The 288,358-nt window shown below is 39.2% G+C and overlaps 1 pseudogene; it reads right to left on the reverse strand.

Annotated features, from left to right (window-relative positions):
* Positions 1-112,867: 112,867 nt before the first annotated feature.
* Positions 112,868-211,685, reverse strand: LOC149184592 (chaperone protein ClpB1-like; annotated as a pseudogene).
* Between the last annotated feature and the right edge of the window lie 76,673 nt (positions 211,686-288,358).

The raw sequence follows: 288,358 nt of genomic DNA on the forward strand, positions 1-288,358 counted from the left end.
AGGTACAGGATCGGGTTCAAGGGGAAGCCTTTCTTATTGAGAGGGAGTGTTGAAAAATGGCAACAAGAAATTGCTAAAAATAGAAGTGCTAAAAATAGCACTGCTATAAATAACAGTTTGGATATCAGTGTTGGATTGGGCAAGAGGGAATGAAAAATGTAAGTGATAAAAATAGAAGTTCTATTTTTAGCAGTTCAGTGTTCATTCCTATTTTAGTCAGTCCCTGGACTAGAAATAGGCAGTAAAATTTGAATTTGGTCTTACCAACAGTTTGAATATTAATTAATTAATTCAGTTTGAGTTAATTAGTTAAGGAAAATCAAACTTCAAGTCTTTGTGAGAACATGCAATAATTTCTCCATTGATTGGGGAATGTGTCCTTGATTTGCTCCACTGATTGAGGAATTAAGGATGAGTTCTATATTGAGACGATCAGTTGACTTAGTTTAACTTAGTCAAGTCCAGTTAGATTAATTTAACAGTTTGTTAAATTAATGAGAGTTCAGTTAGTTAATGTTTGCATGCATGTAACTACTGTATTTCAAATAACTGATTTTTCACTCATGGATAACTCATGCATGTCAGTTCAGACAGAGACCCAGTTGAGATCAGAGAAAGGACAGTGTACTATCAGTTGGATGAATATTTTTCCTATAAAGGAAAATCATCCAAACAGAAGGATTAAGGTTCCTTGAGGATTGTGCAGTTTTACAGGGTGTGAGATCAATGTTACACTTGGTAACAAGAGGATCACCTAGGGAAAACTGTGCAAGGAAATAGGAGGCTTGGAGGGCAAAGGAGAAGGCTTAGGAGAAGTCTTGATTTCCTGTGAGCATCCAGGAGGATTGCACTGAGAGCTGGCTAGCTGTGAGAGCTAAGGCTTTGTGTAATCCTGATGTATTTCCACCTTCATCTGTGAGGATTGTACTGAGAGCTGGCTAGCTGTGTGAGAGCTAAGGCTTTGTATAAATCCTATGTATGATAATACAGAGAGTGGGGTTTTAGGCTAAGGCTTTCCTCGGATTATATTTCTATGTTATGTGTGATTTCTTTCTCTTCTCAGTTATATGTGTTCTTGGTTGATATTGCTCATATGTGATTAAGCTTCCGCAAAGTTTATGGTAGATGTAGATCTAGTATTATGCTTTAGTACATCGCATATATCAGTTTGATCTATAGGTGAAATTTCTGCATGACATCAGTGAGCTAGCTGATTTGTAGAGAAAATTCTACAACTGCGTCATCATGTTGCACCACAGTGTGGATACTTCATGTAGCTGATTCTTCCAATGTTCCAATTCTTAATCTGAATCAAAGGTGCAAGAACTCTCTCGGTCCCATGCAATCTATCCATCTGCCATCGTGTTGATCCAGTCTTGGTCTCATGCTGATATTTTGTAGATTTGATCCAGTTCACCCTCACTTTCTTCATAGTTGCAGAATAGTTCAATATAATGCCCCCCTTCTCTAGGATCCAATGGTACTACAACCTAAAGTGATTTGTTTTCAAATGACATTGTCCTCTTCTTCAAATTGATGACCCTGTTCATGTCAATGGCCTAGTCAATTCCTAGGAGCGCAGGGTATGGTTTACTGTCATGAACAATCTCTATAACCTCAAAGTCGACCATCGTGCTCGCACCTTCTATATCAATGGTTACTCCATATAATCGTCCCATGGGGATGATTTTCTGCTGGTTTTCCATTCTGAGCTGAATTAGAGACCACTGCAGTGCAGGTCTCCCCATTCTTTCCCATGTTTTTTTTGTAAAATCGTTCACATCAGACCCTAAGTCCAAGATGACCTGGTCCATCTCATAATCACCTATATGCGCAGTGAACCTCATCTCACGCCCTATTCTTGCCTTATGTTTGCCAATCTTTCTAACCACTCAGTGTCCATTAGAGACCTTCTCTTTGCTGGCGAATCTGTTTATCAACTCCTGCAGACCTTCCACAGATTCGATATCACGCAATAGTTTTATGGAAGTCTCCAAAAACATAGTAAGCACAAAGGGATCAACCTTCGCCGATGCGTTTGTCTCTTGCACCTTATGCTGACTTCCTTAGGTCGACACCTCAGTGAAGCTTTTCTTGGCCTCCATAAATGTTTCCTTCGTCCGATTCAAATCAAAACCCGCTTCCTTCTCTGGGGCCTTGAGGACCCATCCATCCTCTTCAGGCTGTTTAACTTTATCATTGTTAACCATTATTCCACTTCTAAGCACTATATTCACATTTTGATCTTGCTCGCTGGGCTCAACTCTCATCATTTGTAAGTTTTGTGTAGGTTGTTGAAACTGTGCTTTTCTCTCTTGCATTTTAGCTATCAACACCGAGCATTATTCTATGGTATGGTCAAACTGGTTGCATTATTGACATGATGGGCATGTCTAATTTTGACACTCACGTGCGTAGTGCCCTAACTGTCCAGAGTTGTAGCAGATGACCTAACCACGGCCTCTACTAGGAGCTCCTCCTTCTCAGCCTCGTCCTCGTCCCTAATAACCTCTACGCACCAACCTGATGCCCTGATCTAGAGGTCGAGTTTCTTCTTGCATCCAGTATGTAGGTGTTCTTTCCATCATCAGCTCATAGCTCCAACAGTGGTGCTCATCATGGCCCATAGATTTGCGGAAGTTACAAAACAACTATTGGGGTGTCTGGATGAACTTTTGAAGTAAATAGCAATTATTCGTCGCATGATGTCTAGCAACCTGACAACTAGCACACCATAGCGCATCCCCCATGCTCGGCTCTACTGGGGCTTCCGGTTTCAGGGGAATTGGTCCCCCTCCTGTAATATAATTCGTGAATACGGGACAATGGTCTTTATCGTGCCCCTGGCTCTTACACTTTAGACACCAGACTTCCACACGTACCTCTGGTTTAGTCTCCGTATCTTTCTTCAAGCTCTGCAATTCTAAGCAGAGGCTCTATAATTGAGAGTGGATCTATTGTACCCCCAAGGTCGCATCCTGAATAGGCATTGCATGTAACCTCATCGTGATTTCCAAGGCTTCTTCCTGAGTTCCTATCTTTTGTTGCGACAAAGAAATATCTTTTGTTGCGACAGAGAAATTCTCAAGTGGGGTAAAAGCGAAGCTATAAACCACTAGCGATGTTGAGCATATGTGAGCTGCATGTTAGCTTCTCAAAACTAACACTTAAGCCTTTGATCTAATTCCCAAGGCGTCTCATCGACCCTCATCATGATTTCCTTAAATCCAACTACTGACTGCGAGTTAGACTTAGGCTTACTAAACTCTTTGTTTAAAGTAGCCTTAGTCTCTGCTAGTGAGGCAAGAGGATTATCAGAACAGTACTTAATATACCAAATTATCGCGCGATCCCATAGAGAAGTAACCAACTGTGCCTTCTTTATATTGTCATTAGCAATCTATTGCGTTGTCCACACATCATTCACAACAAACCAAAACTGCTTTGTATCTTCACTCCATATGCCTTTGAAAATTGAAAACTTCATCGTATTCGCCATGTTGAATGGAGGTGGTGGAGGTGGAGGTGTAGGCGAAGGTGTATGCGGTGGAGGTGGGGGTGGAGGCGAAGTGGACGGATGATGTGTTCATGGAAAACCTTGTGCTATCAGCTAGAAAACACTCCATGGTGAGGCCTATACCACGCCTTCATCGTTGCTTGGAGGAGGTCCAATCAACAGACTATATTCAGGACCTGATCTCTCTCGATCTCTAAAGAGTTTTTCACTTTGCGTAGATCCAAACATTAAGACAATGACATAACCCATCTTTCACATATCAACACTTTAATCAAGGTATTCAAAGATCTTAAATACTTACCTCACGGTCCTTTGAAAAATCGTCGCTCTGCTTCATTGTCGTTGATTGGGGTATCAACTATGAATTCTCTACCAAATCCTCTGAGAATCTGATTGAGCCAATGATCAGCAACCTGCGCAATATGGTTTTTAGAGGCTTCTAATCACACACTAATTCAAGATTCCACATTATAGGATCATCGAGCTTCCACCTTCCTTGGATGTCTATCAATTTAGCTAACCACTTGTACAGTTTAATGGGAAAAGTGCAGAAGAAGATTTTGTGTATCTCTGTATACAGATACCCGTTCAACCACTCTTCCTTCAATAGGTGCAGATTCCTATTTTATTGTGCCGTGAACTCGTAAATCTTCCGTTCCAACCACTTTTCAATTTATTTCTTGGTCAGATTCCAATGATACGACATCACACATCTCTTTCAAGCAGATCTCGGTCCTGACAATAAAACCATTTGTTGGATTAGAGGGCATGACCCAGGTTCAGAGTTAGTTGCACCAACCAAAAAATCCCTACACTATTGGCCCTTTTGGAAACAACTTGCGTAGCACAGGATGCAGTCTCACCCGAAGCAGTATGGGAGGATGCTAGAACCAAGTTTCTACATCTAGAGATTAGTGTGATGTCTTTTAACGCCTCAAATCTGCCTTCACATAGATCTATACATTATTAAGGCTCACTGCCACAACTTTGTCCAGATGGTCTTTAGACCATTGTGGAGGTCTACGATTAGTCTTTGTGGACCTTTAATAGTTAATTTATCTACTTACGCGCATCAAAAAGCAGTCCTCGTTTAGGGTTCACGCATATTTACTTAAGTTATTAGTAAACATCAAAGAATTCATCAAAGTCTTTGTGAAATTACATAAACGTGCTTGCCTACATCATTTAATAGTTATTCAATAGATTCACGAAACATTCAATCAATGTTCCATAAAACAAATTATCCATAGGCAGCATATATCATTAACAAAAACATAGATAAAACAGATATACATAGGAATTCTTTGGTAATTGTCTTTATTGATCTTCAATTCAAATTTATAGACTCAAAACAACCCTGCACACTCAGTTGTAGGGGTCCACACACTTAGCTATGAAATTTTCCTAGGCCTCTACGCACTCAGCTGCATAGCCTTTCTTCCCTTATCTGTCCCACTTCTCTTCACTATCACTTCTCTTCTATTGACTCATTACATCAATCTATCTCCAAAACATACCTTAGACTCTCTAAGACACACCTATTTATAGCATTTTTCGTACAATACCATGGTTTGAAAACCATGGGTGGATCTCAAAACTGACTCAATATTTACATACAACAAGTGGCTAAACCCCTTTGACTCATAATCATCTATGTGCTCTTATGGTGCAGGTAAATTCTAAGTGCGGACACAAACAATTCCTCTAGCCTGAGAGAGCGGGTCTAGGCACAAACAAACAATCTATGGAAGATTTCCTTAGGCTAGGATCAAATAAGAGGGCTTGCCTCTTAGTACACTATTCCCTTTGGTGAAGATCTTGCTTCCTCACTCCAGATATCTTTCGTTTCCTTCCTTTGAACACCTGATACAAGTCAACAACAACAAACAACAATCGTGATAACATAAAAATTGCATTCAGCCTACTTAACAGGTCAAGAAACATTAAGCCATAAATATGTGAGATGACATTTCATGTAGGAAAGCAATCGATAGTTGCATCTATATTAGTTCAAGAAGAGATCACAACTAATGACTTGACGTTCTTGTTCTCCTCCGACATATTTGGGTTCCCACAAACTTCTGTTAGCATCTCATGGATAGCCCCAACAATGGTAGTCTCAAGACTCTTCCCTTTAGTCCTCACAGCAAACCAAGCTCACAATTCTCCCTTAAACACAAACTAGAAAGCTACAAACTATGGGTAGCTTACTGACTACTCCAAAATCAAAACTTAATTAGGACTGAAAGCTAATACCAGCACTAACATTAGCTTGTGCTTGGGAAGAAGAGGGGTTTATATAGCTTGGATGGAGGGGAGATGGTTCCTATTCTCATGGGAGAAGGCCTTATCTCTTGGATTAGTTCCATCCTAATAGGGGAAAGGAGCCTAAACTGACCTCCTTGACTCCATCCAGCCTAACCATTTACCAGACTTCCAATATGAAGCTTCTAAAGCCAAAAGCTTTGGCTCCATATTTAAAAAACGTTCCAAAAGAGGATCGGTGCGACTAAAAAAGGGCTCATTTGATATGATCGGCACTAGGAACAGTTGTAATCCCTACATATTGATGCAAGGAGGACACGGGTCATTAGCACTAGTCATTTAAACTGGGATAAACAGAAGATTTTTGGGAAATGATGCAAAAGGGGATTGTTCTACTCATGAAGAGGGACATAATGGGAGTTTCTTCATGATGGGAAAGCATGGTGAGTACACTGTAGAAGTCCTCCAAGATCATGGAATGGGGAGTATAGGGACAGTGAAAAAATGATGTGTAATAGATGCCCTCTAAAGCATGAAGGCTAAGCTAGAGTGAGGGGTGAAATGCTTTACAAGTGGAAGTGGGGAACTGAAGTCCATCATCGGAAAACCTGTAAGCAAGCAAAGATACATATACATCACTGAAAACTCTGTCAAATGATACATGAATCATGGTATGGATGCAACCATCCATAGAATGATCATGTAAATGGATCTAAGGCATGGGCACAAACATCCAGTAGAAAGGATCATAATGAAAGCAAGGTATGGTCGTAACCATCCAAAAATGAGAAGGATCACATATAACAACTCATGGTATGGTTGCAGCCATCCATCTAAAAGAGACATGTATCTCAACATGACCATGTCACATTGCCTCGCAACCTAGACTTGTGTAATCTTAGCCCAGGGTCTGGCGCTCCAAATGACCCGATCAAAGTACAAATCCTAACATGCGAATGAACGTGTCAAAGTCGAACATGCTAGGAAGTCGCGTGATTGCCGATCACTGATGTGAACCATTAACAAGCGCGAGAGAAACCAACAATAATGACAATGGTTCTCAAGGTATTGGTAGCATAGTTCATGAAATGTGAATAAAGGAACTGATGTCGAACACCTGTGAAATCACCCGATCGAAAGCCAATGATGTGAACTTGTCATCGAGTGTGAAGAACTTGCCATTAAGACATGCAAGCTTTAAGGTACTAGAAGGGAGTCTCTGGGCCAGCTTCTTGGATAATGAGCTAAAGTCGATAAGAAGTGACTGTGTCAAGGGAGGGCCATGATGTATCCCACATCATCGACACGAGACAAATGGATGTAAATGATCTTAGATGGTACAGAGGATCAGGAGTAAGTGTAACTACAAAGGAACTAACTCTTGAGCATATCCGCAACACAATTTCAGAGTTTGGCAGCTTTTGGATCCATAGGATCGGTGGTGATGATGATGTGGCAGATATCAAATGGAAGGTGAAAATGAACGACCCAACCCAAGAAGGTCAAATGAAAGGGAGGATATCCCAACCCGCCACGAAGCAGAAAGTGTCACGTCCAAGAGTGAGCTGCTAACACAACTGATAAAGTTTCCAATTTTCACCCACCATTTCTGGCAGGTACCCCAATTATTTTTTATTGCAAGCTTGAAGGGGATAGCATGTTCTTGCTCTGTAAGTTCATCATTCGGACGAATCTGACCTAGTAAGTTTAACGAGTGCTAGGAAGGAGAATCTCATGTTCGTCATGGCGACAAATCCAATGTTGTTTGGTGTTTTAAAGATTTCAACAAACGGGTAACTCGACATCTTTTTCATGTTTAGAGAGTTTGAAAAAGACACAGAAAAGAAAACTCCACATGGTCCCTTTCCATACATTTGTGTCTCTTGAACCCGAAAAGGTAGAAAATAATACTTCAGAGAACCGTTTGACCATTTCAGTCAAGGAGTACCTTTTCCGTAAATAGTGCATCCCACCCAAAAAAGGGGTAAACGTATACTGGGTGCATGACATTTTACAACCTTTAACGAGTTCAAAACGACAAGAGCTCGACAATATTTTCGTGTTTAAAGAGTCAGAAAAGAGCTTGAAATTGGACCCCCCATTTTATTCTCTTTTACGAGTCAAAAAGGGAAAAATACTCGGCAATCTTTTCATTTGAGATTTTTGAGTCGAGAAAAGAGTTGAAACACGACTCCAGTACCATCGTCAATAATCCATCACCTGTCACTGCATAAGAAAGGTAAATGCATTACGCGGTTTTGAGGAAAAATAGGTTAAAAACACTTTAAAAACCCTAATATTTTAATAAAAAAGGAATAAAAAGGGAAAAAAGTAATTATTTTTTCGCATTTACCATTTTACCGTTGTGTGAAGAGCTTTTTACCCTTTTGTGCCCTAATTTTTCTGGAGCAGATTGCGGGAGATCCGGGAGGTCATTTTTCAAGTCGTCAGCTACAGGTAAGAGCTAACACCTTAAGCTCCATTTCCATACTGATTTTACCTGTTTTTATCCATTTTTTGGATTTAATGGTAATATTTTGGAGAAACAATTTCGCCCTCGATCGTCGCGATTTCCGAGCACAAATCCATGCTAACCAGGGCATAAGAAAACCACCAATCGTGCCTTCGGTGCCACTGTTTTTAAAACAGTCGTGCTAGCACCATGAGCAAAGAAAAAAACATGTTTTTTCCCAATTTGACCGTTTGAATCCAAAATTCTCTATCAAAAAATTATCATTGACTTGATTAAATGGTTTTTGTAGGAAGAAAACCATTGAAAATGGTGGATTAGAAAGAATGAGAGCATGATGATATTGATACTCAAGCAATAGCTGATCCAAATTGCTTAGAGGCTTTGAGGAACTATGGGCTCCTCAAATTATTTCTTACACTAGGGATGCGGGCTCAACCCAAGCTGCTACAGTACCTTATTAGTCTCTAGGACACAAATCGGGAAATCTTCATCATCGGTGACCAAGAGATGGAGTTGGAGACGTCAAACATTTATTTCATCACAGAACTGTCTCGGAGAGGGGAACCAGTCAACCTATATGGATCGAGGCCGATTGGGGAAAGTGTCTCCATGTTACTTGTAGAACATTGCCTAGAATCTCTCAAATCCAAAAGTGGCAAGATCGAGATCGTGATTGTTTGGGATCTTGTGTTGAGAGCGTTACTATTCACCATCAATAGAGTGGCTGGGTCCCAAGTGCCACATGAGACTAACAAGTTGAAGTTCCTGTACGCTATCTGGTGCACAACACCCACTATTTTTAACTGGGTAGAAGCAATCAAAATCAACATAAAGTGCCAGCTTTCAAAATCTAAGGTGGGAAACCTGAAGCATTTTTGCTTTGGGTCTGTGCTAGTGACCTTCTTCTTGGAGTGGGTTCCGCTATTCCAATACTAGCTGATTGAGGTGGATCCGCCGATGCCACGAGACCCACGGATGGTCCGTTGGATCGAGTTGATTCCCAAGGTTATGAGGGGCTCACAGACGTCCTATAAGCGTGCCTTTTTCTCGTGGCTACAATGACAATTGATCATAGTGGAGGATTGGCCTTACAGCGATAACGACTTCCGTGGAGATCCGGATACGCTGCTTCCTGAAGGGAGGATTTTGATGATGGAGGTAAAAACAACCAATTTTGATTTTTTGATGTTTTTTACTTATTTTTGAAATATATGTGTTCATGACACTTCGATTTTATGAATGTAGATGTTGGACCAGAATTCCCTGCTGAGATGTCCCTGATTGCTAGGCGTGTTGCTCGACAGTTTGATGTCGCTCCTTATCAGGAGGGAAGCGGCAACGAGGATGAGATTGCATGGAATCTCAAGGGTTTTACCCATGGGATCCCAGAGTATGCTTGGATGGGTGATTTCCCACGCCAGTACTAGAGGCATATGGTGGGGGTGTCATATCGGATCTGCCGACTGCTGACTCACATAGTTCATGAAATTACATGCTAGCATGAGCATCATGTCATTTAATACATAGGTATATCATTCCATATTTTTAAGGCCTGCGAGCCACAGATGTATAAGGCCTAGAAGCCACCGATGTATTTTGAACACACATATTATTTTTTGAGGTTTTGATGTATGACAAACATTACCGGCACACACATATATATATGTTGTACTTCTTTGCTTACTATGGTACAAATGTTTTTGTTTACATGTTTCGCAAATGTCTATCCAGCATGTAATTAGCTAATGAATTTGTTAATGTATTCATGTGTCGAGGAATATTATGATATGTAATGTAACAAAAAATTCTCTCTAGTAGATGAATACGTAGATACACTCTCAAGATCTGACGGTTTTTGATGGAATATTGCCCATTAAGTTGAAGAACAACAAGTTGTGAGTCAAGGTTGACAACCAAGTCCCGAATGCGAAGAGAAATAGCTTTTGACAATAATTTGACAACCGTACCATACGTAGTGATGTTATTAGTTCTTTGACCTAGAAAGATACCTTGAATATCAATTAATGCACCCTGTGGATCATAGATGGCCCATGCCGCGAATGATAGATTTTGGGTACTATGACAAGCACCATCATCGAAACCGATGTGAGGGGTCATCGACATCTACAAAGTAGGAAAAACATAATAAGTAGAGAAGCTGCTTGCAAAATAACACACCAAACCACATTGTACAAAAATGAATGACACACTAGTGTACAAAAGTAACCATGCAAGATGACCTAAGCATAGTACTTGGTGAGAGAGTCCATGCTCAGATTCGAGTAATCAATCATCATAGATGAACAATAGAGTTTTACTGTTGACATGATGAGTAAGCATCGAATCGACCAAATAATAGAGTAGAACTCATACAAGGCTTTGTCCATATGCCCCCTCAGCGATGGAGGGTTACGAGTCAAATGACAACCCCATTGCAATAATGGGCAATTGGTAAAAACTCGAGGAGGGAGAAAAAACATAAATCCATGAAGAGATAAAGGTGCCGTTAGTTGAAAGATCTAGACAATGGTAGGAGAAACTGACATGTCAAGAGGAAGCGGAGAAGGGAACTTCTCAAGACACATAGACATGACCGTCGGGCCAGAACTAAGCCACGGGGATTGAGAAAACACGTTGAGAGATGAACTAGAAATATTATACGATACCGAAGGTGAGGCCGAAAAAATTTCCACATAATTGGTTTCAGCTAGACTTAGTGGCATGAACTCGCCCCATGTATCAACAAGATCTAGTGAAGGTATGACCCAAGAATCAGATTTGACAGAGAGAATGTTGACAGAGGCAACATGAGGAGGTGGGAGCAGAAAAATTCCCATCAAGGCAAGATATTTAAAAAGCCCTGCCCCCACACTCTCATAAGGAGCATCAGTGTGCTTGACATATGGAACATTGCCATCTGAGGAGGAAGAGGCAAAGAAGGACAGTTGGTTGATTGTGACTATCTTCCCTTGATGGGGGAAATGAATCACGCAAAACGGGGAGGAGGCTACAGCATGGATGGAATGGGTCCAGCTTCGTCTGAGTAGAAGATTATAATTGAGATTAGCATCAAAAATATCTACTTCAACATGTATTGTCTTTCCCTCCAAAGTAATGGCAAGGTTGGGTAAGACACCGAATGGTCGCGAATCGTGCCCGTCGAAAGCTTCCAAAGTGTTATGGGACTGGTTCAGAGTAGGAGAACCAATTTCCTTCCAACAAGCGACTGACATGATGTTGGTAGAACCACCTTCATCGATGACAGTCCTATGAATGGTTTTCTCATTGATGATGACCTAAATGAGAAAGGTAGCCTGATGAGGAAGACATTGAATGTGGTTTTCTATATCAAAACATATAATATTGGAATCAGCAGGATCAATACCCCCAATAGCCGACAATAATGATTTCTATTGAGATGGACAGATTTGAAGTACCTCGAGGGTAGGCATAGCTGATGGTGCCTGAGCCAAATCCTCAACAATATTATAGTGTTGAGCGGCGCAAGCGTTGGGATTGTACAAGGAATTTCGTAGCACACCTCAGGAAGGTGGTCGAACGGCGGAATCAGGGTTAGGGCGCTCGATATGAAGAGGGGTAGAACTTGATGGGGTAGAAGAAGAAGGGGCATCTTCTTTATCTTTCCTTGCTATCGGTGTAGGATTTTGATAATATTTTGATCTAGTAGCCACATTGATGGGCATACTCATCATGAACACTTGTGAACTTGAGGAAGCAGATGATTGAGGCTGGTCTACCATTTGGGTTTGCTGGGATGGAAACGACTCTTTCAGGATAGCTGGGGTCCCTTTAAGCAACTGAATAACTTCGAATCGTCAGGGACAATCCTTAGTATAGTGATCCTCCTCACAGATGAGGCACATATACTTAGGCTTTCGTTGAGAGGCATCACTAGCAGACGACTTAGGAGGACCCTGTTTTGGGGCATCAGATTTACCTTTGACTTTGCCTTTCTTCTTACCTTTCGAGGATTTGTCTATTGTGGTAGACTGGATAGAGTGGAATTCTGAGGTTTTACCAGGGCCATGCAAATTACGAGAAGACTCATTGGAAGTAGTGTTGGAGACCGATTCTATTTGGAAGAAGACTTCGCAGAGGTCTGTGTCACTGAAACAATTACTCCATCAACAAGAAGAGTAGTAGGAGACTAAGATGATGGTAAGGGTGCATCAAGTAACACATCATGTAACGTGCCAGATTATGAATAGACAAGGTCTAGATACTAGGCACACATGATAACTTATTCCTCGGTGGCACATACTCCCATAGCTATGTCCTCAGCAATTTTGTTGATGAAGGATTTGGTGAACCATTTGGTCAACAACAAATTAGTAATATCGAACTTAATCAGGCAATGCCGACACCTCCATTCATGGATATGATTGGAGATGTGGGTCGCAGTGTCTTGCTTGAGCGACATTAACAGGTGGGTGCTGATTTCATAGTGAACTAGCAATTGGAAATGTGTGAGAAAGGCCATGGCGAGAGTGTTAAATTCATGATAGGTATTTCGAGGTAGTTTGATATACCACTTAGCTACAGCATCTGTACGAGTTCGTTGGAAAATACGAATACGAATGGAATCATCAACGTAAGAATTTGAGGAGCACTAGAGGTGATATGTCATCACATGGGCTTGTGGATCCTCTTTATCTTTTCCTTCAAACTTTGGGCCATCACTCAGAATCTTGGAAGGGGCCGGAGGCGAGTATTGCGAATGAATAATTGGATCATTCATGAGTCGAGACATATATGGAAACTCTAGTGTAGCCAAGAATGGAAATTGGGTGTTAAAAGGCATTGGAGGTTGATAAGCGGGCCCAAGCGGAGGAGCCCATCCCTGCTGGTAAGGATTTTTCCTCCATGTTGGAGGGATTTGTCCATAGGGCATTTGATTGTGGCCCCATTATGGGTTACCTTGCTCGTAGGGTGGATTTTGACCTTAAAAACCTTGCAACTGTCCAACGATAGGTTGCTGATACGCAACATAAGGGTTAAAAGGATGTTGAGCCTGTTGACCTTGGACATATGGGTGTTGCACCAGCTATCCTTAAACATATGGGTTTTGAATGTGTTTCCCTTGGACATAAGGATTTAAGACCTATTTCCCATGGACAAAAGGATTCTGAACCCATTTCCCTTGGACATTAGGATTTTGGCATGTTGTTGCAGGACTTGACCTTGACCTTGTCCTTGTAAGAGGTGCCCCTTTTGATATGAGTACAAGGGTTTCTGCTTCCGGGGTTGGCCCTGCCATTGCAAGGGTTGACCTTGTTGCTGCAAAAGTTGTTCCTATGGCTACAGAGATTGGCCTTGTGAAGTCATAGGTTAGGATATTTGTTGAACATGCTGCATTTGCAGCTATATGGTTGTTGCAATTGCTGCAAGGGTTGCCCCTGTGGCTATTGCAGTGGTCCCTGCTGCTACATCCTCGGCCCCTGCTACTGTATGGATGGCCCTTGCTACAATGAAGGTTTCCCTTGTTGTTGCAGAGGTTGTCCTTGCTACTGTAAGGGTACTTGGATAATTCTTGGATTGAAACCTTGATTTCCGAACTGTATCTGACCATAGCCACCAGGAATGATGGATGGATCAGGCTAAACATACTGTCCATGGTGAAGGATGTAAGGCAGATTGACCATTCCTTGAGAACCATATGGAGTGTAAGGAGTTTGGTACTGAACCTGAGCCTCATAATGCTGCTAATACTGAAAATTGCTTGACCCAGATGGACCAACAGGATTTTGGACCTGCTGGTACTGGACATTGCTTGATCCAATAGGACCAGTAGGGTTTTGAAGAGCACCAAAAGAAGGTTGGTTCATCCCAACCATGTGAGATTGTGAGATACTCACAAGAGTTGTGCCCAACACCATAGAGACATTCAGATTTTCCCCCCTAGGTGGTGGCATAACCTGTGCACCTACTGGAGGGACTGAAGGACTGATAGAAGCAAGACTCAAGACTGTCATTTGCCCCAAACGGGTGACTTGGACTGACGGGACAAGAGTGTTTGGAATGGTGGGTTACGCCGGGACGAAATTAACTACAGAAATCACCATCTGTTGGGGAGTCAGGTTCCGAATGAACAGACCCATGGTAGGCATAGCGCCATACGCCCAAACAGGATTATGATAAAGCGAAGAGGCACCAGGTGTACTTGAGACCAATTATGCTAAAATCATATAATTAGGAGGTAAGTCCCTATAAACACTGATGGGAATGCTTCCCATGTAGGGGAAAACTTTAGGAGGAAAGTGATCTTCTTCCTCTTCGAATGTGTGTGGAGTGGAAACCTCCAAGTGACCCGGAAAGGAGACTGGAAGTTTTCCTTTGGGTTCCATGGGTGGAAATGAATGACCGAAGATGTTCGAGGGGATAATTTCAAAGGAATACCTGGCTGATCATACGGACTGTAGGATGCTGCAGTGATATCACAACTGGGTCGAACAAAGGATTCGGAGGATACACAACCAGTCCAAGCAGACCGTAAGTAGTCAGCTGACTCTTGGGAGTCTGGATAGGATTATCTGGAGATTCCGGGCCAATATCAGAAAATGACCCAATATCTAAGGGCAGTGTAGGATGAGATGACAAAGGTTGAATGCTAAGAACAATTCTGAGTTTAGCACCTTGGTCCTTAAGTCACTGTGGTAATTTAGGAAATGGCTCCTCAAGTAATCTTTCAGACAGAGGAGAGGAAGAGGAACTGGGTGAATCAGATGGTTCAGCCATGATGGCTTCGTCTCAAAAAGAAAGAAAAGAGAGATAAATTCCAAAGTTTTAAATTTACTTTAAAAGGAATACTCGTGATTTGGTCTAGAAAAGACTAACAGGGATGTTATGAGATCGTGGGCAACAATTTTGTTAAGACGCATAAACAAACTGGTGCTCTTCCATGTTTTGAGAGTCAAGAAAGAAGCAAAGTTGACTCTATCACTTTCCATTTGAAATGATATTGAAAGGACAAGTGCTCAAATGATCTTTTAAGCTTAAAGAGACAAAAATATCAAATGACTATTCAGGATGATCTAGGTAAAAAGGATTACTAGGTAACCGTGAACTACAAAATACCTCCCGGCGAATTGATCAGTACAGGCAGGAAATCTCCTCGAATGTTGTGTTTGGTGTATCATGTTTACAAGGTGGCAGACTCAGCTTCCTATGGATAAAGGATTGCAACCTAGTGGGGTCTCCCTTTATATACTCGACGGTACGGGGAGCACAAGTCCATACTAGCGATGTCTAGTGCCAAAGCTAACGACAACTGCTAAGTTTAAAGACGTCGAAACATGTCTCTAGCCTATACCTTATAGATGTGATCGTTAGGTTTCAAATGCGCCTTAGGTTAATTGAGTTCATTTTAAAGTTTATCTTGAATTAGGTCTCGGTTTTCAAGCCTTAGCGATGTGACTCAAAAGATCCTATATGCAGCTAAATGAGACAAGACTCTTTCAATTCGATGAAGTGTTTACACTAGAGAGAGTAGAAAACACAATCAAATGCAAACAATCAAGAAACTGAAAGAAAAATTATTTTTTCACTACTTTACTTTTCGAAAATAAACTAATGAAAAACTCTTTCCAATACCTATTTTCCTAATAAGTGCACTTCAAGCAATCCTTTCACAGGTAAAGAGAATCCTTTTTCTTTTCAAATGAAAATGCAACTCTAGTCTGTCAATGATGCTAACTAACATAACGCATTGATGCAACAAACTAGAATTATGTACTTTTCATGAAATGGAAAAATGAATATTTCATAAAACACTTCAATGAAAAAGTTTCGAGACAATCGATCCTCAAGCAAATGAAAAGTCGCAAAAAGAACTTCTAAACCAATGCCACAATGACTCTACCAAAAAACAAGACAAGCAACATGATCTGTGCTGGAAAAGAGATGTTTAAACAATCAAACAAAACTTTTCAAACTTGAATGATTTGGATCAAAGCAATAAGAGGACTACAAACGAAATGCAAGGAGTAAATTCACCAACAACTTGACTCACTGAGTTCGCAATTAGCTGAATGGATGATAACCTAGATGTCTTAGAGCCACTAACCATCCAAATACACAAGAAATCAAGAAAAAGAAGGCAAATCAACAATCACATAAACCAAGGCAAATCAAGCTTTCCAGTCAGGGAGAAACAATCTAAAACAAGCTAAGAGGCAGAAATCAGGAGAGCAAGACACACTGGTTGAGATCTGGGGTAAACCCTAATATCCACCTACAAGCATCGACATGACTGTCTAACTGAAAACAAGCACCAGAAGGGGGTTGACGCGACTGTTTGTGAGAAACTCTATCCGATCAGCATGACTGTTTTAGAAAAAAACATGCTAGCTGAAGATTCAAAGGAAAAAATAAAAATTCCTTAGGTACAAACTAGACTTGCTACTGTGAATTTCATACCTAGAGTAGTAAACCATGCATAGCAGACAGGACTAAAGGGAAATGGTGAAACTAGAAAATTTCACACAAAACCATGAAATGACAAATAAACAAACAGAAAGATTGGTTCCCCAGCGGAGTTGCCAATTTGTGGTGCAGGTAAATTCTAGGTGCAGACACAAACAATTCCTCTAGCCCAAGAGAGCGGTTCTAGCCACAAACAAACAATCTATGGAAGATTTCCTTAGGCTAGAATCAAATAAGAGGGCCTACCTCTTAGTACGCTATTCCGTTTGGTGAAGATCTTGCTTCCTTGCTCCAGCTATCTTTTGTTTCCTTCCTTTAAACACCTGAAACAAGTCAACAACAGCAAAAAACAAACATGATAACATACAAATTGCATTCAGCCTACTTAATGGGTCAAGAAACATTAAGCCATAAATATGTGAGATGAAATTTCATGTAGGAAATCAATCGATAGTTGTATCTATATTAGCTCAAGAAGAGATTACAATCGATTTCTTGACATTGTTGTTCTCCTCCAACATATCCGGGTTCCCACAAACTTCTGTTAGCATCTCATGGATAGCCCCAACAATGGTAGTCCCAAGGATCTTCCCTTTAGTCCTCACACCAAACTAGGCTCACAATTCTCCCTTAAACACAAACTAGAAAGCTACAAACTATGGGTAGCTTGCTGACTACTACAAAATCAAAATTTAATTAGGACTGAAAGCTAACACCAGCACTAACACTAGCTTGTGCTTGGGAAGAAGAGGGGTTTATATAGCTTGGATGGAGGGGAGATGGTTCCTCTTCTCATGGGAGAAGGCATTATCTCTTGGATAAGTTCCATCCTAATATGGGAAAGGAGCCCAAACTGACCTCCTCGACTCCATCCAGCCTAACCATTTACCAGGCTTCTGTTACGAAGCTTCTAGAGCTGGAAGCTTTGGCTCCATATTTTAAAAACTTTCCAAAAGAGGATCAACGCGACTGAAAAAATGGCTTAGTCGATTCGATCGGCAATAGGGATAGTTGTAATCCATGCATATTGGCACGAGGAGGACATGGGCCATTAGCTCTGGTCTTGTAAACTGGGATAAACAAAAGATTTTTGGGAAATGATGCAAAAGGGGATTGTTCTGCTTATGAAGAGGGACACAATGGGAACTTCTTCATGATGGGAAAGCATTTCAGGTACATTGTAGAGGTCCTCCAAGATCCTGGAATGGGGAGTATAGGGACAGTGACAAAATTTCTGTGTAACAGCTCTGCATCCACAAATCATAGAGACTTTACATTAATTACAAAATTGTATCAAAACTTGGCTTATCTTAACACCAAAAATGACCCAGGGGATCCCATACCAAAAGCATGGTGTTCCAAAGAACATTGTGTTAGACAAGGATGTGAAGTTCACTTACAAGTTTTTGAAGGAGTTATTTGTCGTTTTGGGCATAGAGTTTGCCTTCAGTACAACTTATCATCCGCAGAGAGATTGATAGACAGAGAGGGTCAACAAGATATTGGAGGATATTTTGAGGATGTATGTGATGCATCAATAGTAGAAGTGGGAAGAGTGCCTTCCCTTGGTAGAGTTTTCATAGAACATTGGGTATTAGGAATCATTGAGGATGATTCCTTTTGAGGCATTGTATGGGCGGAGTTGAAACACTCCCATCAGTTGGAGTGATCCATTAATAGGGTATTGATTGGACCAAAAATGTTGGAATACATGGAACATGAAATGCAGGTTATAGAGAAGAATCTAAAGGCAACACATGATAGGCAGAAAATCTATGAAACTAGGAATAGGTTGTTCAAGGAGTTCCAGGTTGGGGAACAGGTGTACTTGCGCATCAAACCAAAGACGAGCTCCTTACGGATTGGATCATGTGCCAAGCCGGCACCACAATTTTAGAAGTGGGAAGAGTGCCTTCCCTTGGTAGAGTTTTCATAGAACATTGGGTATTAGGAATCATTGAGGATGATTCATTTTGAGGCATTGTATGGGCGGAGTTGAAACACTCCCATCAGTTGGAGTGATCCATTAATAGGGTATTGATTGGACCAAAAATGTTGGAATACATGGAACATGAAATGCAGGTTATAGAGAAGAATCTAAAGGCAACACATGATAGGCAGAAAATCTATGAAACTAGGAATAGGTTGTTCAAGGAGTTCCAGGTTGGGGAACAGGTGTACTTGCGCATCAAACCAAAGACGAGCTCCTTACGGATTGGATCATGTGCCAAGCCGGCACCACAATTTTGTGGACCCTTCAGTATTATTGAGAGGGTTGGGCCAGTAGCCTATCGACTTGCACTGCCTCTGATAGTGAACGTCCATGATGTTTTGCATGTGTCATTAGTTAAGAAGTATGTTAAATATGTTGATCATTTGATTGACTGGTATGTATTGTAGATGGAGCTAGATGGAGAATTCTAGCCTGAGCCTTAGTATATATTGCAAAAAAAGGTGCTCAAGCTCTAGAACCGAGCAATCAAGCAAGTTAAGGTGCAATGGAAGCACATTGGGCCTAATGAAGCTACATGGGAGATGGAGGATCATATGCGGGCTATGTATCCTTCCTTGTTTTCCGGTTGAGGCAAAGCAGTTTTGGCTTGGTGTTTTGGTGTGATTTTGGTATATGCTTTGGTATATGTTTTGGTGATTTTTCTAAATGTACATATGCATATGGATGTAAATACTGCCAAGAGCTATGTTATAAATCTACAATAAGTGGTATGGGTGTCATGTCATTATGTTGTTATGTTTTTATGTTATCATGTTGGTTTACTTCTCACTAGGTTGATCATTGTAAATACTACATCGAGCTGAGTTATAAAGCTTCCTCGGCAGTATGTTTTTCTTACAACAGTTTTGTGGTTATAGGTGTTGTTGAGCACAAAGGACGATGTTCCCTAAAGGGGGGGGTTCTGTAATAGCCCTGATGAAAATTCCATGTAATAAAATTAAATAAAGGAAAAATAATAACCACGAATGATGGGACACTTATTCCAAGTTTAATGTTTGGGAAAAATCATAGTGATGGGGATCGCTTGTGATTGTTTATGGTTAAGGAAATTGGCAAAGGAAATGGCTAAGGCTTTGGAAAGTAAAAATGAAATTTTTTGGCACAATTACTTATGAAAATAATGGAAATTAGGATAAAAGGTAGGTGAAAGGTCACATGTTGCATGTGAGGAGGAAAATGAAGGAAAATAATGGAAAATGAAGAAAATAGAGGCCTCATTCATACAAAAGGTTTTTGAGGATCAGTTGGTAACCTTTTGTTAGTTTAGTTTTGGAGCTCTCTCATTATTCTCTCCCTATCTCTCATACTCTTGGAGACATAGAGTTTTCTTGGAGCACTCTTGGAGGGTGTGGCATGCTTGGATTCTTGGAGAAAAAGGCAAAGGAAGAGTAGGAAAGCACAAGAAGGCATCGCGGTTAGTAGCTACATCATATTTTCTTGCAGGTACCAAGTTGCATGTATGTTTCCTTCACTAGTTTGGGCATGCATGGCATATGCACATGGATTCTTGGTCATGGTTTGTCATTAGCATGGAGATTGCCTGGATTGATAGTGGATTTCCTAACCTTGCCATTTCCTAGATAGCCATGGTGATTGTGGGTTTACTTTTATTATTTTGTTTTGTTTGGTTCTCATGTTTACTTAGCTTAGGTTGATTTATTAGTTCCTATAGGCTTGGTTGGACAAATGCTCTTAAGCCCTGTAACAACTTGGGTTGAGTTACTAGTCCCATAGCCTTAGTTAGACAAACACTCTAGATCCCTTGGTGGGTTAAGTTACTATTCCTGGAGCCTTGCTTATACAAACACTCTAGAGCCTAACAAAATTTGTGGGCTGAGTTACTAGTCCCGGAGCCTTAGTTGGAACAAACACTCTGGAGCCTTAGATGGCTGGGATAGAGACCGATATGATGATGGTTTTGTGATGTGCGACCATGAGTTGGAATAACTATTTAAAAGGTTGAGGTGGATGGCTTCTAGAAGCCCTGGATGAGTTTTGATTGATGTGTTCTATGAGATCTCACATTCATTCTTAGAATATTGCATGGGGGTGAATGACTAAAGAGAGATTTCGCTTAGCCATTCTACGGTCGAGTGGAACATGGAAGTCCCATCCTGGGATTGGATTTTCCATCATTAATGAAAGGTTATTTCTCCTTGTATTTCTATGAGAATTTTTATGGATTATACATGATCTATATGGCTAGAATTTCATAAGTATTTTTGTGGCTATTATGCTCATTATGTATCTATTTTATGACAGTATCTATGTATGGATTTCATCATGTCTTTACTTGTAATTGAATGATCAATGTATCTATCACCTAATCAATGGAATGGTAGTTGATGTGTTGAGGCATCAATGGTCCATAGCGATTCTCATCTAAGTATGAGAACCCTATGCTCAGAACTGTTATTTACACCTATATTTTACATGTTTACGATATGTTTGGTGAAATGCCTGTCATGGGTAGTAGTAGTCTAGTCAAGGTCTTAAACAAGTATTTTCTTTAGTATTGTCATTGCCATGTTATTTTACTGTTCTGAGGAGATGGTTCAATTATGGGAAGTGACTTGGGCTTTAGGCCTAAAAAAGTGGCTCAAATCCTGGGGATGTTGGCATAGCACTTAAAAAAAGAATCTCTGGATGCTGGTAGGCAAGCCTGTGAGAGAGACTAGAGGTCCTTGGACGTTGTCATGCCTATAGCATGAGAGCCACTAGGGGTTAAGTTTTCCAAAAGTTCAGTGGGACCCAAGGGAAAGCTACCTGAAGTGTTGGGTTGGTTCCTGAGGGTCCTGAAGCTGATGTTCAATGATTGTATGGTGTGTTTCCATTGGTTCCACTTCCTTAATGTGACATTGGAGGTCGAATCATATCATAGTGATCTCTCGTTGCATGTTTTCCCTGGCTAATCGGTTGCTTGGGTAGGAGGGTGTTACACTATCTGTCCTGTATATTTGGTCACTCCTAACTCAGAACTTGGATGGGTCTTGCCACCAATCCCTCAGAATGTACTTGGTTGGGTCTACAAAACTTGAGATCCATCAGGTACTAAATGCCTCCTCCTTTTCCAAAAATCTGTAGTAAGTAGTGATATCTGCTAAAGAGATAGTTGTGAATGTTGTACCTATGTGATCCCTGACCACCCACCGATCCATATCTATATTATGTATGATCCAGTCAAAGGTTTTATCACACAGAAAGAATGGGGGATACGAGGCGACCTTATGGAGCCTTGACCTCTTGACATTAATATATACTTGGAAATCCTCATGGTCTTAGGGATGTCCTGTTTAGAAAATTTTGCATAGATATCGAACCAGGAGAGCTTGGTGCTCTTATTGAGGTTGCACGTTGTGTCCTCATAGATGGGGGGTGGTGAGACCTGGTGAACTTCCTGTACACTGCTTTCAAATATTTTGTGGGAGGACTTCACTACTGGAGGTGCCATCTTGTCAAGGAAAGAAGAAATCAAGATGCACTCAAGATCAACATCACCTAGCATGTCAAACAAACAATACCATGATGAGAGAGACAACATGAATAATAAAACCTAGGAGAAAACACAAATCACAGTCCCAGAGTTCTTAGAAAATCACCTGGAAAAAGATTTCCCTACAAGCTCGCAAGGTTGCAGGGATCAGGGGGGTCTTAAAGGTCACGAAGATCAATTTTGTGACATGGCGACTGGTAGGCTAGGTCACAGAGGTGACAGGTCACAAAATAGACAAGGGTTGCACAGTCACAAGGGTCACATAGTCGCAAGGGTCGTAGGGTCACATCCTTCTACCTATTGTGGCTTTTAGCCATTCAACTTGTTACCTAGGGTGGCTCAGTGAAGGGAATGAGGCTAAGAATGGGTCCTTGGGAAACCCTGGACTAGATGAGTTAGTCCTTGAGGGGTGCAAGATTTCCTGGGAAGAATATGGGGCTAAGTGACCATGCAGAAATGCTCTTGGGAGAAAGATAAAATCACCAAAGTTTTCTAGGCAAAAACAAGCCATTAACTTGGATAAAAATATCCTACATTCAGAATATGCAGGGTCAAGTCAGAAAAATGAGCAAAATGGTATGAGTTAATGATAATAAGGAAGCATAAGGGTCACTTAATTGGTGGGGTCATGTGCCTCCTTCAATTCACTGAGCCACTTCGTCCCACAAGAAACCAAAATGACTTGTTCAAATGACTGGCGGGTTCTATTTTTATAAAATTTGATCGCACTTGCGGCGGTTGCATAGGCCGCAAGGTTTTTGTTTCAGTAGGTTTTCCACCCTGCAACCTTACGACGTAGAGAGGTCACAAAGCTGTAAAGTCACACAACGGTGATAGGTCACAAAATCTTCCTTGCAACTGAGCGACTTAATTTAGCCACAAACTGAAGTAGGTCACATGGTCGTACTTTTAGGCTCATGGAAGTTGATTTAATGTGACCTGCAACTTGGGCAGAAAAATAAGCCTTTGATTCTTCGAGAGTTAGGCTTGTGATGGTAGAAGGGCTTTGGTCAGCGGACGAGATTTCAGAAATAGGAAATAGTCACGAACATAGTACAAGGGCTCCAAAATTTTGAAAAGTCAGGAATTTTGGAGGGTTGTTGTAGTGGCTACAACAAATCCCTATCAATTTAATTCCTTATTTTTCCAATAAACATGCCTCTTATCACAACAGTGTATAATTTTTAAAATCAACATTTTTTTCCATTGTATAAATTAATAATGTTAACATTTCTTTTGAAAATTTGGAAAACCTCATTATTTTATAGTGTCAAAGCTCTAGATTGCATCCACAATTTATTTTTGTCGATAAAAAAACTTAATTTATATTATCATTAAAATAATGGTTACATAATGATTTTCTATGGCTCTTCCTTCCTCACTCCGACCAGATTTGTTGGCAAGGAGAGCCATAATGTAATGCAGACGATTTTGCAATTTACCCTTTATTTCTGGCGGGCTAAGAAGCCATACAGACCAAAAAATGAGCAAAATGAGAAAACAACCAATTGAATTCATATCAGGGTGGAAAATGAGGAGGATGCATAGGCTAGACTACTGGAGGACCCTGTCGCTCATGTATATGAAAGTCATTATGCGCCAGATAGGCCTCTACTTCATGTAGGCATTCATTAGTTCACCTGTTGCTTCTGCAGACATTATCCAATTGCTCTAGAATCTGTTGACATTGTTGGACCCACCAACATTTAAGGGATCACCCCGATATGAAGTCCCAACTAGACCTCACACCGTTTAGTGTGGGAGTCCCATCCAGTATGATGGCCCAGTTGCCATTGTCTTAAGGATTTGCCTCAACTCTTACTTGTCAGCACAGGAGAGTGGTTCACTTTGTCTTCAAGAAGTGAGGTTCGTGTGCCTAGTGAGTGTAAGTGTACTTGTGTCAATGGTTCTTTCACTGTGAGGTGAAGAAGGTGAAGGTGAGTTCCAGGTTGAAAGGGATCATTCCCAACTCGGCTAGGAACACACAACATGAAAGGGCATACACAACTTCCGGCAGAGCAGTCCACTCGGATGCGACAGCCACAACATACAAGGTAAGATAACAAGTACAACACCCATGGAATAGTTTGAACGAGTGCAACAGTTGTTACAACAAGGATTAGGTGAAAGGTCTATCTGATGTTCCGCAGAGCAGTTGACACGGACGGGACAACATTAACAACATATACAACACATTTCCATTAATAGATTACGTATTAAAACAAATGAAGCAGTTTAGATGTAGAACATAGGTTAAAGCAACATGCATTACAAGTGTTAAAGAGTAGTCTTACAACAAATATAATACATGTGTGAAAATGTGCTGGTCTGTTAAGTGAAAGTTCCAAGACGCATCATTACACCATACATCACTAACCCCATCAGCGAGGCATTGGAGCCACTACTTACTCCTCAAAGAAAATATTACTGACACTCTTGGCTATGTGGGAGGAGCTGAGGTGAAAATTCCTTTACATGTACAAATGAGGGGATATTTATAGCCAAGGGTGAAACTAACCCTTGTGGCTATTCAAATACCCTCATGACCATTTGAATTCCATGACTTTTCAACTTACATGACTCTTTGTTCAACAAGTGGGTCTCTTGGACTTCCACGTTACATCACATTGATTGACAACAAGCCCATAGTGGAGATGTGGGCGACATGACTCATGACGTGACTTGACATGACTTGACATGACAATGTTGGTACATTTGTGTTGCTGCTAGAGTGCATGTCGAGCTATAGTGCTGCTGGGTGATGGATGTCTTCATGGTGTATCATAGCTTCACCTCCGCATGGTGAAGTCCACTGCGAAGTCTTCAATGGTCTTTGGTTCGCTTGATGAAGCTTTAGCATGTTGTTCCTTGCTTGCATGCTGGAAGGCTTGACAGGCTCATCTATTCACGAAGGTGCATGTTCATCGCGTTCTTCTGCTTTTTGCATACTTCGTTTGTTCGTCTATTGGTGAACCTATCCTTCTACATGTGCTCCCTTCGTTCATCCCATTTGTCGTCTTGTCATGTTTGTTGGTGTACCTGTACCTATATTCACTCATGGCGATTCAACATCAAATCCAAAACCTCCTTGTCTACCATTACACATGATCATTTCAGATGCAGGTGACTCAGAGAGGCAGCAAGTTTGTGATGCGAGATGATGGCTTCAGGCAACTGCTGATGAAAACTACGCAAGAGGAACTGAGAGATGGAGACAGGAAATCTGAGTTGACAGTGACTGTCTGCAAGGTCTAGCTCAGTTGGGAGGCAAAATTGCACAAATTTCGGGAGGAACAGTCTAGGCTGCTAGAAGACAAGGCAACCATGCTCTGTGCATTTTTCAGAATGAATGGGAAGCGGGGCTAGAGAGCCATATTTATGCAATTTTCCAGAGGAATGGGTCGGGCTGCATGGAGGCTCAGCAAGCAAGGATTATGCAATTTTCCTGGGGTGTTGCCCATGTCACTGGAAGCCAAAACTGTGCAATTCCCAGAGTGACCTGCAGTTGGCTACTGGGGTCACTAGCAACCCAAACTGCGCAATTCCCAAAGGGAACTACCAGTTGGCTGCCCGAGAGACTGGCAGTAGAAACTGCGCAATTCCCAGAGGGAACTGGCAATCTACTGCTAGGGGACTAAGGCCAGGAGGTCGACCTGCTGATCATCTCTGTGCAATTTATAAACTAAGCTGACTGATGGGCAGTAGAAGGCCTACTCACGAACACTACGCAATTTCTGAGATGAACATTTGATTGACTGTCGGGATGACTAACTGGGAAAACTGCGCAATTCTCTGAGGGAGATAGGGACGGGCACTTGGTGTCTGTCCGGCCTATCTGTGCAATTTCCTCAATCAGCTAAGCTGGTAAGGTTAGTGGCCTTTGTGCAATTTTTTAGGGGATTCAGTCACAGGGTGACTGCCGGGTCCAATTGTCCAGGTGGCCAACATGAGGGTTGATTGAATTTCTTGTGGGCAGCGCAACTTGAAAAGACTAGATTGGTGCTTATGCGTTGTTCTGGTTGAAAGTCAATCGAGTCAAAAGTGGGGTGATGGTCCGACTATCACAGGGGAGTCTAGTCGTCAAAACTTCAACAAAATGACTAAGTGCATGAATGATTGAAAGATGCATAGGTGATCATACGAACACACAATCACATGACTTGACGACAAAACAACCCAAACCAACCAAACACACATGTTCAACATGACTGACCGACGGTGCAAGTGACAAGCATGACACTCGTGATTGAACATTCATTGATCGAGATGATGCCTGCGCTACAATGAATGTGACTCTGTGTGTGGGTGTGACAGATGCTTTCATAGCGAACACAACAAGCACATATGAAGTGAAGACTTTGAGCAAAACCAGAACATGGTCGCAAGCATGACTTAGACACCAGCATGCAGAAACTTGAATGAAATGAAGAAGCAAGGCAGATGCAAGGACTCACACGAGCTCACAGAGTGAACCCGAGTGTGTGTAGTCATGAAGTGAAACTCTCAAGGGATGCTCCAAAATTGGTGCAGGCCAAAATTTTGGAGGGTGGTTGTAGCCGCTACAACATAATCTCATACTAACTATACATGATATCATTAATGTAAACCATTATCTCATTTCTTTCTTCATATCGGTGCTCACGGAGGATATCCAGTTTGGCCTGGATTCCCCACAATTGATTAGCTATTGAGTCTAAGGATGGAGTCTGACAACATGTCCAGGTGAGCGAGTTGGGTTCTGAGCAAGGTCACTCACTATGTTCATGTTGTTAGATTTCCCCTCACTGGAGGAGGAGTTTCTACCTGTGTGCACCTCTGGTCAATCATGGTGTCCACCCCCTCTATGAGGTCTTCCTCACTGACGTGGCATCCCTACATGCAAGAAGGTAGCTCAGACCAGGGCACTAACACAAGAAAATCCTTCCTCATGACTTTCACCCTAAATCCTAAGCAACACTACCCAACACAACCTGTCACAATATAAAGGAGCTAACCTAATAGGAGAATATGGATCTCGTGGAACCTGAAGAGACCAGGCCTAGTCTAGACTATTCTCCCAACCAAAAATTTCACCATGCTAGACCTGACTTATAGACAAATATCAGGGCCTCGACTAGTAGGGGACAAATTAAATTGACTCAAAACATAGACTCTAAGTTAAACTACACACCATAACACATATAAAGTAAATTATTGACCTCAGAGGACCTTTCACATCTACAAACCTTGACACTACCTTGAGAAATTGACGAGAAGCTGGATAAAGACTAGAAAAAATCTCTTCTTTGTAAAGGAGGTTGAATTCAGAAATAAACAAAAGATATTTGAATGACATTGACGAAGGTCTCCAGGAAGGATACCAATTCTCCTTGTTTGCCCGCACCCTTGCCAAATCCACTAATGAGGGAAGGTGAATACCTTAATTATGAAATTCACAACCTCAGAGGGTAGACAACTACACTAAGAGGAAACATTGGTAGCCAAGAGAGAACCTAGATCCTATATAAAATCTTCAGACTGCCACAAGACAATGGAGACTTTTCTCTCTCTTATCCCCCCCTGCAATGGTCGTTCAACTCTCTCCACAAGCCTGCTTGCCAGTTGAAACCATGGCAAACCTCCCTAGAGCCCCTTTTCATCTCCCACAACCCAAAACCATTCACATATTGTTGCATTAGAAATATAATGATACATAGAGTCTATAGACATTTACTCTGCCAAACCAAGTGCCCATTTAATACCGTTAAGACGTATCACATTCTTGACACATGGGGGTTGGTGGGGATCCCAAGGCCCCATTATCCCGAGTTTGATTACCTGCAGTGGGGCGATTGTTGTCTTCCTCTACTATGATAGGTCCCTATAATACTAGTGATTCCCCCCATTACTATTGTCATTGTAAACCTTATTGTTATTCTTTTTCCCCTATTATCCCCATATTGTTATTAGTGTGCCCCATAGAAGCCCACTATTATTATTGTTGTGCCCTTATATTATTATTGTTATGATGACTTTGATTATATTGTGACTCCTTCGACTCCTATATATAGAAAGGAGGTTTATTCATTTGTATCATCCAAGACTTATTCATTTTTGTAATGTAAATGAGGTTTCTCCCTTGAAGAGGCTGATTTTGAAAGCGTTGATCTATATTTTTTTCTATTTTGTGAGCTGGTTGCATAACATTTGGTATGAGAGGTTGGATTCTAGGGTTTTGCTGTTCCAAATAGGTCATCATGGAATTTTCACTATATTTTTTTCTGTGATCTTTAAAAATCTAAAAAAACAACCCATTTGAGCCACAATCTAGATGTTCATCAGGTCCGAATTTCAGATCTTGTCACGCTATATTTTCAAAGATATGATCTAAGGAAGTTGGTGTTTTTGCAGGCTCTCGAATTACATCCCAAACATGTGACCCTAGTAAAATCGACATAACTTTCTCTCTGAGTATCATATTGAAATTTCAGAAGACGTTTCAGAAAGAGGACAAACTATAGTTTTCTGTGCATCATTTTCAGGTCTGAAGGCTGAAACAATAATACTGGGCACTTCATACAAGTTTTCTCTACTGAAAAGGTGTATAATCAGGTCAGAATGGGAGATTGGGCATAACTCTTTCTTGGAGAATCCAATTGTAGAATTTCTCACTGTCGATCACATGATAATGCAATATACTAAAGCAAAATACTTAATCTACTTCTACAAACAAACCTGCAGAAGCTTAATGTTAGGTCCCTATACTACTAGTGTAACCCCATATTGTTATTAGTACAACCCCTTTATTATATTTTTGTGCCCATGCAGTCCCCATACTGTTATTATTGTGCCCCATAGAAGCCCATTATTGATATTATTGTGCCCTTACATTATTATTGTTATGTTGGCTTTGATTATATTATGACCCCTCAGACTCCTATATATGGAAAGGAGGTCTTGCCATTTGTATCATCCAAGAATTGTTCATTTGTGTAATGCAAAGGAGGTTGCCCTCTTGAAGAGGCTTATTTCTAAGGTGTTCATCTATATTTTCTATCTTTTTGTGAGCTGGTTTCATAACATTTGGTATTAGAGCTTTGGATTCTAGGGTTTTCGCTACTCCAAACAGGTCATCATGGAATTTTCACTATAACTTTATTTTTGTGACGTTTCAGAAGCTAAAAATAAAACCCATTTGAGACGAAATCTTGCTGAACCTCAGGTCCGAATTTTAGAGCTTGTCTCACTATATTTTCGGAGATATGATCTGAGGAAGTTATAGTTTTTGCAAGCTCCAGAATTTCATCTAAAACAGGTCATCGTGGAATTTTCGCTATAAAATTTTCTCTATGAAGTTTCAAAAGCTAAAACAAAAACCCATTTGAGAAGAAATTGGTCTGAACCTTGGGTCAGAATTTCAGATCTTGTCTCGCTATATTTTCGGATATATGATCTAAGGAAGTTACAGTTTTTGCAGACTCATGAATTACGTCTTAAACATGTGAACTTGGGAATATCATCATAACTTTCTCTCTGAGCATCAGATTGAAATTTCGTAAGAATTTATAGAAAGAGGATGGACTGTAGTATTTTTTGTGTAATTTTCAGATCCGAAGGTCAAAACAGTGACACATGGCACATCATAAAATTTTGTTATTTTGAAAAGGTGTATAATCAGGTCATCTTGGGAGATTCTGCATAACGCTTTCTTGGAGAATCCAATTTCGATCAAACTGATGGCATTGGCAAGAAGACGCAGAGGAATACTGTAGGTCACAATTTTAGAACTAGAAGATTTGAAATTATAGAGTTACAGTCATTTCAAGATCGAGCTCCTAAAATCAAGAAAAATCGAGATGAGGAAGTTTGATGGCAAGGATCTGGTAAATTGGATACTTCAGATGGAGAAATATTTCGATCTACATGGTGTACCACTGTTACAAAGTTATATATTGCACCTTCATATTTAGAACAAGATCAATTTTTATGGTATAAAGGGCTTTGTTCTCGTAAACCACTTGTTACATGGTCAATTTTCATGGAGGAAATTATAGCACATTATGAGGATAATAAGAGCAATGCCTTCTTTAGAGAAACACCAAAACAATTGGAAAAAAAAAGAGCAAAGGGCTTTGTTACAAAGGGGAAAACAAAATTATGGCAATAAGGAAGTCTACCCCTCACAATTATAAAGATGGAAGTGTTGTTTCTCCTAGCCTTCCACAACCTACAAGGGTTACACCACAACAATTGGAAAAAAAGAAAGAGAAAAAGGGCTTTGTTACAGTTGTGATAACAAATACATTAAAGGTCATAAGTGTGCTGAGAAGAAATTATTTTACATTGATTGTAGAGAGGAGGAAGAAAATGATCAAGAAACGTCGAAAGAAGAGTATATACACCAGGAAACAACCCCAGAGAAAGAAGAAATGAATCCAACCATATCTTTTAAAGCATTAGAAAGAATTACTACTCCTCAAACTCTTAAGTTAGAAGGACATATCAAGAAGAAAAAGGTTCAAGAAGTGAAAGACCACATCAAGAAAGAAGAAATGAATCTAACCATATCTTGTAATGCAATGGCTGTAATTACCACTCCTCAAACTATCAAGATAGAAGGACATATCATGAAGATAAATGTTCAAGAAGTGAAAGATCACATAGATCATCAAGAAATTAATCTGACCATATCTTGTAATGCACTGGAAGAAATTAACACTCCTCAAACTCTCAAGATAGAAGGACATATCAAGAAGAAAAAGATTCAAGCAGTGAAAGATCACATTGAGCATCAACAACAAGTCCTCCAACTTTTAAAGGATAATGCCACTTTGGTGCAGAATCGAATGAAACAATAGGCAGATCAACATCGCAATGAAAGAAGTTTTGATGTATGCAATTTGGTATTTTATGGTTAAATACATACAAAAAAATGTCCCTCAAGAAAGCTATCTATGGGAAGGAAATGTTGGAAACACTACACACACTTGAGAAATGGTGACCTTACTCAATGGGAAGACATTTCAAGGTAAAAACGAATCATGATAGTATTAAATACTTTTTAGAACAAAGATTATCCTCTGGAGAGCAACAAAAATGGGTCACAAAGATGTTGGGTTATGACTTTGAAATCATCTATGAAAAAGGGAAGCAAAATGTTGTGGTAGATGCACTCTCAAGAAAGGATGAGGATATGGAAGCATTGTTGTGCACCATTTCTATTATCCAACCAGATTGGATAAACAAAACAAGGTATGAATGGAAGAAGGATGAATAAGTGTGGCCAATCATTCAAAAGTTGCAAAAGATCCCAGTTCAAACAATATTGCCAAAACTTGACAAGGAAGGAAAAATCATATTGGATCCAGGAGAAGTCACAGAAACAAGAACTCGACGGCTACAAAATCGATCAATTTCAGAGTATCTCATCAAGTGGAAGAACTTACCTACCAAAGATTCCACATGGGAGGACAAGAATGTTACATAGGAGCATCAGGAACTACTCAAGCGTTGAGGACAACACTTTTTGAAGGAGAGAGGCATGTTAGGTACCTATACTACTAGTGTAACCCCTTATTGTTATTAGTACAACCCCCTTATTATATTGTTGTGCCCATGTAGTCCCCATATTGTTATTGTTGTGCCCCATAGAAGCCCATTATTGTTATTATTGTGCCCTTACATTATTATTGTTATGTCGGCTCTAATTATATTATGACCCCTTAGACTCCTATATATTGAAAGGAAGTCTTTTCATTTGTATCATCTAAGAATTGTTCATTTGTGTAATGTAAAGGAGGTTGTCCCCTCGAAGAGGCTTATTTCTAAGGCGTTGATCTATCTTTTCTATCTTTTTGTGAGCTGGTTTCATAACACTTAATTGATTTTGAGCAAGATCAAATAGAACACATATAACAGAGAATGATAAATCAATCACACATGAACACAAAAGAATACTCTGGGGAAAGCCTTAGCTAAAAACCTTGATCTCTGTATTATCATACAAGTGGAAATATCTCCAGATTACACAAAGCTTTATCTCACAAGCTATCCAGCTCTCAGTACAATCCCTCAATGATGCTCATAGACTGAATAGACACAACATATGCCTTCCCTCAGTCCTCCAAGCCTCCTATTTCCTTGCGCAGTTTCTCTTGGGTCCACTGGCTGCCACTTGTGTGAATTCACCTCTCACACATCTCACCAAACTCAGAAGTAACTGCACAATCTCCAAAGAATGAATTCCTTCTGCATGCAAGGGATATCCTCAATGGAATATTCCTGTAACTAATAGTACACTGTCCCATCATCTGATCTCAACTAGGTCTCTGACTGAACTGACATGCATGAGTTATTTATGAGAGAATATTCAGTTATCTGAAGTGCAGTAGTTACATGCATGCATGCATTAACTAACTGAACTCACAATCAGTTCCACAAACTGTTGGAACTAATCTAACTGGACTTAACTCAGTTAACTTAGCTAACTAATTACAACTCAAAGTACAACTCATCCTGATCTCCTTAATCAAGGGATAACTTCCTCAATCAAAGGAGAAATTGTTGCATGTCTTCACATAGACTTCATGTTTGATTTTCTTCAACTAATTACCTCAAGATGAATTAATTAATTATTTTTCAAGTAGTTGCTAAGATAAAATTCGAATTTTAATTCTCAATTTTAGTTCAGGGACTAACTAAAATTGGAATGTATCCCGAAATGATATTTATAGCAGTGCTATTTTTAGAACTTATATTTTTAGCATTTCTTGTTGCTATTTTCAACACTCCCTCTCAACAAGAAAAGGATTATCTGTCACCCTAATCCTGTCTTTTTGGAACTCGAATTTGCATTTTGACAATGCCTTAGTCAAAATATCTGCATCCTTCTCCTCGGTCGAAAAATACAGCAACAACATAATCCTCTTCACCACACAGTCTCGAAGATGATGATATTAGATATCGATGTGCTTGGACCTGTCATGAAATACTAGATTCTCAGAGAGTTTGATACAACTCTGATTATCGCAATAGATCACAGTTGGATCCATCTTCTGACCAAACAATCCAACTAGAATTTTCTGCATCCAAATGGCCTCACATGCTGCCTGACTGGCAGCCATGTATTCAGCCTCTACTGAGCTAAGTGCAACTGGCCTCTGTTTCCTGCTGTACCAAGAAACTGCAGCTAAACCAAGGTTGAAAATTCCTCCTTAAGTGCTCTTACGGTCTAATGGACTCGCTGTCCAATTTGCATCTGTGAAGCCCTGAAGCTTCACTCCTTCTGTCTGTCTGTACCACAATCCATACTAAGATGTGCCTCTGAGGTATCTCTACACATGCTTCCCTGCCTTCCAAAATAGCTTGGTAGGTTGAACCATAGCTTGACTCAGCTGGTTCACCGTAAAGCACAAATCTGGTCGTGTGTTCACTAGATACATCAATGAACCCACAAGCTACCGATAAACAGTAGAAGCTACTACCTCACCTGAAGTAGCATCCTCCTTCCTCCAATTACCTGTTAGAGGAGTCTGCATGAGCTTGCACTTCTCCATGTGGAATCTCCGAAGTATCTCATTAACATACTTGCCTTGAGAACCAAACACTTCCCCATCCTTCTGCCACACTTCCATGCCTAGAAAGTAGTGCATAAGACCCATGTCTTTCATCTCGAACTCTCTTGCAAGGTCCTCCTTGCAAGACTTGATCAACTGATTATCACCTATCAATATCATATCATCAACATAAAGTACAATGATCAATGGCTTACCTTCTACCATGATGTGGTAAAGGTTCGTATCTACTTCACTCTTTGTGAAGCCCAACCCAGTGAAATAGTTGTCGATCCTGGTGTACCAAGCATGAGGTGCTTACTTAAGCCTGTACAAAGCCCTCTTGAGTCAGCACACATGTGACTCATGATCGAAGGTCTCAAGATCTTCTGGCTACTCAATGTACACCTCTTCCTCAATCTTACCATTGAGGAACGCGGTCTTCACATCCATCTTATGGATCTTCCAGCCCATCTGTGTTGATAGTGCCAAAATCGACCTAATAGATGAGTACCTTGTTACAGGAGAAAAAGTCTCATCATAGTCGATCCCCTCGACCTGTGAGAAACCACAGGCAACAAACCTTGCCTTATGTTTCTCAACACTGCCATCAGCTGCTTGCTTTACCTTGTAAAGCCATCGGGAACTTACTATTGACTTGTCCTCTGGTATTGGGACAACATCCCAAACACTGTTCCGAACGATGGAGTCGTACTCCACCATAGCATCAACATAGACTGGTTGATGCACTACTTCGTCGAATGAAGAAGGTTTGGTCTCTACACATTCCCCAACCAGGGCCATGTAACCAATGTACCGCTCAGGTGACCTCCTCTGTCTGTGCTGAGAAGATGGTTGTCCCACATTCTCTATAACATCCAGCATCAAGTTGTCATCTTTCCTTTAGTGTTTCCGCCCATCTCTGGAAGACTATGCATGAGTGGATGTCTTCACTCCCAGATCCTCTGCATGCAGTTGCTCCGCATCAGTCTAAGGCTCCTCCTCCTTAGGAACCAAAATTTCCTCCTCTACATGCAACTTGAGCTCCCTCTCAAGTGATACTTGCATGGCTTTCTACTCGTCGAACTTCAAATCTCTACGTACCACTGTCCTCTAACTGGTAGGCAAGAACACTTGATATTTGTGGGGTGTATCAGTGTACCCCACAAGTATCCCCAACTCAGCTGTTGGATCTAGCTTCTTCCAATCATCTTTGGTCACATGGAAATAAACTGATGATCCAAAGATCTTGAAGTGACTCACATCTAGTCTCTTCATAGAAAAGACCTCCATTGGTGTCTTCATTCCCAGTATATGATGCGGGCTTTTCTATTCTGCAAGTATACTATTGTATTGCATGCCTCAGCCCACAAATGAAGTGGTAGGCTTTGGTCATGCAACATCACTCGAGTTGCTCCCACAATCAATCTGTTCTTCCTTTCAGCCACCCCGTTATGTTGTGGGTTATGGGGTGTCATCAACTCCTGTTTAATTCCTTCTACTGCACAGAAGTCCTTAAACTATTGGGAGACATACTCTCCACCATTATGGCTTCGCAAGGCCCTTATTTTCTTTCCAGATTATTTCTCTACCAAGGCTTTCAACTCACAAAACCTTGAGAAGGTTTGATCCTTATTCTGCATGAAGTAGATCTAACATCTACGAGAAAAATCATGAATAAAAATAACATAGTACCTTCGTTTAGCGGTGGAGGCTGTAGAGAATGCTCCACACACATCTGTATGAACTCGCTCCAAGATTTCTCCAGCTCTACTGTCTTGATTCTGAAAGGAAGATTTTGCATAGTTACCCAAGGTACAACCTTTGCATGTATCTATTTGCTCCAGTTTTCCCTTGGGAAGTCTGGTAGAAATCTGCTACATGATCTTCAAGGCCCCATGGTGCAAGTGGCCCAATCTTCTATGCCATAGCTCACCAATATCTTGTCTCTGCACCAACTCTACTTTGGAACTCAATGCATCACAATTGTCTACCTCAGCTTGTATAGATTCTTTACTCGAACCCCAATCCTCTTGGTCTATCTAGTGTTGATATGCCTCAGGAATTCCTTTCCTTTACTAAAGACTACATCATAGCCTTTGTCTTCCAGCATAGCGATGGACACAAGATTCTTCTTCAGACCAGGCACATACGTTACATCAGTTAGGGTGAGAGGAGCTCCATGCTCCCTATAAAACACAAGTGTACCTTCACATGAAACACGGTACTTTCCATCATCACCCATCTCGATACACATCTGGAGATCCTTCTCCTCCAAGGTACTGAATAGATTCTTGTCTCTGCTCATGTGGAATGAGGTTCCACTGTACAGGTACCAAACACACACCACCATCGATGAAACCATGCATGTGATGAGGGTGAAATCCAATTCGAACTATGAGGCCAGTGCCTCACCATCTGATTCCTTCAAGGATCCTTTCTTGGATTTCTTCTGTGGACAATTTGTAGCATAATGGCCCACCTCATGACAATGAAAGCATCTCACTTTTGATTTGTCATTCTTCTTCCCACCATGGGAAGAACTCGATTTGGAATGGGACACCTTCCCCTTCCCTTTCTTAGCCTTACTAGCTAATGCTAGATTTTCTTCATCATCTTGCTTTGATGAAGATCCATCTCTGGTGCTTCTTCTTATCTCCTCCTACATCAGATCTGACCAAAGTTGTTCCCAATCTGCAGTTTCTCTCTTCCATTTACCGAGTCTTGGTAGCTATTCCAGCTCTTAGGAAGACCGAGGAGAGTAAGACTCACCATGTCATCATCGGCTGTCATGGTCCCTACACTTCCAAGCTCATACCTGCAGGTGGTGAGCTTGTTCAAATATGTAGAGATCGTGTTACCCTTTTCACACTTGATTTTTCAAAGCTTGTCTTTCAATGCTATCTTCCTCTGATAGATGCTATTCTGATATAGATCCTTCAATGTTTTCCACATTTAAAACTGTGTCTCCTTCCCATGGAGACTCAAGACAATGTGGTCTCGAACTCCCTCCAAAAGGATCCTCCTTTCTCTAGCCACACATTTCTTCCATTCCGCCAATTCTGTAGCATTAGTTGCTGCTAGATTGGGGACTTATTGGTCAATGAAGTCCTTCAAACCGTTGTCCTCTAATACTGATTCCATGCAATCCTTCCAGGCTATATAATTTGAGCTGCCATCAATGGCATACTCGAGTCTCAAACCGTTGAATGCCATTGGTGAAATCTGAGATGTGATAGAAATTTGATTTCTATAATTAGGAACTTCAAACATCGAACTTCTCCCTTCTTTGTATACTATTCTTCGCTTTGATAACCTTTGCTCTGATACCATGTAGAATTTCTCACTGTAGATCACCTGATAATGCAATATACTAAAGCAAAATACTTGATCTACTTCTACAAAAAAACTTGCGGAAGCTTAATCAATTTTGAGCAAGATCAAATAAAACATATATAACAGAGAATGAGAAATCAATCACACATGAACACAGAAGAATACTATGGGGAAAGCCTTAGCTAAAAACCCCGATCTCTGTATTATCATACAAGTAGAAATATCTCTGGATTACACAAAGCTTTAGCTCACAAGCTATCCATCTCTCAATACAATCCCTCAATGCTGCTCATAGACTGAATAGACATAACATATGCCTTCCCTCAATCCTCCAAGCCTCTTATTTCCTTGCACAGTTTCTCCTGGGTCCACTGGCTGCCACCTGTGTGAATTCACCTCTCACACAACTCACCAAACTTAGAAGTAACTACGCAATCTCCAAGGAATGAACTGCGCAATCTCCAAGGAATGAATTCCTTCTACATGCAAGAGATATCCTCAATGGAATATTCCTGCAACTAATAGTACACTATCCCATCATTTGATTTCAACTAGGCCTCTTACTGAACTTACATGCATGAGTTATTTATGAGAGAATATTCAGTTATCTGAAGTGCAGTAGTTACATGCATGCATGCATTAACTAACTGAACTCACAATCTATTCCACAAACTGTTGGAACTAATCTAACTGGACTTAACTCAGTTAACTGAGCTAACTAATTACAACTCAAAGTACAACTCATCCCGATCTCCTTAATCAAGGGATAACTTCCTCAATCAAAGGCGAAACTATTGCATGTCTTCACATAGACTTCATGTTTGATTTTCTTCAACTAATTAAATCATGACGAATTAATTAATTATTTTTCAAACAGCTGCTAAGATCAAATTTTAATTTTAATTCTCAATTTTAGTTCAAGGACTAACTAAAATTCGAATGTATCCCGAAATGCTATTTATAGTAGTGCTATTTTTAACACTTCTATTTTTAGCATTTCTTGTTGCTATTTTCAACACCAATTTTAATCATACTGGTGGCTTTGGAAAGAGGATTCAAAGGGCTACCACAGTTTGCAATTTCAGACCTTGGAGATTCAAAATTTCAGAGATACGTCAGATTCAATATCGAACTCTTACAAAGTGAAAAAAGGTGTGTATTTTTTTTTAAATTTTTCATAAGTTTTGTTTGAAAAAATAGTTTGAAGGAATTCAAAGGGGATAGTGAAGCATAATTATCATTAATTGATGCCCCGAAGAAAGAAAATGGAAATACCTAGTAAGCAACCTGAAAACTCTAGCATGAATCATGAAGAAGAGGAAGAAATGCAACACGATATATCAAAATTACGAGGCCAAGTGCAACAAAATTCACTCTCATGAAAAGTAACAGAAGCTAAGATGGATGGTTTAAATAAAGGCATGGAAGCTAAGATGGATGGTTTAAAGAAAGGCGTGGAAGCTAAGGTGAATGACGTGGAAACTAAGATGGAAGGAAAAATGGAAGATTTGAATGACAAGAAATGTTTACTAATGGTGAAAGGGTAGTAAAGGAAACTCATGATGAGAAAAAAATAAATGTTAATCATGATTTCATAGACTCTAACGTTGGATTGAAGACCCACCGTGTTCTAAAGATCGATATGAGGAAATTTGATAGCAAGGATCCCATACCATGGATACTACAGATGGAACAATATTTCGATCTCCATAATGTGCAAAAAACAATAAAAGTACACAATGAAACTTTAGATTTGGAACCAAATCAGTTTGTATGGTATCTATGGCTTTGCTCTTGTAAACAAATTGTTACTTGGGCAATTTTTACGAAAGAAATGATAGCACATTATGAGGATACAAAAAGCAACACTTTTTTTAGCCAACTAATAAATCTCAAACAAAAGGGTTCAATGATGGAGCACATTGAAGACTTCCAAAAATTGAACATAAGGGTAAAATATATTCTAGAGGAGGATAGGATTGATGTGTTCATAGGGAATTTAAAGGATAACATCCAACATGAGGTTTGCCTTTGGGAACCTGATTCATTGGAGAAGGCATTCAGGTTGGAAAGAAAAATGGAAAGAAAAATTATGGCAACAAGGAAGCCTACCACTCACAACTATAAATATGGAAGTGTTGCTTCCCCTAGCCTTCCACAACCTACAAGATTGACACCACAACAATTGGAAGAAAAAAGAGCAAAAGGGCTTTGTTACAGTTGTGATAAAAAATACACTAAAGGTCATAAGTGTGATGAGAAGAAATTATTTTACATAGATTGTGAAGAGGAGGAAGAAAAGGAACAAGAAATGTCAAAAGAAGAGGATATACACCAGGAAAAAACCCTAGAGAAAGAAGAAATGAATCTGACCATATCTTGTAATGCATTGGCCGGAATTACCACTCCTCAAACTATCAAGATAGAAGGACATATCAAGAAGAAAAATGTAATAGTGTTGATTGATTCGGGAAGTACCCATAATTTTATTCATTGTAAGATAGCCAAGGAATTGAATTGCTTCCTATATCTAGCACCAGAGTGTCAAGTGATGGTTGCAAGTGGAGGAACCATAAATTTCTCTCGAAAGTGCCATAATATCAAGCTATCCATGGGAGAATATGTATTGAATAGTCCAATGCTTTCCATTCCAATGGGTGGTGCCGATGTTGTACTAGGAGTCAAATGGCTACAATCTTTTAATTTTCAAGAACTTTTCATGAAATTTTGTTCAGAAGGAAATGAAGTTGAACTAAGGGTTATCACAAGGAAATTAGGAAAGATAATTAGCCTAACAAAATGACAAAGCTGCTAAAGAAATAACAATGAGGCGTAATTTCACAATTATGTTTGCTAGAGGTTCCCACATCGAAATCATCTATTTCTCCAGATCTTGAAATAGCCTTGGACAATCGTTCTAATGTATTTGAGACTCCCAAAGGCCTCCCAACTATTTCTAATCATGATCATGCTATTCATTTGATTCCAGGAAGTGTTCCTCCAAACATTAGGTCTTACAAAAATCCATATGCCGAAAAGAGTGAAATTGAACATATGGTTGCATAAATGCTAGAGGCTGGTATAATTCAACCTAGTCAAAGTTCTTTCTCTACTCCAGTAGTATTAGTGCACAAGAAGGATGGATCGTGGTGCATTTTCCCGGATTATAGGGAGCTCAACAAGATCACTATTAAAGACAAATTTCCCATTCCTTTCATTGATGAATTATTGGATCAATTGCTTGGACCAATTTACTTCACCAAGTTGGATCTTCATTCAGGATATCATCAAATCAGAATGAAGACTAAAGACATTCTGAAAACAACATTTAGAAATCATGAGCGTCATTATGAATTTTTGGTCATGCCTTTTGGTGTTACCAATGCACCTTCTACATTTCACGGTTTGATGAATTCCATTTTCAAATCCTTCCTTAGAAAATATGTGTTAGTATTTATTGATGATATACTAATCTACAACAAGTCTTGGAAGGATCATGTTCAACATGTTAACAGGGTGCTCAAACTATTGGAGGAGAAACAATTATATGAAAAAAGCTCCATGTAGGTTTTAACCCTGTATAGAAATTACCTGCATATGAATTCTAAAACACAGAAAATAAACAATGCGAGAGCATGACACATAAAACACATATACACAAAGATTTTCCCCTGGATCCCAAAACTTGGACTATCAGCTTGATTTTTCATTATTGTTCCTTTCAATGTTACAGTACATATCTATACATGCCGATGCATCCAATACCATGGACTGAGAACCATCACATCCAAAACCATGGACTAAAAACCATCGCGTCCAAAACCATGTGTGAAAAATCATGCAAAAAAACATAGGTAGGTCCACCCAACCTAATATAGGGTCCAAAAACAAAATTTTCTGGGGCGTTGCCCCGAACCCCATAGATTGGGGTTACCTGCACCCCTCAAACCCCCTGTGGCTCCCCTCGCTATGCAATCGGAACAACGAAGGGGGGGCTCTGCCCCCCTTCTAACCCCTCAGTTAACTATGTGGGCTAGTCGTGGAAAGAATATAACACAATCCAACATTCTCCCACTTGTTTTTTTCTTTCCATAGGGGGCCACAAGAGAGCTTAGTCATTTATCCAACCCTGCAACGGCCATTGTTTCTCTACACCAATAGAACTTCTCAGAGCTCATAGATTTTGTCAATGCATCTGCAGTATTCTTCAAAGTGTCCACTTTTACCAACAACACCTTTTTGTCTTCTATCATATCCCTCACAAAGTGATACTGAACATTAATGAGCTTTGTCTTTGAATGATATGGAGGGTTCTTTGCCAAGAAAATTGCACTTTGGTTGTCACAGTTTACCCTTATAGTTCCCTGTACTAACCCCATAATTGAACACAATCTCTACAACCAAACTGCTTCCTTGCTTGCATGAGTGGCTACCATGTATTCTACCTCTATAGTTGATAGTGCCACTACAGATTGTTTCTTACTCATCCAACTGACTGCACCTCCAAATAGGTTAAACACATGCCCACTTGTAGATATTCTCTGATTCAGATCTCCAGCCCAGTCTGCATCAACAAAGCCTTGAATATCCAACACTTTGTCCAATCCCGGTCTTCCTTGGTAGCACAAACCATAATCACTAGTGCCACACAAATACTTGAAAACCCGCTTCACTGTTGTCTAGTGCTCCTTCCTTGGTTTTGACATAAACCTGCTCAATACTCCCACTGCATGTGCAATGTCTGGTTTAGTACAAACCATCACATACATCAAGCTACCGACTACTCTTGCATATGGAACACGGGACATGTCCTCTTCCTCTTCTTGCGTCTTGGGACACTGTTCAACAGATAACTTTACACCTACAGGAATAGGAACCTTCACCAGTTTACTATCCTGCATATTAAACCTTTGCAATATTGTCTCAACATACTTCCTCTGGTTTAACCAGAGCTTTCTCTTTGTCCGATCTCTTTTAATTTCCATGCTAAAAATATAGTTTGTAGCACCAATATCTTTCATGTCGAATTTGGAGGACAATTGGGTCTTCAAATCCTGGATAATTTCTTTGTCATTTCCAACCAATAACATATCATACACATACAAGACCAGATAAATAACATGGTCACCAATTAATTTAAAATACACACAGTGATCTGCTTTGCTTCTGGTGAAGCCAAGTCCCCATATAAATGTATCAAATTTCTGATACCACATCCTTGGTGCTTGTTTTAACCCATACAGAGACTTCTTTAACTTGCATACCAGATCTTTCTTACCCTTCGCCGCAAAGCCTTCAGGTTGCTTCATGTAGATCTCCTCTTCTAGATCCCCGTGAAGAAATGTTGTCTTCACATCCATCTGTTCTACCTCAAAATCAAAAGCAACAGCAACAGATAAAAATAATCTAATAGAAGCTACCTTGGCAACAGGAGAAAAAATATCACCAAAATCAATTCCCGGCACCTGGGAATAACCTTTTGCTACCAACCGAGCTTTGTATTTCTCCACCTTCTGCATTTGTCTTCTTCTTGAACGCCCATTTGTTGCCAATGGGTTTCCTTCCAGCCAGCAATTCCACCAAATCCCAAGCTTCATTTTTATGCAAAGATGTCATTTCATCAACCATGGCCTCTTTCCAGAGTTTTCCATCCTCTAAATCTACTGCTTCCTTCACAATTCTGGGATCATCATCAGTAATAGATAATGCAAAATTTGAACAGAAAGCAGATGGACTATACCTTTCTGGCTGCCTTCTTTCTCGAACTGATCTTCTCACAGCCAGAGTTTGTGGCTCTTCATCTTCTAATTCCTCCTCTACTATAGAGTTTGATTCTTCCTCCTTTATCTCAAACTCTATCTTCTGAGGTTCCTTTGGTTGGAATTCATGTTTAATAACATCTTTCACCTCTCTGAACACCACATCTCAGTTGTACACAAGCTTCCTTGTTACTGGGTTCCAAAGCTTATAACCCTTTAAACCATCCTTATACCCAATAAAGATGCACTTTTCATATTTACTATCCAACTTGGTTCATTTCTCCTTTGGAACATGTATATATGCATCACATCCAAATACCCTCAGATGTGAAAGAGAGGGTTTCTTACCAGTCCATACCTCTTGTGGAGTCTTATCCTCCAATGCTGACGAAGGTGATCTATTGACCAGGTAACATGTTGTCTCCACTGCCTCTGCCCAAAATTCCTTTCTTAACCCAACACCACTGAGCATGCTTCTTACCCTTTCCATCATCGTCTTGTTCATTCTTTCTGCAAATCCATTTTGCTAAGGTGTATATGGAGTAGTCTTCTACCGTGCTATACCACACTTCTTACAAAATTCTTCAAATTCCTTACTGCAAAACTATCCACCATTATCTGTCCTCATCACCTTTATCTTCTTCTCTGTCTGGTTTTCCACTAGAGCCTTAAATTCTTTAAACATATCAAATACTTCAAATTTCTTCTTAAGGAAATATATCCATGTATTCCTTGAGAAGTCATCTATAAATGATACATAGTACACAGACTTACCCAGTGATGGAACCTTCACATGTCCAAACACATCACTATGCACAAGCTCTAGTATCTGTTTCACCCTCTTACGACCAAAGGGGAAACTCACCCGATTTTGCTTCCCATATATACACTTTTCATAGAAATCAAAATCTAGAGAGCTATTGCTCATACCTTCTACCATACCTTTACCATGAAGTATTAAAAGGCCCTTCTCTCCAATATGTCCAAGCCTTTGATGCCACAACATGGTCTTCTCTCCAGAGACCACTAGATTTTCTACTCCACTTTCAGGAACCATGGAACTGTTGCACCGATCAACAAAAATGCTATCTTGTAGGTTGTACAGAGTTCCAATTCAAACTCCCCACATCAATACCAGTGCCCCCCGAACCATCTTGCAGGTATCCTTCTCAAACATTGTTTTTACACCTGCATCATCTAGTTTGCTTACAAGAATCAGATTTCTAGCCAATGCAGGAATATGCAAAACACCCGGAAGTGTTCTAACCCTTCCACCTTGCAACTTTAACTTTACTTTTCCGTGACCAATGATTCTAGCCTTCCTATCATCCCTTAAGAAGACATCACCACCATCATATTTCTCATACTCGTAGAACCACTCTCGATGGGGAGTGAAGTGAAAGGATGCACCTGAGTCAATCAATCATGCCTCATGATCTACATGTGTACTTGAAGAAGCCAAGTACACATCCCCACCTTCATCTGAAGTGGTTTTCTCCTCTGCAGAAAGAGCATCATTAGATCCCTTTCCTTTGTCAGGAGATTTATATTTACAATCCCTTTTGTAGTGCCCTTCCTTTCTGCATTTCTAGCACACCACCTTTACAGGTTTTCCTGGAGATTTAGATCTCCCTCTAGATTTAGATCTCCTACTTGATGACTTATTTTTGTTTCTGTTCTAAGACCGTCCTCGTACAAACAAGGCATCACCATTCTAGCTCTCCATATTTTTCTATCTCATCTCCTCCATTAGCAAGGATGAGACTATTTCATCAAAATGCAAGGCAGTTGAATTGCTACCTATTGCAATAACCAGATTATCCCACAAATCTAGTAGAGAGCACAACAAACTAATACACTTATCTTCATCTAAAATTTTGGTATCAACAGACGATAACTGACTTACCATAGTTTTAAACGCATTCAGATGCTCTGTCACCGAGTCTCCATTTTTTATCCTCAGGTTATACAACTTTTTCCATAGGAACAGTTTATTCACCAGAGACTTAGATTGGTAAAAAGTCCCTAACTTGTCCCACAAAGCCTTCGCCGTAGCTTGCCCTGATACATTCATCAATAGTGAATCTGAGACACAGAATCGTATTGTGCTCTTTGCCTTCCGATCTAACTTCTTCCATTCTTCATCGAACACTCCCGTTGGTTTACTATCCGGATCTACCATGATCCACTAATCTTTATCCACCAACAGATCCTCCATCTTGAGTTTCCACAACTCAAAACTCTAACCATTAAATTTCTCGATCTCTATCTTTCCACTGCTCACCATCTTCTTTCACCACCAGAATCGATCTTGCAGATCTCCCACTAAACAGGGTCTACCACAGGCCCGAGCGAAACCCCTCAGCAACAAAGGCGTCCCCTTGAAGCCAAAATAGCTCTGATACAAAATGTAGGTTTTAACCCTGTACAGAAATTACCTGCATACGAATTCTAAAACATAGAAAATAAAAAATGCAAGAGCATAACACATAAAACACATATACACAGAGATTTTCCCCTGGATCCCAAAACCGGGACTACCAGCTTGATTTTTCATTATTGTTCCTTTTTAGTGTTACAATACATATTTATACATGCTGAAGCATCCAATACTATGGACCAAAAACTATCACGTCCAAAACCATCACGTCTAAAACCATGTGGGAAAAATCATGCACAAAACCATGGGTAGGTCTGCCCAACCTAATATAGGGGCCAAAAACAAAATTTTCTGGAGCGTTGCCCCAAACCCCATAGAGTGGGGTTACCTACGCCCATCAAACCCCCTGTGACTCCCCTCACTATGCAATCGGTGCAACAAAGGGGGGGCTCCGCCCCCCTTCTAACCCCTCGGTTAACTACGTGGGCTAGTCGTGGAAAGAATATAACACAACCAAACACTCCAAATGTTTCTTTGGAGTACAAGAGGTGGAATATATGGGTCATATTGTATCTCATGAAGGTGTTAAGGTAGACCCTAGCAAAATTAAAGTCATTAAGGAATGGAAAATCCCCACATCCATAAAGAATCTGTGAGGATTTCTCAGTTTGATAAGGTATTATCGCAAGTTTGTTAAGAATTATGGGAGAATAGCAGCACCTGTGACGCCAGCCTAAACTGTAAATACCATAATGATGTAGCCTAAGATACATATACCCACAGTATGCATATAAAATGCATGTCATATATATGTACTTGTCATGTACATGTCCCAGGAATGCTAAAATTCCATACTTAGGAAAAATTCTCTTAAATCAAGGTTTAACCAGTGGAAACAGGACATCTGATGAAAACCCACTTTATCAAATTTCAATTCCTTAAGCGGAAATATTTCATATACCAAGTTTAGACTTTAATAACCTTTGAGCGGAACCTTATAAACTCTTCCAAATCTTTAGTTAATTCTTAACTTAACCCGAAATACACTAATCTCACTTATTTCTATTATAATTCCCATATAATAGAAATATCTCATAACCCACACTTAAACCTTACCTTTCCACCATTCCACACACATTTGCACATACTTCGATGCTCTCCTTAATACACTAAATCTCCACCATCGATCTCATTCCACAATCCGACGGTTATCGCGTCACCCAATCACCAATTAGCTTGGCCAATCCCCACCATTGATCTGTCTCATCCGATCTAATGACTATCACATCATCTACTCATCAACAAGCCTATCTGATCTCCATCGTTGATCAATTCCGCTTGATCCAATGGTTGTCGTGCAATCTCGTGCAGATATTTGCAAGACCGATATCAAGTCGAGACCACGCGAGAAAAGTGGTTTTCCTTTTTCATCGTATGCTATGTGTTAGCCACTAAAGCTAATCGTGTAGAATTCAGAAATACCATTTACCACCTTTAGGGTGCATGAGAAACTGCTTACCCCTTACGAAGTCCACTCTATCCTCCTACTAACACGTGGTGTTAATCTCTGCGATTCACCTTCTTGAATTTATTTTGCGCGACTTAACCTTATCCTTCTATCACACACAACCTCGCCCATTATTCTGACTGATCCAACGGTTCCTGAGTATTGTTATGTTCTTTTGGTTCTTAGTGTGTAATTGCCCATTCGGCTTACTGCCTGTGTATTTGTCTTCGCCTTACGATCTTCACTTGTTCTGATCTCAATCTCCGCTCGCACCTTTATGCTTCCTTCATAAATCCTTAGGTTTTAGGAAGCATTATAGTTATACATTTGCTGCAACATTAAAGGCTTTCTCCAATACTATCTGTGTGTCAACACGTAACGCACTTCTCTACACTTTGTCTTTGGTTCTGCATACCTGCAAACCTATGTTATGCAGATTTACTCTAGTCCACACACAATCTACAATTCAATTGTTCAGTACACATCACACAAACTTAGAAATCGAGTTATCTGTATTAATAAACAAATATTTACACAATGAGTCTGTTTTCAGCCTGATCTTTTATATCAGTGGCCTTTATTTTCCTGCCCGTAGGCTTACAAACAAATCCTATCTAACCTCTGAACTAACTGACAGACAGACTAACTGCCTGACTGCCTGACTCTTATGCCTTTTAGGCTTACATTTATACAAAAGGTTCTCTTAAACAATTCTGGTTTAGATCCTTAATCTACTGAACTAAATCTTGAATATCCTCTAAGTCCACTTTTGACTCCACTGATCCCTAAGAATCCTCTCTAGTTCCATGAATCATGAAACCAATTTCTAGTCTAAGATTTACAATTGATTTCCAACTCTCTCAATCCCCACTAATCACTCATCATCCCTCATGTTCTCCTACATTTGAGATAATTTGAAAATATCCTCACAATATCACTCAAAACATTGATAATTACATTAATTTGATACATAGGAATCCAACTTCCTTGAAAACACAAGACCCCCTAAGTTAACTAGAACACATTGAAATTGTTGAGTTGTATGCTTCTGCATCAGACTCCCAAGGTTTAAATAATCATGATCCCTGATCATGTGCTTCAGACCTTTTGTCTTCCTGGATCCCATACTTTGTTCTATAATTTATCTTTGGTTGTTGCTATTGTTTGTTGTTGTTCTCCAGGTTTCCACACTTTATGTTGCTTTGCCCCACTAGCTATGCTTTCACAGTCTGTTGTTGTCTTTCTCTTTCTGCTGCTTGGCCTTCTTACTGTTGCTTTCTTCTAAGGCACCTTCATCATCAATCTTATTATTCTTTCAATATCTATGTCCAATTTATCTTCTGACTGATAATTACTTTGCCATTTGTTGTTGTACTCTATCCACTCATCTTCAAACTGTTGTTTACTGTCTTCTCTTTGAAGTTGTTGGATTCTTACTACCGCCCTTTCATCCTTACCCTCTTGTTGCTTTCCAAACAACCTCTGTTCAATATCTGTAAATTTACTTTCAAAAAGTAAATTGTCCTCCAATTTCCTTTGTACTTGATTCCTCTCAAATACATCACTATGTTGTTTATTGATTCCATCATATTTTCTTTCCTCTTCTTTGAAAACCCTCAGTAATTGTCCTTCACTTCCTTGACTGATTATGACAATTAGTTTAACTCCTTCAAGCATGGTATCTTCATGCTTTTATTTTTCCTCATTAGCATGTCTGTCCTGGCAACTTCCAGTCTTCTTCAGTTCTAAAACTCTCTTCAACTTGAAACATGTCTGTCTCATTTTCATTAAATCTTGTAATCATAAAACAATTATCAGAATTAAAAATGTAAGGCCTCATTACCTTTTCCTTCTCTGGCAACATCTCAGTATGCTTCTCTAACTTTTCCTTCAATTCCTTTATCAACACATCATTATCTTGATTTAAAAACTCCTCCATATCATCTGTTTCAATGATATCTCTTTGCTCAGGTTCACAATAATGAACTCCTCCTTCTGTAATGTCAATTTTATGAACTTTTATTACCATTATATTTTCCTTATGATTTTCATTCATGACAATTTCTTTTTCTTCCTTTTTCGGCAATTTATCTTGAGTATACATCCTCTGCTTTTCCAACTCCTTTCTTTGAAAGTCTAATTTTTCATATAATTCGATAATCTCAATTGGAGTAGAACTTGGAAATTTCACACAATTTTCCATACCTTCCTTTGTTATTGACAAACCATTAGATGTCCTTTCTCCCTTTGCTAAATATTTTGCATAGTCTTCTTCTTTCTTAACATCTTTCAGTAGATGTCCTTCCTCTTCAATACATTTTGCCTTTCTATCTCTCTGTAAACCTTCTTCAAGAGCTATCCTTGTCCCATAATCTGCATTAATATTCTCCTGCATTTGTCCTTCATCAATAACATTAATCAAATTCATTAGATTATCTCTCTGAGACAATATTCCTTCGTTCTTCATCAGAATAAGATCCTGATCTTCCATTTCTATGACAGCTTCAAATGGTTGTCTTCTCTCATTAAGTAACTCATCTATAGACTCTTTGTGCTATAACCAGTCAAATTCTTCCTCTTCTGAGAAATTTTCAAGATCTTCATCCATCCTGAAGACATCTTCACAAAGTTTCTTTTCTCCTACAATACCTGCAATCATACACAAATTATCAGTTTTAAAAACATAATACCTTGTGGTTTCACTTGATGCTTCAGTCATCATATCTCCTTGTTGTTCTGAATTCTCATAATAATTCATAAGATCTTCCACGGATCTCCTATCTTCATCTTTACCCAGAACTTCCCCTTGTTCTATTTCACAAATTGAAACTTCCATTTCCAACTCAGCTTCTCTGAGTTCTTCCACCAACCTCTTCACTTGCCTCTATTGCAGCCTTCTCTGTAACTTAGACCACTTCACTGCCTTTTTCCTCAAGACCCAACCTTGTCTTTGGTTTTCCTCTAGTAGATTCCTTAATACATTTAGTTGTTCTTTTAAATCTACAATCTCTTTGTCAATCTCCTCTGGACTCATTCTCTTGCCATTTGCCTTGGCATTCTGCTTCTTCACTTTTCTTCTGTTGTGTTCTTCCTCGGAACCTCTGTTATTTCTGTTATGAGTATCAGTAGTCATCTTCTTCTCTATCTTCACGAGTTACTCACTCACTTACTATGTAATGCATTAAAGGCTCTACAACAGCAAGTTCTCACTGCTGCCACTTACCTCACCAAGCTCTCCTCTGTACTTGGTCTTTTGGCAAGCACTTGGTTCTCTATTCTCTAGAACCTCTTTGAGCACTTTTATCTTCTCCTTCTAGCCTTCAACTCATCTGCACCTTTTAAGAACACAATTGGCCTCTTGTATTTCAATAACAATGAAATACTAGGTTCTAGCCACCTCTTCTTTCACTCAGAAATTCTTACCAGCTTTCTTCATCCCTTAGCAATTCTACCCACATCCTCTGTGGAATTGCCTTTATGATCTTTCTGTGAGCTGCAACAAAACCTCTGCAGTAACAAGTCTCCTTCTTGCTACACATGCCTCACTAAGCTTCTCTCCTCTGAGCTCAGTCTTTTGGCATTTCTCTGGTTCTCTCCTCTGTAGAAATTTTGAATAATTTAACACATATTCACAGAGATTATCCTGATCATACAATTATAAGCGCAACATGTATAATACATAATCTCCTCTACGTTGATCATCAATTTACAGAAGCAGAAACATTCACAGGCACACATAGAAGCATCAATCAAACTCATTAACACAGTATGTATCCCGGGGAAAGCATCTCGCTAAAAACCCCACACTATCTGTATATTATATTGATTGAATCATGTAACATTACACAGCATAATACTTCTCACAAGTATCTCCACCTGTTACACACAATACAGCTCAGATTTGATCTCCAAATCTCCCCCGCTGCTTGCCTGCCTCTCCAGCTCAATACCTGCTCAAGAACTGATGAGAATGGCTTACCAAACTCGTATTTGACCTGCAAATAATCACTCACACTGTGTTGGACGTGAGCATAGGCTACAATTCTTGATATTGGCCCCATCATTGGCATACTCAATCCCTCTGATTGTGCAAATCATCATGCACAGCTATAGTCACAACTGATAGCAATCTGATCCTCTAACACCTGTCCCTGCTGAACTGAACATGCACTGACATGCAACTGAGTTAACTGATGTATTCTATAGTTGCATTATGAGTTAATAACTTGTGAATTAATTAATAACTAATTCACCCAACTCATCTTTAGTCTATTGATCAGTTAGACTAAATACAACCAGTTTAACAAAGCTAAACTGAACACAACTCCATCAACTGCACCTCCAGTCCACTAAACTCAACTCACTTGAGTTCTAACTGAAGTCTTGCATGCAAATATTAGTCATCCCATAGGTAACCATGTATTTCCTTCTGGGATCTGCATGTACCACATCCGTAGCTCATCCTGAAGTGCTCCAAGAGAATAAGATCAAGTTTATAGTCCAAATATTATTATGAGACAATAATATTTGACTTTTCTATTTTTGACAGCCAGTCTAAAAATAGACTTTGATCACTCACACTGTGATCAAAAATAGAAGTCCATCTATTTTTCCCAACTTGACCAATCATCCATAAACAGCAACCTGCAATCCATAGACATGATCCATATGTCTAAAAATAGACTTGCGCCAAAAATAGCCTGCGGGCCCACTTAGTGAAGGCAACTCTTTTCACTAAGCTCCATCATCTTGTTGCATTCTCAACAAGCATTTCTTGTTGCACACTTTTCAACACTCCCTCTCAACAAGAAAGGCTTCCTCTCAAACCCGATCCTGTAACTCTGGAATGTTCTCCATGCAACACATCTGGTCGGTCCACCCGCTCTGTCATCAAAGTCTCTGACTGCTGTTGCCTCTGTCGACTAAAACTCTGCATCTCTGTGCTCTTCAGTATCTGACTGCTCTAGCCTCTGTCACTTTGATCTCTGACTGCATCCGTGCTGCTGCTGGTTCTATCTCCCAGCATTGCATCCGCACTGCACCTCCCAACTGACCTCCCTGTTGGGCTAGAAACACCCTCTGATGCTGAAGCTCTACCTACTGGTGACAAGTGCTCCCTCTCTGACATCTGCGCTACTGCAACATCTCCATGCATCTCGCACCATTGCATACTTCTCTGTGCCACCTAGCACTGTGCAAAACACTTGTGCCTCTTGCATTGCTGCAGCTTGCTAGCTATGCGCTTTCCTGGGATTCCCTGCACTGTCGCTCTCTCTGCCGCTTCATCCGCATCTGTCTCTACCCAATCAATCAGTTCCTACTACTACACATTTTGGGCTCCCGTAGCAAGGTCTCATCCAAGAGGTTGGGTACCTCAAGGTTCCTGCCCCTCCTCCTTGGGACGATCAATCCACATCACCCCACCTCCTACCTGGAGGTATGGCTGCATGCGATCCCTCAGCCCACCTGGCTTGAAGTTTCCCCCTACTATAGGTCTCTGGATGAGTAGATGTCTCTACTCGATCTCCACTCAGCTTCCCCTGTTGTGGCTCCTCCACAACCTCCTGAAGCTGCTGCACCAATCGTGGCTCCTCCACAATCGTCTGAGACTTCTTCTGGCTCTGCATGTTGAGAGGTAATATACTCTCCCTCTCAACCACCAAGTCTCCATCAGTTGCCTCACTGCTCAAGGATTTGCATGCATCTTGAACCTCAAGAGCATACAGGTTCCTGACCCGTGAACCAATCTCATGACAACGAAAGCATCTCACCTTCGATTTGTCAACATTCTTCCCATCAATGGAAGAACAAGATTCGAAAAGAGAAACCTTCTCTTTCCCCTTCTTCACCTTACTCTCTAAGGCACAGTTCTCCTCATCCTGCATGGATGAAGAACTGTCTCTGGTGCTCCATCTAATATCCTCCTGCATCAGATCTGACCATAGTCGTTCCCAATTTGGTAGTTTCTCCCTTCCATTCACCGAGTCCTGGTAGCTATGCCAACTCTTAGGAAGGTCAAGGAGTGCTAGACTCACCATCCTCATCCTGACAGTCACCCCCAGACTTCCCAGCTCATCTCGGCATTGGATGAACTTCGTGAGTTACCTGGGCATACTGTCACCATTCTCACACTGGATGTTTCTGAGTTTTATCTCTTGCTTTGGAATTAAATTCGAATTCCACTAGCACAAAACTCAACTGCTTCCGATCTAAGATTCGTGAGAACACAATATTTCTCGTACAGAGATTGACTGTATGGGCTTTTACCGGATATTTCACCTTCCAAAGGAAGGATGAATCCAGAGGCTACCTGGCCCGATTACAGACTTTGCCTAAAGAAATAGAATGTAAACACTTCCTGAATAGTAGATCAGATGATCAATCCTCGCTTGATATCCTGTAAAAATCTCTTCTACAAATCAAGCAGCTCCGATACCATGTAGAAACTTTTTCTACAATTATCTAGCTCCGATACCATGTAGAAATTTTGAATAATTTAACACATATTCACAGAGATTATCCTGATCATACAATTATAAGCAGAACATGTATAATACATAATCTCCTCTACGTTGATCATCAATTTACAGAAGCAGAAACATTCACAGGCACACACAGAAGCATCAATCAAACTCATTAACACGGTATGTATCCTGGGGAAAGCATCTCGCTAAAAACCCCACACTATCTGTATATTATATTGATTGAATCATGTAACATTACACAGCATAATACTTCTCACAAGTATCTCCACCTGTTACACACAATACAGCTCAGATTTGATCTCCAAATCTCCCCCGCTGCTTGCCTACCTCTCCAGCTCAATACCTGCTCAAGAACTGATGAGAATGGCTTACCAAACTCGTATTTGACCTGCAAATAATCACTCACACTGTGTTGGACGTGAGCACAGGCTACAATTCTTGATATTGGCCCCATCATTGGCATACTCAATCCCTCTGATTGTGCAAATCATCATGCACAGCTATAGTCACAACTGATAGCAATCTGATCCTCTAACACCTGTCCCTGCTGAACTGAACATGCACTGACATGCAACTGAGTTAACTGATGTATTCTATAGTTGCATTATGAGTTAATAACTTGTGAATTAATTAATAACTAATTCACCCAACTCATCTTTAGTCTATTGATCAGTTAGACTAAATACAACCAGTTTAACAAAGCTAAACTGAACACAACTCCATCAACTGCACCTCCAGTCCACTAAACTCAACTCACTTGAGTTCTAACTGAAGTCTTGCATGCAAATATTAGTCATCCCATAGGTAACCACGTATTTCCTTCTGGGATCTGCATGTACCACATCCGTAGCTCATCCTGAAGTGCTCCAAGAGAATAAGATCAAGTTTATAGTCCAAATATTATTATGAGACAATAATATTTGACTTTTCTATTTTTGACAGCCAGTCTAAAAATAGACTTTGATCACTCACACTGTGATCAAAAATAGAAGTCCATCTATTTTTCCCAACTTGACCAATCATCCATAAACAGCAACCTACAATCCATAGACATGATCCATATGTCTAAAAATAGACATAGTCTAAAAATAGACTTGCGCCAAAAATAGCCTGCGGGCCCACTTAGTGAAGGCGACTCTTTTCACTAAGCTCCATCATCTTGTTGCATTCTCAACAAGCATTTCTTGTTGCACACTTTTCAACATCCTCTGGAACCAATTGAGCACTCCTTGCTCTAGGTTGTTGCAATCTTCTCACCTTCTTATGCCACTACCTTCAAGACCTCTACATGATCTTGTTCTACCATTCACCTGCACTTTGAATGGATTGTTCTCTGTTTCCTTTGCATCTGCAAATTCTGCTACACTTTATCTCTGTGTGCCTATTATTTGTCAGATTTAAAATCTGATCTCCTCTTGCTTGCATACATACCTTCAAAACATAACTTTGTTCTAAGTTTTCTCAAAGAATTCTTATAGAAAAAATTCCCTTGTTTTTCTCTGATACCAAATTATGCTAGCCTAAGCCATAAATACCATAATGATGTAGCCTAAGCCGCATATACCGACAGGATGCATATAAAATGCATGACATATATATGTACATGTCCCAGGAATGCTAAAATTCCATACTTAGGGAAAATTCTCTTAAATCAAGGTTTAACCAGTAAAAACAAAACATCTGATGAAAACCCACTTTATCAAAGTTCAATTTCTTAAGCGAAAATATTTCACATACCAAGTTTAGACTTTAATAAACCTTTGAGCGGAACTTTATAAACTCTTCCAAATCTTTGGTTAATTCTTAACTTAACCCGAAATACACTAATCCCACTTATTTCTATTATAATTCCCGTATAATAGAAATATCTCATAACCCGCACTTAAACCTTACCTTTCTACCATTCCACAAACCTTTGCACATACATCGATGCTCTCCTTGGCACATTAAATGTTATGAAACCAACTCAAGAAAAGATAGAAAAGATAAATCCATGCCTTAGAATTCAGCCTCTTCGAGGGGGCAACCTCCTTTACATTACATAAATGAAAAATTCTTCGATGATACAAATGACAAAGCCTCCTTTCTATATATAGGAGTCTAAGAAGTCACAATATAACCCAGCAAACCTAACACTAATAATATCAAGCCACAAAAATAATAATAGAGGGATTCTATGGGGCACAATAATAACAATATGGGGATAATAGGGGCACAACAATATTAATGAGGGGTACAACTACAATAGTAATGGGGTAATCACTAGTATTATAGGGACCCAACATGCCCCTCTCCTTCAAAAAAGTGTTGTCCTCAACGCTTGAGTAGTTATGGATGCTTCTGTATAAAATTCTCATCCTCCCATGTGGAATCTTCAGCAGATAAGTTCTTCCACTTGATAAGATACTCTGAAATTGTTCGATTTCGTAGCTGTTGAGTTCTTGTTTCTGTGATTGCTTCCGGTTCCAATATAATTTTTCCTTCCTCGTCAAGTTCTGGCAATATTGTTTGAACTGGGAGCTTGTCACCTATAACCTTCTCTAAACATGAAACATGGAAAACTGGGTGCAATCGAGAGGTTGCAGGAAGCTCCAATTTGTATGCCATAGCACCAATCTTTTGCAACACCTTGTACGGACCATAATACTTTGGTGGTAATTTATTATCCTTCTTAGCTTGCTTGAGGGACATTTTCTTATATGGTTGTAGCCGTAGGAATACCCAATCACCTACATCAAAACTTCTTTCGCTGCGATGTTGGTCTGCCTATTGCTTCATTCTATTCTGTGCCAACACGAGGTTATCCTTTAAGAGTTGGAGGACTTGTTGTTGATGTTCGATGTGATGTTCCACTACTTGAACCTTAGAATTTTCTCTTAAATATGATGTGATGGACGGTGGCTGATATCCATAAAGTGCCATAAATGGGGTCATTTTTGTTGCTATATGGAAGGAAGTGTTATACCACCATTCAGCCAGAGGCAACCATTTGACCCATTGTGTCTGTTTATCAGATACAAAGCAACGAAGATATCCTTCCAAACATTTGTTTACTATCTCAGTTTGCCCATTAGATTGAGGATGATAAGATGAGCTATGAGCTAACTGAGTACCAAGACAAGAAAATAATTCTTTCCAAAAATTTCCAATGAAAATGGGATCTCTGTCACTTACAATAATCTTTGGGTTTCCATGTAGCTTTTGAATTGTTTCCATAAATGCGGTAGATACTGTACTGGCTTTAAATGGATGTGATAATGCACAAAAGTGTGCATACTTGGTAAGTCTATCAACTACCACCATGATGACACTCTTTCCCTCAGACTTGGGTAAACCTGTGATAAAATCCATTGAAACCTCCTCCCAACGTTGGCTTGGAATGGATAAAGGTTGTAATAGACCTGGGGTCTTAATTGTTTCAACTTTATTTTGTTGGCAAACCAAACATTCCGCCACAAACTTTTGAATATCCGATTTAAGGCCATCCCAAAAAAATTCCTTCTTAACCCTGTGGTAAGTTTTTAAAAATCCTGAGTGCCCTCCTAAGGGAGAAGTGTGCAATTCCATAAGAATCTTTTGTTTGAGTTGGGAATTCTTACAGAGGTATAAGCGATCTTTGTACCATAAAGAATCATTTTGCCAGCTAAATGTATCAGATGTACTGGAATCTTGTTGTAACTTTCGAATAAGTTCCCATACTTCTTCGTCATTCTTCCATTCCTCCCTTGCTTCGTTTATCCAATCTGGTTGGATAATAGAAATGGCGCACAACAATGCTTCCACATCCTCATCCTTTCTTGAGAGTGCATCTGCCACCACATTTTGCTTCCCTTTTTTGTAGATGATTTCAAAGTCATAACCCAACATCTTTGTGACCCATTTTTGTTGCTCTTCAGAGGATAATCTTTGTTATAAAAAATATTTAAGGCTATCATGATCTGTTTTTACCTTGAAGTGTCTTCCCATTAGGTAGGGTCGCCATTTCTTAAGTGCATGGAGTATTGCCAACATTTCCTTCTCATAAATAGCTTTGTGTAAAAACTTTCCCTTGATTGGACGACTTTCAAAAGCAATGGGTCTTTCATCTTGCATTAAAACAGCACCAATTCCATTTCCTGAAGCATCACATTCCACAATAAAGTTTTTGTGAAGTCTGGTGTAGCTAAGATCGGTGCTTGGCACATTGCCTCTTTAAGATGTTCGAAGGCCTTTGTTGCTTCTGGAGTCCATGAAAATGCATCTTTCTTCAATAATGTTGTTAGAGGTGCTGCTATTCTCCCATAATTCTTAACAAACTTGCGATAATACCCTGTCAACCCGAGAAATCCTTGCAAATGCTTTATGGATGTGGGGATTTTCCATTCCTTAATGGATTTAATTTTGCTAGGGTCTACCTTAACTCCTTCATGAGATACAATATGACCCAGATATTCCACCTCTTGTACTCCAAAGAAACATTTGGATCTTTTTGCATATAATTGTTTCTCCTCCAATAGTTGTAGCACCCTGTCAACATGTTCAACATGATCCTTCCAAGACTTGCTGTAGATTAGTATATCATCAAAAAATACTAACACAAATTTTCTAAGGAATGGTTTGAAAATGGAATTCATCAAACCTTGAAATGTTGAAGGTGCATTGGTAAGGCCAAAAGGCATGACCAAAAATTCATAATGACCCTCATGAGTTCTAAATGTTGTTTTCGGAATGTCTTCAGTCTTCATTCTAATTTGATGATATCCCGAACGAAGATCCAACTTGGTGAAGTAAATTGATCCATGCAATTCATCCAGTAATTCATCAATGAAAGGAATGGGAAACTTATCTTTAATAGTGAGCTTGTTGAGCTCCCTATAATCCGCACACATGCGCCATGATCCATCCTTCTTGTGCACCAATACTACTGGAGCAGAGAAAGAACTTTGACTCGGTTGAATTATACCAGCCTCTAGCATTTCTGCAACCATACGTTCAATTTCACTCTTTTGGGCATAGGGATATCTGTACGCCCTGATGTTTGGAGGAACACTTCCTGGAATCAGATAAATAGCATGATCATGATCATGAATAGGTGGGAGACCTTTGAGAGTCTCAAATACCTTGGAATGATGGTCCAAGACTTTTTGGAGATCTGGAGAAATAGATGATTCCAATGTGGAAACATCTAGCGAACATAATTGTGCAATTACACCTCTTTGTTCCTTTTTTAGAAGCTTTGTCATACTGTTAGAGCTAATTATCTTTCCCAGTTTCCCTACAATACCCCTTAATTCAACTTCATTTCCTTCCACAGAAAATTTCATGAAAAGTTCTTGAAAATTAAAAGCTATTGTACCCAAGAATTGTAGCCATTAGACTCCTAGTACAACATCAGCACCTCCCATTGGAATGGAAAGCATTGGGCTAGTCAATATATATTCTCCCATGGATAGCTTGATATTATGGCACTTTCCAGAGCAATTTATTGTTCCTCCATTTGCAACCATCACTTAACACTCTGGTGCTGGATATAAGAAGCAATTCAATTCTTTTGCTACCTTACAATGAATAAAATTGTGGGTACTTCTTGAATCAATCAACACTATTACCTTTTTCTTCTTGATTTGTCCTTCTATCTTGATGGTTTGAGGAGTGGTAATTCCCGCCAATGCATTACAAGATATGGTCGGATTCATTTGTTCTTCATCTAGGCTTTGTTCCTGGAGTATATCCTCTTCTTTTGACCTTTCTTGCTCCTTTTCTTCTTCCTCTTCACAATCTATGTAGAATAATTTCTTCTCAACACACTTATGACCTTTAGTGTATTTACTATCACAACTGTAACAAAGCCCTTTTGCTCTTTTTTCTTCCAATTGTTGTGGTGTCAACCTTATAGGTTGTGGAAGACTAGCGGCAACAACACTTCCGTCTTTATAGTTGTGAGTGGTATGCTTCCTGGTTGCCATAATTTTGCTTTCCATTTTGCTTGCTAACCTGAATGCCTTCTCTAATGAATCAGGTTCCCAAAGGCGAACATCATGTTGGATATTATCCTTTAAAGACCCTATGAACACATCAATCCTATGCTCCTTTGGAATATCTTTTACCCTTATGTTCAATTTTTGGAACTCCTCAATGTGCTCCATTATTGAACCCTTTTGTTTGAGACTTATCAATTGGCCAAAAAAAGTGTTGCTTTTTGTATCCTCATAATGTGCTATCAATTCTTCCGTAAAAATTGCCCAAGTGATAAATTGTTTACGAGAGCAAAGCCATTGATACCATACAAACTGATTTGGTTCCAAACATAAAGTTGCCATACATACCCTTTGTGTGTTTTGCACATTATTGAGATCGAAAAATTGCTCCATCTGTAAAATCCATGTTGCGGGATCATTGCCATCAAACTTCCTCATATCGATTTTTGGAATATGGTGCGTCTTCGATCCAACATTAGAGTCTATGAAATCATGATTAACATTTCCTTTGTTCGCATCATGAGTTTCCTTTACTCCCCTTTCACCATTAGTAAGTATTTCTTGTAGAAAATTTGTCAAATCTGCCTTCAAATCTATCTTCAAATCATCAATCTTGGCTTCCACGCCCTTTATCTTAGATTCCACGCCATTTATCTTAGCTTCTGTTAGCTTTTGTGAGCATGAAATTTGTTGCACTTGGTCTTGTAATTTTGATATATCATGTAGCATTTCTTCCTCTTCTTCATGAGTCATGCTAGAGATTTCAGATTTCTTACTAGGTGTTTGCATTTTCTTTCCTCGGGGCATCAGTTACCGATACTAATGCTCTACTATGCCCTTTGAATTTCTTCAAAATAATTTTTCAAACCAAGCTTAAGCAAAAATTTAAAAAAATCTACACACCTTTTTTCACTTTGTAGGAGCTAAATATTGTCTCTGATGTATCTCTGTAATTTTGGATCATCTAGTTCTAAAATTGCAACCTACGGTAGCCCTCTGTGTCCTCTTTCCAATGCCACCAGTGCGATCCAAATTGGATTCTCCAAGTAAGAGTTATGCGAAATCTCCCACAGTGACCTGATTATAGACTATTTCAGTAGAGCGAACTTGTACGGCGTGCCACGAGTCACTGTTTTGACCTTTTGCTCTATATGGAAGAAACTGCAGTCCGTCCTCTTTCTATACCTTCTTATGAAATTTCAATCCGATACTCAGAGAGAAAGTTATGATGATTCTCCCCAGGTCACCTGTTTGGAATGTAATTCAAGAGTCTGCAAAAAGGCCAACTTCCTCAGATCATATCTCCGCAAATATAGCGCGAAAAGCTCTGAAATTCAGACTCGAGATTCAGCGTGATTTCTTCTCAAATGGATTTTTTTTTTAGCTTCTGAAACATCGTAGAAAAAAAGTTATAGCGAAAATTCCATGATGACCTGTCTGAAGCAGCGAAACCCTAGAATCCAAAGCTCTGATACCAAATGTTATGAAACCAGCGCAAAAAAAGATAGAAAAGATAAATCCACGCCTTAGAATTCAGCCTCTTCGAGGGGGAAACCTCCTTTACATTACATAAATGAACAATTCTTTGATGATACAAATGACAAAACCTCCTTTCTATATATAGGAGTCTAAGGAGTCACAATATAACCCAGCCGACCTAACACTAATAATATAAAGCCACAAAAATAATAATAGAGGGATTCTATGGGGCACAGTAATAACAATATGGGGATAATAGGGGCACAAAAATATTAATAAGGGGTACAACTATAATAGTAATGGGGTAATCACTAGTATTATAGGGACCCAACATTAAATCTCCTCCGTCGATCTCATTCCTCGATCCGATGGTTATCGCGTTACCTGATTGCTAATTAGATTGTCCGATCCCCACCGTTGATCTATCTCATCTGATCCAACGGCTATCCCCTCATCTGCTCACCAACAAGCCTAGCTGATCTCCACCATTGATAAATTCCGCTTGATCCAACGTTTGTCGCGCAATCTCATGCGGATATTTGCAAGACTGATATCAGGTCTAGAGCACGCCAGAAAAGTGGTTTTCCTTTTTCATCGTATGCTACATGTCAGTCGCTAAGGCTAATCGCCTAGAATTCAAAAATATCATTTAACACCTTTAGGGCACGCAAGAAACTACTTACCCCTTACGAAGATCGCTCCGTCCTCCTGCTAACATGTGGTGTTAATCTCCGCCATTCACCTTCTTGACTTTATTTTGCACGACTTAATCTTACCCATGTATCGCACACAACCTCACCCATTGATCTGACTGATCCAAGGGTTCCTAGGTACTGTTACGTTCTTTTTGTTCTTAGTGTGTAATCGCCCATTCGGCTTACTGCCTGTGTATTTGTCTTCACCTTACGATCTTCACTTGTTTTGATCTTGATCTCAGCTCGCGCCTTTATGCTTCCTTCATAAATCCTTAGGTTTTAGGAAACCTTACAGTTATACCTTTGCTGCAACATTAAAAGCTTTCTCTAATACTATCTGTGTGTAACCACGTAACACACTTCTCTACACTTCGTCTCTAGTTCTGCACACCTGCAAACCTATGTTACATAGATTTACTCTAGTCCACACACAATCTACAATTCAATTGTTCAGTACACATCACACAAACTCAAAAATTGAGTTATCTATATTAATAAACAAATATTTACACAATGAGTCCATTTTGATCTGATCTTCTATATCAGTGGCCTTTCTTTTCTTACCCGTAGGCTTACAGACAAATCCCGTCTAACCTTTGAACTAACTGATAGACTGACTGACTAAATAACTGCCTGACTCTTATGCCTTTTAGGCTTACATTTTTACAAAAGGTTTCGTTAACCAATTCTAGTTCAGATCCTTAATCTGCTAAACTAAATCCTGAATATCCTCTAAGTCCACTTTTGACTCCACTAATCCCTAAGAATCCTCTCTAGTTCCATGAATCTTGACACCACTTTCTAGCCTAAGATTTACAATTTATTTCCAACTCTCTCAATCCCCACTAATCACTCATCATCACTCATGTTCTCCTACATTCAAGAGCATGTATCAAATTACATTAATTTGATACATAGGAATCCAAATTCCTTGAAAACACAAGACCCCCTAACTTAACTAGAACATAATGAAGTTGCTAAGTTGCATGCTCCTGCATCAACCTATAAAAACATTATTGAAGAAAGATGCATTTTCATGGACTCCCGAGGCAACAAAGGCCTTTGAACATCTTAAAGATGCAATGTGCCAAGCACTGGTCTTAAAGAGGCAATGTGACTCAGGAAATGGAATTGGTGTTGTTTTAATGAAAGAAGAAAGACCCATTTCTTTCAAAAGTCATCCAATCAAAGGAAAGTATTTACACAAAGCTATTTATGAGAAGGAAATGTTGGCAATACTACATGCACTTAAGAAATGGTAACCCTACCTAATGGGAAGACACTTCAAGGTAAAAACAAATCATGATAGTTTTAATACTTTTTAGAACAAAGATTATCTTCAAATCAAGAGCAACAAAAATGGGTCACAAAGATGTTGGGTTATGAATTTGAAATCATCGACAAAAAAGGGAAGCAAAATGTTGTGGCAGATGCACTGTCAAGAAAGGATGAGGATGTCGAAGCATTTCTTTGCTCCATTTCTATTATCCAACCAGATTGGATAAATGAAGCAAGGGATGAATGGAAGAATGACGAAGAAGTGTGGGCACTCATTCAAAAGCTACAACAAGATCCCATTACATCTGATACATTTAGATGGAAAAATGATTCATTATGGTACAAATATCTCTTATACCTATGTAATAATTCCCAACTCAAACAAAAGATTCTTATGGAATTGCACACTTCTCCCTTAGGAGGGTACTCAAGATTTTTAAAAAATTACCACAGGGTTAAGAAGGAATTTTTTTTAGGATGGCCTTAAATTGGATATTCAAAAGTTTGTGGCGGAATGTTTGGTTTGCCAACAAAATAAAGTTGAAACAATTAGACCCCAAGTCTATTACAACCTTTATCCATTCCAATCCAACGTTGGGAGGAGGTTTTAATGGATTTTATCACAGGTTTACCCAAGTCCGAAGGAAAGAGTGTCATCATGGTGGTAGTTGATAGACTTACCAAGTTTGCACACCTTTGTGCATTATCTCATCCATTTAAATAGAGTACAGTTTCTACGACATTTATGGAAACAATTCAAAAGCTACATGGAAACCCAAAGATTATTGTAAGCGAAAGAGATCCCATTTTCACTAGAAATTTTTGGACATAATTATTTTCTTGTCTCGGTACTCAATTAGCTCATAGCTCATTTTAATATCCTCAATCTGATAGGAAAACTGAGATAGTAAACAAATGTTTGGAAGGATATCTTTGTTGCTTTGCCTTTGATAAACAAACACAACGGGTCAAATGGTTGCCTCTGGCTGAATGGTGGTATAACACTTCCTTCCATACTGCAGAAAAAATGACCCCATTTATGGCACTTTATGGATATCATCCACCATCCATCACATCATATTTATGAGAAAATTCTAATGTTCAAGCAGTGGAAGATCACATCGAGAATCAACAACAAGTTCTCCCTTAAAGGATAACCTCACTTTGGCGCGGAATAGAATGAAACAATAGGCAAATCAACATTGCAGCAAAAGAAGTTTTGATGTAGGTGACTGGGTATTCCTATGAATACAACCATATAAACAAATGTCCCTCAAGCAAGATAAGAAGGATAATAAATTATCACCAAAGTATTATGGTCCATACAAGGTGTTGCAAAAGATTGGTACTATGGCATACAAATTGGAGGTTCCTGCAGCTTCTCGACTGCGCCCAGTTTTCCATGTTTCATGTTTAAAAAAGGTTATAGGTGACAAGCTCCCAATTCAAACAATATTGCCAGAACTTGATGAGGAAGGAAAATTCATATTGGAACCTGAAGTAGTCACATAAACGAGAACTCGATAGCTACAAAATCGATCAGTTTCAGAGTATCTCATCAAGTGGAAGAACTTACCCGCTGAAGCTTCCACATGGGAGGATGAGAATTTTACACAGAAGCACCCAGAACTACTCAAGCATTGAGAACAAAACTTTTTTGAAGGATATGGGCATGTTAGGTCCCTATAATACTAGTGATTCCCCCATTACCATTGTCATTATAGCCCTTATTGTTATTATTGTGCCCCTATTGTCCCCATATTGTTATTAGTGTGCCGCATAGAATCCCACTATTGTTATTGTTGTGACCTTATATTATTATTGTTATGTTGGCTTTGGTTATATTGTGACCCCTTAGACTCCTATATATAGAAAGGAGGTTTAGTCATTTTTATCATCCAAGAATTGTTCATTTGTGTAATGTAAAGGAGGTTGCCCCCTCGATGAGGCTGATTTTGAAGGTGTTGATCTATCTTTTCTTCTATTTTGTGAGTTGGTTACATAACATACTAATTTTGATATTATATCCAAGTCTGCTGGATCTAAATCAGAGGCTCCCTACACACTGTGTCAGCTGATAGCAAAATCGTGATATCCCTCAGTAGTGCCCCACTTCGCTAGCCAATTTTCCACCTTATTTCTAGCCCTCAAAGTGTGCATCATTGTGACATATGGGAAGTTGTCAATGTTATCCCTGCTACAGTTTGCAACATTTGATGAATGAAATTAGGTCAGGCAATGCTAGTTTGGGTTGCAAAGGGTTTGCAGCAGTTTATTTTATCTCTCCCTTTCATTTGCCTTATGCTCTTTTAACTCCTTATTCCTTTGTTTCCTCCTTCCCCTTTATCCCTGTTTTTCCCTCAAAACCCCTCATAAACTCTTTTTCGGGCTCCCAGGCTTCTTTTTGTTTAAGACCTATTAAACCCTGCTAAACCCCTCACCCTTTATTAAAAGTCCAAAAGCGAAAGTGTTTTGCTCTAAGAGTATCAACAAAAGGTATTTTTCCTTCATCTCCGAATATTAAACCTTTAAAACCCGCATTTACCTTTGTTTTCATTTTTAATCCATTACCGCGCGCATATAATAAAGTTTTTAACCGCGCTGTCGTTTTACCTGTCACATCATTCAACGAACATGTGTGTTAATCCGTGACCGTCCAATGATCCATCGCTTGATCGAACGCCATACGCATCCCCCGCTCCCATGAACTGCTCGTCCCTTAGGCAGCGGGAAAGCAGTTTCCCCGCCGTCCCGTCAAACACGCGTCACATTTTCATTCCATCGCACTGCCCTATACAAAAACCGCCATAGCCCGAAAGTGGTGTGGGGAAAACCTTTTACCGCCCATCCTACCTAACCCCTGGCCATTAACGCACTTGCTCCTTTTGCTCCCGATGACCGTCGGATTTTCCACGTCCAGATCCGACGACCCTCATTTCTTCATCCGCCTATCTTCTGATATCCTCTGTCAAATGATCTCCACCATATGATTACATGATCTGACGGTCCTCGTTTATTCCATCATCCGCCTCCCGATTCCTTCCGCTTCCGATCTCTGATGTCCATTCTATCATCCAATGGTCAATAATCATTTGCAGATCATCGTCCAGTTTCATGCAATTTTCAGTGTTTTCGACTTGTCTCGTGCACCCAGAGAAGGAGGGAAGCCACGATCCAGCGACCTGCGCATTAAAACCCTCAGCTACTGTATTCAACGCAGTGTACCTCCGAAGGACAAGAAGGACGATCCTCAAGCAGTGCAACACCTTCAGCAGTTATGGATATTTATTCATGAAACATTCCACCTATTCAAGGAGTACACCAGAGTACAGAAAGAGCCATTTTGTTCATTAAAAACATTTAGATTGTAGCAGAAGACCCATTTCTAGCTGTAAATGCAGTTGGTGGTCAATTAAGACACCTCCATGCATAGCCTAGCAGAGAAATCTTGTAAAAAAATTCTATATATACTCAGAAAAAAGATGGAATCAGGTTGATGAGTGTTGGATGAGTGTTATTCTGTTGTAAGTTTCAACTTCTGGAGACTATAACTACTGTGAGACCTATAGCGTCTGTTCTTTATTTCCAACAAATGCAAGCTTCTTTTGTTGTTAATTGCTCACTGTCCACTTCTTCTTCTTGTTCCAGGTTGTGCCTGTTATACATTGATTCATGTGCTATTAATGTTTAGCATTATAAGGGCTGTCATCCCACCTCTGTGTTAGGATTTAGCATGTATTATTGAATTTGTATGCAGGTTTCTGTTGTTTTAATGCCAGAGAGCCATCATCCTATCTGTGTATTAGAAAACAAATCTACAAACCTTTTAACTAGTTGCAGCCAGCCATCACAGGGTCCTGTGCATCTGTTGGTGTGGTCAGTCTTCTCCATCATCACTTATTCCTCAAACTGTGAGTAATTGGTGGTCTAAAGCCTTGTAGTCTGGGGGTATTCACCCATTTCCGGGGTTAAGCATAGTAGGAGTGGTTATCTGGCTTGAATATGCAACATTTGTCTCATTCATCCACCATTGTTCCATCATTTTGATGAGTTTGTAATGTTCCCGAGCATCTCTGATATACAACCTAGGAGAGTTTCTTGGGGTGATAACAGTCAACCATTGCTTTGATCTGACGTTCCCGAGCTTCTAATATCCAAATGTGAATTAGTTTGGGGTGGGGATCCATCTATGATCTTTTGGGCCATATTGATTACTGTTCACGAGTCTCCCAAAATTTGGATTTTAGGGCACTGAAGGCTTCTAGCTAGAAGAAGTCCTCTTTCAAGACCCACTAATTTTTCCACATTGTTGGTAGTATTTCCATATAATCCAACAAAAATACCTAGTGGATTTCCACCTAAATCGTAGAGGATTCCTCTTAATCCTGTCGACCTAAGATTCCCCTTTGAAGCCCCATCAAAGCTTATATTCAAAAATCCTTGCGGTGGCTTGATGAATGAGGACATTTTTTATATATATGAAACCCAGCCAAGAAATTGATCCAAGCCCTATTAGCTTTTAAGTTTCTCACGAATCAGGTGACAACACTATGTTTCATGAAGACATGATGAAAGATTTGAAAGACACATTTTTATAACAGAACACATTGAGGTAATTAAGGAATTAGATGTAGTAAATATAATCATTGCCTCTTATGAAAATATTCCTTTCAAAAACAAATTTTTTCCACACATTTTTATATTTTTTATTTATATCACCTATTGATAGCTTCCGTAGAGTTTGTCTTCGGTTATATATATATATATATATATATATATATATATATATATGTATATATGTATATGTATATATATGCCATAGCTTGTGTAAAGATTGTATTGGATTTCATTATTTCTATTTATTGTGATTATGATGGACTTTTTAATATAAAACATAGTTTTTCTTTCATATTTTTTATGAAATGTAAATTAATCACCAATTTTATTTATGCGCGGATTGTTTTGTATTAATTTTAAATATTGATTTTAATATCTTATTTATTATTAATTTTATTATATTTTTTAATTATTGAATTAATTCTAATTAATATTACTAACATGTTGATTGATTCAAATAGTTTTATAAATTTTCTTTTGATGGGTAAGATTTGGAAGTTGATAATTGAAACCTTATCGAGGGTTTCCTTTTTTTAAATTTTCTATCATGCAAAGTTCTTCAATTTGTTATTATGTAGATTTTTTCATTTTGTACTATCATGTTTTTTTATTCTTCTCGGATCACCAAATAAAAAGGAGTTTTATTATTGTCCTTTTTTAAGTTAAAAAAAATGGTTCCATAATATTATTATGAAATATTATTTATTTTGATAAAGACATTGCTTTAAGATATCATTACCATTATAATTTTATATAATTTGTCAAAGATGTATTGACAATTGTGAAGCATTTATGTTTTGTTTGGTCCATGATTTGACAACAACTATCCATCTATGTCTTCTTCCAATATGGATTTTTCTTTGTTTGTAGTGTGTAGATATAAATGACGTTTCAAAGGAGGGCAATGGGCAAGGCTCATGAAACATTGTGTTAAAGAATTTAGGGCAATTTATGGCTTAGTGTTAGGTCCCTATACTACTAGTGTAACCCCTTATTGTTATTAGTGCAACCCCCTTATTATATTGTTGTGACCATGTAGTCCCCATATTGTTATTATTGTGCCCTATAGAAGCCCACTATTATCATTATTGTGCCCCATAGAAGCCCACTATTTTTATTATTGTGCCCTTACATTATTATTGTTATGTCGGCTCTGATTATATTATGACCCCTTAGACTCCTATATATAGAAAGGAGGCCTTGTCATTTGTATCATCCAAGAATTGTTCATTTTTGTAATGTAAAGGAGGTTTCCCCCTCGAAGAGGCTTATTTCTAAGGTGCCGATATATCTTTTCTATCTTTTTGTGAGCTGGTTTCATAACATTTGGTATCAAAGCTTTGGATTCTAGGGTTTCACTACTCCAAACTGGTCATTATGGAATTTTCACTATAACTTTTTTTCTGCGTTGTTTCAGCAGCTAAAATAAAAAACTCATTTGAGACGAAATCTTGTTCAACCTCAGGTCTAAATTTCAAATCTTGTCTCGCTATATTTTCAGAGATATGATCTTACGACGTTAGGGGTTTTCAAAGCTCTAGAATTCCATCTCAAACAGGTCATTGTGAAATTTTTGCTATAATCTTTTTTATATGAAGTTTTAGACTCTAAAACTAAAACCCATTTGAGCTAAAACCTTGGTAAAGCTCGGGCCTGAATTTTCGATCTTTTTTCATTATATTTTCTGAGATACAGTCCAAGACATTTAGAGTTTCTGCAGGCTCCCGATTTACATCCCAAACAGGTGATCTTGGGAAAATCGTCATAAATTTCCTTCCAAGAATCAGATTGAAGTTTCATAAGAAGTTACAAAAAGAGGACAGCCTGTAGATTTCTATGTATTATTTTTAGGTCCGAAGGTGGAAACGGTGACACGTGGTACTTCGTACAAGTTTTCTCTTCAGAAAAGGTATATAATCAAGTCATCTTGGGTGATTGTGCATAAATCTTTCTTGGAAAATCCAATTTCGATCAAACTGGTGGCATTGGAAAGAGGATACGGAGGGATACTGTAGGTCGTAATTTCAGAACTGGGAGATCCGAAATTACAGAGTTACAGTCATTTCAAGATCGAGCTCCTAAAATCAAGAAAAAGCGATATGAGCAAGTTTGATGGCAAGGATCCGGTAAATTGGATACTACAGATGGAGCAATATTATGATCTACATGAAGTGAAACTGCTACAAAAGGTACATATTGCATCTTTATATTTAGAACCAAATCAATTTTTATGGTATGAATGGCTTTGTTCTCATAAACCACTCGTCATGTGGTCAATTTTCATAGAGGAAATCATATCACATTGTGAGCATACAAAGAGAAACACCTTCTTTAGCCAATTGATAAATCTCAAACAAAAGGGTTCAATTGTAGAGCACATTGAGGACTTTCAAAAATTGAATATACTGGTAAATGATATTTAGAGAAGCAAAGGATTGATGTATTCATAGGGACTTTAAAGGATAACATTCAACGTGAGGTTCGTCTTTGGGAACCTGACTCATTGGAGAAGGCATTCAGGTTGGCAAGAAAAATTGAAAGCGGAATTATGGAAACACGGAATCCCACTACTCACAACTATTAATATGGAAGTGTTTTTTCTCCTAGCCTTCTACAACCTACAAGGTTTACACCACAACAATTGGAAGAAAAAAGGGAAAAAGGGCTTTGTTACATTTGTGATAGCAAATACACTAAAGGTCATAAGTGTGGTGAGAAGAAATTTTTTTACATAGATTGTGAAGAGGAGAAAGAAAAGGATCAAGAAACATCAAAAGAAGAGGATATACACTAGGAACCAACCCCAGAGAAAGAATAAATGAGTTTGACCATATCTTGTAAAGCATTGGCAAGAATTACCACTCCTCAAACTCTCAAGATAGAAGGACATATCAAGAAGAAAAAGGTTCAAGAAGTGAAAGATCACATCGAGAAAGAAGAAATGAATCTGACCATATTTGGAAATGCATTGGTCGGAATTACCACTCCTCAAACTATCAAGATAAAAGGACATATCAAGAAGAAAAATGTAATAGTGTTGATTGATTCAGGAAGTACCCATAATTTTATTCATTGTAAGATATCCAAGGAATTGAATTGCTTCCTATATCCAGCACCAGAGTTTCAAGTGATGGTTGCAAGTCGAGGAACCATAAATTACTCTGGAAAGTGCCATAATTACAAGCTATCCATGGGAGAATATGTATTGAATAGCCCAATGCTTTCCATTCTAATGAGTGGTGTTGATGTTGTACTAGGAGTCCAATGGCAACAATCCTTGGGTACAATAGCTTTTAATTTTAAGAAATTTTCATGAAATTTTCTTCGGAAGGAAAGGAAGTTGAATTAAGGGGTATCACAGGGAAACGGGAAAATATAATCAGCTCTAACGGACTGACAAATCTTCTAAAGAAAGAAAAATTAGGTGTAATTTCACAATTATGTTTGCTATAGGTTCCCACATCGAAATCATCTATTTCTCCAGATCTTCAAAAAGTCTTGAACAATCATTCCAAAGTATTGGAGACTCCCAAAGGCCTCCCACCTATTCATGATCATGATCATTCTATTCATTTTATTCCAGGAAGTGTTCCTCCAAACATCAGGCCTTACACATATCCCTATGCCCAAAAGAGTGAAATTGAACGTATGGTTGCAGAAATGCTAGAGGTTGGTATAATTCAACCTAGTCAAAGTTCTTTCTCTGCTCCAGTAGTATTGATGCACAAGAAGGATGGGTCATGGCACATGTGTCTGGATTATAGAGAGCTCAACAAACTCACTATTAAGGATAAATTTCCCATTTCTATCATTGATGAATTATTGGATGAATTGCATGGATTAATTTACTTCACCAAGTTGGATCTTCGTTCAGAATATCATCAAATAAGAATGAAGACTAAAGACATTCTAAAAACAACATTATTGAAGAAAGATGCATTTTCATGGACTCTAGAAGCAACGAAAGCCTTTGAACATCTTAAAGAGGCAATGTGCCAAGCACCGATCTTAGCTACGCCAGACTTCACAAAAACCTTTACTATGGAATATGATGAATTAGGAAATGGAATTGGTGATGTTTTAATGCAAGAAGAAAGGCCCATTACTTTCGAAAGTCATCCAATCAAAGGAAATTATTTACACAAATCTATTTATGAGAAGGAAATGGTGGCAAGAATACATGCACTTAAGAAATGGCAACCTTACATAATGATAAGATCCCAGTTCTATGGAACTTGACGAGGAAGGAAAAATCATATTGGAACATTGAGCAGTCACAGAAACAAGAACCTGACAGCTATGAAATCGATCAATTTCAGAGTATATCGTCAAGTGGAAGAACTTACTCGGTGAAGATTCCACATGGGAGGACAAGAATTTTATACAAAAGCATCCAGAACTACTCAATCATTAAGGAAAACACTTTTTGAATGAGAGGGGCATGTTAGGTCCCTATACTACTAGTGTAACCCCTTATTGTTATTACTGCAACCCCCTTATTATATTGTTGTGCCCATGTAGTCCCCATATTGTTATTATTGTGCCCTTACATTATTATTATTATGTCGGCTCTGATTATATTATGACCCCTTAGACTCCTATATATAGAAAGGAGTTCTTGTCATTTGTATCATCCAAGAATTGTTCATTTGTGTAATTTAAAAGAGGTTACCCCCTTGAAGAGGCTTATTTCTAAGGTGTTGATCTATCTTTTCTATGTTTTTGTGAGTTGGTTTCATAACAGTTAGTGATTCTTCATAGACTTATTGGTAACAATTTTTGTCTTCTTCAATTAACTTTGTTATGTTAGTGTGTTCTTCAATCATCAAACAATTATCAAAATAGAAGATCAACAATAGAACAAATACACAAGATGTTGGCTCCAAGCCATGGAAAAACCTCTCCTCTTGAGAGTAAAACCCTTGAATCTCTTCTTATAGATATTTAGCTAATGAATGCCAAGACCCTTGACAAAATAGACACAATGTTAGCTCCAAGATGTTTGCCACTATCCTCTGCTCTGTTTTGTCTACAATTCACAGTCTTGATATCACTATACTCCTTCTCCTTATGTCTTCGTTGTCCAGTCACAGTCTTTGACACCCTCATCGCTCAGCTGCCACAATTCTTCGATTATGTCATTCCATACAACAGTGATAATATAGGTCACGACTGAGAGTGTAGTCACTGTGTATACATAATTTCACAGTCCTTCAATGATTATGATATATGTGATAGTTGATTGCTTTACGGACTTCTGAGAGACTTCTGAGATCTATCACGGTGGATAACTTACAGACTTCTGAGATATATCACAGTATATGGTTTACAGACTTCCGAGATATATAACCGAGGATGACTTACAGACTTCCAAGAACTTGACATGCTATCTATGTATCCCAAGAACAAACTTCCGAGAACTTGACTCTTCCAAGATATTACCTTGCTTACTATGTATTCGTTTCCTTCTTTGTTGACTGTAATATATGAATTAATCTGAAGACTTATCTCAATTGACTCCATGTTAATCCTTATATATATGGGTCAATGATGGTGTATTGAGCCAACAGGAGTGCCTTGAATCTAGGCCAACATATCAACAAGGAGATTACTTCATTTTCGTAGAGCAAATTTGCATGAGGATAGTGACACTTGTCTTGGAGTGTTAGCCTTTCACCTTATGACTTTCATAATACTTATGATGTAAAATAAAATCCTAAAGACATCAAGAAGAAGTCTTTGACCTATGGTAAACACATCTTGCTCATGAAACCCATGATGCAAGGAATAATAATTTTCTTCATAATATTATAATTACGGGTCATAATGAAAATCGAACCTAGTTACAGTTTCTTCAACACATTGGTCTTTCTATGATTGTGATCATGATGAACCTAGTTACATTTTCTTCAACACTCCCTCGTAACTAGGGATGTATTCATTAAATGGTACAAGGTGATTCAACACTAAGGAGATCTCATAAAAAAAGTTGGACTAGTAATCCATCTATATAACATCATTATAACCAACATTGTCACATAGCAAGGCCTTGACTAACAACTCTATCTCTCAATATATTAGAGCACAATGTTGGCGAGACCACCGATGATAGACACCTTCATCATTGTCTCTTAAGGTACATATCCACCCAGGTGTTCACTGAGTATGACCTTCTAGGACTATTCTTATCTTGGGTCCCCATCCCTCAAATAATATCGGTCCTCTTGCTTACTCTTATCTTGGATGCCCTACACATCCTGAAAGAGTATCAGATGTTAGATGATTACTCAATCCTCCATCCTTTCTTCAAAATGAAGACAAGGATGATGTGTCTATCTCTCCCTCTCAGCTAGGGAAGATATGTCAACCAAACCAAGCTTATTTCTAAAATACATAAGCTTTTTATTGGGTAGAGACTTTGTCATAATTTCAGCAATTTAATATCAGTGGGGATATACTCCAACTTCAACACACCATCTTGTACCAAATTTCGAATGTAGTGGTATTTGTTGTTTATGTGCTTCATATTCCCATGAAATATTGGGTCCTTGGATAGTATTATACAAATGGTATTATCACAATGTAAGACAGTAGGGTCCAACTGTCTTGCAAAGAAATCAGATAACATCTTTCTCAACTAGACCGCTTCCCTACTTACTTCACAGGCTACAACGTACTTGGCTTCAACACTACTTAAGGCCACAGTCTCTTGCTTTTTGCTCATCCAAGAGACCATAGAGGATACTAGGCTAAAACATCCTCCTGTAGTGCTTCTTCCATCCTTCTTTCTTCCACCCCAGTCAGAATCAATGAATCCTTCTAGATTGATGCTTCTTCCCTTTTCATACTTTAGGCAATAAGGGATGGTTCCTTGTAGATATCTTAGTATGTGTTTTGAAGCTATACAATGATCATGTATCGAATCTATTTCAAATTGGCTGAGAATGATTACTACAAAACATATGTCTGGATGAGTATTCACTAGATAAATCAGAGATCCTACTAGTTGTCTATACTTAGTAGGATTTACTGGATTGGATTCTAAGTTTCTTAGCGTATTCAAGTTTGTGATCATCAGAGTAGTCATGGGTTTTCATTCCATGATATCAAATTTCTTTAGTAATTATATCACATACTTTCCTTGTCTTAGGTAGATTTCATTTGGTTCTTGCCAAACTTCTAGACCCAAATAGTAGTGCATGAGTCCTAAATCCTTCATATCAAATTCAACTACCAACAATTTCTTACATTCTTGAATTCTTTCTTTGATTCCATTGATTAGAAGATTGTCTACATATATGAGTATGATGACAAGTTCATCATTTTCTATTTTGATGTAAGGTTTGGATTTGTTGTGCTCTTCCTGAAACCCAATCTTTGCAAGTATGCATCCATTATGGCATACCATGCCCTAGGAGCTTGCTTGAGGCCATAGAGTGCCTTCTATAATCTGCAAACATGATTTTTTCTATCATTTACTTCATATCCTAATGGTTGTTTGATGTAGACTTATTCATATATGGTACCATTTAAAAATGTTGTTTTGACATCAAAATGATTTTCCTTCCATCCCATGGATGCTACCAGAGATATTAGAGATTGGATCGTGGTGTGCCTTACTATGGGAGCAAAGGTTTCTTCATAATCAATGCCTTCTTCCTAAGAGAAGCCTCGAGCCACGAATCTTGCCTTCAGTTTGTCAATGCTTCCATCTGCAATGTGATTGATTTTATATAGCCATTTAGAAGTTACCATTAATTTGTCATCTGGTCTTGGGACAATTTCCCAAACTCCATTCTTCATGATAGATTGGTACTCCTCATTCATTGCATCTTTACATTCTTGATGTTTGGCTACTTCTTCAAAGGTAGAAGGTTCTTCTTCAATGAGCTTTGATATGTATGTTGCATATCCTGAGTACCTTTTTGGTTTCTTTCTTTCCCTGAAAGTTTGATTTTCCGTGTGACTTTATGCTTCTTGAAGATTGGTTGCTAATCAATTAGGTATTTTCCTTCCTTCAGGGAGAGTGATTGGTTCACTACGACCTTCTTCTTCTTGATGACAGACTTCTCCTTCATTAATAGTGTCTTCCTCAAAAATAGGAAGATCCTCCTCATCAGAATCAGATGGGAGATCCTTGGATTTCTTTAAGGAAATGCTTTCATCAAAGTTTACATCTCTTCTTACTTCTATTTGATGTCCTTCCTTTATGTAGATTTTGTAGGCTTTCGAAGAGTTTCTATATCCAACAAAGATTCCTTTCTTGCTTACAGGATCTAGCTTCTTCCTTTGTCCTTGTGAATGTGAATGTATACTGGACATCCAAATATTCAGAGATGATCAATATTAGGTTTCTTCCCAGTGAAGACTTCTTCTGGAGTTACATTGCCAAGTGACCTGTGAGGACTTCTATTTTGAATATATACTGCAGTTTTTGTTGCTTCTCCCCACAAGAATTTAGGTAGATCTTGATCATGGAGCATAGCCTTGACACTTTCTTCTATAGCTCTATTATTTCATTCAACTACTCCATTTTGTTCAGGATTGTAAGGAACAATAAGCTCCCTCTTAATCCCAACCTCCTTACAGAAAGCAATGAGTTATTTGGAAGTATATTCACCTCCATTATCTGATCTTAAGATCTTTATCTTTCTTTCTGTAAGATTCTCTACCTTTGTCTTGAATTCTTGAAATTTTGTGAATAATTCATGCTTGGACTTAAGTAGATAAACCCAAGTTTTTCTTGAATGATCATCGATGAATGTAACATAGTATAGATGACCTCCAAGAGATTTGGACATGGGTCCACATACATCAGAATGAATGAGATCTAAAATCTCTTGAGCTCTAGATGTACTATTTGCAAATGGTTTCTTTGCAATATTTCCTAGGGCACAACCTTTGCAAATTCCTTCATGTTCTTCTTTAAGATTTGGAATCCCATTTACAATGGAAGATGGCGTTAGTAGAAATTTGTAATGGAGATGGCCCAATCTTCTGTGCCATAATTCACATGGGCTTATTTCAATGTGGACAAGTGCTTGATTTTGAGGAGATTTGAGTCTGTATAGTCTACCTTCTCTAACTCCAATGACCATAGCCTTTTTAATGCTTCATTCTTTAGCCCAAACCACTACTTTACCATCTATAGAAGCAACTCTAACTCCTTTTTCTTCTAGAGATGAAACTGAAATTAGATTTTTGTACAAACATGGAACATATAATATTTTGTTGAGATGAATGTTGCCTCCACCTTCTAGCGCAATTGATGTTGATCAAATTCCTTTAACGGGATAGCTCTTATTATCACCAAACTCCACTGAGTATGAGTATTTTCCTTTAGACAAGGTCTTGAGTTGCTTGTGATACCTAGTCATATGCCTTGAACCTCCAATGTCTATTACCCATATGTTTTCATCTTGGAATGTTCTAGAGAGAGCTAAGAAAAGTCCTTCATTTATTAAAGCTTTGAGATCTTGGGAAGAGAAGAATTTACTCCACACTATTTTTAATTATTCCTTGATTAGGCCAGATAAAGCTGAACACTTCTTCACAGTATTTTCCATGATATAGTTGATCTCCTTCATGCCCTCCATGAACCATAGCTCTAATACCATGTTGAAGAATTTAGGGCAATTCAAGGTTAGTGATTCTTCACAAACTTACTGATAACAATTTGTGTTGTCTTCTTCAATTAACATTGTTATGTTAGTGTGTTCTTCAATCATCAAACAATTATCAACAATAGAACAAGTACACAAGATGTTGGCTCCAAGCCAGGGAAAAACCTCTCCTCTTGACAGTAAAACCCGTGAATCTCTTCTTATAGATATTTAGCTAATGAATACCAAGACCCTTGACAAAATAGACACAAGGTTACCTCCAAGATGTTTTTCACTATTCTCTGCTCTGTTTGTTCTACAATTCACAGTCTTGATATCATTGTACTCCTTCTCCTTATGTCTTCGTTGTCGAGTCATAGTCTTCGACACCTTCTTCGCTCAGTTGCCACAGTTCTTTGATTATGTCATTCCATACAACAGTGATAAGATAGGCCACCACCAAGAGCATTGTCACTGTGTATATATATTTGCACAATCCTTCAATGAGTTATGATATATGTCACAATTGATGGCTTTACGAACTTCCGAGAGACTTCTGAGATCTATCACAGTGGATAGCTTACAGACTTTCAAGATATATCACCATAGATGGCTTACAAACTTCTAGGATATATCACTGAGGATAACTTACGGACTTCTAAGAACTTGATACACTATCTATGTATCCCAAGAACAAACTTCTGAGAACTTGACACTTCCGATATATTACCTTTCTCACTGTGTATTCATTTCCTTCTTCGTTGACTATAATATATGAACTGATACGAAGACTTGTCTCAATTGACTCCACTTTACTCCTTATATATATGGGTCAATGATGGTGTATTGAGCCGATAGGAGTGCCTTGAATCTAGGCCGACATATAAACAAGGAGATTACTTCATTTTTGTAGAGAGGGTTTGCATGAGGATAGTGACACTTGTCTTGGAGTGTTAGCCTTTGACCTTATGACTTTCATAATACTTATGATGTAACATAAAATCCTAAAGACATCAAGAAGAAGTCTTTGACCTATGGTAAACACATCTTTCTCATGACACCCATGATGCAAGGAATAATAATTTTCTTCATAATATTATAATTACAAGTCATACTAAAAGCCGAACCTAGTTACAGTTTCTTCAACACATTGGTATTTTTATGATTGTGATGATGAAAGACCAGTGTGGTTCTAAGGTTGTGATGGTAAAAGTTAAAACTAATATAGAATACATAAATGAGAAAAATCTTCATTGATTTAAAATAAATTAGGATATTTTCTTTCTGAAACTTCATCTCTTTTTCTCCGAAAGATTATGTAATTATTGAATTCATCCCTTTTTAAAGCATGATGTAATTGAATTGAAATTATCCAAATTGTTAAAAAAAAAAAGGAAATCGATATAATATTCAAATATAGATTATCATTCTAGTATTACGATTGTGGAGTATAAAATTTAAACAAAAGTAAAAAATAAAAAAATAGTGTATTGAAACTTCTTTTATCTTGCATGGCCACAATTAAATCAAGATTGATATTTGTCATTATTAGATTTCCACTCAATCAAATCAATTTAATAATCCTATTATTTATTCATATCCCCTTGCAAAACCAAAAAGATAATCCAATATAAACATACTTTTCTGAACCTTTCTCTGTTCCCAAACTCTCTCTATAGTTGACTACGTTAAATGGTGTAACACCCCGGTCACTTTTCACTTTTATAAATGTTGTAAATATTTGGAAAGGAAAATATATGCACATGGGCTAAGGGAAAAGGGATAGTTGATTCTGGGACTGAGAAGATTCTTTTGCCTAATCATATTTTGTTTGTTTTTTAGAGGTTAATAGATGGCAGGCAAGGGTCAAAAAGCCTAAAAATCCAAATGACATGAAGTTGATAGACCTACAAGATTGTTTAGTGATGACAGAGCCAAATTACCACACAAAAATCTGAGTACAATGCATAGGTGGGACATTTTGGTTAATCCATAGGGGTCGGGCCAAACTGGGACCTAACTAACCTAATGCAAAGTTCGAATAGTGGAAAATGAGGAGGGAATTGAGTTGGGGAAGACACAAATAGTCAAGAAGGAAAACAGAGGATGCGAGGAGAGGGTGAAAGAAAACAAGAGGAGGAAGGGGCTCGAAAAGCAAACCGAAAAGCGTATTTGCAACTGGAGAGAGAGGTATAAGGTACCAAATTGTGTACCCAGTATGTAAGGAAGGCAGGGTAGACATATGCGGCAACACTTATCGCAGATAAAGTCATTAATGTGGTTGGGTTGTATATACTTATTATTAGATTTATATATGGTCAAATCTAAGGCAAGAAATAAGATCAATGCTATAATGTATTGAATGTCTTAACAATATTGATGGGAATTCCCTTCTTTGTATGCAGCGTGACCATCACCATCCCATGCCATATGGGGATCACCATCATAGAGCTCACTGTGAATAGTATTGACGAAACTTCCCTTTTTTGTTGCAGCATGACCATCACAATCCCATGCCATATGGGGATCACCATCATGGGGCTTACCATATGGGGATCACCATCATGGGGCTCACCGTTATGGTTGGTGCATGGTAATATACATCCTATGGTCATGGCATGCTGGATGAGGAATTTCCAGTAGCTTCCGACGACCGTAGGAATGAGCCTCGACTAAGTACCAATGGACCATTAAATTAAATATTCGATGCGATGCCCATTTTGAATTTTGCAAACCCACCCAAACCATAGAAATTTGAATTTCAAATTCTCCACCCTGATGCCGTATAGGAACCTCTGCTTTGCGCGCCAGGGTGTTGATTCCGAGGGAGCTCTATTATATTTTTCCTGCTCAAGTTAAGATGGCTCTCACTTTAAAGAGCACCCATTTTCCATCCCAAAGATGACTCCATATCAGAATATGCTCCATAGCTCGGCAGAACAAAAGTGGATAGGCTGCATAGTACCAAATTGATCAAATGATGGTTAAATTACCGTATACTATTCATTAAGACTAGGGGCTTGCCATGAATCATTCAAAACTCTGTGGCTACACAAGTTGAATTATTTCTTCTGAAAACGGTCAAAACCAAATCTCGCAGATCTCTATCATGTTTGTTATTGGGGCGTTTATGCTCAGATAATCTTACAAAATGGGTTCCATTCAAGTAAGAATTACTTAAGCTCAGAGATTGATATATTATTTATGAATAATAAAAATGGTTAATGACACTTCAAATTTATAAGTAATATGGATTATATATATATCCAATTACTATTGGGTTATATTTTTTAAATCATTTTTTTCTGATATGTTTCATAGCTTTTGATACAACAAAACAATATTGTTTTTATATTTGCCACAGGTATTCCATTGTTATACATATTTTCATATTTGTGACTGGTATGCCATTTTTCATGCAACTAGAGGAGTATTTATTGGTTGAATGCCTAAAAAAGGCTTTGCCTTAGAGATACTCCTCAAAATATGGTAAAAAAAAGGAATAGTCAGTTTGAAGTCTTAGAGATACTCTAATAAGTCTGTAACAATCACAATGATTATGTACTTAATGGAAGGTTGGTCACTAGGAGTGCAATAAGTGTTGCATGTTATAAGGATATTAGGTTGTTCACTATTCGGTTTCTTCATTTCGTTTTGGCATGTTGTGAGGATATCAGGTTGTTTGCTATTTGGCCTTTGTAAAAACTGTAGTAAAATAATCAGAATAAAGAAAGAAAATATAAATTAATAAAAAAGAAAATGAATGGTTGATATTATGAAGTATTTTTGCTTAGATTTTTTTTTATGTATTTAATAATTGAAATTATAAATTTATAATATGTTAATTTTTAGAGATGGTTTTTGATGAGTGTATTTTTAAAAGACAATTAATAGTTATTAATTTTGAAAACTTAATTTTGTTGATAGGTATATTTATTTTGGAATATGATTTTCAAAATTTTAAATTAATTATTAATAATTATTAGATTGATGGTAGGTATTTAACTTCCATAGAATATTATCACATATTTTAGGCAATGTATACAAATCAAAAGTTGAGATTTATTTTCAAAATAGTTATGTTTTTTTCCTTTTAATTAAATTCATTAATTAAAAAGAAATCTCATTTGAAAAAAATGGCATATAAATTGAGTTATGTTTTTTTGCGCAGGTTGTATTGATCAACCATAGTATTGTAACAAAGCCTATTTATAAAATCTTCATAACAAAGTGACAATGAATTTCCATGGTTAAGAATCTTGTTACATGTTTTTTAAAAATGTATATATTATTATTATTATTATTATTTTAGATAAAATTACAATTTAGTTAACTTGTATAATTTTTTTAAAATTTTAACAATTTGAAATGTGTGATGAAGTGTTTCATATTTATAATGAATTTGCTCTACATTGCTCTCTATTTAAGCTTTTGTCATGGTGCCTCTTCATCTGGTCATGATGAACCACAATGGTTGGTTCAAAAAGGGTTGGCCAAAAATTTCTCTTATGTGATTTCTACAGAAAGATTTTTCTTAATTTTCTCTATTGAAAGACTTTTCTTACTTGTTTAACCCTTTAATTTATACGAATATACTAATTATAAATTATATTAAATTGAAGCAATCATAATCATAATTTTTTATTTTAATTCATATTATGATTTATTTTTAAAAAATACGAATTAAATGATATAGATATCTCTTTTTGTAAAAAAATAAAACCTTTATTTTTATAGTGAAGTGAAATATACATTTTTTAATCAAGTTTGTAACTTGATCTAGTGATTTAAGAAGAAAGAGACTAAAAAGATAAACAATAAACATGTTTATGAAGATAATTGTTGATCTAAAAATTTCTTTTCTTTAAATATGGAACTCCATCACTTGAATTTCCTATCCATTTAGGATTTCATAGATTGCAAAGGAACCATATGCCAATTGTAGACCTTCTTTAGAAAGCTAATCTAATTTTGAGTTCATTTCCCATGGAGATGTGCTTGGCAGAAAACCATTCCATAATAATTATTTCATTATAGACATTCCATATGATATGTTCCAAACAAAGGCTTCAATGAAAACCTTGTTATCCAACTGATCAATGACAAACTTTGAATCTCCCATGATTTGCATCTTACATATGTTCTGAAAATTGGTGACATATAATAAGGTCCATAAAGATGTAAATTCCACATTCATGTTTATACCAAAACCATGGCAATATTGAATAAGAATATGATGATTCTGATGAAAGAAGATAACACCACCAACACTGTAGCACATGGGATGTCCCTGACCTGCTCCATCAAAAAATTCCCAAGGAGTATAGGGGAGCAATGGAGGCATAATTCAATTTTTTTTCTTCTTAATTTTCGATATGTTCTTAAAATTCTTATAGATAGATTCAATAGTTCAAATAGCTACTTCAGCCAAAATACAACGGTCCTAAAATATAGCTTGAGTTCCAGCCCACCATATAGTGTTAACAAATGCTGTCGGAAAGACTTGTAGCTCTCTAACTAATGAATCATTAATCCAACCAAACACATAGGTTGGCTAAGGATGGCTTATTCCAGGATGTAGAGGATGATTTGAAAAGGGTATTGATCATCTTCCAAACCTATAGAGAAAAAATTCTACGAACAAAAGGATGTAAAGTAGTCTCCCCTTGAGATTTACATAGCACACATCTTCTCAGGTCCGACCAAACTCTTTTCAATCCATTTTCCCATGTTAATAATTTTCATTCAAAAAAAGCTATAAGGTAATCTTGGCCTTCCTAGGCCCATTTTGTTTCCATAAAATCTACCACCACCACAACCTATTCTCCATTAAAATCATGCCTCTATTTTTTAGGAATATGTTGATGTTGGACCTGCCAACATTCAAGGGTTCTCCTCGATATGTGGTCCCAATTAGACCTCACGCCATTTGGGATAGGAGCCCCATTTGGAATATGGCCCCATTGTCAGTTTCTTAAAGATTTTCCTTGACTCCAACTGTCAACAAAATAGAAGAATGCAAATGTGCCTTTGAAAGAATGTGAGTGTTCCTAGTGAGTGTTTGATTATAAGTGTGTCAAGGTTCTTTTAGTGCAGAGGTAGAAAAGAAAGTGAGCCTCTAAGAGAGAGGTAGTAGTACCACCCTAGTAGAGACACACATAACCAAGAAGGATCACTCTAACATCCAGCGGAATAGTCCACAAAGATGTGACGGTCAATACAATCAATCAACAAGAGAGATTTGTCTAATATCCAGCGGAATAGTCCACAAGGATGTGAGAGAAATAGTAACCATTACAACACATTCTCAATATGATAAGTACTAAAATAACCAAAATAGTTCAACTACTTTAGCACAGATGAAAGAAAACATGAATTGCAAACATCCACAAAATACTCTTACAAATATTCATAATCCATGTTGAAGAACGTGTTGGCCATGAGGATTTTGATATTAAGGGAAAGTGACAAGACACATGTACACAATGAACACCACTAGCTCCAATAGTGGAGCGTTGGATCCACTCCGTACTCCCCAAAAGAACTAACTTGTCTCTCTAATGCCCTGCGGAAGGAGATAAGGTGAAAAGTCATTTGCTCATACAATAAGGATGTATATATAACCAATGAGGTGATTGTTCACCTTCTTTGTGACACTTTGTGATAAATTCCTCCTGTTTCCAATTGGTCGATGATGCCCAGGGATAGGGAAAAACCTTCATTGCAACCCACCCATAGATCCTCCCCTACTCTTACTTGCTCTCCATTTCCCACTTGCCAGGAGAGTCCTTGCTCAATTATTTTGATTGAGTCTAGAGTTTCCTTCCAAACCATAGATGTTTGTGGATTTTTCTTTTCCGACTTTTTGATCCACTCATCCAAAGGGGTTGGATCAATATACTTTATTTTTACTACCATTTTCCACATATTTTACTTTGTTAACAGCCTCCATCCTAGTTTTGATGCCATAGATGGGATGAAAACTGTGAGATCTTTTAAACCCCACCCTCCCCACTCCTTCGGTCTAGCCACCTTTTCCCATGCCACCCAGGGAAGGACCGAGTCCTCTTTTGAACTAGCCCATAGAAATTTGCTGCATACTTTTCTTACTCTTGCCAGGATTCTCTTGGGCACCCATGTAAGTGTCGCCCAGTAGATAGGGATTTCCATGATTATAGATTTGATCAAAACTAGCTTGCCAACTCTTGATAACCATTTGTAACTCCAGTGTCTAATCTTGTTTTCAATTTTAGCCACCAGCCAAAACCAGTCCTAGTTCCTATATTTGTCAGGTTTTAAATGGAACCCTAGGTATTCGAAGTTGTTAACCATCTTCTTTTCCTCAAAAGAAATGTCCTCTGATGTATTCCTAGTCTCCATCCTAGTGAAACCTTCCAAAATAAGGGATGAATTATCTTTGTTGATACACATTCCCGTAACTTTAAGAAACAACTCAAGGACAGATTTTAAAACCCTAGTGTCACTTCTGCTACCATTACTTAAGAGAAGGATGCCATCTACAAACAACAAATGGGTTATATGTAGATTGACAGCCAATTCAATGCCCTTAATATCACCTCTTCTCCTTGCTTCAAGTATCATTTCACTGAGTCCCTCTGGTACTAGGAGGAATAGTAGGGGGAGAGAGGGCATCCTTGCCGGACTCCCCTCTGACTCTGAAAGAAAGGTGTGTTTGCCCCATTGATCATAATAGAAAAACTAATATTAGTCATACATCCCATAACCCAATTTATGAACCTGATGTTGAATCCCAAGTGAGTCAACAACATTAGGATGTGCAACCAGCTAATACGGTTGTATGATTTAGATAGGTCTAATTTCACTATAGAATCCCTTCTCCGGCATTTTTCTTTTATGTTGTGAATGGTCTTCTGAGTCACACCTACTACTTCATGAATCTGTTTGCCATCCAGGAACTCGAACTGCTCTTTTGATATGTTCCTTGAGATGATTGGTTTCAATCTAACTACAATTACTTTTACAATTATTTTGTAAATGCAGTTACATAGTGATATTGGTCTGAAGTCCTCAAAGGACGATGGATCCTCCTTTTTCGGGATTAGGGCTATGAACATGGCATTGAAAGGTTCATAGATCGACCCTTTTACCCTGGATTCTTCGACGACTTCAGTCAGTTCATTCCCCAAGGACTCAAAAAAATGTTGAAAGAACTCCACTATCCATCCATCCAGACCTAGGCTCTTATCCTTTTGCATTGACCTTAATATTCCTTCAACTTCCCCTTTAGTCACTTCCCCCATGATAGTTTCATTCTCCTCCTCCTCCAGATACCTTGGGAAGTTTTGAGTTGTCCTGACCACCTTGGCAATTGACACTTCTGAAGGGGCTTTGAAAATATTTTTGAAGTGTTTCCTTCCCTGCAGGGACAATGCCTCAAAATATTTGGCCTGAATTCCATCCTCCGATTTTAACGATCATATAGTATTTGATTTTTTCCGGCCTTTTTCATAATTTTGAAATTTTTTTGAATTTTCATCACTTTCTGCCAACCATATTACCCTACTTTTTAGTCTCCACTGTTCTTCTCTAATTGCTAAAATATTTCTTCGGCTAGACTCCAACTGTTTGATCCTATCCCTCTTGCCTTCATTCTCATATCCATCTTCTTCCAGGATTTCTAGTTGATCTAGTTCCACTCATATTTGCTTTAGTTCTTCTTCTTCTTTGAATTTCTTAACTCTGGCCCATTCAATAGTTGCATTCTTTAATCGCTTCATATTTTCCATGAACCAATAAGCTTTTCCCCTATCCTCATTTGTTGTTACCGACCTCCAAGTAGTTTTAAACAAATTGTTATATGATTCCTCCTTGAGCCAGGATGGGTTGAATTTAAAAGGGGCAACCAACTTTTTGTTTGGCCCTTTCATTTCAAGCAAGATGGGGAGATGGTCTGAGTCTCCTCCTTCTCCCACCCAGTGTCTAAAACCCAAGATCTTGGCCACCACTTCTTCTCTTAGGAGAAAACGGTCCAACCTCTTAGCCACCCTGGCTTCCCCTATTCTCCTATTCCTCCACGTAGGTCTAGACTTGATCAAATTAATGTCCTTCAGTTTCCTCTCACTTATCTTCTTTAAGAATAAATTAGATAGTGGGTCAGCATGTGTTAAGGGTCCCCATGTTTTTGAGAGGCCCAGGGAAAAATTCAAATCCCCCCTAATCACCAAATTCGGGTTCTCCATAAAAGACTTTGAAAACAAATTGTTCCAGTATGTCACCCTATCTTGACAGGGACCATGGATGTTTAGGATTAGAAGGTTTGTGCACATCTCCAGAGAGTAAACCTCTACTCCTAGAGCCTGGTCAACTCCCCAAGAGGAAAGGACCTTCAACCTTCCCTCTTTCACTCTAGTGGCCAATCCCTCGGATCTGCCTTTGGCATCCAGAGCCTGGAAAGTCCATCCAGGCAATATTTTAAGTAATGCTTTACTAATCTCCTCCCCAATACCCAATGTTTCTTGCAGCAGAAGCACATCAGGGTTGTAGGAATTAATAAGGGCCTTCAATGCCAATTTTTTAGGGGTACTAGCTAACCCTCTATAATTAAAAGAAAAAATGATCATTTAGAACCAAGGGAGGGGTTTTGTGCTGCTCTAAGCACCCCTGAGTTGGATAGTTGTTTCCCATCAGCAATGTCGATCTTGGCTCTTAGCTAAGCCTTTGATATGTTTGTCTTTCTGCCTCTAGACTTACGAGGACCAAACAGAATAGGGTGTATCCCCAACCCCCCCACCGCCTCCCAGGGAACGAGTTTCTTTTCACGAGGTTTGAGGTTATAGTGGGATTTCACATAATAGGAAATGGCCATACTAGCTTCCTCTACACTATAGACCGGGATTTGGTTCATATGTATATTGGGAATGAAGGTAATGATACTGTCCAATTGTTCATTTACATTGTTAACATGTAATTTATCTGAATTCATAAGCCTGGAGGGACCAGGCTTGGACAATGAATTGAGAAAAGACAACAAGGAAGTATTGAGAGAGGGGATAGGATCCAGAGTCGTACCCTCTGGCTGAAGAGCTAAGCCCCTACAATCTCCCTCCTTTGTCTCTGACCGGGACAACACCCCTTGCTTCTCTTGTACTCTGTTTGTTTTCTCCTCCTCCTGTACTTCCACTCATTCCACTGCATCCTCCTGCATCTTGTCTTCTTCCATATGTTCCCCCCCATGAACGAGATTTCCTTGTTCAGGTCCTTCTCCCCTTGTACCTCTTCCACTCCCTCCTCCTTCCTCTGCCTCCTTTCATATGAACCCCAGAGGACATTCCCTTTTTAGATTTCCATACTTGTGACATCTATGGCAGCTAAAAGGGAGTTGTTCGTAGTCGATCATTTGTGTGTAAGAGAAATCCTTGTATTTAAGGTTGATTTCCTCTGCCAATCCTTCCCGGGGGTTTAGACTAACCAGAATTCTGGCCAACCCTTTTTCTCCAGTGTGCACAAAGGTCATATCAGCTTCCAGAAAACATCCCAAATTGTTCTCGATTTTCCTAAATATAGAATCAACCCAAAGAAAAGGAGGGAGACCAGGTAGTCTTACCTAGATCGGGATTTCATCCACCTTCTCTCTCTGAGCGTCAAAAAGTAGGTTCCACTTTTTAAATAGTATAGGATGTCTCCCAAAGCTCTAGTTCCTTCCCAACATGCATTCTAGTGCTTCTTTCCTAGTAAATTTGATCATGAACCAGCCCTTGGCAAGGGTTGAAACCTCGAAGGATTTTTTTGGCGTTTCCTTCCAATCATTAGCTGTCCATTCCTGGATGTAGTTTGCAGTATACTTTTTTCCTTTTGCCCTGCCCACCAACGTTAGCTCCACTGCCTCCATGGCTTCATCGATCTAGAGATCGAATCCTAAAACCATATTTGCAACTTCCTCTTTCTTCCCAATTAACTTGTTTTTCTTCCATTTTTCCCCTGTCATTCAGTGCTGCCCCCCTTCCCCACTCCACGGTGTGGTCTCCTCCACATTAATGACAACTTCCTAGAGTGGCTTTGAACGCCGCTTCTTCCAACTGTTCTTGAGGTTGTTTAGACCTCCTACTTCAACTTTTGCTACCTCCCCTACCAAGAATGGTGGCTCTCTTCCTTTTGAAAACCCTGCTACCTCTATAAAGCCCTCTCGATCTACAAAATAGGGTGGGTCGCAACAAACCCCTTGTTCATGATTTTGAAATTTTCTCCCCTCCCTACGTCTTGTGCCTTTCGGCCACCATTCAGATTCCTCCCCTGTCCCATTAAGCCTGGTAATCCCACCAATGAACTCAAATCGTGATTGGGGGTTTCTCTTCTTTTGACATGCAAAAGGGCTCTTGATTGAAACTGTGTTGTCCAATCTTAACCATCTCCTGGCTTCTGTCATGCCTAGATCTTCCACAAGGAAATATTTCAGGCCCTCCTGGCCCTTGAAGCCACGACTGATGACAATATCTTCTAAATCCCCTGAATAGAAATCTTTAAGCGGGCTATGAAAACGATTACTTACTTGGAGGACCTCCGCAATTCTAGCAGTGGATTTAGGTTTAGGTAGCAAATCCCCCTACCTCCCTTCTAGCTCCTTCCCTACTCCTTAGTTTTCCAATTTAGTCAGATCTAAAGTCTCCTCCAGAAGCCCTAACGATTTCACCTGTTTCCATCCCACTCCCGAATCACCTCTCTTCCCTCCTTGAAGTCCAGCTAGAAAAATATACTGCTCGATATTCTATTCCGTGACCTCCAACCCCCAAACTAACAGTATATCCTTAGGCTCGAGGCCCATATCGACAACATCACATTGTTTGACCATATCCCTTTCCACTATTTTTAGTTTTTAGGCACCCCCAGAACCCGGAATCCAATTCTCCTTTAGTGGGCATGTATAGGTTTTTAATGTTGGAAACACAACAATAATGCAGCATAATACAACAAAACCCGACCTCCATCCTCCTGTCACCCTAAAGCCCCATTTCGCATCATTCCCAAGGCAGTTGTTCGCTATTAGGTCTCCCTCTAGATGCGCTCCCTACCCTAACATCCCTTCCCATGTCGTGCCATGTGTGGGTCGTATGACTTCTGGACTTCACCTATCACCATCTCGATCCTTACTAAACCCCTCCTCCATTGTTAGGGTTTCAAGCTCGCTCATCAGAATTCTCAAATGTAATCCCAAGTATAACCATCTATATAAACATCTCAACAAATTATTTTTAATTTTCAATTACTTTGTTTTTCTTTAAAGAGATTTGATATAAAATTATTTTAATATTGAAATATTGTATTTATCATTGCATTGAGAGGCTCATTATATAGCCTAGTGTGAGGAAAATGTGTCATTTTGTCCTTTCCCAACCTTGAGTTGAAATGGGTCCCTTTTAAAATAAAAATAAAATATTCTCTAAATAAAAATATGAATTATCCTCCACCAAATCTCATCCTTTGTTGTAGTCAAATAAATGGATTAACTTAGAACATTAACCCCTCATAGGATTTAGGGTTCACTTGAACGATGGTACTGAGAGATTTTCAAACTCCAATGGCAGCTATGGCTTCATCCTAGCTAGTCATTCCTCCATCTAATGCATGGATCCACCATCCAACTCCTATTGCATAAATCTTGCAAACACTCTAATTAATATATAACTCCCAAGTTTCAATGGAGAGTATTTTCTCCCTTAAAGGAATGGTAGCTAGTTCAACACATTCTATTTCTTATCTAGATCAAGCCAAGGCTTCTTATTATGTCATGTTGAAATCTGAATTCATTCTTCTAATTATTCAAGAATCTCCTACTTGCAATGCCCCCTTGGAGGATGAAACCTTTAGATGTGATTTTTTTTTCCTTTTTTGAGCTTGGTTTGGTGAACATATTTAATGGGTTTTTGTCATGGTTGATTGATATCCATAAGTGGATCTCTAATACTTGGCAACCTCTATTGTTTCAAGAACTGAATATCTACCAATTGGCTTAGGGTTTTTTTTATTGTTATTTTTTATTCCCTTGAGGATAAGAAGCTTATGTCTAATTATGGGCCTTGGTTTCGGGGTAGTGTTGGTCTCTTCATATAGCCCTAGACTCTTATTTTTTATTTAGTTACCTCGTTGATATATATTACTCCAATTTAGGCAAGGCTCCTGAATCTTCTCCTACACCTTTGGAATCTCCCATCATCAACTTCTATTGGAAATGAAAAAGGAAAATTTTACTGTCGGATTTTAGAAATGATAATTTTTAAGACCATGTATGCTTTAATGTGCATAGAGGTAGATTTTAATAAGGGTTTTCCTACCAAGATAAATCTAACACCACTAGACTATGTATCGGTTTAGATGAAAATGTTTCATTTCAATTTCAATTGTGTTAGAGATAGGGCATGTAATAAAAAATTTCCCTAAGTAATTGCAGAAAAATATAGTTTGGAAAAGTAGTTAGAGGCCCAAAAGGTGAAAAGGAACTCAGATTGAATATTATACGATACTCAAAGAAGAAGAGACTCAAAGGAAGAAGGAAAAAATAACTAGGAAGTTCTTGTTGAAAAGTATTCACCAAAGGAAACAAATATTAGTTATGAAGAAGTGACTCTCAATGAGGATCATTCAAGCCTAGTGACAAAGGAAGCCCATATTCAACAAACCCTTGTGAATGATGGACCCTCCTTTGAATTGTTAGAAAATAAGGTGGGGAAAACATCTTCTTGGGCTCATTAGGAAGATGAGGAAAAATATACTAAAAGAGACAAAGATAACAAAGACCACTCACAGATGGGTGACCCCTCACATTTAGCTAAAAATACAAGCTAGATCCATGTTGGGAAAAGGCCAAAAATATCTTTCCGAGGAAAACAAGAAATCAGTCAAAATAAAACCACCAAGAAATGAGAAATGGAAGATAAATTTATTTGGATTTTGGGAGTATTTTGGAAAGTCTTTATTTGGAAAAGGAATAATTTTTTTGTAATATGGTGTTCAGAGTTTGGTTTGAGCCATTGTGCTCAAATTCAAATACACAAGGGATATTGGAAACACTGAAGAAATTTAATAATTTTGGGTTGGATACCAAATCTTTTTTTTTAACATAAACCTTCATATTTGTTTCTTAAAAAATAATAATAAAAATGTGACCTTAGTTATAATAAAATATAATAATGAATATACATGTTTGGCTAGTTTTAGCTATCTCACTTTGCTCCCTCAAGTACTTGATATTATAACGCAACATGAAGGAGATGTAAAAATCCTTCACTCTCACACTCACCCATAAATAAAATATTTAGATATCCACATGAAGTAACATAATTTTATAACAAATTTAGAGAGAGCTAAGTTAATTAAAAATAAAAATAAATATCTTATATTTTCTCTTTTGAGGGTTAAAAATGTATAATTCTTATACATTTTTAACACATAAATTATTTGAATATCAATCACAATTAATTTAAGTTATTGTGAATATCATATATATAAAGAAATGTATGAGAGAGAATATGTGTTTATGTGTCTATGTAATATTAACTATAAGAAATTATTTCAATCCACGAAGAGAAAAAGTAATTAAAAGTAAAAAAGTTTAATTATTTCTGGGTAAGAATTATGAAAAGGAGGACCATGGGGCATGTATGAGAGAGAATATGTGTTTATGTGTCTATGTAATATTAACTATAAGAAATTATTTCAATCCACGAAAAGAAAAAGTAATTAAAAGTAAAAAAAATTAATTATTTGTAGGTAAGAATTATGAAAAGGAGGACCATGGCCTTGGATTTACAATGAATGAGTGTACTATTAAAGGACTCATGATAGTTCACTAGTGAATGAGTGTACTATTAAAGGACTCATGATAGTTCACTAGTTCAAATCCCCCGTGGGTCTTACCTACATAAAAAAAAGACGTGTAACTCATTCAATCTTTTATTATAAAATTAATATGTTGCATTTAAAATATTAATAATAATACAAACTTTCAATGTAGGATAGTTCACTAGTTCAAATCTCCGTGGGTCTTACCTACATAAAAAATAAAAATAAAAAAAGACGTGTAACTCATTCTATCTTTCATTATAAAATTAATATGTTGCATTTAAAATATTAATAATAATACAAAATTGCAATTTAGGTCATAAATAAAAGACTTAAATATGGGGAGTTAAATAATATTAACGCTTATTTAAAAAATATATTTAATAATATAAAAACATTTTACTATTTAAAGTATAGTTTATAAATAAAATATCTCAGTGTCCATTTCAAGTAAAATATTCCAATGTCAACCATGTATATATTATATATAGTTTAAAAGAAAAATGTGTATATATTATATAAAACAAACGAGAAAGAATATATATATATATATATATATATATATATATATATATATATATATATATATATCTTATCGTTAAAACATTTTTGTAATTTTGTCTAAATTCCATCAAATATTTGTTGGAATTGCAAGTTTAAGCAATGTAGATTACACAATCCAAGTTCCCAAAGGATTTTCAAGACATTAAATCCTTATATATTCAAAAATGTAATTTAAACGATGTAAATTTTCACTTGGTATATATATGTGTGTGTGTGTGTGTGTGTCGAGAGAGATCAAATCTCTCGAGATGCAAACATTTTTTCAAGTTTTGCACTGTAAAAGTGGTTTGTAACACAAAAGATTTGATCTCTCTCGACACATGTTTGATTGGTAGTTAACATGAATATATGTTGGTTTCAGTGAAGTTGGACATGAAATTAGACACTAATACACACAATGATATATCATAGTAGACATATCATTGTGTGGATAGGCTCATTCTACAACCCAATATAAGGAGGATGGGTGATTTCATTTGTGCTCAACCTCGACACATGTCCTTTTTAAAATAAAAATAAAATATTTTCTCAATGAAAATACAAAGTCAGATATAGTAAAAAATAATAATAAATATACATATTTGGTTAGTTTTAATTATTTCATTGTGCTTGCTCAGTTAGTTGATATTACAACCCAGTATGAAGGAGATGTAAAAATCCTTCAGTCTCACATTCAACCATAAATAATTTTTTTCAATATCCATATGAAATAGGACTATTATATATCCATATTTACTATAGATCTAACAAACATTGAGAGGGATCAGATCCTTTGATTAAATGTCTTGAAAATAGGACTATTATATATCCATATTTATTATAGATCTAGCAAACAATGAGAGGGATCAAATCCTTTGATTAAATGTCTTGAAAATTCCCTTCGTCCAATGGATTGTGTAATCTACACAACTTAAACCTACAATCCCAACAAATCTAGATTTTAGACAGATTCATGAGGTGAAGAAGGGCTTTCATGCTGGGAGGATGACGCTGGGTCAGATCAATGCATTGTAATCCTCTCTTCTACTCTTTCTATCAATAAAGCTATTTGAGTTTTCCTCCACATTTTTGTATGTCTGAGTTGATATATGCATTTTTGTGGCCAATATATATTTGATCCTATATTGCTTATGATTGTACATCTCTATGCTTTGATGGTATTATGTTGCTTTGACTCTACAGGTGTTCTTTGAAGCAGGACAAGTGAGGAAGGAGCGGCAAAGATTTGTCAAAGGGGAGAGGAAACAAGCAAGGAGCCAAGCGAAAGACTGGGGTTGGTACTCTCTGCTTCTCTCTCATCTACTTCTCATAAAGGAAAACATAAGTAACTTTAGTTTGTTTGTTTTTAAGATAGCTACTCGTCTTAGTGGGACTAGCAGCTCTGAATGGACACTAGATTTCCCGATAACACGTTAGGAGTAGAGATGTCATATTCAATGAAAAGGTTTTGTATAAGGATCAACTACAGGAAAAGAAACAGGAAAAATAAAACAGAGAATACACGGTGCTTGACGAGATCATAGAAAAAATGATGGTGCCTGAAAATCATAATGATAAACAGCCATAACAACAACCACAACAGCAACAAGCACGTCAAACACCTGAAAGTGGTGTTAGAAGATCTACCAGGATAAGTAAATCCCCTGAACGATACTCTCCTTCATTACATTATGTATTGTTGATTGATTCTGGTGAACCAGAATGTTATGAAGAAGCAGTGCAAGTAGAAACCAGGAAGAAGTGGGAGAAAGCCATGAAAGAAGAGATGGACTCCTTAGCACATAACCAGACTTGGGACTTAGTCAGGTTTCCTGCAGGTAAAACATCATTGCAAAATAAATGGGTTTACAAGTTGAAGGAAGAAGATGGGGGTAGAAAAAGTTATAAAGCTAGACTTTTGGTGAAAGAGTTTGCACAGAAAAAGGGTATAGACTTTGATGAAATATTTTCTCCTGTTGTTAAAATGACTTCAATCAGAACTATTTTAAGTCTAGTAGCAGCTGAAGATTCGCATCTTGAGCAGTTAGATGTAAAGACAAATTTTCTCCATGGGGATTTGGAGGAAGAGATATATATGTAGCAGCCACAAGGATATGAGGTAAAAGGGAAGGAGAAACTAGTGTGCAGGTTGAAGAAGAGCTTGTATGGCTTAAAACAGGCTCCAAGGTAGTGGTATCTAAAATTTGACAGGTTTATGCTTGAACAAGGTTATACTAGATGTCACTCTGATCATTGTGTTTATCTCGAAAGGCAAAATGATGGCAACTATATTATATTGTTATTGTATGTAGATGACATGCTTGTTTCGGGTTCTAACATGCAATAAATAAATGTGCTCAAAAGAAAATTGGAAAACTCATTTGCAATGAAGGATTTGGGTGCTACAAAAAAAATCCTTGGTATGAGAATAACTAGAGACAGGAAGAATCGCAAATTAACATTGTCTCAAAGTAAGTACATAGGAAAGGTGTTGAAAAGGTTTAATATGTAGAATGCAAAACCAGTTAGTATACCTTTGGCTAGCCATTTCAAATTAAGTAAGGAGGAGTGTCCCAAGACTCAGGAAGAAATGGCTCATATGTCTAAAGTTCCATATGCATCAGCAGTTGGAAGCTTAATGTATGCAATGGTCTACACAAGGCCTGATATTGCACATGCAGTGGGAGTTGTAAGCAAGTACATGGACAATCTAGAAAAAGAACATTGGCTGGTGGTGAAGTGGATTCTCAAGTATTTGAGAGGTACCACAAATCAAGCATTATGCTTTGGTGGTTCAAACATTGCTCTATAGGGATATGTTGATGCAGATATGGCGGGTGATAGAGATAATAGGAGGAGCACAACAGGGTATGTGTTTACTGTAGGTGGAACAACTGTCAGTTGGGTCTCAAAATTGCAAAGTGTTGTTGCACTCTCAACAATAGAAGTAGATTATGTTGCTGCTACAGAGGCTAGTAAAGAAATGATTTGGTTACAAAGGTTTATGGATGAATTGGGTAAGAAGCAAGAGTTGGACAAGTTATACAGTGATAGCCAGAGTGCCATACATCTTGCAAAGAACTCTACATTTCATTCCAAGACTAAGCATATACATCTCAAGTACCATTTCATACGGTCAGTGTTGGAAGATGGACAGTTGAAGCTGGAAAAGATACACACTAGCCAAAATCTTGCAGATATGTTAACAAAAGTTGTAACCAGGGAGAAACTGAGAATCTGCTCAGTTTCAATTGGTCTTCAAGTATGATGAAGAAGATGAGAAACAACCAGGTCCAAAGTGGAGTCATTGTCTAGCAAATGAAGCAGCGATGGAGTTGATATAATCAGTTTCGAAGTGGGAGATTGTTGGGTGTGGAGCCTGATTATCTTCTGTATTCAAAGGTATCGCCGCATTGGACCCCAGTTCGAAATGGGGCGGCAACACCACCCGTAAAATATTCATTGCAGGGGGGGTCCAGGGGGCAGGCAACTGCGACCTTTTGGGAGGCCCCCCCTGGCGGGGGGATCGGGGGCAGCGCCCCTGAAGCTAAGAATAGATGTAAAATTGCCTTGTAAAATGTTGTAATTTCGTATTCAATCTAGGCCGTTCATTAGGCGGAGATCTGACGGTAGAAGTTATGTTTAATTTAGGGTTTTTTTTTCCCTAAAAGGCAACTCCTCGCTAAATATGAGGGAATTGTGTTGCGTCTATGTAGATCTGTATTCTGAGTGAAGAAGAGAGAGGAGATTGAGAGCGAAGAGGGAATTACAACGAATCTACTCTAGGTTGTATCTCTTTAGTTTGCTCGATAATATAAGAGGAAGGACTGGCTGTTTCTCCGTGGACGTAGCACAAATTGAGTGAACCACGTATATCTGTGTCTGTCTTGTTTTATGCGTTTTCTGTGTTTATATTTCTGCAATATTTTATGTGTTCCATTACTTTGTGATATATAATTTTCTAACATTGTCCCTCCTCCAATGCTTAGTCAAATGGCCTCAAGTTCTCAATTACAAGCCCAAGCTTAGGCTAGAGAATCAATGGCTTGGTATGAGAAAATTATTTTGGATCTCGCTAGACAGGAAATTGGAAGATACAAAGCCATGATCCACCAAGAAATCCATTGCATTCCAGATCACCACGTCTAAGCCTAAACAAGGGAATGGATTCCCAATTTGGGCACATCAACTAGCTCTAGATATTTGGGGTACATGAAAGCTATCAATGTACATTAGCACACCAAAATTGTTCTTGGGCGCATCCTCACCAATAATAATGAGCCTCAGCAGGATCAAGCCTACAAACTTGTAGAATTGGAGCAGAATTTGCACAATCTCGATAACAATATCAATGTTCTCCTTAGAAAATACAACAACACCTCTCTAGGAACTGAGGACACTCAACAATAGCTCCCCAAACAAGACAACTTTGAATAATGGATCCTATGCAACATCACCTCTATGTTTTTTGTTTTTTAGCCCTTGTATGGTGAGCCTATATTTTAATTTAGCTAGCTTCTATGCTATTCTTTTTGTATGATAGATACCATGGTGAGGAGAGGCATCGAGAACCTCTTTAAAGCTAAACAACTAGTTTGGTTTCCCTCAAGATAGACCAAAGACCAACATTTTCTGACTATATAATTTTTTGTCATGATAATATAAAATTTCATTACACCTTATAGTTTCATTTTTACTATAAACTATTTATTAATACAAAATTATCAATTATTATTTAAAATTTTTGAAAAAATAAAAAATGTTTATTAAGAATTTTCTTTAAAAAATATCATATTTTAATAAAAAAAATATCTTTAATTTTCTAAAAATTTATTACACCTTTCATTTTGATATATAAATATTTTGTATGTACCATGTTTCCAAGCTTATAGTTTCATTTTTACTATAAACTATTTATTAATACAAAATTCATCAATTATTATTTAAAAATTTTGAAAAAATAAAAAATGTTTATTAAGAATTTTCTTTAAAAAAATTAAAACAACCTATTAAATAATAATAATATTATTTTTTATTAATTTTATTTTTATAATTAAAATAATTTTATAATTTACCATGAATCCACTTTATCATCTCCACTAAACATAATTAAAAATTAAATATGACTGCTGATGATTAGTTTTTTATTTCCAAAATAATTTTTTGAAAGGTAAATTATACCAAATAAACCATCCATTTTAAAATAAAATAAAAAACAACTAATTGTTAGCTTTTTATACCTCAAATAATTTTTTTAAAACAGTAAAATGTACCAAATAAACCACCAAGTTTAAAATAAAGAACAATTCATGGGCAGGCTTACAAAATTAGCAAAGCTTACAAAATCTGCAGGTTTAATTATTGGCTTCCCTTTAAGCCAGATTTTACTAACTTTGACTCGAGGGTCACTCAATTATAAATTTCAAAATATTTCATAAAATTGAATTGACAAGAAAGGAATTGGACTATTTGATTTGCATTTTAAAAATACAATTTAAAAAAAAAGATCTCAAATTTACTATCAAAATTCAAAAGACTCGGCACTTCCTCCTCCCTATAACTATGTCCTTGCAATTTCAATACAAAATTCTTCTCCATCCTTTGTCCTTCCCATCTCAATGCAACTCCCCACAACTTGCCATATATCACTTGTTATAACAGATTGGCCCTGCCGTTTTAATAATAACAAGACTAAATAATATTACAACTCCACATAAATATGTTGATCAAAATAATTACCTCTCACGTAAATTTATTCCTTCTCATATAAAAATTGAAATGATTCTGTAGGCATTTTCGATGACTAGTTTCTTATAACTTAAGTGACCGTGCCGGTGACAGTCTAGAGGGTGGATTTCACACAACCAAACATTTTTTGGTTCTCAATATACTCTTCAAAATCTTCCTCACCCATGCTCGGCACCCTCTTGCACACTTGCAGACTCTCAATCTCAACAACTCCACACTTCTTTTCTGCTTTCGGAAAATACCATTGAAGATTTTAAAAGTCTCTCAAATCTCTTCCGATAATCCCCTGCAATCGATATCACAACACCAAAAGATTAATACCATTAATATCTGCATTCTCAGATCCACATTGTTAACTATAAATGATTTGATAAGAATTTAAGACTTATTTTTTGTCATCTTGCCTGTGTCACCAATTCATCTCATGCATCTTCAAAGTCTTTTCCACAAAATTCTCCTCCCAAAGAGACTTGTTCTGTAGGAGGCCAAGTGTTTAGCCTCCCATTATACACAAGAGGAGCATGCTTCTCACAACAATCTCGTGAGCTATGCACTTTATGAAAACGTTGAGATCGTTGTCAGATTACTTTGAATACTTATTTTTTGTCATCTTGCCTATGTCACCAACTCATCCCATGCATCTTCAACAGAGACTTGTTCTGCAGGAGGCCAAGTGTCTGGCCTCTCATGGCAATCTCCTGAGCTATGCACTTTATGAAAATGTTGAGATCGTTGTGAGATTAATTTGAATACGCCTCTGCAATATCCTACCCACATCTGTTGATACAAACTCTTCCATTATTATATAATGGAGCAAACCATTCAGCACAACATCCTGAGGCACTTGCAATAATGAGCTTGGTGATCCAGCCATACCAAGCAACTTCCAACATGTCCCATAGAGGTTTTGTCCAAAGTGATTGAGGAAGAAGAGGACCGACGCCCCATAGAGGTTTTATCCATGCCAGCCGATCCCTTCCCTTTAGCTCAAATAGACCTGATTCCACGACACTGTAACAAAACAACCCAAACTCCACAATTCAATTCCCGGATATTGACTGCAAATGAAAATGAAACTGGTGTGATAAAACAATTCAAATTTAAATTCAAATCGTTGAATCGCGCGGCTTCATGATTTGATGATTTGTGTTGGGAGTAGCGATTCAGACGACGTACTGCAGAGAAAGGTACATAATTAATTATCCGTGTCAGTGCTCGTCCCCATGTTGACGGAAACACATTCTCTGACCCACGACCATTGCCTGACTGTTCTCCATCATCGTAAATAGAATTTTTCCCTGCCAACGACAACATCCAGGCAACTTTGCCAACGACAACATCCAGGCAACTTTACCGCCTGGGTAGACTACTCCATGGAAAATGGGCGCTCTTTAAAGCGAGAGCCATCTTTAACCTTAACAGGAAAAAGATAATAGAGCTCCCTGGGAATCAACTCCCTGGCACGCAGAGAAGAGGTTCCTGTACGGCATCAGGGTGGAGAATTTGGCAAGAGCTAACCAGCCATACATTGCGTATTAAATGCCCTTATGTAGGCTGGCCAGCTATGTATGCCATGTATGTCATGGTGCGCTGCGTTTATCTCCGGCGGGCACCTTTATCGCCTTTCCGGCAGCCGGTGCGGGACCCACCAATGACATAGCCCTCTGATGCAAGTACCAGTTCCCGCCGCACCCATTTCAAATTTTGTTTACCGCCCCCGCAACTCTAATGTTCATGGCAAATGAAACAGGGGATCAAGCTGAAAGTTGATCAATCCCTGTGCCTGTGACCTAACATGGAAAACTGACCATCCCCTTACACTGCACTTCTTTAATAATTGATTGTTAGCAAAGGAAAATGAGCTCTCGCGCCCGCTAAAGCCAAACATGGCAAAAGCCCCGCTGCCTCGAAAGCCAGCAAAAGCACCAACGCCTCATTTTCCCCTGCCACTGCCAAGGTCTGCGGTGGGTTGTTGGTCATCTTGGTTGGATACGTCGGAGGTTTTATGTTATAGGCAACCTAGCACCGTTATTTGTCGGGAGGAGTTGATCCGATGGAGGGAGATCTATGTTGTACATCATTATTTCATTTGAGCCGAATAATTGTTGTTTATGTTCCTGTTCTTTGGTTAGTTGTGGACTGTTCTTCTTTATGGATTATAATTTCATGAAATACCTCGATACTAACCGTGAATTGTTTTGGAGCGTCTACATTTAGAGATCTTCGGTTCTGGGGCAGATGGAGTGCTTTTCAAATGAACTTTTATTAATTTTAATAAAATTAGCTTCCAATTAAATGATTTATTCATTTTCTCTTCCGTCACCATCCTTGAAGGAGACGGATCTGGCGTCAACACCATCAAACAGGTTGACTTCACTCCAGACACTGTTATTCTCATTAACCTCATTATCTTTTCTTATCCATCTAAGGAATTTTAGCAGCGCTCTAGTTCTGCATTAATAGTTGAATAGCCAGAGAAAACTTTCTAAAGGATGTTATGAGAAGTTTGATCCGACACAGGACAGTTGTGATTGTGTCTGCCCATGTTGTGAAAAGCCTTTGAAAATCTTGGAGACATGTAGTTTTTATAATTGTAAATGGAAGTACATGGGTATGGTGCAGCAGATAAGTGCAAGTGAATCTGAACCTCCTAAAAGATATATCAAGAGAAATGGCAAGAGAAACGGCAGTGGCCTGGGAAACTCAAGAAATGGTTTTTTTTTTAATGTACCGGAGACCTAACAAATTGGAGGTTCCTTGAGTTCAAGGTCAAGAAAATCCGAAGAAGGAGCTCATTGATCGCTAAATTGATTTGGTTGCTTTGCACCAACTCAATGTTGCTTCTGATTACTGCTCTTTTGGTAGTTATGTACATGAAAATGACTTTACATTGTATAGGATGTGCAAGGGTTTTGCAGGAATGTTTAATGTTTTGTTGCTTTTTAGAGCGATACGAACATTTGAAGGAAATGCCCTTGGTTTTGGATGATCCAAGAAGTTAAAACTCCATGTTTGATAGGAAGTCTTCTGCTTATTAAATCTGAGAATTTTGGATAGCCTTGCCTTCTTGGACAGATTTTGCAATTTCACAATTTTTTCCGGTAATAGTTTTGTTAATATAATCTCGTTATATTTTATAAGATTCTTATTTTGACTCAGTGAAGATGTTTTAATGAATAAAATATTAGTGGTTCATTTTGCACAATTTTTTCCGGTAATAGTTTTGTTAATATAATCTCGATATATTTTATAAGATTCTTATTTTGACTCAGTGAAGATGTTTTAATGAATAAAATATTAGTGGTTCATTTGCTTCAAATAAACCGCATTTGGTTTACATTGGGCTATTTTTTGCCTTTCTCTTTAGAAATATTTTTTTACTTGTTCTTTTCCCCGGAATTAGTCGTTTTTTAATTCCATTTGAATTTGAAGTTAATATTTGTGATTAGGTTTTCTCTTTTTCAGATTATATAATTAAGATTTGGTTATTTTTTAAGTGGTAATAGTCTTTAATATTTTTCCATTATAGTCTAATGTTTGGAATTGGTGAAGAATATGGGAAAGTTATAGTTATAAGATAGTATTCAAACTAAACCATTTATAATCATATTTAAATATGAAAATAAAAATAAAACAATATCTAAAATAAAATAGAAAAAAATATTTATAAATATAACATTATACATAATTAATATTGATAAATTATTGATTTTGTTATATTAATGTATAAAGTTTAAATGGATTTGATATGGAAGAATATATGTTGTGTTTTTAAAAGATGATAAGTTTGAATTTATTAACTTATCTTTTTAAATATTAACCTCCAAATAATTACATAAAGAAAATATATATATATATATATATATATATGAGAGATTTAAGTATATTTTAATTTGTTATATCATTTCGCATTATAATTATTTTTCAATTTTTAGAATTGAAATACTAATGTGAAGTAAAAACCATTGTTATTCATATACACATACTTTTATAATGTTTATTTAATATATGTTGGACTTTCAATATTGTTATTCATATCAACACAGTTTTTTAATATTTATTTAATATAAGTTGAACATTTAACTCTAATCAAGTATAATGTGTTATTTAATTAAATTTGGTTTTTAAAATATTTCATTTTTGGACATTAATTTTTTTAATAAATATATAATATTTAAAAAAAAATTATTATTTTTTAATATATAAAATATAGATTAGAAAGTGATAATGTATAATATTAAATATTTATCGTATAAAAATGTTTTATGTTCAAAATGTAATGTCAAGAATATAAATTCAACATAGATATAGGTTAGAAAATTAGATAAAGTATGAAAGAGCTCGAAATTGGGTTCAACTTGCCAAAGAGAAAAGAACTGTGACGAAGCTGAGGAATTGGAAGAACGATGGCGATGGTTAGGGTTTCGAACAGAGTTCTGGTCGCTGCCGCTCTGGCTCCAAAGCCTGCCTCAAGGGTCGAAGGCGAACCAGGGGTTGGGGAAACGGCGATCGCTGTCGGAAGGTTGACTCTACTGAAAGCATTTTCAGAGAAATGGTTGGCTCCACGCAGTCGAATGGCCCAAATACATCCAGATCTGAATGGCCATTCACCTGCAGGGGCTTTTGATACAAGTTCTCACGCGATTATGGATCGGGAACGGAGCATAAGTCTTCAGCGGAACGGGGCGAAGACATGGACGGAAGCCCCCATTTCTGCGTGGTTATTCGAGGAGGTTTCTCTCTCGCGAAAGGCTGAGACCCCAAACCACGCCCCTGAACAAAGAAATCTGCGTGAAGTATGGGGTTTAGAGGCTAGGCCTCGTCCAATCCAGTCCGCATGGAGAATCGACAGGGGGGGACTGCATGGTGCAGATCCGCCCCCTCCTTCAACACACGGGCCCAAACAGTGTAGTTTCGGCTCAGATCTACTCGATCTAGCCTCCATACGAGCACAGTTCGATCCCAAGCAGCAGGGCGAAGGCACCATCCATAGATCGAGCAGAGTTCACGCAGATCTTGACATGCAAAAGGAAAAATGAACAAAATCAGGGCCAGATCTGGAGTTTGGCCTACAGCCAGAGCAGGTAACAAACAATTGTTTTCAGATTTTGATTAAACCCCCACAAGGGAAAACTCGGTTAGTATGGGTCCATGCAGGAAGTACCTCCTTGCAACTGAAACAACAAATATGGGCAGAAATGGGATACCCAGTCCAGATCCAACATCTGGTCAGTGGAAGGCGGTCTCTACAGGACTGTAGATCGATGGAAAGCTATGAGATTGGGCCAGGGTCAATCATTTCTTTAAACCTCAGATTGAGAGGAGGGGCTCTGCCTAAGGGACAGCAAAGCGGAGACAAGGGAAAAAAAACTGCACCCCAGCACCAACCCAAGGGAGGTTTATCCTACAAAAATATTCTACAGGGCAGCAGAGATTCAGGGTCCCCTCCAGATCAAGGCGGCCATATACCCAGGCCATACATAGTAGATCAGGCAGAGCAAACCCCAGCCTTAAACTTAGATTCTTCTGGGCTGGACGATTTCGTAAAGTCCTATGAAACGCAAGCTCTCATTTGCCGTTTCAACAGTTTTTGGCCAAAACCCCTAGATCTATTCCATTGGATCTTCACCAGCTGGACCATGGAATGTGATATTCATCTCTGCTCAAAGGGGTTTTTTATAGTTAGATTTACATCCAAGGAAGTCAGAGATACAGTCATTAGTGCAGGACCATGGTTTTGGGGAACATCGGGGCTGTTTATGACCCCATGGTTTCCAGATTTTGACCCAAACAAAATGACTGTAACCAAAATGCCGGTCTGGGTTAGACTATATAATCTACCTCTGCATTTTTGGAATGAACGAGTCCTGGAAGGCATTGGGAACAGCATTGGGAAATATATCAAAACAGATCTGGAAAGGATTGATGAAAGGATCTACACTTTCGCACGTATATGTGTGGAAGTAGATTTAAGTAAAGGGCTGCCGGACAATATAAGGCTGATCTACAAACAACAAAACTGGCTGCAAATGCTAGATTATGAAAATACCGCCTTCAGATGTAGACTCTGTAGGCAGACAGGACACTTACAAAGCTCATGCCCAGAAGCCAAGAGTAAAAAGAAGCAGAAAGGGAAGCAGAGGAAAGGATGGCAATTCTCACCGCCAGCTTCAGAGGACGAAGAATCAGAAGCAGAGGAGGAAGAGATCCCTGCAGAGAAGACCGAGGCAGCTCAAGAAATGGAGAAACAGAAAGGAACCACATCAGACAACAAGGCAGAGATGACAAGCGTGGACCACAGCATAGGTGGCACCAAGCGACATCACCACTCAGATACCTCAGATTCAGACAAAGAAATTGGCTCACAGAATGCAGAAACACAGTTAGTCATTGCTTCGATCGAGCCCACTCAAGGAGAGTGGCGTAAGGTCGAAAAGAAAAAGGGGCGAAAAACTTGAACTGTCGGAATTTTCAGTTTTCTGCCTCTTTTCATACTCTCTTCCCTCTTCTCTTTTTCTTATTTCTTTTTGCACGTTAGTCTTCTAACGCTGCGTGGGGTGCGAAAGCACCCGAGCCCTTGTGGCAGCTCACAGCATGCTTCATTGCATCAGCAGATGTAACTTTTCATTATCTTTTTAATAAAAAGTTACGGTTTTTTCTTCGGAAAAAGAAAATTAGATAAAGTATAGTATTAAAACATTTATTTTATTAAGGAATTTTATGATATAAATGGAATCTTGTAAATACAAATTCCAGTATGAGATAAAAATAAATAAAGTTTTCTAAATCATGGTAAAATTACATTATAGTTCTAAATATTTCCCATGTTTGTTTCAAGGAAGATTTTGGGTGCATTTTTCACTTGGGGAATATAAGCTTAAATTTGGCAATATGTTTATTATAGATGATAATAAACTTAAGGAATTGACTTGTTGGTGGAGGCAATTATGGAAACTATGTTGTCCATCTAAAGCAAGCTTATTTCAATGGTGCATTTTGGAAAAAAGAAGATGCTTGGTTGGGCCTAGTTGGTGTGTTCTTTGTAAAAATGGTGAGGATACCGTGGAACATATTTGTCTTTTTGGCCCCTTTTCTTTGAGTGTGAAACTCAGTAAGAAATTATCTAGGTATTCACACAAATTGGTAAGGAGTGGAACCAAGTTGATTGTAATGTTTCGAAATGGCTAGCTATCCAATTGTTAGTTCATTTTAGAAACTGGGCATATACGGAAGACATGCGCATATCTTCCGTATATGCACAGATTCCATATACAGAAATTGCGCATATACGGAAATGAGTTTTCTCAACATCAAGGGGGATTATGTTGATAATTGATGCATGACAACTTAGTATAAAATAACAATTACTTTTCATATTATTCATTTACTTATAATTTACATAAAATTTGGTATAAAAACCAATCGTCAGTTTTTATCCATCAAACCGCTTTTAATGGCTAAATGTAAGGAGAATAAATCATGTAGAAACACTCGAAAGAAACAATAGTAATAGAATGCTATTCCTTTGGAGCATTTACTGGATATATTGTGTTGCTATAAGTGATTTTATTTTCTCTGCAATTATATTTTTCCTCTGTTTAAAGAAATTGCCTGAATTTTTAGAATCTTCAATAGAATTGGATCATGACCAACTATATCTGCATAGTCACAACAACAATGCCGAGGGTGTAATTCGTTTAGACATGAACAACACCAAAATATTTACATGGCACAATAGACCATGACTAAAATGAACTAACAATTGGATAGCTAGCCATTTCGAAACATTACAATCAACTTGGTTCCACTCCTTACCAATTTGTGTGAATACCTAGATAATTTCTTACTGAGTTTCACACTCAAAGAAAAGGGGCCAAAAAGACAAATATGTTCCACGGTATCCTCACCATTTTTACAAAGAACACACCAACTAGGCCCAACCAAGCATCTTCTTTTTTCCAAAATGCACCATTGAAATAAGCTTGCTTTAGATGGACAACATAGTTTCCATAATTGCCTCCACCAACAAGTCAATTCCTTAAGTTTATTATCATCTATAATAAACATATTGCCAAATTTAAGCTTATATTCCCCAAGTGAAAAATGCACCCAAAATCTTCCTTGAAACAAACATGGGAAATATTTAGAACTATAATGTAATTTTACCATGATTTAGCAAACTTTATTTATTTTTATCTCATACTGGAATTTGTATTTACAAGATTCCATTTATATCATAAAATTCCTTAATAAAATAAATGTTTTAATACTATACTTTATCTAATTTTCTAACCTATATCTATGTTGAATTTATATTCTTGACATTACATTTTGAACATAAAACATTTTTATACGATAAATATTTAATATTATACATTATCACTTTCTAATCTATATTTTATATATTAAAAATAATAAAAAAAATTTAAATATTATATATTTATTAAAAAAATTAATGTCCAAAAATGAAATATTTTAAAAACCAAATTTAATTAAATAACACATTATACTTGATTAGAGTTAAATGTTCAACTTATATTAAATAAATATTAAAAAACTGTGTTGATATGAATAACAATATTGAAAGTCCAACATATATTAAATAAACATTATAAAAGTATGTGTATATGAATAACAATGGTTTTTACTTCACATTAATATTTCAATTCTAAAAATTGAAAAATAATTATAATGCGAGATGATATAACAAATTAAAATATACTTAAATCTCTCATATATATATATATATCTATATATATATATATATATATTCTTTATGTAATTATTTGGAGGTTAATATTTAAAAAAATAAGTTAATAAATTCAAACTTATCATCTTTTAAAAACACAACATATATTCTTCCATATCAAATCCATTTAAACTTTATACATTAATATAACAAAATCAATAATTTATCAATATTAATTATGTATAATGTTATATTTATAAATATTTTTTTCTATTTTATTTTAGATATTATTTTATTTTTATTTTCATATTTAAACATGATTATAAATGGCTTAGTTTGAATACTATCTTATAACTATAACTTCCCCATATTCTTCACCAATTCCAAACATTAGACTATAATGGAAAAATATTAAAAACTATTACCACTTAAAAAATAACCAAATCTTAATTATATAATCTGAAAAAGAGAAAACCTAATCACAAATATTAACTTCAAATTCAAATGGAATTAAAAAACGACTAATTCCAGGGAAAAGAACAAGTAAAAAAATATTTCTAAAGAGAAAGGCAAAAAATAGCCCAATGTAAACCAAATGCGGCTTATTTGAAGCAAATGAACCACTAATATTTTATTCATTAAAACATCTTCACTGAGAGTCAAAATAAGAATCTTATAAAATATAACGAGATTATATTAACAAAACTATTACCGGAAAAAATTGTGAAAAAAATTGTGAAATTGCAAAATCTGTCCAAGAAGGCAAGGCTATCCAAAATTCTCAGATTTAATAAGCAGAAGACTTCCTATCAAACATGGAGTTTTAACTTCTTGGATCATCCAAAACCAAGGGCATTTCCTTCAAATATTCGTATCGCTCTAAAAAGCAACAAAACATTAAACATTCCTGCAAAACCCTTGCACATCCTATACAATGTAAAGTCATTTTCATGTACATAACTACCAAAAGAGCAGTAATCAGAAGCAACATTGAGTTGGTGCAAAGCAACCAAATCAATTTAGCGATCAATGAGCTCCTTCTTCGGATTTTCTTGACCTTGAACTCAAGGAACCTCCAATTTGTTAGGTCTCCGGTACATTAAAAAAAAAACCATTTCTTGAGTTTCCCAGGCCACTGCCGTTTCTCTTGCCATTTCTCTTGATATATCTTTTAGGAGGTTCAGATTCACTTGCACTTATCTGCTGCACCATACCCATGTACTTCCATTTACAATTATAAAAACTACATGTCTCCAAGATTTTCAAAGGCTTTTCACAACATGGGCAGACACAATCACAACTGTCCTGTGTCGGATCAAACTTCTCATAACATCCTTTAGAAAGTTTTCTCTGGCTATTCAACTATTAATGCAGAACTAGAGCGCTGCTAAAATTCCTTAGATGAATAAGAAAAGATAATGAGGTTAATGAGAATAACAGTGTCTAGAGTGAAGTCAACCTGTTTGATGGTGTTGACGCCAGATCCGTCTCCTTCAAGGATGGTGACGGAAGAGAAAATGAATAAATCATTTAATTGGAAGCTAATTTTATTAAAATGAATAAAAGTTCATTTGAAAAGCACTCCATCTGCCCCAGAACCGAAGATCTCTAAATGTAGACGCTCCAAAACAATTCACGGTTAGTATCGAGGTATTTCATGAAATTATAATCCATAAAGAAGAACAGTCCACAACTAACCAAAGAACAGGAACATAAACAACAATTATTCGGCTCAAATGAAATAATGATGTAAAACATAGATCTCCCTCCATCGGATCAACTCCTCCCGACAAATAACGGTGCTAGGTTGCCTATAACATAAAACCTCCGACGTATCCAACCAAGATGACCAACAACCCACCGCAGACCTTGGCAGTGGCAGGGGAAAATGAGGCGTTGGTGCTTTTGCTGGCTTTCGAGGCAGCGGGGCTTTTGCCATGTTTGGCTTTAGCGGGCGCGAGAGCTCATTTTCCTTTGCTAACAATCAAATATTAAAGAAGTGCAGTGTAAGGGTATGGTCAGATTTCCATGTTAGGTCACAGGCACAGGGATTGATCAACTTTCAGCTTGATCCCCTGTTTCATTTGCCATGAACATTAGAGTTGCGGGGGCGGTAAACAAAATTTGAAATGGGTGCGGCGGGAACTGGTACTTGCATCAGATGGCTATGTCATTGGTGGGTCCCGCACCGGCTGCCGGAAAGGCGATAAAGGTGCCCGCCGGAGATAAACGCAGCGCCCCCATGACATACATGGCATACATAGCTGGCCAGCCTACATAAGGGCATTTAATACCCAATGTATGGCTGGTTAGCTCTTGCCAATTCATTTGAAATTCAAATTTCTATGCTTTGGGCGGGTTTGCAAAGTTCAAAATGAGCATCACATCGAATATTTAATTTAATGGTCCATTCGTACTTAGTCGGGGCTCGTTCCTACGGTCGTCAGAAGCTGCCAGAAATTCTTCACCCGGCATGAGGTGACCATACAATGTATATTACCATGCACTAAGCCTCACGAGGAGCCCCATGATGGTGATCCCCATATTGCATGGGATGGTGATGGTCACGCTGCATACAAAGAAGGGAAGTCCTGTCAGTACTGTTAAGACATCCACTACCTTATAGCATAGTTTTTATTGCTTGCCGAGCCAAAGTGGTATAAAGATGTGAGCCTCGTGAATATTAGCCGGGAGTTACCGCGAAGAGCTAGGATGGCCTTGATAAAACAACAAAAAAAGTGTAGAAAGTCATGTCAGGTCTACGGTCTGAGGTTCAGTGTAAGAAAATATTGTAAAACTAAAAAAAATAAAGGGCGGCTGAGGAAAGCCCTGGACGATGTGGCAAACCGGCCTGCAGAGAAGTGAAGCGCTTCCGGGCTAGTCGACTTGACAAGAGGTGATGGCGGCCAAAAGAGTGATCTGTCACGTATTCTGATACTCAGCGGCTACCAAAGGTCTCGTTAAAGGACCTAAAACAATGCATGTGAGCCCGATTGGAGGACAAGGGGCCGAGGGCTGCAAGGCATTAGAAGGCGAATGAAGAAATTGCGCAGAGATTTCGACGTGCTGGCCGACGAGATTATCGATGAATACATAGAGGCTAGAGCGGAGGAAGCAAAACGGCCAGCGGGGAAATGGTTTTGTAGACGTGCGAGGACAACAACGTGAAGATGAATTGCAACGAACCTGGTGTGCCTGTGCGTGCGAAGCAAAGAGGAACGCGACTCGTTGTGGCAGTACGTCCTCTACGAAGTGGTGTTGAAGAGCAAGATACACAAAGCATGTTCCAGGAGTAGCTCGCTTCCTCGATAGGGGCTACGGAATATGCCACGTAATGAGGGCACTGCTCTGAGTGTAAAATTATAGACACTGAAAGAAAAATTACACGGGAGGAAAGTGTTATGGGTGGCTACCAGTACAATGGAGCAGTCAAGGCCGATAAGACTGGGTAACCTCCCTGACGCCTGCAATATATTAAATTTGTTTGGGTTCCCTTATCTTGCAATGGTTGCAAGAAGTCTGGAAATGGATCAAATCATGGGCGAAGAACCTGAAGCCGTAGTCCTGGAGGTTGTAGAAGAAGTCGCAGCCGGAGCATCAGTCAAGAATATGATCATCGATGGGGATGCTACAGGAGGCTTGAAAATTACCGGTCCAGTCAGTGACAAAAGGCACCCGATTGGGGGTTCTGCCAAGGTCAGTGAGCCCGGTACAAAAATGTTAATGGATAACAAAGAATACCAGGATGCAGGGAATGGTAATGAATACAATATGGAAGTGATTAATAGCGAGGCAAGTAGCGAAAAAGGGCTAGGCCAAGGGTATGGATCGAACTAGATAAAGAAACCGAAAGTGGTTATCGTCATATGATGGAAAAAACGGAAATGAAGTAAATGGTGTTGATGTTTAATGAAGGAGAGAATCCGAGAGAGTGGTAATATGGATGAAAAAAACTGAAATGGAGTAAATGGTGTTGATGTTTATTGAAGGAGTTGGTGTGTGATGTCTGAACACTTTAAGGATTTTGGTCCAAGGCATTTCTCTAGGAAAGTTGTAAGACCTAATGTTTAGGCAGACATGTTGCACAAGAGGAAATGAGTAAAATCCCTTATGCTTCAGTAGTTGATAGCTCGATGTATGAACACCTTAAGGATTTTGGTATAGGGCATTTCCCTAGGAAAGTTGTAAGACCTAATGTTTAGGCAGACATGTTGCACGGGAGGAAATGAGTAAAATCCCTTATGCTTCAGTAGTTGATAGCTCGGTGTATGCCATGGTATGTACCCATTCACATATTGTCATTCAGTGGGAGTAGTGAGCAGGTTTCTTGCAAATCTAAACAAACAACATTGGCAAGCAATAAAGTGGATTCTGAGATATCTCAAGGGTAGTAGTAATTATTGTTTATGTTTTGGTAATAACAATGTTGTTCTTGAAGATGCAAACATGGTTGGAGATGCGGATACTAGAAAGTCCACCACTAGTTATTTATATACTTTTGTAGGTGCAACAGTATCTTGGATGTCTAAATTTCAAAAAGTAGTAGCCTTCTCTGCAACAAAGACAGAATACATAGCTGCCACAGAAGCTTGCAAGGAAATGTTGTGGATGCAATGATTTTGAGGAGAGTTGGGAATAAAACGAGATAAATATGTGTTGCATTGTGATAGTCAAAGTACTATTCATTTAGCAAAAAACTCAGCAAATCATTCTAAGACAGAGTCATTGACATTCGATACCATTGGATTCATGAAGTGTTGAATGATGGTATGCTACAATTGGAGAAAATACATACTACAGAAAATCCAGCTGATATGTTAATGAAGACTTTGCCACATCTTGGGAAAAGGTTAGTAGCAAGAAGAGAAAAAAATATAAAAAAAATTCAATCAACAGTTTATTTGGTCTCAAGTAAGAGATTGTTAGGCATGAAACCAAATCAAAGTCAAAGTTGTTAGCACCCATGCTATTCACAACCCATAGTATTGTCCCATGATATTGGGCTCATGTTATTGTAATGAAATCCTTTTTAATAAGGGAGTAAGTAAAAAGGAAGTGAAACAACTAAAATGCAATATGTTTTAATAGAAATCCACTAAACCCTTTCCCCCTGATTTTCTCCAAATAGGGTTTTCCACGTAAATCTTGTGTCCAGAGTCTGAGCTAAATTTTTTCAGTAAAATCTTGTGCACTGTGTGAGTTAAATATTTTATTTTTCACTTTCATTTTTCTGCTGTCTTTTATTAACAACCCGTATGAGAGCCGAAGGTGAATGCAATGATCTAGATGTAGAGCCTGGTAAAACTGCATGGTGATTTGAATGGTAATTTGGTAATTCTAAACAGGTAAAGGCACGCTGCTCTATATAATTTAAAATGAATTTTATGCAGATTAAGAAGATCGTCAAATCTACCGTTTGAGTGCAAATGGCGTGAAATATTTCCTGGTTAAAGTGTGAAGATAACAGACAACACTTCTTAATATGGATTTTGAGGGAACAACAAAACAGTTCACGTATAAAATTTTATATTTATAAAATAAATAAATTTATATCAGTAGCATTCATACACTAATAATGTGAAAATTGGAATGAAAAACATCATGTAAACATTTAAATGAAAAGGCATCGAAACTGAAAATGAACTGAGAGTGAAAATTAATGAAGCTGAAAATCTGAGAAACTGAAGTTGTAAACTGAAAAGTAATTTGAACTGATAGTGAAAATTGATGAAGCTGAAAATCTGAAAAACTGAAGTTGTAAACTGAATAGTTTGTCTCTTAAATATCTGCGCGGTCTAACCACTCTATGTTTTGGTTTTTTCATTGGATTGAGGATATAAATTTGTTGAGATCATGTTTTTTTGCTGTCTAAAATGTATTTTTGAATGTATAAATAGATTCAGTGCCCTGAAAAACCTTTGGATCATTAAGATGATGCAAATTCCACAACTCAAACTTATGATTCCAACATATGCCTGCAAGATTTCAGCTAAAATTGACCAGAAAAAGACAAAAACTGAGAAGAGTTAAAGTATGCTTAAATTTCTAATGTGGACTAGATTAACTTCCTACACAGATTTACACAGAGATGACTGAGCATGGAAAATGCAAGTCAGACCTTAGAATCAGATAATTGTGCATCAAGTACACAGATCAGACCTTAAAAAGGAAATACTAGGAATCAGATTAGAACATATAAATCACGATTGTAAAGTGTTTCAAGAGGAGGTACATCGAATTTCATCAGGACACCTTACCACAACCAAGATAAGGGGCGCATCGCCTGGGATGTGGAGATATGTTTCCCTGGAGTGGGCCATATCCCCTGGGAAAGGGAGAAGCGTCTCCAGGACAAGGAAACGCAGGGGCATGATTACTAGTTTCGGGGACACATCCCTTGCAGGACAGACTCTGAATAAGAAAGCAAAACAAAACAAAGTGATTGCTTTACTTACAGGATCATGGCCTTTCAGAAGAATAAAATCCAAAGCTGCATCTGTAACTTTTAATGCGATAACTCTCTCTGCAAGACGAATTTCTACATCTTTCATCTGTAGTCTAACAACTTTTTTGAGTTGATCATGAAAGAGAAAATTAAATACCACTATCTCATCAATTCTGTTTAACAGCTCCGGTCTGAAATGTCTTCTAACCTGCAACAACATTTAAAAAAAGGCATGTCAGAGCACCGCAGCCGACTACATGATAATTATATGACAAAGATGCACACACAGTCCAGAAAAATGAAAGCACCTACTTCTTGCATAACGTTGTCTCTGGCAGCTTTTATTTTTATGTTGTCAGGCATTGCAGCAAGCAAGAACTCGGCTCCAAGGTTGGATGTCATGATAATGACTGTGTTTGAGAAGCTAACTGTGCGACCTTGTCCATCTGTGAGTCTACCATCATCGAGTATTTGAAGCAAAGTGTTGAGGATTGAATTATGTGCCTTTTCAACTTCATCAAAAAGAACAATACTACAGGGCCGTCTCCTTACTGCTTCTGTTAGTTGCCCCCCTTCTTGATAACCAACATAACTGTCATTTCAAAATCAGACACATCTAACCATTTTAGGTCTGTGCAACAGCAAATTTATTAAGAAAAATTAAATAAGTGTCATGCTGTCAAACAATTTCCATTGACAACATTTAACTTTTCACATACCCAGGGGGGAGCACCTATGAGCCTTGAAACTGAGTGTTGCTCCATATATTCAGACATATCAATCCGGACGAGCTGTTTTTCATCATCAAACAATTGAGCTGCAAGAGCCTTTGCAAGTTCTGTTTTTCCAACTCCAGTGGGCCCCAAGAAGAGGAAAGATCCAGTTGGTTGTTGAGGTCTTCCAAGTCCAGCTCGTGATCTTATCACAGCTTTGGCAACTGCCTGAACTGCCTCATCTTGTCCAACAACTCTTTCATGCAACCTGCCCGCCAGACCTGTCAGTCGCTCCTTTTCATTCTGACCAATTCTTGTAACGGGGATACCAGTCCAGCTACTCACAACCTGCATGCATCCTATGGTTATTTATCCAAAACATCACCCACTATAGCTATCCTTGCTGGTATAAATAAATTCTGTCAATCATATTCAATGGAAGGCATGTTTAGAGACTTAAAATCAACGTTTAATGTACCTCTGCATGTTGGGTATTTTTAGGTGGGAAAAAATACCAAAACCAAACACACAGACACCACAGAGCCAATGCTCTGTTTTCACTGTTCCAGGATCTTTGCACAGGGAAGCCTTTTTAAACAAATTTGCTAATAACAGTCCATTACACAGTTACAAAAAACATTTTCTATTGCTTTTAAAAAAAACTGTTACAAACTTCATCCTCTGCGCAGAGAGGGATTCACTGGAGAAACTTTGTCTCCTCATTTATGGTCTTCCACTGCTGTGGGCATTACAACAACTTCTGTTTTACAATGGGGGTAAAGAAAATTACATCCCCTGCTCCTTATATCTCGCACTGCTGTGCGTTTAACATTTACCACAAAATTACCTACGCCTCTGTTCAGGTTTTACCGCACTGCTGTGCATTCTATACAACAAAAATTCACCACCGCCACCGTGGGCAGGCACAACATTGCTCTTTGTTCTCTGAGCAATTACTCCCGTGCAGCACACCACACTTTTGCCTATTCTGTCTTTACCGCACTGCTGTGCGTTCAATACAATTCCATGAGCTCTCGCACTGCTGTGCGTTTAAAACTAACCCACACAACACTACGCAGCCACCACTCCATTACATTGCACCTCTGTTCTTTATGAACCTCTCGCACTGGCACAATACCATGTTCTTCGTGAACAACACACAAAAAAAAATCACACACTCCACCGTGCGCAGGCACCATACCCATAAAAACTAATTCACGTCGGCCCCCTTTTTTTTACTACATATACTTGTGGGCTCAACACAGCATTTTTATATATAAAACATACAAAAAAAATAAAAACTACAGCACGTAGCCTTTACTCTACAACGTATATAAAAAACATATATAATAATATATGCCCATAACCATATTAAAAAGGCCTCCACCAAAAAACTACGAACAGCATTAAATTCCATAAATTCTTCCATCCGGCGGTCAAACCAAAAACCATTACCGCACGCAAAAATGTGATTTGACGTGGGCCCGTGCACCTTCGGGAAATCGACGGCTGAGATTGGGCGCCCTGATCACTTGGCTGATCCAACGAGGTTCGCACACCAACCTCGGGAAAAACAAACGGACTTTAGCGTCCGGGGAAAGCTGTTTCGGCGCCCGTACATGAGACGCATGGCGCGCCCTGATTGTGTCGACACCCCTGCTACGGAAACCACCTTTGGTGAATGGCGGTGCGGGGAGACCGGGGTTGTTTTCAAAAACCGCCGCGCGGTTGAAATTAATATTCCAACACTCCCCTTTAATTTCAACTGTTGGGCATTCAGACATACCCAAGCACTTCCTCACATAGACGGATTCCTCAACACTGCTGTTACAAAAATATCATCCTCACATAGAGGGATTCACCAACTGCTTCTGATGCAGTTCACAAACAATCAAAATTGTCTTCCTCTTAATAGAGGGATTCACCTGAAACTGTGCTTAAGAGCACCTTCCTCATGACAGAGGGATTTACCAAACTATGCTAAAGAGTATCTTCCTCTCAACAGAGGGATTCACCAATGACTATGCTGAAAAGCATCATCCTCTTGATAGAGGGATTTACCATGACAATGTGCTGAAAAGCACTTTCCTCTTTAATAGAGGGTTTCACCAAATGACTGCTTCAAATGCAGCTCCAAAACAAAACATTCATTGCACTGTTGTGTATACTCCACACTGCTGTGTGTTCACTTGCACTGCTTGTGCACTTTTCAAAGACAAAATACTCTGTCTTTTCTGGAACAATTACACTGTCCCAACTTACAAATTTACACTGCTGTGTGTAAACATTTCTTACACTCACTGCTGTTGCATATGTTGCATTTCAATTCAATAAACAACACATTCACTATACTTACATTTACTGCTGTAAAGAAAAAATTTCTTTTACATCTGTTGTTGTCCATTACCTTTCATTTCTTCAACAAAACTTTAATGCTACTGCATCTTTCTTGTTTGCATTGCTGTGTGCTTCTCCTTCTTCACGATGGGAAAACTTTTCTTCAAGCTGCTGCTGTCCATACACTTGCTGTTGTGTTGCTGCTGCAATTTGCACTGTTGTGTGCACATACACTTGGCACTTCATTCTCCACAAAAAAAATTAACACGGGCTGCTGCCTTTTCTTATGCACCCTTGCTTTACACAATCTTCAGCTTCATTCATTTTATTTTCATAATGCACTGCTGTGCAATTCCTTTCGATTTGCTGCTGCCACACACATTCTCATTCACCCATGTGCATTAAAAATCTGCTGTCCCTGTTTTTCTTTATGCATCTCTGTGCATGTTGCATTGCATACAAAAAGAAATATTACATTTTTCACTGCTGTGTGAAAAATTTCATTGAATTCTCAGCCACTGGGCATTTATGCTCTGCTGCGTTTTGCCTTCTTCTCATTTTCTTATCACTGCTTTGCATTTTCATTCCCAATACAAAACATTTCCATCTGCTATGTATTATACTCACTCTGCTGTGAGTATGTTCTCTCACATTACATAGAAGGAAACTACCTTCCATTGCTATGCATTTCAATGCATGTGCTCCAAAAAAAATTTCCAAACTGCTGTCTTGTATTTTGTCTTCCCACTGCTATGAGGGTTTCCATGCTTTGCATTTTTCTCTTATCTCGCTGCTGCTCTTTACATTTCAGCGCTGCCATCTTTTCTTCTTTATGCATTTCTGTGCATATTGTATAAAAACAAAGCAAAAACATTGCTGATTTCATCACTGCTGCATATTACCTTTCAGAGGGATTAACAAAGATTTCATTTGCAACTGTTGCGCTGCAATACATCCTCCATCAACAAATGACTGTTAATACAGTTCAGCAAGTAAAAATTACAAGCTCCCCTTTAATGTGTGCTTGTCTTCTTTTGGCAGACTCTTCTCAAAACAAATTTAGATCCACTGGGGAGTTCAAGAGGTTTTCAGATTGCCTTTCCTTCCTTCTCCATACTTGTGTAACTTTCTTTTTTTGCATGGGTCTAGCTTGTGTAAGATCCCATGTTAAGTTACACTCACGTGCCATATGCCCAATGTTATGACACTTGAAACATTCAACATTTTTCATGAATGACATTTCATGATTTCTTCTAAAATTGTTTCTTGGAGATTGTCGGAGACTACAACATCTATCTCTATGAAATGTTCTACAATCTTTTGCCATATGACCAAAGTTTGAGCAAGCATAACAATAACCATAAAATGAACTTTGGTACCTGGGAGATGGAGGTTTTCTTGATGCACTTCTGAACCCTTGCTGCTTTGAGATCCTTTGATGATCACCATTGCCTCTTGCCTTTTTGCCATCAGCTACATTTCTTCTTGGAGCTGGTTTTCTTCTTGGAGCAGGATTTCTTCTATTGCAGCCTTCATTTTTCTCCTTGCCTTTGCTGGAACTAGGAGCATCACCATCTCTTTCTGGCTTCTTCACATCTCCTTTGCTTAAAGCATCCTCATCCTTGTTTGAGGGTTCACCTACATACCCAAGTCCTGATTTATCAGATGGAGATCTGTGATAGCTGAGCATGTCATCCAAAGCTTGAGAGCTCTTCATGATCTTGTTCATCCCTTCAACCTTCTTCCTGAGGAGGACAATCTCTTCTTCTAACTTTTCACATTCATTATTTTTCTTTGCTAGTTGTCCCTAAGTTTCTTCCTTGCTACGAGTAGCTTCAGCTGCTACTATTTTGAAGGAGATAATATCTGTCTTCATTTTGGAGATTTCTTCATCTTTTGCTTGACTGCTCTTCATTTTCTTTTCAGCTTCTTGTGCCTGCTTCTTGGCTTCTTGCAGTTCGGACTTAAGGGAGGAGACCTCTACCTTGTACTGTCCAATCTCTTCTACAAGTTTTTTCATTCTCTTGTGCCTTTGTTCAAGTTGACTTGTCAAGGCATCTGCCTGCTTCTTTGCACTATTCAGCTGATTTGTCATGGATATGACTTCTTCATGATGTTTCCTCTTGCATTGATCAAGCTCCTTCTTAAGCTTGGCAAGCTCTTCATCTCTTTCTTTTACTTGAAGTTTGATGAGGTCAAGCTTTTCATTTTCAGCTTCCATGATGGGTTCTTCTTGACTCATTGTCATGGTCAGTGCTCCCTTTGCATGAAGGTCATGCAGTCTATCCCATATATCCTTTGCTGATGTATATTTTCCTAGATTCTTCTTCACAGAATCAGGCAGTCCATCCAAGATAGTCTTTGCTGCTTGTGCATCATATTCCATGGATTCTTTATCCATCTTGCTGTCATCAATCACTGACTCCCAGATTTCAATCCCCTCAAACTCTAAGAAAGCCCTCATCTTTATTTCCCATACATCAAAGTTTCCATCAAACTTTGGGGTTTCAAATAGAATGTATTCTAATGGATTGCCTTCTAGTTTAGTAGAGGAGGGAGACACATTTTTAGCAGGCTTGGAGGCTTTCTTCTTTGACCTTGCCATTCTTATCTAGGCTTTAAATACTTGACTGTTTTTTTTTTCTTTTAAATCACTGACTGTTCTTTTAACAGTAACACAAAGGAAAGCTTTGAAAAATACCTTAACTCTTTTGGCTGAGTCTTCACACTGCTGGAGAAGTTTGACTGCTGCAACCACACCTTCCTTCAGTTTCTTTGAGTCTTCAAAGAGCCTGGACTAGCTCTGATACCACTGTTGGGTATTTTTAGGTGGGAAAAAATACCAAAACCAAACACACAGACACCACAAAGCCAATGCTCTGTTTTCACTGTTCCAGGATCTTTGCACAGGGAAGCCTTTTTAAACAAATTTGCTAATAACAGTCCATTACACAGTTACAAAAAACATTTTCTATTGCTTTTAAAAAAAACTGTTACACACTTCATCCTCTGCGCAGAGAGGGATTCACTGGAGAAACTCTGTCTCCTCATTTCTGGTCTTCCACTGCTGTGGGCATTACAACAACTTCTGTTTTACAATGGGGGTAAAAAAAATTACATCCCCTGCTCCTGATATCTCGCACTGCTGTGCGTTTAACATTTACCACAAAATTACATACGCCTCTGTTCAGTTTTTACCGCACTGCTGTGCGTTCATTACAACAAAAATTCACCACCGCCACCGTGCGCAGGCACAACATTGCTCTTTGTTCTCTGAGCAATTACTCCCGTGCAGCACACCACACTTTTGCCTATTCTCTCTTTACCGCACTGCTGTGCGTTCAATACAATTCCATGAGCTCTCGCACTGCTGTGCGTTTAAAACTAACCCACACAACACTACGCAGCCACCACTCCATTACATTGCACCTCTGTTCTTTATGAACCTCTCGCACTGGCACAATACCATGTTCTTCGTGAACAACACACAAAAAATCACGCACACCACCGTGCGCAGGCACCATACCCATAAAAACTAATTCACGTCAGCCCCTTTTTTTTACTGCATCGTTTTTATATATAAAACATACAAAAAAAATAAAAACTACAGCACGTAGCCTTTACTCTACAACGTATATAAAAAAACATATATAATAATATATGCCCATAGCCATATTAAAAAGGCCTCCACCAAAAAACTACGAACAGCATTAAATTCCATAAATTCTTCCATCCGGCGGTCAAACCAAAAACCATTACCGCATGCAAAAATGTGATTTGACGTGGGCCCATGCACCTTCGGGAAATCGACGACTGAGATTGGGCGCCCTGATCACTTGGCTGATCCAACGAGGTTCGCACACCAACCTCGGGAAAAACAAACGGACTTTAGCGTCCGGGGAAAGCTATTTCAGCGCCCGTACATGGGACGCGTGGCGCGCCCTGATTGTGTCGGCACCCCTGCTACGGAAACCACCTTTGGTGAATGGCGGTGCGGGGAGACCGGGGTTGTTTTCAAAAACCACCGCGCGGTTGAAATTAATATTCCAACACTGCAATCTGCTCAGGTCCCACAGATTCTGTTAACATGAAATTTTCTCTCATCACAGCTTCATGTTTAGTAATTGCAATCTCTAATTCTTTAAGGGACCCATATCGAATATCAGCAACTCGTGCTAAATCCATCCTACGATCTGCTTTTTGCAGAGCTGACAACAATTCCTTACGTTTCTGCTTCAGTGACCAGATTTCTTTTGCGCTCTCTTTTGCTTTTTGGTATTTCATTTTCAACAGTTGCAACCTATCTCTCAAATCATCAAGGTTCTTGTGAACCTGTCAGAATCAAAAGAGAAAGAAAATTGAGTTTTCTTACAGAATATGAGACGAAAGGTTTTTACCGACCAACAATTTTCACTCTATCAAGCAACATTGAACACCCCTACATACACACAAATTTCAATACACATCTATATATCAGAGCATTCCCATCATAATCAAAATGCCTACAGACTGATCAGCAAGACAGCCGAGAAAGTTGCCAAATTATATCCAAGTACCGACCTTAACCAAACAAGCTTGACTGGCTTTATCTTTCTCCTTTTCAAGAGCATGCAACTCAACTCCTAGTTGACTCCTTTTCCTTTCAAGGGTGTCAATTTCTTCAGGTTGACTATCCAGCTGCACTCTTACACTTGCACATGCCTCATCTACCAGATCAATTGCTTTATCTGGAAGATACCGCCCTGTTCAGACAAATGCATTGCAAATCAGTTTCACAAATCCCCAAAGGAGTTCTTGATCTCTTGAGAGTTAAACGCAGAATATGTTAAACCTTCTTCACAAGTCAAACACTCAGTTATACATAAACTGCACCCTGAACGATTAGGGAATTGCCGCACTTCAGTTTCTGATCCTTAGATTTACAATGTATATATGAGGATATGATGAAAGGCCCATAGCCAAATGATGTAAGATGTAAATGCTGTACATTGAAGATTAATAATTAAAAAATATATCACTAAATAAAAATATTTATAAGAAGAATTTCGGCGTAAATCACATATAGAAAGACCTTTGTCGACGCGTTTCGAACCAACTAGTGTGGTTCATCGTCAATGTAGAAATAATAGCAGAGATTGTAGAAAGAATAGCAAGAAAAATGGGAGAAGACCAAGAAATATGAAACTGAATTTGTATCTGCTTTATTCAAGAATGAATTTTTCTCTACATGAGCATTCGATATATTCATGTGAATAACTACCGTTACATAACTAAATTACTCGTTACAAAACTGTTTAACTACATTTACCCAAATTCGTTGTCAAACTAACAAACTCCACCTTGACAACAATTTTCCCATTCATCATCTCTCCAGCAAGCCAAGAGAAGCTAAACACCACCGCAACTTCTCTACTGTAACTGGCTTTGTGAATATGTCTGCACAATTTTCTCGTGTGTGGACCTTTTTAAGAGCTACTTTTCCACCATCGATCACATGTCTCAAAAAATGATATCTCACATCAATGTGCTTAGTTCTGTTGTGATAGGCAGGGTTTGTGGCCAAGTGAATAGCACTTTGACTGTCACAAAGTACACTCACTTTCTCCTGCGTTCTTCCAATTTCATCGAGCAAACCCTTTAACCAGATTGCTTCTTTACTGGCATCTGAAGCAGCTATATATTCAGCTTCGGTAGTGGACAATGCAACCGTGTCTTGAAGCTTTGACATCCAACTAATTGCTCCACCTGCAAGAGTAAAGATGTAACCTATAGTAGATCTTCTTTTGTCCAAATCACCTGCATAGTCAGCATCTACATATCCGCAGACTGATCCTTCACTACCATTAAAGACGATGCAATGATCTCTTGTGCCTCTTAGATATTGAAGCACCCATTTCACTGCTTGCCAATGTTCTTTACCTGGATTTGCCATGAACCTGCTGACAACTCCAACTGCATGTGAAATGTCAGGTCTTGTAGATACCATCGCATACATTAAGTTGCCTACCGCATTTGCATATGGTACATGAGACATATACTGCTTTTCTTCATCAGCTCTAGGACTCAAAACCGAAGAAAGCTTAAAATGGGAAGCTAGGGGAACATTAATAGGTTTCACATTATTCATAGAGAACTTTTCAAGTACCTTCTCCACATACTTATGCTGTGATAACCAAAGCTTACCATTTTTCCTGTCTCTGTGTATCTCCATGCCCAAGATATGTTTTGCTGCTCCAAGATCCTTCATATCAAACGCCCTAGAGAGTTGAGCCTTTAACCTGTTGATCTCTTCCATGCTTTTGCTTGCAATAAGCATATCGTCAACATACAAAGCTAAGATAATGAATATGCCATTGAAACTTTTGAAGTACACACAATGATCATACTCACTTCTTATAAAGTTCTGGCTCACCATGAAGGAATCAAACTTCTTGTACCATTGTCTGGGAGACTGCCTCAGACCATACAATGATTTCCTGAGCTTGCAAACTAATCTTCTGTTGCGACCTCGTACAAAACCTTCTGGTTGTTCCATATATATCTCTTCGTTCAAATCACCATGTAGAAAAGCTGTTTTAACATCTAACTGTTCTAACTCAAGATTAAGCAACACAGTTAGTGCCAACACAGTACATATAGAAACAAGTTTTACAACTGGAGAAAAAATCTCATGAAAGTCTATACCTTCAACCTGAGAATACCCTTTTGCTACCAGTCTCGCCTTATATCTTTCGATACTACCATCAACTTTCCGTTTCAGCTTGAAGACCCATTTACATCCAACAACACTTCTCCCTTCAGGAAGCTCTACAAGATCCCAGGTATTGTTCTTGGCTAAGGAGTCCATTTCTTCTTCCATAGCCTTTTTCCATTTCTCGCTATCTGTATCATCTATCGCTTCCTGATAACAAGACGGTTCCCCATCTTCAGTAACCAAAGCAAAAGATGAAGCAGAATCTTCATACCTTTTGGGAGTTTTCCTTTCCCTTGTAGACCTTCTCAGAGTGACTGGTTGCTGAACTGGTTCAGAAACTTGCACTGGTTCAGAAGCTTCAACGGCTTCCTTTGTGTCTTCAACACCTTTGTCTCCAGAAGTCTCTCCTTCCTTTCGACTGTCACCGAAAGATCTAGCCTCCAACTGAACTCGTTGACTCGGTGATACCTGTTCCTGTTCCATTCTTTCAACATTTGATTTTAACAAAGAGGATTCATCAAATGTTACATCTCTACTAATGACTATCTTCCGCAATGTAGGATCCCACAACCTATATCCTTTCACTGCATAGTCATACCCAACAAAGACATAACATTTCGACTTTGGATCTAATTTTGAACGCTGATTTTTCGGAATAAGAGAATAAGCATCACAGCCAAATATCCTCAAATGAGAATAGTCACAAGACTGACCTGTCCAAACTTCTTCAGGAATTTTACAATCAATCGCTACTGAAGGTGATCTGTTAACTAAATAACAAGCAGTAGATACTGCTTCTGCCCACAACTCCTTTTGCAAGTTAGCATTGCTGATCATGCTTCTGGCTCTTTCCATAAGAGTCCGATTCATACGCTCAGCAACACCATTTTGCTGAGGAGTATAAACAGCAGTTTTGTGTCTAACAATGCCCTCATCCTTACAGTATTGTTCAAACTCAACAGAAGTGAACTCACCACCATTGTCAGTTCTTAGACATTTAATAGATTTGCCTGTTCTTTTCTCTACCATTACTTTAAATTGTTTAAAGACATTGAATACATCAGCTTTCCTTTTTAGCATATAGACCCAAACTCTACGAGAGTAATCATCAATGAACGTTAAAAAATACAATGCACCTCCATATGACATAACAGGGGAAGGCCCCCACAGATCAGAATGAATGTAGTCTAAAACATCTTTACTATTATGATTGCCAACTTTAAATCTCTGTTTACACTGTTTTCCATACACACAATGTTTACAGAAATCTAAATTCAAGGATTTCAGACCGGGAAGAGATTTACGTTTCATCAGTATGTGAAGACCTTTCTCGCTCATATGACCCAAACGCTGATGCCACAGACGAGTACCTGCTTCTTCCTTTTCTGACGCAACCGCTGCTTCACCGACCTGAGTACTTCCTTTTAACCTGTAAAGATTTCCGACCTTTTCTGCCTTCATAACCATAAGAGCACCTTTGAAGACCTTCAAGACGCCATCCTGACCTGTAAACTTATAACCATCTGAATCCAACACTCCCAAAGAGATTAAATTTTTCTTCAAATTAGGTACATGTCTAACACTAGTTAATGTCCTAACTGTGTTATCATACATCTTAATCCTGATATCTCCCATCCCAACAGTCTGACATGACATATTGTTACCCATAAACACAGAACTACCGTTTACATTTTCATACGAAGTAAACCAGTTTCTATGTGGGAACATATGATGCGAAGCACCAGAGTCTAACAGCCAGCTATCAAAACTCTGAGAGACATTACATTCAGGTGAAGTTTCATCTATCATACACAATTCTTCAGCAGATAAAACTTCGTCTACCATACCTGAATCAGCCTGATTCGCTTCGTTCTTCAGGTTTTCGGATTCCTTCCGTTTCCAACAGTCCTTCTTCAAGTGTCCAACCTTACCGCAGTTCCAACATTTTGCCTTACACTTCTTGCCCTTCGATTTCGACCTGGAAGACCCCCTTGGTTTGTCTCCTCTTTCCTTTGAGCGTCCTCTAGGGACCATGGCTTCTGACGCAGTTGTATCAGTGCTGGATTTCCTTCGTACTTCTTCAGACAGAAGAGCTCCCACGACTGATTCAAACTTCAAAGAATCAGCAGAGCTGAAGCTGATTGAGGTTACGAAGTGATCCCATGATTCAGGGAGAGAACACAGCAAGGTTATGGCTTTATCTTCTTCCTGTATTTTGACTTCCATATCTGTTAATTGACAAATTAGTGTATTAAAAACATTCAAATGTTCTGCAACGCTTGAACCTTCTTTCATTCGAAGACTGTATAATTGTTGTTTCAGATAAATTCTGTTGGTTAATGATTTTGTCATATAAAGGTTTTCAAGTTTTTCCCACAAACCTGACGCCGTAGTCTCTTCAACGATGTTGAAGAGAACTTCATCCGCTAGACATAACCGGATGGTCCTGAGAGCTCGGGCATCCAAGTCCTCCCAGTCTAAAGTAGTCATGGTTGTAGGTTTCTTAGTAACCCCATCCAATGCCTTGTGCAACCCTTATTGCACAAGCAGATCCTTAACCTTCAGTTTCCAAAGAGCAAAATTGCTCTTTCCGGTGAATTTCTCCACCTCGAATCTTGCATTCGACATCTTGGCCATTTTTCCTCCTTCCTAGGGTTTCAGTCTCTCTAAGAAAAAAAAATAACCTCCCCAATTCAAACAGAAAGACAAGTTTCAAATCCTTTGTTTCTTGCAAACCCTTTTGTTTTTCTAGTTTCAAAACATTCTTGCAAATCTCTTGTAAACGTTTTCTTCTACAATATTTGTAAAAAACAACATCCTTTTCAATCTCTGCTGTCTTTAAGAAAAAAAAATTTCTGAACAACCTTTTCAATCTGTTGTTCTACAATATTTGGAAAAAAAACAACAACCTTTTCAATCTCTGCTGTCTGAAAAAAAATTTCTGAACAATCTTTTCAATCTGCTGCTGTCTTTAAAAAAATTTCTGCAAACCCTTCCTTTTTTTCAATATTTTTATAAAAAACCACAACTTGACTTGATTTCAATCTTCAGCCTTTGTTTTTTTAAAAAAACATTTCTGCTGGAAAAAAAAAAACAAGTCTGAAAACTCCGATCAATACCCGGATTTCACGCAGGCTCTGTCACAAATCCTCTGCAACTTTATGCAGGCCAGCAGGCAGATAATGCAGGCTCTCCTTCTTTTAAAAAAAAAATACGCAGCAGTCTGGCTCTTCTGGTTCTTCACACAGGGACAGCACGTCTACAGGGTCTTTAAAAAAAAAACGCCTCACGCTACACAGCAATCTCCCTCACGCACAGCCTTTCACGCTTCACCACAGCCTCACGTCTCCTTCACGCAGGGTTTTGGTCACTGGAACGGTTCTTCAGCCTCACGTCTCCTTCACGCAGGACACATACAGCCCTTCACGCCTCACGCTGATACACGCAGCACGATTCGAGGCTCTCACGCTGATACAGCCACATGCCCAGGTTTTTGGACTCACGGCTCCGATACCACTTGTAGAAATAATAGCAGAGATTGTAGAAAGAATAACAAGAAAAATGGGAGAAGACCAAGAAATATGAAACTGAATTTGTATCTGCTTTATTCAAGAATGAATTTTTCTCTACATGAGCATTCGATATATTCATGTGAATAACTACCGTTACATAACTAAATTACTCGTTACAAAACTGTTTAACTACATTTACCCAAATTCGTTGTCAAACTAACAGTCAGGACAAGTTGAACAGATCCAGTCTAGTCTAAGCAGAGACTCAAACGGCTACAAAAGGTTAATCTTTTGTTAAATTAGCCGTTAATCTTTTGTAGCCGTTTGAGTCTCTGCTTAGACTATTTAACATGCTAGACTGGATCTGTTTCTTCAACTTGTCCTGACGATGAACCACACTAGTTGGTTCGAAACGCGACAAAGGTCTTTCTATATGTGATTTACGCCGAAATTCTTCTTATAACTATGATGGATCACAGAAGCCTCAATTCTACAATTAAATAAAAATATATTATTTTATCCTAACTCTAAGTCACTTCATATTATCCTAAGTCATATCAACCTTGTAGTTAGTAGAGAAAGTGAGATACATGGGCTACTTAGGAAGACACATGGTTAGTTGTGAACATGCCGCAATATAACCTATGACTGGTTATGTAAAAGATATTTTTCAATCAATATTCCTAAAGGATATTTGAGAGGCTACGCTGCCATAGTGTGACTCTAACAAAATGTTGGATATGGTTGTTATGAATATTATGTGGCAATTATGATTATGCGCATGATAAATTATTGCCTTTGAGAAAACTTAGTTGTAGCTAAGAATCCCCAGAGTTTCCTATAGAGAAATTTCTTGGTCAGTTTATGATGAAACATAGAGAGGAAGTGAGATATCCCAAGGGATTATGTGACAGAAAAAGGGATCCCATTCCTTGGGTTGTGCAGGCTAAGGGGAAAAGAGAGTTGGTGGATCGAGATTGCTCTTAAGAGTTTTTAGAATATGGATTGTTGTGAAATTGAGTTATGTGAAATTATTAGAGCCATCCATAAGTGACTCTGTTCTTGTGGACAAATAGCCTTATCTTGAGGGTGTTATGTTGTAGAGAGATTAAATGCAACAAAACCTAACGTTGGGTGGAACGTCCTTCATCCAGAAAGATAAGTGTTTAATTTATTTCTAACTATGTTGAATTTAATGATGTTTATGTTATTCATCAATTGTTGTTTTGTTTACATGAATAGGTTTATATCTTTAAAATAAGTCTATGTTTGCATAAGTTTGCATGTCATGTTGCATGCATTCATAAATTGATAGTAGGACAATTTGGAGATCAGCATCAAAGCAAAAAATGAATAGAACATTGAGGTTTAGAGAAGTACTCTATATCTTCAACAATGATGGAGAGTACTAGGTATGTTATTGGTATTAGAGCTATAAGAATGATGGTTGGGCATGTGACAAAGTGGTATCAAATCTTAATTATAAAATTTAGTGGGAGGAATTTGGAATATCCCACTACTCCAATAGTGTATAGGGGTCGTTGGGTACATTATAATTTTGTATTAAAGATATTGGTTACAATGTTGGGACTATATGGGCCAAAAACCATCACTGCTAGTTACAACACTGGTGTTATATGGCCAAAAACCATTATGGACATGAAGAAATTGCAATTTCTATATTATAAGTTTGATAAAACGTTTATGTAGAAAATCAACATGAAGGTGAAATTAAGAAATTTATAGGTCTGAAATCACCCATATAGTGTGAGGCAAAGCTTATATGCGAGTATGGAAGTGTTACTAAGGAAAATTCATAAATAACCAAAGTTTTGTGGATGAAGTTTAAACAAAAAGTTTTCCCTACACAAGGAAATTGAGAAAACTCATGAATTATAGTGAATCGACTAGCCATGGAGTCAAATTCAACAAAAGAATGAATGAATGACAAAGTGGATGTAGAGGCCAAGCCTAGGAAATCCATGAAGACTATATATATATATATATATATATATATATATATATATATATATAGATATATAGGCACACAGACACAGGGACTTGTACTGATGACATGGATTGGAAAGGTGACATGAAAGCATCAAGATGCTACTAGGTGGAGTCAAAGTGTGTAGGTAGTAGCCACAAGGTGGGGTCTATAGTTGCAGAGTTAGCCATATCAACCAAGGTGGTTTATCGAAGCATGCAAGGAAGTTTTTCAAATATAAACTTAGGCTCTATAATTTTTGTCACGGTGACATGTGTCCCTAGGAAAATAAGTGATTCACAGACACCATAGGCCAATTTAAATAGTACCATGTGAGAGCCTCGCAGTTGATCTCAATCGTTGATCTGAAATCAAGTGCATGAAACATGTGTGCTAGCAAAGGGATGTCAAAGATGGGGCCCACCCCCCCTGGTCACATCAACCACAAACAACATGCCAAGTGGAGGATACAGAGACAGAACAAGACCCCTTATCACATTTGTGGCTAAGATGTGGAAGATAAAGGACAAACAAGTACAAAGTGGCTCATAGTTAATAATAATAATAAAGATAATAAAGTAAAGTGGATAAAGGTAAGAAGTGGCCACGAAGGACTAACATAGTAGCTAAGGAGATAGGATAAGATGACATGGCCATCTCAAAGGATAGCATGTGAACACCAGTGCCACATCAACAAGATGCCATGTTAACAAAATTAATTTTTCTTTTCCTTTCTACTATGGGAAAAATCTTATTTTGGCCAAACAGGAAGAAGAAAGCTTAATACCAAGTGAAAATTTAGGGGTAGGCGCAATGACCCCTCATGTAAACAGGGGTACATATAGAGACTTGCAATATATTTTACCACCATTGTAAGCCATAAGTCAAAATCCATGTATCAACCACTTGAGGTCTTATATTAGGTGTCCTAGACTTGTTTGGTTGGGCCATGGCTAGTCCCTTGAAGTTCATCTTGGGTTCCTTTTGTTCTATATAGGATTGGAGGGCATTAAGTGGGTTTACTTGGAGACTCATGGTTTTTGTTAGGTCCCTAGACTACTAGTGTAAACCCTTATTGTTATTAGTGCAACCCCCTTATTGTATTATTGTGCCCATATAGTCCCCATGTTGTTATTATTGTACCCCATAGAAGCCCACTATTGTTATTGTTGTGCCCCTACAACATTATTGTTATGTAGGCTCTGATTGTATTGGGATTGTTTAGACTCCTATATATAGAAAGGAGGTCTTGTCATTTGTATCATCTAAGAATTGTTCATTTGTGTAATGTAAAGGAGGTTGCCCCCTTGAAGAGGTTGATTTCTAAGTCGTTGATCTATCTTTTCTATCTTTTTGTGAGCTAGTTTCATAGCATTTGGTATCAAAGGTTTGGATTTTAGGATTTCACTACTCCAAAACAGGTCATCGTGGCATTTTCGCTATAACTTTTTTTTTGCAACGTTTCAAAAGCTAAAAAAAAAACCATTTGAGCCGAAATCTCTTGATCCGACACGTGGTACTTTGTACAAGTTCGCTCTACTGAAAAAGTGTATAATCAAGTCATCTTGGGAGGTTGGGCATAACACTTTCTTGGAGAATCCAATTTCGATCAGACTAGTGGCGTTGGAAAGAGGACTCAAAGGGCTACCACAGTGCACAATTTCAGACCTTTGAGATCTGAAATTTCAGAGATACATCAGATTCAATATCAAGCTCCTACAAAGTGAAAAAAGGTGTGTAGTTTTTTATTTTTATTTTGCATAAGTTTGGTTTGAAAAAATAATTTGAAGGAATTCAAAGGGCAAGGCATAGTGAGAAATAATTATCATTAATTGATGCCCCGAAGAAAGAAAATGGAAACTGCTAATAAGCAACTTGAAAGCTCTAGCATGACTCATGAAGAAGAGGAAGAAATGCAACATGATATATCAAAATTACAAGACCAAGTGCAACAAATTTCACTCTCACAAAAAGTAACAGAAGCTAAGATGGATGGTTTAAATAAAGGCATGGAAGATAAGATGGATGGTTTAAAGAAAGGCATGGAAGCTAAGATGGATGGTATGAAAGACAACATTGAAGATTGGAAGAAGGACATGGAAGGTTGGAAGGAAGGTTTGACAAAGTTGCTACAAGAAAGGCTTCCTAATGGCGAAAAGGTAATAGAGAAAACTCATGATGAGAACAAAATAAATGTTAATCATGATTTCATAGACTCTAACGGTGGATTGAAGACCCACCATGTTCCAAAGATCGATATGAGGAAGTTTGATGGCAAGGATCCCGTAACATGGATACTATAGATGGAGTAATATTTCGATCTCCATAATGTGCAAAACACACAAAAAGTACGTATTGCAACTTTATATTTGGAACCAAATCAGCTTGTATGGTATCGATGGCTTTGCTCTCGTAAAAAAATTGTCACTTGGGCAATTTTTACGGAAGAAATGATAGCACATTATGAGGATACAAAAAGAAACATTTTTTTTAGCCAATTGATAAATCTCAAACAAAAGGGTTCAATGATGGAGCACATTGAGGACTTCCAAAAATTGAATATAAGGGTAAAAGATATTATAGAGGAGCATAGGATTGATGTGTTCATAGGGAATTTAAAGGATAACATCCAACATGAGGTTCGTCTTTGGGAACCTGATTCATTGGAGAAGGCATTCAGGTTGGCAAGAAAAATGGAAAGCAAAATTATGGCAACAAGGAAGCCTATAAAGATGGAAGTGTTGTTTCCCCTAGCCTTCCACAACCTACAAGGTTGACACCATAACAATTAGAAGAAAAAAGAACAAAAGGGTTTTGTTATAGTTGTGATAGCAAATACACTAAAGGTCGTAAGTGTGCTGAGAAGAAATTATTTTACATAGATTGTAAAGAGGAGGAAGAAAAGGAACAAGAAACATCAAAAGAATAGGATATACACCAGGAACAAACCATAGAGAAAGAAGAAATGAATCTGACCATATCTTGTAATGCATTGGTTGAAATTACCACTCCTCAAACTATCAACATAGAAGGACATATCAAGAAGAAAAAGGTAATAGTGTTGATTGAATCGGGAAGTACCCATAATTTTATTCATTGTAAGATAGCCAAGGAATTGAATTGCTTCCCATATCCAGGACCAGAGTGTCGAGTGATGGTTGCAAGTGGAGGAACCATAAATTGCTTTGGAAAGTGCAATAATATCAAGCTATCCATGGGAGAATATGTATTGAATAGCCCAATGCTTTCCATTCCAATGGTGGTGTTGATGTTGTACTAGGAGTCCAATGGCTACAATCCTTGGGTACAATAACTTTTAATTTTCAAGAACTTTTCATGAAATTTTTTTTAGAAGGAAAGGAAGTTGAATTAAAGAGTATCACATGAAAACCGGGAAAAATAATCAGCTCTAATGGAATGAAAAAGTTTCTAAAGAAAGAACAACAAGGCATAATTGCACAATTATGTTCGCTAGAGGTTCCCACATCGAAATCATCTATTTCTACAGATCTCCAAAAAGTCTTGGACAATCATTCCAAGGTATTTGAGACTCCCAAAGGCCTCCCACCTATTCATGATCATGATCATGCTATTCATTTGATTCCAGGAAGTGTTCCTCCAAACATCAGACCTTACCTAATGGGAAGACACTTCAAGGTAAAAATGGATCATGATAGTCTTAAATACTTTTTAGAACAAAGATTATCTTCAGAAGAACAACAAAAATGGGTCACAAAGATGTTGGGTTATGACTTTGAAATCATCTACAAAAAAGGGAAGCAAAATGTTGTTGCAAATGCACTCTCAAGAAAGGATGAGGATGTGGAAGCATTGTTTTGTGCCATTTCTATTATCCAACTAGATTGGATAAACGAAGCAAAGGATGAATGGAACAATGATGAAGAAGTGTGGGCACTCATTCAAAAGTTGCAAAAGATCCCAGTTCAAACAATATTGCCAGAACTTGACGAAGAAGGAAAAATCATATTGGAACCTAAAGTAGTCACATAAACAAGAAATCGACAACTACAAAATTGATCAATTTCAGAGTATCTCATAAAGTGGAAGAATTTACCCGCTGAAGATTCCACATGGGAGGATGAGAATTTTATACAGAAGCATCCATAACTACTCAAGTGTTGAGGACAACACTTTTTGAAGGAGAGGGGCATGTTAGGTCCCTATACTACTAGTGTAAACCCTTATTGTTATTAGTGCAGCCCCCTTATTGTATTATTGTGCCCATATAGTCCCCATGTTGTTATTATTGTACCCCATAGAAGCCCACTATTGTTATTGTTGTGCCCCTATAATGTTATTGTTATGTAGGCTCTGATTGTATTGGGACTGCTTAGACTCCTATATATAGAAAGGAGGTCTTGTCATTTGTATCATCCAAGAATTGTTCATTTGTGTAATGTAAAGGAGGTTGCCCCCTCGAAGAGGCTGATTTCTAAGTCATTGATCTATCTTTTCTATCTTTTTGTGAGTTGGTTTCATAACAGTTTTATAAGAGCTTACATTGTAGGGGTGATCACTATTGTATGGGCCAGTCTAGCCAGCATTAAGGTGCACCTATACCTTACCACATGGTTATGAATCTATAGAGTCTATAGATGGCCTTGGCTTTGGTGCAATATCCCTCAAACAGTTATCATGCATGGTGGTTTCACATAGACAACTTTTCATAATTCTTGAGGAAGTTCATGTTTCCCAATGCTAAGTGGTTCTTGAAGTTAAAAGGTCAACTTGGTCTTGGATTGTTTAGCTTAATGAAAGCATTGCATGCCACATAAAACTTTTCCAAATAGTAAAGGCAGTGGCTAGTTACAGTGGATAAAAGATGGTCTAACATGTCATACAAGTTTCCAGGTAGCGGAACAGGGGTAGCGTTGGGAATTTTGGTACATACATTATATTAGAAGTGATCTACAGAGTGAGAAGAAGAAAACCAAAGTCTCAAAACCCTCATATTCCTTAGGGCATTAGAGAACCAACACAGTGAACCGATGATATGGAAAAGGCCATGATGATGTGGCAATGGTAGGAAGGATATGAAGCTTTTAAGACATACCCTATTTAGATCAAGGTTGATTTCAACAAACCTAGGTGTTAGATTGGTCAAATTCAGTAGGGCATTGGAGATCTTGAACATAGGTGGCTAAGTCGAGTTTACTAAAGGGAAAAGTCAAAGTGAATTAGCTGTTATGGATGTCAACTAGTTGTTGGAGGTACCTTGAACTAGGATGTTAAGGAAAGGACCATCAATTAGCCATTATGACATCAAAAATCATCCCAAAAGACCAAGTCAAGTTCTACCCAAGGCAAGTCCAATTCTTATGGACCAAGTCGAGCTTCCTCAAGAGGGATGTTGGGCTACTATTTGAGTATTAAGGACCATTAGCAAAGAGAATCTTGAACCAACTTGAGCATTCTAAACCATGTTGACCTCTTAGTGGGAAAATTGATTCTTGTAATGTAATATTTTATGAATTACTAAGTCTCTAACATGTGGATGACTAGTAGAAAAATAATTTCTTAGAGGAGTCCATGTAGCCATTGGCTAGCCATTAGAATTTTTTTATAAAAGGCTAGCCTCCCCTCTAGCAAGTTGTTGTTTTCTTGTGAGATAATTTCCATCAATAAAGAACTTTCATTTTTTTACATTGTGTGGAATGGCATTTACTGGCATTTCATCTCTTGATTAATTGTTATATCTAGGATATAATCTAACAATTTTTGTAATAAGTAAGATCACATAGAAGATAACAGGTTGAGCCATCGAGGAGTTCTGTAGCCATGTGGAGGGGCTAAACTAGGGAGAAATCTTGCTTTTTCTCTTTGTTTTGCAAGTGGGTCATTTCAAGAAGGGTTGGACTATTAATAGGAAGCCTCAGCTAGGAAGGGAGCTTGTACTCCATCTCACACTCAAACAGAAAATCGAAGAATGGCACATCAAGGGGCCACTCCTAATTGGGTCTTGTTACCCACCCAAAAGTGGGTACCCCTAGGAGAAAAAATTTATCCACATCATCCAGCTAGCCATCAAGCCCATGATGGTTAGCACATAACACTATGCTAGCATCCTCCACCTATTACTCTGGTCAGATCTCTCTCCCATCTAGCATTTCTTCTTGAAGAAAGGTCGGTCATTTATCAACAAGTACTTTAACCATTCTTTCAATCATGTGTTTTCAATTAATGTTATGGGCATATTAATATGGATCATGGGGAAAACCAAATGATTGAATGATCTCGATTGTGTTCTTGTTCCCACACTTCACTTGGGAGGTTAGTCTTAGAATCTATTCCACTGGGACCTCTTACAAGGCATTAGGGTTTAGGAAAGGCACTACTAGCGAGGCATTGATTGATATAGCATGTCTAAGATAATCCATTATTACCACTTTCTATTTCTCTTGATTATCCATCTCCATTCATTGGGTTGGTAGTCATTGATCATTGGGATTGGCACACTATATCCACATCCTTGAATCAGGGCCTAGAGACTTGGCCCTGGAGATTGATGCAACTAAAAGAAAGTTAAAAGAATATAATCCACAATGAAAGAAAATGTACAATGCAAAATATGGTTGGAACATTATTTTGCAAGTGGGAAAAATCCTAACATAAGATCGTCCCACCTCATTAGCTATCACCCAGTTCCTCAAGAATTTAATGCTCCATTTAAAGAAAGGAAATGTTGAAAGTCCTAACCTTGATAAGCAAGAAACTGCTACATCTCAAATGGGTGTTGGAAAAATATAAAAGCAAGTTTGGGCTCCTAAGGTATGCACCAATTAAAGACAAATTATTAAATTAAAAAGCACACTAGAAGGGTGGAAAAAGTGGGTCGAGGAAAAGGGTAACTCATGCCACCACGATTTCTCCATCCTTACATGTATATTGTAATGATCCTTAATATGAATACAAGTGATAACAAGAAAATAATACATGCAGCAAATTACAAAAACGAAATATTCAGCAAATGCCCATATAAAAGCTGCAAATGGAGAACTTCTTAGTCATTTTATTATATTTATGCAAGTAAAATACAATAGTTGATGGAATAGTGCACTTGGGCTTGTCTAAAAGGACAAGCAGGACCAAACCTAAGTAGGAAAATGGCTGAGCTGAAGGCTGCCCAGTTGCTGCACCAATCTGCACTGCGCTGCCTAGAAACAATTGCTTTGCTGAAGTTCGAATGGCTGGAAGGTGCACTGAAACTACCTATAAATTTATATTCTTTTAACCCTAGACTCCTTGGCCAAAACCCACAAAAACCCAGAAATCGTTTGGCCCGATTTGGACTTCCCAAAATCATTCAATCCTTAGCAATTCTACACTGTCTGTTGCAAAGATATGACTTAAAACCCCACCTTCGGTGCTCAGAAAATTATGAAACTTTATATTTGGCATCCTTCTCAAAAACCCATAAAAACCTAGAAAGGATTTTGGTTGGTTTAGACTTCTAATTTTCGATCCCCTTGGAGCCTCACCTCAGTGCTAGCTACTAATTTCAACTTGCTGGAAACTATCTATAAATCCACTTGAAAACTTCTCCAAAATGATGATTTTACCCGTGTTATCCAATCCCTGACTTCCCGGATGATCTCTTGGCCTAACTCAGATGCTCCCAAGTACAACGAAAATCTGTTGTGTGGCCTTTGCGCTGTCCCCCAGCCCAGCAGTTCAAATTGCTGGAATGTTTGCTCGGCTGGCTATAAAACCCAGCAAGAACGTTGGTCTAATGTTTCTACCTCATCTCCCCAACTCCTGGACAAGCAATCAGATCTCTGCTTGCCTCAATCTCCCTCCGCGTGTTTCCTTGTTGCCTAGAAATACACACTCCTTGCTCTGCGCTGGTTGGTGGTGCTATGTCACTGCGTTGGAACTCCTAAAATCCTTGTAGAAATGCCTCTCTAGGGCGGGCACGGATGGTCCCCCAAAGTAGAGGTTGAATCTCTTGCTTGAGAGATTCATGGCTAAATAGTTGGTTGACTCAGCTAAACCGTAGAGTGAACAATTAAGTGATTTTGTTTGCAAGATGTATGAATCCATCCCAAAATGAGAGTTTCTCCCTCCTTATAACTCCTTGGGTCTCCCTTGCCTCATGCTGGCCCCTCCATCCACCTATTCGACTTTCCCTCCAAGCTATTTGAATGGGCCAATTGGAATTCCCATGTGGGTGGCCCCCACATTCCACTAGCAACCAAATTAAGTCGAATTGCCTCATAAGTCCCTAAGTCGAAAATGATGGGTTCTCTTCCTTAGCCAAAATTGTGCAAAATTGTGTCGCAGCATCCTGTTACAAATGTGTTTGAGAAGGCACATGACAGTCCTCCCCTCCCAAATGTTGCTTGCCCTAAAGCAACCTCAAATATGGGTGCTCCAATATGTGCTCACCCTCCCATGTGGCATCCTCATGCGTCAAGTTCTTCCAATGCTCCAAAAATTGCTTGTCCTCAAGCAATGCCTAAACGAGCATCCTCTCTAACTGTTGCTCCCCACTGTCACTGTAACATGTGCTAGGGTCCCAGATGTGCCACTGAATCGTCCTTGACCTTAGCACTGTCCTGATATGAAAGAATCCTTCAATACCAGGATCCTAGGCCATCTTGTCCAACATGAACCTCCCCTCGCTCCACTCACTATCCTGTCTGGTGCAAATACCAGAAGTCCCTTACTCCATCAGTGACTCGCGAAAGCCCAATGGAAGATCAGTATGATCTCCCCCTGTAGTAGTTGACTCATCCGTAAAGGTTATTGAGCTGTGAAGAGTTGTGACGCCCCAGTTCCCTGCTAGTCCCAGAGTGGTGCCACCATGCTGACGCTGCGCTACTCTAACTATGTCATACTCCCCATCGTGTGCAAACAATATCCTCCTCTCTTGGAACTCGATGGTGGAATACTAAAAGAGGCAAGACACATCCTGCCTGGGCATCTCCATGGCACCAAGGCCTACCCATCCAAATCTAACTCCAAACCTGTGCAGCAATAGAGAATGTTTGCCTCCCCATATGATGAAACCCTCTGTGAACCCCCATGTGTCATCCCAAGAGTGAACTATATCACTCTTTGCCACGACTTCGCTCATCACGAGTGATCTATCGATCAACTAAATCCCTACATCCCATAGGCAGACCTGCTGCGGCATAGCCCTGACAACTGATGGAATCCCTTTGGCCCTCATCTCTAGTCCCTGCATGCCACCCATATATAGGCTCCATACATCATGAACTAATCTGAGGCATGCTAAACTGTCCAGTGCCTGCCACTGTGTAGTATTGATGACTACTGGAAACCACGTGTGCCAAATAGCTACCCCCTGAATGAAACCAATAGATGGGTATCTGATACACGCAATCGACTCAGTGTATGCAGATCCATCTTGCTCCTGCCAACCATCACCACTGGTTTGGCTACCCACCCCCTGGAGAATGTGTCGATACAATGTTGGGAAACCAGATACATACTGGACAACTATCTTAGTTGTACACGATATCCTCTGCTCATGCATGGTCTAGACATGCCCTGTGGAAAGAGTGAAACATGTCTCCCCTGTGACCAGCTCCCCAGGCATAGGATCAATGATGAATGATATGCCATCCCTATCGGTGATCACCTCATCCCTCGACCTGTGGCTGTTAACTCACGCACCAACTTGATGCCCCCGCTGAGAAGTCTCCCCTCTATCGCACCAAGTGTCATTTAAATATCTTAGGTGAGCTTCTCGTCCCCTGCTGCTCGTGCCCAGAGTGTCAAAAGACAACAAGCAGATCGCCCGTTCCTGTAAGTGACGTAGAATAGGGTCAGGAGTGTGAGTCCCCACAGATACCATCAAGTATCGCTCATCTGTGTCCCCATCGATCTTGGGTGAACTACACCCAAAGGTATGCTCGATATCTCCATCCATGAGTGTCCTCGGAGGCAACACTCTAAGACCTCGTTGTGTAGCACCATATGCCTCTGCATACCATCGATCATCCTAGTACTCCTGGACATGCCACTGTACACCACGGCCTACCCCTGTACACTGCTAGATACCCTTGGCTGCAGCTATGCCATCCTGTACCGTCCTGCTTCCTACATGTGTCACTGCACCTGTCACTCCCCGCATGTACTCACTGCAATGTGAGGCACTCCCACTCCGCAACGCAATCCAACACACTACAACACACCACCATGCATCTCCATGCCCACCTGTAGACCACTACTCAACGCTAGATTCTCCCACACATCCCTGGATATGATGGCCTAGAGCTATGTCTCTACGTGTCAAGCCACACCCGATCAATATCATCACCTCCACCATCGCATCATTATCCCCACTGATGAATGGATATTCCCTCCAAATCCCCCCTGAGGGATCCGAGAAGTGACTCTCCCTATGTGTCAGCAGTGATGCCACCACTTCTCCGCTCTTCTGCGTCCTCTGTGCCCTGCACAAAAGTGAAGAGCCCCGAACTCCATGCAAGGCACCGTCTAGTGGCCTGCCAATGCCACCTCCTTCGACAAACTCCTGCCAGATTATGTTAATCACCCAGTGATCCCGTGTACAAATGCCATACCAAGAAAACCAAAAGAGTCGGTCCATAAACTGGTCAGTCACAGGTGCTAACCGAGACTCCCCTAGTGAATGTGCATTGATCTGAAATCACCCATAAATGACCTCAGAGAAATAATGAAGGTATTACAGACTCAAGTGCTGGGGTGTGCCTATGTTATTTTATGCAACGGATCGATAAGATTACAAAATACACAGACACTAAAACAATAAGAGAACACAGTAAGCAAACACATAAACACAACAAATTTAATAAGGAGTTCACCCAATCCTCCTGGGCTATGTCTCCCGGTCCAACCTTCAGTGGTGGCCTTTCTATTATGTCTTAAAGCAGAGTTTTTACAATAAGGAGCTCAATTTGAGTCTCACTTAACAGATGATGATCAGTAGGATTGTACTTGGATTCCCCAAGTCTCTAGAGTACACAGACTCCCCTTACTGAATCTCGACCTCAACTGGTCTCAGTGGTATGAGTCCAATTTGGTACTCAATACCTGACAGGTATACACAAAAGAGTTGCTTGAACCTCTCAAGCCTTCTCTAGAGTTCACAGACTCTCGGACTCTCTCTATCTTTGTTTTCTCAATGCTGCCTTTGCTCTACAGGTCAGCTCGACTTCTCTGTTCTCTGCAATTCACTTCTTTCTTGCCTTTCGGCTTTCTGCTTCTCTTTCTCTGCCTCCTCCCCCATACTCTCTGTCTTTTCATGGCTTAAAGCCAATCTACTCCCTGACTGTTCGTTTCCACTTCCCGACTCTCTAGATCTCCTGCCTCTGTCCGCTTGAATTCCCTTGCTCTGCGTCATCATCGCTGTGTAACGCTTCACAAAGAGGTGGCCACTTGCTTTCTCACGAATTGAGTGTCAGTTCTCTTTGAATGGTTGTTATTTCCATTGCTCCAAGATTGCCCGCGAAACGGATTCCTCTGCCAACTCATTGCTCATGCCAGACCTCAAATCTTATATGACTCAGCCTATTTCCCCGTTGAATCTGGTCATCCATCGGATCATTTCTTCGCCATTGATCTAGAGCCTCCAGATCCTACAGTCTCCGTCCATATCGAGTGGGTAAGTAGCATGACCTTTACCCGCATGATGTGAGTGGCTTTCTCTCTCTTCCATTGGATGCGTGTTGCCCAGTGTATGGCATCGGGCGGGACTTGGTCAAACTCGCTTACCGCTTGAAGCCCTTCCGATATCCTGCCGGTTTTAGCGTGAGACCCGCCTTCTGACGGAATCGGTGATTTGTGTATGGTTTTATGCTTTCCTCGTGGCCAAGCGCTTGGGACTTTCCTTCACTGAGGGGGACGCCCTGCGATACACAATTAGTGCTTTTAGCGCTAATTGCGTATCAGAAACTACCTCTGTTTTTGGATTTGACCTCCCGTTTATCAATTTGTGCCAGTGCACGGTCACCATGGGCCAACGGTCTACGCGCTTTGACCGAGGGTCCTTGTTGTTCCGTGCTGACCACAAATTGCCATTGTTTAGAGGTTATTTCTGATAAGCTCGATATCCATAAGATTTTGAAGCTTGACATAATTTGAAACAGTCATGAAAACTTAGAGAATGTTTAAGGATCCAATTCGGATCACAACCTTCCCACTGAAAAAGCTTTTGGACCACCAAAAGTTGGTTTTCAAGCATCGACTAAGTGAGGGTATAGTTGTCTCACTTGTCCCATCTCTATCCACTTTGCACTGCTTGGCTTTGAACCCTGGAGTCCAATCCTGAGGTACTCAACATCTCCCCTGCACATCGTCCTTACCTTTCTGTCTAGAACTGTATCTTCCTGCAATTCATTGAGATATTCAGGTAACAGATCATCAACAGAAGGCAATTGACTCTGCTCTTCAGGATCTTCAATTAATGAAGGTTCAAATAGTCTCAAGCTGTTTGCATTAATGACTGAGTAGATGTGCATGTAAGCTGGTAAATCAAGGCGAAAAGCATTCTCACCAATTTTCTCAAGTATCTTGAAAGGTCCATACCTTATTGGCTTTAGCTTTTTACCTTCACCTTGCATTTTGTCTTTGTTAATATACAGCCAAACTTGATCACCAACTTGGAAACTATGCTCCATCCGATGCTTGTCATGCCTTGCCTTGTATTTGGCTTGGCTCTTTTCTAGCTGTTCCTGTACTACCTGGTGAATCTCTTGGATTTGTTCAATGAACTTGGTTGCCTTGTCCACATCACTGTGTCCCTCAACTACTATGTCTTTACCAAAGACAAAATCCAAGGGAGACCTTTGTGTGAAACCAAAATAGGTCTCAAAAGGAGATCTTTATATAGAAGAATGTTTTGCTCGGTTGTAAGCATGCTGCACATAACACAAATGTTCATCCCAAAGTTTGGGATGCTTGCTGCAATAGCCTCTGAGCAACTGGATCACTGTCCTGTTGACCACTTCTATCTGGCCATCTGTCTGTGGATGAAAGGCTGTGCTTTTCTTCAGTTTGGTGTCCATCAGTTCCCACAGACTCGACCAAAACTTCCCAACAAATCGGGAATCTTGATCAGATATAATGGAAGTGGGTAATCCAAAATGAACCCATACATGCTGAAAGAACAATTTTGCAATTTGTTCAACTGTAATCTGTTTATTACAAGGTATCAAAATACACATTTTGTTGAACCTATCCACAACAACATATAAATAGTCATGACCTTTGTTAGATTTAGGCAGTCCAACAAAGTCCATGGAAACACTTTCGCAAGGATGAGAAGGAACTAGTAGTGGAGTGTACAAGCCTAGTTTTCTATTGCTGGGCTTGCTTTTAGCACACATGGTACACCCTCTTATATGTCTAGAAACTGTCTCATTCATTTTTGGCCAATAACAAAATCTTTGCAACTGTGCAGCTGTTTTACTTACACCAAAGTGACCTGATACTAGAGAAGTGTGTGCTTCTTGAATTATCTTTACTCTTTCAGTTTGTGGAATGCATAGCTTCCCACAATGATACAAGAGTTGGTCCTTAACATGATAATCCAATTCTTCTACTCATTTGCCTTGACTTAAAGTTGCATATAAATCTTTAAAATCTACATCTTGAGCATATTATGTTGGAAATAATACTAAGAGGGGGGGTGAATCAGTATTATCAAACCCTTTTCAATTTATACAAATATTTGTGGATCTTACTAATGAAACTTGCGTATACCTTCCAGACTTAAAATTAATATATTCTTCAGATGTGGATTATTAGTCTGTGTGTCAGAACCATATAACAGTAAACAGGAATAGAGCAAACAGACACACCAAAGAACACAAGATATAAGGTGGAAACCCAATGTGGGTGAAAACCACCTGCTGCAATATGTCTCTATCTTCTTTCAATTAGAAACTTCCTTTTTACAATGATTCTGTACTGGTGCAGTCTTATACTAGCATGCAGGCTTCAACCTGCAGAAGGCTACAACCTTCTCTTTTCCCTCAAGGACCACGTTTCATGAATTTTCAGACTGGATCCATGAATATCAATCAAACATCAAATAGATCTGCAATTTAACCAACTTCCTTGTGCAACTACTGAATCAATAACTTCTCAGAACACAGTACCAGTAAACAATTCAGAACCATGAACACTGTAGTAATAAGCAAAAACAGCTAAACAATATTTCAAGAAGAGTCCGCAACTTCACCAATAGTTTTCTGCGCACATCCGCTCTGAGTCGAATCTGCGGGTCTCCGCGCCCACACTGTGTCTGTCCTGCGAACTTCGCACCTGCGGTGTGCAAAACCTGCGAACCTCCGCACCTGCGCCTTGACTGGCCTGCGGGTCTCCGCACCTGCGCCTTGACTGGCCTGCGGTTCTCCGCACCTGCGCCTTGACTGGCCTACGGTTCTCCGCACCTGCACCGTGTCGCACCTGCGGTCCTGCGGGTATAGATATTTTTCAGACTTCAAGTATTCCCCAGACTAACAGATTTACAGATCTGATCATGCGCCAAGGAGATCTCGACCCATCAGTAGATCCGTCTTGTAATGCTCAGGTTTCTCCTTGATTCAGATCCAACTATCACTCACCAACCGATCACCAGAATTTTAGATCTTGCTCTTCTTAAGATATTCAACACATGAGTGTTCAGCCAAATGATCTCCTTTCTTTTTTATAGACAAGCCTTTACTCAAACCATGGACCAAAACTATAGAAACCCAATACAAGGGACCCAAAACCTGGGTTCAATACTTTAGAAGCAAAACCACGGACCAAAACCATAGGATCAAAAATGTCGAACAAATACCATGGACCATCCATAATATTTCCCACGTGCGTGCGATTTTCTCTGCATGAAAGTGTGTGTACTTTACGACCGCACTTTTTGTTCGGTACACTTGCGAACATATCCACACCTTTTGTTCTGCGCGCCTGCAGAACTTGCCGATGACCGCAGCTTTGTGAATAGGAACCTGCGAACCTGCCATTTTCTACCATTTTGAGAGCCTGAAACTTGTGATCCGCTACTTGAGCGAGTTTCCATCAAGGACAACACTTATGTCATCGAGCCAAACCTATGTCATAATGCCAACAATCTCCCCCTTTCGACTTGATGGCAACCCAAAGTCACTCAAGGTCTTTCCTCCCCCTTTGAAATCAAGGGAAAAGGGTTATGCTCCCCCTGAATGCATGCTGAAATCTCTGCTCTGCTGTGCTGTCCAAGCTCCCCCTGACATATAGGCAAGATCTGCAAGAATATGTTCTACAAAAGAAATGTGACTGTACACATCATAACTGACCTTCCTATCACCAAAGACTCCTACATACAACTCCCAACCAAATGGCGATACATGATATAATAAGCACACTACATTATCCATCCCAGGCATAGTGGGGTAACCAAAATAGGCCGTTACATGACCTTGACAAAAGAAATAGAGACAAAACATCAGCAGCATCTGTCAATCATTATTCAGATCAGAATCCATGTTCTCCTTCTGCACTTGCTCCTCCTGAAATCAAAAACAACTAAACCAAGATCCTCTATGATAATGCCAACAATGCATTATTAGAAGAATATATGCTCCCCCTGAACCTGTGCCAGAAGGTCTCTGACAGACCCATATCAGTTTTTCTTCAAGTCGACTACACCCACGTACACCAGCGTATGTATGGGTATATCCCATATGAAACTCGAGTACAATAGTCTAGACAAGATTCAACAACAAGATGATGCATCAACTACCCCCAACTTTTGTTTGAGGTATTCAAAGGTCTCCCTGGGCAGTGGTTTGGTGAGGATATCAGCAACTTGTTCCTTGGAGGGAACATACTCCAATTTAACCTTTTGTTCAAGCACTTGTTCCCGGAGAAAGTGATACTTCATTGGTATGTGCTTAGTCTTTGAATGCATGACAGGATTCTTTGAAATACTGATTGCACTTGTATTATCACAGAAGATGGAGATAGGTGGAGTACAAGTGATTTGCATGTCTTGCAATGTTTGCATCATCCAAAGGAGTTGTGTGCAGCAAGATGCAGCACCTACATATTCTACTTCGGTTGTAGATAATGCAATAGAGCTTTGTTTCTTGCTGAACCAAGATACTAATCTAGGACCCGTGAAGAATGCACCACCACTAGCACTTTTCCTGTCATCCACGCTTCCTACCCAATCCGCATCTGTGTATGCATGAAGTGTGAGATCTGTACCTCTAGGATACCATAAGCCATAGTTTTGAGTTCCTTGAAGATACTTGAAAATTCTCTTAACTACCTGAAGATGAGTTTCTTTTGGATTTGCCTGAAACCTTCCAACTATTCCCACTGCATGTATAATGTCTGGTCGGGTACCTGTTAGATAGAGAAGACTACCAATCATGGATCTATAGGTTGGTTGATGTACTGCTGCCGATTTGTCATTTGATCTGAGGTTGCATCCTGTCACCATAGGGGTACACACTGGTTTCGAATCATCCATCCCATATTTCTTCAAGATCTGCTTGAGATACTTGGTTTGTGATAGAAAAATACCATCTTTGTTTCGTTGGATTTGTAAACCAAGGAAATATGTGAGCTCACCAAGCATGGACATTTCAAACTCCTTTTGCATCACCAAGGCAAAATTTTGACTCATGTCTTCTTCATTGCTGCCAAAGATGATATCATCAACATACACAACAAGTATTAGCAACTTTTCATTGTCAACCTTCATATATAGATTGCTATCAGTTGATCCTTTTATAAAGCCTTGTTGATGGAGGTACTTATCCAACCGATAATACCACACCCTAGGGGCCTATTTAAGGCCATAGAGAGCCTTTTTGAGTTTGCATACAAGTTTTGGATCATTTCCAAGAATAAACCCATCTAGTTGTTCAATATATACTTCTTCCTCCAAGTCTCCATTCAGGAAAACAGACTTCACGTCCATTTGAAATACTTTGAACTTCTAAAAGCTAGACAGAGCAAGGAACATCCTTATAGCCTCAAGTCTGGCAACTAGTGCAAATGTTTCTTCAAAGTCTATGCCTTCTTGTTTCGCATACCCTTTACAAACAAGTCTTGCCTTGTTTCTAACCACATCCCCATTTTCATTCAACTTATTTTTGAAGATCCATTTTGTCCCTATGACATTCTTATCTTTTGGTCTAGGAACCAACTCCCAAGTATTATTCTTTTCAATCTGCTCAAGTTCTTCATCCATGGCCTTGACCCAACATTCATCTTTGCAAGCCTCTCTTACATTCTGTGGTTCAGTGGAGGAGAGAAATGCTAGATAGCTTGAACCTTCTGAAATGGTTCTCCTTGTTTGTACACCTGCCTCTTTCTGCCCAAAAATTTGAGATTCTGGATGATTCTTCTAAACGTATCTGGATGGAGTCTTTTCTTCTATCCTTATCTATTCTTCTGGTGCTTCATGGGTTTCTTCTTCATCATGAATCTGATTTGATGTTGACGGATAGTCTTCGCCATCTTCGAAATCTTCAGATTTTACCTGCCTAGGAGTGTTTCCTTCTTCATCAACCACCACATCAATGCTTTCAACAATTTTACCAAGTCTTTTATTATAACATTTGTAAGCTTTGTTGTGGGGAGAGTAGCCAAGTAAGATGCCTTCATCTGCTCTAGGTTCAAACTTGCCAAGATTTTCATCAGTCCTTTTAATGTAGCATTTGCTTCCAAAATTTTTGAAGTATTTTACCATGGGAGTCTTACCGTACCAAAGTTCATGAGGAGTCTGAGTGCTGTTTACCCGGACGTTTGTCTTGTTGAGAATAGTAACAGCGGAAAATGCGGCTTCACCCCAGAAGGTTGCAGGAGTTCTAGATTCATCAAGCATAGCACGAGCCATTTGTTGAACTGTTCTATTCATCCTTTCCACAACTCCATTCTGCTGAGGAGTCCTTGCAGCAGAAAATTCCCTTCTTATTCCATGTTATTCACAAAAATAAAAAAATTCATTTGAGGTAAATTCCCCTCCTTGATTAGATCTGAGGCATTTGATTCTACGATCTGATTGGTTTCAAACAAAGCTTTGAATGACTTGAACTTTTCGAAAGCTTCATCTTTATACTTCATGAGTCCTATCCAACACATCCTTGAAAAATCGTTAATGAACAATATGAAATACTCTTCTCCTCGAGGTGACCTATTCCTAGTTGGACCACATATATTAGTGTGGACAAGTTCAAGTGGCCTGATAGTTGATCCTTCCTTCTCAGGGAAATTAGTTCTGGTTTGATTACAAATTTGACATGATTTGCATATTGTATTGTCTGGAATTCTGATATCAAGAAGATCCCGAACTGCCTGATATTTGCATGCTTTCCTTATCTAAGAGAAGCTAAGATGCCCCAGCCTTCTGTGCCATAGCCAGTGTTCATCATTCTTGCTTAAATAGCATTGTTGTTGTCCTCCCTTGAGTACGTATAAGTTATTTGGAGTTCTAATGCCTCTGATCACTGTTTTTCCTGTATCAAGCTCATGAACAATACATCCATTTGATCGAAATATTACCTCTGTTCCTTGATCACACATCTGACTGACACTCAATAGATTATGCTTTAAGCCATCAACATACATAACATTTCCAGCCTTGACCTTTTCTTTCAAACGAACAGAGCCTTTACCTTTTATGTATGCAGGGGTGTCGTTTCCAAATGAGACCTTCTTTTCCTTTTCTAAGGCACTATATGATTGAAGTTTCTCTCTATCACCTATCATATGTTTCGAGCAGCCACTGTCGATGTACCATTGATTTTCTTGTCCTTCCGCATATAAGGCTATCCCACATCTTTCCGGTTGCGCTTCTTTCTTTTTCCATATTTTGGAACTCAATGAAGCTTGCTCCTTCTGAGTTGCTTGCCAAAACCTGCTCCTGCATTCAGAATCTTCATGACCGAAGTTGTTACATATAGAGCATTCTATTTCATTTTCAAGAGAAGAGAAGTTATTGTAGGTTCTTTTCATGATTCCTGTCATACTCCTTTTTTTTTGGGCTTCCCTAGTCATTGATGGTCTTGTAGGCAACACATTGAGCAACTTTATGACCAAAGTTATGACAAGAGAAACATTGGCCATTGAAGAAATTCCTACGATTATCAAATCTACCACCCATATGATTATAGTTTCCATCCATTCTTGAGAAAAATTGAGAATGATTTACCTGTGATCTGTTGAGGCTTCTGTTCATTCTTGAAGTAAATTGCCCCCGATTTACTTGTTGATCTGCATTATGCTTTTGCTGTCGATTGTCCACTTGTTCACTTCTCCTTGCTGCATCAAGATAACTTTTGGAGGTGGATGGCTTCTGTGCTTGCTTCTGAGCTTGAGATGCTTCTTCGGAATATCCGAGACCTGTCTTGATTAGAGGAGAACACTGCACTTTGATAATCTCATCTAGAGTTTCAGATCCTTTAGCAAATCTGAGATTAAGGGCTTTTGTTTTCTCAATTTCTTTTCTAAGTCCCACAATTTCACATTCTAACTCTTCATTGTGTTTATCTTTTTCAGCAAGTTGGAATGTTAGAGTATCTATAATCATATTCTTTTCCTCTAAACTAACTTTAAGTTTAGAGATTTCTTCATAAAGCCCTTCTTCATTTGTAGCATCCAAGAAATCATCATCTTCAAAAGCCATCAAAAGTCTATCATCATTACCTGGTTCTTCTTCATCACTATTTGACACATAGTAATCTCCTTTTCCTGAAGTCTTGAATGCAGCTACTCTTCTGTCTGATGGTCCTCCTTTTCTCATTTCATAAATCGTTAGAATTCCGTGCCGCTGTGACATGGTAAGGCTCTGTAGATTCTGCTTTTCTTCTATGGAAAAAACTTTTGAATCAAACTTAGGAGATAAAGATCTTAGAACCTTTTCAACCAAAAACACTTCTTTTATTTCTTCACCCAAGTTTTTCATACAATTTACGATCTCATCTATACGTAGGAAATAGCTAGCCACACTTTCATCATTATGCATTCTGAGACTTTCGTATTGAATTCTAAGAGTTTGTAATTTTGCTCGTTTTACCTGTTCATCTCCTTCATAGCTTAGAACAATATTGTCCCATATTTCTTTCGCGCTTTTGAGCTGCATCACCTTGACAAATTCTGCTTGAGATAGACTTCCTAATAGAGTATTGACAGCCTTTACATTTGTTTCATACTGCTTCTTACTAGCTGCATCTGTAGGAGTTGTTGATGGAAATGCATATCCTGTTTCCACAATATCCCAAACTTCTGTACCAAGAGATTGAAGATAAGCAGTGATTCTTACCTTCCAATAGACGAAGTTGCTCCCATAAAAAACCGGTGGCCTGATAGATGCTTCTTTCTCGTAGTTTCTCATGATGATAGATCTTCCTTCAAGTGATCAAGCTTTTCCTAAAGGACCTGCTCTGATACCAATTGTTGGAAATAATACTGAGAGGGGGGGTGAATCAGTGTTATCAAACCCTTTTCAAATTATACAAATATTTGCAGATCTTACTAATGAAACTTGTGTATACCTTCCAGACTTATAATTAATATATTCTTCAGATGTGGATTATTAATCTGTGTGTCAGAACCATATAACAATAAATAGGAATAGAGCAAACAGTCACACCAAAGAACACAAGATATAAGCTGGAAACCCAATGTGGGTGAAAACCACCTGCTGCAATATCTCTCTATCTTCTTTCAATTAGAAACTTCTTTTTTACAATGATTCTGTACTGGTGCAGTCTTATACCAGCACGCGGGCTTCAACTTGCAGAAGGCTACAACCTTCTCTTTTCCCTCAAGGACCACATTTCATGAATTTTCAGACTGGATCCATGAATATCAATCAAACATCAAATAGATCTGCAATTTAACCAACTTCCTTGTGCAACTACTGAATCAATAACTTCTCAAAACACAGTACCAGTAAACAATTCAGAACCATGAACACTGTAGTAATAAGCAAAAATAGCTAAAGAATATTTCAAGAAGAGTTCGCAACTTCACCAATAGTAACCTGCGCACATCCGCACCTTCTCTGTGTCGAATCTGCGGGTCTCCGTGCCCACACTGTGTCTGTCCTGTGAACTTCGCACCTGCGGTGTGCAAAACTTGCGAACCTCCGCACCTGCTCCTTGACTGGCTTGCGGGTCTCCGCACCCGTGCCTTGACTGGCTTGCGGTTCTCCGTACTTGCGCCTTGACTGGCCTGCGGTTCTCCGCACTTGCACTGTGTCGCACCTGCGGTCCTGCAGGTATAGATATTTTTCAGACTTCAAGTATTCCCCAAACTAACAGATTTATAGATCTGATCATGCGCCAAGGAGATCTCGACCAATCAATAGATCCATCTTGCAATGCTCAGGTTTCTCCTTCATTCAGATCCAGCTATCACTCACCAACCGATCACCAGAATTTCAGATCTTGCTCTTCTTAAGATATTCAACACATGAGTGTTCAGCCAAATGATCTCCTTTCCTTTTTATAGACAAGCCTTTACTCAAACCATGGACCAAAACCATAGAAACCCAATACAAGGGACCCAAAACCTGGGTTCAATACTTTAGAAGCAAAACCATAGACTAAAACCATAGGATCAAAAACGTCAGACAAATACCATGGACCATCCATAAGATTTCCCACGTGCGTGCGATTTTCTCTGCATGAAAGTTTGTGTACTTTACGACCGCACTTTTTGTTCGGTACACCTGCGAGCATATCCGCAACTTTTGTTCTGCGTGCCTGCGGATCCTACCGATGACCGCAGCTTTGTGAACAGGAACCTGTGAACCTGCCATTTTCTACCATTCTGAGAGCCTGAAACTTGTGATCTGCTACTTGAGCGAGTTACCATCAAGGACAACACTTATGTCATGGAGCCAAACCTGTGTCATAATGCCAACAATCTCCCCCTTTGGACTTGATGGCAACCCAAAGTCACTCAAGGTCTTTCCTCCCCCTTTGACATCAAGGGCAAAGGGTTATGCTCCCCCTGAATGCATGCTGAAATCTCTGCTCTGCTGTGCTGTCCAAGCTCCCCCTGACATATAGGCAAGATCTGCAAGAAGATGTTCTACAAAAGAAATGTGACTGTACACATCATAACTGACCTTCCTATCACCAAAGACTCATACATACAACTCCCAACCAAATGGGGATACATGATATAATAAGCACACTACATTATCCATCCCAGGCATAGTGGGGCAACCAAAATAGGTTGTTACATGACCTTGACAAAAGAAATAGAGACAAAACATCAGCAGCATCTGTCAATCATTATTCAGATCAGAATCCATGTTCTCCTTCTGCACTTGCTCCTCCTGAAATAAAAAACAACTGAACCAAGATCCTCTATGATAATGCCAACAATGCATTATTAGAAGAATATATGCTCCCCCTGAACCTGTGCCAGAAGGTCTCTGATAGACCCATATCAGTTTTTCTTCAAGTCGATTGCACCCACGTACACCAGCGTATGTACGCGTATATCCCATATGAAACTCACGTACAACAATCCAGACAAGATTCAACAGCAAGATGATGCATCAACTACCCCCAGCTTTTGTCTGAGGTATTCAAAGGTCTCCCTGGGCAGTGGTTTGGTGAGGATATCAGCAACTGGTTCCTTGGAGGGAACATACTCCAATTTAACCTTTTGTTCAAGCACTTGTTCCCGGAGAAAGTGATACTTGATTGGTACGTGCTTAGTATTTGAATGCATGACAGGATTCTTTGAAATATTGATTGCACTTGTATTATCACAGAAGATGGATATAGGTGGAGTACAAGTGATTTGCATGTCTTGCAATGTTTGCATCATCCAAAGGAGTTGTGTGCAGCAAGATGCAGCAGCTACATATTCTGCTTCAGCTGTAGATAATGCAATAGAGCTTTGTTTCTTACTGAACCAAGATACTAATCTAGGACCCATGAAGAATGAACCACCACTAGTACTTTTCTTGTCATCCACGCTTCCTGCCCAATCCGCATCTGTGTATGCATGAAGTGTGAGATCTGTAACTCTAGGATACCATAAGCCATAGTTTTGAGTTCCTTGAAGATACTTGAAAATTCTCTTAACTTCCTGAAGATGAGTTTCTTTTGGATTTGCCTGAAACCTTCCAACTATTCCCACTGCATGTATAATGTCTGGTCAGGTTCCTGTTAGATAGAGAAAACTACCAATCATGGATCTATAGGTTGGTTGATGTACTGCTGCCGATTCGTCATTTGCGCTGAGGCTGCATCCTGTCACCATAGGGGTACACACTAGTTTCGAATCCTCCATCCCATATTTCTTCAAGATCTACTTGAGATACTTGGTTTGTGATAGAAAAATACCATCTTTGTTTTGTTGGATTTGTAAACCAAGGAAATATGTGAGCTCACCAAGCATGGACATTTCAAACTCCTTTTGCATCACCAAGGCAAAATTTTGACTCATGTCTTCTTCATTGCTGCCAAAGATGATATCATCAACATACACAACAAGTATTAGCAACTTTTCATTGTCAACCTTTATATATAGATTTCTATCAGTTGATCCTTTTATAAAGCCTTGTTGATGGAGGTACTTATCCAACCAATAATACCACGCCCTAGGAGCCTGTTTAAGGCCATAAAGAGCCTTTTTGAGTTTGCATACAAGTTTTGGATCATTTACAAGAATAAACCCATCTGGTTGTTCAATATATTCTTCTTCCTCCAAGTCTCCATTCAGGAAAGCAGACTTCACGTCCATTTGAAATACTTTGAACTTCTGAAAGCTAGACAGAGCAAGGAACATCCTTATAGCCTCAAGTTTGGCAATTGGTGCAAATGTTTCTTCAAAGTCTATGCCTTCTTGTTGCACATACCCTTTACAAACAAGTCTTGCCTTGTTTCTAACCACATCGCCATTTTCATTCAGCTTATTTTTGAAGATCCATTTTGTCCCTATGACATTCTTATCTTTTGGTCTAGGAACCAACTCCCAAGTATTATTTTTTTCAATCTGCTCGAGTTCTTCATCCATGGCCTTGACCCAGCATTCATCTTTATAGGCCTCTCTTACATTCTGTGGTTCAGTGGAGGAGAGCAATGCTAAATAGCTTGAAGCTTCTGAAATGGTTCTCCTTGTTTGTACACCTGCCTCTTTCTGCCCCAAAATTTGAGATTCTGGATGATTCTTCTGAACGTATCTGGATGGAGTCTTTTCTTCTATCCTTATCTGTTCTTCTGGTGCTTCATGGGTTTCTTCTTCATCATGAATCTGATTTGATGTTGACGAATAGTCTTCGCCATCTTCGAAATCTTCAGATTTTACCTGCCTAGAAGAGTTTCTTTCTTCATCCACCACCACATCAATGCTTTCAACAATTTTACCAAGTCTTTTATTATAACATTTGTAAGCTTTGCTGTGGGGAGAGTAGCCAAGTAAGATGCCTTCATCTGCTCTAGGTTCAAACTTGCCAAGATTTTCATCAGTCCTTTTAATGTAGCATTTTCTTCCAAAAATTTTGAAGTATTTTACCGTGGGAGTCTTACCGTACCAAAGTTCATGAGGAGTCTGAGTGCTGTTTACCCGGATGTTTGTCTTGTTGAGAATAGTAACAGCGGAAAATGCGGCTTCACCCCAGAAGGTTGCAGGAGTTCCAGACTCATCAAGCATAGCACGAGCCATTTGTTGAACTGTTCTGTTCATCCTTTCCACAACTCCATTCTGCTGAGGAGTCCTTGCAGCAGAAAATTCCCTTCTTATTCCATGTTCTTCACAAAAATCGAAAAATTCATCTGAGGTAAATTCCCCTCCTCGATCAGATCTGAGGCATTTGATTCTGCGATCTGATTGGTTTTCAACCAAAGCTTTGAATGACTTGAACTTTTCGAAAGCTTCATCTTTATACTTCATGAGTCCTATCCAACACATCCTTGAAAAATCGTCAATGAACAATATGAAATACTCTTCTCCTCGAGGTGACCTCTTCCTAGTTGGACCACATATATCAGTGTGGACAAGTTCAAGTGGCCTGCTAGCTGATCCTTCCTTCTCAGGGAAATTAGTTCTGGTTTGCTTACCAATTTGACATGATTTGCATATTGTATTGTCTGGAATTCTGATATCAGGAAGATCCCGAACTGCCTGATATTTGCATGCTTTCCTTATCTGAGAGAAGCTAAGATGCCCCAGTCTTCTGTGCCATAGCTAGTGTTCATCATTCTTGCTTAAATAGCATTGTTTTTGTCCTCCCTTGAGTACGTATAAGTTATTTGGAGTTCTAATGCCTCTGATCATTGTTTTTCCTGTATCAAGCTCACGAACAATACATCCATTTGATCGAAATATTACCTTCATTCCTTGATCACACATCTGACTGACACTCAATAGATTATGCTTTAAGCCATCAACATACATAACATTTCCAGCCTTGACCTTTTCTTTCAAACGAACAGAGCCTTTACCTTTTATGTATGCAGGGGTGTCATTTCCAAATGAAACCTTCTTTTCCTTTTCTAAGGCACTATATGATTGAAGTTTCTCTCTATCACCTATCATATGTTTCGAGCAGCCACTATCGATGTACCATTGATTTTCTTGTCCTTCTGCATATAAGGCTATCCCACATCTTTCCAGTTGCGTTTCTTTCTTTTTCCATATTTTGGAACTCAATGAAGCTTGCTCCTTTTGAGTTGCTTGTCGAAACCTGCTCCTGCATTTAGAATCTTCATGACCGAAGTTGTTACATATAGAGCATTCTATTTCATTTTCAAGAGAAGAGAAGTTATTGTAGGTTCTTTTCATGATTCCTATCATACTCCTTTGTTTTTGAGCTTCCCTAGTCATGATGGTCTTGTAGGCAACACATTGAGCAGCTTTATGACCAAAGTTATGACAAGAGAAACATTGGCCATTGAAGAAATTCCTGTGATTATCAAATCTACCACCCATATGATTATAGTTTCCATCCATTCTTGAGCCAAATTGAGAATGATTTACCTGTGATCTATTGAGGCTTCTGTTCATTCTTGAAGTAAATTGCCCCCGATTTACTTGCTGATCTGCATTATGCTTTTGCTGTCGATTGTCCACTTGTTCACTTCTCCTTGTTGCATCAAGATAACTTTTGGAGGTGGATGGCTTCTGTGCTTGCTTCTGAGCTTGAGATGCTTCTTCGGAATATCCGAGACCTGTCTTGATTAGAGGAGAATGCTGCACTTTGATAATCTCATCTAGAGTTTCAGATCCTTTAGCAAATCTGAGATTAAGGGCTTTTGTTTTCTCAATTTCTTTTCTAAGTCCCACAATTTCACATTCTAACTCTTCATTGTGTTTATCTTTTTCAGCAAGTTGGAATGTTAGAGTATCTATAATCATATTCTTTTCCTCTAAACCAAATTTAAGTTTAGAGATTTCTTCATAAAGCCCTTCTTCATTTGTAGCATCCAAGAAATCATCATCTTCAAAAGCCATCAAAATTCTATCATCATTACCTGGTTCTTCTTCATCACTATTTGACACATAGTAATCTCCTTTTCCTGAAGTCTTGAATGCAACGTCTCTTCTGTTTGATGGTTCTCCTTTTCTCATTTCATAAGCCGTTAGAATTCCGTGTAGCTATGACATGGTAAGGCTCTGTAGATTCTGCTTTTCTTCTATGGCAGAAAATTTTGAAACAAACTTAGGAGATAAAGATCTTAGAACCTTTTCAACCAAAACCACTTCTTTTATTTCTTCACCCAAGTTTTTCATACAATTTACGATCTCATCTATACGTAGGAAATAGCTAGCCACACTTTCATCATTATGCATTCTGAGAATTTCATATTGAATTCTAAGAGTTTGTAATTTTACTCGTTTTACCTGTTCATCTCCTTCATAGCTTAGAACGATCTTGTCCCATATTTCTTTTGCGCTTTTGAGCTGCATCACCTTGAAAAATTATGATTGAGATAGACTTCCTAATAGAGTATTGATAGCATTTACATTTGTTTCATACTGCTTCTTACCAGCTACATCTATAGGAGTTGTTGATGGAAATGCGTATCCTATTTCCACAATATCCCAAGCTTCGGTACCAAGAGATTGAAGATAAGCAGTGATTCTTACCTTCCAATAAACAAAGTTGCTCCCATCAAAAATTGGTGGCCTAATAGATGCTTCTTTCTCGTAGTTACTCATGATGATAGATCTTCCTTCAAGCAATCAAGCTTTTCCTGAAGGACCTGTTCTGATACCAATTGTTGGAAATAATACTGAGAGGGGGGGTGAATCAGTATTATCAAACCCTTTTCAATTTATACAAATATTTGCGGATCTTACTAATGAAACTTGCATATACCTTCCAGACTTATAATTAATATATTCTTCAGATGTGTATTATTAATCTGTGTGTTAGAACCATATAACAGTAAACAGGAATAGAGCAAACAGTCACACCAAAGAACACAAGATATAAGCTGGAAACCCAATGTGGGTGAAAACCACCTGCTGCAATATCTCTCTATCTTCTTTCAATTAGAAACTTTTTTTTTACAATGTTTCTGTACTGGTGCAGTCTTATACCAGCACGCAGGCTTCAACCTACAGAAGGCTACAACCTTCTCTTTTCCCTCAAGGACCATGTTTCATGAATTTTTAGACTAGATCCATGAATATCAATCAAACATCAAATAGATCTGCAATTTAACCAACTTCCTTGTGCAACTACTGAATCAATAACTTCTCAAAACATAGTACCAGTAAACAATTCAGAACCCTGAACACTGTAGTAATAAGAAAAAACAGCTAAAGAATATTTCAAGAAGAGTCCTCAACTTCACCAATAGTAACCTGTGCACATCCGCGCCTTCTCTGTGTCGAATCTGCGGGTCTCCGTGCCCACACTATGTCTGTCCTGCGAACTTCTCACCTGCGGTGTGAAAAACCTGCGAACCTCCACACCTGCTCCTTGACTGGCCTGCGGGTCTCCGCACCTGCGCCTTGACTGGCCTGCGGTTCTCCGCACCTGCGCCTTGACTGGCCTGCAGTTCTCCGCACCTGCACCGTGCCGCACCTGCGGTCCTGCGGTTATAGATATTTTTCAGACTTCAAGTATTCCCAGAACTAACAGATTTACAGATCTGATCATGCGCCAAGGAGATCTCGACCCATCAGTAGATCCGTCTTGCAATGCTCAGGTTTCTCCTTGATTCAGATCCAGTTATCACTCACCAACCGATCACCAGAATTTCAAATCTTGCTCTTCTTAAGATATTCAACACATGAGTGTTCAGCCAAATGATCTCCTTTCCTTTTTATAGACAAGCCCTTACTCAAACCATGGACCAAAACCATAGAAACCCAATACAAGGGACCCAAAACCTGGGTTCAATACTTTAGAAGCAAAACCACGGACCAAAACCATAGGATCAAAAATGTCGGACAAATACCATGGACCATCCATAAGATTTCCCACGTGCGCGATTTTCTCTGCATGAAAGTGTGTGTACTTAACAACCGCACTTTTTGTTCGGTACACCTACGAACATATCCGCACCTTTTGTTCTGCGCGCCTGCGGAACCTGCCGATGACCGCAACTTTGTGAACACGAACCTGCGAACCTGCCATTTTCTACCATTCTGAGAGCTTGAAACTTGTGATCTGCTACTTGAGCGAGTTGCCATCAAGGACAACACTTATGTCATCGAGCCAAACCTGTGTCATAATGCCAACATATTGTTCAATGTAGCTCTCATGCAATACTGAATTATGCTTAAGTATAGTAGATGCATTTATAATTGGTCTAGATAACATATCTGCAACTTTATTGTGTATGCCCTTTTTATATCTGATGACTAAATGAAACTACTGTAGAAAACCCATCCATCTATAGTGTCTTGATTGCTGCAACTTAGTTTGGGAGTGTAGATATTGAAGTGGTTGATGATCAGTATGTATAACTGTCTCTTTGCCCATTAAGTAATGTTTCCACTTTTTCGCACTTTGTACTAATGCATACAATTATTTATCATATGTGGGATAGTTAACTACTGCAGAATTAAATGTCTTGGAATGATAACATATGGGTTACCGCGTTGTATCAATACTTCTCCCATGGCGTAGTCACTGGCATCCGTTTGGATCTCAAATGGTCTTTGAAGATCGGGCAATGCTAGTACTGGTGCTGTACTAATCTTTTCTTTCAAGGTGTCGAAGGCTTTCTGTTGTTTGCCTCCCCACTGAAACATCTTGTTCAATCCTATTAAAGCATGTAAGGGAGCTGCAATTAAGGAAAAGTTAGAAATGAAATTTCTCCAATATTATGCTGCTCCTAAGAAGCTTCTAACTTCTGTAGCAGATTTGGGTTTAGGCTAGTTTACAATGACTGCCACCTTAGAGGGATCTATCTTCAATTCACCACCCCCTACTATATGTCCCAAATAATTCAAAGATGTTTTGCCAAATTCACATTTTGAGAGTTTAACATAAATTTTTTCTCTTTTCAAAACATCTAGTGTCTGCTTAACATGCTTTAAATGTTCTTCCCATGTTTTGCTAAGTATAAGAATGTCATCCAAATATACAATAACAAAATCATCAAGAAAAGGTCTAAGTACATCATTCATTATTCTCATTAAAATAGCAGGAGCATTAGTTAAGCCAAAAGGCATAACCAGCCACTCATACAATCCCTGCTTTGTTTTGAAAGTAGTCTATTGGAAATAACACTGAGAGGGGGGGTGAATCAGTATTATCAGATCAGATAAAACTTTTCAATTTCATACTCAGATTCATACACGCAGCTTCAGTTAAGGATATCAGCGTATATACGCGACTTCATTAAGGGCAACTAGTGTACATGCAGTAATCTTATGATTCAGTTAGCTTATCTTCAGTAAATGCATCAGAACATTATTAACCATATTAACAGTAAATAGGTGCAGTATAACAGAACAGATCATCACACATAAGGAACACACATGAACACCATGATATAAGGTGGAAACCCAATGTGGGTGAAAACCACCTGCTGCAATTTGTTTCTATCTTCCTTTAATAAGAAACTTCTTTTACAATGTACTGGTGCAGTCCTTTACCAGCACGCAGGCTACAACCTGCAGAGGGCTACAACCCTCATAGCTCTTGTACTAGCCGATCCATTTACTAGTACGTAGGTACCTGCCTACAGAATGCTCCAACCTTTACTCGTTTTCCAGCTGCTACTGGAAGGGAGCTACAACCCCCTGGCTCTTGTACTGGCTGATATGTTTACTAGTACGTAGGTGCCAGCCTACGATCTTCCCGGGACCACGTTTCATACATTTTCATACTGGATCCATAAGACAATCACCATTGTAGTACAACCTACATCATCAATCACTGAAACACCCAATACTGAATCACTGAAACCTTGTCATCAACATCATAACAACAACCAGATCCAACTCCATCTTCAAATATCATACTTCACATTGTATACGCTACTTGGAGGAACCCAACCTGCGTGTATACGCTCTTTTACCAAAACCAACCTGCGTACAGATCTGCAAATTCAAGCTTAAAACTCCGTAGCTATATCAGACATCAAAACATACCTAGATCATAATAATAAACATGCGTCAGTATATCTAGTCTATCCACAGTCAAACCATATGAAGATAATCATTCCAAGCCTTGAGATCTCGTTCCATCATCCTCCACATGAGTGAAACCTTGGTTCAGATCACCAACCCATAACCAGCATTTGGATCTCACACTTCCTCAGATCTTCATCACTCACACACACTCCCTTCCATATCTGGCCTAATGATCTTCTCCTTATATAGGCTTAGGCCCTTCACAATACCACGGTCCAAAACCATAGTAACACAATACCATCAACTCAATACTAGGGATCAACACGTCTGTCGAGACTCCATGGTCCAAAACCATAGGCACAAGTACCGAGGACTAACTACCACGGACCAAAAGTAAGCTTTCCGACACGTATGCTCTTTTCCGTTCATGAAACTGATACCCTACTTGGTATATAGCGAACCTGCGTACACGCGACTTGGTATATAGTGAATCAGCGTGTATACGCGACTTGGGATTAATGAACCTGCGTGTATGAACTTTCTTGGCCTGCTGTACTAAGATCTGTCCTCTGATTAAGTTGCCATCACCTGTACCAACCTCTGAGTGAGTTGCCATCAAGGACAACACTTGAATCATAATGCCAACATAGTCTTCCATGCATCTTGTTTTGCAACTATGACCTGATGATATCCACTATGCAAGTCTAACTTGGAAAAATAAACAACTTCCTTTAATTGATCTAATAGATCATCTATGTGAGGAAGGGGATAACGATTTTTTATTGTTATCTTATTCAATGCTCGGTAATCAATGCACATTCTCCATGAGCCATCTTTCTTTTTCACCAAAACGATTGGAGACCCACATGGTGATGTGCTAGGTCTAATGAACCCCTTCTCAAGCAACTCCTACACCTGCTTCTTGATTTCTACATTCTCTAAAGCGGACAACCTGTACATTCCGATGTTAGGCAATGGAGCATCTTGCTACAAATTAATATCATGCACTATTTCCTTTTTGGGTGGCAGACCTTTAGGTTCTTGAAACAAGATATCATATTCTAAATCAACTTTTTCTAAATCAACTAGTTGTTTAGCATCACAACCCTCAAATACATTGGTTTTATCAGGTCTCTTTTCCTTTAAAACCATCAGTAAAAATTGTTTGCATGAATTTACAATTCTTTTCATCTGCCCTGAGTTTATGAGAGTATAATTATTCTTGAGCTTATGAGCTCTTACAATATATTTGATTCCATCTTTAACAAGTAGATGCTTGTTCTTAGCTCTATAGAAAATAAATTTTCTATGATACAAGAAAGGACTTCCTAAAACAATTCCACATATATCCAAAGGAACTATATCTAACTCAACCTCATCTACAAATGTTGACCCAAAAGAAAACTTAAGTTTGCATTGTCTAGTCACTTGTAGTTGTGCTTTATCACTTAGCCAACCTAATGGGTATGGTTTCTTGTGAGGTGTAGTTAGTAATCCCAACTTCTTTACAATTTCTTCAGAAATTAAATTTACTTGTGAGCCACTATCAAACAAAGTATCAATCTTTTGATGCTTGGAAATAACTCGAATATAGAAAAGCTCATGTCTTTTTCTCTCATTTTCTTCATTATTAGTGGATTGTGCAGAATTACTGGTAGATGCTTCAGAGTTTTTACCTTTTATACCTGTGGCTGCAATTGTTGTTTCATCTCCTGAGTCTGACCCCAAACCTTTCTGAATGGCTGCAACAATGTTCTTCTTCTTGCCCTATTACTTCTTAGGTCTCAGCTCCGGATGCAAGATCCAATAGTGCTCATCATCATGCCCATCCTTCTTACAGTGAGTGCATGAAGACTTGCTTTTCTATGCAGTGTTGGCCTTCCTCTCTTTCCATTTCTATTTTCTTTTCTCATTATTCTTGCTTGCAATGGCTTGGATGATCCCTCAACTTTTGGGTTCCCATTCTTTCATCTAGCTTCTAGATGCGTAGCTTGAACAGATACCTCATCTATACTAGTGGGATTAAACATGAGTATAGTGTGCCTCATGTAGCTGTGTAGACCACCGATGTACTTCAACAGAGTCTCAGGTGAGTCTAAATAAATTCCTACAATCAAAGCTCTTTTCCTAAATTCTTGGGTGTAAACTTGTACACTTTTCCCTTTCAATTGGCGAAGAGTTTGCCAGCTCATCATGGCTTGCTGCATGTAAGCTAGTGGATAGAACTGCTTTTTGATTGCAGAAACAAATTCACTCCAGACAGAAAGAATCTTACCATGTTTCTTCATGTCAGCTTGTGTCCTACCTTCCCACCATACCAAGGCAGTGCCTCCGAGGCATAGGATGGCCAGCTGAATCTTACACTTGTTTGAGTCAATACTCTGCACTCTATAATAAACATCAATCTGTCTTATCCAGTGATCCAGCTTCTCTGCATTCAACTCTCCATCATATATTGGTAAATCAAATTTAACATCTAATTTAATCAAAGATGTATTCTTTTTATGTTCAGGGCTATTAGGAGGTGTGAGAAAGTTTTCTTCTTTCCCTTTGCCTTTTGAGTGGTCATGGAGGAGATACTCTTCTTCTCCTTTATCTTGTTTGGAGCCTAATGAATCTTCATCTTTATGTTTCCTAAAGTCCCTATACATTTCCTCTACCATGGACCTCATGGCCAAGAAACTATCTATAAATTGGGGGTCTGGTCCCAAGGGACTTTCTTCTAACATTTTCTTTTGAGGATAGGCTCTTCCAATTTCCGAGTTAGTTTCGACCAACTCTCCTTCTCGTAATTTAAGCTTTGATCTAGTTAGCATTCAACAACAAAAATCTAGGACAAGCTTATCTAACCTTAACAACTACGAGCTCTGATACCACTTGATCTGAAATCACCCATAAATGAACTCAGAGAAATAATGAAGGTATTATAGACTCAAGTGCTGGGGTGTTCCTATGTTATTTTATGCAACGGATCGATAAGATTGCGAAATACACAGACACTAAAACAGTAAGAGAACACAGTAAGCAAACACATAAACACAACAAATTTAATAAGGAGTTCACCCAATCCTCCTGGGCTACGTCTCCTGGTCCAGCCTTCAGTGGTGGCCTTTCTATTGTGTCTTAAAGCAGAGTTTTTACAATAAGGAGCTCAATTTGAGTCTCACTTAATAGATGATGATCAGTAGGATTGTACTTGGATTCCCCAAGTCTCTAGAGTACACAAACTCCCCTTACTGAATCTCGACCTCAACTGGTCTCAATGGTATGAGTCCAATTTGGTACTCAATACCTGATAGGTATACACAGAAGAGTTGCTTGAACCTCTCAAGCCTTCTCTGGAGTTCACAGACTCTCGGACTCTCTCTGTCTCTATCTGCTCGATGCTGCCTTTGCTCTACAGGTCAGCTCAGCTTCTCTGTTCTTTGCAATTCACTTCTTTGTTGCCTTTCGGCTTTCTACTTCTCTTTGTTTGCCTCCTCCCCCTTACTCTATATCTGTTCATGGCTTAAAGCCAATCTTCTCCCTGACTGTTCATTTCCACTTCTCGGCTCTCTGGATCTCTTGCCTCTGTCTGCTTGAATTCCCCTGCTTTGCGTCATCATCACTGTGTAATGCTTCACAAAGAGGTGGCCACTTGTTTTCTCACAAACTGAGTGTCAATTCTCTTTGAACAGTCATTATTTCCATTGCTCCAAGATTGCCCGCGAAACTCATTCCTCTGCCAAATCATCACTCATGCCAAACCTCAAATCTTATATGACTCAGCCTATTTCCCTGTCGAATCCGGTCATCCATCGGATCATTTCTTTGTCATTGATTTGGAGCCTCCAGATCCTACGATCTCCATCCATATCGGGCGAGTAAGTAGCATGACCTTTACTCGTGCAATGTGAGCGGTTTTCTCTTTCATCTGCTAGATGCGTGTCACCCAGTGTGTGGATTGGGTGGGACTCGGTCGAACCCGCTTACCACTTTAAGCCCTTCCGCTATCCTGCCGATTTTAGCACGGGACCCACTTTCTGATGGAATCGGCGATTTCTGTACGGTTTTATTCTTTCCTCGTGACCGAGCACTTGGGGCTTTCCTTCACTGAGGGGGGCGCCCTGCGATATGCAATTAGTGCTAATCGCGTATCAGAAACTGCCTCTGTTTTTGGATTTGACCTCCCGTTTGTCAATTTGTGCCAGTGCGCGGTCACCATGGGCCAACGGTCTGCACGCTTTGACCGAGGGTCCTTATTGTTCCATGCTAACCACAAATTGCCATTGTTTAGAGGTTATTTCTAATACACTCGATATCCGTAAGATTTTGAAGCTTGACATAATTTGAAACAGTCATGAAAACTTAGAGAATGTTTAAGAATCCAATTCGGATCATGCATGCTCAACTGCTAGGTCAACTGCACCATCCCGGTTGTAGTCAATTGACATACATGGGAAATGATAGGTGGTCCCTCCCGAATCCCAATGCCAGTCGAGGCTTCCAGCATCCCCAGTGCCTGGAAACTCCTGCTGAGCTTCACCTGGGTCCATTACCATCTCCATAGTCCACTCCACTGGGCACCAACTCAAAATATCTGGCCACCCAACCCCAATAAAGGGATCAAATGCACAAACTCCTGCACACAGAACAACCTCAACATGCAGGTGTTTCACCCTATGCAACTCATATCGTCTTATCTCGCTATCCTGGTCAATACATACAATCTGACTAGGTAGCTCTGTCTCCCTCTTTCCAATGGGCCAAGGTAACCTAACAATGTTGCCAGCCCTGTCTATGTATGCCTGAAGAGGGTTGCTCTCACGCTCCAACGTGCACTCTAGCTGCACCAGTAGGGAATCCAACTGCTCCCCAACATGAGTCAATTTGGTTGTGGACTCGGCACAAACCGCTCCCATGCCCTCCAGCTCCTCGTTCTATTACAAAATCGCCTCTTGCAATAAAATGACCTTCCTTTTTAATGCTAGAAGGTCGACCTCAAACTGATGGAACTGTCGTAGGCATCTATCATCTGTAAACTCGGTCACGGCTCCAAATATCTCAGCAACTATTGGCATCTCGTCCAGGGATGACACCACCTCAAAAAATGGCTCTATGCGAGTAAGCTCTTTCCTCTTCACTAGGGTGTCAACTGGGGCTATCAAAGAGGTCTCTAATAAAGGTGACTCTTGCACCATACCGGGTATATCGATGTGCTCCTCACCATCCTGTGGGCTCTTAGCATCATGCTCAACCTCCTCCTCAGGCTCCTAATATCTAAAGCCAGGTCTCCACCAGCAAAAGCACCCCCTGGTCTCACCCTCTAACCGTCTTTGTCCTGTCTTCTCCTTTTCAGGAGATCTAGTGCCCTAATCAAGTCGACTTTCCCCACACGATGTAGATGGTTTCACCCCCACGACTTGCTCACCTATAACGTCTTTGTTGTAAGGGTGAGAATGGGTTTGGTCTGTCACCTTCCTCAACTGGGCCAACCTCTCATCATCCCAATGAATTCTACCCTCAAATTTCTGCATACTAGATTTCCCTTGAGCCATGGGTTTGTCTCCGGTTTCACCCGTCACTGTGCACTCATACCCAAAGCTTCCATGATCTTGCGGCTAATTTCCCACAACTGAGCCAAGATCATACTCTGATACCACTGTAATGATCCTTAATAGGAATACAAGTGATAATAAGCAAATAATACATGCAGCAAATTACAAAAATGAAATATTCAACAAACACCCATATAAAAGCTGCAAATGGAGAACTTCTGAGCCATTTATTATATTTTTGCAAGTAAAATACAATAGATGATGGAATGGTGACCTAGGTTTGTCTAAAAGAACAAGCAAGACCAAACCTAGGTAGAAAAATTACTGAGCTGAAGGCTACCCAGCTGCTGCACCAATCTACGCTATGCTGCCCAGAAACTACTACTTTGCTGAAGTTCAAATGGCTGGAAGGTGCACTAAAACTACCCAGAAATTTATATGCTTTTAACCCTAGACTCCTTGGCCAAAACCCACAAAAACCCAGAAATGGTTTGGCCCGATTTGGACTTCCCAAAATCGACCCCCAAAGGCACTATTCAATCCCCAACAATTCTACATTGTCTGCTACAAAGATACGACTTAAAACCCCACCTACGATGCTCAGAAAATTATGAAACTTTATATTTGGGATCCTTGTCAAAAACCCAGAAAAAACCAAAAAGGATTTTGGTTGGTTTAAACTTCTGATTTTCGACCCCCTTGGAGCCTCACGTCAGCTCCAGCTGCCAATTTTGACTTGTTGGAAACTGCTTATAAATCCACTTGAAAACTTCTCCAAAATGATGAGTTCACCCATGCTATCCAATCCTTGACTTCCCGGATGATCTCTTGGCCCAACTCAGTTGCTCCCAAGTACCACGAAAATCCGTTGTGTGGCCTTTGCATTGTCCCCCAGCCCAATAGTTCAAATTGCTAGAACGCTAGCTTACTTGGCTGTAAAACCCAGCAAGAACGTTGGTCTAATGCTGCTACCTCAGCTCCCCAACTCCTGGACAAGCAATCAGATCTCTGCTTGCCTCAATCTCCCTTTGCGTGTTTCCTAGCTGCCCAGAAATATGCACTCCTTTCTCTGTGCTGGTTGGTGGTGCTATGTCACTACCCCAGAACTCCTGAAATCCTTGTAGAACTGCCTCCTATGTTGCACGAAACTTCTAGGAACCCGACGTTTCGGGCCATACCCGTACTCCAAAACTCAGTCGAAACCTGACCGAAACTCGACCATCATGTGATCATGTAGAGAGTTAATATAGACTTGGTTTTCCTTCTAAATTGTCATCTAAGGGTCTTATTCCCTCTTTTCTTGGAAGATAATGTGTTATTCACTTATAACTTATATATATATATACATCTAGACATATATGACGTTTCAGCTGACGTTTCCATTTTTGGGAGGTGACATTTCTAAACGTACCCATTTCGGAAACTCTGAAACATTTCAATGTTTCGTGCAACTTAGACTGCCTCTCTAGGGCGAGCATGGATGGTCCCCCGAAGTAGAGGTTGAATCTCCCGCTTGAGAGATTTGTGGCTAAACAGTCGGTTGACTCAGCTAAACAACAAAGTGAACAGTCAAGTGATTTTGTTTGCAAGATGTATGAATCCATCCCAAAATGAGAGTTTCTCCCTCCTTATAACTCCTTAGGCCTCCCTTGCCTCATGTGGGCCCCTCCATCCACCTATTCGACTTTCCCTCCAAGCTATTCGAATGGGCCAATTTGAATTCCCATGTGGGTGGCCCCCACATTCCATTAGCAACCAAATTAAGTCGAATTGCCTCATAAGTCCCTAAGTCGAAAATGATGGGTTCTCTTCCTTAGCCAAAATTGTGCAAAATTGTGTCACAACACCCTGTTACAAATGTGTTTGAGAAGGGGCATGACATATATACTCAAGATGTTGTACCACCATTAGTTGGTCTCATGACCATAGAACCTTCCTTGAAGTCCTTCCCTTTCCATGACCATCAGTATCACACACACCTATGGATTTGTTACCCACCAAAATGGGTAACGCCCAGGAGAATACTTTTCTCCAATGTTCCTCACTTCCAATCGGCTAGTTAGTAGCCCCAAAGGGCCACCACTAACTGATGGCATGCCATTACATCTCTAGCACCTGCATCATCCATATGGTTCTCACCCATCTGGCAAGAGCACATGGAGGAAGGTGGGCTTCCGATCAAAAGTTACTCTATTAATTTTGCAATCGGGTGTTTATGCTTGTTTATATTCGGACATTTGATATGGATTATGGGGTGACTTGGAAGAAGGAATGGTTTTGACCATGATCTTGTTTTTTCACCTTTAATCTGGGTCAATCTTTGATCCTAGTCCAGTGGAACCTCCCTTAATGGCCCAAACAGTATAGGAAGGGCACTACTTGGGAAGCCTTGATTGAGATAACATAGTTCCATCTATCCATAGATATCTTACTTACCACTTTCCATCATACATTACAAGCCCGTATCTCACCTCCATTCTTTGGGTTCAATTGACCATTGGTTCCTTGGGATTTGGCACCCATACATCCACATACCTGGGTAGGGCCTGGAAATTCACCCTGAGAGGTTGATGCAGCTAAAAGAAACAAAAAGAACAAATCATGGCCACAATAAAACAAAAGAAAAGAATATCAAAATGCAAAAGATGCTCAAGACATATAAATTAGCAAATGGGAAAAAGCCTAGCATGAGCTCTACCTCACTCATATGGCCATCACCCAATTCCTAGGCACATGTTTTCCCTATTACATCAAAATAAGGAACCCTTGTATGTCCCAAACCTAATAAGCAATGAACTGTCTTATCATTAAGGAGTGAAACAATTTCTATACATCATTCAAAGCAAGCTCTAACCCTTGAGCTATGAGCAGTAATACAAGGAAAAAAATAAAGAACAAGTAAAAGGCACACATGAGAGGTGGAAAAACAAATGTTGAGTTGGCAACTCATGCATCCATGATTTCTCCCTCCTCACATCTATACACTCAGGATGTGGATCCCCATCATGCTAGTCCCATTGACCATTGCACTTGGCCATGAAGTCTTCTCCCCTTTGTGCCATCATTACTATTCACTAACGCCTATCAATTGAAGGGCGGATTGAGGAAATGTCACTTCCCCTTAGGGGTTGGAAACACCTAATAGGGTTGTCCCTTAGCCACTCTTACCTAGGGAGAAAACACCATTACGAGTTCAAAGCCCTGATTTCGAAAGGCAATACTTATTTGAAGTATTAAATAGTCGATTATATTCAAGCTTGGTCCACTTAGATGCTTTCACTAGAATCTATGTTGTGATTATTAGGCAGTTCAACAACCCATGACTTGTGTAATGTCCCCATTTTTGGTTTCCCTTATGATGCAGTTAGGGTGGATTTCCAAGGTGTGTGACAGGTAGGTCACAGCAGTGAAATTACCTCATTAGTGGGCATGGAGGGTTTTGGAGGAGTTTTATGGGGTCCGACAAGGTTTGCTTGCTATATTTCATCATCATGGTCAATTCCGGATAGTTCATTCTTGGTTTCATTGCATTCTGACAATTTCCGTAAAATGGGATTATTATTATTAAGCATATTTTAATTACATACACTAAAGGTGTTATTTAGAGTGGATTATTTGGAGAAACGCCTTAGTGTAATAAGCCATTGGAACCGGCATGAAGAGATTTGTAGGATGGGATGATGAAAAGTGACTTCTAGTGGATGGAGAAATCGTAGAGGCAGATTGATCATTTTCTAGGATTAAAAGTGACTCGAATAAAATAAAAAGAATCACTTAGATAAAATAAAAGGGAAAAGCTTCTAGAATGAAAATAAAATAATAAAATAAAAGTGGTTCTAGAAGGTTGGAGGGAGATCAATCAAGTCTTTAAAAGAGGGGAAAGCATTGGTTTTCAGGATCAGAAAGCCCTATGACGAAAACCCTTGGGTTTCTTGGTGTGTTGGATGAAACGTCAACTCATTATTGTGGAGATTTCATTCAAAAACCTCATAGGGTTTCATCGGCATTAGTTGATGAGCAGATCTAGAGTAGATTTGTGGGTTGGAAGTGACGATCACCCAGATCTCCAATTTGGGCTCCATTTCTAGTAATGTAATAGTTATTGTCAGTGATTTTCTGGTGTTTGTAATGGGTTCTCAGAACCATATTTAATATAATAATAAGTTTGAATTTTGTTGAGTTTGTTGCATATGTCTCCCAGATATTCTGAAAGGAATATTACAGTAGTATCAGAGCAATTTATGTGGATTTGTATGACATTTTATTAATATTTCCAATAGAATTTAGGTTGTAATATTTTCTAGGTATTTTTGGCTAAATATTTCTGAAAGGAATGTTACATTGGTATCAGAGTTAGTTTTCTTGCTAGCTTGAGAGTTTTCTTATCAAATTTGACAGGCCAAATTTATCAATTGTCGAAAGGTTAGCTGTTGGAATGAGAGGTTTAATTATTTTGTGTTGATAGGTCAAAGGCTGAGTTGGATATTTGTACAGGCCAAAACTTAATTTTCAGTGCAGAGAAATTGGTGGAAATGAATGCGATCATTGATTCACACTCAAACCCTATGCGAAATTGTAGAGCAAGAGTTAAGACCAATTTGCTAAACTTAGCATTCAAGCCAAATTATTGAATCAAAAAGGCCAACTTCCAACCTTGGAAGAAGGTCGAATATCACATCTTCATAGAGGTTGAATCGATCATAATTCTAGGTTCGTGGAAGCTTCATACCATCAGTGAGCATTGTATCATCTATGGCAGTGTGTTGAAAGGTTAAAAACTCTCAAGCAGTAGGGTTTGCATTCCACTTGCCTCAACGTGTTTTCTACCAGTAGTAGTCACAACCCTAGAAACTTCAATCATGGCTAGGGATTCATCGCTTGACTGAGTGGTGGAGGCCTCAGTCAATAGTTCAACCATTTTTTCTATCACGTGAATCAAGATTCCACAATGGAGGATTCAACTGGTAATATTTTGTGTTGTGGGCCATAGGGGGAATAGCTCTGACACAGTTTTCGCCTTGGGAGGAGAATGAGTCTATTGTACATGACCACTGGTAGTCGTGGGACCAAGAAGGCCACGACATGAAGGGAGACGACTAGGTTACGCAGAGTGGTTGCTAAGATTTTCAGTTCCCCAGGCAAGTAGAGTGTGTGTAGAGAACTGGAGGAACTACTGGAGGATGGCCACAATCTACATACGCAAGTTAGTCAAGCTTACCAATGTGGATCGGGGAGTTGTAATTGTGAGCCCAAGTAAATCGTGAGCTTGGGCAAGCTATGGGACCATTCTAAGCAGGTCACAATCACCGTGTGCTCAAGCAACTCGATCCCACTCAGGCGGGCATGGAGGAGTCGCACTGGTTGTTGGGGGCAAGGGACGAGTCAAATCACAAAACAATTATCACAAAAAGAGGTGTATAAACCGATCCATGCTTATCAACATAGAGAAGGAGGTGTCTGATGTGGGGTTGTCACATTGCATGTTTGTAATCCTTTGTCATTCACGTAAGCTCTAAGAATTAACCAATCAACCAAGTATTGATGAGACTGGAAACCCCAATACCGTCACTATATTACCTCATATTCACTCCAAGCATGTATACCTTCTTCCTTTATGGTAATCAAACTCAAATTGTAACCTCGCACATGCAAACCAACTAGTAGGGTAGACTTGGAAATTGTCACTTTCTCTTAGGGGCTGGAACTTGGAAGCACCTAATAGGGTTGACCATTAGCCACCCCTACTGAGGGACAAAACACTTTTGTGAGATCTTGGTCCTAATTTGGGAAGGATATTTTTGTTTGAAGTATTAAGTTGCCCTTAACATTCATTCTTGGTTCACTTAGATGCATTATTGATCTTAGTCTTTGATGGATGGTTGCTTTTCCTAGAATCCAAGTTGTTTCAATTAGGTGGTTCAGTAGCCCAGGTTTTGGGCACCCACTCCACGGTTACCCAGGCCTTCCAGAAAAGTACATGGCCTAAGAAGGTGCATTTTTGAGAGACTGAAGCCTCTTGACATAATTAGCAGATGATACATGTCCAAAAATACCACCAGGACCCAAGATGTTTGTCAAATTTGACCTAGCTTTGAGGATTCTTCACGATGACACCACTAGACCCAGTATGCCGCAAGGTAGGCTTTGACACAACTTGATGGGATGGAGCTGATTTAGAGCCCAAATGAAGATGGTCTCCCATTGAGTGACTAGGGATGGCTTGCTGCACCAAAGGAAGCCTTAACGCTGGAGAGGAGCCTTTATTTGACAGTTGAGGACCTAGGGAGACCACTTGGTGGGAATTTGTAGGATAACTTAGGAAAGTTAATGCTCATATAAATAGAGGATATGCTAAAATCATTTTTATCATCACTTATGATTGATTTCAACCCTCCTAGAGATTTTGACCTAGCTAAATTGTGATCTTGTATCTTGTGGAGATGTGATTTATTGAGGATTTATTCTAATGGAGCTATTATTTGGCTTTGGAGATGTCATTTTGGAGCAATAAAGGACTTGTTTATGCATTCTATTTTGTAAGTGTAACTTGTATTTGACAAATCTTTGTATTTTGTGGCTATTGTATGGAATGGTTGATTATATAGGGTTTCTTTGTACAAATCACCATGGAAAATTATTTTGTGGAATCTTAATATTATTATTGCATGCATTACCCACTTGTAGAATGTTTATGGCTATCCCATGAGTAAATCTTTCAACTATCTCCCCCCACTGACTTTGCTCCCTCACAAAAATGATAGCTAGGGTTCCATATTTACTTACTCCTTGCTAGGGTTTAGTATTTGTCCTAAGTTAGGAATCTCATGGACTCCATCACCCAAGGTCAAGGCACTGGCCATGGTCACATTTTTTATCACCTTGAAAACTTTTGTAAATTCACTCTTCTCTACCAGAGCTATAATTTCAGCTTCTTTAGGAAAGTCGTTAGCTAGGGAAAGGGCATCCATTTCAACTAAGATTTGCAATGTTATCCCGTGGAGGTATTCAAGACATGGTTATAAGTTAGTTTCCTCAAAATCACACCTTATCCATGGCTAATTTCTCCATTTTAGGGATAACATCTCTTGCCCTAGGCAAATTGTCCCCTAGAAAAGCCCTAGTTTTCCCTAGGCTTTAACATGAGGCTTTTTGTGCCATAAGTTGATCATATACATCTATTTTAAGCATTTTATTGCCCTTGTGATCCTAGATAGTTCCATTAACCTTGCTTATTCTCAAGCCCTAGGTCACATTGTGCCCTAATTAGGCCCTTTACAGGATGTGAATTACCTTATTGTGCTAGTTGAGCCCTATTCTTAAGAAGAGTAGCCCTCCTCGGTCTACCTTGTTCACCTTTATCCCTATTACTTGATATATCATTAGTTGACCTAACATAGAGAAGCCTCCCTTGTGGTGAAAGTCCACTAAGGAGCAAGAGGTAGTGGTTGTGGTGACAATGGGCCACACCTCATATTGTTGTGACTTGATCTAGTGTCTATCTTGTGAGCTTCCCTCACATGACCTGCTACATTTTGATGCAACATTTTTAGCGTCATTGCCAAGGAGGATTTGAGATAACCTCCTCGTAATCTGAAGTTTGAGCTTGATTTTTGTGGTTGAGTTTATCCCATAGACAAGAATAAATCTGCTCATCTAGTGACTCCATTGGGAGAACAAGGACCTAGTTCTTCATTGAGCTTCAAAGTTTCAATGCTTATAGGGTGAAGCAAGCATCTCTTAAGGCATTTTTAATTCACCCTAGCAACTCCCCATTTGGTTACTATGCAAGACTCAAGGCAATAGCTCCTTGGGATCTACACAAGGTGTTCCCTGCTTTGGATGTTAAGGAAATTCTTGGATATCTAAATCATTATGATACAAATTCTATGACAAATGTCCCAAAATTTGATGGTGATCCTTCTTCAACAATGGATCATGTTGCAAAATTCATCAAATATGCTTTAAGGATAAATATGGTTCATGAGGATGCTCTCATGAGGTTATTCATTAACTCCCTCGGGGCTGATACAAGAGAATGGCTCAAGTGTTCTTGTAAGCCTAAAAGTGTTCCTTCCATTAGGATACTTTTTGACAAGTTTTTTAAGTAGTGGGGGCCATGGTGTCAATTTGGAGATATCCTTAAAAAATGTAGAATTTTGTATAATTTTTCCTATAAGTCAGCTAGCTTTGATACCATGTAGAACTTTTTCTACAAATCAGCTAGCTCCGATTCCATGTAGAAATTCCCACTGTAGATCAACCTGGTAATGCAATGTACTAAAGAAAAACACTTGATCTACTTCTAAAAACAATTTAGCGGAAGCTTAATCAACCATGAGCAACATCAATAAGAACAAATATAACTGATAAGAAGGAATCAATCACACATAACACAGAAGAATTTACCCGGGGAAAGCACCTGCCTAAAACCCCATCTCTGTATTATCATACAAGTGGAAATATAGTCTGGATTACACAAAGCCTTAGCTTGAAAGCTATCCAGCTCTCAGTACAATCCCTTTGTTGCTCATAGATAGTCAAAGGCTTCTCACAAACCTTCTCCTCTGCCCTCCAAGCCTCCTATTTCCTTGCACAGTTTTCCTTGTGGTCCAGTGCTACCACCTGTGTGAATTGGCCTCTTCACACACTAACTAACCTCTGATCTAACTACACAAACCTGAAGGAGATAAATCCTCGTCATGGATGAGCTTCCTTTATAGGAAAAATATTCATCCAACTGATAGTACACTGTCCCTTCTCTGATCTGAACTGGGTCTCTGACAGAACTGACATGCATCAGTTATCCATGAGTGAATACATAGTTATCTGAAAATAATAGTTGTCACATGCATGCAAGCATTAACAAACTGTATCTCATTAATTTAACAACTTGTTAAATTAATATAACTGAACTTGACTAAGTTAAACTAAGTCAATTGATGCTCTCAATATAGAACTCATCCTTAATTCCTCAATCAGTGGCGCAAATCAAGGACACATTCCCCAATCAGTGGAGAAATTATTGCATGTTCTCACAAAGACTTCAAGTTTGATTTTCCTTAACTAATTAACTCATGGAGAATTAATTAATTAATATTCAAACTGCTGGTAAGACCAAATTCGAATTTTACTTCCTATTTTAGACCAGGGACTGTCTAAAAATAGGAATCCAACTTGAACTGCTAAAAATAGAACTTCTATTTTTAGCACTTCCATTTTTCATTCCCTGTTGCCCAATCCAACACTAATGCCCAAACTGCTATTTTTAGCACTTCTATTTTTAGCAATTTCTTGTTGCTAATTTTCAACACTCCCTCTCAACAAGAAAGGCTTCCTCTTGAACCTGATCCTGTACCTTCAGAATGTTCTACATGCAACACATCTACCAAGTGTGGTTGCTCCAACAACTCTCAGAACAAAAAAAAACTCCCAACTGACCTCTCTGTTGGGCTAGAAACACACTCTGATGCTGAAGCTCTACCTGCTGCTGACAAGTGATCCCTCTCTGACCTCTGCACTACTGCAACATCTCCATGCATCTCGCACCATTGCACCCTTCTCTGTGCCACCTAGCACTGTGCAAAACACTTGTGCCTCTCACATTGCTACAGCCTGCATGCTATGCATTGTCCTGGGATTCCCTGCACTGTATCTCTCTCTGCCGCTCCATCCGCATCTGTCTCCACCCAATAAGTCAGTTCTACTACTCCTCATTAGGGCTCCCATAGCAAGGTCTCATCCAAGAGGTTGGGTACCTCAAGGATCCTGCCCCTCATTTCGGCCCTCTTGGGACGATCAGTCCACATTGCCCCACCTCCCACCTAGAGGTATGGTTGCATGTGATCCCTTTGCTCGCCTGGCTCGAAATTTTCTCCTACTGGAGGTCTCTGCATGAATGGATGCCTCCACTCAATCTCCACTCAGCTTCTCCTATTGTGGCTGCTCCACAACCTCCTGAAGCTGCTGCACCAATCGTGGCTCCTCCACAATCGTCTGAGACTTCTTCTGGTGCTACATGTTGAGAGGTAATATACTGTCCCTCTCAACCACCAAGTATCTAACCTTTTCCTTGCTCCTCAAGGTTTTGCATGCATCTTGTACCTCAAGTGCATATAGGTTCTTGGCTAGCACACCAATTTGTTTCCACTTTCCCGCCATCACGAAAATTTCTGGAAAAAGAACTGATTTTAAATCAACGATATCTCCCTCATCTGAACTCCGATTCAGCAGATTTTCTTTTGGAATTTGGGTCTTTTTTCGCAAGGAATCCAAATCTGCTATTTGTTTCTAAAAAAAATTTGTATAGAAATTTTCAGATCTGCTCTATAAACTCTCGGCCCAAAACTCAAAACTTTGAAATCTCCTCTGAGTATACTATTCTCTCCTTTGATCATCTTTTCTCCGATACCATGTAGAATTTTTCCTACAAATCAACTAACTTTGATACCATGTAGAACTTTTTCTACAAATCAGCTAGCTCTGATACCATGTAGAAATTCCCACTATAGATCAACTTGGTAATGCAATGTACTAAAGCAAAACACTTGATCTACTTCTACAAACAATTTAGCGGAAGCTTAATCAACCATGAGCAACATCAATAAGAACACATATAACTGATAAGAAGGAATCAATCACACATAACACAGAAGAATTTACCCGGGGAAAGCACCTGCCTAAAGCCCCATCTCTGTATTATCATACAAGTGAGAATATAGTCCAGATTACACAAAGCCTTAACTTGGAAGCTATCTAGCTCTCAGTACAATCCCTCTATTGCTCATAGACAGTCAAAGGCTTCTCAAAAACCTTCTCCTCTGCCCTCCAAGCCTCCTATTTCCTTGCACAGTTTTCCTTGGGGTCCAGTGCTACCACCTATGTGAATTGGCCTCTTCACACACTCACTAACCTCTGATCTAACTGCACAAACCTGAAGGAGATAAATCCTCATCATGGATGAGCTTCCTTTATAGGAAAAATATTCATCCAACTGATAGTACACTGTCCCTTCTCTGATTTCAACTAGGTCTCTGACAAAACTGACATGCATCAGTTATCCATGAGTGAATACACAGTTATCTGAAAATAACAGTTTTCACATGCATGCAAGCATTAACAAATTGTATCTCATTAATTTAACAACTTGTTAAATTAATCTAACTAAACTTGACTAAGTTAAACTAAGTCAATTGATCCTCTCAATATAGAACTCATCCTTAATTCCTCAATCAGTGGAGAAAATCAAGGACACATTCCCCAATCATTGGAGAAATTATTGCATGTTCTCACAAAGACTTCAAGTTTGATCTTCCTTAGCTAATTAACTCATGGAGAATTAATTAATTAATATTCAAACTGCTGGTAAGACCAAATTCGAATTTTACTTCCTATTTTAGACCAGGGACTATCTAAAAATAGGAATCCAACTTGAACTGCTAAAAATAGAACTTCTATTTTTAGTACTTCCATTTTTCATTCCCTGTTGCCCAATCCAGCACTAATGCCCAAACTGCTATTTTTAGCACTTCTATTTTTAGCAATTTCTTGTTGCCAATTTTCAACAAAAAAATAGCCATAGCCCTCCAAGAGGGATTCCTCCTTTATCATGATGAAGAAGATCATTGCCATCCAAAAGAAAACATCACCCCTGCTTAACAAGTAGATCATTATGAAGAGAATCCTTATCATTCTCTTGATGAAAGAAATTAGGGTTGTGATGAAGAAGAATACCATGAGAAAAAGGAAGAGTCCTTTCTGGATCATCAAGATGAACACATTGAAAGTGACCTTAAAGATGATCCAGGAAGGGAGCATGGTGAGGATCATGCTCAAGATGACACTTTTGCAAGTGAAGTTGAGGCGAGCTCCACCTTTGTCATGGACGTTAAGTTTGATGATGCACTTTTTGAAGACCTTGAAAAGGGTGATCCCATAGATTCCCTGGAGGTTAACATTTGTGATTTTCTACATATCCAATAAGGGAAATGGGATATGAGTAGCCATCATTTTGATAAGGATATAATTTCCCTGCTTAGGAGGACCAGCAAGCCGAAATTCTTGAGGCAACGTAGTTCATTACCAATCAGTACAAATTGCTTGGGAAATTCGATTTTCAGTTGCAGGTGGCAGAAAAAAACGATTTCCAGAGATTGTCATTCTAGCAGGCAGAGGGGAGCAACAACAGAGTTATTTTCAAGAGAAGATTACTAATCTGTGGCACAGAGGGTTTTGTAGCAGTTTGCAGCAGCGAAATCAATGTCAAGGGGAAGAAGAATAGCACACAGTATGGCCATAGATTGATTTGATATTCAGGGAGCTTAAGATTTTTCTTCCAAATTGGAGGATGAATTTGCTTGCTTATCAGGCTCGGGTTCCCAGGGTGTCTATTATATAGATAGTGGAGAATCAACTCATATGACAGGGGTTAGAGAATATTTCTCTAGCTACAAGTAAGAGCAGATGGACTTCCAAATTAGCATGGGAAACAAAACTAAGTGTACTCCAGTAGGGAGAGGTACCACTGATTTTTAGAGGGAGTCATGAGCAAGCACCAACGCTATAGATGTACTACATGTGCCAAGATTGGATATGAACCTGATTTCAGTATCCCAGTTACAGGATAAGGGATATGATATCCACTTCGTAGGGAAGAGAGTGTTTATTAAACACTCAAGCTGGAAGAAGGTAAGACAGATTGGAGTCTGAAGCAACAGATTGTACAAGTTGCAGCTCAACTCTCCAATGGCACTGATAGGCAGTGAAAATAGCGGTGGGAAGGATTTGAATGAGTTATGGCATAAGAGAATGGGACATCTACACCATGGAGCACTCAAGATGCTCAAGGAAACAATAACAAGGGTTCCAAAACTTGGCATGGAACATGATGATGTGTGCAGGGGATGCGTACTTGGGAAGTATGCTAAGGCACCATTCCCAAGAATTGACAACAGAGGAGATGGCATGTTAGGACTTACACATTTAGATATTTGTGGCTCGATTTCCACTAGAGCTCTCAGTGGTGTTGAATACTTCATCACCTTTGTTGATGATCATTCCAAGAAAACCCGAATCTACTTCTTGAAGACCAAAGATGAGGTCTTTGATTGTTTTAAAGAGTTTAAGGCTCTCATGGAGAATGCGACAAGGAAGAAGATCAAGGTGCTTCACTCAAATAATGGTGGAGAATATATTGATAAGGACTTCACAAATTTTTGTGCAAAGGAAGGCATCAAAAGAGAATGGACAACCCCATATAATCCACAATAGAATGGGGTAGCGGAGCAAAAAAACAGAACCATAGTTGGGGCTGCAAAGGATATGTTATATGACCAGGGTTTGCCTAGGTTTCTATGGGCAGAGGCATGTAACATGGCAATGTATATCCAGAACATGACTCCTCATAGAGCATTGGGGAAGAAAACGCCATAAGGGGTCTTCACAGGGAAGAAGCCAAAAGTTAGTCACTTCAGGATCTTTGGTAGCATTGCTTATTGCAACGTACCAGATGAAAAGCATACCAAATTGGATCAGACTGTAGAGAAGGGGTTTTTCATTGGGTATAGTGAAACCTCAAAGGCATACAGAATCTACTTTCCTAGTAGTAAGAAGATTGTGGTGAGACGAGACGTGAAGTTCATGGAGGACCGAGCTTTCAAGACATCTCATGAGAAGCCTATAGGTGATCAGAATCAATCAGCAAAAGCTCATTTTCTCCAGTAGCAGGGGCAACTAGTGGGAGTAGCAGGAGGACAATCACAGGGATCGGGTACAGTTATTAGTACCAGTATTTCCTCAGGTACGGGAGATATGGGGAGTTCTCATCAGATGGATTAGCAAAATCAGGATGAGGAGGAGTTGATTGAACCTTCCACCACTAGTGGTTGAGCGAGCAGAGAATTTCGTCAGACATTGAGAGATGCAGAGGATTTTATTGGAACTCCTAGGACGAACAAAAGATAGTACAAAAAGCTTGACAAGTACCAAGCATTGGTGGCTCAGGTTGCAAAACCTTCCAACGTTCAGGAGGCCAAACAGCATCAAATGTGGATAGACGCGAAGGTAGAAGAGTATAGCTCTATCATGACGAATGATATTTTTGAGGTGGTGCCAAGGCCTAAAGACAGGTTAGTTGTAAGTTCTAGATGGATATACATGATCAAGTATGTTGCAGATGGCAGTGTGGAAAAGTACAAGGCTAGGTTTGTGGCAAAGGGGTATGCACAGAAAGAAGGGATAGATTATGAGGAGACCTTCGTCCCAGTTTCCAGATACACCTATATCGGTTAGTTATCCCTAACAGCTCAGATGGGATGGCAGATTCACCAGATGGACGTCAAGACAACATTCTTGAATGGGGTGATAGAGGAAGAGGTGTACATAGAACAACCAGAGGGCTTCAAGACTCATGAGAGGTGCACTCATGTGTGCAAACTGAAGAAAGCTCTATACGAACTCAAGTAGGCTCCCAAGGCATGGTATGGTTGGATTGACAGCTACTTGCAACAGATGGGATTCATCAAGAGTGATGCAGATCCCAACCTTTACTATTTGATGGTCAAGGGTGAGCCACTCATCTTAGTTTTTTATGTGGATGATCTTTTTTTGACAGGATCATCAAGGCTCATAGAGGACTGCAAGAGGAACTTGGCAGCAGAGTTTGATATGAAGGATTTGGGGTTGATGCACTATTTCCTAGGATTAGAAGTGTGGCAGAAGGATGGGGAGATCTTCCTTGGGCAAGGAAGATACGCTACAAATATTCTGAAGAGGTTTAGAATGCAAGATTGTAAACACATGTCTATGCCCATGATCACCAACTAGAAGAAGATAGATGCATCAGATGACAAGGATGTCGACCCCACCTTGTATAGACAACTTATTGGGTCTCTCATGTATCTAGTCAACACTAGGCCAGATATTTGCTTCGCAGTCAATACTCTCAGTTAGTTCATGGTAGAGCCAAAGAGGGTACATTAGGCAGCAGCGAGGCATATTCTGAGGTATGTGCATGACACAATCAAGTATGGGTTGAGATATGCCCAAGGGGATGACGTCAGACTATGTGGGTTCACAGATGTAAATTGGGCAAGCAGTTTAGTAGACATGAAAAGTACATCTGAGTACTACTTTAGCATTGGATCAAGGATGGTTTCGTGGTGCAGCAAGAAGTAGAAGTTCGTAGCTCTGAGCTCTGCAGAAGCAGAATACATGGCAGCAAGCACAACTACGTGCAAAGTTATATGGCTTCAGAAGTTGCTAGTAAGCTTGCTCAGACAGAGAATGGAAGTGACCAGAGTCTACTATGATAATCAGAGTTGCATCAAGCTCTCTGAGAATCCAATGATTCATGACAGGTCGAAACACATAGATATTTAGTTTCATTTCTTCAGAGATCATGTACAACATGGGGCGGTCCAACTACAACATGTTCCCATAGAAGAGCAGGTTTCAGACATACTCATAAAAGCTCTAGGGAGAGCTAAGTTCATCTATTTCAGAGAACATATGGGTATGTTGGAGAACCCGTTCCAGTAGCAGGGACAGATTTTCAGTTGCAGCAGCAACAGATGAGAGGGAGTTGCAGTGCAGATGCAGTGTTGGCAACAATATGGAAGTGTCAGCAGTAGCACAGATGTAGCATCAGAGTTGCGCAATATTTGGTGGCTAGCGGCAACTAAACATCAGCAACGTGACATGAGATAATATAGAAACAGTGTTGTGATAGGGTGTGCAGCGCTAGAACACATTCCTTGCTAAGAGGGAGTGTTAGTTTTTGTTGCATCGAATGTGTTCTAGCCACGAAATTTGGTGGAGAGGCTAGAATACATGAGATCTCCAAAACCCAGAAATCGTATCTCGAAACTCCACGTAGAAGTGTCTCAATTATATTATTAGTTTTTTTTTTAAAATCTGTCCTAAGTCTAAACTTAAAGAATATGGTTAATTAATCAATATTAATTGAGATAAGTTGATAATCATTTAGAAACTCACACGGATCAATCCAAAAATGATCTGAGCCATCGATTAAGATTTAATCTTGGTCGTTGGAGCCCCAACCGGAAAATATAAGAAGGGATCGATGTGGTGATGGAGAACACACCAGTACAGATACTCAATTGCCCAGGCAATTCAATTTTCTCAGTGACAGAGAGTTAGGAGAGAAGATAGAGCTAGAGGGTGATTCGAAGGTGGTAGAGGAGGTAAGAATCATTCCAAGAGGAAATATTCATTTAGAAACTCACACGGATCGATCCAAAAATGATTTGAGCCATCGATTAAGATTTAATCTTGGTCGTTGGAGCCCCAACATGAAGATATAAGAAGGGATCGATGTGGTGATGGAGAACACACTAGTACAGATACTCAGTTGCCCAAGCAGTTCAATTTTCTCAGTGACAGAAAGTCAGGAGAGAAGATAGAGCTACAGGGTGAGTCGAAGGTGATAGAGGAGGTAAGAATCATTCCAAGAGGAAATATTCTAGTCCCGAGAAGAGGTAATGAGAGGAAGGTCGAAATCCCCAGAGGATCTGCACAAGCAATGCACAGAGGGTGACACAGAAGGTTCAGCGTGTGGCTAGGGAGGAAATTTCGGTGGTAGAAATTAGTTGTGGGCTTAGAGACAATTCTCACAATAATTTTGCTAGTATTTTTGTCAGATTAGATTGCCAGTAGAGCATCTAAATTATTGTACTCAGAATTGTTGTTGAAAAATAATAATAAAACCCTCATCTGCTGCATTGTTTTCCCACATTAGGTCTTTCCGGACAATTGTCCAAAAATAATTGTGTCAAAATTCTTATGTGTCTGCTAGAATTTCTTAGTTTCTAGTATTTATTTTCCACAGTATTTTTATGGTGAAAATTGAAATTGTGATTTTATTCATTGTTTGTGTTGGCTTAAGGGGGCCTGAACCAGGTTCAGAGTTAATTGTGCCAACCAACAAAACCTTAACTGCTGGCCCTTTCGGCAACAACCTGCGTAGCGCAGGCTGCAGTCTCACCCGAAGCAGTATTGGGGGATGCTAGAACCAGGTTTCTGCATCTAGAGACCATGTGATAAGTAATCTGAAGCCCTCGTAGCTCAAATCTGCCTTCGCGCAGATCTGTATCATTCTATGGTCCACTACTATAACTCTATGAAAATGGCTCTCAGACCTTTGCGAAGGTCTATAGTCAGACTCTTCAAACCTAAAAGAAGCAGAATGACAACTTTCGCATAGTAAATATAACCCTAGATATGCCTTCGTGCAGATCTACTCGATTCGAATAGAGATCATACATATTTGGCTAATACCTTCACGAAACCAGATTATTAGTTATCTCATGCATATATATTGAGGTTTTAAAACATTCGTGCAACAATTACAATTTATTCCATAGAAAACAGATCAATAAGCAATAACTCATAAACTTAAACAGAAATAAGAATAAGACACAGATGCAAGATATTCGTTCCAAAATCAGTCTTTATTAAATTCAGCGTTTAGATTATAGACTTTCCCACCCCATGCACCCAGCTACAGGGGCCCGCACACTCAGCTACGGACTTGCCAAGGTCTCCGCACACTCAGCTACAAGAGCCTTCCTCTTTCGCCTAAGTATAGAAAACAGAGTTTTCCTGCCTTAGCACTTGCCCAAACTAATCTTCTATCTTAGTTACCATCTCTAGACTTGCTATGACTCAAATATTTATAGCCTTTCTATTACAATACCATGGCCTGCGACCTATGGGTGAGTCTCAAAACTGACCTATAACTTATCCATACAAGGGGCTAAAGCCCCTTTGAATCCTACTTAGTTGCATGCTCTGCTTCCTCATTTCGCGGAGACTTTACATTCTTTACAAAATTCTATTCAAAAATTGGTTAAGCTAACCCAAAATTGACCCCAGGGACCCTTTCCCAACAAGCCCCCAACACAAATATGGTGACTTGCCCTTGAGTCACTCAGCTGGCTTCTCGACTTTGTGGAAAAGCTCACTGAACTGCTGCTTCAATGCATTCAGCCCCGCGGTACTTTGTACTGCAACCTTCTTCACTTCTTCGACCAGATTTTCAGTAGTTGGTCCCTCAACCACTAGCCGCTTCATCCAATGAGTCTGTTGTAGATCTTTTAGCTTCTATATGGTCTGCGAAATCTGGCTAGCTTCATTTGTCCAAGGTTGAAGCCGAGCCTTTAGCACCGATTCTTTTTGCTGTAATTCCTATACTTGTGCTTGTAGTAGCTTCCCTTACTGTAGGCGCGTGAAGTGCTAGACTGGCGCCAATGTGCACACAGTCGCCTGGATCTCATCATACTTCCACTAGGCCTCTTTGATTTCTATGCTCAACCTTTGCAAGTTGGGGTCCTCCTGCAAAGTGTCCCATAATTCCATGGCTGGTTAAAGAGAAAATCACATTTTTTAACTACAATATCCAAAGTATTCATATGTTCTTTAATGGTTGCATTGTGTTGCTCCCTGACCTCTGGCGGAGTCATCGATTGTAGCTTTAGCTGCAGCCCTGAGATCTTCATCTAGAAGTCAAACATGACTTTGCATATCTCATCCTTTGATGCATGGATTGGAGCAGCCAATTTCCTGATCTTTGCGGTAGTTGCGGTGTCTTCCAGAGTATTTAACTCTGGGACTAAGTTGCACGCCTGTGTTATTGTTGATTCCAGGCTCTGAGTTCATGCTTCCAGCTCTTCCTTTACTTTCTTCGACAGACCAACATGCCATATTTATAGAGGTTTTGAAATTCAAATCCGATCATTCCCTCCATTTTCTAATCATAAATGCGTCTTTTGCGCCAAATATCCAAAGATTTTCGCCATAAATGGTGCCTACCCACTCCTCTTAACGAGATTTTTGCCATAAAAGTGTGAATAGTGACTCCAATGGCTACTTTTGAAGTCATATGCGCGGTACCATCCTCCATGGCGCAACGCAGCTTCACCTGTCGCACTCCTTTCAAATGGTGCCTACCCACTCCTCTTAACGAGATTTTTGCCATCAAATCGTGAATAGTAACTCCAATGACTACTTATGAAGTCGTATGCGCAGTACCATCCTCCATGGTGCAACGCAGCTTCACCTGTCGCACTTCTTTCTTCTGTCGCGCAGCCTCCCTACTATATTTTTCTCCTGTTCGAGCATCGTAGTTTATAGTCTCGTAATCCCTTGCAGCTACCTGGATTACTAAGACTATCATGCTACCATGTAATCATTGCACAGGGGCAAGATCCCCTGTATATAGCTTCAGCCTACTTCCATTCAGTTTCCCTGGGAATGGTTTCGCATTCAGCTTCGCAAGTTGAACTGCGCCACCATCCGTGATCTCCTTAACAACATATGGCCCCAACTAGTGCATTTAAAATTTCCCTGGAAATTTTATGAACTTGTTGTCATATAGCAGAACTAAATCATCCAACTTGAAAGTGCGCAGCGTAATATGCATATCGTGTCATGCGTTCTCGTGTTCCTTTTGCACTTGCTAATGAAAGCCTGCAAAAAAGCAGTCCTCTTCTAACTCCATTAGCTGTGCGAGTCATTCCTCCAAGGTCTCGCGATCCGCCATCTCTGTCAAAGCTGCAATATGTAAAATTGGCACAATATACTCCATAGGCATCATTGCTTCAATCCCATAGACCAACCTAAACGATGTTTGGCCTGTCAACTTCTTGCAGGTCGTCCTATATGCCCATAGCACTGCTGGTACGTGCATATCCCAGTCATTCCTCTGCGCATTGCAGACCTTCGTCAACGCATTCTCCAAGATTTTGTTAAATGCTTCCACCATTCCATTCGCCTGTGGGTGATAGGGCATGCTCTTTTGATGATACACCTGGAATTCCTCAAGCATTGCGCTGATCATTTCATTCAAGAAATGTGTACCCCTATCACTCATCAACATCTTAGGGCATCCAAACTGTGTTAAGACATATTCAAACAAAAACTTCGTAGCGGTGGCAGCTGTACAATCCTTCACTGGCTGTGCTTCCGCCCATCTAGTTAAATACTTTGTTGCAGTAATGATATACCGTGCGCCTGTCTTCTTTCCTGGTGGTTGTATTGGACCTATGAAATCAATGGCCCACTTATCAAATACCTACAACAAAACCTGAGGATTTAAAGGCAATTCATCTCTTCGCGAAGGCTTTCCCATCCTTTGGCAAGCATCGCACGCCTTGTAGTATGCCTTAGAATCCTTATGTAATGTCGGCCACCATAACCCAGCGCGCAAAATCTTCTACGCGGTCGTTTTTCCTGCATAGTGTCCTCTTGCCACTCCTCCATGTGCTTCAGTGAGGATACTAGCGTGTTCAAACTCAGGAACATACCTTTGCAATATTTCATTTGTTCCCATCTTATACAAGTGACCTGCAATCACTGAAAAATCTGCAGAGTGGACTACTAATTCCTTCTTCTGTTGAGTGGAATATCCTTCTGGAGCTGTACCCGTGGTTAAAAACTGAATGATATCAACAAAATGGTTGTCCGCGACATGCACCGCAAAGAGTTGTGCATCCGGTAGTCCTTCCTCCAAACTATTTGGTTCTTCACCTATTTCAATCCTTGACAGATGGTCTGGTCCTACATTCAGCCTTCCAGGCTTCACAATCACTTCAAAGTCATATTCTTGAAACAAAAGTAACCATCGGTAGATCTTCCCCCTGAACACAGGCTTATTGACCAGGTACTTTAGCGTGGAGTCTATATACATTTTAAAGTTTCCACCCAACAAATAATGCCGAAACTTTTGCAGCACGTAGACCATTGCCAATCCTTCGTGCTCTGTAGTGGAATAATTCTTCTCAGCCTTTGATAACTTTCTGCTCACGAAGGCTATCAGATGATCAATTTCTCCTTCTCCTACCTATGTTAATACTGCACCTAGCGCAATGCAAGAGGCATCTACATGCACATGGAATTCTTTCTTCCAATCTGGAAACACCAAAATAGGTGCAGTTACCATCTTTTCCTTCAAGACATCCAAACTGCGCTGACAGTCTTCATCCCAGCAAAACATCGCATCTTTCTTCAATAATTTTTCCATCGGCGCGGTTATCTGAGCATATGCCTTAATAAAATTTCTATAATATCTAGTGTGCCCCAATGTCGCGCACAATTGTTTTACATTCCTAGGAGCTTCCAAATTCACAATCACAATGATCTTCGCAGGGTCCACCATCAATCCCTGCTTACATATGACATGGTCGAGCAAAATTCCAAAGGGCACATAGAATATGCACTTCTTCAAATTCAGCACGATCTGATACCTTCGACATGTATCCAGCATAAGGCGCAGGCTCGCAACATGACGCTTCACCAACCTAAACATAGTCCAATTGTCAAAATAAACCTCCAAAAACTTATGAATAAATTCTTTGAACATCGTGATTACTGCTCGAGAGAAAATTGCAGGCGCGTTCTTCAATCCGAATGGCATTATTATACACTGAAAGAAACCCTACTCCGTCGTGAAGGTTGTTTTTCTTCAATCTTCTAGTGCGATCTTTATTTGATGATATCCTGAAAAGCCATCAGTGAATGAATAAGCCTCCTGTCCGCCAACATTCTCTAATACTTCATCTATAAATGGTGTTGGAAACGGATCATGCACGCATGCATCATTCATCTTTCTTAGATCTACGCATATTCGGATTTCGCCTTTCTGTTTCTTCTCTTGGACCACCATTGGGCTTACCCAATTGGATTCCTCTACTAGTTCAATAATACTGGCATCCAGCATCTTATCCAGTTCTTGGCGCACCTTTTCTTTATACTTTGGATTTAGCCGATAAGGTCTCTACTTAACAGGCTTCGCATCCGGTTTCAACGTAATCTTCATAACACCTAAATCTTCAACGATCCCCTTCAAATCTGAAAACTTTGTTGGGAAGAGATCCTGGTATTCACACAACAGTTCAGCTACCTTATCAACTATATCTTCGTCCCAATAGTCTCCTATCTTCGCGAACTTAGGCTCTACTTCAGATCCAATATTTACTTGTCTAGTTTTCAAAGGTTCTGATATATCCGGGTTCATAGCTTTCGGTCCTTCGACTTCGCATTGTCCTTTTGTCTCTGGAATGTTAATATTTCATGGGTCTTCTTCTTCCTCTTCAATAGTCACATTGTAACACTCCAATGCATGGCGCAGTTGTGTACTCCAATCTGGCTGAGTCCATTCTACCAGTTCCTTAGGTGTTTTGAATATAACTGCTTTTATCTCCTGGAGCACTTCATCAATGCACTCAAACCCATCCTCAAAGTTGAAAGTTAATAAGAAAATCTCCCTTAATATGTCCCATTCAGTTGTCCCATGGCGAAGCTCCGTCTCCAAATACCAGTTCATTGGAATTGTATCTAAGGTATGACAGAAAATGTGTACCCATTCTGGTTGTGGTTTTGTTCCCCAAGCCTTAGTCCATCGTGTCAAATGATACCGCGGATCATCCTTCCCATTGTATTTTTTTTTCATCTGGGTATTAGTATATCCAAACTTTAATTTCATCATCCTTATGTATTCCTTCCATCCAGCAAACCTCTCCTTGTGCGTACCCCACCAACAGGTAGACATAGTGTTGATTTGGGGTAGCATTGGATGTGCTCTAGCCACAAAATTTGGTGGAGAGGCTAAGGCACATGAGATCTCCAATACCCAGAAAGGGTTTGGGCATATTCTAAATAGTTTGGGAGGTATTAAAATAATTAATATTTTTAATGGAGTCCCTAAGTCTAAACTTAGGGAAATTAAAATATTAATGTGAATTAATATAAAACTGTGTTAGAATGGTCCAAAAGTCATGGATCAAGCTAGATCTAATCTTAGCCGTTGATTAAAGACTTAATCTCGGCCGTTGATTTGTCAATGAGAAAAGTATAAGAGGAGGCTTGAGGGTCACTTGGAGAACACACTAAGAGATCAAGATTTCAACTTTCTAGGGCTGGGTTTGCTGAGAAAGTTGAGAGAGTGATCTGGAGTTATCGCTGAGGGGCAGTGAATATAGAAGTAGAGAGGCAGAGATAGTGTCGGGAGGATCAGCGCAATAGCCAGGAAAGCTGATGCAGAGGGCAGAAGCCAGAACTGTCAAGAACAACCGAAATAGCCAGGAAAGCTGATGTAGAGGGCAGAAGCCGGAACAGCCGGGAAAGTTGATGCAGAGGGGAGAAGCCGGAATAGCTGGGAAATCTGACGCATAGGGTAGAAGCTAGAATTGCCAGAAATAGTCGGAACTACCGGAAACTTTCGGAACTGCTGGGAAAGTTGAGGCAGAGGGCAGAAGCTGGCACTGCCGGGCAAGCTGACGCAGAGGGCAGAAGAGGCTGACGCTGGGGTTTTTCGTGGGGCAGATTGGAGTTGAGAAGATGCCGAAGTGTTTATCCGGGGTTTCAGCTAGAGCATTTGTATCCGAAGGAGAGGTACTACTGTTGAGATTATTCTCTGTTGGGTGAGCTGGTTTTGGCACCTAGATTGTATTCAGAATCTGCATAATAATAAAACCCTCAGATAGTTGCACCGGTTTTCCCACATTGGGTTTTTCCAGGGACATTAGGCCAAAAACAACGGTGTCACTTGTGTGCTTGTTTCTGTTTCCTTCAGTTGATAACTTGTAATGCGTTGAGCATGTACTTGTGATTATTTTCAGTATTTACATGGTAAATAACTTGTTAATTAATCAGAAAAAGTAGGAAGGAATAAATCAGAAAGTACATGGAGGGTTTATAACTGTTAGACTTAGAAAATTCAACATGGTATCAGAGCGTGGTTGCAGATCACAGGGGAACTGAGGACATTAGCCGAGCAGAGCAACAGCATCATAAAACAGTTGTCTCGAGTGACAGAAGTTGTTCCTAGCAGCAAAACAACAAGGAAGAGGTGATGCAGTGCCTGCATCATCAAGTTCAAGCCAAGAAGAAGCTGCGCAGAGGTTGAGGGAGGCAAAGACAGGCTCATGCAGAGGCCAGGAAGGCTGACACAGTTGGCTTAGGGAGCTAGTTTGTCGGTGTTGGCACTGCACGAGCCTAGGAGCACTCACCTTTAGGTTGTTGGGGTTTAGGAGGGTGTGGATAAGTTGCAGAGTGGCGCTGGTGGGGTACAGTTGTCAGAACAATACCTAACAGGGAAAGGCCAAGGAGGAGGGAGTTGCTACCGAGGGTTTCTAGCCGAGAAATCCAAATCAGTGGTGTGGTTGAACAGACAATTAGAGTAGGGGGCATATCGACATCGACAGAAGGATTTCCAGGAGGGAAATCGAGGCTCAGAGGGAGTCACATCGAGAACTTTTAGGAGGGAAGTAGAAGAGCAGCAGAATGGCACTACATGGAGTAAGAGACCAAGACAAACTGGACGGAGCCTCAAACTTCGTAGTTTGGAAGGCTAGAATCTTATCCATACTTGACAGAAATTGTGTCAAGCACTTTGCCTTGAAGACGATAGTGGTCCCCGTTGACCGAGCTGACAGGTATGAGGAAGCAATGGCGAGGGCCAAGAGTATCATTCTTGACGAGGTCAAGGATCATATAGTACCACATATTGCCGAGAAAAATATGTCACGGGAGATGTGGGAGGCCCTGACCAAGTTGTATCAGCATGCTTCCGTGCAGAGGAAGATGCTCCTAGAAAATCAGTTGCGGTCCTACCAGATGCAGAAGGGAGAACAGATCGACACCTTCCTCGGTCGATTGAATGAGATCCGAGATCAACTGAATTCCATAGGGGCCACACTAGATCCAGAGTTGATGGTGAGAATAATCCTGAATGCAGTCTCAGAAGACTAGGAGGTGTTTGTCTAGAGCATATTGGGCAGGGCGACCCTTCCAAATTGGGAGGAAATGTGGGCGGCTCTTCGCCAAGAAGAGATCAAGAGGGTGACCAAGACGGGAAACAGCAACAAAGGGATCAGAATCAAGAAGGAGGAGGAGGTGGATGTTGCCCTAGCATCTGAGGGTAAGTAAGAAAAGCAAAAGAAGAAGGACCTCTCTAAGGTCAAATACTTCCACTGTGGGGAGCTGGGTCATTATGCGACTTAGTGTCTGAGGAAGAAGAGCAAGGGAGAGGCTTTTGAAACCAAGGCAGTGCTAGCAAGGGCAGATAAGGAAGTGGAGACAGACAATGTTTGTGCCATGAGTGCACACACACCACTTGAGTGAAAGTGGGGAGACATTGAGCTGTAGTCAGGAGGACTATAGAAGATGAGGGGCAGGATCCTTGAGGTACCCAACCTCTTGGATTATACCTGGCTATAGGAGCCCCGAAGAGAAGTAGCAATACTGGCAATGTCAGTAGAGACAGATGCGGATGGAGTGACAGAGGGAGCTATAGTGCAGGATTCCCAGGACAGTTTGAGGCTAGCAAGCTGCATCAATGAGAGAGGCATAAGAGTGTTGCACCAGTGCAGGATGGCACAGAGAGGTGTGTAACGGTGCGAGATGTAGGGAGTTGTTGCAACAACGCAGAGGTTAGAGAGGGAGCACTTGTCAGCTACAGAGGGAGCTTCAGCATCGAGAGTGCCTCTAGCCTGATAGAGATGTCAGAGTTGGGAGATCAGTTACTTACTTCTCAGTAACTGAGTTGCAGTGCAACAATTAGTAGTGGTAGTGCTATGGGCAGCATGATGAGAGGGGATGTAGTGCAGATGCAGCAGTGGCAGTGGCAGGGCCATGGGCAATAGCACAGATGTAGAGGGAGTTGTCGTACAGATGCAGCAATGGCAGTGGCAGAGCCATGGGTGGCAGTATGGGATGCAGGGTGCAGATGATGGGCAGCAGGCCTAGCATCAGGGACTGATGCCGGATGATCAGAGTAATACTTAGTGAGGAGTATTGTCAGAGCATAGTCCTCGCTAAGAGGGAGTGTTGATTTGGGGTAGCATCGGATGTGCTCTAGCCACAAAATTTGGTGGAGAGGCTAAGGCACATGAGATCTCAAATACCCAGAAAGGGTTTGGGCAGATATTAAAATAATTAATATTTTTAATGGAGTCCCTAAGTCTAAACTTAGGGAAATTAAAATATTAATGTGAATTAATATAAAACTGTGTTAGAATGGTCCAAAATTCATGGATCAAGCCAGATCTAATCTTAGCCATTGATTAGGGACTTAATCTTGGCCATTGATTTGTCAACAAGAAAAGTATAAGAGGAGGCTTGAGGGTCACTTGGAGAACACACCAAGAGATCAAGATTTCGACTTTCTGGGGCTGGGTTTGCTGAGAAAGTTGAGAGAGTGATCTGGAGTTGTGGCTGAGGGGAAATGAATACAGAAGCAGAGAGGCAAAGATAGTGCCGAGAGGATCAGCGTAGTGCTAGGAAAGCTAATGCAAAGGGCAGAAGCTGGAACTGTCAGGAACAGCCGGAACTGCCGAGAATTGCTGGAACAGCCAGGAAAGTTGACGCAGAGGGTAGAACCAGAACTGTTGGGAACAACTGAAACTTCTTGGAACTGCAGGAACTACCAGGAAAGCTGACGCAGAGGGAAAAAGCCGAAACTGCCGAGAAAGCATTAGGGAAAATGCCAGAACTGCCGGGAACATTGACGCAGAGGGCAAAAGAGGCTGACGCTGGGGTTTTTCATGGGGTAGATTGGAGCTGAGAAGTTGTCGGAGTGTTTATCCGGGGTTTCAGCCAAAACATCTGTCTCCAAAGGAGAGGTACTACTACCGAGATTATTCTCTGTTGGGTGAGCCGGTTTTGGCACCTAGATTGTATTCAAAAACTGCATAATAATAAAACACTCAGATAGCTACACCGATTTTACCACATTGGGTTTTTCCGTGGACATTGGTCCAAAAACAATGGTGTCACTTGTGTGCTTGTTTTTGTTTCCTTCAGTTGATGATCTGTAATGTGTTGAGCATGTACTTGTGTTTATTTTTAGTATTTACATGGTAAATAACTTGTTAATTAATAGAACAAGTAGGAAGGAATAAATCATAAAGTACATGGAGGGTTTCTAATTGTTAGACTTAGAAACTTCAACACGTAGCGCGCAGTGCCAACTCCAGTGCTTGGAAGCAATGTTCTTCCGATACCTCCCTTTCAAATTCATCTAAAAATAGATCCACATCAGTCAAACCATCATAATGCGGAAGCTTTCTTACCTCAATTGAGACACACCGCAGTGATTTAGTCATCATATTACAACGGAACGTAGATACTTCATGCAACAGATTCTGCCAATGTTCAAGTTCTTCATCCAAATCTGAGGTGCAGGAGTCATCCTTGTCCCACGCAATTTGTCCATCGGCGGTAGGATTGATCCAGTCTTCATTTCATTATGTGATCTTGTATATTTGATCTAGATCATCATCACTTTCCACAAAGTCATGAACAAGTACTGTATAACGTGCTCCTTCAGTAGGGTCTAGTGGTACTACAACCCTGAGCAACTTCCTTTCAAACGTCATCTTCCACTTCTTCAAGTTGATTACCGTGTCCATATCAAAAGCCCAGTCAATTCCTAGTAGCACGGGGTACGGGTTACTATCATCCACTATTTCAATGACCTCAAAGTCAGCCAGCACGCTTGTGCCCTCAATGTCTATCATTACACCATATAAGCATCCCATCAGAATAATCTTCTATTGATTTGCCATGCGCAACTGAATAGGAGACCACTGCAGCGCAAGTCTCCCCATCCTTTCCCACGTTTGCTTAGGCAAGACATTTGCATCAAATCCAAGATTACCTGGTCCATTTCATATTCTCCTATTTGCGCGGTTAGCCTCATCTCGTGCCCCGTGCGCTTCTTATGCTTACCAATTTTCCTCACGATGCATTGTTCAGCAGGAGTCTTTTCTTTATTTGCACACTTGTCGATTAACTCTTGCAACCCTTCTACTGCTTTCTTATCGCGCAGTAACTTCATACAGGTCTTCAGAAATGTAGCTAATACCGAAGGATCTACCTCTTGTGTCGTACTTGTTTCTGGCATTTTCTCCTGGTTTCCTAAGGTGGAGGCCTCAGCGAAGTTCTTCTTTTCTTCCATGAAGGTCTCTTTAGTGCGATTAAGGTCAAAGTTTATTTCCTTCTCAATGGTTATGAAACCAACTCACAAAAAGATAAAAAAGATAGATCAACGCCTTAGAAATAAGCCTCTTCGAGGGGGAAACCTCCTTTACATTACACAAATAAATAATTCTTAGATGATACAAATGAAAAGACCTCCTTTCTATATATAGGAGTCTAAGGGGTCATAATACAATCAGAGCCGACATAACAATAATAATGTAACTGCACAATAATAACAATAGTTGGCTTCTATGGGGCACAATAATAACAATATGGGGACTACATGGGGACAACAATATAATAAGGGGGTTGCACTAATAATAATAAGGGGTTACACTAGTAGTATAGGGACCTAACATGCCCCTCTCTTTCTAAAAGTGTTGTCATCAATGCTTGAGTAGTTTTGGATGCTTCTATATAAAATTCTTGTCCTCCCATGTGGAATCTTCAGCTGGTAAGTTCTTCCCCTTGATGAGATACTCTGAAATTGATCGATTTCGTAGCTGTCGGGTTCTTGTTTCTGTGACTACTCCAGGTTCCAATATGATTTTTCCTTTCTCGTCAAGTTCTGGAAATATTGTTTGAACTGGGATCTTCTGCAACTTTTGAATGAGTGGCCATATTTCTTCATCCTTCTTCCATTCATCCCTTGCTTCATTTATCCAATCTGGTTGGATAATAGAAATAGCACAAAACAATGCTTCCACATCCTCATCCTTTCTTGAGAGTGCATCTGCAACAACATTTTGCTTCCCTTTTTTGTGGATGATTTCAAAGTCATAACCCAACATATTTGTGACCCGTTTTTCCTGTTCTTCTAAAAGTAATCTTTGTTCTAAAAGTATTTAAGACTATCATGATCCATTTTTACCTTGAAGTGTTTTCCCATTAGGTAAGGTCACCATTTCTTAAGTGCATGTAGTATTGCCAACATTTCCTTCTCATAAATAGCTTGCTTGAAATGTAGCCATAAAAATACTCAATCACCTACATCAAAACTTTTTTCACTGTGATGTTGATATGCCTGTTGTTTCACTCGATTCTACACCAAAGTGGCATTATCCTTTAAAAGTTGAAGAACTTGTTGTTGATGCTCGATATGATCTTTCACTGCTTCAACCTTTTTCTTCTTAATATATCCTTCTATCTTGAGAGTTTGAGGAGTGGTAATTTCTTCCAATGCATTACAAGATATGGTTGGATTCATTTCTTGATGCTCGATGTGATCTTTCACTTCTTGAACGTTTTTCTTCTTGATACGTCCTTCTATCTTGATAGTTTGAGGAGTGGTAATTCTGGCCAATGCATTACAAGATATGGTCGGATTCATTTCTTCTTTCTCGATGTGATCTTTCACTTCTTGAACCTTTTTCTTCTCGATATGTCCTTCTATCTTGAGAGTTTGAGGAGTGATAATTCTTGCTAATGCTTTACAAGATATGGTCGGATTCATTTCTTCTTTCTCTAGGGTTGGTTCCTGGTGTATATCCTCTTCTTTTGATGTTTCTTGATCCTTTTCTTTCTCCTCTTCATAATCTATGTAAAATAATTTCTTCTCAGCACACTTATAACCTTTAGTGTATTTGCTATCACAATTGTAACAAAGCTCGTTTTCTCCTTTTTCCTCCAATTGTTGTGGTGTCAACCTTGTAGGTTGTGGAAGGCTAGGAGCAAAAAACAGTTCCATCTTTATAATTGTGAGTGGTAGGATTTCTTGTTTCCATAATTTTTCTTTCAATTTTTCTTTCCACCCTGAATGCCTTCTTCAATGAATCAGGTTCCCAAAGGCGAACCTCATGTTGAATGTTATCCTTTAAAGTCCCTATGAAGACATCAATATTCTACTTCTTTCGAATATCATTTACCCTTATATTCAATTTTTGGAAGTTCTCAATGTGATCTGCCATTGAACCCTTTTGTTTGAGATTTATCAATTGGCTAAAAAAGGTGTTGTTCTTTGTATCCTCATAATGTGCTATCATTTCCTCCGTGAAAATTGACCACGTGACAAGTGGTTTATGAGAACAAAGCCCTTTATATCATAAAAATTGATTTGGTTCTAAATATAAAGATGCAATATGTACTTTTTGTTACAGTTGCACCTCATGTAGATCAAAATATTGCTCCATATGTAGTATCCAATTTACTGGATCCTTGCCATCAAACTTCTTCAATTTAGGAGCTCGATCTTGAAATGACTGTAACTCTGTAATTTCGAATCTTTAAGTTCTGAAATTTCGGCCTATGATAGCCCTCTGGGTCCTCCTGCTAACCCCACAAGTCTGATCACAATTGGATTCCCGAATAAAGAGTTATGCCCAATCTCCAGTGATGACCTAATTATAGACTAGTTCAGTAGGGCGACCTTGTACGACGTGCCATGAGTCCCTGTTTTGACCTTAGGTTCTGAACCTGATACCCAACAAACTATAGTCTATCTACATTTTGTCATGTTTTACGAAATTTGAATCAGATGCTCAGAGAGAGAGTTATGACAAGTATCCCAAGGTCACCTGTTTGGGATGTAATTCGGGAGCCTGCAGAAACCCTAAATGTCTTGGATTGTATCTCCGAAACTATTGTGAAATAGGACCTGAAATTTGGGTCTGAGCTTTACCAAGATTGCTAATCAAATGGGTTTTAATTTCAGAGTCTAAACCTTCGCAGAAAAAAAATTATAGAAAAAATTCCACAATGACCTATTTGAGATGGAATTCTAGAGCTTTCAAAAACCCTAACTTCCTCATATCATATCTGAAAATATAGCGAGACAAGGTCTGAAATTCAGACCAGAGGTTCAACGAGTGTTCAACTCAAATGGGGTTTTTTTAGCTTCTGAAACAGCACAGAAAACAAAGTTATAGCGAAAATGCCACAATAACCTGTTTGGAGCAGCAAAACCCTAGAATCCAATGCTCTAATACCAAATGTTATGAAACCAACTCACAAAAAGATAGAAAAGATAGATCAACGCCTAAGAAATAAGCCTCTTCGAGGGGGAAACATCCTTTACATTACACAAATGAACAATTCTTGGATGACACAAATTAAAATACCTCCTTTCTATATATAGGAGTCTAAGGGGTCATAATACAATCAAGGCGGACATAAAAATAATAATGTAACTGCACAATAATAACAATAGTGGGCTTCTATGGGGCACAATAATAACAATATGGGGACTACATGGGCACAATGATATAATAAGGGGGACCTAACATCAGCAACCTTGTGCACCCATTTGTTAGCCTCAGGTTGCTTGCCCTTATCTGTACTAGTGGCCATACCACTCCTTATTACTATATTTATGCTCTGATCTTCTTCACGGTGCTCTGCTCTCATCATCTAGATGTTTTGCGTAGGTTGTTGGGGCTGTGTCTTCTTTTCTTGCATCTTTGCCACAAGGACCGAACATTCCTCTATCACATGGTCAGACTGTTGACAATACTGACATGGCAGATTTGTGGGGTTTGTGCAATCTCATGCAAAGTGCCCTGCTTCGCCATAGTTATAGCAAATTACCTGCCCATGTACTCAACTAGTTTCACCCCCTCTTCCTCGTCCTCAGCCCTAGAATCCTCTGTGCGTTGCTCTTGCACCTGATCCTGAGGTCGATTCTCTGCCTGCATTCGGTAAGTAGGAGTTCTTTCCATCATCAGTTCATAACTCCTACAATGGTGTTCATCATGTCCCACAGATTTACAGAAATTGCAAAACAACTGCTGAGGGGTCTGTACAAACTTCTGTAGTAAATGGCAATTATCAGTCACATGTTGTCCTGTAACCTGACAGATAGTGCACCACAGCGCAACTCCTGTGCTTGGCCCAACATTATTCTCTGGTTTCAGGGGAACAGGCCCTCCCCCAATAAGATAGTTCTTATAAACTAGGCAATGGTCCTTATCATGTCCATGGCTCTTGCACTTCAAACACCAGACTTCAGCATGCACCTCCGGTTGGGTTTCCTTTCCTTTCTTCAGGCTCTGCAACTCCAAGTGCAGGCTTTCCAGCTATGAGTGAATCTGTTGCACTCCAAGATTTGTATCCTGTATGGGCGAGGCATTTAGCCTCATCGCAATCTCTAAGGCTTCAGCTTGCATTGCTATCTTTTGTTGTGATAGAGGCACTCTCAAGTGCGGCAAGAGCAACGCTATATACTAGTCGCGATGCTGGGAATCTGTAATCACCATATTGGCTTGCCTGATCAAGCATTTCAACCTTTGATCGAAATCCCAAGGTGTCTCATCTACCTTTTGTCAAATTTCTTTAAACTCAGTCACCGACTACGCCTCTGACTTAGGCTTTCTGAACTCCTTGTTTAGAGCTTGTTGGGTCTCTGCCAACGTCGCGGTGGGGTTATCAGTGCAATACTTGATGTACCATGTTAATGCTCGATCTTGTAAGGTTGTGACCAACTGCGCTTTCTTGATGCTATCATCCGTAATTTGCTGTGTCGTCCATACAGCTCCTGTAACAAACCAAAACTGTTCGGGATCTTCGCTCCCTACTCCTTTAAAAATCGGCATCTTCATCGCGTTCGCCATGTTGAATGGTGGTAGTGGAGGTGGACAAGGTGAAGGTGTAGGCGTATGAGGTGGAGGTGGAGGTGGAGATGGAGTGGATGAATGAGGTATCCTCGGAACACCCTATCTAATTAATTGAACTGTACTTCGCGGTGTAGTCAGCATTGTCCCTTCGTCGTCACTTGAAGGGGATTCAATGAGCGAACTGTACTCTGAGCTTGTTCCTTCGTTTCTTCTAAAGAATCTCCCACTTCACGTAGCCCCAAACATCAAGGTAATTGCATAACCCTCTTTTCACATAACAACATTTTAATCCAAGTCTTTAATGACTTCAAGTACTTACCTCGCGGTCCCTTAAAGAGCCTTCGTTCCGCTTTGCTATAGCTGATATTTCTATCGATCGTGAACTCAGTCACAAAACTTCCAAGTGTGCAATCAATCCAATGATCCACAGCCCACGCGATATTGCTTCCTGATGCCTCCAGACGTCGCACCAGTTCAGGAGTCCACACTATAGGGTCGTCAAGCCTCCACGTCCCTTGACTATCGACCAATTTAGACAACCACTCGTGTAGTTCGTCGGGGAAGAAACAGAAGAACACGTCGGTTTCGTTTGTGTATAAATATCTCTGCAACCACTGCTCCTTGGATAATTTAGGGCGCTTGTTCTCTTGAGTTGCGAACATGTGCACGTTTCAGTCAATCCACTTTTCAATCTATTTCTTGGTGGAAAACCATTTATCACACATCTCCTAGATAGATCCCGGTCCCGACAACGGAACCATTTGTTGGCTTAAGGGGGCCTGACCCGGGTTTAGAGTTAATCTCACTAACCAACAAAACCCTAATTGTTGGCCCTTTCAGCAACAACCTGCATAGCGCAGGTTGCAGTCTCACCTGAAGCAATATTGGGGGATGCTAGAACCAGGTTTCTGCATCCAAAGACCATGTGATAAGTAATCTGAAGCCCTCATAGCTTAGATCCGCCTTCGTGCAGATCAATATCTTTCTATGGTCCACTACTGTAACTCTACAAAAACAACTCTCAGACCTTCATGAAGGTCTACAGTCAGAGTTTTCAGACCTAAAAGAAGCAGATTGACATCTTTCGCGTAGTAAATACTAACCCTAGATCCGCCTTCGCACAAATCTACCTAAGTTGAAAAAAGATCATACAGATTTGGCTAATACCTTCGTGAAACCAGATTATTACTTATCTCATGCATATATATTGAAGTTTTAACACATCCGCGCAGCAATTACAATTTATTCCATAAAAAACAGATCAATAAGCAATAAAGCATAAACTTAAATAGAAATAAAAATAAGACACAAATGCAAGATATTTGTTCCAAAATCAGTCTTTATTAAATTCAGCATTCAGATTACAGACTTTCCCACCCTACTCACCCAGCTGCAGGGGCCCATGCACTCAACAGCAGACTTGCCAAGGTCTCTACACCCTCAGCTGCAGGAGTCTTCCCTTTTCGGCTAAGTACAGGAACAGAGCTTTCCCGCCTTAGCACTTGTCCAAAACAATAATCTTCTATCTTAGTTACCATCTCTAGACTTGCTATGACTCAAATATTTATAGTCTTTCTATTACAATACCATGGCCCACGGCCTATGGGTGAGTCTCAAAACCGACCTATCACTTACCCATAAAAGGGGCTAAAGCCCCTTTGACTCCTACTTAGTTGCGTGCTCCGCTTCCTCATTTCGAGGAGATTTTACATTCTATACAAAATTCTATTCAAAAATTGGTTAAACTAACCTAAAATTCTTATATGTGTGCTAGAATTTCTCAGTTTCTAGTATTTTATTTTCCGCAATATTTTTATGGTGAAAATTGCAATTGTGATTTTATTCATTGTTTGTCATAGCAAATAAACTGCATAATTCAATTTACAGTTAGGAGAATACTTTACAAATGTTGCAATAGATGAAATTTTCACAATTTATGAGTTTTCCTCTCAAGAGGAGAGGTTTTGGTCCTGGCTTGCAGCCTACATTCTGTGTTCTTGTGTACATTTGTTCTTCTTGTTCTGGTAGTTGTTCGATGATACACAATCATGATAATAAATGACGAAGTTAATAAGTAAGAAAAAGTAAAATCACAAGCAGTTATCAAGAAAAGAGAAATCATCCTAACTTTTTCCCTATAGATTTCTCAACATAGAGGACGTGGTCTACCTCCTATAGCTCCTAGTTCTTCAGTTTCTAGAGCACAACAGAGTCCACTACTAGCCCCAAGGCCTTCGTTATCTAGAGGGAATGTTGTTATATTTTCTCGCAAGAGGGGCAGAGAAATTCAATAGTACTAGTTACTTGGTTCAGTTCATTATATATGATATTATGACTCATGATATGAGATACATTATTATAGTTTTTGTTGATATTTTGAGGTTGAGTCAACACTTGAGACTTAGTATTTAGGACATGATTCATTGTTATGTGTGATGTAGCACAAGACATATTAGACATTTGATATATTAGTTTTCTTTTCATATTTATGTGTCAATGCATTCATTTTATATTATGGATGATTTAGATATTAAAAAAATTGAAAAAAAATTGTTTTTTTGTATTTGCCGATTTTTTTCCCGATTTTACGATTTATTCTAATTTTGGACCTTCGTCAATTTAATCTTTATCACAACATTGACAAATATAGCTACATAACATCAAAATAACTACTTATATTGGGATCATCATCAATATCACCTTCTAAGCATTAAAATAAGAGAAAGATTAACCTGTCTATTGGTAATTTTGTTTGATTGAAGGGTACATTTTTACTAGGGCCATGACGAGTTCAACAATCAATGCCACCAATTTTAAGTTATAAAGAGGGCTTGGTGCTCTTGATTAAATGTCAATTCCATACCCTCATATATGATATAATGCAGTGGAAATGTTGCAATCTTGCCAACCTTAAAATACTAAAAACTGTGAAGAAGAAAATAGATTTCCTCTTGTTTGCCTGATGGAAAAAAATGATAGCATAAATAATTTCCAAAAATTATATCGCAATAATTTAAAAAGGAAAATTATCACAATATATATGACCAATATTATTGTTAGGGTTGGGGTTTTGGTGATATTATCAAGATAATTCTGATAATTAAACAATATGTTCAACATTGATATTTTCAAATTCAAAAATCAACACATAGCTTCCCCACAACCCCCTTGTCATCCCATATTTGTAGTATCATGGTCCATATAGAAGCTCGAGCCATTAATATTTGTGGTATCATGGTCCATATAGGAGCTCGAGCCCCGGTAGCTTGACATTTTTCATCAATAAAAAAATATAATACATATTATTTACGATTTATATAATTCAACTTATCATAACAATAAAATATTCATACGAACACAAAGAATGTTAATATAATTAGTTACATTATAAACTAGAAATCAAAATGGAGATATTATCCAGATGAACTTACCAGTGATATATCTACTTGATAATTGGGCAGCAACCACAATTTCTCTGTCCATTATCGTCACCCTATGATGACCTTCATACTTTATTTTTAAACCACAAAGCATACTAATAGTCTCTGCCACACTAGGTTCAGCCACATACACCTGCCCCAAAATATTAATAACTACAAATTTATTAGGGCGAAGCACTAAAAAGTGTATAAACAGTGAAATGAATACTTCTAATAACTCGGTTAAACACTCACCTGTTGGAATCGTCGCTCGAATGCAGCATCTTTCTCTACATAATTACGGTACTCGTCTAGAGTAGTTGCTCCAATGCACTTAAGTTGGCGCCTGTTGGGTCCCTATAATACTAGTGATTACCCCATTACTATTGTATTTACACCCCTTATTAATATTATTGTGCCCCTATTATCCCCGTATTGTTATTACTGTGCCCCATAGAATCCCTCTATTGTTATTTTTGTGGCTTTATATTATTATTGTTAGGTCGGCTGGGTTATATTGTGACTCCTTATACTCCTATATATAGAAAGGAGGTTTTGTCATTTGAATCATCCAAGAATTGTTCATTTATGTAATGTAAAGGAGGTTTCCCCTCGAAGAGGCTGAATTCTAAGGTATTGATCTATCTTTTCTATCTATTTCTTGAGCTGGTTTCATAACATTTGGTATCAGAGCTTTGGATTCTAGGGTTTCGCTGCTCCAAACAGGTCATCGTGGCATTTTCGCTAGAACTTTTTTTCTACGACATTTTCGAAGCTGAAAAAAAACCCATTTGAGAAGACATCGCGCTGAATCTTGGGTTTGAATTTTAGAGCTTTTTGCACTATATTTGCGGAGATATGATTTGAAGAAGTTGGTCTTTTTGCAGACTCCTGAATTACATTCCAAACAGGTGACCTGGGGAAAATTGTCATAACTTTCTCTTTGAGCATCGGATTGAAATTTTGTGAGAAGCTACACAAAGAGAACAGAATGTAGGTTCTTGCATATCTTTTTCAGAGCCAAAGGTCGAAACAAGGACACGTGGAACGTCGTATAAGTTTGCTCTATTGAACTAGTCTATAATCAGGTCACTGTGGGAGATTTGACATAACTCTTCCTTGGAGAATCCAATTGGGATCAGACTGGTGGCATTGCAAAGAGGACACAGAGGGATACTACAAGTCGCAATTTTAGAATTGGATGATCAGAAATTACAAAGATACATCAGAGACAATATCGAGCTCCTACAAAGTGAAAAAAGGTGTGTAGATTTTTTTAAATTTTTGTTTAAGCTTGGTTTGAAAAATTATTTTGAAGGAATTCAAAGGGCATAGTAGAGCATTGTTATCGGTAACTAATGCCCAGAGGAAAGAAAATGCAAACACCTAGTAAGCAACCTGAAAGCAGTAGCATGACTCATGAAGAAGAGGAAGAAATGCTACATGATATATCAAAATTACAAGACCAAGTGCAACAAATGTCAGTCTCACAAAAGCTAACAGAAGCTAAAATAAATGGCATGAAATCTAAGATAAAGGGTGTGGAAGCTAATATGAATGGCATGGAAGCTAAGATGGACGATTGGAAGACAGATTTGAAGACAAACATGGAAGAATTGAAGATAAATATGAATAAGTTGCTACAAGAAATGGTCACTAATGGTGAAAGGGTAGTAAAGGAAACTCATGATGAGAACAAAAGAAATGTTAATCATGATTCCATAGACCCTAATGTTGGATCGAAGACCCACCATATTCCAAAAATCGATATGAGGAAGTTTGATGGCAAGGATCCCGCAACATGGATATTACAGATGGAGCAATTTTTTGATCTCAATAATGTGCAAAACACACAAAAGGTATGTATTGCAACTTTATATTTGGAACCAAACCAGTTTGTATGGTATCAATGGCTTTGCTCTCGTAAATAAATTATCACTTGGGCAATTTTTACAGAAGAATTGACAGCACATTATGAGGATACAAAAAGCAACACTTTTTTTAGCCAATTGATAAGTCTCAAACAAAAGGGTTCAATAATGGAGCACATTGAGGAGTTCCAAAAATTGAACATAAAGGTAAAAAATATTCCAGAGGAGCATAGGATTGATGTGTTCATAGGGACTTTAAAGGATAATATCCAACATGATGTTCGCCTTTGGGAACCTGATTCATTAGAGAAGGCATTCAGGTTAGCAAGAAAAATGGAAAGCAAAATTATAGCAACCAGGAAGCACACCACTCACAACTATAAAGATGGAAGTGTTGTTGCCCCTAGTCTTCCACAACCTATAAGGTTGACACCACAACAATTGGAAGAAAAAAGAGCAAAAGGGCTTTGTTACAGTTGTGATAGCAAATACACTAAAGGTCATAAGTGTGCTGAGAAGAAATTATTCTACATAGATTGTGAAGGGGAAGAAGAAAAGGAGCAAGAAAGGTCAAAAGAAGAGGATATACTCCAGGAACAAAGCCTAGATAAAGAAGAAATGAATCTGACCATATCTTGTAATGCATTGGTGGGAATTACCACTCCTCAATCCATCAAGATAGAAGGACAAATCAAGAAGAACAAGGTAATAGTGTTGATTGATTCAGGAAGTACCCACAATTTTATTCATTGTAAGGTAGCAAAAGAATTGAGTTGCTTCTTATATCCAGCACCAGAGTGTCAAGTGATGGTTGCAAATGGAGGAACAATAAATTTCTCGAGAAAGTGCCATAATATCAAGCTATCCATGGGAGAATATGTATTGACTAGCCCAATGCTTTCCATTCCAATGGGAGGTGCTGATGTTGTACTAGGAGTCCAATGGCTACAATCCTTGGGTACAATAGTTTTTAATTTTCAAGAACTTTTCATGAAATTTTTAGTGGAAGGAAAGGAAGTTGAATTAAGGGGTATTGCAGGGAAATCGGGAAAGATAATCGGCTCTAACGGTATGACAAAGCTTCTAAAAAAGGAACAAAGAGGTGTAATTGCACAATTATGTTCTCTAGATGTTTCCACATTGGAATCATCTATTTCTCCATATCTCCAAAAAGTCTTGGACAATCATTCCAAGGTATTTGAGACTCCCAAAGGTCTCCCACCTATTCGTGATCATGATCATGCTATTCATTTGATTCCAGGAAGTGTTCCTCCAAACATCAGGCCGTACAGATATCCCTATGCCCAAAAGAGTGAAATTGAACGTATGGTTGCAGAAATGCTAGGGGCTGGTATAATTCAACCGAGTCAAAGTTCTTTCTTTGCTCTAGTAGTATTGGTGCACAAGAAGGATGGATCATGGCGCATGTGTCCAGATTATCGGGAGCTCAACAAGCTCACTATTAAAGATAAGTTTCCCATTCCTGTCATTGATGAATTACTGGATGAATTGCATGGATCAATTTACTTCACTAAGTTGGATCTTCGTTCAGGATATCATCAAATCATGATGAAGACTGAAGACATTCTGAAAACAGCATTTAGAACTCATGAGGGTCATTATGAATTTTTGGTCATGCCTTTTGGCCTTACCAATGCACCTTCAACATTTCAAGGTTTGATGAATTCAATTTTCAAACCATTCCTTAGAAAATTTGTGTTAGTATTTTTTGATGATATACTAATCTACAACGAGTCTTGGAAGGATCATGTTGAACATGTTGACAGGGTGCTACAACTATTGGAGGAGAAGCAATTATATGCAAAAAGATCCAAATGTTTCTTTGGAGTACAAGAGGTGGAATATCTAGGTGATATTGTATCTCATGAAGGAGTTAAGGTAGACCCTAGCAAAATTAAAGCCATTAAGGAATGGAAAATTCCCACATCCATAAAGCATCTGTGAGGATTTCTCGGGTTGACAGGGTATTATCGCAAGTTTGTTAAGAATTATGGGAGAATAGCAGCACCTCTAACAACATTATTGAAGAAAGATGCATTTTCATGGACTCCAGAAGCAACAAATGCATTCGAACATCTTAAAGAGGCAATGTGCCAAGCACCGGTCTTAGCTACACCGGACTTCACAAAAACCTTTATTGTTGAATGTGATGCTTCAGGAAATGGAATTGGTGCTGTTTTAATGCAGGATGAAAGACCCATTGCTTTTGAAAGTTGTCTAATCAAGGGAAAGTTTTTACACAAAGCTATTTATGAAAAGGAAATGTTGGCAATACTCCATGCACTTAAAAAATGGCGACCCTACCTAATGGGAAGACACTTCAAGGTAAAAACGGATCATGATAGCCTTAAATACTTCTTAGAACAAAGATTATCCTCTGAAGAGCAACAAAAGTGGGTCACAAAGATGTTGGGTTATGACTTTGAAATCATCTACAAAAAAGGGAAGCAAAATGTGGTAGTAGATGCACTCTCAAGAAAGGATGAGGATGTGGAAGCATTGTTGTGCGCCATTTCTATTATCCAACTAGATTGGATAAACGAAGCAAGGGAGGAATGAAAGAATGACGAAGAAGTGTGGGCACTTATTCAAAAGTTACAACAAGATTCCAGTATGTCTGATACATTTAGCTGGCAAAATGATTCATTATGGTACAAAGATCGCTTATACCTCTGTAAGAATTCACAGCTAAAACAAAATATTCTTATGGAATTGCACACTTCTCCCTTAGGAGGGCACTCAGCATTTTTAAAAAATTACCACAGGGTTAAGAAGGAATTTTTTTGGGATGGCCTTAAATCAGATATTCAAAAGTTTGTGGCGGAATGTTTGGTTTGCCAACAAAATAAAGTTGAAAGAATTAAGACATTGGGTCTATTACAACCTTTATCCATTCCAAGCCAATGTTGGGAGGAGGTTTCAATGGATTTTATCACAGGTTTACCCAAGTCTGAGGGAAAGAGTGTCATCATGGTGGTAGTTGACAGACATACCAAGTATGCACACTTTTGTGCATTATCACATCCATTTAAAGCCAGTACAGTTTCTACTGCATTTATGGAAACAATTCAAAAGCTACATGGAAACCCAAAGATTATTGTAAGTGACATAGATCCCATTTTCACTGGAAATTTTTGGACATAACTATTTTCTTGTCTTGGTATTCAGTTAGCTCATAGCTCATCTTATCATCCTCAATCTGATGGGCAAACTGAGATAGTAAACAAATGTTTGGAAGGATATCTTCGTTGCTTTGTATCTAATAAACAGACACAATGGGTCAAATGGTTGCCTCTAGCTGAATGGTGGTATAACACTTCCTTCCATACAGCAACAAAAATGACCCCATTTATGGCACTTTATGGGTATCAGCCACCATCCATCACATCATATTTAAGAGAAAATTCTAAGGTTCAAGCAGTGGAAAATCACACGAACATCAACAACAAGTCCTCCAACTCTTAAAGGATAACTTCGTGTTGGCACAGAATAGAATGAAACAACAGGCATATCAACATCGTAGCGAAAGAAGTTTTGATGTAGGTGATTGGGTATTCCTACGGCTACAACCATATAAGAAAATGTCCCTCAAGCAAGCTAAGAAGGATAATAAATTATCACCAAAGTATTATGGTCCATACAAGGTGTTGCAAAAGATTGGTACTATGGCATACAAATTGGAGCTTCTTGCAGCTTCTCAATTGCACCTAGTTTTCCATGTTTCATGTTTAAAGAAGGTTATAGGCGACAAGCTCCCAGTTCAAACAATATTGCCAAAACTTGACGAGGAAGGAAAACTTATATGGGAACTGGAAGCAGTCACAGAAACAAAAACTCGACAGCTACAAAATCGATCAATTTCGGAGTATCTTATCAAGTGGAAGAACTTATCCGCTGAAGATTCCACATGGGAGGATGGGAATTTTATACAGAAGCATCCAAAAATTTTCAAACGTTGAGGACAACACTTTTTTTAAGGAGAGGGGCATGTTGGGTCCCTATAATACTAGTGATTACCCCATTACTATTGTAGTTGTACCCCTTATTAATATTGTTGTGCCCCTATTATCCCCATATTGTTATTACTGTGCCCCATAGAATCCCTCTATTGTTATTTTTGTGGCTTTATATTATTATTGTTAGGTCGGCTGGGTTATATTGTGACTCTTTATACTCCTATGTATAGAAAGGAGGTTTTGTCATTTGAATCATCCAAGAATTGTTCATTCAAGTAATGTAAAGGAGGTTGCCCCCTCGAAGAGGCTGAATTCTAAGGCGTTGATCTATCTTTTCTATCTATTTCTTGAGCTGGTTTCATAATAGCCCCGAGCAAGCATTGGTTTGGATAAAATGGCGGCATCCATTGGCCCATCAATATGCCCTGAAAGCAAAACTCAATCCTACTTGATTACTCCACAACCAAAGCCTAAAACCAATCACTTAGAAGGATTCTTAATCTAGGCTAGGCTAACAAACATCAACGATTATTGCTTGAACAAAATGTTTAATCATAGAAATAGGGTTCTCTTACCAACTCCCAGAACCAAATGAATTTCGTCAATAAAGAGAACAACTTTTCCCTGTGCATCTTCCACCTATTGAAAATGGCAAAAAGAAATGCTATAAATAGCATCTCATGTAATAGTGTTGGATATAGCAACAAGGAATGAAAAATGGAAGTGCTAAAAATATCATTTCGGGATAGATTCCAATTTTAGTTAGTCCCTGAACTAAAATTGAGAAGTAAAATTTGAATTTGATCTTAGCAGCTGTTTGTAAAATAATTAATTAATTCATCTTGAGTTAATTAGTTGTAGGAAATCAAACATGAAGTCTATGTGAAGACATGTCACAGTTTCTCCATTGATTGAGGAAGTTATCCCTTGATTAAAGGAGATCGCGCTGAGTTGTACTTTGAGTTGTAATTAGTTATCTCAGTTAATTGAGTTAAGTCCGGTTAGATTAGTTCAAATAGTTTGTTGAACTAATTTTGAGTTCAGTTAGTTAATGCGTGCATGCATGTAACTGTTGCACTTCAGATAATTGAATATTCTCTCATAAATAACACATGCATGTCAGTTCAGTCAGAGATCCAGTTGAGATTAGAGGAAGGGGCAGTGTACTATCAGTTGGAGGATTTTTTCCTATATAGGAAACCCATCCATGTAGAAGGAATTATCTTCTTCACGACTGCGCAGTTATTATTGAGTTTAATGTGTTGTGCGAGAGGTGAATTCACACAGGTGGCAGCATTAGACCCCAGGAGAAACTGCGCAAGGAAATAGGAGGCTTGGAGGGCAGAGGAGAAGGTTTGTGAGAAGCCTTTGACTGTCTATGAGCAGCAAAGGGATTATACTGAGAGCAGGATAGCTACTGAGCTAATGCTTTGTGTAATCCGGACTATTTTCCACTTGTATGATAATACAGAGATCGGGGTTTCTTAGTTGAGGCTTTCCCCAGAGTATTCTTTTGTGTTTCATGTGTATGATTTCTTCTTCTATGTTATATGTGTTCTGATTGATCTAGCTCAAATTGATTAAGCTTCCGTAAAATTTGATTGTAGAAGTAGATCTAGTATTTTGTTTTAGTATATTGCATTATCAAGTGATCTACAGTGGGAATTTCTACATAGTATCGGAGAAAAGGTGATCAAAGCAAAGAATAGTATACAAAGAAGGGAGAAGTTCGAAGTTTCAAATTCCTGATTATAGAAATCGATTTCTTATCACATCTCAATTTCACCAATGTCGTTCAGCGGTTTAAGACTCGAGTATGCTCTTGATGGCAGCTCGAATTATATAGCCTGGAAGGATTGCATGGAAGCAGTATTAGAGGACAATGATCTAAAGGACATCATTGATCGAGAAGTCCCCAAGCCGGCAACAGCTAATGCTATAGAATTGGAGGAATGGAAGAAATGTGTGGCTAGAGCAAGGAGAATCCTCCTTGAGGGAGTTCGAGACCACATTGTCTCGAGCCTCCATGGGAAGGAAACACCGTTTTCGATGTGGAAAACATTGAAAGATCTATATCAGAACAACAACAATCAAAGGAAGTTGACGCTGAAAGACAAGCTTTGGAAAATCAAGTGTGAAAAGGGCGACACGATCTCTACATATTTGAACAAGCTCACCACTTGCAGGGATGAGCTTGGAAGTGTAGGGATCATGACAGCCGATGATGACATGGTGAGGTTTGCACTCCTCGGTCTTCTTAAGAGCTAGCATAGCTACCAAGACTCGGTAAATGGAAGAGAGAAATTTCCAAATTGGGAACAACTTTGGTCGGATTTGATGCAGGAGGAGATAAGAAGAAGCACCAGAGATGGTTTTTCATCCAAGGAGGATGAAGAAAACTGCGCCTTAGCGAGTAAGGCAAAGAAAGGGAAGGAGAAGGATTCTCATCCCAAATCGAGTTCTTCCTATGGTGGGAAGAATTTTGACAAATCGAAAGTGCGATGCTTTCATTGTCGTGAGGTAGGCCATTTTGCTACAAATTATCCATGAAAGAAATCCAAGAAGGGATCCAAGGAAGGATCAGAAGGTGAGGCACTGGCCTCACAGTTCGAGTTGGATTTCATCCTCTTCGCATGCATGGTTTCATCCATGTTTGGATGTGGTTGGTTTCTTGATAGTGGAGCTTCATCCCACATGATCGGCAATAAGAGTTTGTTTAACGCCTTGGAGGAGAAAGATCTCCAGATACTCATAGCGATGGGTAATGATGAAAAGTATAGTGTCTCAGGAGTAGGCAGAATGGTTTTTCAGAGGGAGCATGGAGCTCGCATTACCTTGACAGATGTGAAGTATGTACCAGGACTAAAGAAAAACTTGGTATCGATCGTGATGCTGGAAGACAAAGGCTATGATGTAGTCTTCAGTAAGGGAAAGGTTTTCCTTAGACACATCACCACAAGATAGGTGAAGCAAATCGGTTCACGAGTCAAGAACCTATATGCTCTTGAGGTTCAAGATGCATGCAAAGCCTTGAGGAGTAAGGCAATTGTTGGAGACTTGGTGGTTGAGAGGGAGAGTACATTACCTCTCAACATGCAGCGTCAGAAGAAGTCTCAGACAATTGTGAAGGAGCCACAATTGGTGAAGTAGCTTCAGGAGGTTGTGGAGTAGCCACAACTGGAGAAGCCGAGAGGAGATCGAGTGGAGGCATTCACTCATGCAGAGACCTCCAGTAGGGGGAAATTTTGAGCCAAGTGGGTAGAAGGATCACATGCATCCATACCTCCAGGTCGGAGGTGGGGCAATGTGGAGTGACAGTCCCAAGAAGGCTAGAATAGGGGCAAGATCATTGAGGTACCCAACCTCTTTGATTAGACCTTACTACAGGAGCCCCGATGAGGAGTAGCAGGACTGGCTGAGTGGGTAGAGACAAATGCGGATGGAGCAGCAGAGAGAGCTATAGTGCAGGAATCCCAAGACAGTGCAGAGCTAGCAAGCTGCAACAATGCGAGAGGCATAGGAGTGTTGCACCAATGTAGGATGGCACAGAGGTGTGCAACGGTGTGAGATGCATGGAGTGTTGCAGCAGCTCAGAGGTCACAGAGGGAGCACTTGTCAGCGGCAGAGGGAGCTTCAGCATCAGAGGATGTTTCTAGCCCAACAGGGAGGTCAGTTGGGAGATTTTTTGTTTCTAGAGTTGCTGGAGCAACAAGACTTGGAGAAGTGTTGCATGCAGAACATTCCAAAGGTTCAAGATTGGGTTCGAGTTGAATGCCTTTCTTGTTGAGAGGGACTGTTGAAAATGGAAATAAGAAATGCTATAAATAGCATCTCAGGTACCAGCGTTGGATATAGCAACAAGGAATGAAAAATGGAAGTGTTAAAAATAGCATTGCTATAAATAGAATATCAGGATAGATTCCAATTTTAATTAGTCCCTGAACTAAAATTGAGAAGTAAAATTCGAATTTGATCTTAGCAGTTGTTTGTAAAATAATTAATTAATTCATCCTGAATAAATTAGTTGTAGGAAATCAAACATGAATTCTATGTGAAGACATGCAACAGTTTCTCCATTGATTGAGGAAGTTATCCCTTGATTAAAGGAGATCAAGATGAGTTGTACTTTGAGTTGTAATTAGTTAGCTTAGTTAACTGAGTTAAATCTAGTTAGATTAGTTCAAACAGTTTGTTGAACTAATTGTGAGTTTAGTTAGTTAATACATGCATGCATGTAATTGCTACACTTCAGATAACTGAATATTCTCTCATAAATAACTCATGCATGTCAATTCAGTCAGAGACTCAGTTGAGATCAGAGAAAGGGAAAGTGTACTATCAGTTGGAGGATTTTTCCTATATAGGAAACTTATCCATGCAGAAGGAATTATCTCCTTCAGGACTACGCAGTTACTATTGAGTTTAATGTGTTGCGTGAGAGGTGAATTCACATAGGTGGCAGCGTTGGACCCCAGGAGAAACTGCGCAAGGAAATAGGAGGCTTGGAGGGCAGAGGAGAAGGTTTGTGAGAAGCCTTTGACTGTCTATGAGCAGCAAAGGGATTGTACTGAGAGTAGGATAGTTTGTGAGCTAATGCTTTGTCTAATCCGGACTATTTTCCACTTGTATGATAATACAGAAATCGGTGTTTTTTAGCTGAGGCTTCCCCCAAAGTATTCTTTTGTGTTTCACGTGTATGATTTCTTCTTCTCTGTTATATGTGTTTTGATTGATTTAGCTCAAATTGATTAAGCTTCCGCAAAGCTTGATTGTAGAAGTAGATCTAGTATTTTGCTTTAGTATATTGCATTATCAAGTGATTTACAATGGAAATTTCTACACCACCTCTTTCAATAAAGATTTAATTCGCTCTTCAGAGATGCCACGATATTTGGAACCAGCCACCAAGGCTCCCATATCCAAGGTTGTCAACCTTACATCTTGCAAATTGTTGTGTAAAACCATTTGAAAAACAAAATTAATTAGCTTCACTACCAATCTTGCAAATTGAAAATAATCCAGCAACCGAAAGTCCACTGAAACACTATAGGCAAGCGCCCTCCCCCAATTTGGCAAAGAAAACTTACAAACTAAAATTTGCAACAAAAGAAATATGTAACTATATGCAGAAGAGCTCACCTTGTTACATCCCCTCTGACAATCCTTTGTGCCATACCTTGCACCACAGCAGTATTTCCAACACCAGGCTCTCCAATGAGCACGGGATTGTTCTTAGTCATCCGACACAAAATTCGAAGAACTCTCTAGATTTCTTTCTCTCTACCAATGACAGGATCAAGCTTTTCAGCATCTTCAACCAAATCACGGCCATATGTTTTCAAAATTTGAAAATTAGTACCACCAGACTCAGAATCCACTGTTTTTCCCTCTTTTTACAGCTTTGCCACTTCAAATACCGTTTTGGCTATACTCTCAGTTGCCTCTTTGAAGCAATCTAGAGCCGCAATTGTAATATCTGTAATTTCGCGGGGATTCATTTGTTATTGCAGTCTGTGAGACAAATTTTGTTCAGAACTAAGGAGACTTTTCCTCTTCCTTGCACCTACTACATCACAAGCAAATAATCATCAAAGTTTTGACATGCGCACTAGACCATTACCGAGTATATAAAAAAGGATAAAAACATCTTAGCAATAAATATTTTTATTTTGACTTATCAAAACAGACGTCATCAAGTAATTCAAACTCTGAGAGCAAACTCTGAAACCCACTTCAACTTTCAGTTGAAGGTTTCAAAAATAAAGAATACACTCTCACTGCCCTGCATTTCTATGATATTCGGACTAATTTAAGAGAATTCACGAAATATAACAAAATAAGGTAACGAAAGTTTCATTCAAAATGCAGACAAAAGTAACGTTACAGAGGAATTTCGGAAAACCAAATACCCAGAAACTAATATTTTTATTTTTATTTTTTATTTTTAACTTATCAACGTGAATATCATCAAATATTTGAAGGAATAAAAAAATCCGAGAAAAGTAACGGGATTCGAAATGAAAACCTCTACATCCAAAGCAGAAGCCACAGCATACCTTTGAGGAAAATTTTCAAAAAATAGTCCGCTTGCGGAGCATATTCTTTCACTTCGATGTCTGAAATCCCCAAACGAAACAAAGGTAGTTATTCTTTAGAATTCCGACAATGGAATTGAAGAGAATTAGAATTTAATATGCATCCAAAACAAAAGCCTCAGCATACCCCTGAGGAAAATTTTCAAAAAACGGTCCACTTGCTGAGGAGATTCTTTCACTTCAATGTCTGAAAATTGTCAAATGAAACAAAGCTAGTTGTTCTTTAGAATTCCGAATATGGAATTGAAGAGGACAAGAATTTATTACACATCCAAAAAAAAAGCCACAGTGTACCTCTAAGAAAAAATCTCAAAAAACAGTCCACTTGCCAAGCAGATTCTTTCACTTCAATGTCTGAAAATCTCCAAGTGAAACAAAGCTAGTTCTCCTTTAGAATTCCGACGATTGCAGAAAGTATACTAAAAACAATGGAGACTTTTCAGACCATCCTAGAGATTGTGGAGGCTACACATTGTCCGCATTCGCCGATTTGGTTTACTAGTCAATGCACGAAAGACCGAAGAAACTCATGGCAATGAGAGGCCGCTAAAAACAATGGAGATTTTTCAGACCGTCCTAGTGGCTCTGGATATTAGACACAATGGGTGTCTGATATCCATAGTTACCAAGTTCGAATTCGAATTCGATTCGGTATGGAAAAAATTCGGTTACTTAAAATTTAATACGGGAAAAATTTGGTAGTACAGTATACTTCTTATTCCAATATTTTAAATAATTTAAATATACAATTATAACATTGAAAACAACAAAAACTCTTTTAAAATTGTTTCAATTATAAATATTGCAGATAAAATTATATATTGAACGAGTTAGCTTAGTTTTATATTTAAAATAGTAAGTTTTAAGAATTTTTGTATTGATTCATTCACCCACTTGCACCACAAATTATGACATTTAATATAAAGTGAATTTTCAAGAAATAATATATTACAATGAATCACATAAATTTCACATTATTAAGTATTTTATGTTTATAATGAAATGGTATATTAAGTGTGTACAAACAGTGTTTAAAAATATATGCTTATATTATCAAATGCTAATTATTTATTTTTCAAACCAAACTCACCTCTAATTTATAAAGTATAGTAACAACGTCTATTATTTAGTGTAATACAAAATGTTAATTTGTATAATTTAATACTTAATACTTACTCAAAATAATAAAAAATGTTAATATGTATACTTTAATACTTACTCAAAATCTTAATTAAGAAAATCCACTTTCAAAGAAATTCCATTTACTAATATAATTCAGGCAGTATTTCTGCTTTTTACTAATATAATTCATGCAATATTTCTATTTTTTAAATATATTTGTTTAAATTTAATAAATTTACAAATTTACAAATTATGTATATGATATATATTTTTTGCTTTACCTATAAACACTTAATTATCGTAAAAATTATAGATTTTTACATATTTCATTAAAAACTTGCTAAATTTACTGTAAATTTCTTATCGCATAAACTGACAAGTAACCTTATCATTTATTAACCATATTCTCATGCTATTTCCTAAATCTGAAAAAGGTTTTGAACTGTAAATTGGAAACTAAAGTCTCGATTAAAAATGTACAATAACATTAACTCATTAAACCACTCATTGATTGCATGTAAAAAGTTTTTTGGACGAAGCCTTTCACGAAATTATGAAAGTGTGGTCTAAGAGTATAATGTTCTCTTTTCTCAAAAACAATGTCAGTGGTAATTCCTCCACTTTTCCACTCTCGTCAGAACGTAATATTCAGTGCACCGAATCGAACTCGAATTTTCGAATTAATTCGCAAATCGAATCGAACCAACCAATTTTCGAATTTTTTTCGGCAGTACGGCCGAATTTGCTAACTATGCTGATATCCAGAGCCACTAGAATGGTTTGAAAATTCTTGATTGTTTCCCAGCGTGTGTGTTTCACCTCCGAAGCTACCAAGATGGGCCGAAAAGTCTCACTCTCAGTTGCTTTTAGCAGGCTTTCATACCTCCCTGCCATTAAGATGGTCTGAAAAGTCTCAATAGTTTTTAGCGGACTTTCATTGCAGTGAGGGTCGCTTGTCTTCCGTTGAAAACCCTTATTGTAGAAAGACAGCAAAAATACAATCGAGATTTTCAGAGCCCACGCTGATAGTGTCTAACCAGCCAAAGCATGGAAGACCAATGACCCTTTTTGCAGTAAAGGCAGTGAAAACACAATCGAGATATTTTCAGTGTGTGTTCCAGTGGTCAGACACGAGTGTAAGTGGACAATCATCATCGCACAAAGGCAGTAATAAAGGAGCACTTAAAAGAACACAAAAATATTGATTTTGTGTATATTTTCAAATCACTGAGATTTTAAAAACACATGAAAATTTGTGTGTATATTTCCAATATTTTCAAATCACCGAGATTTTAAAAACGCATGAAAATTGGTTTATATTTCTAATTGAGTTGTTTTGGTTAAGAGTTTTTTTTCCCGAGTTTGGAAGTTTTTTTAGTGGGCTTTAATTTTTTTAAGATTTGGTAGGAATTTATTGAAATCAGAAGTTTGATTGGTAATTTTACACAATTGAAGTGTCCTAGGGGTTCGTCACGGTACTAAATCCATATATACAATCAAAAAACCAGTTTAAATAACATTTCATGGTAACCCTGCACAATCAAAGTGCCCTAGGGGTTTTTCAAGTTGTTGAATCCATATATGCGGTGAAAAAATCAGTTTAAATAACACAAATCAAGATTTCACTTCAATTTTTCCGATTGATTCCGGTACTAAAAAGTCTAAAAAATCGCACTAAAAAACAACTCCATTTCAAATTATCGATATTTTTTTTTTATAAGTAAGACTAATTCTATTAAGCAGTAAAATATTGTACAAGAGGATACATTCCAGAGAAGCAGGATACCGGCAACCGGAAATGATAGGACTATCAACCTCGGTTCCGGGGAGTGAAATAAGCAAGCAAGGAGCTACGACTTGGTCACTGAAAGCTTAAAGAAGCATTGAATGCTACCCTGAAAGAGTAGAGGTTTCAACACGCAGCTTTTTCCCTTTCCTTTTTTTAACTTCAACCCAACCACTTTGGGGTGGATGGGCGATTACAACTTGAAGATTGGGGTCCTCCATAGGGGAGCCCTCCTTTTTTGAGTCCGAGGAGGAGGACAAATGGACACGTTTCTGAGCAATGGCTGAATCAGAGGAAGGCGCCAGGCCATCGGTGGAAGGGGCCACAGAATGAGGGGCATGTTTCAATTCTTCATCACTATCTTCATCTTCAGAGCTGGAGAAATCAGAATCCCCGACTGGAGGAGGAGAGCAGGGAGCCCATCGCTTGGACTTGGGTTTGGAGTCGTTGACCTTGTTCTTTTTTGCCGGGCGAGATGGGCACGTATTCTGCAAATGCCCAGATTGGTGGCAATGGCGGCACCGAAAAGCAGTGTTCTCGTAATCCAGTGTCTGGGTCCAGACAAAGTCATTTATCTTGAGATTGATTTGTTCTGGAAGACCTTTGCTCAGGTCTAACTCTACACATATTCTTGCATATGAGTAGAGACCTTTGGATTCCCGCCAAAAATCTCCACGGATGAAGCTGCCCAAGGTGTCTCCTATAGCTCTGAAGACACGAGTATTCCATAGATGGGCAGGTAAGTTTGGAAGCCGAATCCATACCGGTGTCTTGGTAATGACTGCAGTGGCTGGATCAAAATCTGGGAACCAGGGAGTCAAGAATAGCCCTGCAGTTCCCATGAACCAAGGGCCCTCTGCTAAGGCCTTTTCATAGTGCTTATTGTTATCAAATAGAACAATGAAATAACCTTTCGAACAAAAAAAGATCTTACAATGATGTGTCCAGTTTGCATGGATCCATGCATAGAGATCCTGAGATCGTGGCCACAATCCATTAAATCTGCAAATGATGGCTCTTTCTGCAAATTCTTGATGCTGGTAAGCCAGATCTTCATGCATGAGTTCAACAGAGGGAACTTCTTCAATTTTTTCAACCAAGAAGGCCTTAGATTTAAGGGCTTCCGGGGGTTTGGGGTTCTCGGAGTGAACTGCATCCTTATAAGAGAAAGGCCGAGGAGCGGAAGATTGTCCCGTTGCACCTCCTCTCAAACGTAGGGTAACCACCACCGAGCTATTCCTGGAAATGCTGTAAGCAGAGAGGGAAAGAGAGTTTTCAAGTTGTTTACCTTGAAAGAGAAGTCGCAGAAGGCTAGATGGGATCCCCATTCTGCGCTCGAGATTCAGTTTGAGATCCTGCACCAGATCTGAAGGGCGAACCCATTGCATGATGGTTCTGCCTGATGGCTGAGAAATCTGGATCTGAAAGGAGGCAGATAAGGGCTTTGACCCCATGCAGATCTCTGGATCTGGCCAGCGCATGGGTTTTTCTGCCTTCTGGAAGACCAGATCTAGCAGATCTTTGTCAGATCTGAATCTGAGACTGCATTTCGGAGAGCAAGTAGTTGCCTCAGATCCAAACAAAGACCAAGCGGATGAAGCATTTTCCTACTCTCTCTTGCTTGAATCCAAGGACGGCACGGAAGGAAGCAAAGCCAGAGCCGTGGCCTTGAGATCTTTAAGCCTCTGCTGCTGAGGGTGCAGCGATCGAATCCACTTGGGGTTGTGCGATCGAGCAAGCGCAGCAGAAGCCCAGTCGTCGATGGCGAGAGCGAAATAGGCCTTCCCTTTTGCGCTGCGCAAGACCTTGGCGGCATCATAGCATGCACGGGGTGCCTCCCCGGCTGTATCGGATGTACCGGGCCACATTCGAAATATCCTCCATGGTTCTCTGATATCCACTTCGAAGCTCCTCCAGAGCCGCTTTCTTACACTCCTGAGCTGGGTTTTTCTGAGGGTCCGGGTTTTGATCTCGAGACCTCCAATCCCTCCACTCGCTCTCCGCTCGGTCTTCACAGCCGTTGCTTGATAATTCGATATCTTAAAAATTCAAATTATCGAGATTTAAAAAATGCATAAAAATTAATTAAATTTGGAGGTTTTATTTAATATATTAGGAAAAAGACACATTTATTTTGGAATACAATTTTCAAAAATTTAATTTAATATTAAATTATTATTAAGTGAATGGTAAAGATTTAAATTTCATGTAATATTTTAAAATATTTTAGTAGTATTCACTAATTAAACATTGAAATTTATCTCCAAAATAGTTATGTCATTTTTCCGTAATGATTAAATTGATTAATTGAAACAAATATCATATGAACAAATGTCATATGAAATGAGTTAAGGTTTTTGGGGCATGTGATAATAGTATTGACCCGTGATATTGTAGCAAAGTATATTTTCAAATTAAGAATCTATATGATAAAGTAATGATGGTTAAGAATCTTGTTACATGTTTTTTTAAATGTACATATATTCAACTTACATATATTAATTATTTTTATAATTAATAAAAATAATAATAAATTAACATAAAGTTATAATTTAGTTATTTTTTTATGATTTTTTTAATTTTAACAATGTGAAATGTATCATTAAGTAAGTATTTTGGTACTTATTAGTTTCTGGCAAAGCAAGACTCTAGCAATTAATTACTTTTTGACTACTCATTAGTTGAGATTTGACCAATATATTCTCTAATGTTTAACTTTATAAAATATATATTTATTTTTTAATATTATTAAAAAAACTAATTTGTAATCGTATAATTACATTAATGTAATTGTTTTTCAGTGATCTATGAATAAATAAAGACACAAAAATTACAATAGGTTATTATAATCCGTGTTTAAAAACAAACGAGGAAAATTGGGACGAGCATTCTCACCTCTCAATTAATAAGTCTCGTGATCATATGTTGGAACTACATTTTTTTTTGGTGCCTAAGTTGTTCTTGCTAGGATTTAGCTTTCGTTCGTTCATCCCTTCCCAATACCGAAACATTAGATTTTAGTAAAGATGGTGGTGGCTTTAAAAGCGGTAAAAACAATTTAAATTTTAAATTTTTAATGGATTTTTGAATTATAGTAATTGATTTTCTTTCAACTACTTATTAGTTGAGCTTTGATTAATATATTTTCTAATGTATAACTTTATAAAATATATATTTATTTTTTAACATTATTAAAAAAATGAATTTGTAATCGTCTTATTGGTTCATATTTTGAAGGTCTTATTTCCACCTTCATGACACGTGCAATGGAGCATAATGAAATAATCGTTGTTTTAGTCTAATTCTATGCCACAATCGAGATTTGTGCAACTGCATTTTCCTAGAGCTTCGTTAATGTAATTGTTTTTCAGTTCTCTATGAATGGATAAAGACGCAAAAATCACAATAAGTTGTTATAACCCGTGTTTAAAAACAAACAAGGAAAGTTGGGATGAGCTCGCTCTCTCTCTCTCTCTCTCTCTCTCTCTCTCTCTATATATATATATATATATATATATATAAGAGCTTACCTTGGTACATCCCCTCTGACAATCCTTTGTGCCACACCTTCCACCACAATATACATACATACATACATACATATATATATATATAAGAGCTTACCTTGGTACATCCCCTCTGACAATCCTTTGTGCCACACCTTCCACCACAACATTCTTTCCAACACTAGGCTCTCCGATTAGCATAGAATTGTTCTTAGTCCTCCGACACAAAATTATAATAGCTCTCTTGATTTATTCATCTCTACCAGTGACAGGATCAAGCTTCCCAACATCTTCAACCAAATCACAACCATATGTTTTCAAAGTACTACCAGACACAATATCTACCTTTTTGCTCTCTCCTCTCAGGTTCGCCCTTGTGGTGAACTTTAGAGCCACAATTATTATTTCTGCAATTTGGTCGGGGTCCATTTCTTATTGCAATATGTGAGATAAGTTTTGTTTAGAACTAAGGAGACTTTTCCTCTTCCTTGCACCTGCTACATCACCATAAATTGATAAGCATCAAAAGCAAATACTCATAAAAGTTTGACATGTGCACCAAACCATTATTTTGACTTATCAACATTGATGACACTCACATTTTCCTACATTTCTATGATATTTGCACTAACTTAAGAGTATTCCACAAAATATAACAAAATCAAGTACAAAAGTTTCATTCAAAATGCATGTAGAAGCAATGTTATAGAAGAATTTCGAAAATCCAAATATCTAGAAACTAATATTTTATTTTCCTTTTCATTGATCAACACAAATATCATTAAATAATTGAAGTAATAGAAAATTCCAAGAAAATTAACAAGATTTGAAATGAGAACCTCTACCTCCAAAACAAAGGCCAAAGCATACCTCTGAGGAAAATTTTCAAAAAACGGTCCACTTGCGAAGCAAATTCTTTCACTTCAATGTCTGAAAATTGTCACATGAAACAAAGCTAGTTATTCTTTATAATTTCGACAATGGAATTGGAGAGGATAAGAATTTAATGCTCATCCAAAACAAAAGGCACAACACACCTCTAAGGGGAATTTTCAAAACACGGTCCGCTTGCTGAGTAGATTCATTCACTTCAATGTCTGAAAATCGCCAAATGAAACAAAGCTAGTTAATCTTTAGAATATTAGAGGAGAACACTCAACACAAAACATTGAAGATTGCATCATCGAAATTTATACACAAAATGAGTTGGAGATTTAATAGTGAATCCGCCAACTATCAACTACTCGTAGCAACTATTAATTTTTATTGATTGTCACCAACAGCTATAGAACAGTCATCTTGTACTTTCGGCGTCATGGGAATAATGGTTGTGATTATTATTCTGACACCTCCCCTTAATCACGACCTATATGTTAACTTGCCTGTTGGTCTAAGTCTCAGCTAGGCTTACAACATAATTTGGATTTTCTACAACACACAACTTACTTCTACAAATTTCAAATTTAGCCTTTCTAAGAGGCTTGGTGAATATGCCAGCCACATTTTCATCTGTATTACAATATGTTAAGTCAATTTCTTTTGATTGCACTTTTTCTCTTACAAAATGATGTTGTGTTTCTATATGCTTTGACCTTGCATGATATACATGATTGTTTTCCAATTTGATAGTGCTTTGATTGTCACATCTGATTACTGTAGGTGCTTGTTGTGTTTCTCCAACATCTTCAAGTATCCTTCTAAGCCATATTGATTCACAGGTAGCACTGCTTAATGCTTTATACCCAGCTTCAGTGGATGACAAGGAAACAATTGGTTGTTTCTTACTGCTCCATGATATCACTCCTGAACCTATATTGAACACGTATCCAGTGGTAAATTTCCTATCATCTAAATTTCTAGCCTAGTCAGAATCAGAATAACCTACCCACTCAACATCAAATTCATCAATATACAGAGTACCAAAATTAAGTGTTCCTTTTAGATATCGAGGACTTTCTTTGCTACTTTCCAATGGCTTTCGCAAGGCTTAGCCATGAACTGACCAAGTATGTTGACAAAATATGTTATATCTAGACCAATAGTGGCGAGATAATTCAAACTTCCGACCAGTTGACAATACAAGGTTCCATTCACCTCTTTGGTTCCATCATCATTATACAATTTAACATTTTGTTTTAAAGTAGTAGAGACTGCCTTGCATTCAATCATATTAAATCTTTTAAGGATTCCCCTTATATATTTATTTTGTGTGATTAGTGTCTTAGTAGATTCCCTCCAAACTTCAAGACCTAAATATTAATGTAATTCACCAAAATTCTTCATCTCAAATACCTATCACAACTGAATTTTAATTTCTTCAATCAACTTGGATGCATTTCCTGTTATGATAAGATCATCAACATATACATATATCAAAGCAACATTCTCATCTTCATCTTTCTTGATATACAAGTTAGGATCATTTTTGCTTCTCATAAAAGAAAGAATCAATTTTTACATACAAAGATCTTGGTGCTTGTTTCAAACCCTATAAAGCTTTCTTTAACCTGTAGACAAGATGCTCTTGTCCCACTTTTACAAAACCTTCAGGATGAACTAAATAAACTTCTTCTTTTACCTCACCATTCACAAAGGCAGATTTGACATCTAACTGATGCATTTTTCAATTATGTTTTTTAGCTAATGCAATCATGATTCTAATTGTGTTCAACTTATGATCTGTAAACTATCGTGGATATTCTACTAGAAAGTTCATAACAACAGATCTGATAATATTATATTAAAAAATATGAGATTCTACACTATTACAGTTTTATTTAATTTCTAGATCTGTAAAATTAATTGTAATTAGTGCATGCATGTAAAAGTAAATCAAGCAGAAAAGTAGAGAATGACAAATAATCTCACACACACATAATACACAAGATATGCTCTATGGGAAACCCTTTCGGGAGGAAACCAAGCTAGAAGGTGAGGCCACTTCGCTCTCTTTCTCTATTTGGAAATATGGCTGCAGATACAAAGAAGTAATGTTTGTGGCCCGTGGGCTACTACAATGCACAGATCCTCTCTGTGTGTATAATAGCATGAAAAGATGTTGCACTTAGACGGCAAAGTTTTACCCCCAAAAAAAATTGTTTGATGCCTCAAAACGCTCCTGGAAGGTTTCAAACCTCATTTCGTCAAACTGGGTCCAACGGTAAAAACGGTCCCGTGAGCTGATTCCTCCACTTTTTCCACTCCAAATGCATCGAGATGGATGACAAACAATATAATAATCCAATTTGGATCACACCTACCCATTTTGGGAGGCTTTTGGTCCCCAAAAGCTTTTACTAAATGGGGTGAGGAAATTTTTCCTCCACCTTCTCTCTGGTGTACCATTTAGCTTTGTGTGGAAGTTGTCCCTTCAACCCAATCTACCAAAGGTATTTTTGCCCTTGTCTTGTAGTTCTGGACCTCTTCTGCAAAACTGTATCTTCTTTCAACTCTACCTGAGCATCTAGTGCCAAATCCTCCACAGAAGATAAGACTTGTTCCTCTTCTTGATCTAGCATGGAACACTCATAGAGTTTCAAATTCTCTACATTTACAACTAAGTAAATGCGCATATATGGTGGTAAACTAATTCGATAGGCATTATCACCCACCTTTTCTAGTATCTCAAAGGGATCATGCCTTAGAGCCTTGATTTTCATACCAAGCCCCTACAACCTCTCCTTCTTCAACTGTAGCCATACTCTATCTCCCACCTTGAATGATTTCTCTGTTCTGTGTTGATCATGCTTGGCCTTATACTTCACCTATGACTTCTACAGTGTTTCCTGTACCTATAGATGGATCTACTTGATATTCTCTATAAATTTTTCAGCGCTCAAAGCATCTCTTGTAAGGTCTTCCTTCACTCCTCCTTGCTGCCCATATGCAATATCTAAAGGTGAAGGTGGAAAATATCCAAAACAAGTTTCAAATGGGGACTTTCCTGTAGTAGTGTGGACCGCTTTGTTATAAGAATGTTGTGTATATACCATATTTTCATGTCAGGTCTTCAGATGCGTCTGGTTGTAACCCCTCAAAAGTTGCACCACATTCCTATTAACTACTCTTGTCTGCCCATCTTTCTGTGGATGGAATGTTGTAGACCTTTTCAACTTTGTGTCCATCTTCTCCCACAATGTAGTCCATAATGCACTGAGAAATCTTGTATCCCTGTCTGAAATGATGCTCCTTGGTATCTCAAAGTGTACCTAGACCTGTCCAAAGAACAAGTTTGTTGCTTCTTGTCTGTTGATGGTATTTTTACATGGCATCAAAACACACATCTTGTTGAACCTGTCAACTACCACGAACAGGTAGTCATGTCCCTTCCTGGTTGTTGGTAAACCTCCCACAAAGTCCATGGAAATGCTTTCCCAAGGACGAGTAGGTATAGGTAAGGGATGATACATACCCTATTTCATGTTGCTAGGCTTGCTGGTACAACAAAGCATGCATCCTCTTATGAACCTAGCTACTTGTTCTTGCATCTTGGGCCAATACACATACCTCTGCAAGTTAGCCATGGTCTTCCCTACACCAAAGTGCCCTACAACCTTGGAGGTGTGAGCCTCTCTAATCAGCTGCAAACGCTCACCTTTAGGAACACATAACTTATCCAGCCTGTAGAGTAACCCATCCTGGAGATGGTAGTCAATGGTGTTGTCACCATCGTGCACATGACTCTAACTTTGCAACTGCTGATACACCTTCTTGAAGTCCTCATCTTCTGAATATACCTTTCTGTATGCAACATGGGCGAATGGCTCCATGTGCATAAGAGTCCCTAAAGCTATAATCTTTGATGTGGGTGGCCTTGAAAGCATATCGGCCAACTTGTTTGTGTTGCCCTTCTTATAATTGATCACCAAATGAAACTGTTGTAAAGACCCCATCCACTTGTAATACCTGTTTTGTTGTAGCTTATTCAGGGCCTGCAAGTACTATAATAGTTGGTGACCTGTGTGGATTATTGTCTCCTTTACCGTCAGATAGTTCTTCCACTTCTTCACAACTTGCACCATGGCATAGAACTCCTTGTCATAGGTAGGGTAGTTAAGAACTACCCCATGAAATACTTTAGAATGGTAGCAAACAGGCCTTCCTCCCTGCATCAAGACAACTTCCATAGCATACCCACTCGCATATGTCTCCACTTCAAAGGGTCATTGCAAGTTTAGTCATTCCATAACTGGTGCTTCACTGATCTTCTTTTTTAACTCATCAAAAGCCTTATGCTACCCATTTCCCCACTGGAAACTTTTGTGACTTGTTGTTGTGGCGTGGAGTGGTGCTACTACCGCTAAAAGCAAGGTTATGAATTTCCTCAAGTACTGTGTTGCTCCAATGAAACTCCTAACCTCAGTAACATTAGTAGGCACCAACCATTTCAGGATGGCCTCCATATTGGAAGGATTTATCTTCAATTCTCCTCCACCAATCACATATCCCAAATACACCAAGGGTTGTTACACAAACTTGCACTTCTTGAGATTTGCTAGCATCTGGTGCTTCTTCAATGTTTCCAGCACCTGCGTCAAATGTGAAATATTCTCCTCCCAGGTAGCACTATATACCAGTATATCATCCAAATAGACAATAACAAATGAATCTATAAAAGGGCGCAGTACATCATTCATTAATCTCATAAATGTAGTTGGTGCATTAAATAGGCAAAAAGGCATAACTAACCACTCATACAAACCTTGTATGGTTTTGAAGGCGGTCTTCCATGTATCTTATTCTTTGAGTCAAACCTGGTGATATCCAGACTTCAAGTCCAACTTGGTGAAATACTTTGCTTTTTGCACCTGATCTCACAGATCGTCTATCCTGGGTAGGGGGTATCTGTTCTTGAGCATGATTTTATTCAACGCCATGTAATCTATACACATTCGCCAAGTCCCATCCTTCTTTGGCATAATGATTATGGGTGACCCACATGGTGATGTACTCAGTCGAATGATACCCTGTTCCAGTAGCTACTACAATTGTTTCTTGACCTCACTTGCTTCTAATAGACTATCTGTGCAACCCAATATTTAGCAATAGGGAGTCTGGAAATAGCTAGATCCTGTGCTCCACTTCTCTCTTGGGGGTAGCCCTTTAGGCTCTCGGAACACATCCTTGTATGCTTGTAACAACTCCTCCAATTGTTTTTTTTTCTTAGTACACCCCTCTAGGGATGCCTTGCCTCTTATTGACTCCTCTACAGACTGATTTTCTCTTAAAAACAATAAAACATACTTCTTGCTGGAACTAATCAATTTCTTGGCTTGGTTGGCACTTACCAGTGAAATTTTTTACTTGCCTTTGTGCGCGTTGATGATGAATGATTTTCCATCCTTGATGATCCGGTACTGGTTAGCTCTCCTCATGAATATTTCATCATGCATGTACATGTATGGACTCCCAAACATGACTCCGCATACATCAACGACAACCACATCCAGATCTACTTCATCAATAAAATCAACACTGATAACAAATCTAATTTTACATTGTTTTGTTACCTTCAACTCTGCATCCTTATGTACCCATCCCAGTGGATATGGGTTTGGATGATCACGAACTTCTAGCCCCAACTTCTTGACTAGATTTGTTGCAATGAGATTTTCCTGCGATCCTGAGTCAAACAGAGCATCAATCTTCGTCTTCTTGACCTGTATCTTTACATGGAAGAGTTTGGTCATTTCTTTCTCTTCCTATTGTTGAAGGCTACTTAGATTCACCTCCTTCCATATTGATGTACAAATGATCTTCTCATTCACGTTTAAGTTGCTTTTAACTTAGTTGCTCAATCAGTGGCCATGAAATTCTTCTTCTTATTATCTTTCTTCTTGTCCTTCAGGTTCAGCTCTAGATGCAATTTCCAGCACTTATCCTCTGTATGCCCATCAATGTTGCAGTGGTTGTAATGGTTGCTAGGATCTTTGCACTAGTGTGTTGTGGCTGCCATCTTTTTATATTTTCCCCCATTTTTTCTTCTTCTTCCCCTCCTTAGAAGTGTCTTTTTGCTCCTTTTGCTTCAATCCACTTGATTGCGCTCTTTTCAGGCCTATGTTCTCTAGGTATTGTGCCTGTACACAAGCCTCGTCCACCGTTTTTGGCTTGAAAAACATCACTTGCTCATGTAGATGGTGGTGCAGACCCCCAAAATAATTGAGGAGTACATCTGGGTTCTTTGGAGAGATACCCGACATTATAGCCATCTTTCTAAAATATCTAGTGTACTCCTACACACTTTGGCCCCACTTTTGCCTGAAATAATGCCATCGGATCCACTGGTCTTCCACGTACCCAATGGGATAAAACGGTGACTTAATGAGGGTTTTGAAATCCTCCCACTTAGTCACTGGAGGTTTTCCCTCCAACTTCAGGGGATTCGTGTGGCTCTCCTACCAAGTCAGTCCATGGCCCTCCAATTTCAGCCACACGAATGAGATCTTCTACCCTTCCTCGATCTGATGGACACTGAAATAAACTTCCAGTTGCTGAAACTAGTGGTTTAGCTTCAAAGCATCGATCTCGTCATGGTATGGCTTGATAGCGGCTTTTGCTTCCACTTTAAATAGGGATTGGTTTACGACACTTGAACGGTGTTGATCTTTTCCAGGTTCTTTCTTCAACTGGTTATCTACGTATTCTCGATCTCCCGATCCCCCTTCTGATTTTTCCTCTGCATTCTAACTCCCTTCTTCTCCAAATATACCCAACTTATTGCTTAGGGCTGCCATGAGGAGGTTGACATTACGCTTTATATCCGTGACTTGTTGCTCGGTTCATGAGGTTTGTTTACAGATTCGTTGCCCATGATTAGGGTTTTACGATTTTTGGCCTCGCCTATCTAGATCCCTACATCTTCTCTAATACCAAATGATTCGTAAACTGTCATGGATATTCCACTGGACAACTCTTCATAGCAAATATGATAATATTACATTAAAAAAATTGAGATTTTACACTATTACAGTTTTATTTAATTTCTAGATATATAAAATTAACTATAATTAGTGCATACATGTAAAATCAAATCAATAAAAAAAGTAGAGAATGAAAAAATAAGCTCACACACATAATGCACAAGATTTTCTCTCTGTGAAACCCTTTCGGGAGAAAACCCATCTAGAATGTGAGGCCTGCTTCACTCTCTTTCTCTATCTGGAAATATGGTTACAGATAGAAAGAAGTAATGTTTGTGGCCTATGGGCTGCTACAGTGCATATATCCTCTCTATGTTTTCTACCTCCTATCTCTCCTGGCTATCTTTTCTCAACTATGGAACAAAATTCTCTCGAAAGAATGGAATGCCTCTTCCTCCTAGTGGCCCGGTTATAACACAACTCGATAGCCTACTAGTGGTTAAGTTTGACTACATCAACTCTTAACTAGAGTTACAAAATAGACTCTTCTAGAGTCTTTTACATAAAAAACACATGGCTAGCCCCTTTTCCATGAATAATGGGGGTTGACGTGGCATCCTTCCGAACTATAGGTGTGAAAACAGGAAGGTCAACTTCTAAGTGGCATAAATTTTGCATACGAACTCTGATTGACCTGATTCTTATGTCATTGGAAATCTCTGTGTGTGTAGAATATCATGAAAAGGTGTTGTGATTACGTGGCAAAGTTTTACCCCCAAAAAGCGTTGTTTGATGCCTCAAAATGCTCTCAGAAGATTTTGGACCCCGTCTCGCCAAAGTGGGTCCCATTGGTAAGAACAGTCATGTGAGTTGATTCCTCCACTTTTTCCACTCCAAATGCATCGAGATGGATGAAAAATGTTGGACACCTAATCCTCTATGGGTTGGTGTGGAATGTGAACAGCCATCGGAGTCCAATAGACCTTGGAATATGGAATCCAATGGTCAATGCATTGTACTTTAAATGTATATCATGTCAATAATATATGCAACTCAATGTTTATCATTCATATTCTACCCCCGCCATGTATGTGTTTAACATGGTATTAGAGCGGGCGTTCTTCTGCCCTGCTTTACTTTGAGCCATTGATTTTGTGATTTTTATGTGTATGAAAGTTTGGCTATGAGTCCTGCATTTGATGAATATCCTATCAGCTATATTTTAGCTGCATTCTCTTCCTTAGTAACTCACATTTGATGAATATCCTATCAGCTATATTTTAGCTACATTCTTTGCCTTAGTAACTCCTTTTTGACGCTCTGTCTATTCTAATGATATGCTTTCTGATGCTCTGTCCACTCGAAGGCCTTGACATCTGTGCATCACTTATACACATAACGTTCTAGCCTGCATACCCACATCGCTATTTGCTGGTGCATTGGTTGAACTCTGTTGAATCCCTGTGCATTGAGCCAAGTCCTTCTAATCGATTCATTAATTAAGAATCTATCTTGCTGCTGGTCACCATGGCAGTCGTTGCGGCACCAAAAATTGTGATTAGATATAGCACTGATAGTTGACCAACGAAAGTCGCCATCACTTCAAAGATGAGCACCAGATAAACGTAGAGATGTTGGGAGCAGGAGGTCCATGCTCTGAACAACTCACCCATTAGCCCCATGGGTATGATCAAAAGGGGTAGCCCAACTATCGTTGAACATAACAACATTTCCATCTGTGAAGTGGTTGGATTCATTTTAAATATTGCCTCCTGTAAATTCCCAAGGAAAGAATCCATTATCAGAGCTCCAGAGACCATTATCACTCCCAAAACATTGAAATTCGGGGACATTTGAGCATCTGCGAGTGTGAAAATGATTAAACCAACTACAAGAAGTACAATAGAAACATATTCATGCACAGGATACTTCTGCCTCAGCCCAGGTATAAAATCTCCCATCACCATCACCAGTATATTCGAAAGTTCTTTGAAGGGTTGTACATTTAACGGAGCTTAAGCTTTGGGTTGATTGTGAATGAACAACCTCGGTGGTTTACAGAGCGCTTTTAGACCCTCGGTGGTTTATAGAGCACTTTTAGATTGTTCCAAATGCTATATTAAATATTGTACAAAGTGTGCGAAAGGAGCAACTATGGGAGATCTTTTGGTAATATCTATAGGAAGAGAATAGTTGAGACAAAGCTTGTAGGGTATTGTCTATGACGTTTTAAAAGAAAGCTTCAAACATCCATCCAAAGTATGGCAAGCAGGTTTGAATGTTTGTGACCTGTGTGTTGACACAGATTCCTATGCATTGCTGTTTCATTCATATAGTTGAACAATCATTCATTTTCATATGCTAGTGTTGTCATATGCTTTGAAGACTGTATTGGTATATATATTATTCGATTGCACTAGCTAATGAGTTGAATTTTAGAGCATATCAAGATTCATTGAAGAGTGTGTAAAGAAGCCTTTCAAAAAAAGGTTGTAAGTTGCAGCTACTATAAAATAAAATAAAATAAACAAAAAAGGTTTTGTGTAATTTCTAGCTTAAGATATTATTTATAAGGTTGGAGAAAATGGCTAGACTTGATCATTCATTACAGTTGCTAAATACTCTAATTTATTCCACTATTGATGAGATGGTCCAAATCACTAGGGACACTCTCTCCTATATTCAAACTTGTTTAAAAAATGCAAAAGAAAACATTGAATTTTTGCAGCTTGAATCTCAGCTACAACAAGCAAAATTACAACAATGGAGTCATCTTTCTGAATCTGTTTTCATTTAGAAAATTGAGACAGACTCCCATTAGCTGCCAAAAAGTAATCATATCAATAGATTAAGATTTATTCAGATGCAATACCCATCTCAAGAGCAGAGTTGAATGCAGAAGCAAAAATTCAACATACGCTTTGTTAGAGTCGGTCTGGTCAGTCCTCCGTCAGATATCCAAACTCTTTATGCATTTCATTTTTAGGTGTCCCGCTCCATTCACCCAGCTGCATTCTGCTAGGGGCATGCCATAATCTGACGGAGAAGGTCATGCTAGTCATTTCCCCTCATGTCTGGCTCCTGTTGGCTTAGGTCTTTTGTCAATGATCACTAAAGTCCATGACAGTCAAGGTTTGGTCCTTTAACGGACAAAAGTCATTTTTGGTCATTAGGTCTAGGGATTGATCAATTTGGTCTTTAAATATGTCCAGTAAAGCCATGCAGGCCAGAGTGATTCCCTTGAAAAGTAATGATTCACAGAGTTTCATCATCATATTGATAAACTTCGACTGTTCTGCAAAACTCTGTTCTGAAGAAAAGTCAAACAGTGTCATTGGTGATAAAATTTTCAAAAAGGTCGACAGTCGATTTCTTCAGGTGCAGTCATGGTTTCTGTGGCCAAATGCCTTTTCATGCAATCCCTGCAAAGAGTGCCGAAAATTTCATCATTTGAGCTAAAATTTCAGAGGAGAAGTGAAAATCAGGGTTGTTTTAAGTCAGTGAAAAAGTGTCAAAACATAACATTAGAAAAATGGGTTTTTGAAAAAGCAAAAATTAACCCATCACTTCCAAATCTTTATATGCAAGTTTCCACCAAAAAATCAAAGGCATTGTGCAAATTAAGGCATAGGGAAACATTGCAAAGTCGTGGAGCATGCATTGTGCATGTTGGATCAAGATTGGAGGCGATTATAGGGGCACGGCGCACACAGAGCCGGCCCGCGGTGTATTTCTTCAACTGGCGTGGCGCACACCTAGGGCACGGCGCACTGGGTTTTGCGCGCGAAGCACACAGACAAAGCACTCAGAACTTTGCCAAACTTCCTCAAATCTTTTGTGAAGCCCATCAAATTTCAAGGTAGGCTCTATAACATCACTTGCTCCACAAATTTTATAAAAGATATGGTGGTTTTATGCGTATGATTGAATGCAACAAATTTCATAAAGCAATCACAAGAAAACACAAAGGGCCATTTTTTCTAGGGTTACATATTTGTGGTGTTGCTGCCAAGGCTCTATCTTCCCTTCTTACCAGTTTTTCCTTATTCCCCCTATACCATTGTTTCCTATTCTCACTACCCTAAAATACCACCAAACTCATATTCCTTATCCCTCCACTATTTGGTCAATACAAACACCAAACCCTACCTTATTAAAACCCCAAAACCCTACACTATCAAATACCCAAACCCCCTTACATATCCCTAAACAAACTTCTCCCCATAACCCCTATTCCCATCACATTACTCCCCTCCTAATACTCCCTTTGTTTCATTGTCCCCCTTGGTGGCAGATATCACAAAAGCACCTAGCTTCACACCATCATCAAAGGGCAGCCTAAGCATAGTACATAAACAACAGTCATGACATTTGAGGGTTCATCAGAGTATGAGGTGGAAACTCACAGTGATACAACTTCAGGAGAACAGGCTCCCAAGAGACATCACAGGAGTGGAAAACATGTTAGGGATGAGCCAAACACCCTCACTGAATTGCAGGCATGCCCTCTTGCTATGTCATGTTTCCAACACCTAGCATGTTTTGAATTTTGTCAAAGGGTGGCTAATGTTAGAGTTCATCATGAGTTGGCCCGTCTTTTTGTGCTTCACCTACATGGAGGTCAGTCTATCTTGGCCGGGGTCACCTTCACATTGACACCCGAAACTATATCAGTGGCAACAGGCATACCAAATGTTGCAGAACAATGGCATAAGAAGAAGAAGGTGGATAGGCATCATTATGAGCCTTACATCAAGGCTAGTTGTTTGAGGCATCTCACAAGAGTCTTCCCATTCAGATATTTGAAAGATGAGTATGCTCCGCTCATGAAATTGATCATGAAGTACTTCAGTTGTGAGGGGAGGTTCTCTCGCCTATATGCCAATCACATCAGGTTGCTCATGCACTTTACCAGGGCGCGGATGATGAACCTCCCATTTTTCATTTGCAGGAACATAGAGAGGATGAACAATTTCATGTAGCATAAGACCCCTCAGCAGCAGCTTAACATTGTTTATCACTTTTCTCTTATCCGGATTTTTGTGGATCATCAGTTGGGATTGCAGGGCATTGCTTGGGAGGACTTCATCTCCCGTGACTTCTTCAGCACTCCACAGATATTATCAGAGGCAGAGCATGACATAGGTGGTCCTTCTCATCAGTATGAGCACCATGGGGCCGCTACTATGCCAGTATTCATCACCTATTAGAGAGGCAGTAGACATTTGTTTGCAGCGGCAAAGCGAGTGTTATCTCCACCCGGGGTGGAAGGGTCCTCGCTTCCGACATCGATGACACAGGAACAAGACAGAGGTAAGGAGCCAGTGCATGATGAGGGGCCTCTAGGAGAGCCATCAGGTGAACGAGAGACTGAATTCGTTCTCCTTCATGATGATGAGATAGATACAGAACCAACAAATGCAGAGCTTAGAGAGATCATCCAGGAGCAGCAATCAGAGATTGAGGCCTTATCCCTTGACTTGGAGAGGGCTAAGTGGAACATGAGATATCTAGAGTAGAGAAACAAGTAGCTTGAGGATCAGTAGGCGATTATGGAGCTACAAAACATTCGTGAGCATCGCCAAGCTGCTCAAAGGAGAAGAGTTGAGCTCACGTCATTGGAGCAAGAGATCAATGAGGATTGGGAGGCCAATCTCGAGAGAGTTAACATGCACTTGGACAGGCTCCTGGACAAGGCCGACAAGTACCTTTCCTTACTGAGACACATGGCTTTCCATTACAGGGCACGAAATATGAGTGCAAAGGCCCGGATAAAGAGCTTGAAGGCAAAATTGATCGAAGCAACAAAAGAGGAAAAGGAGGCAAAAGAGCAAGATCGGCTTCGAATCTTGGCTGAATCTTCTTTCGCACAGCATAGCACTTCGTAGAGAACCTCCAGCCCAAATTTCAAGAAATTTGGGGAAATTTTGGTCACATGACAAATTTTTGGGCAAAACACAGGTTTTTTCTCCGAGTGGCGTGGCGCTAAAAATTGGGAGCTCCAAATGAAGAATGGTTTGCATTTTTGGATTCAGCATGAAAAATCACGACTATTGGTGCTTGGAAAAGAAATTTGGGCAAGATCTGAGTCTCCAGGAGGTCAAAAACACCCAAAAAATGACCTCTCTGCCCCTATTTTGACACACAGGAAGCAGTCTTGGAAGAATGAAGATTTGGAGGGGCAAATGAGCACCAAATTCAGAAATTCCACTTGGGTTAGAAAGTAGACAGGACAGGATTTCCAACAAGCACACTTGGGCACATTTTGGACTCTTGCAAGTGCCTCAAAATAGGCTCCAAAGTGGTGTGGCGCATACAGAAAAGGGCGCGATGCATATAGGAAAAAAGCCCAATTTTACCTCTGTTTCGCGAAATTTTGATTTGCGACTTCTTCAAGTGGGCCCGCTCATCTACATTTTAGTTTTTTGGCACCTAAGGTGGCATTTAAAGTAATTTCACTCCATATTGGCTTCTATACAAGTGGCAAAGGAAGGCAAACGGTCACCCAAGCCATTTGTCATGTTTGTAACACTGCACCTGTAGCTAATGGTTGGCTTTCCACCTCCATTTTGTAATGATTCGAGTAACTCCCCAACCCCTGGGCATTCTATCTCTTCATGGAACATTCTATATATTGTATGCAAGCTATTTGCAAATGGTTGGTTGGCTTGTAACTTCTGGGAGACTATGGGAAAGAAACTCTGTTTCTTCACTGTGTATTTTTGACAGAGTATTAATGAAAGGCAGTGGTTCTGTTTCATGAGATTCATGTGGTTGTGAGTGTAGTAAATGTGTCTCTTATGTTTCATATGTATTTTGTAATGTTCATAGTTCAATTCATATTCATTTCCAGTGAAATTTTCTGAGTTAGATAAGGTAGAATTCAATTTTATTGCTCTCCCTGTGGGAAAATTTCATGTTCAGTGTTCTTCTTCTGTTGAAAAGGATTCATGTACTTATGTCCTTTTCACTCTCCTAAACAATCTCTCCATTCCGCGTTATTTCGAACTAAATTTCTATACTTTCAGCCGGTCTTGCCTCACGAAGTAATCTGTGCCTTTGTATTAAATTCTCTGTTCATTGCTGTCCGTTGGTCCCATACCATCCCAGAAGCTCAGTCATTCATAAAATTTGTTTCTTGTATCCATATTTCACTTACTAGCCTAAGATCAATATTTCACTGTAAGTCATCTCAGACCGTTTCGTTTATCTATTCACTGAGCGTGACTCGGAGAGAGCCCTCTCCTGTTTTGGTAGGGCTAGCTACCAGACTGAGCGTGGTTTGTGGTTACCCTAAATTTTGCCTTCCTTTAGCCTAGGGCAGATTTAGGTGCTAACATAGTGGCGACTCTGCTAGGGACTGAAATCAAATCCCCTTACTTCTTAATAATTCTAAGCTTTCGGATGATAAGTTTAGGATTGGATAGGCTGAGTAAGTTGGTTGTGTCCTGTGATTTTTCTCAATAGCACGCTGGCTTCGAGACGATATACCAGAGCCAATCCAGACCCAGATCCTCCTCATATCTATGAAAACCCAAATTTTATTCCAAGACTCCTTCGTCAGGAGAGCTCTATAACCCCTGTGTTCAAATCCCATTCATGTCCTGACATTTTTGAGTATCTTGAAGAGCTTGAGTTTGACGAACGGTTTGAAATATCATTGTTCGAGTCTAAATCCGAAAGGGCTGTTGACTATACTATCCCCAATCCACAATTTCTTGTAGACCTAGAAACCGAAAGAGCTAACCGGTTAATTGATAATTATATTGCGACACAGCCTCAAACTCCAATTGCTAGCCCCTTGCAAACTGTGCACACGCCTCCAACACCTCCAAGGCCAAATCCACCAAGAGTGATGGCTGCCCGTTTTGCACCCCTTGTTCTGCCCCAAGTTCTAGATGATATGCCCGCAGATTATCAAAGAAAAATCCCATTTTTTTATGGCACTCCTAACAGCATTACTACTCAGCAACATGTGGACAAAATGGCAGACTTCTATGAACTTCATGAGATCAATGCAGAGAATGTGGCAATGAGACTCTTTGTACAGACATTTGCAAGTGAAGTGAGGAAATGGTTCAGAGGTTTGCCGGCGGCATGTATCACTACCTTGGTCGAACTACAAAGACAATTTTTAAACCGATGGGAAGTGAAAAAGAATCCTCTTCAAATTCTGGCTGAATATGAGCAAATCAAACAAAACGCTGGTGAGTCGGTCCAAGACTATTGTGTTAGATTCAATACGGTTTATAACGAAATTCTAGATCATCTAAAGCCACCTGTGGGACTAGCTATGATGAAATTTCCAGATGGTTTTGATGCTAACATGGCCTACCAATTAAGAGAGAGAGAACCAGCCACAATGGAAGACATGTAGAAAATTGCGGTTAGCGTTGAAGCAAATCTGCTATCCAAGAGAGCCAGAGCGAAAGCAGAAAAGAAAGTCACAGTTAAGGAAGAGTCTTCTTCGATGGATTAATTACTCAAGAAAGTAGAGCAGATGCTTGAAAGGGTGAAGCTCGACAAAACTGAGCCACAAGTTAGAAATCCTAGCTTCTGTGGCCAGCAGCAGCCACAATATAGAATAAGAAAGAGAGATCAACGAGCCCAAGAGCAGACAACACAACAGCCAGTACAGACACCTTTGCAGCAAAATTTTGTGCATGGACCGGAGTCAGATGAGGATGGAAATATAATAGGTGAAGAAAACCATCTCTTTACTCCAGATGAGCTGCCTGCTTACATTACTGAAGAGGATGAGTGTGCGGACAGTTCAGTTGCACACAAAGATGCAGATTTCATTCTAGCTAGTGACACTGTTTTAGAAGAAGAATTAGAGGAGTATCAAAGGGGGTATATGAATGCTCTGTCCGCCCAGCAACAACGATATTCACTTAGAAACAGAGATGTACCGGTCAAACCAGTTCAGAAAAAGAAGGATGTTGAGACATCAAAGAATGATTCACCAGTTACATAAAGGAAAGGAAAGGAGGCGGTTGGTCAGGAGAGCAGCAAATCACCATCAGCAGAACAATCACATCAGCAAGTTGCATTGAAAGAAAAGGAAAAGAAAGAGATCCCAGTCAAAGAGGTAGAAAATATTCCCACTTTTAATTTAGAGAATGAGATTTCTAAATTAAAGGTATCCATCCCCTTAACTAAAATAATGAAGAACAACAATTATAGAGGACAAGTATCTAAAATGTTGAATTTGGACCCATTGTCCGACATGGTAAATGTTGAAGACGATCAACCTGAAATGATTTTTGGGCCAGCATCAAATGGTGAGTCTCCTGATAGTGATGTGCCACCCTTTTATATCAGTTTAAGATTGCATGATTTTGTGTTACATAATGCCATGTTCGATTTCGGAGCTTCTCACAATCTCATGCCCAAGGCTATCATGGATAAGCTTGGTCTGGACATCACCCGGCAATACCATGATCTCTATTCATTTGATTCCAGCAGAGTAAGATGTATAGGACTCATCAAAGACTTGGTTGTGAGTCTGGATCAGCTCCCAATGAAGAATTTTTTGATGGATGTGGTTGTAGCAGATATTCCTCCCAGGTTTGGCATGCTTCTTTCCAGGTCTTGGGTAGCGAAATTGAAAGGGACACTACAGCTAGATTTCTCCTATGCAACGATTCCGGTGTTTGGACAAATGAGGAAATTGTATCGGGAACAAAAAATGAAATACATGATCACAAGCAAGGAGAAACCAATAAATCATCCAATTAACTATGTACATACAGATTTAGAGTCTTTTGTTTTGTATTCAGATAGTTTAAATGATATAGATAGTCAATTAGTTGAAGCAGATGATATTCTGGAAATAACAGAAAATTTCAGAGAAATTTTAAAGAAAGAAGGACAAGAACAGTAGAACAATGTTGGGCAATCAGCTGAAAGTAATGGACAACAAGCAGAAAAGGCACAACAAACAGATTTCCAGCACTTGCAAGAGGAGGAAGAAGGTTTGTGGACCATGAATTTTGATGGAGCGGTGGGAAATGATGGTGCTGGAATTGGAATTTGGGTACGCAGTCCTTTCTCCGCCCCGAACAAAGTGCCTAGTAACGTGCGGGTATGCTCTTACAAGTTGGCTTTTGAGTGTTCAAACAATGAAGCTGAGTATGAAGCTCTGATTGCTGGCCTAAAGATTCTAAGAAAGTTGAATGCTAAGAGGATTTCAGTATATGGCGACTCCGAATTTGTAATTAAGCAGGTCAGAGGAGAGTATCAAGCAAAGCATCCTAGGATGCGAGCTTACTGTAATGCAGTTCTAGACATCCTAAAATTATTTTCATAATACACCTTGACATGTGTGCCTCATATACAAAATAGTATTGCTGACGCTCTTGCCAAGGCAGCAAGCAGTTTGAAGATCCCAATGAACTCTAGCAATAAATTCGAAATCCATGTCAAGCATCGTCCAACCGTTCCAGACAATCAGAGATATTGGCAAGTGTTCCAAGATGATGAGGAGATTAATGATTTTCTGCAAAACAAAGGCAAGTTCAAAGAAACCTCAATTGATGTAGAAAGTGACGATGGTAAAGAGAATGGTACAGATGAGGTGCAGATCAATGAAATGGACGTGTTGCAGCTGAAGAATAACGTTATTCCTAAAGGCTTGATACTTTTAGAAGAACTTTTTGATCAAGATGATGTAGCCAGCAAGCCAACATTGCAGCCAACAGAGAAGGGTGTAGAAGAGGTCAACATCGGAACAGTTTCTAATCCTAAGTTAGTAAAATTGTCCAAAGCATTGCCGCTAAAGATCAAGGACAAATACATCAGCTTGCTGGCTTCATTTGCAGATGTGTTTGCTTGGGACTATTCTAACTTAAAGACATATGATACCAATATAATTCAACACACTATACCCATCAAGCCCAATCAAAAACCATTCAGACAGAAGCTGAGAAGGATAAATCTAAAGTTGCTGCCATCTATTGAAAAGGTGGTAAACAGGTTGCACAAATCAGGGATCATTGTGCCCATCAGATTTTCAGATTGGATATCTAACTTGGTGCCTGTACGAAAGAAGACAGGTGAGATCCGCTTATGCATTGATTTCAGAAATCTGAATAAAGTTGCATTAAACGACAACTATCCACTGCCCAAAATGGACCATATACTTCAGCGAGTAGTGGGAGCATCTCGTATGTCACTACTTGATGGTTATTCTGGATATAACCAAATTTCTGTCCATGAAGATGACCGAGACAAGATAGCGTTCACCACTCCATGGGGAACCTTTCATTATGCTAAAATGCCTTTAGGTTTAAAGAATGCAGGTGCCACATTTCAGCGTGCAATGGACTTGGCTTTTGCAAATGAGAAGGATGTATTTTTGGTGGTGTACCTGGATGATTTGACGGTGTTTTCCAAATATAATGAAGAGCACATGTACCATCTAAAAACTGTCTTTCAAAAGTGCAGAAAATATGGTTTGTCGCTAAATCCGAAGAAGAGCTTGTTCGCCATGGAGGAAGGCAAATTACTCGGGCACATTATCTCAAAAGATGGCATTCGTATTGACCCAGCACGTGTGCAAGCAATTCAGCAAATCGATTTGCCCCGGAATAAAAAAGAGATACAATCGTTCAATGGTAAGATGAATTTTCTACGTTGATTTGTGCCTAATCTTTTTGAACACTTAAGAGAGATGACAAACATGCTTAAAAAGGACAGCCAAGTGAAATGGACGGAAGAGGCTGTAAAATATTTCAACTTGGTCAAATTGGCTCTTTCTTCAGCTCCAGTTCTAGTCAGCCCGGACTACACTCAAGATTTCATATTGTCTTCATTTGCTTCAGAGCACACTATGGCAGCTGTATTATTGCAGAAAAGAGATGATCATGAAAGACCCATTGCATTCTTCAACAGAGCTATAAGAGATGCAGCCTTAAAGTACAACATCATTGAGAAGCAAGCCCTGGCACTTGTGAAGGCATTGAAAGATTTCCGGGTATATATTCTACATTCTCATATTTTGGCCTATGTTCCTAACGCTGCTGTAAAAGATGTTTTAGTGCAGACTGATCCGAAAGGAAGACGAGGAAAATGGATTGCAGCCTTGTTGGAATATGATGTGGAAATAAAGCCCACAACGCTGGTTAAAGGACAGGGATTGGCGAAGTTAATGGCTGAATCAAACTTGCATGCCTTGGACATAAATCTGATCGCTGCTATGTTCGATGAGAATGAGGAAGGATCTTCCATTCAGGTATCTGAAATGTTTGCTCTTTCTCCATGGTATTCAGATATCATATACGTGCTTAAAAATTTGTCACCACCGCCCCGCATGCCTAGAAACAAAGCGAGAACACTCAAGTTGAAAGCTGCCAAGTTTTTCATTTTAAATTCTTCTCTGTATTGGAAAGATCCCGGTGGCGTTTTATTAAATTGTTTTGTGGAAGAGGAGGCAAAGAAGGTCATGGAGGACTGCCACCAAGGACACTGTGGTGGTCACCTTTTTTGGAAGTCAATAGCAAATAAAATTCTGAAAGCAGGGTACTATTGGCCAACATTGTTTGCTAATGTATATAAGATGGTCAAGCACTGTCATAAGTGTCAGATTTTCGAAGGGAAGCAGAAGTTACAGCCTTTGCCACTTAAGCCTATTGAGGTGAGCGCTCCTTTCCAGCAATGGGGATTGGATTTCATTGGTGAAATTCATCCTGCTTCTTTCGGTCAGCATAGATGGATCCTCACAACGACAGATTATTTCATGAAATGGATTGAGGCAACTCCCACCAGACAAGCTACAAATGCAGTAATCATTTCATTTCTTGAAAATAACATCTTGTCTCGCTTTGGTTGCCCGAATAAGTTAATCACTGATAACGCAACAACTTTCAAATCAAAAAGGATGGTAGAGTTTTGTCATAAATATCACATCATTTTGGGTCACTCAACTGCCTATCATCTGCAAGGAAATGGATTGGTGTAGTCTTCAAATAAATCATTGGTCAACATCATCAAGAAGCTACTGGAAATAAATAAGAAGAGCTGGCATAAGAGGTTGGTCAATGCGCTTTGGGCAGATCGGATTAGTCAGAAAAAATCCATTGGTATGTCACCATTTGAGCTTGTTTATGGAGTTGATACAGTATTTCCTACCTCTCTCATTGCCCCGGTAGTCAAACTTCTTTAGGAGGCCGGCAGTGAAGAAGATCCCATGCAGAGAAGGTTGAATCAAATGGTCCACTTGCAGCAGACAAGAGAAGAAGTTTTCAAGAACACATCCAAATTGCAGGAGAAGATCAAGAAAATTTATGACAGAAAAGCAAAGGCGGATAAATTTCAGTTGGAGGATGTGGTGCTGAAGTGGGATGCAAGGAATGAGGAGAAAGGTAAGCACGGTAAGTTCAAGAATCTTTGGAAAGGTCCTTTCAAGATTGCAGCATATAGGGGTCAGAATGTCTTTCTTCCGAAGGAAATGAACGGGGAAGATTGTTCAGGAGGGCCGATCAATGGTCGGCTGCTCAAGTGGTACCATTTCTGAGTTATTAACGCTGCTTCCACTGTCATTGTAAATACCATTTTTATTTCAGTTTAGGTTGAGTTTGTCAAGTTAGTCTTCAAGTCATTTCAGTGTCAAGTTTGAGTTAATTTTTTGGTCATTTTAGTTTCAAAAATGAGTCAGAGTCTTGTGTTGTTTGTCGAAATGATGACTCCATAGCCCAATGGACGAAGGCACTATCTAGCTCTTCCAGAGATCTGCTGTTCTTGGCACCTCCAAGGAGCTACCATCCCCCGTTGGAGCCAATGTTAGAGTCGGTTTGGTCAGTTCTCCGTCAGAGATCAAAACTATTTATGCATTTCATTTTTAGGTGTCCCACCCCATTCACCCAGTTGCATTCCGCTAGGGGCATGCCATAATCTAACGGAGAAGGTCATGCTAGTCATTTCCCCTCATGTCTGGCTCCTGCTGGCTTAGGTATTTTGTCAATGATCACTAAAGTCCATGACAGTCAAGGTCTGGTCCTTTAACAGACAAAAGTCATTTTTGGTCATTAGGTCTAGGGATTGATCAATTTGGTCTTTAAATATGTTCGGTAAAGCCATGCAGGCCAGAGTGATGCCATTGCAAAGTAATGATTCACAGAGTTTCATCGTCATATTGATAAACTTCGACTGTTCTGCAAAACTCTGTTTTGAAGAAAAGTCAAACAGTGTCATTGGTGATAAAATTTTCAAAAAGGTCAATAGTTGATTTCTTCGGGTGCAGTCATGGTTTCCATGGCCAAATGCCCTATCATGCAATCCTTGCAAAGAGTGCTAAAAATTTCATCATTTGAGCTAAAATTTCAGAGGAGAAGTGAAAATTAAGGTTGTTTTAAGTCAGTGAAAAAGTGTCAAAACATAACATTAGATAAATGGGTTTTTGAAAAAGAAAAAATTAACCCATCACTTCCAAATATTTATATGCAAGTTTCCACCAAAAAATCAAAGGCATTGTGCAAATTAAGGCATAGGGAAACATTGCAAAGTCATGGAGTGTGTATTGTGCATGTTGGAGCAAGATTGGAGGCGATTACAGGGGCGCAGCGCATATAGACAAGGGCGCGGCGCACACAGAGCCGGCCCGTAGTGTATTTCTTCAACTGGCGCGGCGCACACCCAGGGTGCGGTGCACTAGGTTTTGCGCGTGGCGCACACAGACAAAGTGCTCAGAACCTTTCCAAGCTTCCTCAAATCTTTTGTGAAGCCCATCAAATTGCAATGTAGGCTCTATAACATCACTTGCTCCTCAAATTTTATAAAAGATATGGTGGTTTTATGCCTATGATTGAATGCAACAAATTTCATAAAGCAATCACAAGAAAACACAAAGGGCCATTTTTGCTAGGGTTACATATTTGTGGTGTTGCTGCCAAGGCTCTATCTTCCCTTCTTACCAGTTTTTCCTTATTCCCCCTATACCATTGTTTCCTATTCTCACTACCCTAAAATACCACCAAACTCATATTCCTTATCCCTCCACTATTTGGTCAATACAAACACCAAACCCTACCTTATTAAAACCCCAAAACCCTACCCTATCAAATACCCAAACCCCCTTACATATCCCTAAACAAACTTCTCCCCATAACCCCTATTCCCATCACATTACTTCCCTCCTAATACTCCCTTTATTTCATTGTCCCCCTTGGTGGCAGATATCATAAAAGCACCCAGCTTCACACCATCATCAAAGGGCAGCCTAAGCATAGTACATAAACAGAAGTCATGACATCCGAGGGTTCATCAGAGTATGAGGTGGAAATTCACAGTGATACAACTTCAGGAGAACAAGCTCCCAGGAGACATCACAGGAGTGGAAAGCATGTTAGGGATGACCCAAATACCCTCACTGAATTGCAGGCATCCCCTCTTGCTATGTCATGTTTCCAGCACCTAGCATGTTTTGAATTTTGTCAAAGGGTGGCTAATGTTAGAGTTCATCATGAGTTGGCCTATCTTTTTGTGCTTCACCTACATGGAGGTCAGTCTATCTTGGCCGGGGTCACCTTCACATTGACACCCGAAACTATATCAGTGGCAACAGGCATACCAAATGTTGGAGAATAGTGGCATAAGAAGAAGAAGGTGGATAGGCATCATTATGAGCCTTACATCAAGGCCAGTTGTTTGAGGCATCTCACAAGAGTCTTCCCATTCAGATATTTGAAAGATGAGTATGTTCTGCTCATGAAATTGATCATGAAGTACTTCAGTTGTGAGGGGAGGTTCTCTTGCCTATATGCCTATCACATCAGGTTGCTCATGCACTTTACCAGGGTGCGGATGATGAACCTCCCATTTTTCATTTGAAGGAACATAGAGAGGATGAAAAATTTCATGCAACATAAGACCCCTCAGCAGCAGCTTAACAGTGTTTATCACTTTTCTCTTATCCGGATTTTAGTGGATCATTAGTTGGGATTGCAGGGCATTTCTTGGGAGGACTTCATCTCCCGTGACTTCTTCAACACTCCACAGATATTATCAGAGGCAGGGCATGAGATAGGTGGTCCTTCTCATCAGTATGAGCTCCATGAGGCCGCTACTATGCCAGTATTCATCACCTATCAGAGAGGCAGTAGACATTTGTTTGTAGCGCCAAAGCGAGTGTTATCTCCACCCGGGGTGGAAGGGGCCTTGCTTCCGACATCGACGACATAGGAAAAGGACAGAGGTAAGGAGCCAGTGCATGATGAGGGGCCTCCAGGAGAGCCATCAGGTGAATGAGAGACTAAATTCGTTCTCCTTCATGATGATGAGACAGATACAGAACCAACAAATGCAGAGCTTAGAGAGATCATCTAGGAGTAGCAATCAGAGATTGAGGCCTTATCCCTTGACTTGGAGAGGGCTAAGTGGAACATGAACTATCTAGAGCAGAGAAACAAGAAGCTTGAGGATCAGTAGGCGATTATGGAGCTACAAAACATTCGTGAGCATCGCTAAGCTGCGCAAAGGAGAAGAGTTGAGCTCACGTCATTGGAGCAAGAGATCAATGAGGATCGGAAGGCCAATCTCGAGATAGTTAACATGCACTTGGAGAGGCTGCTGGACAAGGCCAACAAGGACCTTGCCTTACTGAGACACATGGCTTTCCATTACAAGGCACGAAATATGAGTGCAAAGGCCCGGATAAAGAGCTTGAAGGCAAAATTGAGCGAAGCAACAAAAGAGGCAAAGGAGGAAAAAGAGAAAGATCGGCTTCGAATCTTGGCTGAAGATTCTTTGGCACAGCATAGCACTTCATAGAGAACCTCCAGTCCAAATTTCAAGAAATTTGGGGAAATTTTGGTCACATGACAAATTTTTGGGCAAAACACAGGTTTTTTTCTCCCTGTGGCGCGGCGCTAAAAATTAGGAGCTCCAAATGAAGAATGGTTTGCATTTTTTGATTCAGCATGAAAAATCATGACTACTGGTTCTTGGACAAGAAATTTGGGCAAGATCTAAGTCTCCAGGAGGTCAAAAACACCTAAAAACGACCTCTCTGCCCCTATTTTGACACATAGGAAGCAGTCTTGGGAGAATGAAGATTTGGAGGGGAAAATGAGCACCAAATTTAGAAATTCCACTTGGGTTAGAAAGTAGACAGGACAGGCTTTCAAACAAGCACACTTGGGCACATTTTGGACTCCTGCAAGTGCCTTAAAATAGGCTCCAAAGTGGCATGACACATACAGAAAAGGGCGCGACGCATATAGGAAAAAAGCCCAATTTTACCTCCGTTTCGCGAAATTTCGATTCGCGACTTCTCCAAGTGGGCCCGCTCATCTACATTTTAGTTTTTTGGCACCTAAGGTGGCATTTAAAGTATTTTCACTCCATATTGGCTTCTATCCAAGTGGCAAAGGAAGGCAAACGGTCACCCAAGCCATTTGTCATGTTTGTAATGTTGCACCTGTAGCTAATGGTTGGCTTTCCACCTCCATTTTGTAATGATTCGAGTAACTCCCCAACCCCTGGGCATTCTATCTCTTCATGGCACATTCTATATATTGTATGCAAGCTATTTGCAAAGGGTTGGTTGGATTGTAACTTTTGGGAGACTATGGGAAAGAAACTCTATTTCTTCACTGTATATTTTTGATAGAGAATTAATGAAAGGCAGTGGCTCTGTTTCATGAGATTCATGTGGTTGTGAGTGTAGTAAATGTGTCTCTTATGTTTCATATGTATTTTGTAATGTTCATAGTTCAATTCATATTCATTTCCAATGAAATTTTCTGAGTTCGATAAGGTAGAATTCAATTTTATTGCTCTGCCTGTGGGAAAATTTCATGTTTAGTGTTCTTCTTCTGTTGAAAAGGATTCATGTACTTATGCCCTTTTCACTCTCTTAAGCCATCTCTCCATTCCACGTTATTCCGAACTAAATTGCTATACTTTCATCCGGTCTTGCCTCACGAAGTAATCTGTGCCTTTGTATTAAATTCTCTGTTCATTGCTGTCCGTTGGTCCCATACCATCCCAGAAGCTCAGTCATTCATAAAATTTGTTGCTTGTATCCATATTTCACTTACTAGCCTAAGATCAATATTTCACTGTAAGTCATCTCAGACCTTTTCGTTTATCTATTCACTGAGCGTGACTCGGAGAGAGCCCTCTCCTGTTCTGGTAGCGCTGGCTACCAGACTGAGTGGGGTTTGTGGTTACCCTGAATTTTGCCTTCCTTCAGCTTAGGGCAGATTTAGGTGCTAACATGCTTCACAAGCCCATCATCAAACCTTGTCCATAATAGGCACAGGACATGTCTTGGATATGATAAGGAAGTTTCCTTTCACATTCCAAATTACTCAAAACCCATCCAGTTTCAGAGTGTTGGATTCCTTCATGACAGTTAACCTTCACCTGTTCCAGATTATGCTCCTCCACATTCATAGCCAAAAGTTGTTAAATGCCAACACCATGACCGAGTTTGCCATATGAAATATCATTGTTTTGATCTTCATCCATGTGAGCACTGTTATAAAAACACTCATTCTTCAAACAAATGCTTCTAAAACAAGCCTCCTGCAAGAACAAAGATTCATCTTGGATGGACCGTTTCTTGGCAATGGGCTTCAATAGCCAAGAAGATATTTCAGTCATATGTCAAAACTTGTTCTAGAGTATTTAACAATCTTGTAGTTGAGTTTTCTCCATCATCTCACCTTGTATCTGGCAAGGGGGAAGTGATGGTCATCTTCAAGCTTCAAAGCCACACCAAGCAAGCCTGAGCCACAACCTGGCATACCAGATTCAGAGTTGTAGCTAGAGACAAAGATGACCCTAAGCATGCCTTCGATTGATGATCAACCTTAAACCATCTATGTGGGGTTGAGACATCTCTTAAAAAGAATTGGGGACACTTCCTCTAGCAGAAGACTTTAGCTTATTTCCATTTTTGGAAGAGTTCCAGGAATTGCATTAAGCATTCCAAAGTTGTTGGTCATCCTTAAACCATCATAGGTTGAGACCTCCCTTTTCAGGTTGAGGTTCTCCCTTTTTATGCAGGGTGAGACCTCCCTTTCAAGGTTGAAGGTTTCCCTCTTCAAAACATGAGGAGCACTTCCTCTAGCAGAAGACCTCAGCTTCATGCCAGATTTGGAAGAGTTCCGAGAACTGCACTAAGCATTCCAGTGTTGGTGGTCATCCTTAAACCACCCCCCTTATACCAACATTTCAGAGAGCACATTCAACCTAGTGTTGCCATGCATTTTTGCACATTTTGTATTACATCTCTCTTCTTGGACTCATACATACCCCTTCGGATTAAGGGGGGGAATGTTGGACACCTAATCCTCTATGGGTTGGTGTGGAATGTGAACAGCCACTGGAGTCCAAGAGACCTTGGAATATGGAATCCAACGGTCACTCCAATGTATTATAAATGTATATCATGTCAATAATATATACAACTCAATGTTTATCATTCATATTCTGCCTCTGCCATGTATGTGTTTAACAACAAACAATATAATGATCCAATTCAGATCAACTTAGCTACATCTGAAAAAGTATATCCATAATCAATTCCCTATTTTTGTGAATAACCTTTTGCAACCAATATTGCTTTATAATTATCAGTACTTCCATCAACATTAAACTTGGATTTATACAACCATTTGCATCCTATGGGAACTTTACTTTTAGGCAAGTCTATTAATTTGCATGTATCATTCTTCATTATAGAGTTATATACTTCATTCATTGCATCTCTCCATTCTTTGTAATCTTTAGCCTCTTCATAACTTGAAGGTTTTACAACATTCATTACAAGAGACATTAGTGCATAATCTTTATACCTTATAGGTGCCTCACGTGTCTTGGAGTTTTACCACTGTCATCTTTCTTTTTGCTTTGTGGAGTCTCTTCTTCTCTTCTTGAAGTGTCATGGCTACTTAATGCTCCTTGCTCTTGAACTTGTACCTATTCCTATGCTTGTTCTTGTTGTTGTTGTTGGTCAACAATTGTATCTATTTTGACATAATCATCATTATCGTGCCATACACCAGTATTATTCATTTTATCACCTTCATCTGCATTCTCATGAAACACCACATCCCTACATGCAAGCAATCTATGAGAACTGGGATCAAACAACTTGTATGCTTTTTTATCATCACAATAACCAATAAAAGTGCACTTGGTTGACTTTGCATCAAGTTTTCTTCTTTCATCTTTTGGAATATAAGTAAATGCCTTGCAACCAAAAACTCTTAAATGACTCACTTCTGGTTTATACCCATAAAATGATTCAAAGGTGTTTTAAGCTCTAAAATTTTGGTTGGACTCCTATTTTTCAAATAAACAACAATATTAATGGCTTCAACCTGAAATACATTATAAACAATTTTACCTTGAAGCATATTGCGTGCACATTCTACAAGTGTTATGTTTTTCCTCTCAACAACTCCATTTTACTAAGGTATATGCGGCACTATAAATCACTGTAGAATCCCATTGCTTTTAAAATATTGATCAAATTCCCTTGATCTATATTCTCCCCCCTGATCAAATCTAACAATTTTGATGCACTTTCCAGTTTGTTTTTCCACAATATTTTTGAACTCTTTAAAGTTCCAAAAAGCATCACTCTTTTTTCTTATGATATAGACCCATGTATGCCTAGATCTATCATAAAAGAAAACAAGAAAATACCATACTCCACCAAGAGATATAGTTTGCATAGGCCCACATATATTAGTATGAATTAATTTAGGTATTTCCCTCTTTCTTTTTTCTTTATGCGTGGGAAATTCCTCTCTATGATGCTTGCCAAGTACACATGCTTCACATTCAACATGATCATTATGCATAACAGGAATACCTTTAACCATTGTTTTATTTTGAAGTAACATTAAATAATGTGATTTATATGGCCATACCTTTGATGCCAGAAATCTATTGTTGACATTGATGTAGATGTCAATCCTTGATGACTTGACTTGGTCACATCCAACTTATACAACCCTCCAACTCTTGGTACATGTGGCAATAACATTGTAGTGACCTTGAATGTCTTTCACAACACACTATGATTTAACAAATTCCACCTTCAAATATTGGTCAACAATAGTATAAACAGAAATTAAATTGTTTTTTATTGCAGGAACATACATGAAATTATGGATATGTCTCTCTTGTCCATTAGGAAAATTCACACTTATTACTCCATAACATTGAACATTAAGTGATCAATTATCTCCTAGATAAACATATGTTCCAGTGATGTTCTCATAATATTCATTAAATCAATCCTTGTTACAAGACATATGAAGTGATGCATCAAAATCAATGAAGCAAGCATTCACATCATCAGCTTCTGTAGAAAATGAAACATTAGAAACAAACAATCTAAGATTTTTAAATCCATCACTAATTGAGGTGTCTTTGTCCACAAAATTTCCATTATGCTTTCTATTTCTTTGTCTAGACTCATTATATTTTATTTTATAGCAATCTTTAGAGTGATGACCGGGTTTGCCACAATAATAACAATAGTCATTTCTCTTATCATGAGTTGGAAATTTAGATTGTGTCATATCTTTCTACTTTGCTCGAAACTTGCCTCCTTTATTCTTGTCCCATGGCTTGCTTTTGTATGGTTGTTTACCCTTGGCTACCAATGCCAAATATGAACTACTATAGCCCAAATTAGAGCTCTTCACCCTCTCCTCCTCTTGTAGAAGAATTCATGTCAGTTCATCAAATGTAGGGGGCTTCTCTTTAGCTAAAAGACTTTAAACACAAATTTGATAATCTTGCAGTAAGCCATTTAATGTGATGATGACTAAGTCAGTACTAGACACCTTTTCACCAACATCTCCTACATTATCACTTAACTCTTTGACACGGGACATGAAATTGTTTATATTTTCATTTGCTTCCAATTTTAGAGACAAAATCTTAGTCTTCAAAAATAAGATTCTGTTTGTATTTGTTGTTTTATACAAACCCCTGAGCACAACCCACATGTATTTGAATGACTTACAATATATGATGTGAGGAATAATGTTGTCCTTTACAGACATACACAACAACACCTTTTCTTTTGTCTAATGTTTATCTCAATCTAGAACGAAAGTTGCAATAGTGGGTTTGGGCTCATCCCCACTCAGCATTGACCACAAATTATAACCCTCAAGGATTGTCAACAACTTGAATTTCCAATTCACATCATTTCCTCCATCAAGTTTGGTGAATTCATTCACATAAGTATCAGCTAGAAGATTTGACATTTTTAAATGTCTCCAATTAATAATAGAGAATGCACTAGATACCAAATAATCCCACATCCACACACCAAATATAAGAAATACTTTCACCACACACTTTTACTACAACATAAAAAAATTCTAACAAAACTCCTTTTTCACCAATATATATCTATATATATATATATCTATATATCTATATATATATATATATATATATATATATATATATATATAGATATATAATTCCTTATTTCTCCTCGTTTCACTGATAAAAAATAAAAGCGCTCATCGAGCTTATTTTCACTAGAAAACAAAACTTAGAAGACCCAAATTTTCGCCCCGCTTAAAACGTATGGTATAACATTTAAAATAAATGTGATAAAGCACACACCCATATAATATAATAATATTTCTTTAAAAAAAAAAAAAGGCACGATGGTTTACTTCAACTCACGAGCTTTGGTTTTTTTTATGCTTTTGCTAATTAAGGAACTTCTCTACCTAACACAAAAAATAGTGTCATGGTCTCATAGATGACAACAATTGTAGCAGCATAAAAAACCTTGAATGTCAAGTTAGTGACTTAATTTGTAGCTTCAGTGTTGAATTTCCACGGTCTTTGGATTTAGGATAGAATCTTAAAATCTTTGACATTATCAAACCATGAATCTCAACAAAGCTACTTTGCACAATAGAATGTAAATAACAGTAAATCACGAATGCACAAGTATAGACAACTTTTTACAAAAATACTGTACAAATATGTACAACATCACAATCTTCGTTATATTAAACCAACTGAGTAATACAATAGTCTAGGGCTCCCATACAAGGGATAATGGCCCTCATTTATCCACAATTACAAGAATACAAGATACCATGACAATCTCACTACAGTCTCTATGTCGTATCTCATCCTGTCAGTCCTTCACTTCCATTTTTCTCTCTAGCTACCCCTTAGTCCATCAAGAGACGACACATAGAGTCTTTAGGAGGGTTACCACCTATCACTAATGCAAGTCAATTATGCTTCAATGAACACGGATTGATCTAATATGCTCTTCTAGGTTGGCCAATACCTAAGCTCCAATCTTCCAATCTAGCAGTTAGCTAGTCCATTAGTGTATTGCACATTAGGCTCATCAATTTCACCCAACCTTCAACTATCAAGCTCTCTTTATGATTTCTTGTCAAGGGCTACTTTGGGTTGCCAACACACTTGGCTCCACCATTCTAATGGCACCCAATCCTTCCACTGCAAGATATGCTCCTAGTTAAGGTTTCTTAACACCCAAGACAACCCTAACATATGGCTCCCACGGGATGCAACAAAATTGTCCAAAAATGGACCATCCAACTAGCATCTAGTCAACATGAAACCATCACATACCTCTTCAATCATGGGTTTCATACAATGTTGTAGTTTTGTCCCATTCGTTAGGGCTCCAACTATACTGCAACAACTACCTTCCGTCACCTTCCGTCACCTTCATACCTCCTTTTCCTGTTGCAGTCTTCCCTTGTTATCTTCTATCCACAACCTTCTTCAAGTCAAGTATAAATCTAGCCCCACAAAAATCATATCGACCCCTTGTTCCAATGAGACAAAGCCCGTGGACTTCATATGGCTACAGACAACCTTATGGCCAACATGTTCTAAGGGAAATGAGGCATGTAGCCAACCTATTTGAGATTTCTAGGATTGCGGCTTGAGTATAGGAGAAGTAAAACACTAAAACCAAGCCAAAACTCTTCTCATAACTCTAAGGCACGTGACCTACCTCTGCTGCTCCATAGGCTTTTGAAACCCAATCAAACAAGACCAAAATAGTCCCTATCCACTTCGGCCTTCTTCCTTCTTGAGTTGTAGCTACCTTAGGATGGTATTCCTATGAAAGATGCACTTTTAGATGAAGAAATAACATCACATCACCTTGTATTTATATCCATAAAAGGGCTCCACTAATAGACATACATTTTGGACAAATCAATTCAAGCCTACATAACTTGAATGTCCAAAAACCCATTGTCAACTTCAAAACTTCATATCTAATCAAGGACATCTATGATTTCGATGATTCTCAAAGCAGTAGATTCTCCTCGTCGTCCTCTATCGTCTCCATCCATCACATGTCCAAAATGCTCCATGGCTTTGGCCCAAACATCGATGGGTGCAAAACCCAAACCTTAGGTTCCAAGCCCACAAGTGACTCTTGTGGTGCTCCAACCTCCAAAACTTGAACCCTAGGTCTTGGGGTACTTCCCAAGATACTCAAAAAAATCAACACTCCCTCTTAGTGAGGGAGGTACTTCCAATACTAAGAAGTAATTGTTCTATGTCATCACTTCTCACAACACTCGCCCAAATTTTGACATTCACAACTGCAACAATCCCTATAGTATGAACTACGCCTCTCTCGGAAGTGTCGCTATCACTGGAAGCATCATGCTTATTCTTCTTCTCCTGGAATGTCTTCCACTCTCTCCATGAATTTATTCTTGGCATTTGTAGGAGCATCCTTGCTCCCCACTGACCATGCACTCTTTTTAGGCTGCAAAGTCTCCCTCTTAATATGCCAACTCCCACTACAACTTGAATCCCTTTAAGCCTCTGGAACCTAGACCTTCTTCTCTGGAACCTGTACACGTACCTCTAAAGCTTGCACCTGCACCTGGTCCTCTTGCTTCTTCTTCTCATGATCCGTAGGCTTTCCCGTCAGCCTATATAGACCATGATCTCTAACTCCAAGTACAATACCTGCAGAGCTAGAGCCTATGGGCTTGAGTCTTACCTTCCCATCCTAGAATAAGACCTCAAACCCCTCCTTCTTAATCATTGAGATAGATATCATGCTATATCTAAGTCCTGGTACAAACAGTACATCCTGGGCCTGCATCATCTTTCTTGTCTTCATCATGAATGACACAACTCTCGATTCTCAGATCTCTTTCTGACTCTTGTCGCCCAACACCATGTGCAACTTCAAGTCCCATTCAACTAGAGTTTCAAAAACCTCCCGTGACCTTGTCATATGTTTCAATGCACCACTATCCATGTACCATCCCTCCTTATTGATAGTACCTGAAATATCATGGCAAATTCATCCACTTCCAACCTCCCGATGATAGAATCTATCTCAGTAGAGGTGTAAACACTAGCGACCTACTTCCCTTTCTTCTTCTCGTCATCTCCCATATTCTTCTTCATCAGACATCTTGATGAAAAATGACCCATATCGCCACAGTTGAAACACTTGACTTTACTCAAGTCCTTCTTCTGCTTACCCTTCATTTGTGCTACAAGTGTCGCATCATCATCCAAAGCCTTCTTCTTTGGATAAAGATGCTCATCTCGCAACTCTTCCTGAACGAACTCGCCCCATAGCCTATTCCAGTCTGGAAAAGATCCCCTTTATGAAGGGCTTCCATTCCTTGGTGAACCCTTTCAAAGAAATCCTCACCGTATCAGAATCTGAAATAGTCACACCGATGACAACAATCTCATCTTTGACCTGAGATAATCTCATTAGATACAAAGTTACTCTTCCACCATGTATCATCTTGGTGTACTTCAACTTATCCTCCAATACTAATACTTGATTCTCTTTCTTATTCTGGAACAAATTTAGAAGAACCATCCACATCTCACGTGAAATGTTCTTCCTAGACAAATGAGGTATTAAGGGATCCTTCACACCATCATGGATGATCAATCTCGCCCTTGTATCCAAATCCTCATACACTTCTAGCTCCTTTGCATTAGTTGGCTTCTTGATGGCTTTCTTGGTGAACTCCTAGATCTTGTTGACTTGCAAGACCAACTTGATCCTTTCCTTCCATGGACTATAGTTGGACAACCCCTCCAACTTGTCCTTATACCAGAGACCGACCTGCAATTTTGACATTGTAGTGAGCCCTTCACCTACAATATGACCAAATCTCTCTAAAGTTTTACTTCGATGTGCACTCTGATGATTCACTGTCTTCCAAAGTAGCTCATACACACTCTGATACCATGTTGAATTTCCACAATCTTGGGATCCGGGATGAAATCTTAATATCTCTGATGCTACCAAACCAAGAATCTCAACAAAGATACTTTACATAGCAGAATATAAATAACAGTAAATCACACATGCACAAGTATAGACAATGTTTTACAAAATATCATACAAATATTAAAACAACCCAATCGTTGGTATATTAAACCAACTGAGTAGTACAACAGTCTAGGGCTCCCATACAATGGATAATTACCCTCAATTATCCACAACTACAAGAATAAAAAATACCATGACAATCTCGTTGTAGTCTTTATGTCATTTCTTGTTAGGTCCCTATACTACTAGTGTAACCCCTTATTGTTATTAGTACAGCCCCCTTATTATATTGTTGTACCCATGTATTCGCCATATTGTTACTATCGTGCCCCATAGAAGCCCAATATTGTTATTATTGTGCCCTTACATTATTATTGTTATGTCGGCTCTTATTATATTATGACCCCTTAGACTCCTATATATAGAAAGGAGGTCTTTTCATTTGTATCATCCAAGAATTGTTCATTTGTGTGATGTAAAGGAGGTTGCCCCCTTAAAGAGGCTTATTTCTAAGGTGTTCATCTATCTTTTCTATCTTTTTGGTGAGTTGGTTTCATAACATTTGGTATCAGAGCTTTGGATTCTAGGGTTTCGCTGCTCCAAATAGGTCATCATGGCATTTGTGCTATAACTTTTTTTCTGCGATGTTTCAAACTCTAAAAAAAAAAACCCATTTGGGTCAAAATCATTACGAACCTTGGGTCTAAATTTCAGAGCGTTTTTCACTATTTTTGAGGAGATATGATCTGAGGAAGTTGGCCTTTTTGCAGACTCCTGAATTTCATTCCAAACAGGTGACCTGGGGAAAATTGTCATAACTTTTGTTTTGAGGATAAGATTGAAATTTCGTAAGAAGTTACAAAAAGAGGATGGATTGTAGTTTCATCTATATATTTTTCAAATACTAAGTTCAAAATAGTGACACATGGCACTTCATACAAGTTCGCTCTTCTAAAAAGGTATATAATCAGGTCATCTTGGGAGATTGTGCATAACTCTTTCTTGGAGAATCTAAATTCGATCAGACTGGTGGCATTGGAAAGAGGACGCAGGGGGATATTATAGGTCGCAATTTCAAAACTTAAAGACTTGAAAGTACAAAGTTACAGTCATTTCAAGATTGAGCTCCTACAATTAAGAAAAAGCGAGATGAGGAAGTTTGATGGCAAGGATTCGGTAAATTGGATACGACAGATGGAGAAATATTTTGATCTACATGGTGTACCACTATTACAAAAGGTATGTATTGCATCTTCATATTTAGAACAAGATCAATTTTTATGGTATAAAGGGCTTTGTTCTCGTAAACAACTTGTTACGTGGTCAATTTTCATGGAGGAAATTATAGCACATTATGAGAATACAAAGAGCAACAACTTCTTTAGAGCAACACCACAACAATTGGAAGAAAAAATAGAAAAATTATGGCAACAAGGAATTCTACCCCTCACAACTATAAATATGGAAGTATTGTTTCTCCTAGCCTTCCACAACCTACAAGGGTTACACCACAACAATTGGAAGACAAAAGAGAAAAAGGGCTTTGTTACACTTATGATAGCAAATGCACTAAAGGTCATAAGTGCGTTGAAAAGAAATTATTTTACATAGAGTATGAAGATGAGAAAGAAAAGGATCAAGAAACGTCAAAAGAAGAGGATATACGCTAGGACCCAACCCCAGAGAAAAAAGAAATGAATCCGACCATATCCTCTAAAGCATTGGCAAGAATTACCACTCCTCAAACTCTCAAGATAGAAGGACATATCAAGAAGAAAAAGGTTCAAGAAGTGAAAGATCACATCAAGAAAGAAGAAATGAATCCAACCATATCTTGTAATGCATTGGTCAGAATTACCACTCCTCAAACTATCCAGATAGAAGGACATATCAAGAAAAAAAATGTTCAAGAAGTGAAAGATCACATCGAGCATCAAGAAATGAATCCGGCCATATCTTGTAAAGCATTGGAAGAAATTACCACTCCTCAAACTCTCAAGATAGAAGGACATATCAAGAAGAAAAAGGTTCAAGCAGTGAAAGATCACATCGAGCATCAACAACAAGTTCTCCAACTTTTAAAGGATAACACCACTTGGGTGCAAAATCGAATGAAACAACAGGTAGATCAACATTGCAGTGAAAAATGTTTTGATGTAGGTGATTGGGTATTTTTATTGCTACATCTCAAGCAAGCTATTTATGAGAAGGAAATGTTGGCAATACTTCATGCACTTAATAAATGGTGACCTTACCAAATGGGAAGACAGTTGAAGGTAAAAATGGATCATGATAGTCTTAAATACTTTTTAGAACAACTATTATCTTTATAAGAACAGAAAAAATGGGTCACAAATATGTTGGGTTATGACTTTGACATCATCTAGAGAAAACAGAAGCAAAATTTTGTTGCAGATGCACTCTCAAGAAAGGATGAGGATGTGCAAGCATTGTTTTGTGCTATTTCTATTATCCAACTAGATTGGATAAACGAAGCAAGGGATGAATGGAAGAAGGACGAAGAAGTATGGCCACTCATTCAAAAGTTACAGAAGATCCCAATTCAAACAATATTGTCAGAGCTTGAAGAGGAAGGAAAAATCATATTGGAACCTGGAGCAGTCATAGAAGCAAGAACCTGATAGCTACAAAATCAATCAATTTCAGAGTATCTCATCAAATGGAAGAACTTACTCACTGAAGATTCCATATGGGAGGACAAGAATTTTATACAAAAGCATCAAGAACTATTCAAGCGTTGAGGAAAATACTTTTTTAAGGAGAGGAGCATGTTAGGTCCCTATACTACTAGTGTAACCCCTTATTGTTATTAGTACAACCCCCTTATTATATTTTTGTACCCATGTAGGCCCCATATTATTACTATTGTGCCCCATAGAACCCCACTATTGTTATTATTATGCCCTTACATTATTATTGTTATGTCGGCTCTGATTATATTATGACCCCTTAGACTCCTATATATAGAAAGGAGGTCTTTTCATTTGTATCATCTAAGAATTGTTCATTTGTGTAATGTAAAGGAGGTTGTCCCCTTGAATAGGCTAAATTCTAAGGCGTTCAACTATCTTTTCTATCTTTTTGTGAGCTGGTTTCATAACATATCTTGTCTTGCTAGTCCTTTGCTTCTGTTGTGCTCTCTAGATGCCCCTTAGTCCATCAAGAGGTAACACATAGAGTCTCCAGGAGGTTTTCCACCTATCATTGTTGCAAGTCACTTCTACTTCAATGAACATGGGTTGATCGAATATGCTCTTCTAGGCTGGCCAATACCTGAGCTCCAATATGGCAATCTAGCAGTCCACTAGTCCATCAATGTACTACACATTAGGCACATCAATTTCACCCAACCTTCAACTATCAAGCTCTCTTTATGAATTCTTGTCAAGGGCAACTTTGGGATGCCAATACACTTCCCTCCACCATTCCAATGACACCCAATCCTTCCACTGTGAGATATGATCCTAGTTAAGGTTTCTTAATACCCAAGACAACCCTAACATATGGCTCCAACAGGCTGCAACAAAATTGTCCAAAAATGGACCATCCAACTAGCATCTAGTCAACATGAAACTATCATATACCTCTTCAATCATGGGTTGTCATACATTGTTGTAGGTTTGTCCCACTAGTTAGGGCTCCAAATATACTGCAACAACTACCTTCCCTCACTTTCATACCTCATTTTTGTAGAAAATCTTGTAGATTCACAAGCTCATGTAATGTACTAAAGCACATGACAAGAATCTACTTCCACTTTCAACCAATGAAAGCCAATAGATCGATGAAAACAATATGAACAAGAAGAAGACAAATCAATGGCACATAACACAAGATGTATATGGAGAAAGTCACTACTCAAAACCCCGCTATTTGTATTGCATATATCAGAAATATGAGTGAAGATACAAAGCTTGTTCTCACTAGAAAATTTTTGCACAAGTATGCTTAACTCTCTCAGCTCACAAGCTAGCTCAAGATAAATCCTTATCCTATTCAGCAACTCTCCAAGACCCTAATACCTTGTGTAATTCCTAGGATGAATAGCCAATATTTAAAGGGAATTCATGCTTCCAAAACTGTTCAATCCAAACATAGGTCCTTCTCTGATTGCATGCATGATCTATACAAATCAGTGAATCATACAACTGATAGTACATTGTCCTTGCACTCTAGTCTCAACTGTGTCTTTCTTAGAATCGACATGCATGAGTTTCTGATGAGGGAATCTTTAGTTAACTAGAATGACACTTGTGGATGCACTAGTCCACCAACTCACTGTTAACTCTCTATTAGTTCCACAAACAATTTGGAACTTATTTAATTGAACATAACTTGGTAAACTGAGTGATCTAATTATAGCTCACAATTAAACTCATCCAGGACCCCTAAAACTTAGGGAGAACATATACATGACTACAAAAATACTTCCAACCTGAAATTCCTAATCTAATTTAGTTAATTAAACTTAATTAACTATTTAGAAGTTGCTATGAGAATAGAATTCAATTTTAATTCACAGTTTAATTCAAGGAAAAATTAAATTGGAATTTCTTGTTGCCATTTCTCAACACTCCCTCTCAACAAGAAATGGATTATCAACTACCCCGATCCTGTCTTTGTGAAACTTGAATTTACATCTTGATAATGCCTTTATCAAAATGTCAGCATCTTACTCCTCCATGGGAATGTACTCTAACAAAATATGTTGAGAAATGGCAACAAGAAATTTCAGTTTACTTTGTCCTTGAATTAAACTGAGAATTAAAATTGAATTTTATTCTCATAACAACTTGTAAATATTTAATTAAGTTTAATTATCTTAATTATGTTAGGAATTTCGAGCTGGGAGTCTTTCTGTAGTCATGTATATGTTCTCCCTAAGTTTTAGGGGTGCAGTGTAAGTTTAAATTGAGTTGGAAATTAGATCACTCAATTTATTGAGTTAAGTTCAGTCAAATTAGCTCTAAATTGTTTTTAGAACTAATAAAGGACTAATAGCCAGTTGGTGCACTAATGCATCCACTAGTGCTACTCCAATTAATTGAATATTCCCTCATGAGAAACTCATGCATGTCGACCCAATTGAGACTAGAGTGCAGGGACAATGATGCGGTCCAGGCCGCTCCCAGGCCGCTCCTACCAAGATCCTCCGACAATCGTGCATATAAAACATGCACTTCAACGCACGCCAGAGCGTACACTTGAATTTGCGGAAGCTTATTTCAAATCACTGTAATCATTGTAATGCAAAGGCGCAGTTTATATCTATATATCGCACTGTTTAACATTTTCTTTATTCCGCTATCATTCAATTACTACTCCCATTCTTGATAACGCGAGAGTTTAAATCATCTCAATAAAAAGAAGTGACTCTGCTACCATTTCGATCTCACATAAAAACCTTTCAAACCAATTTCAAATCTTGAATTTCTTAGGACATTCCCATAACAATATATTGGCTGGATTCAATCAGAGAGTGCGCGCCTTACCTTTAAACTTCGATGCTCGCTCCTCACATGTCTGTCCACTTACTTACGCACTCCCTTACAGCGATATATATGTGCCGCACAGGCTTGCACTGACTCTGGTTATGCACGGTGTTTATTAATGGCCAAGCTATATATCTCGGCCTCTATATAGTTCCACTGAAGAACAAATAACGCAGACAGCCATGGTTTGTAATTATAACGCCTACACAACACTGCCTTGGCAATTAACATATAAATTTATATATCCAATACAGCCCGCGGTACCTCGTGGAAGTGGCGGAATCCTCAAAGGTAACTGCGCCTGAGTTCAAACTTTAATGCATTGTCATCCGATTGTATTAACACGCAGATCTTCAACCATTCACTGACAATTTATCAACGCACACAACATGGACATATGCTTTCCCCTTACAGTCCTCCACAATATCTTTGGGAAGGCGCAATGCTTTAAACCTGTCATCAATTAACATTTAACAACAGTTATCATTAAACATACGGGCGTGTGATCGCAGTTACACCTTCAGTCATCCACAAACGAAACGTATATGCGTATATGGGACAGCTCCAATATATTGGGTGCACGAGGTTTGTGTGATAGCTCTCGGCTATACCAGCCCATTTATAACACAGCACCCTCGACAAGTAACACCCATACGTCTGCTCCCTCCAATCGACACAGACACCCCTCGCGAGGCTCAAACAATAACTTTCGTTCCTTCAGAACCGATGCTCGCATATGCACTGGTAATATTTCCGTGGTTCGCTATTCGGCGATTGGCTTCTCTAACAGGTGCTCCGTAGTTGCTCCACCTCCGAATGATGGAGCCGGCGATCCATATCCGTTGCCATTTAGATTATATCGTTTCCAATTCTTAAGCGATGGCACTGCACATAAAACTGAGCCACCATTCAAATGCCTTGTATAATCAAAGATTTTGAAACTAAGAAAACACCAAATCTTCATCAGGCTACAGTGACGGATTCTCCGCCCAATATTGCAGAATCCATATGCCGGCGCACTCAAAATCAAATAAAGTAATCCTTAAATTGGTCGAAGTCAATTCAGTAAACAAGAAACTCTAAACAGTGAAGTGACTGGAACATTCACTATCAACCAGGCATTGGACGCAGTTAAAATCAACTATTGGATACATGCATAGTATCATATCTCAGAATTGGTTAAACGCCAATATGCCCATACAGAACTGAATTCACCATATTCATATTTACGTAAAACAAGCATTCACATAGAGGTTCTTTTAATGGCCAGATATGCAAATCTATGGCCCTTTTACAAACTGCCCGAAGGCTTCCAAGGAGAACCTTGCTCACTTCTCACACTCACGCTCTTTCCATGCCTTTGAGGCTTCATAATTTATTAAACTTAGAATGATCTAAAATCCTGAAATTACTCAACAAACCCTTAAATCTCTCAACATCCCTAAAATCTAGATCTATCCCTAAAGTTTTGCAACTAAATCTAATTTAAATAGATTTTAGGTGTGGACTCAACTAAGTCCCGTACATAGCATTTCCACTTCCTAGAATTTCTATCTAACTCTATTTTCTCTCATATTCCTTTTAATTAAAAGAATATTTACAAAATCCTCACTTTCTCCTATTTTATTAAAAATAACAAATTAATTAACAAAATATTAAAAATTGTCACACCCCCTTTAATCACATATTTACAAATGAAAAAATGGTCTTGATGCTCCTGCATCAGACTCCCAACGTTAAAACTAAACATGATCGCCTGATCATGTGTTCGGATCTGTGTATGCCTGGATCCCATATCTTGTGTTGTAACTTTCCACTTGCTACTGCTTCTCTTTCAGGTTTTCCCACTTTATGCTGCATCGCTCCACTGACTAGGCTTTCACAATTTTCTGTTGTCTTTCTTTTGCTGCTTCTCCTTTGTCTTGCTACTGCTGGTCTCTTCCGGGATTCTTTTGTCATCAGTCTTCTGATACTTTCAATCTCTCGGTCCAATAAATCTCCCGGCTGTTGATTTCTTGCTGTCTGCTGAGCTAAGACGGCTTGCTCAGTTTTTACTTTCTCTATCTGTACTGTCACTTGTTGTCTTCTTACTTCTTTGCTTGTTTCTGTTCTGACTTGTTCAGTCTTCATCGCCACCCAATCATCCATGCCCTCTTGTTTTCTAGAACAGAAAACTTCTTCTTCCTTCATTTGACTTCTCAATTGAGTCAAATGTTCTGCAACAATACCTGCATTCACAAAACACTTGTTAGAATAAAAATCAGAAGGCATCAGTGCCTTGTCCTCCTTTGCCAGCACTTCAGTATGCTGTTCTGAATTCTCCTCCACCATCAGCACATCACTATGCTGATTCTCTTTGCCCAAAGAATCCTCTGAAGAATTCTCAAGACTGTCAACCAGTCTTTCTCCCACATCATCTGCTTCCATGATATCTTTCTGCACTCGTTCACTGTACTGAACTCTTTCTTCTGCCATCTCCCTGTCATACTCCGAATTTTCCAACAAATATTCTAGCAATGCAATTTCTCTGTGACATTGCTGAAGCATAACATCACCATCACTTACAGTCCCTGCATTCATACACAACTTGTCAGTTTGAAAACTACAAGTTTCAACAACCTTAACCGTTGGTTCATATACCAGCTCTTCCAGCTGATCCTCTTCTTCATTCACATGAACTTCCTCTTCAATAAAACCTGTAATCACATCACAACTGTCAGCTATAAAAACACAAGAGTTCACATTATCCAGTTGATCTGGATCTGCCCAATAATTCAAGAAATCGTCAATGATCTCCTCCTCTGTTTCATCAATGAAAACCTCCTCTTCCAACTCAGCTGCTCTGAGTTCTTCGCGTCTCAATTGTACATCCATCATCTGCTCGAGCTTTCTCAGCTCTTCTATTAACTGCATGTTTATCTGTCGATCTCTTTTCTGTTGTAGCCTCTGCCACTTCACTTTCTTTCCCTTCAGTGGAAAGATCCATCCTCTATTCTGGTTTTCCTGCTCTTGCAGCCATTCCTCTAGTACCTGCAATTGCACTTTCATTACTGCAATCTCTCTTTCTCTGACTTCTACAGTCATCTCATCGCTATGGCATTCCTCTGAACCTCTTCTTTGATCCTCCATGATCATCTTCTCACTTGCCATGAGTTGCACTAGCCTCTGCAACAAGCTCTCCTGTCTTGCCGCCACTTACCTCACCAAGCTCTCCTCACTCAGTCTTTTGGTAAGTACTTGGTTCACTGCCTCTGGAACCTTTCGAGCACTCTCTCTGCTCTCTTCAGGCTATCTCTTCAACTCACCTTCTTCTTCAGGACACTACAATTGTCCTCCTTATTCAGCCTTTAGCTGAATGCCAGGTTCAATGCCATCGTCTTCTCTGCAACCATAAACTCTCATCACAAATTTCAAATCAGAAAAAAAATCATTTCACCTCCTAAGATCTTGCATGATCTTTTCCTCCCTGCAACCCTGTTCACTTGTGTAGTTTGCATATCAAATTTAAAACTTTGATCTTCCTTTCATCATTCATCATACAGTCAAAAATACATTTCAGTTCTCATTCAGAAAATAAATATTTCAACAGAGCCAAGCTCTGATACCAAAAATGATGCGGCCCAGGCTGCTCCTACCAGGATCCTCCGACAATCGTGCATATAAAACATGCACTTCAACGCACGCCAGAGCGTACACTTGAATTTGCGGAAGCTTATTTCAAATCACTGTAATCACTGTAATGCAAAGGCGCAGTTTATATCTATATATCGCACTGTTTAACATTTTCTTTATTCCGCTATCATTCAAATACTACTCCCATTCTTGATAACGCGAGAGTTTAAATCATCTCAATAAAAAGAAGCGACTCTGCTACCATTTCGATCTCACATAAAAACCTTTCAAACCAATTTCAAATCTTGAATTTCTTAGGACATTCCCATAACAATATATTGGCTGGATTTAATCAGAGAGTGCGCGCCTTACCTTTAAACTTCGATGCTCGCTCCTCACATGTCTGTCCACTTACTTACGCACTCCCTTACAGCGATATATATGTGCCGCACAGGCTTGCACTGACTCTGGTTATGCACGGTGTTTATTAATGGCCAAGCTATATATCTCGGCCTCTATACAGTTCCACTGAAGAACAAATAACGCGGACAGCCCTGGTTTGTAATCATAGCGCCTGCACAACACTGCCTCTGCAATTAACACATAAATTTATATATCCAATGCAACCGCGGTACCACGTGGAAGTGGCGGAGTCCTGCGCCTGGGTTCAAACTTTTGATGCATCGTCATCCGATTGTATTAACACGCAGATCTTCAACCATTCACTGGCAATTTATCAACGCACACAACATGGACATATGCTTTCCCCTTACGCTCCTCCGCAATATCTTTGGGAAGGCGCAACGCTTTAAACCTGTCATCAATTAACATTTAACAGCAGTTATCATTAACATACGAGCGTGTGATCGCAGTTACACCTTCAGTCATCCACAAACGAAGCGTATATGCGTATATGGACAGCTCCAATATATTGGTTGCACGAAGTTTGTGGAACAGCTCTCGGCTATACCAGCCCATTTATAACACAGCACCCTCGGCAAGTAACACCCATACGTCTGCTCCCTCCAATCGATGCAGACACCCCTCGCGTTGGCTCAAACAATAACTTTCGTTCCTTCAGAACCGATGCTCGCATATGCACTGGTAATATTTCCGTGGTTCGCTATTCGGCGATTGGCTTCTCTAACAGGTGCTCCGTAGTTGCTCCACCTCCGAATGACGGAGCCGGCGATCCATATCCGTTGTCATTTAGATTATATCGTTTCCAATTCTTAAGCGATGGCACTGCACGTAAAACTGAGCCACCATTCAAATGCCTTGTATAATCAAAGATTTTGAAACTAAGAAAACACCAAATCTTCATCAGGCTACAATGACGGATTCTCCGCCCAATATTGCAGAATCCATATGCCGGCGCACTCAAAATCAAATAAAGTAATCCTTAAATTGGTCAAAGTCAATTCAGTAAACAAGAAACTCTAAACAGTGAAGTGACTGGAACATTCACTATCAACCAGGCATTGGAGGCAGTTAAAATCAACTATTGGATACATGCATAGTATCATATCTCAGAATTGGTTAAACGCCAATATGCCCATACAGAACTGAATTCACCATATTCATATTTACATAAAACAAGCATTCACACAGAGGTTCTTTTAATGGCCAGATATGCAAATCTATGGCCCTTTTACAAACTGCCCGAAGGCTTCCAAGGAGAACCTTGCTCACTTCTCACACTCACGCTCTCCTTCCATGCCTTTGAGGCTTCATAATTTATTAAACTTAGAATGATCTAAAATCCTGAAATTACTCAACAAACCCTTAAATCTCTCAACATCCCTAAAATCTAGATCTATCCCTAAAGTTTTGCAACTAAATCTAATTTAAATAGATTTTAATTGTGGACTCAACTAAGTCCCGTACATAGCATTTCCACTTCCTAGAATTTCTATCTAACTCTATTTTCTCTCATATTCCTTTTAATTAAAAGAATATTTACAAAATCCTCACTTTCTCCTATTTTATTAAAAATAACAAATTAATTAACAAAATATTAAAAATTGTCACACCCCCTTTAATCACATATTTACAAATGAAAAAAATGGTCTTGATGCTCCTGCATCAGACAATGTACTATCAGTGGCATTATTTACTAGAGTGTAAATATCATGCATGCATCAGAGATTGATCCTATGTTTGGATTGCGCAGGTTTGGAAGTGTTATCGCTCAGGTTATTCCCTTTGACTCCCAAGGGAATACAGCCGAGGTAACCATAGACCAAGCTTTGGATTGCAGGTCCTAGCCTACCTGCAATCAGAGAGGGCTCTCTCTTTAGGATTTAGCTTTGTTTTGGGTTGATTTTAGGCTAGTTATGGTGTACAAGGGTTTTGATTTAAGTTTGGTGGGATGGTTGATGTCTCAAATAGAGTTGGCATGCATAATGTGAGAAGTTCAGACCATTGGGCATGGAGTCAAGGATTAAGGGCTGCAGGATGTGTTTTCTTTGGCAAAGAGAGACTACAGGGCACGATAGCTGAACATAGAACAAAAATAAGCTGAAATAGGGATGAAATGGGAGTCAAGGAATGAGAGGCAGTTAAGGATCTCTCATCCAGCCAAAGAAGGAAAGTGGATGAAGGCTAGATAGGAGCAATGAAGAATTCCTAGACAACATTCATATGTGAAGGAAATAGCTTAAACATGATCAGTTAGGTATGCATATTCATGACTATTTCAGAGGAAAACATAGATAAATAACAGGAATTGAGCATAGAGTGCTGCTAAGCAAATTCTACGCTATTCTTCTTTTCTGTTACTTAGACCATGACACAATGGTGATGCAAACACATATAAACTGAAAGCAGAGGCAAGAAAGACTTATTGATCCATGTATAAGCACTAGAATCCTACAATCATCTCTTTAGCCATCAATTTCACATCAAATAGTCGATAAACAAGCTTTCCAGCAATCTTTGTTCATAGAAGCTCTCAGGCTTACAGCGCAAGTCTAAACGATGACAATCGACCAACCAACCCTTTTTACATTGCTGAGGGTGGTATATATAGGAAAAATATCTACAAAACAGATCTTAGGGAAGATCTGTGGCAATAACTCTGATCTAGCTACCTTCTACTGAAATAAATGCAACAAAATATCTATCTAACTTCTGCGCTGGGGCAGTAGTATCAAAACATGGCTCATATGGGTCCTTTGGAGCTCTGTGCTAGCATTTGGCCATAATTGTGCCTTGGGTGCCGCAGCGCTACTCTCATGTGTCTTTATACACTGTTTCTGCAATAACTGGGCCTTAAATTCTCTTATCTGCACTTCTCAAGCAGTTCTGCTGCCTTTAGGTGGATTTAACGCGTTTAACAATGATTTGGTGAGCCTTAATGGCTCAGAACTGCTTTTTTGACTTTGCTGGGGGCCCTTTAATGCCCCTGTGCTGTGGCTTTAAGATTTCCGCTGATATTTTCAACTGATACACTTTGCCGCTACCTCTGATACTCTTTAGACTGAATCTGGGCTCTTCTTGGTTGCTGATACACTTTAACTATCCAATCGCCCCTTTTTTGCCACTTTAGGGAAAAAAAACAGCTGCTGCAATGCTTTCTGCGGGCTTCTAGAGGCTTTGGAGGAGTTTCGGCGCTTGGCCGATCAAAATATCTTTAAAAATGATGAAAAACTGCAAAACTGGTGGAGGAACGGATGCTGAAGGCATGCTGAGGCTAAAATCCTGCATTTTGGAGCTAATCTGGGCTTGGAGCGATTAAAATTGATTGAAGAATGACCCTGTTCCCTTGAAGAAGAGGCGTGCACGGGCGCAAACAGAAGAACATGAAGAAATGTCTTTTTTCCTTCATAAGGCAGAAAATCACTTTTACAAAGGAAAATTGGTGAAAAATGGGATGGGAGCGACACTGTAGCTTAAAATAAATCTGGGCCGTTGGATCGTGCTAAGGCAGATCCAACGGCTAGGATTGAATCGCAAAATCGCTATCGGGGATGAGCGGGGGACGGGGCTTTATGAATATATATACAAGCGATTGGAGCGATCACCGATATCGCATCGGCGATCGGGGGTGGACACTTTTAAAATATAGCGATGGGCGAGCGAAATGGGGGCTACGATTAAATATGGACCGTCAGATCTGGGGCTTGATCCGACGGCCGAGATTAAATCAGCACATCGCGTCGGCGGAAAACCATGGGTATGCACCTTTGTACATGCGACTGCCGACAGCGATGCGATAAGGCTTGTGTTTGCGATGCAATAATGGTGAAAAACTTTGGAAAAGCATGTATTTCGGAAAGTCTTAAGTTTTGCGATAAACTTAAGACTTTGCGGAGGAATGATAATATTGCGGTAAAGTGGGGCATATGAATAAAACGGGAGAATGCGATAACAAATGACTGTGATGCGATATGCTTTCGGGTGCGATAGCGATATCGCATTGGAGGGGGGGGTGAAAAACATGAATGGGGGCATATATATGCGATAGCCGACTTGCGATTGCCGACGTGCGATCGGAGGAAAGTTGATCGGGGCATATAATATATACAAAGGGCCAACACTGCTGCCACCTCCGACAGTGATATCGCTTCGGAGGGGGAGGAATGTAATCGGAGGAGGGCTTTTGGAACAATATAAGGGTTTATGCAATCAGTAAAGGGTTTTATGGATCGGAGGGGTTAAATAAGGCCAAACAAAGGGTTTTTGATGCATCGGAAGGGGTCCTTTGCATTGGAAGATGGTTTTTTTTTTAGAGAAACATAGGGTTCTTACTAAGTTTTAGGCAAACTTAGTAATTCCCAAGCATACTTATGGTTATTTTTCAACCAAAGGGAGGGGATATATAAATAATGGGGCTTTTATACATGTTTTTAATAAGGGGAAGGGGAAATCATAGGATTTATATAATAAGTTAGAAGTTAATATGAATTTTGAGGGGAAAGCACTGAGTGTGGCAAACTTAGGCTTTAAAAGGGAGAAAAGAGTTGAATGGAGCAATCTAGGAGTATTGAGCAGATCTCAATATCCTTTGGGGAAATTAGTGAGTGAATTGGGGAAAAAGGAGGAAGGGGAAGTTAGTCATGCTTCGCTTGAGCTACTCCAAGGGAAAAATGCCTTGCAATTGTGATTTGAGTAGATATAACACTTGAAAACATAAAATGGATCACAATTCATCATTTTGCCACCACAAAACTACCTACCCAGCCTACTTACCTAGCATTTTGTCTTCTTTTTGTTTGGGTGCACTTGAACTAGCAAACCTAGCTTTCATCTTTTCTTTTGGCTATCCTCCTATCTAAATCTATCCTTATTGCATCCAGGGCCTCAGATTAAGCTATTGAGCACCCTTGCTTCTCTACCTATCTAATAATCTGCCAAGATTAAACGGTTTGGACAGATCTTCATTCTCTATCTTCTAAAACAAGCAATTTAAACCTAGGGAGGCCAAGATTAAGCTGTTTGGCCTTCCCTTAATTGTGAAATCCTTCAAAAATGGAACTTTTGCAGCATGGAAAAGATGAACATTTTTGGCACTTCCACTGTCAATCATGAAATATGAAACCTATTGCAATAGGAGGCTAACAGTGGCTCCACTTGGGGATGGATTTTCCATGTGAAAAGTCAAGAACAGCAGGTCAGATGGCCTTGTATTCGATTCTTGTTGTATTTTGAAAACTTCCCTTTGCTGGATGCTTTATTTACGAACATGACAACAGACTTGAAGAGCTCAGGGCCTTCTCTTCGGGCTTCAACTGCAGCAAGCTTACTATCCAAACAAGAAAACTGAAATCCTACCTACTTACTCTAATCAACACTTTCTTTGCTGTTAGGTGAAATGAAATAGCCAATGCAGCCACTTAAGTATTATAAACATCAATGAGCTTTGCTGCATGTGCTTGTTGGTGCTTAAAACTGAGATCTTGCAATCTGATATGGCTTTGTTAACCTTTGAGGAGATAAGGAAGGTCCTGATCTCCTTTGCTGAATCTAAACACTGTACAAAAGGGTCTTGCATCATATATACACAATTGTTGAGCTGATTAAAATAACTGTACAAAGGTTTGGGATCGCTATCATGCCTTTGAATTGGGAAATCACCAGCATCTTGACATTGAGCCTTACAGCCTGCTAATGGAGAAGAGAGCTGATTTATTCCATCACACAACCTGTCATCTGATGGATTGCACAGAGCATGGAATGATACTTGCAATTCATTATAAACAGGCTCAAATGGGACTTGAATGATTTGTACATGCTGATCCTCATCTTTAAACAATTTAGATGACTGAAAACAAAGCGGCAGGGAATCAACTTGGATCATTTGATCATCAGCAGCTGCTTCTGAGTCTTCTTCTTCAATCTGACATTCAATGGCACTTTGGGGCTGCAAATCTAGAGGTAATGCATCAGGAGCAAGGATTTGACTCTCCTCTAGATGGTCAATATCAACACTTGATGATACTTGATTACAAACTGCATGATAATTATCCTTAATAAACTGAAAAGATTCGAAACAAAAAGGTAAAGTTCCTTCGCTGAAATCAAAATTTTCTGCATTTTCCTCCTCCTCTTCATAGCTGAAACGATCAAGCTGATCACTGGATTCAGGCTGTTGAGCCTGAACATTGCTTTCTGCCAAAATAGGCTCAGATTCCTCTGCACGGCTGATTTGGATTTGAGGTGCAAATTCATCATCAAGATCATATTTTGGTAGACAACTGAAAGAAGAAAAGCTATCATATTCACATAGTATATCAGGAGATTGCTCCTTCACATATGGCTCTATGAATATGTCATCTGATTTGTGGTAGGTTTGTTCGTGAATATCACTACTTTCCTTTTGCAAAACAGATGTGTTTTGGTGCTCTAAATATTCAACTTTCATTGTGATCTTCTGCATCATTTCTTCTGTTTCTTTTAACAAATAAAGAAGTTTTTCTTCTTGCTCTACCTTGCGCTGTTCTTCCCTCATCTTCAGATTTGCCTCCACGTCCACTGCCATGTCCTGCATTTGTTTCATAGTGGACGTGCTTCTTTCTCTTAAAAGGAATTCAATCTCAGGATCAAAAGCTCTCGGATAATGCAATAGAGCTAAATCAGGGGGAGGTCTTATATTTAAAGGCATTGAATGATAGATCTGATTAAATCTGTCAGAAAATTGCTGAACAGATTCATTTGGAAGCCTTTTTAATTGATTATATTCTTCAATGAGCAAGAGGAAATTAACTTTGATCATCCATCTATCAAGGAAGAGTTTGAGAAACTGCTCAAGATTAGAGATGCTAGCCTCAGGCAAGGTCTTGAACCAAGTCCTAACTTCGCTTTGCAAAGAAAGGGTGAAAAGCCTAATACTAACATCTTCATCTTCTACTTCAAAAATGTTAAGATAGTCTTCAAAAGCTTGGATATGCTTTTGAGCAGTAACTCCATTCTCTCCATCAAATCTCGGGAGATACTCAGGATGATCTTTAGGCAAAGGATTGAGCGCGGGAGGAAAAATGAGCGGCCTATATCTATCAGGAACCTTACGAGGCGCGGGAGTATAAATAGGAATTGAATGACTGGACTCAATTTTTGGTTCCTCCTTGGCTATATGATGATTTGCAACAGCATTAGAAGGCTGCTGCTCTAATGTGCAAGGAGGCTTTTCAACAACATTTTCCAAAGGAAACTTGTAAGAATCTAATCTAAAATTGTCTTTAAAGTACAATATACATTGCAAAATTTTATGGAATAGAAAGAACATAATTTCTTGGATAATAATCCAGGTTAAAAGTTTAGTCTGCTCATACAGTTCTTTTAGGTTCATTTCTCCAATGGAGTCTTTATTATGAGGATGATGTGGAGTCGCCAGGTGGATAAATTAGCTTTGAAGGGTCTGATCCCTGTCCACCGTCACAGATCAGAGCTCAGAGCTAAACATGAAAATAACTTTGAAGAAAAGGATGAATTTCTCTAGAAAACAAGATTTTTAGAGATTTTTCTGATTATTTTTATTTTTTGGGTTTTTTCAAAACAACTTAAAGACTTATACAAGAGGCAAACTGATCAAATATTGGATTTACTGTAATAAACAAATGATTCAGATCCCCAGTGGAGTCACCAATATGTTATCACTCAGGTTGTTCCCTTTGAATCCCAAGGGAATACGGCCGAGGTAACCACAGACCAAGCTTTGGATTGCAGGTCCTAGCCTACCTGCAATCAGAGAGGGCTCTCTCTTTAGGATTTAGCTTTGTTTTGGGTTATTTTAGGCTAGTTATGGTGTACAAGGGTTTTGATTTAAGTTTGGTGGGATGGTTGATGTCTCAAACAGAGTTGGCATGCATAGTGTGAGAAGTTCAGACCATTGGGCATGGAGTCAAGGATTAAGGGCTGCAGGATGTGTTTTCTTTGGCAAAGAGAGACTACAGGGCACGATAGCTAAACATAGAACAAAAACAAGCTGAAATAGGGATGAAATGGGAGTCAGGGAATGAGAGGCAGTTAAGGATCTCTCATCCAGCCAAAGAAGGAAAGTGGATGAAGGCTAGATAGGAGCAATGAAGAATTCCTAGACAGCATTCATATGTGAAGGAAATAGCTTAAACATGATTAGTTAAGTATGCATATTCATGACTATTTCAGAGGAAAACATAGATAAATAACAGGAATTGAGCATAGAGTGCTGCTAAGAAAATTCTAAGCTATTCTTCTTTTCTGTTACTTAGACCATGACACAATGGTGATGCAAACACATATAAACTGAAAACAGAGGCAAGAAAGACTTATTGATCCATGTATAAGCAGTAGAATCCTGCAATCATCTCTTTAGCCATCAATTTCACATCAAACAGTCCATAAACAAGCTTTCCAACAATCTTTGTTCATAGAAGCTCTCAGGCTTACAGCGCAAGTCTAAACGATGACAATCGACCAACCAACCCTTTTTACATTACTGAGGGTGGTATATATAGGAAAAATATCTACAAAACAGATCTTAGGGAAGATCTGTCGCAATAACTCTGATCTAGCTACCTTCTACTGAAATAAATGCAACAAAATATCTATCTAACTGCTGCGCTGGGGCAGCAGTATCAAAACATGGCTCATATGGGTCCTTTGGAGCTCTATGCTGGCATTTGGCCATAACTGCGCCTTGGGTGCCGTAGCGCTGCTCTCATGTGTCTTTATACACTGTTTCTACAATAACTGGGCCTTAAATTCTCTTATCTGCACCTCTCAAGTGGTTTTGTTGCCTTTAGGTGGCTTTAACGCATTTAACAATGATTTGGTGAGCCTTAATGGCTCAGAACTGCTTTTTTGACTTTGCTGGGGTCCCTTTAATGCCCCTGTGCTGCGGCTTTAAGATTTCCGCTGATATTTTCAACTGATACACTTTGCCGCTACCTTTGATACTCTTTAGAATGAATCTGGGCTCTTCTTGGTTGCTGATACACTTTAACTATCCAATCACCCCTTTTCTGCCACTTTATGGCAAAAAACAGCTGCTGCAATTCTTTCTGCGGGCTTCTGGATGCTTTGGAGGAGTTTCGGCGCTTGGCCGATCAAAATATCTTTAAAAATGATGAAAAACTGCAAAACTGGCGGAGGAACGGATGCCGAAGGCATGCTGAGGCTGAAATTCTCCATTTTGGAGCTAATCTGGGCTTGGAGCGATCAAAATTGATTGAAGAATGACCCTGTTCACTTGAAGAAGAGGCGCGCATGGGCGCAAACAGAAGAACATGAAGAAATGCCTTTTTTCCTTCATAAGGCGGAAAATCACTTTTAGAAAGGAAAATTGGTGAAAAATGGGACGGGAGCGACACTGTAGCTTAAAATAAATCTGGGCCGTTGGATTGCGCTAAGGCAGATCCAACGGCTAGGATTGAATCGCAATATCGCTATCGGGGATGAGCGGGGGACAGAGCTTTATGAATATATATACAAGCGATTGGGGAGATCGTCGATATCGCATCGGTGATCGGGGGTGGACACTTTTAAAATATAGCGATGGGCGAGCGAAATGGGGGCTGCGATTAAATATGGACCGTCAGATCTGGGGCTTGATCTGACGGCCGAGATTAAATTGGCACATCGCGTCGGCGGAAAACCATGGGTATGCGCCTTTGTACATGCGACTGTCGACAGCGATGTGATAAGGCTTGTGTTTGCGATGCGATAATGGTGAGAAACTTTGGAAAAGCATGTATTTCGGCAAGTCTTAAGTTTTGCGATAAACTTAAGACTTTGCGGAGGAATGATAATATTGCGGTAAAGCGGGGCATATGAATAAAACAGGAGAATGCGATAACAAGTGACTGTGATGTGATATGCTTTTGGGTGTGATAGTGACATCGCATCAGAGTGGGGGCGAAAAACTTGAATGGGGGCATATATATGTGATAGCCGACTTGCGATTGCCAACGTGCGATCGGAGGAAAGTTGATCGGGGCATATAATATATACAAAGGGCCAACACTGCTGCCACCTCCGATAGCGATATCGCGTCGGAGGGGGAGGAATGTAATCGGAGGAGGGCTTTTGGAACAATATAAGGGTTTATGCAATCGGTAAAGGGTTTTATGGATCGGAGGGGTTAAATAAGGCCAAACAAAGGGTTTTTGATGCATCAGAAGGGGTCCTTTGCATTGGAAGATGGTTTTTTTTTAGAGAAACAAAGGGTTCTTACTAAGTTTTAGGCAAACTTAGTAATTCCCAAGCATACTTATGGTTATTTTTCAACCAAAGGGAGGGGATATATAAATAATGGGGCTTTTATACATGTTTTTAATAAGGGGAAGGGGAAATCATAGGATTTATATAATAAGTTAGAAGTTAATATGAATTTTGAGGGGAAAGCGCTAAGTGTGGCAAACTTAAGGGGAGAAAAGAGTTGAATGGAGCAATCTAGGAGTATTGAGCAGATCTCAATATCCTTTGGGGAAATTAGTGAGTGAATTGGGGAAAAAGGAGGAAGGGGAAGTTAATCATGCTTCGCTTGAGCTACTCCAAGGGAAAACTGCCTTGCAATTGTGATTTGAGTAGATATAACACTTGAAAACATAAAATGGATCACAATTCATCATTCTGCCACCACAAAACTACCTACCCAGCCTACTTACCTAGCATTTTGTCTTCTTTTTGTTTGGGTGCACTTGAACTAGCAAACCCAGCTTTCATCTTTTCTTTTGGCTATCCTCCTATCTAAATCTACCCTTATTGCATCCAGGGGCTCAGATTAAGCTGTTGAGCACCCTTGCTTCTCTACCTATCTAATAATCTGCCAAGATTAAACAGTTTGGACAGATCTTCATTCTCTATCTTCTAAAACAAGCAATTTAAACCTAGGGAGGCCAAGATTAAGCTGTTTGGCCTTCCCTTAACTGTGAAATCCTTCAAAAATGGAACTTTTGCAGCATGGAAAAGATGAACATTTTTGGCACTTCCACTGTCAATCATGAAATATGAAACCTATTGCAATAGGAGGCTAACAGGAAGCATGAATTCCCTTTAAATACGGGCTATTCATCCTAGGAATTATGCAAGATATTAGGAGCTTGGAGAGCTACAGAATTGGCTAAGTGTTGGTCGAGAGCTAGCTTGTGCGAAATTGTTCTAGTTAGAACAAGCTTTGTATCTTCACTCATATTTTTGATATATGCAATATAGATAGTGGGGTTTTGAGTTGTGGATTTTCTCGGATACTTATTGTTTTATGTGCCATTGATTTATCTTCTTCTTGTTCACATTGTTTTCATCGATCTATTGGCTTTTGTTTGTTGAAAGTAGAAGTAGATTCTTGTCCTGTTCTTTAGTAAATTACATGAGCTTGTGAATCTACATGAAATTCTACATGGTATCAGAGCTGAGAAAAATATACTAGAGGAGATTTCAAAGTTTTGAGTTTTGGGTTACAGGTGAAATTCGAATTTGCAATACATACTTCAGGATCGACAAATGGCATTCTACGGTTTGCGGCTTGAGTATGCCTTGGAAGGCAACTCGAATTTTATAGCCTGGAGGGACAGAATGGAGGTTGTTCTAGAGGATAATGGCTTGAAGGAATTCATTGATCAAGAAATTCCTAAGCCAGTAGCATCATATGCACATAATTTGATTGAATGGAAGAAGTGTGTGGTGAAGGTGAGGTGGATAATCCTTGAGGGAGTTCGAGACCACATTGTCTTGAGTCTCCATGGCAAGGAAAATCTGTATGCTATGTGGAAAACATTGACAGACTTGTATCAGAACAACAGTGACCAAAGGAAATTTGCACCGAAGGACAAACGTCGAAAAACCAAAATGGAGAAAGGCGAGACTATTCCAAAATACTTGACCAAGTTCACTCATTGTCATGATGAACTTGGAAGTGGAATCACAGTTACCGAGGATGATATGTTGAGTCTTATTCTTCTAGGACTCCCAAAGATTTGGCATAGTTATCAGGACTTTGTCAATGGTCAGGAAAAGTTGTCCGATTGGGAACGACTGTGGTTGGATTTGATGTAAGAGGAGATCTAGAGGAACACGAGGGATGGCTCTTCATCAAACACTGATGATGAAGATAACTGTGCCTTAGCGATTAAGGAGAAGAAGGGGAAAGGGAAAGCTTCCCATTCAAAATCGGATTCTTATCATGGAGGTAAGAAGAAAAACATGACAAAAGTTAAGTGCTTTCATTGTCATGAGCTAGGAATTTTTGCTACAAATTGTCCACTCAAGAAGTCCAAGAAGAAGTCCTCAGCAGGAACGGCGAGTGAGGCTTTGGCCTTTCAATTCGAATTGGAATTTTACCTCAATGCATGCATGGTGTCATCAATGATGGGAAGTGTATGGTACTTAGACAATGGAGCTTCATTCCACATGATTGGTGACAAAGAGTTGTTCAGTGACCTAGAGGAGAAAGATCCCCAGATGCATATCAAGATGGGTGACGATGGGAAGTATAGTGTTATTGGATTGGGTGTGATTACTTTTAAGAGGGAGCATGTGGCTCCACTCACCTTGGAGAATGTTATGTATATTTCAGGTTGAAGAAGAACTTGGTATCCATTGCCATGCTTGAGGTTAGAGGCTATGATGTGATCTTCTCGAAAGGAAAGGCATTCCTTCAACACATATCCACGGGTTAGGTAAAGAAGATAGGGATTCGAGTGAAAAATATTTATAAGATGGAGGTAGAGGAGTGTGCTAATTTGAGCATAAAAGTAGAAAGGGTGCGGATTCGAGACGTTGGTGAGTTGTGGCACAGGTGATTGGGCCACTTGCATCCTGGGGCTTTAAAGATATTGCAGCAGATCTCTACCGGTCTTCACAAAGGTATGCTCGAGCAAGTTGATACATGCAAGGGGTGTACTTTGGCAAAATACACCAAGTCTTCCTTTCAAGATACAGACAGTTAAGTAGAGGCTATTCTAGAGCGAGTCCATTTAGATGTGTGTGGACCATTCTCGACAACATCCATGGCCAAACACATGTATTATGTTATATTTTTTGATGAATTTTCTCATAAATGATGGATATTTTTCATGCAGAAAAAGGATCAAACCTTAAAAGAATTTGTGAGCTTAAAGAATTGGTGGAGAAAGATTCGGGTATGAAGGTTAAAGCTCTACGGAGTGATAACGATGGTGAGTATGTCACAAACAATTTTAAGAACTTTTGTGTGGCGGAAGGGATTAAAAGGGAGTTGACAGCACCTCATAACCCTCAACAGAATGAGGTGGCTGAGAGGAAGAACAAAAGCATAGTAGGGGAAACGAGGGCAATGTTGCATGATCAGGGCCTACCACTACACTTGTGGGTTGAGGCATGCACAACAATTTATGTTTAGAACCACAACCCACATCAGATAATTGAGATGAAGACACTAGAGGAGGCTTATTTTGGTAAGAGGCCAGATGTTGGTCACTTCAGGATCTTTGGGTCGTCAGTATATTTCCATGTGACCAAAGATGCATGAAAGAAGCTTGAGCCTACAACAGAGTTTGGGATATTTGTTGGGTACACTGATACACCTCCCAACTGTCGGGTGTACTTTCCGACCAGGAGGATGACAATGATTCGCAGGGATGTCAGATTCGATGAGGAGAAGGCCATGCAAGTTTCCCTTGAGAGGGAGCTTGAGCTACATGCGGATGAGGAGATTTTAGCTCCTAAGGTTGAGGAGGCTCAGATTGATGTGGAGTGGCCACATGTAGAGGATCTGAGAGTGTAGGCATCCACTTAGGCAGAGACTTCCAGAGAGGGAAGAAAGTGCACCAGAGAGGCTGACAAATTGTTGGATGATGCACAAGAGAATGTTGGAGCACCCACTTCCTAGCACAGGTAGAGGAGGTCACCTGAGAGATACACTGGATACATGGCTGTTATGGGCGAATGTGTTGTGCAAAAGCCATCTTCCTTTAAGGAAGTAGTGTAGCAGCTATTTTGGGTTGATGCCATGGTGGAGGAGTATGACTCCATACTTCGTAACAATGTCTGTGTTAGGTCCCTATACTACCAATGCAACGCCTTATTGTTATTAGTACAACACCCTTACTATATTTTTGTTCTCATGTAATCCCCATATTGTTATTATTGTGCCCCATAGAAGCCCATTATTGTTATTATTGTGCCCTTACATTATTATTGCTATGTCGGCTCTGATTATATTATGACCCCTTAGACTCCTATATATAAAAAGGAGGTCTTGTCATTTGTATCATACAATAATTGTTCATTTGTGTAATGTAAAGGAGGTTGCCTCCTCGAAGAAGCTCATTTTTAAGGTGTTGATCTATATTTTCTATCTTTTTGTGAGCTGGTTTCATAACATTTGGTATCATAGCTTTGGATTCTAGGGTTTCACTGCTCCAAACAGGTCATCATGGAATTTTCGCTATAACTTTTTTTCTGCGATGTTTCAGAAGCTAAAAAAAAACCATTTGAGCTGAAATCATTTTGAACTTTAGGTCCTAATTTCAGAGCTTTTCTCACTATATTTTTTGAGATATGATTTCAGGAGGTTAGGGTTTTTGCATACTCCTGAATTACATTCCAAACAGGTGACCTGGGGAAAATCATCATAAATTTTGTTCTAAGCATCAAATTGAAATTTCGTAAGAAGTTAAAGAAAGAGGATGGACTGTAGTTTTCTATGTATCGGTTGCAGGTCCTAAGGTTGAAACAATGACACATGACACTTCGTACAAGTTCGCTCTACTGAATCATTCTATAATAAGGTCACTGTGGGAGATTTGACATAACTCTTCCTTATAGAATCCAATATTGGTCAGACTTGCGGGGTTAGTAAGAGGACTCCAAGGGCTACTGTAGGTCACGATTTCAGAACTGGGAGATCCGAAATTACAGAGTTACAGTTGTTTCAAGATCAAGATCCTAAAATCAAGAAAAGGAGATATGAGGAAGTTTGATGGCAAGGATCCATTAAATTGGATACTACAGATGGAGCAATATTTTGATTTACATGAGGTGAAACTGTTACAAAAGGTACATATTGCATCTTCATATTTAGAACTGGATCAATTTTTATGGTATAAAGGGATTTTTCCTCATAAACCACTTGTTACATGGTCAATTTTCACGGAGGAAATGATAGCACATTATGAGGATACAAAGAGAAACATCTTCTTTAGCCAATTGATAAATATCAAACAAAAGGGTTCAATGGAAAAGCACATTAAGGACTGTCAAATATTGAATATAAGGGTAAATGATATTCTAGAGAAGCAAAGGATTGATGTCTTCATAGGGACTTTAAAGGATAACATTCAACATGAGGTTCATCTTTGGGAACCCGATTCATTGGAGAAGGCATTCAGGTTGGCAAGAAAAATTGAAAGTGAAATTATGGAAACAAGGAATCCCACCACTCACGACTATAACTATAGAATATTTTTTTTCTCCTAGCCTTCCACAACCTACAAGGTTTACACCACAACAATTGGAAGAAAAAAGAGAAAAAGGGCTTTGTTACAATTGTGATAGCAAATACACTAAAGGTCATAAGTGTGCTGAGAAGAAATTATTTTACATAGATTATGAAGAGGAGGAAGAAAAGGATCAAGAAACATCAAAATAAGAGGATATACACTAGGAACCAACCCCAGAGAAAGAAGAAATGAATCCGACCATATCTTGTAAAGCATTGGCAAGAATTACCACTCCTCAAACTCTCAAGGTAGAAGGACATATCAAGAAGAAAAAGGTTCAAGAAGTGAAAGATCACATCAAGAAAGAAGAAATGAATCTGACCATATCTTGTAATGCATTGGCCGGAATTACCACTCCTCAAACTATCAAGATAGAAGGACATATCAAGAAGAAAAATGTGTAAGAAGTGAAAGATCACATCGATCATCGGGAAATGAATCCGACCATATCTTGTAATGCATTGGAAGAAATTACCACTCCTCAAACTCTCAAGATAGAAGGACAGATCAAGAAGAAAAAGATTCAAGCAGTGAAAGATCACATCAAGCATCAACAACAAGTTCTCCAACTTTTAAAGGATAACGCCACTTTGGTGCAGAATTGAATGAAACAACAAGCAAATCAAGATCGTAGTGAAAGAAGTTTTGATGTAGGTGTTGCATATTTTTACGGCTACATCTCAAGCAAGCTATTTATGAGAAGGAAATGTTGGAAATACTACATGTACTTAAGAAATGGCGACCTTACCTAAGGGGAAGACACTCAAGGTAAAAGTGGATCATGATAGTCCTAAATACTTTTTAGAACAAATATTAATCTTCAAAAGAACAGAAAAAATGGGTCACAAATATGTTGGGTTATGAGTTTGAAATCATCTACAAAAAGGGGAAGAAAAATGTTGTTGCAGATGCACTCTCAAGAAAGGGTGAGGATGTGGAAGAATTGTTTTGTTCTATTTCTATTGTCCAACCAAATTGGATAAACGAAGCAAGGGATGAATTAAAGAAGGATGAAGAAGTGTGGCCACTCATTCAAAAGCTGCAGAAGATCCCAGTTGAAATAATATTGCCAGAACTTGATGAGGAAGGAAAAATCATATTGGAACATGAGGAAATCATGGAAACAGGAACCTGACAACTACGAAATCGATCAATTTCAGAGTATCTCATCAAGTGGAAGAACTTACCCGCTGAAGATTCCACATGGGAGGACAAGAATTCTATACAGAAACATCAGGAACTACTCAAGCGTTAAGGACAACACTTTTTGAAGGAGAGGGGCATGTTAGGTCCCTATGCTACTAGTGTAACCCCTTATTGTTATTAGTACAACCCCATTACTATATTGCTATGCCCCTGTAGTCCCCATATTGTTATTATTGTGCCCCATAGAAGCCCACTACTTTTATTATTTTTCCCTTACATTATTATTGTTATGTCGACTTTGATTATATTATGACCCCTTAGACTCCTATATATATAAAGGAGGTCTTGTCATTTGTATCATCCAATAATTCTTCATTTGTGTAATGTAAAGGAGGTTTTCCCCTCAAAGAGACTCATTTTTAAGGCGTTGATTTATCTTTTCTATATTTTTGTGAGCTGGCTTCATAACAGTCTAGGATGTGGTCCCAGGACCGGAGGACAAGTCAATGGTGATATCCCATTGGCTTTATAAGGTAAAGCAAGCTACAAATGGTAGTGTGGAGAAGCATAAGGCTAGATTTGTGGCCTGTGGCTTTTCACATGTAAAGGGGATTGACTATGATGATACATTTTCTCTTGTTGCAAGGTACTCGTCGGTTAGATCTATATTGGCACCATCAACACAGATGGGTTGGAAGATACATTAGATGGATGTGAAGACAACCTTCATTAATGGCATGATTAAGGAAGAGGTGTACATAGAGCAACTTGAAGGTTTTGAGACTTTTGACCGTGAGTCGCATGTGTGCGGTCTCAAGAGAGATTTGTATGGGCTAAAGCAAGCACCTTGTGCTTAGTACATTAGGATAGATAGCTACTTCACCAGGTTGGGCTTTAGGAAGAGTGAAGTAGATGTCAACCTGTACCACATAGTGGTGGAAGGTAAATTTTTGATCATTGTACTTTATGTTGATCATCTCATACTGACAGGTGATGATCAATTGATCAAGTCTTGCAAGGAGGACCTTTCAAGAGAGTTTGAGATGAAGGAAATGGGGCTCATGCATTGATTTCTTAGCATGGAGGTATGGCAGGGAGATGGGGAGTTGTTTGTGTCTTAGGGCATGTATGCCAATGAGATACTCAAGAGATTTTGCATGGAGAGAAGCAAACCCATGGAGACTCCTCTAGCAGGTAACTTGAGGAAGGAGAATGCTACTTCAGGGGAAGCAGTGGAAGCCACTGTTTATAGGCAGCTTGTGGGTTCACTCATGTACTTGGTGAACACACGATCGAATATGTGCTATGCAGTTAACCAGTTTAGTTAAGCGATTGTTAGGACTACCAAGCTATATTGGAAGGCGGAAAAACATGTGTTGAGATACCTCAACAGCACTTTTCAGTATGGATTATGGTACAGACAGAAAAAAGGAGTGAAGCTTCAAGGCTTCACCGATGCAGATTGGGCAGGGAGTCCATTTGACCCAAAATCAAATCAGGAGGGATCTTCAATATAGGGTCAATGGCAATTTCTTGGTACAACAAGAAACAAAGATAGGTTGCACTCAATTCAATAGAGGCAGATTACATGGATGTGAATCAAGAAGCATGTGAGGCCATATGGATGAGGAAGATCATGGTTGGTTCATTTGCTCAATAGATGGATCCAACTGCGATTTACTGTGATAATCACAGTTGTATCAAAATCTCTGAAAATCCAATTTTTCATGATCGGTCCAAGCATATTGATATCCGATATCATCATCTCAGAGATTGTATATTGAGGCAGATTATGTTGTTAGAGTGCATTCCCATGGAGGAGCAAGATACTGACATTTTGACAAAGGCATTGTCAGGATGTAAATTCGAGTTTCACAGAGAAAGGATCGGGGTAGTTGATAATCCTTTTCTTGTTGAGAGGGAGTGTTGAGAAATGGAAACAAGAAATTCCAGTTTAATTTGTCCTTGAATTAAACTGAGAATTAAAATTGAATTCTATTCTCATAGAAACTTGTAAATAGTTAATTAAGTTTAATTAACTTAATTAGTTTAGGAATTTCTAGCTAGGAGTCTTTCTATAGTCATGTATATGTTCTCCCTAAGTTTTAAGGGTCTAGTATGAGTTTAAATTGAGATGGAAATTAGATCACTCAGTTTACTAAGTTAAGTTTAGTTAAATTAGTTCTAAATTGTTTTTGGAACTAATAGAGTATTAATATTCTATTGGTGCACTAATGCATCCATTAGTTCTACTCTAGTTAACTGAATATTCCCTCATGAGAAAATCATGCATGTTAGTTTAGAGAAAGACCCAATTGAGACTAGAGTGTAGGGACAATGTACTATCAGTGGTAATATTGACTGGAGTGTAAATATCATGCATGAATCAGAGATTGATTCTATGTTTGGATTGTGCAGTTTTGGAAGCATGAATTCCCTTTAAATACAAGTTATTCATCCTAGGAATTACGCAAGAGATTAGGAGTTTGGAGAGCTACAGAATTGGTTAAGTGTTGGCCAAGAGCTAGCTTGTGAGCTGAGAGAGTTGAGCATACTTGTGCGGAATTGTTCTAGTGAGAAAAAGCTTTGTATCTTCACTCATATTTCTAATATATTCAATACAGATAGTGGGGTTTTGAGCCGTGGATTTCCCTAGATACTTATTGTGTTATTTTCCATTGATTTATCGTCTTCTTGTTCATATTGTTTTCATCAATCTATTGGATTCTGTTGATTGAAAGTAGAATAGGATTCTTGTCCTATGCTTTAGTAAATTGCATGAGCTTGTGAATCTACAGGAAATTTCTACAACATAATTTGCATAAATACACAGTCTCTGAGATGATGATATCGGATATCAATATGCTTGGACCAATCATGAAAAACTTTAATTTCAGAGAGTTTGATACAACTCTGATTATCGTAGTAAATCAGATTTGGGTCCATCTACTGACCAAACAAACCAACAATGATCTTCTTCATCCAGATGGCCTCACAAGCTGCCTAACTCATAGCCATGTACTCTACCTTTGTCGAACTGAGTGCAACTGATCTCTATTTCCTACTGTACCAAGAAACTATCACTTACCCAATACTAAAGATCCCTCATGATGTTCTCTTCGGTTGGATGGACTCCCTGCCCAATCTGCATTGGTGAAGCCTTGAAGCTTCACTCCCTTTATCCGTTTGTACCATAAACCATACTGAGAAGTGCCCCTAAGGTATCTCAATACATGCTTTATTGCCTCCCAATATAGCTTGGTAGGCCTAACCATTGCTTGACTAAGCTGGTGTTGACGATGCTGGACCCACCAACATGTCAAGGGGATCTCCCCGGTAAGAAGTCCCAATTAGACCTCAAACTGTTTCGTGTAGGAGTCCCAACAGTGGGTCATAAGGTAATGCCTTGACCGCGATGTTGCACAGAGGCAAGTAAGATAACTCTGTCAGTATCAAGGGTGTGACTGATGCAGTGAGTCAAGGAATGAGTATGAGAGGTTCCAACACTTCAAAAGGAGAGGAAGGTGAAGGTGAGTTCTAGGTTGAAAGGGATCAGTCCCAACTCAGCTAGGAACACACAACACAAAGGACATGCACAACTTCTGGCAGAGTAATCGACACGGATGCGATAGTCATAACATACAAGGTAAGATAACATGAACAACACTCACAGATTAGTGCGAGACAAGTGTGATGGTTGATATAACAAGGTTTAGAGAAAGGTCCGTTTGATGTCCGGCAGAGTAGTTGACACGGACGGTGACAAAATTAACAACATATGCAACACATTAATAACAAGATTCATATAATTGCATACAAATCAGTTCATATACAAGTACGTAAGTTAAACAACATATATCATTAAGGCAACCAGAGCAGTCCAACTACAATAACAACATATGCATGAAAATGTGTTGGATTTTATTATATAAAGAAGTGTAAGTCACAATCAATACACCATGTAAACCTACTAGCCCCATCAATGGAGCATTACAACCATATCCGCCTACTCCTCCAAATAGATGTACTAGCTTCGTGTAGTGGAAAAGCCAAGGCGCGTTACAATATTGTCCAAGCCTTATTCAAGATAGTCTTAGTAGAAGCTTGGTTGACCAAAAGCCTATACAATGAGTTATGAGGGACTATTTATAGCAAAGGGTGGGGTGACCCTTGAGATTCCCCTTTGTGACAGTTCAACTACCCTCATGACTCTTCACCTACTCTATGACTGTTACATCCAATTGTTGACACTCGACTTACACTTGACATGACTCAACATTACAATGCACATGTACTCATGTGAGACAACATGGCTTGAGCAAGCATTGCAAGACATCACTAACACTCAGTGCGTTGTGGTGAGACCAACTCTTTGACATGCTTGTGATGGTGAAGCTGGTGAGCTAATGTCAAGCTTGGTTGTCCGGGATGGTGTGCATGCACCTCATGGTGACATCTTGCTGAAGCGAACTCTTGCCTTCATTGTAACCAGTGCATTGGTTCGACCTCTTCATACAACTAGTCTGCTAACATGCACATGATCTTCTTGGGTACAGTTGAACTAGCAACACATTGATGCATGGTGTCCATGCTGATCCTCAAGTGTGTGTTGGTGACCATGTGCATCAACTTGCTGAAGTGAATGTTCAGCCCCAGTTGGACTTGCTTCTTATCTTCGCCTTGGTGGGCGTGTTGAATGGGTTGGATTGCATGCGTGCGCTTAATGACATGCATGTTGTTGGATCCTTTGCATGCGATCAACAACAATTCTCACCATGTTTGCTCTTTGTTAGTTGCTGGGATGGATCCTTAACTTGTATTGGCATATTTTCATACGTGAGTGCATGTTGCACCCACTGCTATTCATGTTCCTGTTGCAACTCATTGCACTATCTATGCAACTTCATGTTCTACCTGAGTTGCTGCTTCAGCACATGAAACTCCTTCTTTGTTCCATCTTCTAACTTTGCGCGATCTTCATGTCGTGTCGTCACTTCATAGCTTGAGTTTCCAAAGTTGCTTTCATTATCAGTGGATCTACTTGATCTTGCAACTTTGCGCTGCCTCTATGTTGTTAAACACCTTCCTCTTGTGTTCGCTTCATTTGTTGTGTTCGGTATGCTACCTTCAGAAGCTATTCATGATGCTGCTTGATGTCCTTGTCCACAAACAACTTATGTCTTCGTGAGTAGGTGAGCCCATGGACACTTGATTGACTGCATCCCCAAGCATGCTTTGAATGGTGTCTTTGTCTCTGCTCTCTTGGAAACCATTGTACCTGTATTGCTGAGAGGTAGATGAACACCTATGATACCTGGAGACATGGCAACACTCATAGCAAGCAATTTGTCAGTTGAAAACCAAAATGAACATGAGAACTAACTTGCAACATACCTGGGTGAATGATCATGAAGGTTGCACAATTTTGGTCGGGAGGTCGGGAGACCGACTACCAAGACTGCACAAGGCACAGTCCAGGCTGCTGGGAGACTAACTGATTGTTGGAACTACAAAATGCACATTCTAGTTGTGCAGTTGAATGTTGGGATTGTGGAATGCGCGATTCCAGCTGGGAAAGATGGCTGGCACAGGGATAGATTTGTGTAAATTTTTGGGCCAAGCAGCCACTGACCTCTAGAAATGCAATTCAGTCTAGGAGGTTAGTGTTGGGCCAGAATGCACAAATCTGGAGAGGAAAATGAACCTTCCTTATCTAGATTGCATAATGCAACCTTGGTGAAGGCAGAGACCGGGCCAGGGTTGGCCCGATTCGCCGACGGGCAACAGAAAGCAAGTTTATGGAATGCATGGCGATAGTAAGTGATAGCATAAGTGATAAACAATGCATGCAAAACATGAATGGAGGATTGAACAAATAGATCAACATGCATGTGGGTGGGGTAGCTCGTCGGCTGGGCGAACATCCGTGCAAAAAATTTTCATGCATACGACAGTAGTGAGATAGCAACGAAAATTGAAACAGAGCTAGGTAAACGACAACAAGCATTCAAAGAAATCAAGCAAACAACACTCACACAAGTGAATACCAAAAAGCGACAAAAATGCAGCACAAGGCATGGGAAGCGAGCTTACCCCAAAATAGCTAAGTTGAATGTGCCGACTGCTCCTAGATGTGATGTGGATGTCAGAGCTACAAGGTTGATGTGAGGAATGATCTCTACAATGTCCAGTTGATGAGTTTTGATAATATCGAGGTTGTGACGCGCATGCCACAAATCCAGGGGAAGTGACACTTGGAGGGAGGTTTTTGAATTGTCCCTTGCATGTAACCTCCAACTACTAAACATAGATCTCTAAAACAAGGGATGAATTTTCATGTTGTCTTGGGAGAAACAACCCATGCATGTAAGTCTGTTTTGCTCAGTCCTAAAGGGAGTCGGTCAACTCAGCTACAAATGTAAGAGATTGCTTGACTGTTGGAGAAAAATGTGCATTCCTAACTGTAAGCTGGGCTGACTGCCCAAGGGGAATGCTCAATTTCTAGGCCCAGCAGTTGACTTCTGCCCAAATTTTCTCAAATCCTAGGCTGAACTGCCTGTTGATGGGAAAAATTGCGCAATTACTACTAGGAGGGTTGGCTGGCAGGATTGCGTAATCTAGAAGACCAGTAGGCTGTCAGAGAGGATTGCACAATTCTTGGAGGGAAAGGCTGGTTTCCCTCCAGGAATGCACAATTTTCAAGGGGAAGCTTCTCAGCTTGCGACTGGACCAAGTCTGGGTAAGCATCATGTGAGGGGAATGGATTGAATGTGCTTTACAGGCTTCCTTTGTGTGAGGAAAGCACTGAAGCTTGAGTACTTGACGAAGCAAGACAAAGTGTTGTGTAAGGTTGGTAGGGAGGCTCCAAAATAGGCTACGGAAAAATTTTGGAGGGTGGTCGTAGCCGCTACAACAGCTAGTTAACTGCATAGCACATATCTGGTCATGTGTTCACCAAGTACATGAGTGAACCAACAAGCTGCCTATAAACATTAGCTTCCACTACTTCCCCTGAATTAACATCCTCCCTCCAATTACCTCCTAGAGGAGTCTCCATGGGTTTACTACTCTCTATTTGGAGTCTCCTGAGTATCTTGCTGGTATATTTGCCTTGAGACACAAACAACTCCCCATATCCTTGTCATACCTCCATGCCAAGAAAGTAATGCATGAGCCCCATGTCCTTCATCTCAAACTCTCTTGCAAGGTCCTCCTTGCAAGACGTGATCAGTTGATCATCACCTGTCAATATGAGACAATCAACATAAAGTACATTGATCAACAACTTACCTTCCACCACTACGTGGTACAAGTTCGCATCCACTTCACTCTTCATGAAGCCCAACCTGATGAAGTAGCTATCTATCTTGGTGTAAAAAGAACAAGGTGCTTGATTTAGCTCATACAATGCTCTCTTGATTCGGAACACATGTGACTCACGATTGAAGGTCTCAAAACCTTTAGGCTGCTTTATGTACACCTCTTCCTCAATCATGCCATTAAGGAACAATGTCTTCACATCCATTTGATTTATCTTCCAACCCATATGTGCTGATAGTGCTGATATATATCTGATCGACGAGTACCTTGCAACAGGAGCAAAGGTCTCACCATAGTCAATCCCCTAAACTCGTGAAAAGCCATGGGCCACAAATCTAGCATTATGCTTCTCCACACTACAATTTGTAGCTTGCTTTACCTTGTAAAGCAGATGTGAGCTCACCACGGACTTATCCTCCGGTCTCCAGACCACATCCCAAACACTGTTACAAACTATGGAGTCATACTCCTCCACCATGGTATCAGCCCAATCTAGTTTTTGCACTACTTCCTTAAAGGAAGATGGTTTTGTCACAACACATTCGCCCATAAGAGCCATGTATCCAGGGTACCTCTCAGGTGACCTCCTCTGCCTGCATTGGGAAGTGGGTGCTCTCACATTCTCCCATGCATCATCCAATAATTTGTCAGCCTCTTTGGTGCACTTTCTTCCCTCTCTGGAAGACTTTGACTGAGTGGATGTCTCCACTCCCAAATCCTATGCATGTGGTTGCTCCACATCAATCTGAGGCTCCTCAACCTTAGGAGCTAAAAGCTCCTCATCCGCATGTCACTCAAGCTCCCTCTCAAGGGAAACTCACATGGCCTTCTCCTCATCGAATCTAACTCCCCTATGAACCACTGTCATCATACTGGTCGGCAAGTACACCCGATAGTTGTGAGGTGTATCAGTTTACCCCACAAATATCCCCAACTCTATTGTCGGCTCAAGCTTCTTTTGTGGATATTTGGTCACATGGAAATATATCGATGACCCAAAAATCCTGAAGTGACCAAAATATGGCCTCTTACCAGAATAAGCCTCCTCTAGTGTCTTCATCCCAAGTATCCGATGTGGGCTATGGTTTTGAACATAAACTGTTGTGTTTCATGCCTTGGCCTACAAGTGTAGTGGTAGTCCCTGATGAAGCAACATTGCCCTTGCTTCCCCTACTATTCCTATGTTCTTCCTCTTCGACACCCCATTCTGCTAAGGGTTATGGGGTGTAGTCAACTCCTGTTTAATCACTTTCGCTACAAAGAAGTGCTTAAACTAATTTGAGGCATACTCACCACCATTATCACTCCATAGAGATTTAACCTTCTTTCCTGACTCTTTCTTCACCAATGCTTTAAACTCACAAAACTTTGTGAAGGTTTGATCCTTTTTCTGCATGAAAAATATCCAACATTTTCAAGAAAAATCATTAACAAATGTAACATAATACCTATTGTTAACACCCCAAGAAACTCACCTAGGTTGTATATCAGTGATGCTCGGGAACATTACAAACTCAACAAAAAGTTGGATAAATTGGTGGATGAATGAAACAAATGCTGCATGTTCAAGCCAGATAACCACTCCTACTATGCTTAACCCCAGACATGGGTGAACACCCCCAGACTACAAGGCTTTTAACCACCAATTACTCACAGTTTTAGAGACAATGTAATGATGGAGAACACTGATCACACCAGCAGATGCACAGGACCTTGTGATGGCCAGCTACAACTAGTAAATAGGTCTACAAATCTATCTTCTAATGCACAAATAGGATGACAGCTCTCTAGCATTAAAACAACAAAAACCTGCATGCAATTTCAATGAAACTAACTAGATTTTAACACAGAGGTGGGATGACAGCCCCTCTGATGCTAAACATCAGCAGCACATGAACAAATGCATACAAGCACAACCTGGAACATAGAAGAAGTGAAAAATGAGCAATTGATAACAAAAGAAGCTTGTATTAGTTGGAAATGAAGACCAGAAGCT

The sequence above is a fragment of the Pinus tabuliformis genome, chromosome 3_2, assembly GCF_031772625.1.
Source record: "Pinus tabuliformis cultivar Carrire ecotype Pingquan chromosome 3_2, CPIR1, whole genome shotgun sequence".
NCBI classification, from domain to species: Eukaryota; Viridiplantae; Streptophyta; class Pinopsida; order Pinales; family Pinaceae; genus Pinus; species Pinus tabuliformis.